This window comes from Zootoca vivipara, chromosome 3, assembly GCF_963506605.1.
Source record: "Zootoca vivipara chromosome 3, rZooViv1.1, whole genome shotgun sequence".
Classification (NCBI taxonomy): Eukaryota; Metazoa; Chordata; class Lepidosauria; order Squamata; family Lacertidae; genus Zootoca; species Zootoca vivipara.
Genome location: NC_083278.1, coordinates 82,499,559 through 82,784,639, shown reverse-complemented (window position 1 = coordinate 82,784,639; position 285,081 = coordinate 82,499,559). Strand labels below are relative to the sequence as shown.

The 285,081-nt window shown below is 45.1% G+C and overlaps 8 protein-coding genes across 27 annotated transcripts; 3 read left to right on the top strand and 5 right to left on the bottom strand.

The window, feature by feature from the left end:
* Positions 1 to 20,131: 20,131 nt before the first annotated feature.
* On the top strand, positions 20,132 to 43,491 carry TCTE1 (t-complex-associated-testis-expressed 1). Of its 5 annotated transcripts, none has more exons than XM_060272940.1 (5): positions 20,132 to 20,235; positions 26,769 to 27,044; positions 27,855 to 28,423; positions 30,284 to 30,733; positions 40,133 to 43,491. In XM_060272940.1, the coding sequence occupies exons 2-5, from the start codon at positions 26,867 to 26,869 to the stop codon at positions 40,343 to 40,345; spliced, it is 1,410 nt and encodes a 469-aa protein (XP_060128923.1). In that variant the 5' UTR covers positions 20,132 to 20,235; positions 26,769 to 26,866; the 3' UTR covers positions 40,346 to 43,491. The 5 variants fall into 5 exon arrangements, with proteins under 5 accessions (XP_060128923.1, XP_060128922.1, XP_060128921.1 ...); XM_060272939.1 differs by having other exon boundaries at positions 20,132 to 20,252; XM_060272938.1 differs by having other exon boundaries at positions 20,132 to 20,272.
* A 2,012-nt stretch (positions 43,492 to 45,503) lies between these two features.
* Positions 45,504 to 69,322, bottom strand: TMEM151B (transmembrane protein 151B). 2 transcript variants are annotated; one of them, XR_009557382.1, is made up of 3 exons: positions 68,840 to 69,322; positions 53,571 to 55,693; positions 45,504 to 48,885 (listed from the first exon to the last, which is right to left on the bottom strand). XR_009557382.1 is itself a non-coding variant. In XM_060272936.1 (2 exons), the coding sequence occupies exons 1-2, from the start codon at positions 68,933 to 68,935 to the stop codon at positions 54,257 to 54,259; spliced, it is 1,533 nt and encodes a 510-aa protein (XP_060128919.1). In that variant the 5' UTR covers positions 68,936 to 69,322; the 3' UTR covers positions 51,734 to 54,256. The 2 variants fall into 2 exon arrangements, 1 of the variants encoding a protein (XP_060128919.1); XM_060272936.1 differs by lacking the exon at positions 45,504 to 48,885 and having other exon boundaries at positions 51,734 to 55,693.
* A 9,431-nt stretch (positions 69,323 to 78,753) lies between these two features.
* Positions 78,754 to 106,100, top strand: NFKBIE (NFKB inhibitor epsilon). Its single transcript, XM_035108161.2, has 6 exons — positions 78,754 to 79,402; positions 99,924 to 100,026; positions 101,540 to 101,771; positions 101,880 to 101,968; positions 102,910 to 103,158; positions 104,259 to 106,100. The coding sequence occupies exons 1-6, from the start codon at positions 78,987 to 78,989 to the stop codon at positions 104,322 to 104,324; spliced, it is 1,155 nt and encodes a 384-aa protein (XP_034964052.2). The 5' UTR covers positions 78,754 to 78,986; the 3' UTR covers positions 104,325 to 106,100.
* A 5,558-nt stretch (positions 106,101 to 111,658) lies between these two features.
* Positions 111,659 to 131,995, top strand: SLC35B2 (solute carrier family 35 member B2). Of its 2 annotated transcripts, none has more exons than XM_035108164.2 (4): positions 111,659 to 111,801; positions 121,677 to 121,870; positions 123,909 to 124,069; positions 125,593 to 131,995. In XM_035108164.2, exons 1-4 carry the CDS (start codon positions 111,791 to 111,793, stop codon positions 126,526 to 126,528), a joined length of 1,302 nt encoding a protein of 433 aa, XP_034964055.1. In that variant the 5' UTR covers positions 111,659 to 111,790; the 3' UTR covers positions 126,529 to 131,995. The 2 variants fall into 2 exon arrangements, with proteins under 2 accessions (XP_034964055.1, XP_034964053.1); XM_035108162.2 differs by lacking the exon at positions 111,659 to 111,801 and adding an exon at positions 112,448 to 113,670.
* A 162-nt stretch (positions 131,996 to 132,157) lies between these two features.
* Positions 132,158 to 147,629, bottom strand: HSP90AB1 (heat shock protein 90 alpha family class B member 1). The gene is made up of 12 exons (XM_035108165.2): positions 147,493 to 147,629; positions 145,266 to 145,418; positions 141,949 to 142,155; positions 141,025 to 141,184; positions 139,355 to 139,488; positions 138,154 to 138,468; positions 137,050 to 137,215; positions 135,729 to 135,919; positions 135,117 to 135,264; positions 134,080 to 134,348; positions 133,463 to 133,796; positions 132,158 to 132,388 (listed from the first exon to the last, which is right to left on the bottom strand). The coding sequence occupies exons 2-12, from the start codon at positions 145,416 to 145,418 to the stop codon at positions 132,279 to 132,281; spliced, it is 2,187 nt and encodes a 728-aa protein (XP_034964056.1). The 5' UTR covers positions 147,493 to 147,629; the 3' UTR covers positions 132,158 to 132,278.
* A 6,028-nt stretch (positions 147,630 to 153,657) lies between these two features.
* SLC29A1 (solute carrier family 29 member 1 (Augustine blood group)) lies at positions 153,658 to 232,414 on the bottom strand. 9 transcript variants are annotated; one of them, XM_060272935.1, is made up of 14 exons: positions 209,239 to 210,486; positions 208,378 to 208,474; positions 173,018 to 173,109; positions 170,642 to 170,723; positions 169,405 to 169,598; positions 168,905 to 169,044; positions 168,146 to 168,280; positions 167,041 to 167,138; positions 166,690 to 166,786; positions 165,083 to 165,174; positions 164,854 to 164,962; positions 163,467 to 163,552; positions 157,897 to 158,096; positions 153,658 to 154,878 (listed from the first exon to the last, which is right to left on the bottom strand). In XM_060272935.1, exons 3-14 carry the CDS (start codon positions 173,041 to 173,043, stop codon positions 154,767 to 154,769), a joined length of 1,371 nt encoding a protein of 456 aa, XP_060128918.1. In that variant the 5' UTR covers positions 173,044 to 173,109; positions 208,378 to 208,474; positions 209,239 to 210,486; the 3' UTR covers positions 153,658 to 154,766. The 9 variants fall into 9 exon arrangements, with proteins under 9 accessions (XP_060128918.1, XP_034964059.2, XP_034964061.2 ...); XM_035108168.2 differs by lacking the exons at positions 208,378 to 208,474; positions 209,239 to 210,486 and adding exons at positions 183,067 to 183,201; positions 183,280 to 184,586; XM_035108170.2 differs by lacking the exons at positions 208,378 to 208,474; positions 209,239 to 210,486 and adding an exon at positions 232,392 to 232,414.
* A 4,289-nt stretch (positions 232,415 to 236,703) lies between these two features.
* Positions 236,704 to 280,307, bottom strand: LOC118081770 (uncharacterized). Of its 6 annotated transcripts, none has more exons than XM_035108177.2 (31): positions 279,146 to 280,307; positions 274,670 to 274,774; positions 270,931 to 271,092; positions 269,330 to 269,461; positions 268,290 to 268,478; positions 267,130 to 267,213; positions 266,385 to 266,503; positions 266,105 to 266,219; positions 265,919 to 266,005; positions 264,808 to 264,923; positions 263,735 to 263,822; positions 262,915 to 262,994; positions 261,605 to 261,698; positions 259,892 to 260,008; positions 259,026 to 259,288; positions 258,461 to 258,578; positions 256,891 to 257,118; positions 255,801 to 255,956; positions 255,195 to 255,412; positions 254,009 to 254,186; positions 253,567 to 253,713; positions 251,050 to 251,457; positions 246,357 to 248,120; positions 245,737 to 245,817; positions 244,395 to 244,481; positions 243,081 to 243,175; positions 242,244 to 242,329; positions 241,484 to 241,550; positions 240,676 to 240,833; positions 239,325 to 239,480; positions 236,704 to 238,165 (listed from the first exon to the last, which is right to left on the bottom strand). In XM_035108177.2, exons 1-31 carry the CDS (start codon positions 279,554 to 279,556, stop codon positions 237,927 to 237,929), a joined length of 6,348 nt encoding a protein of 2,115 aa, XP_034964068.2. In that variant the 5' UTR covers positions 279,557 to 280,307; the 3' UTR covers positions 236,704 to 237,926. The 6 variants fall into 6 exon arrangements, with proteins under 6 accessions (XP_034964068.2, XP_034964065.2, XP_034964067.2 ...); XM_035108174.2 differs by having other exon boundaries at positions 258,455 to 258,578; positions 279,146 to 280,306; XM_035108176.2 differs by having other exon boundaries at positions 239,325 to 239,477; positions 258,455 to 258,578; positions 279,146 to 280,306.
* Positions 280,308 to 280,361: 54 nt separating this feature from the next.
* On the bottom strand, positions 280,362 to 281,742 carry MYMX (myomixer, myoblast fusion factor). The gene is made up of 2 exons (XM_035108180.2): positions 281,031 to 281,742; positions 280,362 to 280,586 (listed from the first exon to the last, which is right to left on the bottom strand). The coding sequence occupies exon 2, from the start codon at positions 280,557 to 280,559 to the stop codon at positions 280,368 to 280,370; it is 192 nt and encodes a 63-aa protein (XP_034964071.1). The 5' UTR covers positions 280,560 to 280,586; positions 281,031 to 281,742; the 3' UTR covers positions 280,362 to 280,367.
* Positions 281,743 to 285,081: the final 3,339 nt, after the last annotated feature.

Below are 285,081 nucleotides of genomic sequence, written 5' to 3'. Positions count from 1 at the left end.
GGCTGCTCTGAGGTTCCGGCATTAATACTGCGTCCACATATACTGTACCAAGTTGTTTGGGAATGAAGGGCTGATCCCAAGGATCCATGTAAACTGGTTCCTGTCCTCCTATTACATGACAACCTTGGATTCTGCCAAAGATTGCTTCCAGAAGGTTCTTCCATGCAGCTGTTATAATGCTTAAAAGCTGCTAATGGGCAGTGTTATCTGACCAGTATGGGAAGCTTTCTTTCCAGCTCTGGGGTTGTACTTCCTCAAGACCAGCCTTGCAGTGGTTGGGGCTGGAACCAGAGGCAAAAGTGGAAGGAGCACTCCAGCCACGCAAAAGCCAGTAGTTTCTACATACATGAACCTGGACACAAGCTAGGGGCATTGTCACAGTTTAATGGCACATTCTAGTCAGGCAGAAGCTCTCAAGAGCGCAGAGCAGGGATCTTGAGAGGTGGTCCTGAGGACAGAGGGTGTGGTTTCAGGAGATTCCTGAGGCCAACATTCAGTTCCTGGGCCTGAGATTCCCCACCCCACCTTAAAATAACCCCTCTACCGAAAATCATGCAGGTGTACATGGTTACCATGTGTTACCATGGCACATGTTTTTAAATGGGCATCTTTAAGATTTTCTATGCTGTTCCCCATTGTGGAGACTATTCAAGTACCGGTATATCTAACAAGCTTGCACAAAGTTTCATCTTGAAAATCAATTTAGAAACTCCTACTCGCACCGCCCCCCTTAAAACTGTGAGAGCAGAGGAGGAGGAAGACAGGAAAGGGGAAGAAAAAGCACGCCTAATACCGTACATACTTTGCCCACAGAATGCAATATTTTTCCATGCATTTTGCAAGGACAGAGCATTTCCTAGCCAAGTGGGTCTGAAAAGGGGAAAGGGTGAAACAATAAAATTTACACCAGCTATAGGTCAAATCATTAGCAAGAAAAGCTTCCCTACCGTATTTATCATAATCAATACTTAGGTGTAATCAGTTCTGAAACTTACCAGTAGGTGACAGCCTTGAATCTTCAGTCATTGGTTTTCTCTTACAGTACCAATCAGTTAGCAGAATACATAATGTACCATTGACAGCTCACTACTTTTATTAAATTTATCGATCTGAGCATGCTTTTCTCTGACTCGGTAACATAACTTTCCCAAATACTCAACCGGAATACCAGTGTCTCATAGATTATAATGATGACTTAAAAGATTTCTATCCAGTTTTCATCTTCTATCTTGAGATAACCAAAGTGGCTTACAGAGACCATTTTTAAAATCTATCTCCTATTAATTATTATTATTATTATCATCATCATCATCTTTATATCCTCCCAGGGGAGCCCAAATCAATACAGGTAATGTTAAAAACACACACACACACACACAAAAAACCCTACAAAAAATCTAACAAGGAAATATAGATGCAAGTATAGCATCTAGATCTAGGGAAGTAATAGTACCTCTGTATTCTGCTCTGGTCAGACCTCACCTGGAGTACTGTGTCCAGTTCTGGGCACCACAGTTCAAGAAGGATACTGACAAGCTGGAACGTGTCCAGAATGTGGGATGCAAAGGGTTAAGTGCAGTCAAGTCACAACAATCCCTAGATAGTCCACTTGGAGGACTGAGGAGGAGGATATGACTAAGCGTAGTTTCCTCTTCCTTCACATGCAAATGAGTTGAGGAAGTGGCAGATAAATCCTGAAGGAAACAGCCATTTTCCCTCTCTTGGACCAGACCTCTTGGACTACACACATCTTAGTGAGTCTCTCCCTCAAGGCCTCCAGCCTAGAGAGAGAGATGAGATGGAGTCTCACTTCTTATAAGTGAACTTCACAATGTATATATTACCTTTTAACTAAGCAAGTCTACCTCTTGAGTCTGCTGTACCTCGAGATGCTTGTAAGTAAACATCTTTTATACTTTTAAGAGCATTGTGTTGTGTCTTTTCTTTTAAGAGGGAAAAAGGGGAAATACCAGGAAAATACACTTTATTTTAGTGGCTTAAATCAAGCCTGCGCAAACGTTCTTCTGCTGTGTATTTTGCAAAAGGGGAATGTTTTACTCTGCTAAAGTTTTGTGCTTGCTAGCGCAAGCGGGGATAGGATATATTAAACAATATCTCCTCATCCACATTCCTGAACATTCCCACATAGGGTTATTGCGGCCCAGAGTTGCGTATTTTGTGTATTTTTGAAGGATTGATTTGGATTGTGATTTTGAACTCTGTAGGATTTTTCCAGTTAGGATTTCCTGGTTGAGCACATGGTCTCTTTGTTCTGCAGTGTGCTTGGGGGATTAACTACCCCTCCCCTCCCTCAGAGTTTACAGCACTGAGAAAGCTCAGAGGTAGTGAAGATATTTTTGAGATTTTGAATTTGATTTTTGAAAGATTTTTGAATTTTGGAAATTTTTGAAGTTTTAAGATGGCAAGCTCCAGTTTTGATAGTGAGGCAAGACCAAGTTTTATGCTGCTGGATGACAATAATTTTGTGCAGTGGAAGCAGCGCGTTTTAGTTTATCTTGCTGCTAGGCGTGTTCTGCAGGCCATTAAGGAAGAAAAGCCTACAGGAACCGATGCAGAAGCTTTAGCTAAGATAGAAGCTTGGAGTATTAAAAATGATGAAGCCAAGCACATAATTTTGAGCAGTTTGAGGAATGAGCATCTATCAATGATAAATTTTGAAGATGATGCATCTAAGATCCTAGAGGACATTGAACGCATTTATGCACAATCTACAGAGAGTTCCTATAGATACTTGTTGGATAAGTTACTCAAGTTGAAGATGAATTCTAGAGAAGAGTTTACAGAGCATTTTAAGAATTTTTCTGAGATTGTTCAAAGAATTGCCCTTACTCCCAGAGCCTTTGATGATGTGACTAAAGTAACGTTTATGCTTGCATCATTGGGACCTACGTTTGCTCCATTTAAAAGTATAATGGATCACACAAAGGATTTAACTTTTAATGAGCTTATCAACCATTTAAGAGAGGAATGCAGAGATAGCCTTGATTCTCAAGAAAGGAATCCAAGGAGGAAGGATAGCAGCTATGCATCCAAGCATTTTGGAAAGTCCAGACAGACATCTAGAGAAATAATTTGTTTTAAATGCAATGGGAAAAACCACATAGCAAGGAACTGCAAGAGTCAAAATGGGGATAAAGTTGAATCCCACCCCTCAAAACCACAAGGTGTTAAGAAGGGGAGTCATGAGCAAACCATGTTGATGCAGGAGAGGAGTTTAGCTGTCCAGGATTGTGAAAATAAGCGCAATAAGTGGATTCTTGACAGTGGAGCGAGTTCTCATTTCTGTTATGAAAAGGAGTATTTTAATGAGATTAATGGGGATGAAACCTCTGAAATTGAGATTGCTGATGGCAACATTGTAAAGGCAATTGGTTCAGGAACTGTGAATTTGAAATTCAACGTAGATCATGAAACAATTAATACTAAGATAACTGAAGTTAAGTTTGCACCAAAGCTTAATTGCAACTTACTCAGCGTGTCCAGTTTGGACAGGAAAGGTTTTAAAATTACATTTGAAAAAGGACAATGTATTGTGACTAAGCATGATGAAGTTTATGTTCAAGGCACACTAAAGGATGGTGTATATGAGCTTAATGTTTCAGAGAACCAGCAGAACCAGTCTGCAAAGGTGGCGCAACCAAGTCAAAAGGACGAAGGAAGTCTGGAACTCTGGCACAAGAGACTTGGACACAGAGACACCAACGTTATTCTGGAACTACAGAAAGGTGATCTTGTGAGAGGTCTGCAGGTAAAGCAAAGCAACACAAATACACCAACATCAAAATGTATAACTTGTGTTAGTGAGAAAGCAACTAAACCTTCTTTCCCACGTTGTGCAGAGAAGAGAAGCACTAAAGTATTGGACATTGTCCATACAGATCTATGTGGACCAATGAATGTGTCTTCTCTAGGAGGTAATAAATATATTTTGATATTTTTGGACGATTTCTCGAGATTCTGCGTAGCCTACTTTATCAAGGAGAAGAGTGAGACAGTGGAATTGTTCAGGGACTATCTTAACATGGTCAAGAACAAGTTCCAGCGAGCCCCTTCCATTTTAATGTCCGATAATGGTGGGGAATTTTGTTCACATGAGATGCAGGCCGTCATGGCTAGAGAAGGCATATCACACGTGACCACAGTTGCCTACACACCCCAACAAAACTCAATTGCAGAGAGGAAATTTAGATCCATTTTGGAAATGACAAGGTGCATGCTAAAGGAAGCTAACTTGTCACACAGGCTGTGGGGTGAAGCGGCTCGTTGCTCAGTCTATCTTCAGAACAGACTGCCCACAAAAGGCGCAGAGCGCACACCATTTGAACTTTGGCATGGAAAAGCCCCAAATTTGTCACATATACGTGTATTTGGAAGTTTGTGCTACTATCATGTGCCCAAGGAGCACAGACACAAACTTGATTCCAGAGCGAAGGCAGGGATCCTAGTTGGGTACGCTTCTGGAGGAAAAGGATATAGAGTCTTGGATCCGCAAACTGGCAAGACAAGTTCGCAGCATGTAATTTACTTCGATGAGCAAGGCAAAGTTGATACAAAGGACACTGCCATTGATTGTTCCAAGGAGCCACAGGATGAGGAATTTGTGATTTTTCCTTTTGAACCAATACAAAGTACTAATCCAACTTCTAGTGTCGTAGCACCCCCTATAGGTGACACCCGAGAAGACGTGGAGGTCCAGGCCCCTGGCAGCACCAGAGACGAAGATGATGACGAGCAGCTGTATGGGGATATGCCACTGCTGGAGGAGGATGAGGAAGCTGATGCGGTCGAAAGACCAGAGGTCAGACGCTCATCCAGAACCAACAGAGGTGTTCCACCATTACGGCTGTCCTACCTTACAAGGTCGGCGTCTCCACAGGAACCTTCCAAATGGGAAGAGATAGAGAGGATGCCACCAGATGAAGCCAGTCTCTGGAGGAAAGCTGCTCAGGAGGAGATAGATGCACTTCATCGGAACAGGACCTGGACACTCACAGAACTACCTCCTGGTAAGGAAGCAATTGGAAGTAAATGGGTGTTCAAGGTTAAAAAGGGTTCAGAAGGGGAGGTGCAACGCTACAAAGCTAGGCTTGTGGCACAAGGTTTTTCCCAGAAGTATGGAGAGGATTACGATCAAGTGTTTGCACCGACAGTTCGATACAGCAGTGTCAGACTACTTTTAAGTATTGCAGCATCTAAGCAAATGTCAGTTTACCATATTGACATTGCGACAGCCTTTCTTCACGGCGAAATTTCTGAGCAGATTTATATGAAGCAGCCCAAAGGTTTCATTAAACCAAATGAGGCACATCTAGTGTGCAAGCTGCAAAAAAGGACTTTATGGTTTGAAGCAAGCAGCGAGGGCTTGGAACCAGAAACTCCATGAGATGCTGGTGCAGCTTGGGTACAAGCAAGGGACTGCTGATAAGTGCTTGTACACCAAACAAAGGAATGGACAGTTTTCGTACATTTTAGCCTTTGTTGACGACCTTTTAATTTCTACGTCAAATGAGAAAGACTATAAAGACATAGTCAAACACCTCAACAGGGAAGTAGAGGTCAAGGAACTTGGAAAAGTGAAATACTACTTGGGAATTCAAGTTGAGAGAGAAGAGGATGGATCGTTCTTACTCAGCCAAAGGCAAAAGATAACTGAACTGATTGAAAGCATGCAGATGCAGGACGCACACCCAGTTGCGACACCGATGGCCACAGACTTCTTGAAGAATCAACAAGGTTCGAAGTTGCTGCCAAACAACACGCAATACAGGTCAGCGGTCGGCAAACTTTTGTATTTGGTTACCACATGCAGACCTGACCTGGCAAGTGCAGTGGGGATCCTAAGTAGGAAAGTAAGTTGTCCCACTGAGCATGATTGGGCTGGAGTTAAGAGGGTTGTTCGTTATCTAAAGGGAACCATGGACTGTAAATTAAAACTGCCAGCTGTCAGAGACCCTAAACTGCTTGGGTACACTGATGCGGATTGGGCTGGGGACAATAAGGATTATAAATCCACAAGTGGCTATGTTTTTATGTATGGGGACGGAGCTATTGCATGGGGCAGCTATAAACAGAAATGTGTAGCTTTATCGTCCACAGAATCTGAGTACATTGCGGCTTCGGAAGCTTGCAGAGAGATCCCCTGGCTGGATCAGCTCCTGAAGGACTTTGGCGTGCCAAGAACGGGACCTGTCAGCTTGATGGAGGACAATCAGAGCAGTATGAAGCTGACACAAAGTGAAAAGTTCCTTGCACGCACCAAACACATTGGGGTCAGGTACCACTACATACGCCAGGTGATCGAGGATGGACTTGTTGAAATGTGTTACTGCAACACTGACCAGATGACTGCAGATGTCCTAACAAAGCCCCTGCCAAGAGAGAAGTTCCAGGATCTTCGTGGCAAGCTGGGACTCTTGGGTGGTTGATTAAAGTTATTTATGTATGTTTTTGTGTATGTTGTGAATTGCCTGAGAAGGGGTTTGTGGGATGCAAAGGGTTAAGTGCAGTCAAGTCACAACAATCCCTAGATAGTCCACTTGGAGGACTGAGGAGGAGGATATGACTAAGCGTAGTTTCCTCTTCCTTCACATGCAAATGAGTTGAGGAAGTGGCAGATAAATCCTGAAGGAAACAGCCATTTTCCCTCTCTTGGACCAGACCTCTTGGACTACACACATCTTAGTGAGTCTCTCCCTCAAGGCCTCCAGCCTAGAGAGAGAGATGAGATGGAGTCTCACTTCTTATAAGTGAACTTCACAATGTATATATTACCTTTTAACTAAGCAAGTCTACCTCTTGAGTCTGCTGTACCTCGAGATGCTTGTAAGTAAACATCTTTTATACTTTTAAGAGCATTGTGTTGTGTCTTTTCTTTTAAGAGGGAAAAAGGGGAAATACCAGGAAAATACACTTTATTTTAGTGGCTTAAATCAAGCCTGCGCAAACGTTCTTCTGCTGTGTATTTTGCAAAAGGGGAATGTTTTACTCTGCTAAAGTTTTGTGCTTGCTAGCGCAAGCGGGGATAGGATATATTAAACAATATCTCCTCATCCACATTCCTGAACATTCCCACACAGAAGAGGGCAACCAAAATGGTCAAAGGCCTGGAAACGATGCCTTATGAGGAACGGCTTAGGGAGCTGTGTATGTTTAGCCTGGAGAAGAGAAGGTTAAGGGGTGATATGATAGCCATGTTCAAATATATGAAAGGATGTCATATGGAGGAGGGTGAAAGGTTGTTTTCTACTGCTCCAGAGAAGCGGACACGGAGCAATGGATTCAAACTTCAAGAAAGAAGATTCCACCTCAACATTAGGAAGAACTTCCTGACAGTAAGAGCTGTTCAGCAGTGGAATTTGCTACCAAGGAGTGTGGTGAAGTCTCCTTCTTTGGAGGTCTTTAAGCAGAGGCTTGACAGGCATATGTCAAGAATGCTTTGATGGTGTTTCCTGCTTGGCAGGGGGTTGGACTGGATGGCCCTTGTGGTCTCTTCCAACTCTATGATTCTATGAAAGCAAGAGCGCAGTTATACAAATCCAAGACCAACAGAAAATGGAGGATTATGCCACATTTAAATACCAGGCTGCCAGATCATGGATCACCTGTTAAAACTGAAATAGTCTGGTCAGCCTGTAAGCACTGCCAATGAGGTAGGTTGTTCCACATACTGGGCACTAGCACAGAGAAGACAGTTTCCTGTGTCACCATCAGATGAACCTCTGGGGAAAGTGGGAAAGGGCTCCCCCCATGATCTAAGTCAGGCATAGGCAAACTAGGCCCTCCAGATGTTTTGGGACTACAATTCCTATCATCCCTAGCTAACAGGACCAGTGGTCAGGGATGCTGGTAGTTGTAGTCCCAAAACATCTGGAGGGCTGAGTTTGCCTATGCCTGATCTAAGTGAACAAGAATGTGGGAGGACTTTAAGGGTCCAACTCCTAATTAGTATTGGGTTTTAATGGATGTTTTTTCACTCCCCTTCCCCAATCTCCTGAACATACCATTCCACACCAATTCAAACAACACCTGAATGTTAATCATTCTTTTAAAACTTTGGATTTAGCAAGACTAGGATGCAATGAAGGCAGTATCAAACCCACACACCAGGGTTCAATAAGCCGAGTAAGCAAATGAAATGCACCCCCCCCCAGATGCTTTCTGACCTAGAGGACTCTTCCTAAGTAATATGTCCCTGAGTAATAGGGACATTGCCCCACTGCTCTCCCCCACCCTTTAAAATATCACTTTTTTATTTGGAGAACAAATAAAACCCGTTTTTATCCTTGTTAAGAACAACAAGATATTCAATAATAACTAGTAGAGGTGTTTAAAGCAAGCCATCCAAAGAAATTACTTACCCTCTGGGAGATCATTTTCTGGGCTTTTACTATAGGAGATGGCAGCTCAGGAGTGCCAATCATACTGTGTTGCACCATAACTTGAAGCCAACCCATTAGTTAAATGGTTAAATGGAGAAAGTGTAAGGCTCCCTTTGATGAGACTGGGGAAGCCTCTCTTTCCTCTTATACTAAAACAGATTTGAATGAAGTCCTAATCCTGAGGATATTTAGTTTTAAGCCAAGCAGGGAGACAGAAGCTGAAGCTGCAAGCAAGGGGGGTTACTCTGATGTGTGTCTATCTGTTGTCCTTGAGCCCTGAGAGCATCCTTGAGAACGCTCATAAAATTTATAAAGACCAGCAGTATTTCAAAGCTTAGAAGAGACTCAGAGCACATTTACAACCACAGGCAAAATAAGAGGGGGACTTAAAGCAAGCAATGAATATTTATACAAGGACACGGAAATTAGAATTAAACATAGAAAACTGAAGAATGCAAATCAGCACTGATGATTGGCATTCAGCCAAGGCAGATAACATGTAAGAGTTCTAGTTCAATAGGTAAAACAGGATCCAGCAGTTCCACACAGAAGCCAAGACAGGCTTCTTTCTGCCTTTGTTCCCCAAACCAACCCTGATGCATTTGATCAGTGAGCTTTCTGCCAAGCCCTGTTACAGACAAAACCTGTTCAAAAGAGTCCTGGTTTTAAATACAACAAAGTGAAAGGAAGGGACTGGCATAAGTTCTAACCCATCCTGGATCTTCTTCTGGGAGTTTCCAGAGTAAAATATTCACACTCAAAATTCCTAGGACGTCAATTAATTTCCTGTAGAATCCCACACAGGTGGGATCTAACAAACTGACTGCAGAAGGAAATACTTATTTCCTTTGGCTGTAGAAAGTACAGTTGCAGTTTGACCGAGAGACATGGAAAAACTCCACATGCAAAACAAGTGCCGTTCCCTGCTCTCCACAAAAGTAGATACAAACACAGCTTAGAATGGTATTACAACAGTTACAAATCAGATGCTCTGCTACTGAACTATGGCCTTCTCTTCTCCCTCCATTTTTATTGAGTGGTGCCTGCATGTAAGCTCACCAGCTCCTGAATGCTCAAGTCCACGCAAAGTTTTTATCTGGCAGGAAGTTTGAGTAACTGCAGTGGCAATTTACACCAGCAATAGCCATCTTCACATCTCCAAAGCTGCCTATCCCATTTACCTACCTATGCTCTCTGATGGACTAGAACAGGCACGTCCAACAGGTAGATCGTGATCTACCGGTAGATCACTGGACATCTGTGGTAGATCACTGGTATATCACTGGCTCCCCCCAAAGAAGCTCAACAACTTTGGCTCCCCTAAAGAAAAGCTCAACACTTTTGCCCTGGCACCCTCCAAAATGTGGCTTTCCTCCTCCCTAAAAAGCTCAACAACCTTGACCTGAACCCCAAAAGGGGGGGGGGGTAGATCACTGCCAGTTTTTAACTCTGTGAGTAGATCGTAGTCTCTTGGGAGTTGGCCACCCCTGGACTAGAAGATAGCGACTGCCACTCAATCCAACTGTGGGGGGGGGGCTCTTAGAAATGGGTTGTGGTGTGCAGAATTTTGTCCCTCACATTCCATCATCCATCATCAAGCAACAGAGCACCTGCACTGTGTTACTCATGCAATCAGCAACATTCAAACATCGTGGCTTTTCCATCCCATTGCCCCATTTAAAGAATATGGCTCTCCCCCAAATAATCCAGGGTTCTGTGGTTTCTTAAAGGTGCTTGGAACTGTAGCTCCAAAAGGGGTAAACTATAATCCCCAGGATTCTTCGGGGCTGCTTTAAATGTATGGATGAGGATGCAATCATAAATGACCAAGTGAAGTTCTTTGGACTCCGCCAGCCTGCCTGTTGTGTTTAAGCATCCCACTTTGCTCAATTTCCAGTGCTGGGAGGATGGGACCAAGCTAAAGGCACATCTATCTTATTTTCACATGCAGGGGGATTATTTCCACTTGGCTTGGAATTTGCTGCTCCACTAATTTTGTTGTCTCCTCAACTGTCCATTGTCCCACATTTCCAAAGGCATTCCCCACCCCCACTTCACTTCTCTCTGCCCAATCCCCCGGGATTCTGGCAGGTACACAAGGAAGCCTATCCATCAACTCAAATATCACTGAGTTTTACAGAGATGAGGGGAGGGGAGAGGCAGAACTGCCTGACCTTTAGAACAACTATGCGCTCGGGTTCCCTTCCTTGGCTGGGAGATGCTCTGCCTCCCTCCCTGCACTGTAACCTTCTCCTCTCTGCCCCTGCATTTATTTATAAGCACTATCAATAATTGAGAGGCTGACTGCATGTGCACCTCTCCTCTTGGCCTCTGGCATTTCCCCATTTCAAACTACAGTACCTTCTGGTTAGTTATGGGCTTAATTTCCTCCCTCTGCCTTGTTAGGAATGTCAGAATCACCAACCCGGAACAAACCAAGGAGTCACATTTCACCTTATTGGAAAGCAAAAGCAGCCTCCTCAGCTCACCTTCTCCTGAGTTAGGGATGAATAGGTAAAAAGTTCAACCTGTCTCAAGATCCCTACAGTAACAGAATATATTGAGGATTCCCTTTGGCTTAGTTCAGCAGGGCCAGGCAAGGTGAGGTAACGGTCTTAGGCGGGGGTTCAGCAAACTGGTCTATACCCTGGCCCACCACTCAATTGCCTTATCACCTCCTCTCCTCCTGTTGATGCTGCCCACCCAGCCAGTTAAAAATGCAATTAGAAATAGTGCTGGGTTAAACCCTGTGAAGGCCCCAGACAGTCAAAACATCTCCTCCCTCTCTCTTGTGTGCACACTCTAGTGGGATAACAATGAACTAAGAAAGCTTGGCTGCAATTTTCTTTCAAGATCAAATAAATATTATGACCCGTTGTTGTGGGGGCCCACCCTAATAGACATGGGGTCCATAGGCCAAGTGCTTACTCTGCCTATTTGGTAATCTGGCACTGGTTAGAAACCATACAGCATCTAGCAGAGTGCAGTGGGATTGCTACAATAGGCAGAAAAATAAGTAAGTGGCCCACCAAGACCCTCAGCTATTTTCAAGTGCTCCATGGAGGGGCAGAGTTTGGGAACCACTGGCATAAGCCATCATATTTCTGTCCTGAATCAGGAACTATACTTTAAGAAGTCCACCTAGCTACGCTCAGAGGCTGGATTGTTAATCCTGAAAATTACAGTACCTGGTTGGCATTGTCTCCTTGCGGTTCCGAAAGTGGCAAAGTAAGCCTGAGATGCAGATGCAACTGAGTTTTCTACCCAGCTGCTGTCAAGAAGCAGACACTCTGCAGCACTCCTATTTCTGTCTTTGGGCTTTCTCTCCCATTCTTCCCATCCTCAAGAAGGAAGATGGGTTCCTACCAGATCTTAGTGCCTTGCAGCCATGCTGAGCACTGCCTGTTAGCTCTGTGGGGGACCCAGAGAGAATAATAAGAGAGCTGGTTAAAGCAACGGCAGGAGACGGATCTGTCACAGGGAATCACTTCGTCAGGACAGTGATGTGTAGCTTGCGGGCTTCAAGGGCCCGCCATCATTCATGGCTACCATTGGAAGGGGCTGAGGATACAAGGGAGAGGGCATCAGAGGACAGTGTCAACTCAGCAGCCCTGGTAGCACAAGCTCCCAGGCTGTCGTATCCCATCAGCCCTCATCACCCCAGCCTAACTGGCACTGTCCTTGCCAGGCTGGATGTGGTGAGACACTGACCACTCAGGGTTGGAAGAGCTCCCTGCTGAATGAGGGTTCCTCACCTGAAGCAAATAGAAGCAGCTGTGGAGCCTCTGGTGATTCCGCTCCCCTTATTAATAGCAGCAAGGAGGAAGCAGGCGGAGCTTAACTTGATACCTAGTTCTCAAGTAGAATCACTGATGGGGAAGCCCCTCATTCTAGCTATTGGAGCAAGTCAGAGGTATAAGAACAATACTACAGGAAAGTCACCCACTTACCTGTTGCATCAGCAGAAGGCAGCTATTTCCTTCCCCAACTCAGGCTTTAACTTCTTGCCCTGGGTGCTCTGAGGCGTAGGGAGTGGTGCTTCAGGAAGTTGAGTTGAGGCAGGCAAGGGCTCACAGCCAAGCTCCCTAGCTGGCCAGGTGGGTCTCGCTAGCTCTGGGAGGAGGGCTGTGAATGATTCCTCAGCTGGAGTAGAGTTGGAGCAGGTGAGAGTCACATGTGTCATCAAGCCCAGATATTTTGCATGCAACCAGCATGCAAAATATAAAAGGGCAGCAGAGCTGAGGTGCCTCGTCTGCTCAACAGCCCATGTTGAGGGACCCTGAAACTCCAGGATTTTTGTGGGACTCTATGCCCACAAATTTTGTTGGAACAAAAATAATTTTGTTGGAACAAACACCTGCCATGATGGGCCCTTGTGCCTCTGTTGAGAGCTAAGACAGGAAGAGAAAGTTTTACACCAGTTGGTTCATCCTGGGCCTTACATTTCTCTCTGTCCTTCGTGTACTTAGGGAAAAGGCCTGAAGCAGGATGGAGTGGGGATAAAAATGGAAGGCAGCCATTTAGTGCACCGATTAATTAAATTGCAATCCATTTCCATGTTGTCTCTTCTTCCTGACAACACTATTGATATTAGCTCTCCTAGTTACCTCTAATGATCCTATTATGTTTCTTTTAAGTGTTCCCTAACCCCACCCGCTTCCACATTCTAGACTTGAAATTTGCTCCAGACGTTAATCACCAAGCCAGCTTGAAGCCATTTCCCCACCATCTCTTTGGGATTTTCAGTGCAATTGGATAAATGTGTGTCTAAATGTTCCTTTCATTTTTTAATTGCTGTTTCGATAAAACAGAACATGCTCTTTCCTTCAGGCAAGCTGCTAATAAGGGTCTGACCTCTAAAGCAATAGGAAATTATTACTAACTGGATTCTTAAACCAATGGACAGATATGCTCTTATCACCTGACACTTGCAATTCTATATTTGCTTATTTGAGAGGAAGTCCCATTGAACTCAAGTGGGACTTACCTCTGAGTCACCACGTGCAGGATCAGTCTGCAAAAAAAACTGCAGTACGGATTCCCCCCCCCCAGTAATACACCCTTTTAACCATAGTTGTTCATATGCAATTTCCATAGATTTAAGTGAGATTTAGATCAAAATGTGGGCTCAGCATTGCAGAGTCTACACTTTTGGTCGTATGAGCATCTCCAGCATCGAACTGCCACCACCACCATCCCACAATTTTCAATATTCACGCTGTGGTGCCTCTCGCACATGTAGCCAAAACTACACACAAGAGGGAGATACTGTATTGGGAACCTGAGATTTGCAGAAGTACAAAAACATCTTCAGAGTGAGGGAACTGCCCGACGAGGAATGAGCATGTTCAGCAGCCATGGAATGCTGACTGACTGTTGGCAGGAAGAGGCAGAAAATGGGGTTGGAAATAGAATGGAGCATCTTAAGCAAGGGCTTTCCAACTGCACTGCAACATTTTGTTGCAGGCTCCACTTGCCCAGTAGCGATTGAGAAGGCTCCTGGGGCAACTGTTTAAGATTTTGAGAGGTGCCTGAATTGACCTTGAAGCCTCTGCTTCCAAAACATATTCTTGTTTGCTGGCGTGCATTGCATCTCCTGTTGCTGCTGTACTTTTTAAAAGGCCACTTTGCCTGCTGGTAAACCCCACCTCCCCTGGTGAGATGAGAAGCCACAGGCAAGTGCCAGCAAGAGAGCCCCCATGAGATAAACCTCTTCCTGGGCTGCTAAGCACCATTCTGTGCAGAACAATTAAGAGGAGCAGATGGGATAATTCCTGTGCTAGCATCTCTCCCTTTGCTCAAAAGCAGGGAGGAGGAACCAAATCCAATCTAATTAAAGGGTAATTACCATTCATCCCAGAGATGGCTGTAGGAGACAGAACCCTACTTTCCCTCCCATCTATTAATAGTCATCAGCAGGCACACAGAACCTGCTGGGATCCAGGCAAAGTGGAAAGCACTAACTATGCCTGCATCTGATGAAACTTGCAGCTGGTGCCGACACAAGCCCAGCACTTGTGCAGATGACTTTGCTTTCTTCTTCCAAGATGCAAAGAAAAAAAAAGAAAGGATTTTACGGCCTTTTAAGAGATGCTCACTCCCAGATTGTTCGATGCAAACAGGTATTGCCTCATAGGATCATGTGGGGTAGTAGCAGAAGAATACAAATTCCTATAAGGATTTAACAGTTTCAGGGAATCCAAGCATTGCAGCCTTTTGGGGAAGAATATGCTGAGAGGTGCATTGTGTGTTATTTGCTCCTGGGTGGAGTCACCATCGCTTCCCCTTTCAAAAGAGGGGATCATAAGGCTCAATTTTTTGCTGGATTTCACATCCTCTCAATTTACAGGATGAGAAATCTAGCAAAGTCATTCCAAAGTTGGCAGCGGTCACAGTGCTGTGAAATGTGAGGGTTTCAGAAATAAGATTCAAGTTGGCTGGCAGCAGGTCAGTCCAGCCTTGTGCCCAAGCAAATATGGCCTCAGGTTGTCTGAGTAGCATAGGCACAGAGAGAGAGAGAGAGAGACAAGATGGTATCATTTCCCATCAGTGTTATGTTCAAGAAGTTATTTTGCAACCCAAAGGGACAATGTTTTTAAAAAAGCAGAGCTCAACGGCTGCTCAGTAAATCAGCAAATTCAATGAGAAAGGCCATTCTGTGACAATTTATGTGGCTGCATGATCTCATTATACATGCTGCTTTGCCTACAGTCTTTCCCAGGACTGTGTCCTGTCTAGTTTCCAGTATGCCAAGTGATGGGGCTCTCCCCATTCTCTAGAGACAAACTGTTTTGCATTCATCAGAGTTGTGTGTAAAGAACATTTTCTGGATGTTAAGCTGATTTATTTATTTTTAATTTACTAATTTCATGCCACTTTAAAAATGGGAATAAGACCAAACAAACACATCTTTATATATTTTAAACATATTTTTATGCCAACCCAAGTCAGGCTTGGTACTGTTCATAATTAGTTCATAATTAACTATAAAGTTAAGTACATGAAATTCAGGCTGCAATCCCATATTTGGAGAGCTATCGCACAGAAATGCCAGCTTTTTCAGCTCTGTAGGCATGATTTGGATTTTTCAGGGAGTGCTGTCGCTTCTGGTCACTTCTATCCCTCCTGGATCAGTCCCCTCAACACAGGAAGATGGAAAGAGAAGAAGCCTACGTGTACATACTTTGCTTTTCCAAGGGATTTCGGATCCAGTAGAACTCACAAGTCTGGAAAAGCACACGTAGCTGAAAGAGGAAGTAGGAAAGAATGACGGGGGAGACCCGGCCAGATGGGCGGGGTATAAATAATAAATTATAATAATAATATTATTATTACTCTTCTCACTTCCTCTTTCAGCTCTATGTGCTTTTCAAGGGTGCAAAACATAACCATCTCATAACCAAGAAAGCTGTGAATTGGAAATCTCAGAGGGTTCTTGGGCACCCGGAGGAAACCTCAAGGATTTAATAGCACCCATGAGCACCATAATGGCAACATAATGGCAACCCATGTGGGCTCAAAATGCAAGAAACAGGATTTACACTAAACATTAGGAAGCACTTGATGACAGTACAAGCTGTTTGATGGTGGAACAGACTGCCTTAGAAGGTGGTGGACTCTCCATCACGTTAGGTTTTTAGACAAGAGAGTGGATAGTCACCTATCACGGATGCTGTAGTAGTGAGTTTACTGCATTAGCAGGCTGCTGAACTGGATGAGCTTTAAAGTCCCTTCTCACTCTCTGAGTCTAGGTTTACATGGAAGAAAGTAAAGGACTGCATCCTCCCTTATGTGGGCCTGTCCTCTTGTTAAGATTTTCCAAGAGGCTATCCTTCTCCTACCAACCAGTGGGCAGAGGTAAGACCGACTGGGATGCAGAAAAGGATCTTCTCAGTGGCCCCACTGATGTTATCTCAGATTATTTGACCAGGTCTCCTGGAGATTTCCACTGGTTGCTTTTCTGTTTCAGCAGGCATTTGGCCTGCCAGGTTGAGAAGAGTTATTGAGGAGCCCCTCGTCCAGGGGTCAGCAACCTAAGGCCCATGGGCTGGAAGTGGTCCGCGGAGGTCATTTGGCCGCCCCCGAACTGAGTAACCTGCTCGCATGCTGTGCTAAACCAGCGTGGCGCGGGGACTCGCTTCCACGGCACCAGAAATCACCTCTGCGCTGACGCAGAAAATCACGGATGCGCACACACAGACACTGAAAATCGTGGGCTGGCATGCTCAGCACTCCGGCCCACAGAGGGATCTCCGTGGAACCAATCTGGCCCAGGCAAGATAAACCTTGCCAACCCCTGCCCTTGTCTGTCTGGTTTTACAGCACAATCCTGTACATGTCAATTTAAAAGCAAGTCCGATTGAGATTGACAGGGCTTACTTCCAGGTAAATGGTTGCAGCCTTCAAGTTGCATTAATATGATGTACTTGGTGGGGGTTTTTTCCCTTCTAATATGCAATGAGCCATCCTGAGCCTTGTTGTAGGATAGGAGGGTAGGATATAAATATCCTCATTAAGCTAGCAAGCAAGTTCATTGGAGTTACAGAGGCAATGTTACTTCCAAGTAAACATGGCTACAACAGGAGTGTTAATGGCAAAATATTTCACACCTGCTCTGCTATTTTAAAAAAAGGTATTTCAGAAGTAAACACAAATGGCGTGATCCAGGAAGCATGAATAGCTACATCTTTCCCATCCTTCTCCTACAAGTGCTGCTCCATGTGTGAGAGTTTCCTAGCACCAAATCTCACCTTCCTTCAGTCCTGCTCCTGTCAATAGAGAACTGTGCTTGTGGAAAAGGATCATTCCAAAAATATGTGTCTATAAGATCACTGATACTTATTTTTCTGACTAACAGGAACCCAACAACAAGGGTTTAGATTTTATTCAGACTCACTCATTATAATAATTTTGTTCTGTTGTTCTATCTGCAGCAGAATGTTGCCTTTCTTATTTACGCAGAAATAAATCTATTGCATTCAATGAGGCTTGCTTCCTTGGAAGTGTTTTAACACTGCACCCATAGTTTTCCTTCCCTGTGATTTTATTTATTTATTTATTTATTTATTTGCTCCAAAGGAAGTCTCGGAAAGGATGTAAAGCCAGGGGTGGTTTGGCCCAGTGTTCCTCTCCACCCACCAACGGCTGCATCGGCTGGCCGGGCTCCCCCCCATACTCTGGCATCACAAGGCATGCGCTCACCAACTCCAGGCACCTTCAACCACCACTATGCCACTGAGTAAGGCAAAAGCATTCCAATCTTTATGGAACACAATGAGTGGTCCTGAAGGTGATACAAAGTGCATCTCTAGAAACCCTGTGAAGAAAAGCGACCTCGAATTTTGCTTTTTAGCACAATGCTGGAGCACACATAGCAGCTTTAAGTTACGTGGGAAGCTGCCTTGTACTGTGTCAGAACAGACTCTATACCAGGCATCCCCAAACTTCAGCCCTCCAGATGTTTTGGACTACAATTCCCATCTTCCCCAACCACTGGTCCTGTTAGCTAGGGATCATGGGAGTTGTAGGCCAAAACATCTGGAGGGCCGCAGTTTGGGGATGCCTGCTCTATACAGTATGTTGTCCTGCACTGTCTACATTGTGATGCAGCTTCCATAGCCCTAGGCCATTGCACCACCCCTATGAGATATTAACTACTTCATGGCCCTTTCTTGTTGTCTTTAGCACAGAAGCAGCAGCAATAGATCAATAGATAAAATCTTAGGGTTTAGGGAGAACCCTGCTGGATCAGGCCAAAGGCCCATCTAGTCCAGCATCCTGTTTGCATAGTTGCCCAACTACATGCCTGTAGGGAAGGCCATATGGAGGACACGAATGCAAGCAAAATGATGCAGATGTTTCCCCAAGATGACATTACATCAGGTTGTTCTGTCTCCTTATTCAAGCTGCATTTCTGACTGTTACTTATGCTGCCTTTTTGCTTAAAGGAGAGCTTGTCAAAGGGATTAGGCCAGAAATATGACCCTCCGTACCTTCCAATTGTTCTCTTTTGCTCAGGAATGTCTTGTGGCATTTGCGTCTCTCTTGCTTAGAAGTTCTTTTTCACTATACAACCAAAGTAATTAAAAGTGCCTAGCTGCTCATTTTGGCAAAATCGCCTTTAGGTAGCATGATTTTTGTAGATGGTCAGGCTCGGTCACTACAGTCCATTGCTCTGTTGCTGAGTATCTTGCTGTTTTCAGCATCCTGGTCATTTGACTGGTATAAATTAAGATTATTTGAGAGAGAAATTATTATTATTATTAATTTGTTAATTTATTGATATATCTATTTATTTGAGTCCATTCATCCGACTGGGTTGCCCCAACCACTCTGGCAGCTTCCAACAGAACAAAACATCAGACATTGAAAGCTTCCGAATAAGTCATATAATTGATTCTCTTTGACATCTGACAGGAGGGTGTTCCACAAGGTGGGTATCACTACCAAAAAGGCTTTCTTCTTGTTTCCCTGTAATTTCACTTGCCATGTGCCCTTTTTGGATATGCTAAATGGCTTTCTGTTCAAGAATGTGTACAGTTTGCTTAACAGGCAAATGTTTACTTAACGAGCATGATAATAGCTAGGCTACTGGGTTATATATGCCACGGGGGGAGGGGGGACTTTGGCAATTTTGGATGTAGCCAGTGTCAGAAGAGAAACAAGTGTGTGAACCTCTCGTTTGCAACGTGCTTCCTACCAACGATCACCACAGCAAAGTCTGTTGTAGATGAGCCTCTCGGTTCATCACCAGGACGGTTTCCTACCATATAGGGCTGTATTCTCCAGACTGGGTGCACGGCAAAGCTCCCTGTGTGGTACTGTTGTACCCCAGTTCGGAAGGTGGCACCCATCCCATGCTTACTGTGGCAAAGGAATGCCAGAGAGCGCCTTTTAGGGCTGTGCGCCCTCCTCCAGGCCAGCCCTATGCGAGCTTACTGCAAAGCCTGCCCCGCTGGGGACTTGCCACCCAGTGCGTTAGCATTTGCTCCCACGAAAACCCTGGAGTGCTCCTATAGCGGTCCGCAATGAATGGACACCTGTCAGGCACATGGTTGGGTATGTTTTAATCTAAAACCGACAATCACCTGGCATGAGCGTAGCCAGGATTTATTTTTTAGAGGGGCAGTCTTCATGTTGGGGGAGGGCAGAACCGAGATACAGTATCTGTGATGCAATTAGTCAATTAGTTAAGTATTTTTATTTATTTACTTGATGGGGGGCAGCTGCTCCTGCACCCCCTGGCTACGGCCATGCCACCTGGGCGAATAATGGGGTGGTTCTCAAAGGGTGGCCAGGTAGACGCGAGACCAAGGGCTTCCACCCTGCACCTTGCAAGTGGCACAGCTATTAAAGGTGCAGCCTGCAGGAGCGCCGTCTTCTTCTTCATCACACGAAAACCCCACGCGCTGTTCTTATCACAACACCTCTCACTCGCCTTAGCGCAGCCTCCAATTCTGAAGGCGGGAGGTATACCCATTATTTGGTCGGGGCGGGACGGCCACGCTTTATGGTACGTCGCCCTGACGATTTTTGTTTCAAACGCAAAGGGGACAACGCGGTCCTATTAAGCCCCGCCCCTGGGCGTTTCTTCGCGCCCACCCCTCTGAAGCGGGAATGGGAGGCTCCCGCATGCTGATTGGAGGCTGTGCTAAAAGCCTCGGGCGGGGCGGGGCCGTGCTTCCATCTCTAGCGCCGGCCCTTGGCAACGCTTCGTTTCCCTAGCAACCGCCCCCATCCCCGAGGACTAAGCAGGCAAGTGGCATAGCGCGGCCCGAGAGACGGGCGTGTGCTGGGACCAGTCGAGAAGGAGAAGAGGGAACCTCGAGACTTCCGGGTTAGCAAAATGTGAAGGTAGCACTCGGGGTGCAGAGGTACCATCCGTGAAAGGGGAACAACAAGTCGAAGGTTTTATTTCTTTGCTTATCTGTGCACCACCTTTTCCCTCCAAGGAGCTCAAGGTGGTGTGCATGTTTCTCCCTGCATGGCTGGCTAAATGACCCTTGCCCCCCCCCCCTTCCAGCTCTACAATTCTATGCTTCAATGATTCCACTTCCTCATTGAATCCCCACAACAGCTCTGTGAGGTAGGTTAGGCTGAGAGGCAGTGACTGGCCCAAGGTCACTCAGTGAGCTTCTTGCCTAAGTGGGGATTTGAACCCTGGTTTCCTAGGTCCTAGTCTGGCTTCGCCGCACTAGCTCAGCAGGTAGGGGACCCCAAAAAGCAATTGGAAGAATGATGATGAAGGCAGCCCCTAAGCCCTTCCCCCAGCACGGCTTCTGCCACCGCCTCTCTTTTAATATACCTTCCAACTCTATGATTCTGTGTGTGTGTATTTTCACAGGCTATAATATTGAGGAAAGAACAGGGTTCCTTTAAAGTAAGAGGCAGGTGGTTCTGCTGTCATAAATGTGAGATCTTGGCCTTCTAATTACTCTGGGTTAGGTGCCAAATGCTGGTGGTTCCCTTTTTGTACAGTTACGGTGAATTTGGAACACTCAATTTATCCATTCCACAGGCACACACTAAAAAAGCAGGAGAAAGCTCACGCTTTTGCCATCCTTGAAGTTTGGGGTGGTTTAGGGGTAACTAAAAGTATTTCCAGGTGATCAGTTGTTTCTAAGGACTGCAAACTAGAATTCATATTGGGAATGCAAAAGGGGTGAGGGGAGCCTTTTCAGTAAACATTTAAAATATGGCTAAAGTGGCTGTGTGAGTGTGAAGAAATACGGAGAGCTTTAGGAGAATAGCATATGGTGCAAAGCTGTTGATTAGTGAGTTTTAATCCCTTTCTCTTTCACAATATTCAATCAATCAGATTTTATTCAACCGCCAGTCAGAAATAACCATTTATCCATATAAAAATTAAAACATCTAAAGGAACTTAAAACTTAAACCGACAATAAGAAGTAGGCTATACATTCAGACCCATGTCAATGCTGTCAATTATGACTTTACGACGCTTAAGGGCCAGAAAGAGAAATTTGGCAACCAAGGAGGCTGTTGTTGCAGTAAACTTGTTCAGCAGAAACAAAACCTGTCTTTCTCTAGCTACAGGGCTAAGTTGGCCTAGGATTGGGGCTATGAGTTTTTGTCTAAGATCTGCATAGAATGGGCAGAGCAAAAGAATATGTTCAGTTGACTCAACCACTCTCAGGGCACAATGACAAAATCTCTGGGCATATGGGACTCCCCTGTACCCTCCCAACAAAACCTTCGATTCCAGGACATTTAACCTAACAGCAGTGAGGAGTCTACGGTATTCTACATAGTGGATTTCCGCAAGATAAGGGGCTGGTGTAATCTGAAATATCTGATCCCCCAAGAACATCCCAGGTTTCACAAGGGCAATGTCCTCTTGTCTTTCACAATATTTGTATTTAGTGCTTGAATGGTGGGGAAAGAGAGGTAGGGGAGCTCTTAATGACAAGACACCTCCCATAGACTCCCATAGACTCCCCCCCCCCAATTTAGACAAGACAAGCCCCTCCCATGTTTCTAAAAACATGAAAAATAGAGCAGCTTCTCCTGTACTTGGAGCATGGCTTGCATCTCATAGAACTGTAGAATTGTAGAGTTGGAAGCTTGGTGGAAAGTTATCTTATCATCAGAGGGCCTTCTCGGTAGTGGCGCCCACCCTGTGGAACGCCCTCCCATCAAATGTCAAAGAGAAAAACAACTACCAGACTTTTAGAAGACATCTGAAGGCAGCCCTGTTTAGGGAGGCTTCTAATGTTTAATCCATTATTGTATTTTATTTTTCTGTTGGAAGCCGCCCAGAGTGGCTGGGGTATAAATAATAAATTATTATTATTATTATTATTATTATTATTATTATTATTATCCATGAATATGAATGTGAGCCCAAAGCAGTACAGGGGAATATATGTATGTACTGGCAAAATAAGAAAATGAAGTATAGAACAGCCATGGTGATATGTGATTGCTGCATCGGGAGATCCTGTAAATTGATTCAGTGTGATAAATGACTCACTGCAAGACCTAGCACCTTACAACTCCCCAGGCATTTGATCACAGAGTTAATTCAGACACCTTGTGGAATCTTCATCACGCCATAGCAACCTTGCTCTGCTAATATTTTCAATGACACTGAATGTGGAGCGAGTGAAACACACATGCTTTGTAAAAGCAAAAAGTAAGTTTGAACACCGTGTTGAGGTTTCTGCCTCGTTTTCCTAGAACATTGCAATCCCTTCATAATACAGTGTAAACAGCTCATGAGTACAATAGAAAACAGCTTCTAGTGGAGAAATTATTGGCAATAGGTAAAGTCAGAAAAGTTTTATTTATTTATTAGAACTATAAGCAGTCTATTTTATTTATGTTTCTATAAAACCAGATATACTACTTAATAAAGTAAACATCTCTAAGTGGTTTACATAAAAACAATGAAATTGCAAACAGCATTCAATAAAAATTACCAGAAAAAACTAGATAAAAACAAGCCCCCAAGGTATACAACATTATTAATCCTGACTACCAAATGATCAGTATGTAGGATGGGAAGAGCCCTGCTTTCTGCCAAAGCTATGGACACTTGCCTTTTTCAGTTTGCAGTGTATTCAATCCACATGTGATTAATTGTAATTTGGTGGTTTCTCATTTCAGTCTCCCAGCCCTTTCAAAGGCAGGCTGCAATTGAAACTGCAGAATCACAACTCACTGTAGTCCACAAAAGCTCATGCCGTAATAAATCTGTGGGTCTTTAAGGTGCCACAAGACAGGTTAACATGGCTCCCCTACTGGAAATTGTTGCAACCAAATCAGTTTTCTAGCACAGGTTGATGCTAAACAGTTGGATGCTAAATTGATGCCATTTGATTTGTATGCAGAGGAAATTGAACGGCTCCGTTTTCCCATAAGGAAAATAAAAAAATTCCTTCAGTAGCACCTTAAAGACCAACTAAGTTTTTATTTTGGTATGAGCTTTCGTGTGCATGCACACTTCTTCAGATAATGAAGAAGTGTGCATGCACACGAAAGCTCATACCAAAATAAAAACTTAGTTGGTCTTTAAGGTGCTACTGAAGGAATTTTTTTATTTTACTTCGATCCAGACCAACACGGCTACCTACCTGTTCCCATAAGGAGATATGGTGCCACTGTCAGTAGCAGGCTTTAGGTGGATTAGTTTAGGACAAGTGTATGTGCTGTGCCTATCATGTGGATTGTAAGAACATGGTGTGGTGTGACACTTCTAATTGAGATTTGAATTGTAAGTAATCTCAAACCCGGTGATTTTTGGATAGCCCTAGAATAGTGGGATTGTGTGTACAAAAGGGAAGAAATCTGGGCGCCATCACATCTGGCGATGACAGTTGGATCCTAAAGCTTGCCATTTGGTCACCAGCAATAAGACTCCGTGGGAATTTTGCAACAAAGCATCACACTTTGCAGCAGATATCACAAAATTGCAGCATTTGGAAGAGTTTCAGGACATGTAAACTGAAGGGATGTGTGGAGAGCAGAACTTCTTTTGGATGGAGCCTCTCTTTTTAAAAGCAGCCATCCATGCTGGCTTTAAGCTGCTCCTAAAACTCGGGGGAATTTCAGAAGTACTCCTCAGAACAGTCGGAAATAGAAATGATACTTCCCTGACCATGTGTGGAAATGCTTTTCCTGCATAAAGTGGCTCTTTGGATTCAAGCCATAGGCTTTATGATCTACAACTGGCATTAGAGGTTTTAATGAACTGTTCTGCACTTGCAGGCTCCTTTTTTAAAAGTCAATAGAGATTTGGTTGAAATTCACCTACAGCTGCTGTCTTGCTTTATTTATGGAATATTTAATCATGAGCTGTTTTATTTTTTAAATACAATTTTGAATAAGCACATTTTGACAATTAAATTCACAGTTGTTCCCAATAAAAAAGTTAGAATCCTGCTCATTATTAATCGTTTATGCAGTTATCCTGTTCATGGTGCTTTACAGAAATAAACTCATGTCCTTGCCTGCCTCTTGGAAGAAGCTACAGTTGTACAGTGGTTCTTTTACTATTGTCCCGCAATATTTGGACTATTTGGAAAGTCCAGAAAGCTTTTGAGTTTTCGTGCTTCATGACTCCAGGGGGTTGTTCTTGCATTTCCCAACTGTTTTCTCCCTTCCATATTCTGGGATTGATGAAGATTGGAGTGACAAGACAGTTCTGGTCACAGCAGTCAGATCTGCAGGAGCCCTTCGGATCTCTGACTGAGGAGGAGTGCTGGGCTGGCTTCACGCAGGAAGGGAGAATCACAGAGAGCAGAAACCACAGTTATGAGGGCTGTTGCATTCTCCTGGTTTTCTGTGTGGCTTTTGGGGTTCAGAATCATAGTTGCCTACAAGTATATAGTGATTGCTCCGCAATAGCTGATTTTCCACCCTCACTAGGATTACGGTAGCTGGTCTGCAGTGGATATTATTCCATGTCATTTGGCCCTCGGGCAACATTGTCTCACAATTTCTGTAGAAACCTAAGTATCCATTTGACCTGGGTTCTCCCTGCCCTTCATTTTAGTGTGCTTTGCTTCTCTCTGGCACCTGCTGCTACCATCTGAGAAGCCTTTGCAGACACATTATCAGTAACACAACATGAATAGCTTGGCTTTGCCCCTTGCATTCTTCAAAGGGTTTGTAGAGGTTTGCTCTTGCGATTTAGCAGGTTGATTTTTTTTAATCAGCACTACCCCAGACAGTTTGGGGGCTGAAAAATTGCCCATTGCAAAGGTTTCAAAGGCACCAGGGCTTTAGCACACCAAAGGCTGCTTCTTATGTGTGCTTGAAAGCAAAACGGAGCAGCTTCATGAACAGGAAGGAAATAATGAGCTTGATCTCTGCCATAGTACTGGCTTCTCTCTTTGTAATGGGAAGGTAGTGTATAAGATCAAAGCACTTCTCAGCAGAATTGTGCCGGATTGGGGCACTAGTTTCCGCACAACTGCAGGTGTCTTTGTAGAAGGTTACGAGGACGTCTTGTACGCATGTCAGATAATAGGACATTTTCCACTCTCAATTCACACACCATATCCAACTGCTGTGCCGTATAAAGTAAGCCTCATTGAGCTTGATGGGATTTACTCCTGGGTAGGAATGCACTGTTACTGCTTATTGTATGGGTGGTTTTTTTTTTAGTTCCAGCCTTATTTTAACATGTTTTCTTTAAAAGCCTAGATGAGTACTTTGGTAAAATGAGAGAACGCTCAACTTTTAAACCTTGAAGAGTTTAAGAGGCCGAGCATTCCCCCATTATGCCACAGTATTCATCTAGCATTTTAATGAAAAATCTCAGTAAGGACCTGCAGGATTGCCCACTTCTATAATGGGGAAAACTCTTGGACTTCCAGATGCTTCTGGACTAAAATTCCCATCTGCCTCAGCTAGCACAGCTAATGATTGGGGGCGAGTTGTAATCCAGCAACATCTTAATGGTTGCGGGTTACCCACCACTGATCTAGTTCTTTGGAGGCCCTGAGCTCTGTTCTGTGATGGCATGCATTTCTAGCCTTATTTTTAAAGAGAGACTTAGGGGAGCAAGTTACAGTAATCCCCTTGCTTCAGAGCTATCCCCTCCAGTCAAAATGTGCAGACTATACTTTGCTATTGTGTTGTGCCTCTGTTTTGGCACTTCAACTCCTAGGATGTTGAATGGATGAACTGCAACTTGGATAATATGTTGTCTGCATGGTCCTTAAGAATTATGGGTACTGCAAGTGAGATTGGCATGTGAAATTAGACTAGTTCAGAGAAAGGAGAATGAGACTGCCAGATTCTGTTCTGTGATTGGTTGTTGTTGTTGGCTTTTATAATAATAATAATAATAATAATAATAATAATAATAATAATAATTTATTTATACCCCGCCCATCTGGCTGGGTATAAATATATTTTTACATCATGTGAGCCCCCTGCACTGACACCCTGCTGCATTTTGATATGAAACCACCACTTCAGTTTGCTTATAAATCCAAACAAAATAAAAAAAATCCTTCCAGCAGCACCTTAGAGACCAACAAAGTTTGTCATTGGTATGAGCTTTTGTGTGCATGCACACTTCTTCAGATAAATCCAATTTGTGTATGAGTCACTTCCTCTAATTGCTTCATTTTAGGAGACATTTAATAGCTCAGGAAAAGGTGAAACAAACTTCTGATGTAAACAATTTCCAGTTATTATATGTTCTTATATTCACAGAAGTTGGTCCAGTGAAACAGTCTGTCTACCTTCCTTGTTTTGTATGTGCATTGGTAGAGCTAATAATTGATTGGACTACATAAAAGATTTAAATAATGTAGTTGTAAGGGACTTCCTCCTCCCTACACTTGTAGTATTTATTAGTATCAGTGAGTGGTACTGACTTCTGGATTTTTCTAGGAAGAATGGCTGCTGAACTTTAGTGTTCCAGTTTGCGCAGAACTTTCAAGCCATTCTAAGAGAGGGGGGGGTCACCCCCAGCACTTCAAGATTTCAAGATGCAGGAGCCAGTTGCTGCAGACCCAAAGGCAGTCCCTCCCCCAAGCCGTACCAAAAACCCAGCAGCTAACCCCCGGCGAATGCGGCGGATTATAGCTGAGGATCCTGAGTGGAGTCTAGCTATAGTGCCACAGCTCACAGAGCTCTGCATACAGCACATAATCAACAACTTTGAAAGTAAGTAATTTCTCCTCCTCTGGTTTCTCTTGTTGAGAATGTACCTTTAGATCACAGGTTGCAATTATACATGCAATTGAGGATTGAGTATCTAAAAATGAAACTGAGTGGAATGGCTCTTTTAAAATGCCAGGGAATTATTCCATAGACCAAGGGTAGCTAATGTGGTGCCCTCCATTACAACCCCCTTTCTTCCTGACCATGTAGTTGATGGGAACTGTAGTCCTAACAACTTTCAGAGGGTACCACTTTGCCTGCTGCTGCTTGATAACCAGTCAACACCTTTATTTTTGCCTTGTTTTGAAGCATTGTAGTCTACAGTATAACACAAAACTTTCATTTGTTCCTAGGGAATCCTGGAAACGATTGTTCTGTGAGTAGGGCTTGGTCTTCCTAATGGAATTCTTAGCATCCTCAGCAAATTACTCCTCTCAAGATTATTTAGTGGAAGCACTGCTAAACTTGTACAAACTCAAATGTGTGTTGTTTTCAACATATGATGCTGTGTCTGAATAATTGTTTAATCTGCTGGTGCTAGTCTAATGCCAAAATTTTATCTGCTTGTTTTATTTACTGCTGTTATTTGAGGTTTTTTTTTAGTGTTGCTGTTTTTTCTTATTCTCTTGTAATAATTGAGATGCGTATTCTGTTGTTTTATTGGCTACTGTAAGCTGCTTTGGGAAGGATAATTTAAAAATCAAAATAAATAAATAATCTATCTATACCTAGCAAATAGATCTTCATGGTGCTATAAAAAGCAGCAAACAGACACCACATTCCAAAAAGTTCACTTCTCTTCTTTCCAACCAGGTAATCCTATTTTGAATAGCCTCCTTCCTGAACACCAAAGGAAGGTGCTGGACAAGGTCTCCACAAGTCTGCCCCTCACTGTGACTGCCAACCTGATTAGTGATGAAATTTATTGGAAACGATGTTGCATTGCGAGATGGGCAGTTTGTGACGTGTCCCGCTATGGAAACAGCTGGAAACGGATGTTTTTTGAACGTCACTTGGAGAACATCTTGAAGTTCTACATTCCAGACACCACGAACCCCAACCAGGTCCTGGATGTCATCCCACTCTGCAAGGAATATGTGAAGAAGCTAGATATCGACCAGTTCCTTCCACCTGTGAAAATAGATCAGAAGAAGGAAGACGAAGAAGCCTCTGATACAGAAAGTGATTCTGGAATGGATGAACCGTCCATGGACCATTTTGATATGAGCATTCTCACTCCAGCGCTCTGTCACCTAGAGGAGCTGCACTTATCTTACGGCGTTAAAGATTGTGGCATGAATTTTGAGTGGAATCTTTTTGAGTTCACCTACCGGGACTGCTGCTCCCTGGCCAATGCTGTCAAGAAGTGTCCAACTTTAAAAGTAACTTGCCATATACAGTTCTATAATATTTAGAAACCCTGAACCTAGAATGTTGGTTCCCAAGGGTCAGAGGATAATTTTAAACCTTTAGTGGATAATTTTGTCCAAATCCTTCCCTGACATCAGTACAGTAGGCCCACAACTTAGGTTACGTTCCAGGGATCGTGCCTAAAGCCAAAATTGCATTTAGTCAAAGCATATTAGGTGCAATGGCGGGTGGGATTGCCAAAGTCTTTTTTCCCAGATGCCTGCCCCCTTTCCACTCATTTTTTAAACCTTTTTTTTTTGCTAAGTATGGAAAGCTGAATGCACACAAATGTGCAGAAGTTGCAGGCTTACTGTATGTACTTCCATGCCCACAGAGGGCCCCTTTTGCACCATACTTGTATACTAATCTCAAACACTCTTATATTGAAGTTAGATGCCATTGCAGCCGAGCAATGCGAGCCACGCTTCCTTAGCTTCAGATCAGCTGGTGTAGATGGGGTCAACCACACGGATTCTTCCCACCTGATCCCAGCTGTGCAAGGTTGATGTGCAAAGGACCTTGGAAACAACGGGACATCCCTTTTTTTGAATGAGATCGCAGTGGCCATTTGCGCTGAAAAAAGTGCTTTTTTGGGGGTGTGTGAAATTGTGGTGTGGGTCATGTGACTTGCCCAGAAGTGTGGCCCAGAAGATGTGTGACCTGTTTTTTTAAATTAAAAAGTTGGACAGTATGACATGGTACTAGAGCTTTAAACATTAAAGCAGTGAGATGAAGCCTTGGTAAATAAGCTCTTAAATCTCTACTTCAAGTCTCATGGATTTAAATCAAACACACACACACCCAAAAAAGGCCAAATAAGGCAAGGTTTGGGAGATCCACTATTAAATCTCTTGACATTTCTATGTTTCTTAAAAGCAGCCACAGAGCCTCCAGACTGGAGCGGTAGTGCTAGGAGAGGGGGCATTTAACCCCATATTTCAGCATCTTGCTCTGATCAAAATCCCTCCCTCAAGTGGCAGTCTAGATCAGGAAAATCACTTGGAGGAAAGAGTTAGGTCTTCCTCCTGCGGTACAGGCCTAATCCAACATGGGTGGGCCTTTTCAGCAACTCTTTAAAAGAAAAAAACAAAAGAAGAGAGATTGAATCGTGGGTCTCCCACATCTTGTTGAGTTTGGCCCTAATGTGGCTTGCATTAAAACAACAGCCTTAAGGTTCCTTTTCATACTGCTCCTCCCCAATATATTTATAATGTAGACATCTGCATAAGAGGTTTAAATGAGGAAGCAAGGCAAGCAATAACCTCTACTGGTTGCTAGAGACTTACAGTTCCTCTAAAATATAATAATAAGAGGATGGGTGGAATGACCTTTCAACTCCGCAGTCCACACCCTCAAACCACCCTCAGTAGTGTACAAAAGCTATCCATTGGCTTATATCACTTGAAAGACTTGTGTTGTATCTCACTCTTGATGACTGAACCACCCCTCTACCTGCCAGCTTAGATCACATAAAGGCTTGAGCCTGCTTAGGGGCAATGGAGAATTCTTTGATTCTAAATTCGAATATCTCTGAGAAGATTAGGCAAAATTAACCACCGACTTACTGTCTGAACTACGGAGCCTTTCAGACGACTCCTTGTGGTTCCAGATTGTTAGAGCAGTTTAATAGCCTTTTACCGGAAATACAGGATACGCTTATTGCTTCTGATACGTGAACTTTTTCAAAAAGCAGCTAAGGCAATGAACTGTCCGAATCCTTTGCCTTTCAGTGAGAACTGAGTGGTTCTGTGGGAGTTCGAGGCAAAAAATAAAATAAAAAATTGCCTGAAATATTTTTCGTTATCAAAATGTGTAACCTTATTCTTCTGCAGGTCTTCAAACTGTCTCGAAGCAAAGTGGATGACGAAAAATCTCGTGTGCTGATCCATGAACTGTTAGACCATCCCTCGCTAACAGAACTGAACTTATCTCACAATCTGATTGCAGACCGGGGAGCACGAGCTGTTGGCAAACTGATCAACCGCAGCAAGATAGTAACCCTTAACCTTTGTGATAACAGGATCCGTGCTCCAGGAGCCCAGGCGATTGCTCACGCCTTGTCCAAGAATTCCATTCTGACGTCCCTCAACATGCGTCTCAACTGCATTGAGGATGAGGGAGGCCAAGCCATTTGCCACGCCCTCTTGGCTAATGGCACTCTGACAAATCTTCACTTGGGTGGCAATGAGTTGTCGGAGCCAACGGCAACCCTTTTCTCTCAGGTCCTTGCTCAGAACACGGCTCTGACTCACATCAACCTCTCCTGCAACCACATCGGGCTAGTACGCAATCTCTTTTCCTACAAGGGGGATGGGCACATAGCACTTGTATAGAATGTTCAAAGCACTTTAAATGCATTATCTAAAGTAATCCTTACAACCTTGTAAAGTAGGTCAGATGATGTTTCTTTTGAAGCTGAGAGATAGTGGCTTGTCATCTCACAGTGAATTTTTGGCTGGGATAGACTTGGACTGGCCTACATGTGTAGGAGAATGAGGTGGGGGTGGAAGTATCAAACTCCCTCCTAGCAGAAGACTGTCACATCACAGGGAGCTTCTAGCTTAATTCACTCCTTGTTGTGCTAGTTTTTAATTTGCAGAGTTTTGTTTTGTATTTAACTCAAAACCGAAGTAGCATAATCCATGTGCTTTTGTACTATAACAAATTGAAAGTGTGTGTGTTTGTGTGTAGGAACATTTGTAGTATTAAACATTATGGGATTTTAGCAGGAAAGCTATAGGATGCACGCTCACTGCAGCCAAAGCAGTATACTGGTATCTGCCCTTAAAGTTTTGCAGGTGCAAATGGTATTGAAATTATGATTGCATATATAACCCTGATAGTATGATGAGCACAAATTGTGATGAATGTACAGTAATGTTTTGTGGGCCCCTAAAACACTTTCTGTGGTTTGCTAGCAATAGACCCAGAATATATACGGTCTACTTAGCAGCAGAGAGAGCTGCTGGAGAATGGGCTGTTTCAAAGTGTGTTCAGGAACTCTACATTGCAGCTTATGTGTGACTACATTTTACACATCTTTTCTTAATTTGATAATGTGGCAACAGGTGATTGATGCAACCTGTTAGGAATGTATTTCTATATAATGTTGCTGCAGAAAATAGCATACCAGCTGCTTTGCCATCTTTTCCTAGTTTGTGCTTGCAACAAAGGCAGAGAGTGGGTAACTTGCCCCAGGATTGTCTGAAATCCTGTATTTTACCAAAGGGCAGAGGTTTGAATCCTACCCTCAGTGGCTGTCTTTTGAGAAGCTGGCAACTCTCTATATGGTAGAGCTACATATATTAGTCTTTGTTGCTTGCTTTATGTCTATCCAAGCATGCTTTAGATTTTCTTGTTCCATCTTTCATGAAGCAAAATATTCTACTAGATCAGTTCATGTGGATAAAAGTGTGCAAACTCTTAATATTCAGAGTTGTGATCCAATGGAAGCCAAAGCTCTGAAAACTCCAGCAGCTTTTGCATGTTCATTGGCAGATTTTGCTTGATCTGCTGTATCTTTTCCATTCTTCTGCAATAACATGGCCACCAGATTCCAGGTAGCTAATGGGTTTAAATGAAATGGCAATATTCCGATTTCTGAAGAAGGTGTGATTGATTTCCCCAGAAATTATTCTAAATTCCGGGTGTCTGCAAGTGTAGGGTCCTTTATCTAACTGAGTGATGACTTTTTCTTAAAATCCAGACTGGGACGGGGCAGGGCAGAAGGGGTTGAGAAGCAAGAAGATACAGAACAGAATACCGCTCCAGAGACATGTCAGCCCATGTCACAGCTCAGGAATCTCTACTTTTCATCACATTCTTTTAAGATCTGTCTGGTGCATGTATCACGATGCTATCACCTGTTTTTAGTTCTTGCCATGCCAATACTGTTCCCTCTGGGTCTGTCACATGCTTTTTTAGATGCCTCAGAGGTTGAGGGAGTTAATGACTTCTTGTCTCTTTCCCCCAGGATGCCAAAATCTTACCGAATTGTCTAAGCAAACACTTTATCATCTCTTGACATGGTAATGAGGAGGTAGGAAGATGTCACTGTCATAATGACACTTTCATAACGGGGAGCATGACACACCATCCATTCTGTGAGCATTTGGCAATAAGCAGCAGTAGCTTGATGAATAGGTGACATGAGAGGTTGACAAATCTGCTTGCCTTGGTGAGCATCCCTCTCTACTCCAAGAGGCACAGTTTCGGGCTAAAGGGACAAGTGCCTAGAACTGGGAAGGAGGGTGCAGCGCATTCTACCGTGTTTCTCCTAAAATAAGGCACGTCTTATATTCATTTTTCCTATAGAAAACCACATCGCGGCTTATTTTCGGGGGATGTCTTTTTTTTTAATTAAGCATGGTACAGCATTGTTACCTTAACTATGGTACGGGGCTTTCTTGCGCCGCCCGCTGAGCCCACTGCTGGGTCCCTGGGCTTGACGCGGTGCGGCGTGGCGTGGCTGGGGCTGCTGCCGGCTCCTGCCGGCTGCTGCGGCTTTGTGCGCCGCCCGCTGAGCCCACTGCTGGGTCCCTGGGCTTGACGCGGTGCGGCACGGCGCGGCTGGGGCTGCTGCCGGCTGTTGCCGGCTGCTGCGGCTTCGCGCGCCGCCCGCTGAGCCCACTGCTGGGTCCCGGGGCTTGACGCGGTGCGGCGCGGCGTTGCTGGGGCTGCTGCCGGCTCCTGCCGGCTGCTGCGTCTTCGCGCGCCGCCCGCTGAGCCCACTGCTGGGTCCCGGGGCTTGAAGCGGTGCGGCGCGGCGTTGCTGGGGCTGCTGCCGGCTCCTGCTGAGTCGGGGGTCACCTCTCACCGGGTCCTGCTGTGTCGGGGGTCGGCGAGCGCTGCGCCTCTAGCCGCGTCCCGCTGTGTCGGGGCTTCCTGCGGCTCGCGCTACACCGCTCGCCGGGTCCCGCTGGTTCGGGGATTGGCACAGCGCGCTGTTGCCGGCTCTCCTGGGTCGGCCCTCGTGGGGTCCTGCTTGGTCTGGGCTCAGCGCACTGTCCTGCTGGTCGGCTCTCGGGAGGTCCTGCTGCAGCTCTTGCCGGCTCCTGGTCAGTCTGGACTCCACGTGGGACACGCTGCTGGGTGATTTGGTGGGGCAGGAACATCCGTTTCCGGGCGCCGACAGGAAACTTCCTTTTCCTTTTCCTCTTCCTCTTCCTCTTCCTTAGCGCCATCCCGACCTGCCCCCCCCCCGCCTTATTTTCGGGGGATGTCTTATATTTATTCTTCTAATAAAAAGCCTGACATGGCTTATTTTTGAGGGCCGTCTTATTTTGGGAGAAACACGGTAAGTACCTTGGAATCTCGGAATCTCAGCACAGCAGGGTTTCAGAGGCAACCTCCACACAAGGCACTCATCCCTGTTCTCATGCTTGGACTCTTCTAACACACACACACACACACACACACACACACACACACACACACACTGTGATCTGTTCCCATGCATAAGCTCCTGCTATCCCCAGCATCATTGTCCCTGTTTGTCCTCCTGCCAGCCATCCCTTTTTCTTGCCTATGCATGATGAACTCAGACTGGTAGTTATTGAAGGAGCATGTTGGAAACACCAATCTCTCTCTCTCTCTCTCTCTCTCTCTCTCTCTCTCTCTCTCTCTCTCTCTCTCTCTCTCTCTCTGTCTCCCTCTCTCTGTGTGTGTGTGTGTGTGTCAAACTGCAAGTTCTAGTTTAACTGCACAACCGCTCTGAGTGCTTAGAATTACACAACCGTTTTGAAGTGCTCATGGAAGACGAGGAACAGACTCCACCTGAGGATCTCTCCCTCATCACAGTTGATGAGGAATATGAAGACGAGCAGCAAAGTCAGTCCTCCGGGAATATGCAGGTAACCTTGGAAGGGACAGCACATGGAAGAATCCCAACGAAGCCTATGAAGAGGCGTGTAGTGGTGATAGGGGATTCCCTACTGAGGGGTACAGAAGCAGTGATCTGTGGGCCTGACAAGATGTCTCGAGAGGTGTGCTGTCTACCTGGGGCCAAGATCAAAGATGTAACAGAACAGCTGCAAGGAATCATAAAACCCACCGACAAATACCCCTTCCTTTTGGTGCATGTGGGAACCAATGACACTGCAAGCCATAGCTTACAGAAGATCAAAAATGATTATGAGGCTCTGGGCAGGAAGTTGAAGCAATTAGATGCACAAATTGTCATCTCTTCTGTCCTCCCAGTTGAACGACATGGCCCAGGGAGAGAGGGAAAAATAGGGGAAGTGAACAACTGGCTTCGCAAATGGTGCAAACAGGAACGGTTTGGATTCCTAGATCACGGTCTGCAGTTTCTTGAAGATGGACTTCTGGCAAGTGATGGACTGCACCTCACAAAAGTTGGGAGGAATGTTTTTGCCACAAAACTCAAAAACCTCACCAGGAGGGCTTTAAACTGACTTATGTGGGGGAGGGAGACAGTGGTCCTGAAGGTAGGAGTCTATCAAATGCTGAAGATGATCATCCAAATGTCAAGGACCAAATGGAGCAAGCAGCATGCAGACCTAGTGGTGGGACGAAAATATCCTTAAATAAGAGACATGGGGGAATGATCAACGGTCTTCAATGTCTGTATACTAATGCACAGAGCATGGGAAATAAACAAGATGAACTTGAGCTCTTGGTACAGCAAACTAAATATGACATAATAGGCATCACTGAAACCTGGTGGGATGAGTCTCATGACTGGAATGTAGTAATAGAGGGATACAATCTATTTAAGAGAAATAGACCAAACAGGAAAGGAGGAGGAGTAGCTTTATATGTTAGGGATATGTATACCTGTGAAGAGATCCAGGATTTAAAACTTCAAAGCCAAATTGAGAGTATCTGGGTCAAAATTAAGGGAGAGAAAAACAACAGTGATCTCATTGTGGGAGTTTACTATAGATCCCCAAGCCAAACTGAGGACACAGATGATGCCTTCCTGGAACAGATGGCCAAGCATTCCAAAGGAAGTGAGATAGTAGTAATGGGGGATTTCAACTATCCTGATATTTGTTGGATGTCAAACTCAGCCAAGAGCATAAGGTCGAACAGATTCCTCACTGGCCTTGCAGACAACTTCATTGTCCAGAAAGTGGGAGAAGCAACAAGAGGATCAGCCATTTTAGATCTGGTCCTAACCAATAGTGATGACTTGGTTAGTGGGGTAGAAGTGGCAGGATCATTAGGTGGGAGTGACCATGCTCTTCTGGAGTTTATTATCCAGCGGAAAGGAGCAACCAAGCATACTAAGGTCCAAATTCTAGACTTTAAGAAAGCCAACTTCAGAAAACTTAGGGAAACGCTGGGTGAAATCCCATGTACAGTAATACTAAAAGGGAAGGGAGTTCATGTTGGTTGGGAGTTTGTTAAAAGGGAGATATTAAAAGCACAACTTCAGGCAATACCAATGAGACGGAAACATGGAAGGTGCCTAAAGAAGCCAGGCTGGCTATCTAAAGAACTTTTGACTGAGTTAAGATTTAAAAGGGATATGTACAAAAAATGGAAAAGGGGGGAAATCTCCAGAGAGGAATTCAAACATATAGCCAGCACGTGTAGAGACAAAGTCAGAAAAGCTAAAGCACAGAATGAACTCAGGCTCGCTAGAGAGGTTAAAAGCAACAAAAAGGGCTTTTATGGGTATGTCCGTAGCAAAAGGAAAAACAAGGAAACAGTGGGGTCACTCAGAGGAGAAGATGGTGAAATGCAAACAGGGGACAGAGAAAGGGCAGAACTCCTCAATGCCTTCTTTGCCTCAGTCTTCTCCAAGAAAGAAAACAACGCCCGACCTGAAGAATATGGAGCAGATGATTCAGCAGGGGAAACACAGCCCAGAATAAGTAAGGAGGTAGTACAAGAATACTTGGCTAGTTTAGATGTATTCAAGTCTCCAGGGCCAGATGAACTACATCCAAGAGTATTAAAAGAACTGGCAGAGGTGATTTCAGAACCACTGGCAATAATCTTTGAAAATTCCTGGAGAACAGACGAAGTTCCAGCAGACTGGAGGAGGGCAAATGTTGTCCCTATTTTCAAAAAGGGGAAAAGAGAGGACCCAAACAATTACCGCCCAGTCAGCCTGACATCAATACCAGGAAAGATTCTAGAGCAGATCATTAAGCAAACAGTCTGTGAGCACCTAGAAACTCTGTGATCACTAAAAGTCAGCATGGGTTCCTGAAAAATAAGTCATGTCAGACTAATCTGATCTCATTTTTTGACAGAATTACAAGCCTGGTAGATGAAGGGAACGCTGTGGATGTAGCCTATCTTGATTTCAGCAAGGCCTTTGACAAGGTGCCCCATGATATTCTTGTAAAGAAGCTGGTAAAATGTGGGCTAGACAATGCTACCATTCAGTGGATTTGTAACTGGCTTACTGACCGAACCCAAAGGGTGCTCATCAATGGCTCCTCCTCATCCTGGAGAGTAGTGACTAGTGGGGTGCCACAGGGTTCTGTCTTGGGCCCAGTCTTGTTCAACATCTTTATCAATGACTTGGATGATGGGCTTGAGGGCATCCTGAGCAAGTTTGCAGATGACACCAAATTGGGAGGGGTGGCTAACACCCCAGAGGACAGGATCACACTTCAGAATGACCTTAACAGATTAGACAACTGGGCCAAAGCAAACAAGATGAATTTTAACAAGGAGAAATGTAAAGTACTACACTTGGGCAAAAAAAAATGAAAGGCACAAATACAGGATGGGAGACACCTGGCTTGAGAGCAGTACATGTGAAAAGGATCTAGGAGTCTTGGTAGACCACAAACTTGACATGAGTCAGCAGTGTGATGCAGCAGCTAAAAAAGCCAATGCAATTCTGGGCTGCATCAATAGGAGTATAGCATCTAGATCAAGGGAAGTAATAGTACCACTGTATTCTGCTCTGGTCAGACCTCACCTGGAGTACTGTGTCCAGTTCTGGGCACCACAGTTCAAGAAGGATACTGATAAGCTGGAACGTGTCCAGAAGAGGGCAACCAAAATGGTCAAAGGCCTGGAAACGATGCCTTATGAGGAACGGCTTAGGGAGCTGGGTATGTTTAGCCTGGAGAAGAGAAGGTTAAGGGGTGATATGATAACCATGTTCAAATATATAAAAGGATGTCATATAGAGGAGGGAGAAAGGTTGTTTTCTGCTGCTCCAGAGAAGCGGACACGGAGCAACGGATTCAAACTACAAGAAAGAAAATTCCACCTAAACATTAGGAAGAACTTCCTGACAGTAAGAGCTGTTCGGCAGTGGAATTTGCTGCCAAGGAGTGTGGTGGAGTCTCCTTCTTTGGAGGTCTTTAAGCAGAGGCTTGACAGCCATCTGTCAGGAATGCTTTGATGGTGTTTCCTGCTTGGCAGGGGGTTGGACTGGATGGCCCTTGTGGTCTCTTCCAACTCTATGATTCTATGATTCTATGATTCACTATCTGAAGAAGTGCTCATGCACACGAAAGCTCATACCAAGAACAAACTTAGTTGGTCTCTAAGGTGCAGCGCGGGTGGCACTGTGGGTTAAACCACTGAGCCTAGGGCTTGCTGATCAGAAGGTCGGCAGTTCGAATCCCTGTGACGGGGTGAGCTCCCGTTGCTCGGTCCCAGCTCCTGCCAACCTAGCAGTTCGAAAGCACGTCAAAATGCAAGTAGATAAATAGGAACCACTACAGCGGGAAGGTAAACGGCGTTTCCGTGCGCTGCTCTGGTTCGCCAGAAGTGGCTTTGTCATGCTGGCCACATGACCTGGAAGCCGTATGCCAGCTCCCTCGGCCAATAGAGCAAGATGAGCGCCGCAACCCCAGAGTCGGTCATGACTGGACCTAATGGTCAGGGGTCCCTTTAGCTTTAAGGTGCAACTGGACAATTTTTTTCATTTTCATTTTTTTATTTCTACAAGAACTCTCTATTTTAGAGTAGAGGCTGCTCCAATAACTCAGTGCTCAAAAGGTGGACTCTTTCCTGCCCCCTCCATGGAAGTTTTATTTTAAAATTTAAACAATAAAACAACCACCCCAAGGAAGCAAATCCATCAAAAACAAGAACTCTGGTATAAAAATGTACACCCAGTTTATAGGTCATACAGCTGTTTCCATGATCACAATAGTTATCAAGGTACATATCTTCTCCATGGGCATTGTTGAGAGGGGGAAGAAAAATATTTCCCCTGCTTATTAACATAAGCAAAAAAAGGGAAGTCATATGTCACCAAAATCGGTTGTCCCTTTCACAGGTCTACATCTTGTGAGATCTGAGTTAACCACTTCCCACACATTATTAATCCAGTTATAGAATGGAATTGCAAGCTTTGTTTTCCAGTGCTGTGCTATTATGGGTCTGGCAGCGGTTAATAAAAGGCTGGCCAATTCTCTGTGCTGGAGAGAGCGTTAGAGGACTGTTGATAGGTGCACAGCATATGAAATGTTTTCACACTTTGGATGAAGGGTGGTATATACATTTAATAAATGTTATGTACAGGGTTCTTTATTATTATTTTGAAAGTTCTTCAGTTTTAAAGGACCTCCTAGTGGCATGCTGTTTATTGAGCGTTCTTCATGATTTGTACATATGATGTTATGGGAGCAGTTAGACCTAATCATGCTTTCAATACCACTTGCACTTGCAAAGGTTTTGGGCTGGTCAAACTTATTCATTTACAAAAGATGCATGTAGTAATAATAATAATTAATAATAATACCTTTATTATTGTACAACCTGTGTACAATGAAATTAAACGAGCCTCCCCCCCCAAACAATCAATCTCTTATCGAACAACACACCACCTCGCAAGTCAATTCCGCGATGTTATTTTCCGTTCAACAGCCTAACAGCCCACTTCCCATAGCTTCCTGCTAAAATCTGATAAATTTTCATACCACTAATGTTCTGGTGGGTTTTTTTGCCACTCTAGATGGTGATAAGGTGATAATATTGGGGAAGCATCACAGAAGATCTACTGATGTCTGGATGCCCAGTATAAATCCACCACTACTGCACTATAATCACAGTAGTGACACCCTCTGAATATACCTTGATATACCTGCCAACTAAGAGTTCACTTAACACGTTTGATGAAGTAGGCTTCGGCCCATGAAAACTTATGCTATAATAACTTTGTTGGTCTAAGGGCACCATGAGAGTTCATTGTCTTTTCTTTTTTTGTAAATAAAAAATAGCATATAGGGAAGCATGTTTGCCCCTTCCTCAAGGCATTTTGAGGGACCCAGGTGGCGCTGTGGTTAAACCACTGAGCCTAGGGCTTGCTGATCAGAAGGTCGGCAGTTCGAATCCCTGTGACGGGGTGAGCTCCTGTTGCTTGGTCCCAGCTCCTGCCAACCTAGCAGTTCGAAAGCACGTCAAAATGCAAGTAGATAAATAGGAACCGCTACAGCGGGAAGGTAAACAGCGTTTCCATGTGTGCTGCTCTGGTTTGCTAGAAGCGGCTTTGTCATGCTGGCCACATGACCTGGAAGCTATACGCCGGCTCCCTCGGCCAATAATGCGAGATGAGCGCGCAACCCCAGAGTAGGTCACGACTGGACCTAATGGTCAGGGGTCCCTTTACCTTTACCTTTTACAAGGCATTTTAGGTCTTAGTTGCAAACCAACCAAGGTGCTGTGGTTTAAATCCGGGTGTTGCTTGTGTGCATGTGTGTTTTTGACCTTCAGCCTAGTCTTTTTATTGATTCCAGGATGGAGGGAAGCAGCTGCTGGAAGGCATGACTGATAACAAGACAGTGATAGAATTTGACCTGAGGCTGGCAGAGGTGGGCCAAGAGAGCGAATACCTCATTAACCAGGCCATAAAGACCAACCAGGAACTAGCCCGACTCAAAAGCCTGCAGCACCCGACCTCTGCACCTGTTCCACATACGGTTGAAGAAAAACACCCCGAACAAGGCTAACATTTCCTGTGTCTTTCTCCTCACCATGTTAGATTAAATGCCTATTTTATTTTTGCTAAGCATTGTGCTGAGAAGTTCCTTCTTCTCAGCTGTGTTTGATCTTGGCTGGCCATGGCTTCCTTTCCTCCTGCCTTTCTCTTCACCTTCCCATGAAGCCTGTGGGACAAGTCCCTTGGTCCCATGTCACATTGCACCTGAGCCTGGGCCTAACCCTAGCAGGGGCGACGGAAAGCATGTGGCTACCCTGTTTACCCCTTCCTCCCCTTGCTCTGTTGTTCCTCTTTGTCAGATTTTAGATCGGAAGCTGCTAAAGGCAGGGACTTCTTCTACTCTGTAAAGTACACCCTGATGGAGCTAGATTATGGTGATTATTAATCATTGATTAAATCTTTTGAAATCATTTTTGACAGGCCATTCTGGGAACTGAACATGACAATACTGCAGAAGCAGGTTAAGCAAGGCAGAGTATGTTGAAAGTGAGCTAGCAAAATCCTTCAGGTACAAGATTCTTGTTTAATTCACTGATTTTTTTTGTATATCTTTGAATGAAGCTTTCCCTCTCTCTTTGCCCACCCCATCAACCCTCTTTCCCCTTTGTGATCCCAAAGCAAAAGTCCTCTCAATAGCAGAAACAGCAAGCAGACCAAAAATGACTAAGGTTCAGCCTTCTGCTGCCTTCGCGATCTATCTAGTGGTGCTCTCAGCCTGGCCAAGCCCTGGTATTAACATGGGAAAGCAGGGAGCTGTCCATTTGACCCTGCAAATGATGGTGCTGAATCCTGACAGAAGCTCCAAAACTTATTGCAGGATCACATCCTGCAAACCTCTGGTTTATACCCCAGGGCACACACCAGCCTACGTTCAGTGTTCCCCTCCCCCTTTGTTCAGGGAGTATATTAGGAACGCAAACCTATAAATTGTACCTCTAAACTTCAAAAGGGTGTGTGCGCATTGTGGATACATCACAAAACAGCTCAAGGTATACCGTAATTGTTCCTCTGGGGTTTTTTTCCAGTTCAATCCTGGGGAGGGGCAGAGTATTTTTTCCATCTGTTCAATTCCGTAGTATAAATACTGTATATTTGGGCATATAAGACGACCCCCAACTTTTCCAGTTAAAATATATGGGGATATACTCGCCATTTAAGAAATACGACCCGGCGTATAAGACCCCCGATTTTTGAGAAGATTTTCCTGGGATAAAAAGTAGTCTTATATGCAGGAAGATACAGTATTTGTGACCTGTTAACACATCATCCTAAGCCAATGGGCAACTCCTCTAAATCTTGTGACTGTAAAGCTGCCTTACTGTTGCTAGCTGTTGCTAAAGTGTGGGTTGATGTGAGGCCAGTGACAGAATCTGCTGTGACTTAAATGGCTTCCTGGGTGCAATTTGATTTTGGATTTAGCCATCCAAACTTTCTAAGACCCAGTTATGTCTCTTGCAGTTGTTATCTTATTTTCCTTCTCCTGGGGAGATTCTCAGTAATAGGGTCAAGTGATGATTGCTAGGGGGAGGGCAGGCAACACCCTCCAAAGTGACAGTCATGTGCAATGGGAAGACTCTCATTTTTAGCATCAAAGGGTACATCCCTGATCCGACCTCCAAAGTCTCCTGCTTTTTCAAGCTTCTCTCTGAAGACAGGATCAGAAAGGCTTTCTCTAGCTATTGCCCCAGGTTAGCACACAGCAGCAAAGTCACTTAAAATTCCACTAGGTGCTTTATTGCTTATATAATCTGAGGTTCTTGCTATGTCTCAGTATTTTCCTAGTAACAATTGCCATCAGAATGGTTTTCCTTCCTACACATCTTGTCTTTCCTCACTTCTTTAGGGTTGCATTACATAACACAGTTGCTGTTCATAAACTCAGAAATGCTATTTGGATAGAGAAAATTCAAGATGTTAGGCACAATCCTGTGTATGTTCCATTGACCTGTGTGACATTCTAAACACACTTACTAGGTAATGCTAAGCTTGCAAAAGTTGCCTTTGAAATCTCTTTGCCCTGTTAACTAACCCAGAAGCCCAGTCATAATGACAATGGTGTCACATTATTAATTGTTCTATACTGTATATGAAGAACTGAACTATCAATTATTCACATGTAACACTAATCCAAAACATGGCTTAACATGAAGTTTTAAGGTCATTATTTACATATAAAACCCTAAACTCTGGATCAGGTTACCTGAAAGACCAACTTCCCCACCATTGCTGGTGAGCACATTAAGATCAACCAACAAATGCAGCCTAATTAATCTTGTCATGACCTAATTATTAGTGGGTTTTTGCTGGCACATAGGTGGGCCTTTTCACTGATGTCACTAGAATGTGCTCAATGCCTTCCTTTTCTAAAATCCTCCCAAGTATTCAATCTTGCCTTTTTTAAAAAAACAAAACAAAAACCCGCTTACATTTAAAATTACCGTAAATTGTTCTGGGGAGGGAGAGGGTGGTTGTGATGTCGCCAGTATTAGCTAATCCATGCTGTGCAATGCAGTCCACAATCGACTCCCCCAAGATCAGGCACCCCCAAACTGCGGCCCTCCAGATGTTTTGGCCTACAACTCCCATGATCCCTAGCTAAGAGGACCAGTGGTCAGGGGTGATGGGAATTGTAGTCCAAAACATCTGGAGGGCCGAAGTTTGGGGATGCCTGCCCAAGATCAACCCTGCAGAGGATTAAGTGTATGTAACCAGAATATGGTGGGTGGGCTTTCAGAAGACACTGGCTTCTTTTTTGATGGGTCTCTACAAACTCTATGAAGAAAGTCAGCCAGGCACACATCAGACATCGTGAATCATCTGGAACTTTTATTACACCGATTTGGTTTACAATCTTTGTACTTTTGATATTTCCAACAAAAAGGCAACATTGTGATATACCGTTTTACATAGAGACAAACAGAACTAGATCGTACGGACATATTGAAAAGTAAAAACTGTTCTCAGTGCTCACAGAAAAGTTGTGTCAGAATTGGATTTATCTCCGCTGCTGCTCATTGTGGGCAATGGATACAAACGTCCACCATCCATGGCTCTGCTGCCTGCAGTGCCCCTCGGCCAAAGGGGCTTTAGCTGCTTGATGTTTTGGCCGTAATAGATCAGAAAGGATACTTGTGTGAGGTTATCTTGGGTGGCAGCAGCAGCAGCAGCTGTGTTAGAGGTGTCAACAGCACCACTTCATAGTCTTTACAAGCTTGTGTTCCCCCCCCCCTTCCTAATCCATGAGTGGATTGTTCCAGTGGTTTAAACCACAGGGAGTTGCAGCAGCTCGAGAAATATGCCCATGGCAGCAACTATAAAATATCCCCCTGAGACATACCTAGAACACCAGATATTCGCCACTGACCACCTAGTTCTTGACCTGAGGCAGGCTAGCTTGTTGAAGTTACAAAATAATTTATTACTTAAATTGCACACTTGAATTAAGAGATTTTTTAGTCACTCAGGAAAAGGCCCAAGATCCCAAATCAGTCAATCATGGTAAGCACAGCTTCTTGCAATCTATTGGAGACCAGTTTCCTTGGGGATGGGTTTAATCTGAGAATGAATGCATATGATGTCTGCAAAGCAGCCTGCCTCCACAGAGTGCAGAGAAGATAGAGTAAATTTGACTCTTAATTGTGACTCTAAAACGGGCACCCCCAAACTCAGCCCTCCAGGTGTTTTGGGACTACAACTGCCATCATCCCTAGCTAGCAGGACCAGTGGTCAGAGATGATGGGAATTGTAGTCCCAAAACATCTGGAGAGCCGAGTTTGGGGATGCCTGCTCTAAAATGTGCAACAAATGTCAAGTAAAAGCAGTGTTTGTTGAATTGCCCTGGTGAAGATCTGAGCTAGAAAAGGTCACATGGCTGAATGGGTTAGTGCTCCATATGGGTGCTTAAACATAACTAACCAAAATAATTTCCTAAATTCTTGAGCCATCTCAGGCTATTCAGCTACAGAGTCATTATCTGCCTGAGCTTCTCTATCTGAAAAATGGGAATAATAAAAAACTACTTTACAGTACTGCTGTGAATACTTTAGATTTATAGCCTTGAAGGCTCAGGTTGAGTACCAATTTAAAAGCATACGGAATTTTAAAAGAGAATTTTAAAAACCCACAATATAATTCAATATGACATTCAGTAAATACTGGTAAAGGCTCTCATCTTTGTGCTAGCTCCTGAAAGCCAACTGAAACAGATAAACCTTAAAACACCTCCAAACCTTCTTAAACTTTGTGCTCTGGTGAATCTCTAGCTCAACACTGATGGGGTGTCACAGGCCAGTATTGTAACATCTGTAATCTGCTGCCCTACGAGTTGTTCCCAGCTTATTCAGCATTATCTATAAATGGCTGCTCTATAACAAACAGAGGGGGGGGAAGGCTGACACATGCATATTCCCCCCCCCTAGCCTTGGGGAAGCTTTTCTGATCCCAAGAGATGTTGTGAGTCTCAAGAAATGCTGAAAACGTAGGCCAACTAGCCAGGTGATTGTTACAAATCAGAGTTAATTGTCAGCTGCTAACTAGAATGGGTATTCTTCCTCTTCTTCCCAATACTTAGCTTTTCTCCATGTATGGTTCATAGCAGACTTTGCCAACCAGGTGCTCTCCTGATTTTTTGGACTACAACTCCCATTAGCCACAGCTAGCACGCAGTGCTGGCTGGAGTTGTAGTTCAAAACATCTGGAGGGCACCAGTTGGCCAAGACTGATTTTATGGTGTACATCAGGGATGGATCATCTTGTTGTTATTGTTGGAGACGGCATCTCCTTGGAGGTAATCTGTTGGAGTAACATGATAGTACTGGGTGGAGCCAGAGACAAAAGAGTTCTGGATTAACCAATCCAGAATAAAGACTCTTCTGCTTCAATTTTCATCACAGCTACATTGGATTAAATTCCCTGTGTTCTTTGGGGCTGACACGGTTATTCTCAAATAAATATGTGGAGGATTTATATATTTTTAACCCAGAACACCCAACAGCTACAGTTCTGGAGGGCAATAGTCCTTTCTGACTTTACTGTACTGACATGGCAGAAATCGATTTCTTAGGCAGCCAAGGTGGATTCTTTTCCTCAAGCCATACAACCATGAAAAAGTGAAACAAAACCTGCCCAACTTCAATTTTTATCAGATATGACTCCTTCCAATTGTTCTGCAACTACACAAAAAGAGGGAGAAAGATACTCCAAATCACAATAGGGCAGCTTCAAGAAGTACTGGAAGCAACAGAAAGTAAGGTTTAGGGGCTGCAGCCCACCTGTGCTGTATAGCAAAGCAACAAAGGTGGGGTGAACTATCAACCTGCCATCCTTCCTCTCCAAGGTGGGCTTAGCAAAGTTGTTTGTTAGCCTTACAGACTTTTGAACTCTGAAGATAGGGCAGAAAATGCAAGTCTTCATATGACTCAGGTGGTCTGAAAAGTAGTTTCCATATAAAATTGCAAACTCGGCTTCCGCTTTTCTGAACTGAATGCATATGACAGAAGGGCCATTTCCCATGCAATGGCTCTATCTCTTAGCTTTTCCTCTAAGTGCAATGACATTGATTTGGGAGCTGCAAAGTTAGTGATGCTAAATGGGTTTCTGCATGCATTACATTTTTATGGCCATTTCACAATTGTATACTAGTTGTATGTTAGGCTCATTTTCTTGGCGCCATATTATTTAACAGCTGGTACATTCCAAGTAACAACAGGTAGTTAAAGATACAGTGACCAAGGGATAAAATATAGTATGAGCACCAGTCCAGATGCAGTAAAGGTAAAGGTGCCTCTGACCATTAGGTCCAGTTGTGACCAACTCTGGGGTTGCGGCGCTGATCTTGCATTATTGGCCAAGGGAGCTGGCATACAGCTTCTGGGTCATGCGACCAGCATGTACCTTCCCACTGTAATGGTACCTATTTATCTACTTGCACTTTGACGTGCTTTCGAACTGCTAGGTTGACAGGAGCTGGGACCGAGCAACGGGAGCTCACCCCGTCGCAGGGATTTGAACTGCCGACCTTCTGATCGGCAAGCCCTAGGCTCAGTGGTTTAACCCACAGCACCACCTGCGTCCCAGGTACATTGAGCTAGTTTTAATCCAACCCTACCTGTTTGTTTGCATGAGAGGTTTCATTAGGAAGCTCTGCACATAATTATTATTCCCCTCAGCTGCTCTACCCTGTTTATTATAATGGGAGGCCTCCAATTCTGTCCTGGCGCTTCTTGCAACCACTCTTTCTCTCTGTTTGTGTGCTTGTGTGTGACACATTTTTACTGCTGTAATATGTGTTCATTGACCCACCTTTCTGTATGCCTTGCCTGCTAGGGAGGGAGGTGACACAGGATAGCAGTCATAGGGAGGCGAGGAAGACAAGTGTCCTGTTATGTTTGTCTGTTCACCTACAGGCAGCAAAGACCTGCCAGTCATTTCCATGGCAACAAGTTTAAGTGAAGAGAACCTGCTTCGGCATTTAAATGAATTAGAAAATGAATGAAATGCCATTAAGGTGAAGTGGAAGAAAAGGAGTTATTTCTTTCAGAGAGAAAGATTTTTGCATTCAGCTGTGGGAACCCCCTCTCCCAATCGACACTACCTCACAGGGGTGTTGTGAGGACAAAATTGGGTATGCTGATTTTTGCTACCTTGGGCTCTTTGAAGAAAGACCAGGATATAAATGTGATACACACACACACACAATTAATGGAGATATAAAACACGAAATCAATAGAGATGGCAACTTAAATCAGAAAGAGTAGTTATGATCAGAACAGTGCGCAGCCTGCATCAAATGCACAAACAAACCCAAGTTCTATTATCAGAACAAATAAACCAGATTAGCAGCTAGTTCTTTAGTTTGGACCCCTACTACCAGGTTGGTGATTTGTGTTGCTGTTCTAGAATTATGCCCCAGAAACTGAATTTCTTTAAGTGAGCATGTTATTTTATTGGGCAAGGAAGCTTTGGTATTGGATTCTGGTGAAGGTGAAACACTATTCTACCATTTTAGACTCCAGAGCATTACAAATCTCTAACATATAAAATATATTTTATCTTCACGTTTATGGCACTGTCCCAGTTTGTGGCGAATGTAAAACAGCAGAACGTCCTCTGTTTGTGCAAACCGTAATGATCTCACAGCACCTTTAGCAAAAAACAACAGGCAGCATTTCCGTTCACAGGAACAAATAGATGCAGTAAAAGAAATAGGTGGCTCAGAACTCGCACCAAGGCAGATGTTTTGTTTTTGTTTTTTAATCCAGTGTGTCTGAGGACATTTTATCCTCTGCAAATTCCTAAAATAAATGTCAGCCATGCATGTCTACTTTGCATTGCAACATCCATATGAAATGCCTCCAAGACAACAAATTTAAATTGCTATGCTTTGTTGACACCTTGCAAATTCAGTGGAGCTGGACAAAAAATTCAAAATGCCGTTTCCCATTGAACTTAAAATATTTTATGAGGGTTTTGTTGCAGATTTTTCAATCTGCCTAATTCTTTTGGTTGTGGAACCATGAAAGGCTGATGTAGAAAAGCTTTTATATAATTCACATACACCTCATTGTGCATTTCCCCCCCACAGCACCAGGGAAATATTGTTGCTTAGCAAGAGAGAAAAGCAAAACACTAAATCATCTCATATTATTTTGAAAGGGGACAGAATGCTCCTTGTATCACCTGGTCCTATGAATATGCTTCTCTTGCCTCTGGAGACTCATTTGTGTGTCTAGGCCAGCTTTTTAAAATAAATAAATAAGCATTTTTTACCTTGATTGATTAATGGGATGCTGTCCAACATCAGGCCTCATTAGCCATCAGCTGACAGTGCCGCTAGGGATTATTTGAATGGTGTAACTGATATGGATAGTAAATCATCTGGACATATTCTACCTATATTCTCCACACCCCCCCAAGTGAGCAGCTATGGTTGTGGTAGAAACATCTTGCACTGGTTAAAAATGACTTTCCAAGTGTACGTGTAGGTTCCCTCCCTCCCCTTCATATTACAAAGCAGTGTACAAAAAATAAAATCTCAGTGGGTGATCCACAAAATTACCAGAGTCCCAAGAATGTGTGCTGATTCAGAAAGAGCATTTCTACTCGTATGCTTAGGGTGGACATTAAAAAAAACAACCTTTTCTCACAAAGCAAAAATGTAAAAGGTGTGCTTACAACAGAAATGTGCTTGATAAAAGTGGCACCCACTGAAAAGCAACATGGAATCACAGATCCTCAGCAGTTCCTGGAAGGTGGCTAAATGTTGTTTAGTCAGAAGAAACTGTTACTGATTGCAGATTCCCCCCCACCTCCTGCGGGACTCCTTAATGATGCAATTCCACAGGCAATGTGAGCAGAGGAAGAGAAGAGAAAGCTATGAGAAGCAGTGACTTGTTTCAGATCTTGGATTGTGGCAAAGCCACATCGTGGCTAGGAAGACCTATCTTTCAGAGATGCCTCAAACCTTCAGAACTGTATTCTTTCTGATGGCACTGGGAAGATTAAATTCATGGGCACAGCACACCTCTTTTCTTCATATAGTTTGGTCACAGACTCCATTGTGGGAGAAGGAAAAACAGAACAGAATGGTGAATTAGATTATTGCATGTGCAATGCATACTATTGCTTTTTTGCAATTATTCTTTTCTGTAAACCACTTGGGATGTCCCCCCACCAACAATCAAGCAGTATATAAATTTTACGAAATAAACAAATAAATAATGGTGGAACCCTAAGTCCACTTACTTGTGAGTAAGCATACATAGGATCAGGCTACAGGAGAGGATACAGACCATCAGGAAACACATGGTAACCAATTAAAAGCTTGCTGCATGGCACTTCTAATTGCAAGGAGGGACTATTCTGCACTTTTTATACTACAGTACAGTGGTACCTCTACTTACGAATAACTCTGCTTACAAATATTTCTACTTACGAAAGGAGCTCCGTCCGCCATCTTGGATGCGGTTTAGATAGGATTTTTTCTACTTACGAATTTCTAGATAGGGTTGCTTCTACTTTCGAATTTTTTCTCCCAATGCATTCCTATGGGATTCGACTTACAATTTTTTTCAACTTACAAATGTATGTTCGGAACGCATTAAATTCATAAGTAGAGGTACCACTGTATGTGCCTTTGTAATAAATTATTACAAAACTGGCCTTGTTTCACAGGGTTTTTTGTGTCACAAAACCATGTTAGTAGCACATTTCTTTCTTGCAATGAAAGATCACTTTCAACACATGTGAAAAATGAGCAAATATGCATTCTGCACCAGCATTTAGGACTAGGCATGGTGACATGAACTCAGGACAGTCCTGCAAGCTTTTCATAGATCTATAACATGAAGCAACACAGTAGCAGGTGCTGCGAAGATATCAGGTGAATAACACTGAAAAAGTTGCATCAATGTGGAAAAGCCACATTTTTGTGGCAATAGTGGAGGTTATTATCTGACAAGTTGTACAATTTCAATAGATAATTCAGTGCTCTACATCAAATTCTTCAACGTGCACGCATGCACACCTCTTTAAACAACAAAACTAAGACTACATTCAAACTTCTGAATGTCCATTTTTTTCCCAGATTGGTGGGTGGTGCTCATGACAACTACACTGAGGGGCAGTCAACAAAATGTCCACTAGATGTTGCTGGGCTACAACTTCCATCATCCCTCATTGCTGGTCATGCGGAATTGGGCTGATGGGAGTTGCAGTCCAATCACATCTGGAGAGCACCACATCGGCTACCCGACAGTAAGGGAAGATCTGTATGATGGGTTCTCCCAGTACAGTACTTTGTTGTCTAGTTGCACCGTGGGTTACTTTGAGCCATGTAGTTGCAACTGTATGCAAGAAAAGCCCCTCATAGCAGATCGTCCTGTGCTCCCGGTTTAGCATCAAGGTGCCAAATAAATAAATAAATAAATAAATAAATAAATAAATAAATAACAGGAAGTAATGCCTGTATAATGTTAAGCAAGATCTTATGCATCCTTTCCTGGGCAGATTACTTAATAATTCCTCCGTATGGGCTATTAGGCAAACATAAGCTGGGAATGGGTACCATGTGGCTTAACAAGCATTGTATCGGTGCACCAGAGTTCAAAAAAAAGAGTGACACCCCTCAGGCCAATCCTCACACCTCTGAGCCTGTAACTCAGGCATGTCAAACCTGCGGCCCTCCAGATGTTTTGGACTACAATTCCCATCTTCCCCAACCACTGGTCCTGCTAGCTAGGGATCATGGGAGTTGTAGGCCAAAACATCTGGAGGGCCACAGGTTTGACATGCCTGCTGTAACTCATGGGTGGGCAAACTAAGGCCCGGGGGCCGGATCCGGCCCAATTGCCTTCTAAATCCGGCCTGCGGACGGTCCAGGAATCAGCCTGTTTTTACATGAGTAGAATGTGTGCTTCTATTTAAAATGCATCTCTGGGTTATTTGTGGGGCATAGGCATTCGTTCATTTCCCCCCCTTCAAAATATAGTCCATCCCAGCAAAAGGTGTGAGGGACAGTGGACCGGCCTCCTGATGAAAAAGTTTGCTGACCCCTGCTGTAATTAAATAGCTTCCCAATGCTGGTAACCCTCTAGATCAGGATGGTCCAACACAGTACTGTATGGTGGTGGTGGTGGTGGGGAAGTCTGGAAAGACAAGGAAAAGTTGTGCACTGCCAGACCCAGAAGCCGAACAGAGTATCAGGGTCAATTGTGCTATTTGGTCAATGAGTGAGAAATAATGAGATTAAGATGCAGCTGAGAGAACTCAGGTTACATATGAGGGAACAGGCTGTCACTATAAGAGCAGATCAGGCCATCAAACCTGTTGCCAAATAAATTGTCATCTCAAGCGTAAATAACCTGGAGATCAGACAATACTCGAAAGTGGAATGTGAGGCCGGCAATTCCAGATGCTACACTCTTTAAAAAATAATGTTTACAGTTACACAAGAGACATAACAACTGCTGCTTTATGCAAACAGTAGACTTCGATACAGGTTATCTTCACGCTGAGCCTCAATTCCCACATTCATGTATTTTACCATCCTGATCCTAAACACCATCACAGTGTCAAGGACTGGCTGGACAATGAAGAGTGGTAGGAGGTAGCTGCCAAAGAACCCCCAAGGGAAGTTCCAGAGGAGGATGGCTCAGAGCCTGGGGATTGGTGGTGGAGAGGTCAGAGGGGGACGATTGGAAGGAGGGGCTGGATGTCGAAGGGGCAACAGGGTTTAGTGAGCTGGAAGAGCCAATGGCAGAGCAGTTCAGACTCTGAGGCTGAAGCAGAGGAGAGGGGGCAAGAGGCTGCTGAAGAATCCCAGGAATCTCCCTCTCCTGCTGTGATAAGCTCCCCTCCCTTCTGGTCTCCAAGAACAGAGGCCAGAGGTAGGTACCCTGTTTCTCATATTTTAAGACATACCCATAAAATAAGCCATAGCAGGATTTTTAAGCATTCAAGGAATATAAGCCATACCCCGAAAATAAGACATAGTGATAGGTGCAGCAGCAATGCCGGCCGCGGCAGGACGAGGAGGAAAAAAATAAGACATCCCTTGAAAATAAGCCATAGTGTGTTTTTTTGAGGAAAAAATAAATATAAGACGTGTCTTATAATATGAGAAACACGGTAGGCACAGTTTGAGAGTTCTTGGGAAACATACAGGAGAGGAGGAGTCTTAGAAAGGGTAGAATGCAGGGACCTTCAGTGCTGGCATCTCTCTATGGGGGCAAGACCTACAGGGAAGTGTTGCTGAATTGTATGCCATTTCCTTGAATAAATAGTTAACTTCACTGACAACTGACTCTGTTTCTTCGTACTGACCTGCATCTTGATACACAAGTATATTTCCCTGCAAGCAACTGTGTTCAAAAACAGCCAGTTTTCTCTCACACTTCCCCTTTCCTATTTTACTGAATATCCAGCTCGAATAATGGTTCCGGAAAACTCAAGTTTTGTGCAAATTAACCCTATATTATAAGGGCACTACAGTCTCTGCTGCGCCTCCTTGTCCAAAAGGAAACACAGACCCTGGTAAGCACATCTGGTACCCCCTGGAATCTTGCACCGCTTGTGGAAATTGGGGTGACGTGTTTCAATATTATACCAAAATTACTCAAAAGTGCGGAGGCATTATTTGCTAGATGAAGTAATGTAACACAAAATGCAAATAAGCCAGAATGTGAGCAAAACTCTATTTTTAAAAGCAAGTTCAGCTTGACAGTTCTGAGAACAGTGCCTATCTTTCTTATGCTAAATAATGTCAGAGTAGAAAATGAAAGGAACAGTTATTCTCCTCCAGTGAAGAAGGAATTGATCTGCTTGCTAATGCCCTACTACAGACAGCACTTAATCTCACTGGAATGCAAAAGGATCCATTTGCATGTTTCTGTTCTTTGATTAACAGTGCAATCCTGTATGTGTCTACCCAGAAGGAGGTCCCATTGAATGTAATGAGGCTTAGTTCCAGGTACTGTGCATAGGATTGTGTTGTTTGTATTGTCAAGGGCGTGGATGGTTCCAGGAACCTCAGAAAACTATTTAGTGGTTACTTTTACTGTCCATTAATTGGGGGGGGGGGGCACTCAGTAACGAAAGTGTCTTCCCATTACAAAGGAGCTCAAAACTCCTTGGAGCCACCTGTCTTAAGGGATATGATCTATAACAAGTTACTTCTCTTGCTATTGCCTCATTCTTCCACCAGAAAGAAAGCAGGTTTCAGGAATCTCTCTCACCCTCACTCTCACATACGGTATACATGCTTTCTCTAACACAATTTCTTTTTTATGCTCTGTATAACTGCCTCCGTTCACATTCCAGAGAACACCATCAAGCAGACAAGCTTGACTTTAAGTAAAATTCAGCCTTGCAAAAGCACACCACCCCTCAGCCTTGCACACCAACCTTTTCCTGTATGAATAATAAACTGCAGCTGAACCTCTCAGAACCTCCCTTGATACCAGACTTCCTCCCTGCCTGCATTCATTACAACACGCTTTCATTCACTTCAGAGCTCCCAGCTTCCCAGTTCATCCTCACCTCCCCATGACATCTCTCTCCCAACACCAGCAGATGCCTAGCAAATTCAACTGCTTTCCTTTGTGTACTGGCCCTTCTTCTGGGTTCAGAAAGAAGACTGCATTCTATTAAAAGTGTGGGGTTTCCTTTGCAAATTCCCTGTTAGTTCCTGCTTTCTGCTACCACAATGAAGTAAGTACTTTGAATGCTTTGAGCTTTACCTATGGGATGCTGATTCTCAGATGTGAAACATCAAGGCTTTCCAAGGAGACATCCTAAGATCTCGCATCCCCAGCAGCTGAGAACAGCGTAACAGTCGGAGCATGGTTTAGAAAAAGGAAGGCGGCCTGGCTTGTAGTTGCTTCTCAGTTATTTCTCAGCTCCTTGTGCCTGGGAAACCAGTGCAGTTAATTGCCTTGCTTCTAAAGGAAACATGCTACACTGCCATGAATTCAACTGCCAAAGTGTGTGACTCTACAAAGATTGGATGACGTCCCCTCCCCACAATAATAATCATAATTATGGGGCAGGGACTGCTCCTGCTAGACAGATATTGTCAAGGTGGCCTGGTTAGCTGGAGGCTAGGAAGAAAGACACACACACCCAATACTTGGGCTGTTACTGCCCTTCCCTTCAGATTTTTTTTTTTTTTGCATGTGGCTGCCAGTGTTTAGTTCTGTGCAGTAGTTTTGATGGTGGCGTTAGCTGCCCACCTCACATCAAAGCCATTGCAGGGTCTCCAGAGCCGGAACAGAGCTCAGGAGCTGTTGAGTCCTTTGTGGGATGATAAGAGGGAGCCATTCTCTCTGATTCACATGGGACCTCTCTTTTTATCTGCTCCCCCCCAAAAAAAAACCCTCCCCACATCTGGGTACATGGAACTTATCCTGTAGGTACTTTCACACCCTCACAGCGAGGTCTCCACGCAGGACCCATTCCGATGGAGATGGCGGTGGTCATGGTTGAGGCAGCCCTCATTTCGGTGCACGATGAGGATGGGGAAGTAGAGTGCATCCTGGTATGGAGGAGGGTCTTCTTCCTCCACAGTGACTTGGCTGGACAGGCGGGTCTGTTCAGTTGGGCAGCTCTGCTCATTCAGGCTCCCACTCCGGCTCTGCCAAAGGCAGCTGCGCCGTGAGCCATAGAGGCGGCTCAGTGAGAAGCGGCTGCTGCTGAAGGGGATTCTGGGGCTGCCGTTGCAGATGCTGAGGGCGCTGCGGGAGAAGATGGAAGAACTGCTTATAGTCCTGTGGCACTGCTCACAGTTCTGTCTGTAGCTCCCATAGCGGCAGGAGGAGTAGGTAGTGCAGCTAGACAGTCCCACCAAGTCCATGAGGACAGCCTCAGAGTAGCTGGGCACCAGCTGCTGGTTGGACCGGATATGCCACTCCAGCTCAGTGCTGTCCACCGTGTTGACCCGGGGCATCCTCCGGCAGAAAGGGCGCTCTTCAGCCGGTGTTACTGCCACATAATCAAACCCAAAGAGTTTCTCTACATGGTAGTGGACGTAGGAAGTGCGGAACTCATTCAAGACCCGCAAGGGCCAAGACAAAGTCAAGAGAGCAGCAACCCAGAAGACATAGTGGGAGACGTACCAAGGTAGGTTGTCTGGGTCTGAGAAGGCCACCATGTACTCTTTGAAGTCCACATTCTTAAGGTGCATGCCTTCCCTTGCCTCCATATAGTCATCCAGTCCCTCGTTCTCTGTGAAGAAGCGGGCCCTCTGGGTCAGATAGGAGTTCTCAGATTCCACGTTGGCAAAGCTGAAGCACTTGGTGAAGCGGAGCCGGGTGGCCGGGAAGTTCTCCAGATCAATCAGGTCCTTCGAGATGTCCTTCACCCCACAGTTGGAGTAGTCAAACTCTGCTTCTGCCACGTGGGTATTGACCCTTTCGTGGTACACTTGGGTGGTGGTATACGCGTCCCCGTTGCGGTAGCGGGTGACTTGGCGAGTCCTCCTGACGTAGTGGTAGCTGATGGCTTTCCACCAGATGCAGGGTGTGGCCTGCTGCATCCTCTGGACGCGCTCGTGAACGCTCTCCACGTCAACCTTGTACTGGAGCTCATTGCGGGTGTAGCAGTGCCAGCATTCCACCAGGTAGACCACGTAGAGCATCACCAGGAAGGCTAAGGGGATGTAGATGTAGCCATTGGAGCAGGGGCTGTCATGGTACATCATGGACTTTCCCTTGTAGGCGCTGTCAAAGGTCAGCCGGGTCACCTTTGTCACATGGCACCAGGTCATGGCTCCCATGCAGCCGTACATGAGGAGAGAGAGCACCAGGCACTTCCAGTGTGACTCCCTACAGAGCGACTTGCTGAGTGACTGCTTCACAGGCCGTTGCTTCTCCAGGGCGGGGAAAAGAGAGAAGAGAAAGAGAAATTACTATACAGTGAAGGGAAAGAGGAATTGTCACATAGCTGCACCGGCGCCTTGATTAGCATTGGCATCTAACCAGCTAGAGAAGAAGTCACAGATGGGTATCCCCAGAGGCATGAAATCTCTCTTAGGCTACTCAGGATAAACTCCTCTCATCTGGCAGGCGAGAGAAGGAGGCCTGCCTCATGTGTCATCATCTCCTAGGACTCATATACTAAGTCCTCCAGTTGCTGTAATAAGAAACCTATACCCACTTCTTGCCATCCTTGGGCTGTCACTGCACATTCCTCTCAAAAGTGCTCGTGAAATGTGGCCTTGGGGCAATGGCATGTCGACCTGGTCTGCAAGCTACGATTCTCTGAATCTGAATGGAGCAGCTGGATAACTGTTCCATTATTTAACTCATGTTACAACACAGGATGGGAAAGATAGCCCCATTCTTCTCCCTCTCTCCCTTCATACATTTTCCATCATTTGAAGTCTTTTTTGAAATATGGGAATGCTGCTTGCAATCTACTGCCACTCCTTGCTGCAACTGCAGGCCAGCCAGCTACCTCCTTGTCCAGTGAAATCTACTCAAGAGTCAGTAACAATTATTAATGATGATGGCGGGATCCATTATGTTCACCTGACAGACCTAGTTATGGCTCCTTGCCCTTCTATGAGAGGAAGGCAGTCAGGTGAGTATTAAGCACACATATTTCTGTATCACCTACAACAGAGGAAAAATCTACATAGCCAACCTGGAAATAACCAAGCTCTTTGGGCTCACACATACCTTCAGTCTAGGATTCATTTTGAAAGCATTTCTTTATGATTCCATCCATTTGATCATACACACAATAAAGGCACTGGAATTTCACACTAAGAGAAGATAATAGGTTGCAATGTTCCATCATTCTCCAGTGCCTGATGTTCCTGTTCCCAGCTGCCTGTACAGAGACAGGAAGGGAAGCTTCCCTTTGCCCTACTCAGGGTACTAGGAACCCCTGCTAAGTATAGAGGTATGTTCTCTATGCACAAATGCAGCAGGTACATGCCCTATGCACACAAGCACTAGGAGATGAGAGACCTGTAATCAAATGCTTCAGGGACTCTGTTTACACTGTTCCTGGAAAGCAAAAGAATCATAGAATCACAGAGTTGGAAGAGACCACAAGGGCCATCCAGTCCAACCCCCTGCCAAGCAGGAAACACCATCAAAGCATTCTTGACATATGGCTGTCAAGCCTCTGCTTAAAGACCTCCAAAGAAGGAGACTCCACCACACTCCTCGGCAGCAAATTCCACTGTCGAACAGCTCTTACTGTCAGGAAGTTCTTCCTAATGTTTAGGTGGAATCTTCTTTCTTGCAGTTTGAATCCATTGCTCTGTGTCCGCTTCTCTGGAGCAGCAGAAAACAACCTTTCACCCTCCTCTATATGACATCCTTTTATATATTTGAACATGGCTATCATATCACCCCTTAACCTTCTCTTCTCCAGGCTAAACATACCCAGCTCCCTAAGCCGTTCCTCATAAGGCATCGTTTCCAGACCTTTGAAGGCTGAGAATGTTTATATCCATGCCCTTTTTTTTCTGCCCAGTACAACCCTGTGTTATTTTCTAGTATTGGGGATATCTGAAGAGATGAACTGAAGACTCTCTCCAGAGGTAGCTAATGCGGTACCCTCCAGAAAATTTGGACTACAGCTTCCATGAGCCCCAGCCAACACGGCCAATGGTCAGGGAAGATGGGAGTTGTAATCCAAAACATTTAGATAAGATCTCCAGTACTTTTTTTGAAGAAAAATGAGATGCTGGTACTCATATCTTGATAAAAGTGCTTTGGGCAACAGCACAAAATGGCCGCCATGGTCATCAAAAAGAGGTGATGGTGCTTTTTACTGGTGAGTACTGTCCCCTCAAAAGAGCTCCCAACCTTTGTACCTTAGATGGGAGCAAATCATTTCCTTTAAACTCACAATGTTCCAGTGGTATAAATAATTCCTGATGCTACAGGTCAAATTCCTGCACTTGCATTTCTACCACATCTTCAATCCTGGATGGGTGAAACAGTAAATATGTGGTTACAAATAAAATAAAACTGATTTGTTTTCAGCACCATCCATGCGCTGCTTATAGAATTGCAGGTGACTGAAATGGAAATGCATTTACAAACCACAGTTTCTCTCCTGCTTCAAAGCTGCTTGTTCTATTTTTGTATATCTCACATTTTCTGAGAATGATTCTAGACTAGTCAGCCCTGGTGTATAAATCTTCCACGTTAACAGGATGCAAGAAGCAGCCTTCTCATTGGCAAAGTTGTCGTCTTCAGGGTTATTAGCCAGATTTCTCTAGAAGGAGCTGTTTGTATTTAAATTAAAGGATGAAACATTCCAAAACAAAATATATAAATCTGCTTTTATACCCTTGATTTCCTGTGGGAAGGGAGAGACAGACATCAAAAAGCATGACTCCATATATTTTTCACTGTAGTATTTTAAACTGAGTCATTCAAATGAACACCCCCCCCCCAGGATGTCTGCATTCCTCTGGGGGTAATCTATGTGGGAGGGGCAGTAGGTAAGTGGCACAGAAGTGGGTGGGACCACCCTGTTTCTCTCATACACTTTCTCACACGCTATCTCTCCCTCCCCACCTAGCTGCTGCTGAGAGAAGGACAAATAGCTCTTCTCAGAGGTCTGGGTGGCTTGCTTGCAGGGGGCTTTTGAAATTAGGTCCACACCCTGGTACTGTATTTGATATTTTTATTCATTATTTTAAAGCATTTTTAGACTGACCTTCATGAAATGATCTCAGGGCAGAGTACATCCCTAAAAGCATAATGTCATGAAAAGACACAAATAATCCTGATAAAATAGTTAAGACGCCAATTTCTACACCCACAGAACGAGGGTGGGAAATTCATGCACAAGGCTGGCTAGAGTTCCCTAAATGGAAACCAACGAAATCCACAACAAACAAATAAATGAGTTTTAAGCTGGCACTGAAAAGAAGGGAGTGTTGGCGTCAACTGTACCTCTAAAGAGTGAAAATCCAAGAGATGGGGCTTCACCACAAAGAAAAGTGTGGGAAGTCTGACAGGTGAGATTAAAGGATGGCGACATCTTGTGAGAAACTGCAGCTGCTGGACCTCTCTGAAATCTGCCCAGAAGTATAACAAAAACCTGAGAACATCACAATACACAACATGATGGTACGTTTCATCTCTTGGACTCAGAAATGCCCAGCATTTTCTTATAATTTTTCCATATGTACAGTACTGTGAATCCAAAAATGATTGTGAAACCAGAGGGCGGGGAGGTATCTCTTTTACTGCAATGTATTTTGTACTTCGGTTATATATTTTTTATCACTATTTTTTTTTACAGCAAGGTGGCTGGAGAAATGCGATCAATGCTGAGAACATCTGTTCTACTGTTGTAAGGCTGGGGGCTAGTCCTAAGAGGGTTAGTGGGGCAAGATTTGAGTGTAAATGTTTCATATTAGTTCCTTTTATTAGGCAGTTTGCTCTTGACAGCTGGACCTTCTTTAAGTCTTTTTGAATGGAGCAAAAGCAGGTCTTCTTCCCCAATACCTTAGGTAATATAGATAACAATGGAAGGACACATAGCAGCTTTCAAGTGAGACACAGAGAAATGAGTTTCCAGGCTCTGCAAGTTCAAGGAAAGAGCCTCTCTCTGGAGATCTGATGTTTGGCTATCTGTTGGGAATATTCTTTTATTTTTTTTGAACATACTTTTTATTAATTTTACAAAATACAAAAAAGCAAAAAAAAAAAAGGTACATACTTAAACCCCTTTTCCACCTCCTTCCTACCCACCCACATGGGTCCTCCCCTGCCACAGAAGTATCCCATGTATGTGAACAGTCAGAGATGGTCCATTTTATGCTTGGGTTTCTGTCCTCCCCCCCCTCCCCTGGCCCCAAAGCCCCCCCCCTGCCACCAGGGAGCTCCAGCAAACCAGGGCAGTACGCAGGAGGACATCCATCCAACCATCTATTGTCATACCAAAAAAAAAAAAAAAAGAGAAAAATAGAAATAGGAAAAAAGGGGAAAAAAAAAGAAAGGGCGAAAAAAGAAAAAAGAAAAAACAATACAAAACAAAAATTTTTTTTCTTGCATTCATAGTTGTAAAACCATATTTTGTGGGCTTCCCCTCCCCCCCCCTTCCCCGGTTTTCATCCCTTTTTTATCATCTGCAACAGTTTCTTACTTTATAAAAATACACCTTTGCATCTTATACAACTTATAAAACAATTGTTAACATTTTCATCTAATATTCAAATCACTGAGAAATCAAACTCCCATTTTCTCTTCCCGTGCCTAATTTTTTGTTTTTTCTCCCTCTATAAGCCTCCATATTTTCACATTTTCCAAAATCCATTCACTTTTAAAACTATAACTATTCTCAATTTAACCTTACATCCCCGATTGCCGGCTTCCCCCCCCAATCCAGTAAATTCCAAAATCAGCAGACCAGTTATAAACCTGTTAATCCATCCTTAATCACAACATCACTTTCCCTTCACCCCACCCCCTGTTTACAGTCTTTTGTCATCCAGGCCACCATACAGGACCCCTGAATTTCTTCTCTTCTCTGCATATTTTTTCCTTCTTCCCTGTGGGCGTTCTGGAGTTCCAATGATACCAATCGTGCCCCCCTCAAAAGCAGGGCACTCCATCCAACTTTTTGTAGAGTAAAGTCATCATTTTTTTCGTGGTGTGCTTCATTTTGTGTTGAATCATCACAATCCTCATCTTCTTCTTTTCCTTCCCCATCATTGTCATTCTCACATTCATCTTTTTCAGCGTCAAAAGCTTCATCTCCTAAAAAATCATATTCCGCCATCACCTCCTGGAATTTTTCCTGTAACTCTTGCCGTCGTGTCTCCTCTTGACATAACTCTATTCTTGTTTCCCACATTAAGGTCAAAACAGACCGCTGGAACTCAGGGGAACACTTTTTTGTTGACATATTTCAGTCCTGCCAAGGTCAAAACTTGTCACGTGGGGTGGAATATGATCACAGTTTATTTTTCGACTCCATTTTAACAAGCTGGCTGCATTCTTCAAGTCTTATTGACAATAAAGTTCGAACTCACATTTCACAAACACTTAAGCCAAAAAAGAAATTCCACAAAGTCCAGAAATACAAAGTGAAGTAAAATTTGACTTATAAAACCTAACAACTCACTGGGTTGTCTGGGCTGCCGGCTCCCGAGTGGAAAGGTTTTTTTCTTAGGCTGTGCCTCTTATTGCAGAGCAGTCATAAACCGCAGTCTCTCTCCCCTTTTCACCCTGCATCAAAGGGGAGATTCTCTTTGATGCCTTTGAGGGATCCTTTGAATTGTAAATCTTCTGTTTATGGCTTCGGGTTTCTATTTACTGTCTCTTTTGTTGCCGTGGGGGGGGGGGTGGCTTCCTCTTTTCTCCCCTCTCTCCCAGATCCAAATTGTTTTATAATAATCCAAATCATGAGGTTACTTACAGTCTTTTCCAATCGTTTTATTTTCGGAAGAATCCAGCGCTCTCCGCCTTCGGCTTGAAGCTTCTCCCTGCTAGAATAACGTTGCCGCTCAAAATGGCCCCCGCGACTTCTACCCTCCTCGCTCCGGAGCTCTTATTAGAGCTAGCCGAAGAGTTGGGGAGTCCGGATTGGGTCTGTGCCGAGCAAATTGCCCTCGGGACGCCCTTCCCGAGGTTCTAAGGGGCGCAGCGTCGCTCTCGCTGCCCTCCCCACTCCTAGCAGAGACGGGCCGTCTCGGAGACGAGACAAAGCCCCGCCGATCGACGCTGGCGCTGAACCCGGAAGCCCGGGAATATTCTTTTAAGCCGCGCTTCTATCCAACAGAAAGACAGGAGACCTAAGAATAACAATAATACATAAACACTCTGTTTCTCTGGGTCTCCAAATTTCTAGTTTTATTCAGTTGTGTTTTTTTTAATTTTTTGTTTGTTAAGAATGGAAAGTATCTAGTGCTTCTTAGCAAGCCGGATTGCCAGGTGTCAGGACCATCATTAACCCTCCATATCAACACAAAATAAGATCAGCCTCTTGGGTTGAGTTAATTATGTCTCCAGGCAACATCCCGCTCCCAGAAAGCAAGTGGTTGGCTCTGTGTCGGATGGGGACTTTCTTCACACCAGAAAGAGCACTGAGAGAACGAAGCAGATGGAAAAGGCAAAAAAGCACTTCGTTCGAGTGGCTGAGCAGGTCTGTGCTGAGCATTCCTGGCTGGCTAAGGCCACCTACAGTACCAAATCTAGCCTACCAATTTAGAACAGTAAACACAGCTAGGTTTGGCTACTCCTCTCAATCATAACTAGATGCCAAGCAAAAGTGCTACTGTCTTCCTTGGGCTTTCCTGATTCTACTGCCCTGCTCCTGTGTTTCTGAGGGCAGCAACCGCTCTCCAGTTTGGGGGTTCCCATCTGTATTCCAGGAGAAGCACAACTGGGAGAGTGCAGATGCTGGTGTAGCTTCTGGCTGGAAGCTTCACATTTTTTTAGACCCTTGTTGCAAGCTGTTGTTGCAAGAGTCAGTGTGGCGTAGTGGTTAGAATGTTGGACTAGAACCTGAGAGAGAGAGAGAGCAGGGTTTGAATCCCCACTCAGCCATGAAGCTCACTGGGTGACCTTGGGCCAGTCACCATCTCTTAGCTTAACCTGCCTCACAGGGTTGTTGTGAGGATAAACTGGGAAGGAGAAACATGCACCCCCACCTTGAGATCCTTGAAAGATAAAGGTGGTATATATATAAATGTAATAAATAAGTAATAATAAAAAAAAAGAACGGTCTGAGCCACAATAAAAAAATCCCTGGTGCCCTTGTCTGCCTGGTTCAGAATTGCACCTGATTTCTTAGCACAGAAACAGATCAGTGCAACAACCCACCCCCTAACATAATAAGCACAGGCATGGTGAAGCTAAAACCTCCAGCAGAGAGATTAACAAATCATGAAGTAGGTAAGTAGGAGGGACCATAGCTCAGTGGTACAGCATATATTTGCATGCAGAAGACCCCAGTTTCAATCCCTAGTATTGCTAGGCAGGGCTGGGAAAGACTCTGAAGCACTGGAGAGCTGTGGGTAGTATAATATCGCTACATACCACCTCAATCTGCATGAGCAGTGCAAGTTTCCTGGGGTATCAGGAGTGCTTACCAGGGTCTGTGTTCCCTTTTGAGGTACATCAGTGACTATGGTGTCTTTATGATATATGGCTTATTTACATATACAGTATATACAACCTGCACCAAGATGGAGGCATTGCAGAGCATTCACATCTTAAGAGGGGCTTGTCCTTCCTAGCAGAGCACTGGATTCAGAGGCATCTAATGGTGCTTTCTAGGGTTCAGAATTACACAGAGGGCTGCATTATACCAAGTCAGATCACTGGTCCCTCTGAGATGAGAACTGTGGTTCCCAATTAGCAGACCCCCTGGGGTCCACGGACCACCAATTGGGAGCCACTGGTTCACACTAATTGGTTTTAGCCAAGAATCTTTCTGAGCCCAGAGTTGTTAGGAATTGAACCTTGGGACCTTCCACTAAACTACAGTCCTTCTATTTTCAAATTCATTTGGTGAAGGGGAAGACATAATCTGGCATGTTCTTCCCCTTCAGTAATGAAATGTCACACTAGGCACACAACAGCTTCACCTTTTCCTTAAATCACCTCTAGAAAATTTCTGCACTTTTAGCAGGCTTGTAAACACTGGAACTGTTGTGAGAGCTGGGCTCTGTCTAAGAAAATCGCATTACATCAATGGTCCCCAAGGGTAACGCCTACTTCATTGCAAAGTGGTGCTTCTAAGTGCAGGAGGAAAATAAAGCATGACCTGCTGTGCTTCTGCTGGGGATGAGGTATGTCTCTAACTCAGGTACTGTTTGTTCCATCCATGGCCCACCTTGCACAGAAGAAAATAAAAGTACAACCAAGGGGCAGCATGCAAAGCTGGTGTGTTGGACATGGAAATTGGAACTGGATTTAAATTAGACATAAATTTCCTTGTGGCCTTTGGCATCGACCTCAGTTCCCCATCTGTAAAACTGGAATAATGGTGGTCTACTTCACATGGTTATTGTGAGGACAAGCAAAGCACTTTTTGCATGAACAGTGCAAAAATTATTTTATGTTGATTTGATTTTTAAGGGAAAGGCTGTTGCTCAGAGCACAAACTTTGCAGGCAAAAAGCTCCAGGTTCTGTCCACACATAAGGCTGGGGAAGGCTCCTGTCTGAGACTCCAGAGAGTTGCTACCAATCATTAGACTCACTCATACAGGGATAGATGGACCAATGCTCTAACTCTGTAAAAGGCAGTTCCTATGTTTCTGTTTTGAAAACCCACAGCTCATTCCCAGTATTGGATCCTGGTTGTTATCAGGAACAGCAGAATGAGTTTTGTGGTGTGGGGGAGAGAAGTAATCAAAGCGTCTCCCCAATAGCCTAAGTAAAGGAGCACTGAAGTGCAGAATCAGCACATACGTATCTGTGTCATGTTGTTAGCCAGTGAAAAGGAAAAGTGAACTATGCATTGGAATCACATCTTGCCTGGCAATGCAATGGCTTAGATATCCCATTAATCTCACTGAGGACTGTTTAAAAAGTTCATGAAAACCAGTGTCTTGCTAGGTGATGTTGAAAATGCAAGGTGCCTCCTAGGACATCACAGCAGCTCCCTCTCAGCTTCATCTTCCTATTTTCCAAGTTCCTAATGTTATTTTTCAATGCCTCCCTGTAGGCTTTGACCATGAGGGACTCCAGCCCTAGTTACTAAAGCACTGAATAAAGCAGCTTTCCCTGCAAAGCCCAAAGGAAATGAGAGTGCTGAGGAACATTCGATCTCAGAACTGTCGTGTACAGAGGCAACACTGTTAGGGCTTCTCAACTTGGGGGAGATTTCTTCACTATTCATAACATTTAGGTAGCAATCCTGCACCCAGTTGCTCATGCATCTTGTGTTGAAGTTAAGGGGATTTATACCCTGCAAAGCAGATTTGAATAACTGCATGCTTATTTAATGCCAGCAAAGGACTGTTCTGTACCTCCATGTTTCTCAAATGGAAAGGTAGTAAAGCCCCAATCTCCTCCTAACCACTCCAGGCCAGTATTTTAAACACCTTCCTCAAGTTCATGTCTCAAAGACCATGGAACTCCAGCCAGCACCTAAGCCATCTTTCTTTGTTTTGCATTACATTTGAGCAGGCTCATGCTCTTTCTTTTTTCCTTAAGAAAACTAACAATGATGCCTTTGAGAAGCCCTCCTCTCTCTCCTTTGCATGACCTAAATTCAACTCCATCCCAGCACAGCAAAATAAAATAAAATGCTGGACTATGTTGAAAAAGTCCATCAAAGACTGCAATCCTATTAAACATACCTGGGAATAAGTCTCACTGAACTCAATGGGACTTACTTCTGAGTAGTTGTGTGTGTGACTGCACTGTAAAACACACTAACAGAGAACAGCAAAGTTGGCGCATAGTGTCCCTATTCCATAACCACAGGCTGGCTTTCAATCCAAAGCCTTTTCATCAGCCACTGCATTTATCTGAAAATAGAACTGAATAGTAAATACAATTCAGCCAGAAATCTTTTTTCTTTCTTTCTTTCTCCTAAGGCACACTGAGTGACTTTGTCTTTTGCAGACCTGCAGTGTCATATACTGCTCAGGTCAAAGGAGGTCAAGTTCTTGCCTCAGTCCCAGAGTAAGCATTAGCCTACATTACAAAATGATGTCATAATTTAGCTGGGGGGGAACCAGTTCCTTTTCAGGAGAGGCGAAAGACTTACAACTCAAACTACGCAAAACTAAATAGATTTCAATGGGCTAAGGAATGCCTAACTCTGACCACACTATTAAGAGTAGAACAGCTCAAGGCCGAGTAGTAGTGTTTAACTACCAAGTGATCATCTCTGACCTTAACCACCCTCATTTTCCATTATATTTTTTACCAGCCACCTTCACTCCTACCCTACTCAAACCTTGCATCCTCTTATCTTTGTCCAAAATGTCAAAATCATTAATCTCTCCCACTGTTCAATCTGTGTGACATTCCTTCTAATTCAAGAGTCAGCAAACTTTTTCAGCAGGGGGCTGGTCCACTGTCCCTCAGACCTTGTGGAGGGCCAAACTATATTTTGAAAAAGAAAAAGGGAAAGAACGAATTCCTATGCCACACAAATAACCCAGAGATGCATTTTAAATAAAAGGACACATTCTACTCATGTAAAAACACGCTGATTCCCGGACCGTCCACAGGCCAGATTTGGAAGGCAATTGGTCCAGATCCGGCCCCCAGGTCTTAGTTTGCCTACCCATGTTCTAATCCTTACTCTGTTTCCTGCCCCCTTGGGCATCCAGCACATTTGCCTTGCCTTACATAGAAAGCTCACAATGACTCTGTCCCACCTGATCTTTCTGCCCTTATCTGCCATTACATCTTTGCCAGTCACCTTCACTTCTCCAATTCTACCACTATGCAAAAGTCTGTGCAAAAGTCTCCTGCTCTCTTTAACAAACCGCCAACTCTCCCATATGTCTTGCTTTGCCAGAGCTGGGGGGGAATTGGGTCTTCCAGATGTTGTTGGGACTCCCATCACCCCTGACCCTGGTCAGAATTGGGAGATGTGTTGAAATCCTTACTAGAAAATATCTAGTGGAACAGCACTGGAGGGAAGATGCTGGTCAATTCTGGATCCAAATGGCAGAGCTAGATGAGAAGGGGTCTGACAGTGCTATGCATGAAATAGCAAACAGGTGCATGTGTACACTGAAAGAGAGCTGCTTGTGTGAAGTCCAACACCAATTGATAATACACATTTAAAGAGTGATGGGAAATGATGAAGGACAGGGCTACATTAACACAGGAAGTGTTAATGGAGCTACTAGATAGAAAAAGTAACTCAAAACCAGACATTTCCTCAAATACACCAAACCTTCACTATAAATATTAGGTAGAGTCAATTCACTTGGAACATCAGCTACTAGCTCTCTCCATAGAACTGCTATGGCCTTACACATACTTCCTACTACAGTAGGAAAGCAATATTCACTGCACTGCTTCAGACACACACACACCTTTCTTGGGGACTTCATTCCCAGGCAAAAATCCTGGCATTCTTATATCAAACCTTTTCATCATCATTATTATAGATTAATCATCCTGGGGTGTTCCAATGATCCTTAAAGCAGTAAGGATACCTTTCCTATTTAAAAAAAAATTGGAGGAAAGAATCCATTTAACTGTCTTGAAGGGCAAAACAATTAGAGCAATATAACTTAGACTGCTAAGTGATAATGCGAATGATTCATAAATCCTGAAAGTCGGTGAGCTGTTGATACTTAGTTTTTTTTTCCCTCCCCCTCCACCAAAGATACATAAAATGTGGGGATAGAAACCATAGCACTAATTATCTACATCTACACATACAAGTGCTGCCCCCAACTATCTATGATCTATGCAAAGATGCAAGAAAAGGGGGTCAAAGGAAACATGTTCCAGTGAAACCAAGAATGCTGGCAAGATACACCACTGACAGCTGTTCCCACGCATAGACTCCATAGTACAAGGGATGATAGAAAACACCCACTGCCTCTGACACTTTGGTGTACCTGCTACCTATCTTAACACGAAGTTCATAGGAACAGTTTGGGAGAGAAACATCTGTTCAGTGGTAGAACCTATGCTTTGTATGCAGAATGTCCCAGGTTCATTCCCTGCCATCTCCAACTAAATAATAATAATCTAGTAACAGATGATGTGATGAGAAAGTCAGTGTAATATTTGCCTGAAACACATATGTGGAAAGCCACACCCCTTACTTTCTAGCTCTCCATTTTTACAGCATCTGCTTGGCTTCACCTTCACCTGAACTGGCTCTGTTCCCAGTTTCTGTTATGCATTTCCATTAACCTGTTGCATATTTATACAGAGTATATATATTTTAAAAGTACACCAGCATGCTTACCAGATATGTGAGGATTGGATCACTGCAATAGGCATTCACCGGGGGTGGGAGATCACTAACATTTCTATGTGAACAGTGCAAGGAAGTGACCAAATACCACATGCAACATCCCACACTAGGGCAACCACTCAAAGCAACCACCTCATAGGTGCAGCCCATGCCTCCGTCTATACCAGGCATAGGCAAACTCCGGCCCTCCAGATGTTCGGGACTACAATTCCCCTCTGGTCCTGTTAGCTACGGATGATGGGAATTGTAGTCCCAAACATCTGGAGGGCCAGAGTTTCCTTATGCCTGTTCTATACCCCTTTGCTGCCAGAGTCCTAGATAACTCAGTCCTGCAATTCTCACCAAGAAGAAGCACAACCACCATCTCACAGTGAGTAAGAGTTGCCTACTCCAGATAGGTTTAGTCCCTTCTTCACACACTTCAGCTATGCTTCTGCAGATAAATTTGGAGTGTGCAGACTCACAAATCATCCCAGGTTAATTTAACAGTATCTAGAACCATCAGTTAGCATCCTCTGATTGGTTCAAGACTCAACTAGGGGATGAAAAACCCCAAATCACTCACTGGCATGAAAAGGTGGCACAATTGCACCCTTTCAGCGGCCAAAGTGTGTCAAGAGGCAATATATAAATCTGCTCCCAGAGATTCCTAAAGGTTGGAGGGAACATACAAAGTGTATATTCTGAACTGTTAGCAACTGCCATCGCAGGACCGAAGGGGCACAGTGTTCCAAATGAGTTCATCCTAAACAGTCAAATGAGCCAAGGCGGGAAGAACGACCCAGACACCCGCCCGCCCCACATCCCCCCACCCCACCCGCTCCCAGGCGTTACGGTTTTGCAAGGAAGGCGACGGGGGCCATCCTGCTCTGCTCCCAGGGACCCCCGAGCGCGGCGGCGGACAGGGAGGGCGACGGTGCGAGCGAAAGATTGCGTACCTGTGTATGCAAAGCGCCCTGGCCCGCTTAGAGCCGGGGTGCAAGCCAAGCCCCGTGCCGGAGCGGAGGGAGCCTCATCGCGATGCAATGAGCGTGCCATGCAAAGCCGGTCACATGCAGACGGTTACAACGTGTTTTGCAAAGGGCCGCCCAGGGAGGGCAGGTAGCTCGGCTCTGTCCTCACCTCCTCTCGGGCCCCCTCCGCCTCCTCCAGAGGCACCGAGGCGCTGCTGCCTCTCTCGCTGCTACTGGCTGCGGCCGCCGAGGCTGGGGGGGACATGGCGGCGACTCGGGGCCTCTCGGGTGGGCGACCAGCAGGCGCGGCGGCGAAGACGGCACATTATCCCGCCACCGAGAGCCGACGAGCGCCCCCCGCGCAGTCGCGCCGGGGCTGGCGGTGGCCGGGCGGCGGTGGGGACCCGGGAACCGTCGGCGTCCCCGGCATGGTGTCCCCCAAAAAGCCCGGAGGCTGAGGAAAGGGGGTGGCGGGCGGGCGGGCGGGACAAGGAAAGAGCCGAGCAGCGCCGCGAGGGGACCTTCTACGGCGGGCTGCCGCTGCCGCCCAAGTGCCGGCGACGGCGGGCTGAGGAGCTGGTGGTGGCTTCGCGCCTGAAGGGCTCCCGGCAAACCTCACGCAGCCCGCCGGGCGCGCACGCAGCGAGCGGGAACGGGCAGGGTGGGGAAAGGGGCGGGAAGCCGAGAAGGCAGGCTGGTAAGGCGAGGGGCGCGGGGGGTGGGGAGAAGGAGAAGAGGGCAGCACTGGGAATGGGGGGCTCGGCGGCGGCGGCGGAGGAGGGCAGCTTCGTCCCCGCGCGCGCCTCTTTTCCCTCTGCTGTGCCAGGGAGGGGAGCGAGGAGTGACCTTGAGGGAGGCTGCGGAGCTCCCTCGCTCTCCCTCTCGCGCCCCCCTTTGTCTGCCCGGCTCTGTGCGCTGTCGGCGAGGAGGAGGAGAAGCGGCGGCAGCCAGTCCCTCGCGCTCCCTTCCTCTCTGCGCCCTCCTCCTCCTCCTGCCGCCGCCGCCTCCCCCTCTCCGCATTTCAGATCCACCGGGAAAGTGGAGCCCCCTTCCAGGCGCACGAAGAAGAAAGAGACGTGCTCTTCACTCCCGCAGCAGCAGCGCGGGAAGGATCCAGCTTTTCCTCCGAAACCACAAAGCCTCCTGGGAAGGGAGAAGGCGAGGAAAAAGAGGCTTTGTTTCTGCGACAATAAAGGCAGAGCTCCAAACGTGGCGGTCTTTTATTTCTGCGTGCAACTCGGGCGGACCCCCCCCCCCTGCTGCACCTGTCAAATATTCAGGTTAGACTTTCCGAAGAAGAAGAAGAAGTCCTAAGCGCGAGGCAGCCGAGCTACGCAAGCCAGAAGCAAGTCTCGTCCCGCAGAATTAGCTCGCATGCTAAATCAATGTCTCCGGCTCGCGGAAGACAATTAACGTGCTTGTCAACGGGATGAGAGGATGAGTCTCGAAGGCTCCATTAGTGGCCAAGATGAATAGCCATCATCGTACCCAGATGTAAATACGTACAAGATGAAACTAGTGCGGAATGATCGCGGGGGGAATAAATAACTGCCCACACAGGAGGAGGTCGAAGAAGTTCTGAAGAGAGTATATCTTAGAAGGAAAACTTGGAACGAATTGTTCCATGTTACTAGGGCTTCTGCACTTGGAAATGTTTTTCACAGGTATCAGAAGCTGGTGGCTGGGCATCCTTCTCTAGCGCATTTCAAAGTCTCCCTCTCAGATATGTGGCTATGAATGAAAGTGGTCCGGGGCCGGGCTGGCATCCTGCTGTGAAGACTTTCCTTTGGTCTAGAATGGTCAATTTGTATGCTGGAAGCGATCAATTTAACTTGTCCTGTACATTGCCCATGTAAAACATGAAAGAGTAACGTGTGGGTCATGTATAACCACTACAGTTGTAGCTTATTAGAAAACATCATCTTCTATTCAAAATAAAGAGAAAGTTTATAGTTGTCACATTTGCAGAGATATGTTCAAAAACGTGATGGTAGAAAGTACTGAAAGAAAAGAAAAGGAAGTGTGCTAAGACTTCAGGAATGGGGAACCTGCGGCTCTCCAGATAGCATGACCAGTGGTCAGGAATTATGGGAGTTGTAGTCCAATAACATGGAGGACCACAGGTTCCTGTTCCTTTTCTGAGTCTGGACTTTTTCCAGTTTCTACAGCCATGAAGCTCACTGGTGACCTTCTGCAAACTGCTATCTCTCAGACTAACCTAAATCACAGGGTTGTTTTAGGAGGGGGAAAGAAAAAACATATGGCATTTTCGATTAACTTGTTTGGAACAGTTTGAATATTTTGGCTTGTTAGGAGGTAGGAAGGAGAAAGTAAATCCAATTAAAATCAGCACTAGGAGTTCCAGTTGGTAGACATCGAAAGGTTCTCCCCTGGAATGTAAGGAATCCCATCTCCCTCCATGAGCTTCTAAAATGCTTCTGTGCATTTTCTCCAAAAACACAAGCAGCAGTTTTCTCTCAAAGGCAGAGTACAAGCAGTTGCTTAGTTTCCTCTATGGGCTGAGTAAGCCCTGGGATCCTATTTATTTAGATATTACTCATTAATGTGTGGTAGAGCTGTGGCAACTACTCTGCAGCGGGGGCTAGTCCACCCACCACCACCTGCCTTCAGCCAGCTCCCACCTTCCTGCCTTCTTACTTACCATCTGTCCAGGGTGGCGCCAGCTGTCAGCTTCCTCCTCCTTAGCTTCAGCATTGCACTTGTAGCCCTCAGCAGGGAAGAGGATGGGAAGAAAACTAGAATTAGTTGGCTCTGCCTGTCCTTGGCTCCACCTATTGTTGGGCTCCCTGTCTTCTGCCCTGCCAGCCCCAATGGCCACCACTCAACCAGTGCTACTTTGCCATAAGCACATCAGCGTGAAATTTGATTACGGTGGCTTAGAATGTAAGTTCGGCATTTATTAAGCAGATAAGCAGATTCCCTGCACTTTCTGTCCAGCTTGCACATCTCCCAAGTTGGCAGGATGCAAAGGCTGTGTTTCTGGTGATAAGTAGTCACAAAGCAATAGGAAGAGTGGGTTCCTTGCATATTGTGTTCCCATGTATCAAGCAGTTAGGCAATTTTAGGCTTGGAATGGTCTTAAGGGTCTCCCCATTTTAAAGGTGAATGAGTGTCTCACCCTCTTTTGCAATTCCCCATGTATGCATCTGGTTGGTTGTTGCAGAACGGCAAAGTCCAGTTCCAGCGTTTACCATACCCACTGAGTCAACCACCCATCTCCTACTCCCCTTCTGAGAAAAACCCCACCCTACCCTCCCACTGGGACGCAGATGGCGCTGTGGTTTAAACCACTGAGCCTCTTGGGCTTGCTGATCAGAAGGTCAGCGGTTCGAATCCCTGTGATGGGGTGAGCTCCCGTTCCTTGGTCCCTGCTCCTGCCCACCTAGTAGTTTGAAAGCATGTCAAAGTGCAAGTAGATAAATAGGTACTGCTCTGGCGGGAAGGTAAACGGCGTTTCCGTGCGCTGCTCTGGTTTCCAGAAGCGGCTTAGTCATGCTGGCCACGTGACCCGGAAAAACTGTCTGTGGACAAACGGCGGCTTCCTCGGCCAGTAAAGCGAGATGAGCGCCACAACCCCAGAATTGTCTGCAACTGGATTTAACGGTCAGGGGTCCTTGACCTTTTTTACCCTCCCACTATATATAAGGGTCTGGTGACTTCTGTTTCAGTGGATCTGAAGAAGTGTACATGCACATGAAAGCTTATACCCAGAACAAACTTAGTTGGTCTCTAAGGTGCCACTGGACAATTTTTAATTTTTTAAAATATATTTCGACTGCATCAGATCAACACGGCTACCTACCTGAATCTAGGGCTCTTCTTGGTTTTATTTTTCATGCCTGCTTGGTTAAAAGGGAAGCTGTTTGCAAGGGGACTAGGGAGGAGACCAGGGCACACCTGGACGTAAATACTGTTCCTCTGCACAGCATTCTTTTTTAAAGGGGTGTGAATCCCAATGTGTGGGAGTGTCAATCCAATCACCCATCAACAGGGAGGAGTTTTTTTACTTCTCTCCTTCCTCCACAGCAACCAGAGATCTTCTCCACTGATTGCAAGCTAACAAAATGCTGCAAAGAGCTTCCAGAAGTATCATTTCAGGATTGTTGCAGATGGCAGGCAGGGTTTCTACCATGCCCTACACCAGCAATATCTTTTTCTCTCCCTCCCTCTTGTGTTACTTTATTATTATTTTTTAACAGGAAGCCTGAGGAATAGAGTCCTGTGAAACTCAGAAGCAAGCTCACTGGGATTTTGATTTTTTTTTTTAAAAAAAGATTCTTACTAAAAGTGTAATCACAGTGTCCCTGTAAGGATTTCTTCTTCAAATCAACCAAGATAACCTCCTGCATTTTTGTTCCCTTTACAGGCAATCTCACCATTATAAGGAAGGAGGGGCTTGACTTCATCTCTGCCTTCCCAGCGTTTCCATGGGAACAGTAGCAAGCTGGAGGAACATATTCTGAATTTCACAGCCTGCCACATAGCTGTTCTGCCTCACCTAGGCAGACGCAGCCTGGATCCTCTGCAAGAAAGAGGGACAGGCTTTGTCCTTAAGCACCCTGAGATGAAATCACTTGCGCACAAACTGAGACTGAGAAATGAGGACAGCTGGGCAGGGTTCATTTTTGCTACGTTGTCTGCGTGAGATGCTTCCCTAGAATCTCCATATTTTAAATAATTCACATTTGTTTGTGTGCATTTTTAGAAAAATGGATTTGTTATTGAAATATTGTTCTGTTTCACTTTTGGTGGCTTGGGGAAATGTGCTTTGTGTCTGAAAACACAGCAAAAGTGGAAATGCCATTGCAATTACCCATCACACTAATATTGGTTAGCACAATCCTAAATATGAGCCCATGCTGAAGGAACAGGACTTTATGATGAATTCCACACACACACACACACACACACACACAATTCAAACAGACCCCTTACTGAGATCTCTTATAGAAAGAAAAAGCAGTTAACTGCCCTGAATATCTGTGTCTTATGTGCTGTAATATGAAACAGGTTTTATACTGTTTCGTATGTTCCACCGTTTCCCTAGTAACACTCTCACACATGTTCTTGCCGAATTGCATGACGTTATGCTCCGGCACTTGCTTTAATAGATGCATCTCACCCCTTGACAAGCTATACTTGCGAGCTTTGAGGCCATTTGTTATGCAAACAAATGCAAAACCTAATTGGACCTTGAGCTTTGTAGATGGGACTCTTTGTTGGTAGCGATAATCTTATAATAGCTTATCAGATCCTTGTGTTACAGATTAGGGCACACCTACTGTATAGGAATTTCTACCAGTTACTAAGCAGCGTATATAATCATCTCTATACAATCAAAACTGTGGGGAAATAACACCATTAGCAGATGCTACTGGTTGAAACTAGCTTTTGAGCCTAGCAGGAAAACAACAGAAGGATAGGTGGTTGTGGTGGTAACAAAGAATTGCCCACAAACATAAACACCTAGGTCAGAGGGACTGCTACTTTCCAGATGTGCCTCTCCCCACCCTGCTACATCACCACAGCCATGAACATAAGAGCATAGAGTGAATCATGCAATGACCCATCTAGGCCAGCTAAGTTTAGGCTCTGTATCTTAAGAGTCCTCACTGTCACCCTGAAGATCTGATGTGAGAGCAGGGGGCCTTGGCTGTTGTTGGGTAGCTACTTTCACACTGGAACTTCTGCCTGCTCAGAGAAGTGTGGCGAGCATCATGAAATCAAATTCGATGCCTGGTCTAATCCTTCCTAGGGAGAGATTTCCAAAGCTGAGGTGCCACAACCAAAAAAGGCCCCATATCAGTCCACCACTTGCTTCACCTCTGACAGCAACTGGGACCTGGGAAAGGATCCTTCGTGATTCTTAAATTTATGGGGCAAGCTCATATGGGAGTGGGAAGTCCTTAAGGGATCCGGGTCCCAGCTTGTTAACACCACCTCGATGGATCTTAAATGAGTGATCAACGAACATACTAGCTAGGCCACCTAGAATACAGTATAATGTTCATGAATCCCCATTGCTGAGCTGCAAAGCATTTTAAATAAATATCCTGTGTTCCCAAAAGGCAGATCTGACCTATGGGATCTCCCTCGGCCTATAGAGCGAGATGAGCGCCGCAACCCCAGAGTCGGACACGACTGGACCTGATGGTCAGGGGCCCCTTTACCTTTACCTTTATGGGACCACTGCAGTAAATGTGGTCAGCAGAAAATATACAAGTTGGAGAAAAAACACCAATGCTGAAAGGCCTCTAAATGGCATTAGCACCAGAAACAGCTAGTTACCTGGGTAACCCAGCACAGCGCATCACTTATTCATGGAGACGTGGTGCGATTTGGCCTAGCCAAGTCCTTTACCTCCAGGGATAGCTGCTTGCTATATCCACAGCTTCTCATTCCTTTTCATCTGGTTTATTCTTTCAAGAAACAGATGTGTCTACCTATCTTTACTAAAGCAGCCTCTGCATTCCAGAGCTCGGTACCCTTGCTTCCCTTATATTTCTTGACCCTTTACGAAGGCATAAAGCCAATATTAAGAACTTTCCATGGGTTTTAGAGAAGAACCAACCATATGAGATATCTGGGCTTGGTAGGTAAAGAGGGGACAGAGCTACTAAATATAAACCCACCCATGGGTAGACATGGGGCATGCCTACTTCTTCACTACAGTGGCTGGTTCTTCCATGGGATTTTTGCTTTGCATAACATTTTGCTGTTAAGAGGCTGAGCATGTCACATGGGCCATAAGACGCACTCCAGGATCCCTTGCAACAGTAGAGATCCAAGGCCCTTGCTGGCTAGTGCTGAGGAAACAGTGTAGAATCCAATGTCAGTATCTCCTGACATCCTTCTGACATCACAGGCAAGGTGTACTTGCAGCCCAGGTAGTACTACTTGTGCGCCAGTGGTCTGTGATGTCCAAAGGATGCCTGCTTTTCATATTGTGAGGCATGCAAGCTGAGAGTTGCACCCCAACAGCTCCCATAGCAGAACCGAAGGTTTGGGGACACAACAGTTGGGTGACACATTGTTCTCACTTCTGTCAGCTATATCATCCTGAAGAGTGATGATCACACAACAGTGTGGGATGGAGTGGTTCAAAGACATCGGGCGTAAGTGAAAGGTAAAATGCTGGTTCCAGGTTGCTTAAGGCACATCCTGGAGATAACTTCCTTCCCACTTGAATAACTCACATCAGTTCCCAGAAGGAACAGTAAAGGGGGAAAACCTAGACATGGATTAGTGGAACATTAATCTACCTCAGAGAAATTCCTTCCAGTAGCACCTTCGAGACCAACTAAGTTTGTCATTGGTATGAGCTTTCGTGTGCATGCACACTTCTTCAGATACATAGGTGTGCATGCACACGAAAGCTCATACCAATGACAAACTTAGTTGGTCTCGAAGGTGCTACTGGAAGGAATTTTTATATTTTGTTTCGACTACGGCAGACCAACACAGCTACCTACCTATAACTACCTCAGAGAGTTTGTTTCCCCCCTCTCTCCCAGAAAGATTACCTACTCTCAGTAGGATTACTACTCTCAGCATACAACAGGTGCAGCTAAACAGAAGCTGATACCCTGGCAGTATAATGTTGGTGGTATTTTGTGGTTTATATTATTTGCATTCCATCCATACAGAACTAATGTGAACCTCCATCAGCACAAGGATTTTTTCTTGCACAATTGAATGTTATTCTTCTCTCCTCCCTCCCTGAAGCCTCCCTAAATTTATTATAGGGTTCCCCCAACCCTTTAGGGCAGATGTGAGCATAGCACAAAATGTGCATGGAAGGAGGAGAGTGGGGAGATGAAGTCCTGTTGCACAAGTAGAAGTCATTCTCCTTGCACAATTATTTAGTTAAATACCGCCCATTATATCTTTCCTTACAATGGTATATGATGAGCGCATTTGGTGATTTGGTCATACTGCCCTGCATTGCAATATCTTAACAGCTGTGTTGTTTGAATATAAAAACACTCACAAGAAGCGTTTACTATGGTACTAATACCCTGTGTTCTAGTTACTGCCAAAAAGCCACTTACACAGACCAGGCAGTTTTCGTCATGTGTGGATATTGGTGAATTTGTCTCTTGCTCTAGGATGAGGTGCCATCTACTGGTCCACAGCGGTCTAAAGCTCATTGCAACATTTTCATTCTTAAAAATAAAAAGGGAAACGTGTGGTAGGCAGGCCCTTATTATTTGCATTTTTACAGATCAGGAAGGGGAACTGAGTTTGCTAGGCCAGCTCTGTCCTCCAGGATCCTCAAAGAATCATAGAGTTGGAAGGGATCTCAAGAGTCTGCAATGCAGGAATCTGAAACCAGTCAGGACTTTTTTTTTGTGAATGCTTGTCTGTCCACAACATAAAGGAAAATATAATACAAAGTGGATCATTCTTTCCACAAAAAGGGGAGTCCTGGAGGGTCTTGACCAAAACGGTAAATAACTTATTTTATAATTTTCTCCTTGGGGTAGGTCTTCAGGAGCTTCCAACTAAATATTAGGAAGAGCTCTCTGACGGTAAGAACTGTTCAACAGTGGAATGGACTCCCTCAGAAGGTGGTGGACTCTCCTTCATTAGAGGTTTTTGAAGAGGTTGGATGGCCGTCTGCCAGGGATTCTTTAGCTGTGATTCCTGCATTGCAGGAGTTTGGACTAGAAGACCCTTGCATTCTCTTCCAACTCTACAGTGGAACTCTTACGATTATTTGCTTTCTCTTCCTAGCAACCTCATTAAGAAAATCCTTCTGCCTTTATGTCAACCTTTAACCGATCGAAACAGTAGCACAAAGGGTGGTATTCAACTAAATTTTACTCAGAGCTGACCCATGGAAATTAATGGGACTACCTTAGCCATGTTCATCCATTTCAATGTGTCTATTCTCAGCAAAATTTAGCTGAATACCACTCTCTTCCTCTGATTTCCAAGAACTGGGTTTTTGTTTCCCGAGAACCTTGCCGGCACTTTTGGTTTCTATTCTTGGCCACCCTCACTACCTGCCCCTCAAAAAAAAGGGGGGCACCCCCAGGCTCCTCACCTAAACACAAAAAGGCAACACAACTCCTTTGTTTATATTATTATTGCATTTCCAGAGTTTCCTAATCTTGCAACTTGTTCAAAAGCAGCAGCATTTGATCAGAACCAACAGAGTCCAGCTGAGCTGCCTGCTGGCCCAGGAAGGCTCTCCTTGAGAAAAAGGGAAAGTTGGGGTCTGGCAGCCCCTCTCAGTTTGGGACTAGCTGGCTGTGAGTGTGCCTGTGTGCTTCAAAATAAATAGGAGTTATTTAGGATTCCAAGGAAGGGGCAAGCAACTCCCACCCCACAAATGGCTGTCTCACTCCATTGAAGATGGGAACCCCAAATAATCCTCTCCTTTCTAAGGTGATCAGGTACAAAAGTGGAAGGGGCTCCTGCAGCTTTGATAGTTGTGCAGAAAAGGAGATTTTAGCATGGCACGCTGCACACCTGCAGACGCAACGGAAGGCCTAAGCTCAGCGCTAGACTAGAGCATCTCCTTTGCATGCAGAACGTCTTGAGCTCAATCCCCAGCATCACCAAGTAGGGCTGGGGATGCCCCTTGCCTGAGACCTTAGATAGCCGCCGCCAGTCAAAATATAGAAACAATAATCAGCTAGATAGACCGTTGGTTTGACTCAATCCAAGCTACTAAAGGTGCAAGAAGTTAGTCCTCTTTCGCATCTAGATACCCTGACTCTTCCCGCATAATATGGTCCTACGTTTTCATTTGCATAGCCCCCTCCTTCAAACTGATACAGAAAACCCGGCACCATGAGCGACCCAAGCTTGCGGGATCTCTTATTCCTTCCACCTTTCCAGTGTCCGTGGGTTCAAAATCCCGAATAGGGGCTTCGGCGTTGCTTTCGTATACGGACGGTGCAAAGTCTACCCAGGGCTCCTTTCGCACGTACATGCGCGGACACGTGTGCGTCGCGCCGGGCATACAGCTTGGCTGCATGTGCGCCGGAGCGTATTCATGTTCATTGTCTTGCCGCTAGGCGGCACCTGTTCCCTCGGAGGCGGGCTTGGCTCCGGCGGAGGTGGGCGGAGTCAGGCTGGTTAAGCGTCGGGGCTGCTGCCCCCGCGGCTCTTTCACGCGCGCCGCATCGCCCTCTCCTCCTCGGCTATGCGCCCTCCGCGCTTCCTCCCGCCGGGGTTTCCTGGGACGCGGCTCTGCTCCAGCCTTTAGGCGCCGCCAGGGCCCCGAGCAGCTCCGCTCTGCCTCCCGCCTCGACGCCCCTCCCGCTGCTTGCGCCGCCGCCACCATGTCGGAAACCCGGAGCTGCTGCGACGGCAAGAAGGACGTGCAGGTGGAAGGCGGCGTCTACCTGGAAGAAGGGCAGTGCGACTCCGGCCTCGGCTCCATCCGCTCCCTGCAGGGCCAGCTGGCCGAAGGCGTGCCCCGGTCGTCGGCAGCCCGAGGGGTCCGCTCGGACAAGGCTGCCGATCTCCCGGACGCGGACGCAGGCAAGGAGGGCTCGGCGTCGGACGCCTCCTTGGAGCCGGACGAGCGGCTCGATTCCAGCTACGGCTCTTCCTCGCTCGTCGAGTCTTTGGCGGGACTGGGGGAGACCCCTCGGCACCCTGGCGAAGAGGAGGAGGAGGAGGAGGAAGAGGCCGAAAGGGTCCGCCAGCAGCTGCTGCTGGAGACGTTCGCTTTCGTCTCGGAGGACGGAGACACGTGAGTGGCCCCAGCTCGTTCTCATGTGGTTGTTTCAGTCCGTGGGAGGCAGGAGACTTGAAAGTCGGCGAGCGGGTGGGGCAGGTTGGGCGAGTGGGGGCGTCTGCTTCACATCAAACAGCGAAGAGCGCGTGCACACGGGGGCAGACACCTGCGCGCGTGCTTTCTGCACTCTGGGGAATACGGGGAAACTACTAGAGAGTCGCGTGTGGGTGGAGGGGTGACGTTACTAGCTCAGTCAACATTTCCAAACTCAAGGAACACCTTAAGGGTGCTTCCCGACACAAGGGTGTTGTGGTATCGCTGATCCTCATGCATACAAGTTTGGTTTTGGGTTTTTTTTTTTTTTGCAGCTTAAATGTAGCGTTGCTGCAATCAAAATAATTTACCGTATTTCTCTCCTCATCCTCCTCACCTGCCAATACATTACGTTTCTGGACAAAATCGTGGTGTAAATGCCCAGTTTGCAGTATTCAGCCTTTGTCTAGACACAGCCTAAAAAGTGCCATGTTCTCTAAAATAAAAGCAGCTCATTGTTTATATGGGACCTTCTTGTCTGCAGATATGGGGTAGCCCTTCAGATCCAGCTGTATCACTTCAAAAAGTGTCAAAAGCGTGTTTTGTCAATAAGTATATGATGCAGGCAGTTGGGAAAGGTTTCTCTGAAATTCCTTAAATGTAATGTAGGACTAGGTTGGGGTTGAATGGATATTGGGAGGAGGGGGTTATTTTGGCACCTCTTTCTGTTCCTTCCCTCACAACCTTCTGCAAACCTGTTTGGCAGCAGTTTTAGTATCAGTTTTATTTTTCCATGGGAGTTGCTCAGTTCCTTATTCATTGGAAAATAGATTGAACATATAAACTCTGCTGTGATCATTGGTGCAATGATCCCCGATCTTTTACGGCTTCATCTGCACAACAAACCAGTGGAGTAAGGCATGTGGAAAGAGCAAGAGGCTCAGAATGAGTTGCCAAGGCACTCTAAAAGGTTGGGGGTGTTGACTCCAAATCCAGCCCCCTCATATCACCTTGGCTCTCTGGCTGAAAGATCCATGGAGTTTTGGGAAGCAATAGTTCACATTTCCAATTGCACAACCAACGTAGCATGGGGATGCTTACTGGGAGTCTGCTTCTGAGCAAGATGTTCTTGCCTTAAAAGAAAAAGAAGTGGTGAAATTGGGGCATCCATTAAGTTTTCCATGACCTCTAAGTCATTTATGCTTTTTATAGTCTTCTTTGTAGAGTAGAGGCAAGTTTGATGACTTAGTACTGTAGTGTGAAAGGCAAACATCTCAAGCCCACATGACTTCTGTGATGTAGTAGTGCTAGTTTCTCTTGGGGCTCTGATCTGAGACATGCTTTTCTGGAGCTTTTAGGTTCGTTCTTGGGGGCTTTGTGTGTGTAAAATGGAATCCTGTACATTTGGAGAGGGGGGGTTTCATATCAAGCAGGAAGTAATAAGCTTCACCATCCGTGGCCTCCTAACTTCCTCCTGATCCTGCATCCCTGATGAGCCGTTTCTGCTTTTTCCAGCCTGTTGGATGTTTCCAGTTTCCACTCTGGCGTGGCTGGGCTAACTATAGACACTATGGCAGTGTGACCTGTGTGCTGAACAGATTTAAATGGCAGCATGGGGACAGCTTGGTGTGGAATGAGTGGCTGCTGCTGGTGCAGTAGCTGCTGAACCCTCATCCATGCATCCTTTTTTTCTTGAGTCACCTTTCTATCCCATGTTGCTTTTGCTTTTGCCTTTGGACTTGACATGAAAAGTAGGCCCTGCCAGGGGGAAAGTCTGGGCATGGGGGAAGAGTTCAAAACTTCCTTTCTGCTCTCTCCTTCACACCATTAAATCACTTCCGCCTCCAGCTCTGAGTTTGTCAGGAACCTGCAGTTTTCAAACACAGGCCTGCTGGTTCTCCTACCTCCTATAGCTATGGAGGGCGGGGAATGCTAAGTTTGAAATTAGATGGTGGGGGAAGTCTCTAACTTAATCTATTGTTTGTAGCGGGGATGGGGAAACAAGAAGATGCATCTTATTTTGCAAGTGCTTTCCACGCCTCTCCTAGTTTGGAGGCTTGGGTAGAAGCAGTGAGAGGTGTCCCCTCCAGGAGTCAAGACAGTGACAACACCTGATGCCTTATGTTGTTGTTGTTTAGTCATTTAGTCGTGTCCGACTCTTCGTGACCCCATGGACCAGAGCACGCCAGGCACTCCTGTCTTCCACTGCCTCCCGCAGTTTGGTCAAACTCATGTTTGTAGCTTCGAGAACACTGTCCAACTATCTCGTCCTCTGTTGTCCCCTTCTCCTTGTGCCCTCAGTCTTTCCCAACATCAGGGTCTTTTCCAGGGAGTTTTCTCTTCTCATGAGGTGGCCAAAGTTTTGGAGCCACATGATGCCACATGGAATGATCTATTTGAACTTGTTGCCTTGTTTTACTCAAAAGAAGAACAGCAGTAATCATTTATTATTTATTCCCCTCTCGTCTGACTGGGTTGCCCAGCCACTCTGGGCAATAGCTGGCCAGCAGTGTTCCCTTTGGCTGAGAGCATCCTAAGTGGCAGAGTGGGAATTACTTTATTCATGGTTTCTCAGCAATCTCCACTGAACAATATCACTTCCTTGTAACAGTTCTAGTGATGAAAGAACAGAAGTTTGTGGCTTCAGATTTCTGCTTCCTGTTTTTTGTTTTTTTAACAGCTGCCATAGTGAGAATGGAGATGGTTCTGAATTGGATTGGTGTTTTTAAATCATTTCAAATTGCATGTGTGCTTGTTGGAGCTATGTTGGTCTGTTGTACCAAAAACAACATGCTCAATGTTGGTTTACACATGTACATCAAGTGATGTCTTCCATGTGTGAATTGTCCATCATGAATAGAATGTTCCTATTCCTCCTGTGCAGCACTTTTCAGTGGAGTATGTGCATTTGTTCAGATTCAGATTCAACACGTAGCTACTCTCTTGCATTTTTTGTTTGTTTTATGGGGTACATATCCCACCCTTCAAAAGGGTGGCTATAAACTCAAGAAATGTGTGTTAATCATAGCTGCCAAGTTCTCCCCTTTTTAAAGGGAAATTCCCTTATGCTGAATAGGCTTCCTCGCAAGAAAAGGGAAAACATGGCAGCTATGGTGTTAATTCCTCCCTCCTTCCCTCCTATGATACTTTATTTTACCCAGGTCTTCACGCTGTTCTCCAAGTTTTTCTACACATGTTTGCTCTCCAGTCACACACCTATTCTTTCTTCTTCTCTCCTTGATCCCTCTTTGTCCAGGTGTTCTGAATTCTGCAACTGTAGTACATTCCACAGTAGACCTGCAAAGGGGACTTAAATGGATCTTTGTATAGGGTTGCCATATTTCAACAAGTGAAAATCCGGACACAAAAGTTGTTGACACTGCTGACATGGGTTGCCATACATCCGGATTTTCCAAGGCATTTTGACTATTTCCACCCGAACACTGCTCTTGACTGCAGTATTCCAGGTATGTCCGGGAAATTCTGGGCATATGGCAACCCTATTCTTTTTCCTGAATCCAGAATTCTTGGAGGGTTTTCTGGGCCCACTTCATCCACATTTCCTAGAAATGAAACTATTGAAAAGGTTTGCATGTACAGTCATACCTCGGGTTACGTGCCGAACCCGGAAGTACCCGAACGGGTTACTTCCAGGTTTCGGCGGTCACGCAGAAGCGCTAAATCATGCTATGCGCAGACGCGGTGCTGGGGGTTGCGAACACTGCGGGTTGCGAATGTTCCTCCCGCATGGATCATGTTCACAACCCGAGCGTCCACTGTAATCCTGCTGTAGTCCAGGCCACCCCGGTGGATAGTGGTGATTTACTAAAGCTAGTTAAAACTCCTTTTAAGTGGCTAAAACTTGAGACCTTCAAAATCCGACTCCAGCATTCTTGAAGCAGGATAATGCTTCCGTTGTTTTTTTTGTTCAGCACAGAACCCTCTTTGTGTTGGATAGGACTCTTAATACATGGAGAGTTCTGTTTGCAAGTGCAAGGCAGTGAAGACCCTCACGACTCAAGGTGTGATGTCAACAAGACCGGGTTGGGAAACCTGCGGCCCTCCCACAAGTTGTTGGGTTACAACTCCTGTCAGCCAAAGCCAACATCACCCACAGTCAAAGATGATGAGAATCGAACTCTTAACAGTGTCTGGAGTGCATAAGGTTCCCCACTACCTACTGCTAGAGGATGGCTAGTTACACAGTGTGAGGAGAAAAACTGCTGTGAAAAAGATAATGTTGACCTCTAGTCCCCACTGATAGGGAATGAAATTCCACTGTGAGGAATTCTTCTAATCTGGCAGTGCAATACTGACCAATTTCAAGTTCCTAAGGTGTGGGTCCCAGATATCAGTTGTGTGTGGCTGCCATTTTGTTTTGCCTCGTAGCTGCTTGGTCTAGTGAGGCACAGGATTCCCCAACCTGAGTGGCAATGAGAAGACAACTACCTTTTTTTTTACTGTATGGAAACAGTTGTATCTATTTTGGTAGGACCGAATATGCATGTGGTCTCTAGTGGGAGTAGGCGACGGCAGGGAAGCCTAACTGTGGGATGTGGTTAAGTACCATATGCTCTACTGACTGATGGGAAATCACGTGTCGGTGACTTCTAGGCTGAGGTTTGTAGAGCAGAGACTTGGAAGGTCAGTGAGTATATTTAAAGCTTGTCTTGATAGGGGTTGGGTTGGGGGGTGTGGGCTCTTTATGTGGTGGTGCCTGTAGGCAAGCGATAGTTTAAAAAACTGCTTAGGTTTTCCTGCCTTGCCTGGAACATGTGGCTCTTGTGGGATGCTCAAATTTAAGCCTCGAACAAAGGAGGACAATAGCTTTGTGCAGTAGAGCTGTAGCCTTTTACTGATCTAGATTGGCTTAATCAAAGCTGCTGTGTTAATCAACCAAGGAGGCATCTCAGAATAATTTGTGCAATGCACTTTATTTTTTTAAAATTACGTTGTTTTTAGTATGAGTACTTACAAAAAACATGCAGATAGCATGCATGCCCTCCACTTTAACACAGGAGAAAATGCCTCTTCTAAGAGGTTCCTGCTGCAACAGAATCATAGAGTTGGGAGGGACCACGAGGGTCATCTAGTCCAACCCTCTGCAATGCAGCAATCTTTTGTCCAATGTGGGGCTCAAACCCACAACCCTGAGATAAAGTCTCATGCTGTACCAGCTGAGCTATCCCATATATGTGCATCTTCAAAAAGAAGGATCTTAAGTGGTCTTAACTGTTTTGGCACCTGCAAAAAAACATTCTGGTTTAGACAAGTGTGGAAAGATGTGGTATTTTAGTTTGTTTTAGTATTTTAACTTTTGTATGTTTTAAAGTAAGGTTGGGATTTATTTTGGTATTTTATTTTACTGTTTTATCTTTTGTAAACTGCTGAGGTTTTCCTACACTCAAGCGGCATATAAACTTTATGTAGAACAATAAAATAAAATAAATAAAATAAAATAAGATCCAAGGCAGGCCTAATCAACTGATAAGAAGCTAGGACTGCTGAAGCATCAGTTAAGAGACTTGCTGTCCTGTGACGTGTCTAGATTTGAGAGAATCGTTATTATCTTCAGAGAATTCACGGTGCTTCTCCAGCATAATCCTAAATTAGTCTTACGTGGTACAACTAGAAATGATTACCATGCAGATGTTGGGTTGTTTTAGAATCTTTCAGTGGGAAAAAAGATGCTGAGTTTTGTAATAGTTGCAGTTAGAAGGCACTTGGTATAGACCAGGTGGCAGCCGGAGGCTTAGCATATATGAGAGACATAAAGGAAGTTTGCATTATTCCTCTTCCAAATGGAAAGCATGCATGAAGGAGTTGTGCTGGCTAGCCCAGCTCTTCTGTCACCTGCCATGCCCCCTGTGCTGCCTTTGTGTGAAGAGACTCTTGGGCCAATCTAGATATGCTCTCGTGTGGAGGAGCCTTGTGCAGATCTTGGGAGAGGCCATGTGCAAGTACAAGCGAAACTGCCAAGCATGTGTATTGATTAGGATGGGCAGCACAACCCCCTTGCACATGCTTTTAATGCATGAGGAGATGGAGAGATCATAATAATTCCCCCACCCCCAGAAGTTCTTGCACAGTGGAATTAGCTCATTGCCTATGCAGGAGGCTGAGCAAGTATTTGTAATGGAAGTGTGTAGCTCTTCTGTGATTGGAGGAGGGAGTGGAATGGGGAAACTTATGGTGAATATCTAATTTATGCAAGGAGATGTTAAAGCAGAGGGACTCTCTTAAGATGAAAACTTCCAGAAATCTTCTTGGATGCTTTAGAAGAAGAGGACCCAAACTCCCATTGCGTAGGAAATCTCTGTAATACAGACTGAATAGTCTGATAAGACTTTGCAAGGGCTAATGTTTCATTCCAATATCTTGATTCTCATCTTCTAGTCCATGGTGGGTGTGCATGTCCTGTGGATGGGAGATTCTGAATTTCTGCTTTCATTCCAAAGATGCTTCTAGCCACATGGCTGATATCACTTACACAAATGTCTCAAGAACCGCAAGGTAAAGAATTTCATGATGACTGTTCTTCTTTAGATTTCTAAATGTGTTGACTCAATTTTTGGCTTCAGGATGTGTACACCTTGGAACTGACTGTGCTAAATTCAGTGGCAATTACATTGGGCATTCATGCTTCATTTCTGTCACCCATGGATTTTAGAAGTTGAGCTGGAAGGAGCATGCACTGAGTTCTCAATACACAGAAGCTGACATCTGTAGCTATCAGATGTTACTGCCCATCCAAGTCTTATTTTTTAGCACCATTGGCAACTCATACTCAGTTTGCTTTACAAAACATAGCTTACTAATTCCAGCAGTGCCAAAAAATATTAAAGCACACATTTTAGAAGGGAAGGGAAGATACTGACTGGAAACTAGGGTTGCCAGATTCAATAGTGGACAGGACTTCTGTGCCTTTAATTGCCCTGCTCTCTTTTGAGTCTGGAAACCTTAAAGAGAAACCAGCAGACCCTTTGTTTAATTTCCAAGCAAAGGGTCTGCTGGTTTCTCTTTAAGGTTTCCATACTCAAAAGAGAGCAGGGCAATTAAAGGCACAGAAGTCCTGTCCACTATTGAGTCTGGCAACCCTACTGGAAACTTACCATGACATCTCTAAAATGCACTTAAATGAAGCCTGATCTATACAGGCAGTAGAAACCTGGAATGGCACGGTCACTACAGGTGCGGGACACTTTGCAATTTAACCATCTTGCACAGGGAGGAAGGTACTTTCCCTGATTTGTTAATTTTCTGTTTTGCATGGGATTTTCCCATACAGAAGGGTTCAAATTTATGGTTCCCATTTGCAGCCAGAAGTGAAACATTCCATTCTACTATCTTAAAGGTAAAGGTACCCCCCACCATTGGGTCTAGTCGCAGACGACTCTGGGGTTGTGGCGCTCATCTCGCTTTACTAGCCGAGGGAGCCGGCGTACAGCTTCCGGGTCATGTGGCCAGCATGACTAAGCTGCTTCTGGCAAACCAGAGCAGCGCACGGAAACGCCGTTTACCTTCCCGCCAGAGCGGTACCTATTTATCTACCGTACTTGCACTTTGACATGCTTTTGAACTGCTAGGTGGGCAGGAGGTGGGACCGAGCAACGGGAGTTCACCCCGTCACGGGGATTCGAATCGCCGGCCTTCTGATCGGCAAGCCCTAGGCTCTTCCGTTAATGTGTAGACCAGGTCTAAGAACTATTTTCTAGCAGTTTGTAGTGGTGAGAAGGGAGGAATGGAGAGTAATGGAGGGTTGGGAAGAGCAAGCTTCCATGGTAGAATCTGCTACAGCAAATGAATGATCACTCGCTTAACTCCAGGTAGATCAGAATTCCAGATTACATGAAGTATTTTGAGTGCTCGCATTATGGCAGTCTCGAGCAGGTCGCGCGCCCTGGCGCTGAGGGGCGGAGATCGCTCCGGCGCCCTCGCAGGGCGCAGCATGGCTTCCACGCGGCTTTGCCGTGCAGCGCCCTGCCTACCGGCCCGATGCCCTAGCACCCCGCGCCACCAGGACTCTACCTAGAGCCGGCCCTGGCTGGCATCTCATAGGTGGAGTTCTGGGTTTGGGTCTCAAATATATCCAGGGCTTAAACTGTTCAGGATTTTAAAAATAAGCCAAGACCAAGGGCAATCAGTGCTGTTATCTAGAAATGTTTTAATTGCAAAGACAGCACTTGCTAGAACATGCGATCTCCCCCCTCCCCCAGTCACTTTTATGACAAAGTTTTATTAGTGCCCCCTGGCCTCCTTCAAGTGAAATAAACTATCATGGCTTTTCATTATTTCCACTAGACCAGCAGGTTGTGGTGGAGCAATTTTGCATTCTGCTGTTGCAAGTACCTCCTTGGCTTGCTATAGAAGAAAGCAAACATTAACAACTGTTACCATTCAGCAACTTGGCATTCCCAAGCATCTGGGAAATGAATCCATGCCAGTGAGGCACTAGTTCATGGGAACATTGCCCAGCCAAAATGGGCCAGTCTAATTGGCATGTTTGCAAGGTAAGATGCTGGGGCAAGTAATAACATGTAGGTATGCATAATGTTAAGGATTCTGTGAATTCTCCAGTTATCTAGCTACACAGAGTCACTGTGCGGCAGTCTTGAGTTACCTGGATAGACCTCAGGAGGCCTAGATTTATGTACCACCTCTGGCACTGATCCAGTTTGTCAGTCTTGGGGAAAGCCGCCATCTTTCACTCTTGTTTCCTGTGTAGAGAAAGGTATCTGAGTGAATGAGGAATCTTGGAAGGACTTGTATCCAAATACTTTAGCTCTTCCTCATATGCAGATGTGCATGTTTGTCATTCCCTTTCCAGTGATTGGACTTGCCATTGATTGGAAGAAACCCAATTTGCCATAGTCATCTGCAAAGGAAAGATGATTAAATCATGGTTATTTTTTTAAATGAGTTGCATTTTTATCTTGTCATTTTAAACATAAAAGCTTCTTATATCCTGCACTTTGTTCAAGAACTTAAAAGCTTTCTATTTCCTAAAGAGAGAGCAGGAACTTGTTTGCAAAGGAAAGACTAGGAGTGCACTCTTAGGCTCTGTTGTGCAGGGCAACAGATAAAGGCGCCAAATTTGACAAGCACTGAGCTCTACCTGAGGGTGGAAAAGAAAAATGATTTCTGTTCAGTTTCACCCTTCAGGTTTATCTGCCACATGCATCATAAGACCACAGGTGATAGACAAATGAGTGTGGCTTAGGAAAAACTACACCTTCTGCCTGTGTGCTGAAGACTACCTACTGCTTATATGGTGCCAATCCCATTTTTCCTTAAAATTGTGCTGTCCAATACTATGTTTACCTTGGATTAGTAGCTAGTGCACCCGGAAGCTTTTAGGATCTATTCCACTGAGTGAGACCTATCACAAAATTCCTCAATATTATGAATTTGCTGCCTTTGTAGATTGGGTGCTGCAGTTTTAGTTCAATTAACCTCTGTGCCGCTTAAATGACATAGCGATGTGAGCTTATTACACAAGAAGGCTTTCACAGATGATCCCAGATGGGCCTTTTTTTTAAAAAAGAGCAGCAGACCAAATGTGGCTTCAGTATTAATACTGAAAAGCCTCTGAAGTCTCTGACATTATATTTTCACTGGTGTTGCCTTTGGCTTCCTCTTTGAAAGGAAGGGCTTCTGTTCCCAGATTTCCCCATCAGTGTGAAAGGCCCAGGGCACTCTTCACAAATGTCCCTTTATGTACTTATCCTTCATAGTCCTTCCTGCAGGAGTCTCTCGTGTGATCTTTGTTTCCTGAAACTGATGGGAAAATTCCACAATATGAAAAGGTTTGGCGGGAGCAGTTATGGAAATCCAAAGAGGTTTGAAATAGAGAGGGTTGAAATAACTCAGTTTGGTGACTGTTCGTTTTTAGGAAAAGAGCGTGTTTCCAAAACAGGTCTTTGTCCCTGTGGGCAAGAGCAACTCCCATTCCTCACCTTTAGGATACCCATGCTCTAAAATCTACAGCTGCCACCTTGGTAATGTTAGGCCACCAGGCACAGTTAATTAGTCAGGTATATAATACTGCAAGGAAGCTGAGAAACTGGAATAGCAGGGAGGAAAGTGTTGATTAGGAGAGAGAGAGAGGTGTGTATTGATACCACAGTATTGTAAAAAGGTTACTGTCGGGCAGTTTAATTCCTTGGTAAAAGAGGTCAGTTAAGGCAGTTAAAAAGTATGCACTGGACAAGTGTGGAATTCCCCTCTTTTATTTTTCTGGAGAGTCTATTGGCTTCTTGGTATCAACAGTGTGTATTGTTTGGTTCAGTTTCTTAGCCCCCTTTTTTCCTTCCCTTTAATCACTATTATTTTTTAATTTCATTTTTTCCATCGCTATTATTGGATAAATGGTTCATTTGCTTTCATTTCCTATCTTACTTCCTAAGGTGTGTGTGGGGGAGCACCAGAGTGGATGAATAGTGTCATTCCTTGTATTCAGTTTCTGTTGCTTATTATAAGAGTTTGTAACTTATGCTGTTAAGTCAACAAAGCAGAACTTATTTGAGGAGGGACTGTTGCTCAGCAGTGGAACATGTGCGTTGGATGCAGAAGGTCCCTGGCATTTCCACATAGAAAGTTCAGAAGATGAGAAAAGGCCACTCCTCTGCCCGAGACCCTGGGGGTGTTTTGGGGGTGAGTAGAAGGCAGGTCTCTGGGTGATTTGCAGTAGATCAGCGAGGATTTCTGATTCTCAACTGCAGAGACAAAATGACTCTGCACCCTAAAATTATAGTACTGTACTGGAATAAAAAAACACTTGGGGTAAGCAGGAATGAATTTTTGTGTGAGCAGACTGAGCTCTGTTCACTTCTACTCTCCAAAGCAAATTCCTGGGCTCAGAATTCCCTAAGTGCATGCCTTTTGTACAAAGCTGGTGGCTTTTGGAGGTTTTTATTTTAACACTAAAGAGAACAAAAGAAGTAGATCCCACAAGCCTGAAGCTTACTCCAGGGGAAGATATGCAATATTGTGCTAATCTGATTTGGTAAGTGGTAGCTTCTTGGGTTATAAACAGAGTGAGGACATAGGCCCTGAATCAGTTCTTTTAATACCCAGACCCTTTATTGATCTCCCATCAGCTCCTGACTGGCTTGGAGAAGGAATGACCAGTTTTGCCCCCAGAGTCCTCTGCTGTACCATACATGGTTCAATGTGAAGCACTGGGAAGCTGTTTTAAAGGCATCTTCTTTGTCGCTCTGAACTGTGAATAGTGACATAGAATCATAGAATTGTAAAGTTGGAAGGGACCCTGAAGATTCTAGTCCAACCCCCTGCAATGCAGGGATATGCAGCTGTTCCATACGGGAATCGAACTTGCAACCTTGGCATTGTCAGCAGCCCACTCTAGCCAACTGAGCTATCCAAGCTGAGTGTTGTGTGTTAGAGGTTTGCTAAAAGGACCCAGGTGGCGCTGTGGTTAAACCACTGAGCCTAGGGCTTGCTGATCAGAAGGTCGGCGGTTCGAATCCCTGTGATGGGGTGAGCTCCCGTTGCTTGGTCCCAGCTCCTGCCAACCTAGCAGTTCGAAAGCACGTCAAAATGCAAGTAGATAAATAGGAACCGCTACAGCGGGAAGGTAAACGGCATTTCCATGTGCTGCTCTGGTTTGCCAGAAGCGGCTTTGTCATGCTGGCCCCATGACCTGGAAGCTATACGCCGGCTCCCTCGGCCAATAATGCGAGATTAGCGCGCAACCGCAGAGTCGGTCACGACTGGACCTAATGGTCACGGGTCCCTTTACCTTTACCTAAAAGGCACAGTAGAGACACAAAGGAATGCATGGACCTTGTTATGCAGGAAGGCCTAGTCCCAGTCTCATAATACAGTGGTGCCTCGACTTACAAATTCAATCCGTTCCGAAGGCACCTTTGTAGGTCGAAAAATCCGTAAGTCGAAAAGCGCCATTGGAAACGCAATTTCCCATAGGAATGCATTAGAAATGGAAAAATTCGTAAGGCGAAGCAACCCCATCTAGAACTGCCACGGTTTCCGTTCGGATGTTGAGAAATTCGTAAGCATGCGGCCATTTGCCCCATTCGTAAGTCAGAAAATTCGGTAGTCGAGTTGTTCGTAAGTCGATGTACCACTGTATATATTCAGCTGATGGTACTCTGGGCCACAGTTTCCCATCCTTGATATTACAGTGGTAGTATTGCACCTGGTTTACAGAAAGAATGCAGGAGAGGAGAGCTACTGAGGTGATAAGGCCAAAGTGCTTTGTGTGTTTTGTTTAGATGGGTTTGTATTTGCTTTTGTACAGTGTCAGAGCTGGGTTGTGTACTGCTAGGCTGAGCTGAGGGGATGGGAAGAAGGGAGGAAACGGCGCAAGTAGCTCTTGCACAATAAATAAACAGGCTCCAATATTAGAACTGGGCTCCTCCTCTGTGTGCTTTTCTCTAGTAACTGCAGCACATTTGGGAGAGGGTAATTAAAGCTTTAAAGCCTGGGCCTGAAAATAGGGCTATTCCCTAGCATAGTTCTGTGAGGTGGGGAGGGAACTGTATAAAATCCAGGCCAAGTAAACAGCAGCTGAAGCTTCCCTTCCCCCACCCCTTCTTGCCTCATGATCAGGGACTTCCCACATTGACACTGAAATATCCCCACTCCTCCTCTATTGTAAGTGCACATTAGTCTCACTGTGACTAGGTAGACACCGTCCCTCCATGAATCATGCTCAGGGCTGTGTATGTTCTCATTCTCAAGCCACATTCCTAACCATGGGGGATCCTGCTCACTCTCTTTTTCCTCCTCCCCACTCCCAAACAAGCTTTGATATTCTGCCAGCTGTTGCAGATAGTAAGGACTAGAATCATCATTCCTCCCGGTCACAAAGTTCAGAGATGAGTATGGATCCTTCTGCAGCCTAAATAGTACCATCCGACCTCATAAGGGAGATAGTAGGAGGCTTGTGGGAACCCCCACTAGGTTTGCAGAAGGACAAAAAAAATGAGGGAGGGAAGCCCCCCTCTACGGCTGGGTTGGCAATACAGTGTCCTTGAGGACCCACAAAGCCTCTGAGCCCCCCCCCCCGCTTATGACTCCCTTTGTTATAAGGTGGAGTGAGGGGTTATGTCTCCCCCCCCCCACATATTGAAAAGTACAGAGAGCTGAAGGAGGAAATTGTAAAAATTGATGCTTCCCATGGTGTATCTCTATTCCATTTTCTGTGTTGACTTGTTTGTGTTTGCAAGTTGATATTGGTGGACCATTCACTTCTAAGGCAATACAGTGGTACCTCGGTGTAAGAACAGCCCTGTTTACGAATGATTCGGGTTACGAACTTCCTCAAAACCAGAAGTTTACCTCGGTTTACGAACTTTACCTCGGTCTAAGAACGGAAACAGAATGGTGGAAGGGCACTGGTGGCGGGAGGCCTGATTAGGGAAAGTGCGCCTCGGTTTAAAAATTGTTTCGGTTTAAGAACGGACATCTGGAACGGATTAAGTTAGTAAACCGAGGTACCACTGTATTTGAAGTAAAGGGACCCCTGACTGTTAGGTCCAGTCGCGGACAACTCTGGGGTTGCGGCGCTCATCTCGCTTTATTGGCTTCTGGGTCATGTGGCCAGCATGACTAAGCCGCTTCTGGCGAACCAGAAACACCATTTACCTTCCCGCCAGAGCGGTACCTATTTATCTACTTGCACTTTGAGCTGCTTTTGAACTGCTAGGTTGGCAGGAGCAGGGACTGAACAACGGGAGCTCACCCTGTGGCAGGGATTCAAACCACCGACCTCCCGATTGGCAAGCCCTAGGGCTCTGTGGTTTAGACCACAGCGCCACCCACGTCCCTACAGCATTACCCACGTCCCTGTATTTGAAGTAGCTTGTAGCTGACAGGTTGTTATTTAGTGTGTGTGTGTGTGTGTGTGTGTGTGTGAGAGAGAGAGAGAGAGAGAGAGAGAGAGAGAGAGAGAGAGAGAGAGAGAGAGAGAGAGAGAGAGAGCTTTAAGGTTTGTTCTACCCATATAGAAAAATGAGGTGGTAGACTGGGCTGTGCTATTTCAAGCCAAAGGGTACTGGGTACCCTATTTCAGTGATTATGTACTGCAAAATAAACCTGCTTGCAAATAAAGTTTAGCACACTGGGGTGGGAGATTCTTGCTTAGCCCCCTCCCTGTTGTATTGATTTTTCTATGTGCAAGGTTTTTAACAGAACAATATTATTGTTAGTCTGTAGTCTGAAGTGATATATGCCATTCTACCCCTTCATTCTATAGTACAGACTCCATGTCCTCTGTTGCAGTTAAGCAGCAGCCACCAATGGGCATCTTGCAGAATTACAGAGGCAAAGCCGGGCAGGTTTCTGTCCTAAAGGAATTGATAATATACCCATGTGCTTGGGTCCCACTCCCACCTCTGCTATAAAGTACGAAGAAATGGGGACCTATTGATACAGGTGCAATGGCAAGGGTTTTTGTTTTCATACATTCCTTGAATAATTTGGGGCCAGATGGTGTGGAAGTGCCCCCCCACTGTTCTGGACAGATTACATTTGGATCCAGACAGTAAAGCAAACTTTTGGATAAATCTTTCAGTTTAGTGTTATTGAAGCAGATAATGATGCTTGGTATCTTGTGATGGTGGCCCAGCCTCTCCCTAGAATGGGAATTTGGCTGTCCATGCTGGCTGTTGTGAGGAATTTTTGGGGAAAGTGGCTTGGTTAAAATAGCCCCAGGGAATTGTGTGCAGTCTCTCAGAGAAAAGCAGCAATGGTTAAAGTTCAGGCCGGATTGCCTTGTTGGAAAGTCCCTGCTCCTGAGAGTTCTTATCTGCTACATACTTGTTAGGAAGCAAGAAAGATAAACTTCAAGCCACACAAAGTCAAAATGTAAAAGATCTGCAAGGATAAACTGACCGTGTGTATGTGTGTGTGTGCCTGTAACAATAGATCCTTGGAAACAAGAGCGAGTGAAACATTTGTAATCTGGCACCAAACAGGACACAGTTTGTGGAAGCAAGTTTGAATGGAGTCTTTTGCTGATTTCCAGTTTGAGATCACTCAGGCACAGGAACCATCTAGCAGAGTGTTTTGACTGATGTTTGATTGAGAAGATTCTATTGCAGTTGACTTTAGGTCCTGTCTGATTCCAAACCATCACTGTAAATTCTCTTGCTAATTTTTGCTGTCTCTTTATTGATAACACTCTCAAAACCTCTGAGCAGCATTTTCTGTACAAGTAATACTGAAATGAAATGCTGCATTTGTAGATTATTTAACCTTTCTTTAGTTCTCTCTGCTTCAAATTAGGTTCTTTTCTCTTCCAGTTCTCTCTGTACCACGTGATGGTGAGCGGAGGTTACTATCATTAGGTGTGGGTTTTTTTTTTAGGGGGGGTGGTAGGCTGTGTGCCTGGGTCCCCTTCTACAGACCAACTCAGCTAGCCCTTTGGAATTTGTTCTAAAAAGAATTGTAGAACCAAAACCAGAAGCTAGCTGAGTTGGTCTGTCCCAGCAAAAACAGTCTTGTGGAAACTTAAAGAATAGTTAGTATGGCATAAACTTTCACAGAGTACAGACCACTTCATCAGATGCATCTGAAGTGCACTGTTGTCCATGAAAGGTTATGCTATATTTCTTTGATTAGCCTTTTAAAGTGCTACAATACTTTTAGGGTTTTTTAGACTCAAAAATTGACTTTTAAAATGATACTCTCTTGCTCAGTGCACACATCTCACTTTTGTCTTTGGTAAGCCAGGTTTTGAAAGGTTTTTGTACTGTTCCAAAACCCTGCCAAACCTGTTTGGCCCAGAGGTAGGGGTGGGGCATCATGTACTGTATGGCATGGAAAGAGGCCTCTCTTCAATTCAGATTCCCCTATCAAAAACTATTGCCTGGCTTCAGCCTCTCAATCCCCCCCCCCCACAACACTTCCTCTCCTTTTTACATTGATTTTAGCCATAAGAAAAATAAAATACAGGAACACTCAGATATTTAACACTATATTCCTAATTGTAATTAAGGTGCTTCATATCATCCTGCTTTAAGAATAAACAGTTTGGGGACTTCAGTTATTGCAGTGTTAAATCTAGGTGCCTACTTTGTTTCCACAAAAAGCAGCTGGTTAAGGTTGTAATTTGGAGTTTACTAAATCTGAGGGACTAGATAATTCAGATCCAACTGTCTTGCAAAGTCTGAATATGGAGGCCAGTTGCAAATTGTGCGGGGAAAGCTGAACTGTGGGTTGTTGTTTTTTGTGGGGTTTTTTTTTAATGCTTTGCTTTTGGGCAATTTGTTTTAGCCAGGCGAGTCAGGGAAGTTTATGTAAAACTTAAGAAACTCATTCTCCCCCACCTTTGTTTCATACTATCAAGTGACACTATGGGCATGTGTGGGCAGGTGGCCCATTTAAAAGGCTTTTGTGGTCTTATAATTACAAAGCTGATTTAAGTAAGGTCTTGGGCAATTATTGCCTTGCTTAGGAAGCCACAAGGAAGGTGCAACCTGTCAGAGGATCAGCCCAGAGAGTGAGATGTTTGAGGTCTATGCATACTCTGGTCAGCCACTTTTGCTAACATTAATGAAAAACAGTGTTACAAGACGTGGAAGAGCCTACAATAGAGGAGGTACATCTATGGAAATTTGGAGTGATATCCAGCTAAGTCATACTTGAAATGAACCCATGGAAATAAATGGAAATTGCATGCCCACAGATCTTACTGCATCTATTCTGGGTGTGACTAATATTAGGTATCTCCCTTTGTCCCATAGCATGCTACCCCTTTTCTACACAACTTCCCTGTTCTGTTGCTGTATTTCCAGAGAACCTCCCAGTACAATTTACCGGTGTACAGTGGTGCCTCGCTTAACGACTGCCCTGCTTAACGAAATTTCCGCTTAACGAAAGGTTTTTTCTAGTGGAGGTTGCCTCGGTAGACGAATTCGTTTTATGAAAAATTCGTCTAGCGAATCACGGTTTCCCATAGGAATGCATTGAAATTCAATTAATGCGTTCCTATGAGCAAAAAAAAATTTCAAAAAAAAATTCAATGCATTCCTATGGGATTCGCTAGACGAATTTTTCGTTATAAGAAAAGACCCATGGAACAAATAGAAATAAACTGGTACCAATGTAAACTTAACTTTGCATATGAATTAAAGAATTGTGAGGTGGCTTGTAGAACAGTTCTAACATCTTTTACTTAGAAACTATTTAGCTGCAACCTTTTTTACTTCCCCTGATTGTGTCTGAATTGCAGCCTTATAAAGCCAAAGTAACTGAATGCAAAGAGAAATCCACAGAAGGACCCAGCCTCTCTCTTCCCACAGTGTCTGCAGCCCTCTATGGACGACAGCAGCTGTGCACAGCCTCCTTCAACTCTCCCCTCCCCTTGTTGCTGAGGCAACTGTGGGTGGCCACATCTCCGGCAGGGCAGGGAAATTCCCCATGCCCATGTGATCTTGGGCTTCCCCTGGGGCCTTGCCTGTGCCTTAGCCACATACGGCAGACCGTCCGTTCTGTCTGCTTAAGCGTCCATTTGCCAGATGGAAGCCTCTTAAAATGGTGATTCCCCATGCCCATGTGATCTTGGGCTTCCCCTGGGGCCTTGCCTGTGCCTTAGCCACATACGGCAGACCGTCCGTTCTGTCTGCTTAAGCGTCCATTTGCCAGATGGAAGCCTCTTAAAATGGTGCTTGGGCAGTTTCCTCTAGGCAGCCCCAGCCACGGCTGCTGTGATGGCTTTTGGGTACCTTGGACGGGTGCCTGATTCCTTTCCTCCCCCCCCCTCCTCATTTCCTGATTTCTCTATGACCTTGTCACTACCACCTCCCATATCCCTTCTCTCTGCCTCTATGGAAATCCCCTTTGTTAAACGCTCTGGAAACGAGAAGGGCTGCACAACAATACAGTAAAAGCGATTCTCTAATTGCAGATTTGTTTTAAAGCGCATGGTAACTTTGAATAGGTTGGCTAGCTTACTGGAAATAAATACATTGTTAAGCTGAGCAGTTCCATGCTTATGCAAAAGCAGTGTCTTGTGACCCCTTTTAAAGATTAACAAACTTTATTACGGCATAAGCTAGACCGGGGAACCTGTGGCCCTCCAAATGTTGGACTGCAGCTTCCATCATCCCTGACCATTGGCAATGCTTGTTTCATAGAATCATAGAATTGTAGAGTTGGAAGGGACCCTGAGGATCATCTAGTCCAACCCCCTGCAATGCAGAAATGTGCATTTGTCCCATACAGGGATCAAATTTACATCTTTGGCATTATCAGCACCAGGCTCTAACTGACTGAGCTATCTACCTCCATCACCTGAACACCTGGACTTCAGCCCCAGCATCTGGAGGGGTTGCAGTTTCTCACCCCAGCATAAGCTTTTCTGGACTACAGTCCATCAGATGTTGTCTTGAGTTTCCACACACAAGGTTGAGGAGGAGGCATTCTGAAGAAGTAAAGTCCATGAAAGCTTGTGCAATAATAACGTTGTTAGTGTTTAGTGCCATTTGATGCTTTGCTGTGTTTGCTGCTGGAGACTATCCCTCTGGAGCACATTTATATATCTTTTTAAAAAACTGGTAGACTCTGATGCATTGTATTTGTTCTGGAATTATTTCTGAATGTGGGCAGGGCAATGCATGAGTACCCACTTTTTAAAAAGAGAAATCACTTGATATTTTTTTTTAAAAAAACTTTCATTTGGTGCCCGGAAGTGAGTGTTCCAGTTTTTGAACAATTTTCAGAAGCTGAATGTCCGGCGTGGCTTCCACAGCTTCCGATTGGCTGCATGCAGGACGCTCCTGCAGCCAATCAGAAGCCACACCCTGGTTTTTGAATGGTTCCGGGAGTCAAACACATTCTGTTCGAGAACACCTTTGCATGTGAAGCTTTAGTAGCTTCCAAGGATCTCTTGTTACATGCATGTGCTCTCTCTCTCTCTCTCGGTCAGTTTATCCTTGCAGATCTTTTACATTTTGACTTTGTGTGGCTTGAAGTTTATCTTTCTTGCTTCCTACAAGTATGTAGCAGATAAGAACTCTCAGGAGCAGGGACTTTCCAACAAGGCGATCCGGCCTGAACTTTAACCATTGCTGCTTTTCTCCGAGAGGCTGTACACAATTCTTTGGGGCTATTTTAACCAAGCCACTTTCCCCAAGAATTCCTCACAACAGCCTGCCCAGTCTGCCAGGTGATTCATGAACTTAGGTTCTGGTAGGAACATTCAACAGGCGGAGTTGCCTAAGAGCTGCTGCCGCGGAGAAATTATTTTGAGAATTTCCGTCAGACTCTTCTTTGGACTTGAGAGGAGTTGATGAGGCCTAGTGTGAAACTTCTGCCATGAATGCAGCCTGTCTGTGGTATAGCCATCTGAGCCGTGATCTCTGCACTGTAGGTAGAACTAGCTATATGGAAGCTTCTGAAAAAATGTGCTTTTAATGGAGTGGGTCTCTGCATGAGTCTGTTCTCACAGTCCTTGGATTGCTGACTTCAGTCATGGCCTGCCTCTCATTGGGCCATTTGTGTTAATGGTATGCTATTGTTGTCACAGATTAGCTTTTTCCACAAAATCACAGTTGCCACTTTTTGAGAAGTTAATCAGCATTCTAAAAACCACAGCTGTCATGTGCTTAGAGGGTTGTTAGAATTGACCCTTACTTCAAGAACATGGGTGCAGCTTGACTCTTGATTGATGCTCATCTGTTTCATATAACTACGGTAGTAGAAGAATTCAGTTGAGCCATCTCCATTTCCAGTCCTTGTTGCGCTGGGATTAGATGCCATGCAAAGGCTGTTGTGAGAGTTTGGCACATATCCCTAGTCAGGGCAGTCTCGAGCAGGTCGGGCGCCCTGGCGCTGAGGGGCGGAGATCGCTCCGGCGCCCCCGCCCTTGCAGGGTGCAGCATGGCTTCCGCGCGGCACCCCACCTACCAGCCCTGGCGTCCCGCGCCACCGGGACTCTACCTAGAGCCGGCCCTGTCCCTAGTACGGTACCTCTCATTGTATGTGACCTTGTTGCTGCTCTCTTTCCCTGGTTCAAGGGCAAAGTTGATTGTCTTCCTGGGTCCAGCTTTGTCTTGGATTCTAGAGTTGGTTCCTGGTAGGCTTGTATTTATCTTGTCAACGACTGACAATTTGAATTAAACTGGTGGGACCTTTGATGGGAATCCACAATGAGTTCTGCAGCCACCATGCTTCGATAGGCACATGTTTTGTCTTGAAATGACGGTGTTCACCAGGAAAATACGTGGTTGACAAATTGCAAGAAGTTGCTGTGGAAAAACTGTACATCGCCCTGTGAAAAGTTGTAAGCATGTAAAGTGGTTCAGGAAGAGTCATCACTTCTGTATATACATGGGAGGTCTAACTGACTCAGTTGTCCAGTAAACTCATGTGTGTGTTTTCTGTTCTAAGTGTGAAGAGCAAGCAAGTAACTTCCCAAATGTTTTACATGCTTAAAGGAGAGTGTGTTGTTCGTGATTCTAGGTTGGTATGACTTGGGCCCTGCACCACAAACTCATATCTCTTTTCTCTCTTTCAGGTTGCTACACCTGGCAGTCATTCACTGTGTACCTGCAATAGCACTCTGCTTCATTGCCCAATTGCCAGTGGAGGTTTTAGAGATCCAGAATGACTTATTCCAGGTTTGTGATATACTGTGGGGAATGGTCAGTATTTTTACCATTCTAGCTAGAGGAAAGAAAACAATTGGGAATCTGGGTCATTCTGTCTTGCTTGTGGCAATTTGTCTCTGGCTATAATATTTCCCCCCCTGTACTTACTCCTTGCCTCATTTTTCTAGATCTGGTGGACAGGCATATGCAGATTTGTTATAATAATAATAATAATAATAATAATAATAATAATAATAATAATAATATCCCGCCCTTCCCAGACCAGAAACTGGGCTCAGGGTGGCTAAGAACAAATATAAAACATTGATTAAAAATGACTTAAAAACAGCTTGAAAACAACATAAAGTACAACATAAATGTAGCTTTGCCAGGGCTAACTGGCCAAGTTAGTCCTGCTATGGCCAGCAAGGAGACCAGGGAAGTATTTAGATGTGGGGACCCAGAAAGGTTTCTTCATAGAAAAGGGAAAAAGGAATGGAGGATCAGGCTAAATTGAAGGCCAGGCGGAATAACTCTTACAGGTCCTGCAGAAGGAGAGCAAGTCCTGCAGGGCCCTAGTCTCATGGGACAGAGCATTCCATCAGGTCGGTGCCATCACTGAAAAGGCCCTGGCCCTGGTTATGATTCTTTTTCATAGACTCAGACTTATAGAGTTGGAAGGGACCCTGATGATCATCTAGTCCAACCCCCTGCAATGCAGGAATGTGCAGCTGTCCCATGTGGGGATTGAACCTGCAACCTTGGCATTATCGGCACCATGCTCTAACCAGCTAAGCTATTGTGACTGTCTTGGAAGTTTTCCTTGAGAATTTGTGACAGTTGCTTCTCAATGATAGATTTTTGTTATAACCTACCTTGGAAGGGTATGCACATTAAAAGTTGTTACAGAAATCCATTAAATGAGTAATACTAATTCTAGTTACTCTTCTTGTAAGTGGCCTCAGTCCAACTTGAGTTGCATGCAGCAACTTGTGTCCTGAGTAGGAATACATCCCTTCATCTGGATGAGTCATTTGACCCCATTAGTTATTGGGGGTAAATGATCTTTGGGGTGTGGACTTAGATGTAAATCTGCATTGCCAGAGTGCACAGAAGTCTGCTTCCCCAGTTGAATAAGAGCACTTTTTCTGAGGAAAAGAACATGTGAGTTTTAAAGTTAATTTAGCATCTACCTCTCATTTTTACCAAAGGCTGTGTGTTCTATCTGAGATTTTTATATAGAAATCTAAAGAACCAGAGAAATCCAAATTCTGTCCCATGAATGTTAACAATTCTATGAAGCTTACCCTTGAAGGATCACTAGGTGTTGCATATGGGTCCCCCCCCCAAATGAAGGCTGAGATTTCAGCTGAGATATTAAATTACCCATACATTCCTAAATCCTGTGTGTGTGTGTGTTTTGTGATGCAGTTGCAACATACAGCCAGTCTCGGTTTTGCCCTGCCTCTTGCACCTTTCTACTCTAGCCCCATTAAGCCTGTGTCACTCTCTTGCAATAACCTTCTCCGTTTCCCATGTACAGACCCCGCTTCACCTCTCCGTGTACCTGGAGCAGTCCAGAGTGGTGCAAGCACTAGTCCTGAGAGGAGTGAACACAGCGCTGCAAGACCGCAATGGGAACACACCACTGCATTTGGCCTGTGAGCAGCAGAGTCTGGAGTGTGTGCGGCTGCTGCTGCTGCAGGGGATAATCTCCAACAAGACCTTGGAGGCTAGAAAAAGCCGCCAAGATTTGCACCTCCAGAACTGGCAAGGTGAGGTAGTAAAGATTGATCAGGGTGGTGTGTGTGTCTGGTGACACACTGGGGCCGGTGTTTGGCTGCTTGCCTCATAGCAACTTCCTGGGGTGTCTTCTTCTCCAGGCTTGACTTGCCTACACATCAGCACCTTGAAAGGGAACCTGCATTTGATGGCATTGTTGGTGAAGAGTGGAGCTGACATCAATGTTCAGGTATGGCCACACATGCTCTGTAATTTTGTGATCAGGCCGAGCAAGAAGATCTGGCAATTAGATACAGAAAGCGAAAAAGTTTGTCCATTGTGGCAGGGGAGATTAATACTGAAAATGTGTAGGAAGTGCCTAGCGAAGTATCAAAAGGTGGGCAACAGGAGCTAACAAGCTGCAGCTTTGCAAAAACACAGGCTTGCAGAACTGCTTGATCTACATCACTTGTTACAAGTTGCAAAGTACATCTGTTATAGGGACATAATTTGGATTTATTCAGAGCAGATTTTTAACAGTCCTCCCAGTGAATAACCATTGGACAGTGTTGCAGCTGCAGAAACAGGACATAGATTAGGGGAAGTGCTAAGTTCCATACCTTTGTGATTCCCCACACAAGATCATCTGAATTTGTGCAGGTTCCTGGAATCCCACAAATGTTTAAAATCCCAGAAAGATTTTAAACTCCATGTTATGTTTTGAGCCTGTTCCTGTGTTCATTTGTGAGGTTTAGGAACAGTGTGTCTTCATGCTGCGGGGCCCAGTTTCCAATCCTGGCTACAGGATAGCTAATTTGGTTAGAGAGTAGTGCTGATAATGCCAAGGTTGCAGGTTTGATCCACGTATGGGACAGCTGCATATTCCTCCATTGCAGGGAGTTAGACTAGATGATCCTCAGCATCCCTTTCAACTCTACACTTCTATGAGTCTATGAAATGTTCTAGTGTAGGACAGGGTTGGCTGACCTGTGACCTTACAGATGTCCCTCTAGTTCCCATCATCCCAGACTATTGACCATGCTGGCTGAGGCTGATAGGAGTTGAGTCCAACAATATCTGGAGGACCACAAGTTTGCTGTCCCTGGTTTAGAGGGTGTTCCATCGCTTTAAGATTCTGTTTCAGAGGCTCACTGAAGTGACTGATCTGACACCCTGCTTTCATGGTCCCAGGATGGCACAAGCGGAAAGACACCCCTGCACATGGCAGTGGAGAACCATGACGAGATGGCTGTGAAGCACCTCCTTGAAATGGGGGCCCAGGTGGATGCCCAGATGTACAACGGTTGTACCCCTCTGCACCTAGCAGTAGGCAGGAAGGACGCTGCGATTGCTGCCATCCTCTGCCAATCGGGGGCAGACACCTTGCTGCGGAATATGGAGGATGAGACGGCCCAGGACCTGGCTGATGAAAACGATGATGTGAGAACCTTTCTGAGTCTGGCTGTTCTAGATCAGGGGCTTGTAGGAATAAGCTGAACAAGTCCCATCAAGCTCTTGAAGCAAGGCCACCAGTGCAGGCTGTATGGCATAGTTCTCAAGCTTTGACCCACCAGTAGAAGGTGCTTTATGAACAGGGTTTGGAGTTTCGCAACTGGCCATTGTCAGGTGCACCTCTCCTTCCATACCTGTGATTTGACTATTTCCAATTCAGATTAGTCTGGCATAATCTTCTTCTTAAGGCCATATAGCAAGGAGGAGCTGCTAAACTGGCAACCCTACCTCCCATGTCTCCAGTCCCATTGCACTGCTGAAGCTTCTTCAAAGGAAGGAGCTGCAGCAGCTGCATTGCAGTGGAGCCATTTTGGCAACTCCTTTCCTCAGGTAGGGAGGGATGTAAGCCAACACAGAACTACATGTAGGTCAGGATGAGGCAACAACTCTTTTCCTCATCTATTGGTGGTGCATTATTATTACTAACATTTGTATACCACCCTATACAGTACATGTAGATCTCAGGCTGGTTCATAGCATAAAATCACAATATAAAGAAAGAAAATACATAATAAAAACAAAAGCTTAAAAGAGAGGGATTCAATTATTTATTACTATTTATTAAATTTCTATACCACCTTCATCCAAGGATCACAGGGCAGTTTACAATATAAAACACAAAAATGCATAGCGTAGTAATAAAAATAATACCCCTCTCCCCAGTTTCAAAGGGCATAGATTGTTTAATTGACCGAAGGCCTGGAAGAAGAGGAATGTTTTTCCCTGGCGCCAAAGATACATGACAAAGGTTGGTTCATGTGGGGAGAGGCGGTCCTTGAAGTATTGCGGTTACCACTCAACCATGAATCTCATTGGGTGGCGTAAGACATTCCTTATCTTAGCCTAACATGTGTCACAGGATGACACTGAGGATAAAATGGGATAACCCTTATGCTCCACCCCAAGCTCCTTCAAGGAAGGACATGATACAAATGCATTACGCTGGGACTCCTCATAGCTAGGAATAAGATTCCTATTTTTCTTGTATAATGCTAATGTTACTGTTTCCTCTCCTTTTGCCTTGGCAGATTCTTACATTCTTGCCTTTTGATGACCTGAAGATCTCTGGCAAACCTGTTGTGTGCTCCAGTTGAGCATTGCAAAATGTGAATGAATACTTCATCATTGGGAGACGTATCCCGCTGTTGCAGGTTGATAGGAGCAGAGCTGGTCACCTGTAAATCATTCCCTTTCTTGCATAATTGGAGCCTTTTGTGCTTCTTCAGACACTTACAATAGTGCCCAGGACTTTGGGAGCTGGTGCAAGAGGGAAAAAAATCGTTCTTTGTGTATTTAATTTGATGGCGTCATGGAGCTGCCACCTACCTGAATGACAACAGTCCAATAGACAGATTCTATGTTTGCTTTGCCTGCTGTGTTGAAAATTGGACACCAGAAGTTCTAGGAGGATACTTATTTTTTCCAAGACTGCACAGTCAACAGAGTTGGTGTGTCAGCCCTCATTTTTCCTTCTTCCTCCTGCCTCCGCCATTCACCTCAAGTCTGTGATGGAACTATAATAGAGGTTTTTCTCTTTTCAGTCCGCCAGAGTCACTTCTGTTTTTAAAATGCTTCCTTCCTGCACACCAGCTAATTTCTGATCTAGCTACTACTGCTTAGGCCTTCTGCTTTTCCTTCAGTGGCCAGTTGAGGATTTACTCAGGCTTCTAATTCTGCAACATCCAGGACTGCAAATTGTTCCATTCTCTCCCTTTAGCCCACCTGTTGCCTCCCATGGAGGATAACCCTTGCAAGCAGAGTGGATAGACAACTCTTTAGTTCCTCCCTACTGCTTCTGTGATGTGCCAGAAGGAACTTGAAGGCTGATCTTATGGGGTCAAAATGAGTTTTTCTCTCATGCCTCAAGATAACTGGTGTTCTTGAGGCCAGACTCGAAGCAAAGGAGCCTTATTCTGTTTCAGTTCTCTTTCAGATTTACTAGCTAATACTGCTGTATAGGCAAGTGTCATATCTCTAAACTGCCATCCTAAAAATACCACACTTCCCTCACTGTCAACTTGAAATTCTGCCTGTGGAGCAAGGGAGAACAAGGAAATTCCAAGGTCTACCCCACTTCATAAAGTGTTTTGGAATCCCATATTGTATATTGCTTTTGTTCATCTTGAACATAAGCTTTATAACAGTTGCCAGGAACTGTTTTTTGTTGTCCCTGCTGGAAGAAGCTGCACATGGCTACATTTCCTGCATGCTGATTCTTAGCATTTGAACAGTACTCCTGCTTAGGAACAGATCTGTCCGTTTTAGCCAGTGGGTGGGCAGATTGTCTTTCTTCTCTCTGCATTCCAAGTGGTGAGTTTGGTGATCCTAAGCAGCCTGTCATGAGGAAATTGGTTTGGAAATCATGACCTGCGGAGTGAGAGGACTCAGGATTGTGGGGTATGTGTAACATGCGGTGGTATTTGCTCTGTTGATGATTGTTGCGTTCCACCCAGAGGTTATGCACTCTGTTTCTCACCAGCTGCGGCAAGTGTAGAGAAGCATTTGGGTCATCAAATGGCAGGTATAGGAGTTGCTTACATGCAAACTTTACTCTGAACTGGGGAAATTCCCAGTCCCCTCCCTCCCACTATTTGCTGCCTGGGAGCGGCTGTTTGTAACGTGGCAAGTCCTGGATGGCGCAATCAGCTGGGATGTTTTAAGGAGAGGTTTTCTTCTTCCCTGTTTTTTTAGAAGACCAACCTAGAAGCAGCAGCAACTTTTATGCGATATTTTCCAGGAAAGTCCTCCTTGATTTTTATATCTGGCTTGTTTGCTTGAGACTTTAGCTCTTCTTCCTCCTGGACTCCCCCATTGTGTTTTTATTAACTTTTTTTTTGTCTAAACAACACAATAAAGTTTTTAAAACTGGATTAATCTGCTGCTGTTGCAAGTTGCATGGTGTTCCTCTGCCTTCATACAAATAATGCGTTGCTTCATAGTAATACATTTCTCCAGTTAAAATCACTGTTCATTACATCTGGAATGGGAGAGTTTTTCAGCTGGATTAGCAAAGAGGGGTGCAGCAGCAGTTCATCCAGAGTGCATGGAGAGTCACAACATGAGAACTGCAGCAGGGTGCTAGACTGTCAAAGGGGAAGTGTGCAAGAAGAGCGAATGCTTAAAAAAAATCATGTTTCAAATGTGAAGACACTCAAAATGTGCTGTTACCTTGCGGCTTCTCTTAGCAGCTCCTCCTTGTGGCGCTTTTAAAGCCATGCTGCAAGTTGATACGTACCATGTTCTTAGTCCTGTGAGCAAACAGTGGAGAAGCAAAATTATGTCTCTGCTAATTTTCTGCACTATCCTCATGGCCACCTTGGTTTTTCTTTTTTTGGGAAACCAGGCTGGTGTATCCACTCTTGCAACATCAGATCAATGTTCCTTCTGACAAAGCCAGTTTTATTTGGATTCTTTAGAGGAAGTCTGAATTTGCAGACTGTACTAACAGCTGTGTAGGACAAGGGTAGTCTGTCTTTTTGCAACAGGATATTTCCATAGGGGATGGCCAGCACTAGTTTTTGAATAGCCAGCTCCAAGGAACAGGAACTCCAAATCCCTTGCTGATATACTAGGAATTAGGCAACTCCCCTTTATTGATCAAAAGCCAAGAGCACCACTATATTTTTGTGTATGGAAACATGTCCATTATACTCCTTGGTGTTTTAGAAAAATAGGCAGCATTTGTCAGAATCTGGAACAAATGGTAATCCACAGTTTACAATGGCATGACAGAGCAGCCCAATCAAAGCATAGCATTGACAGCCTTAACCCCAAAATTCTCTGTCAAGTTCTATTGCTTGTTGTTATTGGGGTAGAGGGGGAAAGTAAAATTCCCAAAATAAGTGGAGGTTATGCAGTTCACCTCCAAAGTTGGTGAATGGCATTTTAAAAATGCCAGTATTACCTCTGGTAGATCTTCAGTTTTACACCAGCTACTTCGAAATATAACAAAGGAAAATGCATCTGTAAACCTATGTGGGAGAAACACCACATTTCACACAAGAGAGCACATTGTGAATTTTAAAATGGTCAAGGTATTGTGGCAGAAATGTCCACAACTGTGGGAGCAAATTTTCCCTTGATGCATGATGCAGCAGGGGAAAAAAAGAAAAGCTATTCAAGACTGCATCAACAGAAGTATAGTGTCCAGATACCACTCTAGTCTGCCTTGGTCAGACCATATCAGGAACACTGTGTCCAATTCTGGGTGTCACGGTTTAAGGAGGACATTGACAAGGTGGAACGTGTGCAGAGGATGACGACCAATATTATCAAGGGTCTGGAAATTAAGCCTTAAGAGGAACGGTCGAAGGAGCTGGGTATGTTTAGCCTAGAAAAGAGGAGAGTGCCATCTACAACAGCCACCGTCAAATATCTGAAGGGCTGTCATGTGGAAAATGGAAAAAGCTTGTTTTCTCCTGCTCCAGAGAGTAGGAGTAGGACTCGAACCAATGGATTCAAGTTACAAGAAAGGAGATTCCGATTAAACCATCAGGAAGAACTTTCTGGCAGTAAGAGCTGTTCAACTCCCTTGGGAGGTTGTGGACTCTCCTTCTTTGGAGGTTTTAAAGCAGAGGTTGGATGGTCATCTGTCTTGGATGCTTTAGTTGAGATTCCTGCATTGTAGGGGGTTGGACTCGATTACACTTGGGGTCCCTTCCAACTCTACTATTCTATGATTCTATGAACTGTCGTGCTAGTAAAAATCATCCCAGATTTGCTTGTGACTCCCAAGAGTGCACCCATTTCTTTCAGATATAACGTCCCACACATTTTCACAGGTCTACACATCTGAATTATGGTGCTGGAGGAGACTCTTGAGAGTCCCATGGACTGCTAGAAGATCAAACCTATCCATTCTTAAGGAAATCAGCCCTGAGTGCTCCCTGGAAGGACAGATCGTGAAGCTGAGGCTCCAATACTTTGGCCACCTCATGAGAAGAGAAGAATCCTTGGAAAAGACCCTGATGTTGGGAAAGATGGAGGGCACTAGGAGAAGGGGACGACAGAGGACAAGATGGTTGGACAGTGTTCTCGAAGCTACGAACATGAGTTTGACCAAACTGCGGGAGGCAGTGCAAGACAGGAGTGCCTGGCGTGCTATGGTCCATGGGGTCACGAAGAGTCGGACACGACTAAACGACTAAACAACAACAACAACACACATCTGCTGCAGGAAGATACACATGTCACGCTTAGGCAGTGAGAGCAGCCAATCTGCCTGTTTTTCTGCCCCAGCTAGATAACCAAAAAGCAGCGGATGAAGATATCCTTTCACCCACAGCAGCAAATTGCTTGGGAAAGCACCAGTCAGCTGCTGAAGCAGAGAAAGGCTAAGATCACATGGGCTGTCTTCTGGCTTTAGGCCCAATGCAATAGTTTCTGCATCTGGTTATTACAGAATCAAAGCGAGAGGAAGCTTATATTGATAGTTGTGTATTCAAGAATTTGATTTGGTGTTTGTTTTTTTAAGTAAAGTTTTCCTGCCTTTCCTGAGATGCTTTAGTGGAACTTTAAGCCATTTGCGCCCTGCTGGCGATTGGCAGCTGTTAGCATGCAAGAGGAATATGTTGAAAGCGGATCACAAAGAGGAAGACACAGCTTCCAACATTAAATAGGAAAATTAGAGCTGTCTTTCTATATTGTATTTCCAATAGCAGTTAGCTTGATGCATCCTTGGAAGTCTACAAGCAGGCCTGCTTCTGCTTTCAGAAGTTGCTGTCTGACCCCAAAGGCTTAATGTAGCTATATTATGGCTATCCTTTCCTTCATGTACCTAAATCAGGGGTCCCCAGACTATGGCCCGCGGGCCAGATGCGGCCCAATTGGCCTCCCAATCCGGCCCGCGACGACCCCCGCCGCCCGCTCTTGCGGCGCACTGCGCGGCGGCGCCATTCCAGATCTGAAAAAAATCACCAAAAATCGTTTCTGAGCATGCGTATGGGCCTCTCCCGACCCAGAAGAGGTCATTTCCGGTGCACTTCCGGGTCGGGGAGGCCCATACGCATGCGCACAAACAATTTTTGGTGATTTTTTTCAGCCTGGAAGCGCGCCACCGCGCCAGTAAATGGGTGTGCGCATGCGCACTGGCGCACACTTCCCCACCCTCCGGCCCACTGCGCGCGCACTCCCCCGCCCTCCGGCCCGCCGCACGATCGGCGCGGCGGGCACCGGCCCAAAGGCGGGTAAGTCTGGGGACCCCTGACCTAAATGAATCATAGAGTTGGAAGGAACCCCATGGATCACCTAGTCCATAACCTTGCAATGCAGGAATATGCACCCATACAGGGATCAGCCCATGACCTTGGTGTTATCAGCATCACGCTCTAACCAGCTGAGCTAATAGGTATCCTAGTTTGATGTAACCCAGGTGAAATAAAAAAGTTAAGGTCTTATATAGTAAATGTTCATAAATGTATCAAGCAAACACGTACAGGAAGACAGTCCTGAAACCATTTTGACTCTCCCAAACTGACCAAATGTTTCTCTGAAAGGAGGGAGAAAAAAATAATAAAAACCTCCTCATTGTCTCTGTGCTCACAGATCCTGCCTTAAGGGCACATTTAAGGTGTGGATGGGGTGGACCTGTGACTTGTATTCCGGAATTGAGTACTTATACAGTAATAACTGCTCACTGGAAGGACAGATCCTGAAGCTGAGGCTCCAATACTTTGGCCACCTCATGAGAAGAGAAGACTCCCTGGAAAAGACCTTGATGTTGGGAAAGATGGAGGGCACTAGGAGAAGGGGACGACAGAGGACGAGATGGTTGGACAGTGTTCTCGAAGCTACGAACATGAGTTTGACCAAACTGTGGGAGGCAGGGGAAGACAGGAGTGCCTGGCGTGCTATGGTCCATGGGGTCACGAAGAGTCGGACATGACTAAACAACAACAACAACAGTAATAACAAAAGAGTGGCCAGGCCCCAGATAATGCAAGCAGGTAACCTGCCAGACAGGAGATAAACTCAGGATTCTGTTTTAGGCCGCCCCCTGTGATGTAGGTATCCTGTGATATATGTATGATGTATGGAGTCTTGAGCTCCAGGGCAGGGAGTTTAAATGTCTATAGGTATAAGAGCAGGCACACCTCCTTCTTTCTCCTGCCTGTGAGGGGGCATCCTGTTGCAACAGTTCAAAAAGATCAGGCTTACTAGCTGCTTTGCTTCTCAATATTTTCTGGTTGGCCTCTGTTATTCTCCCCTACCAATGGAAAACCTACAAAGGACTCTACAAGGGCTCTTGTGTACCCCATAAGGGAATAAGGGCAGATTTTGTTTATTGCACAGGGTATGTATGCAATGTGCTACTGCAAAAAGCTTCCCTCAATAGCCCAGCACGCATGCTATTGTAATTAGATACCACAAATCATACATCACCCCCCTCAAGATATTTTAAATACTTTTGGTATTTGGAAACTCTTGCTCTAAGCTTACCCTAAGGCAGACAGTTTTGTTACCTAGAATGGGTATATGGGGCAAATATGTATTGTATCTGTTTTTCCACATAGCTGGCAGGGAAGGTGACAGGTGAACTCTGAGAAGCAAATTGTTTCCTTCACTTCTGGGTTTGTGCCAGTGGGTAACTTGTTCTCTAGATGTAGTTCAACTCTCCAGGCAGCCCCAGGCAGCATAGCAAAATGTGCAGTCTCAGAAGGTCACAAGTTACCCACAACTGTCACCCCAAGTCTTCTTGTTGGACCTTGATACTGGTAAATGTAGCAGCTGAGAGTATGAAGGCATCTGAGTTTTCTCTGGTTGAAAAACGAGGAAAAAAGTAACTATTTGAAAAACATAGAAGTGTTATTTTTAAAAAATGGGGAAATAAGAGTGGAGGAATGCCATGCTTCATTGACTGTTAATCTAGAGATGAAGCACGCAGACTGCCTGAAGAACAGTGCTTCCGGCCATATACAGAGAGCAAATCCTCTCAAACCTGTGGCTTGGAGCATAGCTGCCAAGTTTTCCTTTTTCTCACGAGGAAGCCTATTCAGCATAAGGGAATTTCCCTTAAAAAATGGGATAACTTGGCAACTATGGCTTGGAGACGTGACTGAAAAGGATGGCTTCCACGTTCACTTGCCTTTTGCACAGGGCATTGTCCTGTCCGAAAGGGTATTTGCTAATGAAAAGAGAATAATTTCTGAAATTGAAGTTCTTCCTTTCACCTTACGTGGCTCCTCAGGGTGGAGGGGAAGCCCTTTGCACCTTTTTGCGAACTTCACGATCACTCTTCCAAGAAACGTTGCCCTCCAGATTCTAGGCCGGAGGCCTAGCTCTCAAACGGATTTACGTAACAGTCCTTTTCGCCTGTCGCCGGCTTCCTTCCCTTAGCTTAGTCAAACATGGGCGGGAACTTGTATGCTTCTTCGGAAAGGAATCCATTGCCGCGCGGAGACGGGGCCTCCAGACCGGCAGGCGGCGCTGTGGGAGCCCCGGAGTCCCTGCTCGGCTGGGGCGAGCGGCCGGTTCCTGGCCCTGTGGCGCCGGGAGGGAGGCGCGGCCGGGCTCCGAGCAGCGAAGTGGCGGGGGAGCGGAGCGCACCGGCCCGGCCGGCATCATGGGTCGCAGGTGGGCGAACTCCGGGGCGCGGGGCGGGCGGAAGGGCTTCCGGGACGGCGGGCGGTTCTCTGCGCCGGGGATGAGGCGGCCGTCCCCTCCCGCGCTGGCGGGCCCGCGACGAGCGGGGGGAAGGCGGGAGGCGCCTACCGGCATCTTCGGGGGCTCCGGGCTGGGGCGGGGAGGATGCTGTGGGTCAGGCGGGAGAGAGATATCGAGGAGCGGGAAGACGAACCCCTCGCTAGGCTTGGGTGCCTCTAGAGGAAACGGGAATCAAAGATGGGGCTGGCTCTCGGGAAGAGCTCGGTTTCCCTTTCCAAGCTCTCGGGAAGGCGGATTTGTCTCGCTTGCCTCGTCCGGGTTCAGCCGGAGACTGAGGAGTCGGATAGAAATGAAATCTGGGGGGAGGGGGGCATCCAAGGAGACTCGATATACGATCTATTCCTGGGTTCGAAGCAGCTGTGGGAGGTTATAAATGCCTGGTATGTTTCCAGGTGGAAGTCTTTATCCCTTTACTAGGGGAGTTAGTCCCATTTATATCAGTGGGTTTTTTTAAACTTCTCAGTAGCAAAGTACCTTTTTTCCTGGACGGGCCTCAGGACAACCCTGCGAGGTAGGCCAGTGCTAGTGGCATCCCCCCCCCCCCCCGCTGATCAACTTGACTCTGAAATTATGATTTATCCAAGCCACCTAGTTGGTTTCATGTTGACATTGAATTGGTATCAAGGTTGCCTTAGTAGCCTAGTAGATTACATAGAGGCATTGGGCTTCAATTCTATACCTACTTAATTGGGTGTCTTTTAAAACTAAGGTTCCAGTCCAACCCTGCTTACTAGGAAATTCGATGCTTCATATCAGGCAAGGTTAGGATGCAGTAAGTGAAAATCATTGTGCAGACGATTTCATAGGTAAAATCTGAATGGATTAATCTGAAGTAACTCACTAGCTCTATATTTTAATGGCGTGTATGCAATTTTAATGTGAGTCAATAATTTCTTAATGCTTTTTTTTTAACCCTGCTATAATCACAGTAAATGGTAATGATCCTTTCCTCCTCCCTTTGCTTTCTTCATTCACACTTAACAGGTAGAATGGGAATTCTAACCTGCAGTGGCAGTTTTGTGTAAGGAATTTATGGTGGGAGTTGTTTGAGGATTATGACGCTAGAGGAGGCATCCCCAAACTGCGGCCCTCCAGATGTTTTGACCTACAACTCCCATGATTCCTAGCTAACAGGACCAGTGGTCAGGGATGATGGGAATTGTAGTCCAAAACATCTGGAGGGCCGAAGTTTGGGGATGCCTGTGCTAGAGTAATAGGATGTGATCATTTATGTGGGAATAGTAGTCAGTATAGTTAAGAATCCAGTTTTAAAGTGTAAGGGAAGTATTTTGCTCCGTTTGTATCAGTTTGAGTGTGCAAATGTTAAGTGCATCTGAAATAACTATAAAATTCAAAGCTTGAAGGTGACAATGTAAATTCTATATTTCATTAGTACTTATGACACATCTATGAAGTTATCCACTGCAGGGATGGGGAACCCATGGCCTTCAAGGTGGTGCTGGGCTATAACTCCCATCATCCATGACCATTGCCTGGAAGCTGGAGTCCAGTGATATCTAGGGGGCCACAGTTTCTCCAGTCAGTTCGTAAAGGGATTTGACAGACAAAATCTGTTGTCTCATCAATTGAAAAAGGAACCTACTTCAGCCACTGCCATGCTTGTTCACAAATCAAACTCTTTGTACCTTTGTTTAAGAGAGCAAGTTCAATGACTACGGAGCTGAGCCAGTGTAAACGAGGATGGAGCACAAAGAACAGTCTCGTATTGTGGATTTATGAGGATTTATATACTGAGACCCTTCACAGGCACCATAATAGGTATTGGCGGGCACACTGGCACCTGTGGGCACAGCGTTGCTGATTGATATTAAAGCTCAATATCAGCATCTTGAATTGGAAACTGAGATTAATAGTTTCCTTAATTTGCTGGCTGTGGGGTTCTTGCTGCAGTTTGTAAACACATGGAGCTTCCAGGTGGTTGGCTGTACAAATATGCAATAAAAAATTAAAAATATTCAGAATTGAAGTTGGAAAAAAATCTGCCAAAGCTTAGCTAAACAAAAATATAATTACCTTTTTTCCTTTAAAAAAATGTGGAGCTGTGCAGGCGTCTTTTAGGATAAATTACTTCAAGTGAATTTTCTTCCTAAGAACAATCTTGCTCCTAACCCCAAATAATTTCACTTCACAATTTTATGGAATATGGAGCAGAGCTACACCTAAAAATCTTGAGTAAAAAAGGCTTGTGGAAGACACAAGCTACATAGGACTTATTCAGTTATCACATGCAGTTTGAATTGTGCCCAGAACCTGATAATCAGTTTTGCAGGATGCAGCTGGTGTATGCTCTCAATCTTTTACTCCAATTAGATCACAGACTTTTGCATTTTGTACAAGCTGACATTTCCAAACAGTCTTAAAAGGCAGCCTCATTTGTAGTTTATTTGTAGTAGTCAAACTTCAGAGTTAAAAAAAATACACGAATGATGGTTGCTAGGGCCTTATTTTCCAGGAAGGGATACAGTTCACATACAGTATTGGTTATGATTAATGAAAAAAAGTCTCTGGCCAAAGCTTAGAGCAGCCATGTGCAAAAGAGAGAACAGCTGTTGTACTTTTAATAGTAGTGGAGTAGGGAATCTCAGCAGGAATAGCGTGACACCTGAAATTTCCTCTTCTTCACACTAGTAATGTTGCAGGAGTCCTGTCCTCTTTTTGAGCTGGACCACAAATGTGCACCTATCAGCAAAGCCAGGTCCAGGAATACTCCCAAGCTGAATATCTGTTCTTTGAGGGACGTTGAGACACCATCCAAAAACACCCCCCCCCATTTGCTATAATCACCATGTCTGGAATCACCTTGTAATGGGTGAATCTATGCCAAAATAGCCTCGTCTAAGCACAGGTGTAAACACTAAGACCATTGCTATGAGATTAGATAGAAATGAAAGATAGCCCTGAGTGTTGTCAATTTAGAGATGACACTACACTCCAAATCTGCAGGTAATCCCAATGTTTCATTCGATATTAAATAGATTCCCACAAAAAAACTTAAAGTTGCAAATGAAAATCTCCCCATCGCCATTCTCTAATATTGTCAGATTGAAAGAGAAAGCCACCAAAGAGCAATAACAATTTGTATTTCTTCCACTCTGCTTAACTGGTCCAACAATACTTCATGGCCAGTAGTTTAAAACGCCCTGAAACTAGAGTGCCTTTTGTTGTTGTTTTTGTAAATTTCATTTTAGTGGGTAAATCAATAACAGTTTGATATGTTAAAGAAGTTTAGTTAGTTTTAGGCAAGCCTAGAAATCCAGTCTTCACTGTAATTCTGACATCCCTTCAGTTCCCAGAATTCTAAGCTGACAACTGCCCAAACAACCTCTCCCCTTTTGATCTTTTTGCACTAGGATCCTTACTCTGACTGATCTACGTAGCAAGTAGCCCTGTGAGTTTCTCTGAGGCTTGCAAATAGTGCCTTCTGAGCTCTGGATTTCTTGGGATCCAGTAGGAATATTTAGAATATGTTTAAACAATGAAAAGTGTCTATTATCTAAATCAGTCACTATTTGAGGGCATTTTACATTATAATATATGAAATAAGAATAATAAACTATTTTGAGGCATTTATATGTGGTTAAATTCCAGTTCATGGTTCATAAGCGAGCTTCAGTGTCTTGTGGTGACACTGCCCAGAAGTGTGCTTTTCTGCAAATTTAATGCTTGCTTGACAGGAAAGTGTGCCTTGTTTGATCTCCTAGTTAACACCGAAGACTAGCTGATCAGCAGCCTCTGCTATTTTTGGTTCTGTGTTCTGGGAAGCCCTTAGGCTAGAGATGCCAGTCATAGGAAGAGCTTCGTTTTTCATAACATTTTCTTGTAGCTATGGCTGAGATTTGCCTTTAGCTTTCCTTTGGTTTTCAAATTGTTTTTATTATTTGCTGGTTAAGAGAGCTAACAAATATCAGCTTGCAATTTTCTAACTGTTAGATCAGCAGTAGCAAGTAGTGATTGCCTCCTGGTAACTAGGATTGACTGATAAGTGTCAGAAATGTGATTCAGCATCATGTACTAGGCTCCTGGATGCTTTACTGCTGGCCCTTGAACGCAGAAGTGAGAGCAAGAATGGGATGCTGCACTGTATTTTTGTGTTGTCTGTATGCACGTCACTGTACCACCTGCAGAGACCAAATACTTAGAACTGGGAGCCCTCAAGCGAGACATAAGCTGTGGGTGGGAGCTGGTCCCTAAAGTTTCCTCTGCAGGGGAAAAAAACCATGCACAGTAAATGTCCCTCACCCTGGAATCTTCAGCTCCTGGGTCCAAGGCAAGCATTGCCAGTTATTATAAGGGAAGTGAATGCCTGCCTCCTCAAGCTTGATTTGAAAGCTGATTAATAGTGTAATGCAATATGTGCAATATTCCCCTGGTTCCACGCTTGCACTCACTAAAGCAAATTTCAACCCATGCACTTTATTTACTGTATTGGTCTGAATATAAGCTGCATCCGCAAATAAGCCACACCTTTAAAATTCAAGGCTTATTTGCGGATGCAGCCCGCCTCCCGGCACTACCGCTCTGAATGGGGGGGGGCGGGGGCTCGGTTCCAAGCACGCTGCGCGCCTGCCTCCCGGCATAGCTGTCAACTTTCGGATTTGAATATAAGGGATCAGCAGCAGCCTCACCTGTCCTGGGGACAGTCTACGGTATATCTAACAATCCAAGATACCCAACAATCCAGGATAGCAGCAGGAAACGGCACTGAAATAAGGTAATTTCCAGCAAAACAAGGGGAAGGCTGACAGCTGTGGCTTGGGAATAAGGGAGTTTCCCGCAAAAAAAGAGGGTTGACAGCTATGCCTCCCGGCACTACCATTTCCCAGCACGTCCTCCTCAAGCCACCACTGCCCGGTCCCCCATTCAGGGCAGTAGTGCTGGGAGGTGGGCGCACAGCACTCGGTTCCGAATACAGGACGCACTTTAACTTTTCAGTGTCAGAATTTGGAAGAAAAAAAAGTTTGGCTTATATCCGAGCCAATACGGTAAACATGTGGAACAAAAGAACATTTGGAGCTGCCCTATACCAAGTCGGATCATTCTCCTATCTAGCTCAGTATTGACTGCACTGACTGGCAGTGGCTCTCCAGAGTTTCAGATTGCGTACTTCTCCTGTCCTACCTGGAGATGCAGAGCAGCAGGTGCTCTGAGCTATGGCCTTTCCTCTAAATAGGGCATAAGTGTGCCCTTTTGCCACTCCCTAACCACCCTAATTGTGAGACAGTATGTCATAGAAGCCTAATATATGCAAATACTTGCCAAGTAATTCTGACTATGGATCCAAAGAAGGGAGGAATCTCTTAAGGCCCACAGAACTGTAGCTACAGGAGAAATGCAATTGAAGGGTGAAAGGCATTTGCTACCGTGATCTTTTTGTGCTCCACTTTCTTGTGACTTTCTTGTCACTAGCATCGAGAACGGAGGTCTATGGGGATTTGTACTCCTGCTTCAGAACCATCTTGCCTGAGGAACTGAAATGGAATGGTCTGCCAAAGAGGGCTTTGTATCAGACCGCTCTTGCCCTAGTAGAGAGCCGCCTATTCGTGGGGGTGGGGTGTGTGTCAAAAGCATGTCTGTCCAATGTGAAAGGGAACAGTAGAGGTATATATGAGCTCCGACTTCCTGGTTTCTTTGTGGGTTTGAAGCTATGAAAGCTTCTTTCATTCCTAGCACTGGTGCTGGTTTTGCTTGTCTGGCAGAAGTGAGAGCTTACCTGTAACACTAGTTGCCTTGTCTGAAGCTGGGAGGGAGAAACACAGGCTGAAAGTGCCTCACAGGCAGTGCCGGATTTATGTATAAGCTAAACAAGCTATAGCTTAGGGCCCCACTCTCTTGGCCCCCCAAAAAATTAAAGGGAAAAAACCTGGATGTACATTTCCAAAATATAAGATAAAGAACAAATAAAATAAAACCTACATACAATTAGAGCTTAATAATTATTTCACTATTAATATACAGTGGTACCTCTGGTTGCGGACACGATCTGTTCCGGAGTGCCATTTGCACCCCGAAAAGTCTGCAACCAGAGCAGCGCTTCTGCGCATGCGTGAAATGCAAGAGAGCGCTTCTGCGCATGCGCAGACTGCGCAGAATGTTTCTGCCCATGCGCGCGCGCCGAAACGTGGAAGTAAACACTTCCGGGGGTGCCGCGTTCGCAAGCTGAAAATACGCAACCTGAAGCGGATGCAATCTGAGGTATGACTGTACTTCTTCATAATCGTATTTCAGTTCAACAATTACTTATAAATACATAGATGCAATTACAATAAAATACATATTTTGTTATGTGCAAATGGCTTTAGATACCTATTAGGCCCATAAATTACCATATAGCATATATTCAACACAAAAAGCAGCAACAATTTGTTGTTGACAAAGGACAGCTGGACATATAAAGGGCCCCATTACCTTCAGTAGCTTAGGGCCTCATCAAACCTAAATCTGGCCCTGCTCACGGGCCAGGGAGCTGTGAACCCAAAGCAGGAGAGAGAACTGTTGCTTGGCTGGTTTATTCCCTTTTTTCTGGGAGCCGGTAATACCAGCACCCCTGCTCTGTCCAAAGCAGTTGAATTAAGCCAGGCTGAACTCGATTTAAACCAATTTCGCTCTAGTGGCTAATCACACATGGGGGTGCCCATGCAGTTGGGGATATCAGGAGCAATGATATATTTAGGGATTATGACTTACTTTGGAGTGAAATAGGCAAATCAAACATAAGCAGTCCTCTTGCCTCCTTGCTGAAAAGTCTACGGCCTGAGAGTCCTGACCACACAAGGGAATAGTATTTTTAAAAGCTAGTACTGTGTCATAAATTCTCCATAAAATTATTTAAAATGCCTGCTGATATTCTTCTTCTTCAGTGATCAGGTGTGTGAAGTTCAATAAAGAAGGGTATTGTCTGAGTTCAGCTGGGCGGGAGGGGAATCCACAGAATGCATGGCTCCTGGTGATGTGTCTGAGACATGAGGGATCACTAACAAAGACTCCCCTGAAGACCTCTGGGATGGGCGTCAAATGGTCCTTAAGTTAACTGGGACAAAAGTCCAGAATGTGCCCTAGTAGCATGTGGGCAGCTAGTGCAACCATTAAGCACTGGGGTGATGTGCTGGTAATATGACCCCACCGACCATCTAACTGCAACATTTTGTGCCAGCTGGAGCCTTCAGACAGGGGATATTGCAATAATTGAATCTTGTGGTTACCAATGAATGAATCATCATAGCCAGGCTGTCCTTGTCCAAAAATGGCTGTTGGTTTTTTCATTTATCTGGAAACCACCAGAGTATAATATATTGATGGCTTGGGGGGGAAAAGATATTTGAAATTCCTAGGTGCCTGGACTACAGTTTTATGCAACGAGGTGTGGAAATTTTTCTAACAATTATTTCTGTAATTTGGGTAGTGCTTGCCACAGCATGAACAAACCATGCAAGAGGACAATGCTTTGAAAGTGACCTCAGAGGGCTGTTTGAGAGCCTCTTTGAACTTACTCAAAACCGGTTTTCTGTGGTTTCATATCTTGCAAAAGATCTTGTGCTGGCACATGCCTGTCCAAGGCAGTTGGTGGGTAGAAAGAGAGAGGATGGGGAAACAGTTAACAGAATTATTCAAACTGGGCTCCTCAGCTGTTGTTGGACTATGACTCCCATCATCCCTAGCTAGCAGGACCAGTGGTCAGAGATGATGGGGGTTATAGTCCAACAACAGCTGAGGACCTCACTTTGAGAAACACTGAGTTAACGGTTGTCAGCAAGAGGGTATTAATTCTGCCTTGGAAGCTTTATTAGATTTGAGTAACGGCTCAACTTTTCATTAGGCTGGAATCCTATGGAAAGAAGCTCTGCACAACATATTATGAATAAGCATATTCTGAATAAGCATGCATAGGATCTATGATAGTTGCGATTCCATGGTGTCCAGAAAAACATGGCACAAGTGAAGAATTTACTATTCTGCCTTCAGCTGGAGATGGAAGGACTAGCCTTCAGGCAGTATGCTCCTCATACGGTGAAGGGAATAGGGATGTGTGTGCTAGCTGCATCACATCACAGTGCTGGTCCCTGTCACCCTTCACAAGTTGGAGCGCAAACATCTGTAGCAGGGAACCTGCTGCCTTTATGCAAGTTTCACGGCTCCTCGCTGCAGACATTTGCCCTCCGAGAAATGTTGAGCTGTGGGGGTGGTGACTCAGCAGAGCTATTGTGTTTGACCCCACTCTCCCTCACAGGATTCTAACCATGTGAGGTAAATTAACATGCAGGGCTTTTGCCTTTCGCAGTTGCAGGGGGACAACTTAGAAATGTGTCAGCAGTGGCTTTTAGGCTTAGGAATCATGGTGGCAGTGTGTGGGGGACTGCATAAGAACAGAAGAAGAGCCTGCTGGATCAGGCCAATGGCCCATCTAGTCCAGTTTCCTGTTCTCACAGTGGCCAGCCAGATGCCTGTGGGAAACCAGCAAGCAGGATTCGAGCAGAAGAGCACTCTCCCCTCCCGAGGATTCCAGCAACTAGTTCTGAGGAGCATTACTGCCTGCCTGCATGGAGGCAGAGCAGAGCCATCATGGCTTGCAACCACCAATAACCTTCATGCATTCTGATGGTTAAAGGGTGCTCTGCATAGCATAGCTTCTTGTTTCCAACAGATATTCTCCCTTGATCTCGCCACCTATCCTTCTGAGTTTCTCTGCCCACCTCTAGCTCGCCATCTTGTTTCTGAAAATAACGCTTGCTCCAAATGTGCATAACTTGAGTTTCACAGATTCAGGGTCGCTGGCTAAAATGCCAGTTGAGACCCTGTGGGTTTCTTTGCTGCTAATGGGATGAAAAGGCGCTTGACAGCACGGTCATTAATCTGCCTACTCTTTTGGAGTGTTACCTCTTTGTGGCGCAACTGCACAGTGGCTATTCCAGGGAGACATTAGCTCCTTCTCTCACATGTCTATGGTGAATTTCTGCACAACTACACAGCTGCTCATCGGCTCTCGCCCTGAAGTCTGAAAATATGTGTGATTCCTCTGTAATAGATTTTAGTGGGCAGCCCAGTTGTCTGCTTCCCATGCTGCGTAAGAATATAGTTTTTAATGGGCTTTTTTCCGTGACATATCTGGGAGTTATGTGTTGCCATATTCCAAGGAAACTCCTACCCCATAGAATGTCTGGATGGTAAGTACCAATGGAGCCCTCAGCCGCTACTCTTGTTTGCTTTGTAGGAAGGTCACTCTGACGATGCTGCTCAGGGGACACCAGAATCCACCTGTTCCAAGATCTGTGTTTGTGCATGTTAATGTGCACAGCTTGTCTGAGATACCAAAAGGAGGGTGTTTCTCTGTTTGCCTGTGTCTATTGCATCCCATCCCTACTGCTTTATTTCATTTCTTTTATCTCTCTCCCTGACTCCAAGGAAGGGTGTTTGAAAAGGCCAAAGGTCTGACAAATGGGAGATCTCACAGGCCTCTGTCCTTGGTGTTGTGCCAGATTAAGTGAAAGGCAATAGTTCCTCAGACAGGCATAGGGATTGCATGTGCAAGAATTTCTTCACTCAGCCTTGAAGCTGCAAGCATGTCTGCAGCATTTGCTGTGAGAATCCTGCACAAGACAGATGTAGCTGCTTTGTTTCTGGGGTTCTTGGTTTCGCCTGTTGCTAGAGGAAGGAGGTGGAGGGGGGAAATCTTAAATGCTTCCCATGTGTGAGGAGAGAGTTGCCTCTGTAAACATTTCACCGGATCCAGGGGTTCCCTTTGGCTTACGGCCTGCTCTTTTTCTTGGCAGGTTCTGCCTGGCTCTTGCGCTGGCTGCTTTCCCCATAGTGACTGCAAATGAAGAGGTACCTGCTGTTCACCAGGACTCCTGGGGAGACTTCTGGCTGTTTCGCTTTTTGGTCAATGCTGCAGGCTATGCAAGTATTGTGGTGCCAGGCTTCTTGCTTATACAATACTTCAAGAAGAAAAATTACCTTGAAACAGGTAAGTAGTAGGAATGTGCACACAGAGTGGTTTCCTGATGTTGCTGCTGAGATAGCTCATTCTGAGCCCATTGTATCTTCTTCAGCCCCTCAGCTGTGCTATCCTGGATTTGAAACTCCCCCAGAGTGCATTCATTGTCGACTTTTAAGTGTGCAATCAGTATGTTCATCCAGTATTAGAAACTTGGATATATAAGCTAGGTGTCAAATGGCTCCTTAAAGTAGGGTTGCAGTCGCCAAAACGGAATGCCTAGTTGCCATTTTGGGGCCAGATGGCTCAAAAGTTGTATTTACAGGTGAAACTCGGAAAATTAGAATATCGTCGAAAAGTGCATTTATTTCAGTAATGCAACTTAAAAGGTGAAACCAATATATGAGATAGATGCATGACATGCAAAGCAAGATATGTCAAGCCTTTATTTGTTGTAATTGTAATTATTTGTTGTTAGGCGGGTCAATTATAAATGGAATGTAATTAATGAAATGTAACAGCAATGTTTATTTTTATATTATTGTAACTATTTGTTTGATTACTGTGGAATTTCGAAAAGAAAGCATTTGTAAAAATTAAAATTAAAATAAAAAACAAGAAGTTGCATTACTGAAATAAATGCACTTTTCGACGATATTCTAATTTTCCGAGTTTCACCTGTATTTATAAATTTATTTAGTTTTTCAAATTTAGAAATTTACAAACAATTGTCAAACAACCCAAATAAAAAGAGAATTCCATAGATTCCCCTGGACTTCCCTCTTCCCCTTTGTGGGTCCTTTCTCCTGCATCTTCTCTATTAATCCAAATCTATTAAATCTCCATTGGAGCTATAATTCAACGTTAAACTACACGTATTATTCCAATCCTACTAATAATTTTGTTTACAATGATTTTTAAGGTAAATTATATCTTTTCCCCTTATTAAAGTTTTGGTCTTCCTGGTCCTTCTGGTTATTTTTGCCATTTCAGCATAGTCCTTCAACTTAAACTAACATTCTTCTCTGGACTAGTAACACCCGAGCAGCAGTGGTCGCGTACATTAATAGTCTTTTCTGATCCGTTGGTATTTCGGTGCCTAGAATTCCTAGAAGAAAAGCTTTGTGTGTTTTTTTAAATAAAAAGTTATTTTAAAGATTTTTTTCAGTTCATTATATATAATCTCCCAGAATTCTTTTACTACTTTACAAGTCCACCACATACGATAAAAGGTGCCTTCTTTTTATTTACATTTCAATGCAACTTTCTGGTTCCTGAAATTCATTCCGATTGTGCAGATAAAATATAATGGCTAGAATTCTACGGGGTATGTTGCTAGTGTGTGAAAACAGTCACGATACAAGGATCCCCAGGCAGGCACCTCCAGATGGTGGAAACGTCAGGTGCCATCCTGGTGCCCGGGCATCTTCACTTGGTCGCAAGTGGCCGATAGCCGGGTGCAAAATGTGCCTGATGCCTGGTGAATTTCAAACGCTGCGTCTACTCCATCAGTGTTACCATGCTAGCAACCGCAGAATCTGTAGCCATTACCTGTTGAGGAAATTGGGAGATTTGCAAGGAATAGCCATGGCAATGTGGGTATAAGATCTGCATCACTATCCCTCTGATTTTCTGCAGCTCAGTAAGTCTGTCTTCTCTTAGCTGGGACAAGCACTGTGAGCAGAGTAGAGTAGGAGTGGCCTAGAGAAGAGGCAAGTAAATCTGTTTGGAAGTGATCAAGAAACCACATATGGTGGCACTGTTGGAGGCCGTATGTCTCCGAGAACCAGTTTCTGGGAATCGCAAGTGAAAAGAATGCTGTTGCTCTCAAGTCCTGCTCGCAGCCTTTCCACAGGCACCTGGTTGGCCACTGTGAGAACAAGATGCGGGACTATGGCGGGCCTTTGGCCTAATCAAGCAGAGTTCTTCTTAGCTCTTCTGTGGTGGTGATTGTGGGGACAACATTGGCAGTTAGTTGTAATGCGTGTGGCTTCCCTCCCTCCCCCATGCCCCCAACTGGTGTGATTCAGTGTTGTGGCTAATTTGTTTTTGCTCCTTTCCCTCTTAGGTCGCGGTATTTGCTTTCCAGTTATCAAATCATGTGTCTTTGGCAACGAGGCCAAATCTGTACACCAGGACGATACCTTGCTAGCAGCTCGGAATGAGACTGTCGAGTCCTCCACGGCCCGGCAGTTCTTTAAGCTGCTGTTTTGTGCGACTGGCCTACAGGTAAAGAACTGAGAGCTAGTACTCCACTCTGATTTGGCTTGTCTGGGGTGGTGATTGGGAGCTTCTCGTTTAGAGGTAGCATTACACCGAGAGCATGATTGGCTCAAAGGTTAGTTCATAGCTGAGCAAAGTTTTCAACTAGGGTTCAAATACCCCACCCATTGCACTGGCTTTATTTGTACTGGGACATATGCAACCTTCCTGACCTATAACTTCCATTAAGCAATGCTACAATCTCAGTTCTCGTGAGACCTGCCGGTGGTCATTAAATTGGAACCTGGGCTCATTTGGGAGGAAGGGTGTGATATAAATTTAATAAAATAATAAATATAACCTAGATGATGCTTTCAGAATTGCATGGTTTGTACCCTTCATGCAATAATCAGGTCAGAATATCACCCAGCTATTTTTGAACTGGAGTCAGACCACTGGGTTCAGTTAGGGGATTTCTGTTATTTTAGAAAGATAAAAACTTTTGCTCTGCTCTAATCACATGAATTAGAATTTTGTTTGTCTTATCTCTCTCATTCTGCGGAAGATAGATAAGAGGCATTTTGTAGTTAATTTGGCTTTTCAAGCAACTTTAAGTCCAAAATAACGATGAGCTGCAGGCCCTAGAGTGACATAGTTTAGCAAGTGCAGAACTTTATTTGGCATCCTTGGGTTATGCCCGTAGGTACCTATAAAGGAAATACATAGGAAACGCTGCATGTCCTTGAATGACATTGAAAGAGAGATAGAAGGAAATTTTCTAAATGCACTGAACTAATGTAGATTTAGTTATGTACCAAGCCTGCTGAATGACCATAGGCAAGTCATGTAATCTCTTTGATTCAGATCATTCCAGATTTACAGAACATAAGTAATGATACTTTTTGTATTACTGAGGTGAGGGTGTTGGGATTACTGTTTCTGCATTTACAAGGAACTGAGAAAACAAAGAAGGAAAATGGTTGATTCTGTAGGCCTGATGGTACATTATTCTGCCTATTTTGATTCTGCAGGCCTGGTGGTACACTAAAAGCTGCTGTCTGCAGAAGCAGGTGCTCTGTGGCAGCTGCTGTCCAGCTATGTACTTTTTTCAGTGCCTGAAATATGTAATCCTGTATGGCATCATGGTCATTTCATAAAACATAAACCACATGGTGTTCAGATTGTTGGGGCTGATAGGAAATGCCAAGGCAAACATTGCATCTTGTGGCTCAGCTAGCATTTTATTGCTGTAATTTTTGTAGGTGGTGTCTTAACGTAGCCCGGCATAGAAAATAGTCTCTGTGGGAAGAAGTGCAATACCGATCTGGTTAGATCCTGCTTGGGAGTGGAAAAAGAATCTCAATCAGACCCGGTGCTTAGCTTCCTGTTGTGTAGGTTGACAGTATAGGAAAAGTGGACGTCTTTATGAGCTGCTTGGGTCAGTGGCATTCAAAGAGTGTCATGCTTCCTGCTTGCCCGATTCTCCAAGATGCTATCTTACTGTTTGTTGTGGCAGTTGCCTTCTTCATCTCCGCCCCCTTCCTTTGCAGATCTCCTATCTGACATGGGGTGTCCTTCAGGAGAGGGTGATGACCCGAACGTATGGTGCAACCGAGTCCGACCCTGGTGAGAAGTTCAAGGATTCTCAGTTCCTGGTCTTCATGAACCGGATCCTAGCGTGCACCGTGGCTGGCCTCTACTGCGCCCTGATCAAGCAGCCCCGTCATGGCGCTCCCATGTACAAGTATTCCTTCGCCTCCCTCTCCAACATCCTCAGCAGCTGGTGCCAGTACGAGGCCCTCAAGTACATCAGCTTCCCCACGCAGGTGCTGGCCAAAGCCTCCAAGGTGATTCCGGTCATGCTGATGGGCAAGCTGGTGTCCCGCAAGAGCTACGAGTACTGGGAGTACCTGACAGCAGCCCTTATCTCGGTCGGAGTCAGTATGTTCCTGCTCTCGAGCTCCCACGACAAGCACCTCTCCACGGTCACCACCTTCTCCGGCGTGGTCCTCCTGGCAGGCTACATTGTCTTTGACAGCTTCACGTCCAACTGGCAGGATGCACTCTTCACCTACAAGATGTCCTCTGTGCAGATGATGTTTGGCGTCAACGTCTTCTCGTGCCTCTTCACAGTGGGCTCGCTGCTGGAGCAGGGCGCCTTGCTGGAGTCGGTGCGCTTCATGGCCCGCCACTCGGAGTTTGCCGCCCACGCTGTGCTATTGTCAGTCTGCTCGGCCTTCGGGCAGCTCTTCATCTTCTACACCATCAACCAGTTTGGAGCCGCTGTCTTCACCATCATCATGACTTTGCGGCAAGCCTTTGCCATCCTCCTGTCGTGTCTCATCTATGGCCACGCCGTCACGGTGGTGGGCGGGCTGGGAGTGGCGGTGGTCTTCACGGCGCTCTTTCTCCGCGTCTACGCCCGCAGCCGCATGAAGAAGCGGGCAAAGAAAGTGCCCGTTGAGGGCACTGTGCAGAAGGTTTAGGGGCCACCAGGCAAGTGACATGCCCTGAGCTCCTCCCCGCCCCCAAGCACTTGCTGAATCTCTCTTGTCTCATGAACCCAGCAAAGAGCTGGTCGATTTGGGAAACATCGATTCCCATCCTCTACACCTCCCACCGCAGCTGATTCTTAAACACTGCTGGGATTGGCCTGGAGGAAGCGAGGGGCAGCTTCCTCCTGCTGTCTTAACGTCTGAGCATTTCAAGTCTGCCGAGGCTTTCTGCTGAAGGAGACAAGGGGCTCTTGAGACCTTTTTCCAAGGAAAGGGTACAGGTGTCCCTAATGCCTGCCCTTACAGCTTGTGGGGGAGAGAAGGCTAATTTATGATCAAGTCAAATTGGAGCTTGTTTTTGTTTTTGTTTTGCTATGGTTCGCCTTCTGCTCACCACCCTGGAGCTGCGTATGAGGGAATAGCAAGGCCAAGACTTTTACAATTTCCATTAAAAGAAAAAGAAACGAGACCCACACCCTCAAAACTTCATGGTTGGAATGGAAAGCTGGCAGCTCCAGCAGCTTCTACAGAAAACCAGTCCTGACTGTGGAAGGTTTTGAACTTACCCTGCTGGGCAACGGCCTCTTAAATCACAGCCCCTTTGCTTTCTGGCTCAGTATACCCACCTGTACTTTTGCCCCACTGTCGGACCTTTCAGACAGTGCCCCTTTTGCCAGTGTCATTTGGGTTTTTGCTTTTTGCTTAGTTTTTCTTTGACCATCCCCTCCTCACACTCCCATGAACTACAGTCCCAGAACCCCTCGAGGCCACTCTTGGGGTGCTTTCTTTGGGTTTACTGTTGCTGCAAACTTAGAAAAGCACAAATATTGCCTTTTTGAAACACCACCCTTCGGAACAAAGTTTCTTTGCTGCTCTAGGCAAGGTGGTGAGGGAGAGGGTATCCTCATAGTAAAAGAATGTGCACCCCAGTCCTTTTCTCTCTCCCCCCCATACTCCCCAGTGATTTTTGCAAAGGTTGGTGGGAAATACGTGGTTGAAGCTGAGAGCCAGCCATACGGAAGCAGCCTGAGTCTGGGCTCGTGTGCTGCTTCCAGCAGGGCTGAGCTCTGGGCTCTGACCCTCTTGGGCCTTGCAGAGTCTTTTGTGCCATGTTCCCATTTTATTACATGGCACGTAGGCCATTCTGGAAGCTGCAAGGTGTGGTGGGGCACTGAACTGCACTGTATTTTCTAGCTCGCTGTGCCATTTTCATTTTTGAGCCAGGAGATAGCAATTCTGAGATGTACGGTGCAGGATAGTTTGGTGCCCAGAGGCTGGATCTTTTTACCCTTTTCTCCACATGCAGCTGCTCTCAAAACTGGATGTGGGACTGGAGTTGTTGGCTCTGCCCCAAAAGTCTCGAGTTTTACCCATTAACCCTTTTGTTGCCAAGCTGACATTGGGCAGGGGAAACATTTTTTGGTACTCAACACACAACTGTTTTATTTTATTAAATTTAAACTATGCTGCAAATAAGTGGCCAGGACATGTTTTATAGCCTTTAAAGTGTGTCCAGGAGGGATAATCTAAAGGAGGAGTTGCTCCCTTGTGGGCCACCCCCCCTCCAGGTGCTGTTGGGATGAAAAAAAAACTAGTCTCTCAAATCTCATCCAGTTGATTTATCCAGTATGGTTTAATCACATTAGCAAGTGGGTCGCTTTACATCTGATGTGCCAAATATGGATCTAAGTGGCAAAAATGGGAGTTCTATTACATTAAGCAGAAAGAAGTTGCTGCATCTCTTGACTTTGAACCAGGTGAACTTGATACTTTACCTTGTAGATGGGGAGCAATTTTGGAGGCTTGAGATCAATTATTTGTGCAAAGCTAGTTATCTTTCCTTCTACATCTCTGCTGCCACAAAGGTCGTATCTCACAGGTAGAAATACTGTCAAAGGTTGATTCCCGTGTCAGCTTAGTTTTAGTACTCTTTGCATGAGGATAGAGGTTTCCAGCAGGAAAAAACCACGTTATTTTAAAGAGAGCCAAAACGAGGTAGCTGAAGTGCCATTCAATCTCTGCAATGATGACTGGTGTTCGTTGAGGCTCAAGGCTAAGAGATCAACAGTAGGTGCAGCCAGAACCAATGACGGGCAGAGCCAGAGTCTGACTGGTTATAAGTTGCATTTGCCTTAATGGACCAGCCAGATTGAGTCTCTGGTAACAGGTAGGCAAGTATGTGAAAAGATTGATATAAATACAGGTAAGGGGGAGAGATGTCTTGTGACTGAAAAACCCCCATTTGTTAATTTCCTCAAATGAGCACGTACAACAAGTAAATTGAAGGGCAAAGGTGCCAATGAGACACCAAAATCCTCATCTTTGGCTACAAAGTATGATATGTAAATTCACAATTCAAAATGTTCTAGGTTTTCAGATTTAATTTTAGGAGTGGCATGGTATGAGGAAGTGATGTTGGGCAAGAAGGGATGTGGATAGAAGTAGTAAGTAGGTATTCACACAGAAGTTCAGCTTTAGTAGCTCTTGTGCACCATGAGGCCTAGATTCTTGATTTCAAAGCAAAATTTAACTCCCCAAAAGACTTAAACATTTCTGCCACTATGGCAGTGGACTGCATAGGATTAAAAAAGGATTAAAAGGCTGCGTAGGACACAAAATGTTCCAGGTCAAAGGTTACACTTGACAGCCACGCTCCACATTAAGAGAAAATTCCAGTGGGTAGGAAATTCAGTGTATGGTGTCTTAGCCTTGTTCTGCCAATGTTGTTGCAGTCTAAAAATATCCCCACCCTTGGCTGATCAACCTGTGAAATCACTGTTATAAACTTGCACAAATGAGGACTGAAAAGAGTATTGTTAATTGTACCGGTAGAAAGGGAAGGTATAAGCAATTCAACCCATTTAAGTCCTATCTGAACTGCCTAAACTCTTGTTGGTTTCTGGTCACAGGGTTCAGTGTAACTTTCCACATTGTAGTTTGTCCTGGACATCACAGGTAGGTGCCTGTAATAAAGCATAAAATCTTGACAGCAAGAAGCACAAGGTACTTCCTTAATTAGCTGTCAGGAAGGCAAATTTGAGTAATTCTGTGCCTGTTTACTTACCCTGTTTCTCCTATTTTAAGACGTAGTCATAAAATAAGCCATAGCAGGATTTTTAAGCATTCAAGGAATATAAGGCATACCCTGAAAATAAGACATAGTGGTAGGCGCAGCAGCAATGCCGGCCGCAGCAGGAGGAGGAGGAGGAAAAAAAATAAGACATCCCCTGAAAATAAGCCATAGTGGGTTTTTTTGAGGAAAAATAAATATAAGACAGTGTCTTATTTTCGGAGAAACACTGTACCGGTACAAGTCCCTTTGTTCAATGAAGCTTATTAGCAGGGGTGGGGAACACACTATCCCATGGGCCAAATTGGGCAGTTAGGTGGGGGTTGTATGATGTTACAATGAAGGCAGGTGATGGCAAAACCTTGACAATAAGCTGGTTTTGAAGGGCTCTTTGAAGCAACTCTGCCCATGGATCGGTTGATCATTGTACAGGGTTTGGTCGGGGGAGGAAGATAGGTTCAGCAATCTTCTCTAGCCCACAAGGAATTGTACGTTAGAATAACAGCTTTATATACGGTAGATGGCTGCTACATCCCTGCTCTTGCAGCAGATGATGCCTTGTGTAATCTACCCTTTATAGCAGGACTGAGACAGAGAGCCATGGGCAACTTTCCAGAGACTATCTGCCAGTTAGTGGGCAGGGCTGGAGGCAAAAGTGGGCAAAGCAATTTAACTTTTGTACCCTTTGCTATATTCCAGCTATGCCAAAGTACATTTCTTAGAATCATAGAGTTGGAAGGGACCCTGAGGATCATCTAGTCCAACCCCTTGCAATGCATGCAGGAATCTGCAACTGTGATAGGTTTCTACAACCCCCACTTACATCCAGGCAAGCAAGATTCACAGTTCAGGAACACATTCTGGCTAGCATTCAAAGGGCCTGGAGCAAAGCCAGTGAAGGGAATGTTCTCTGGACTCTCCCTCCATGAGACTGAACCATCAGCACCCCCTGCTGGAAGCAGGCTTGGCAGCAGGATTGTATTGTATGCATATGTAACTATGCATGCCTGCAGGGTGTGCCTTGCCCACAATCCCAAAGCAGTTGACAAATCCTGCTGCAGAGCAGATGCAAGTAAAGAGACGCATGTAAGAAACTTGACTACTTAAGAGAGTCTCTGAACATGTCAAAATAGTCTTACCACCTTCAGGAGACGAAACTAAGCAGGTGGATTTTTCTACAAAAGAATTGACTTGAAAATAAGTCATCTTGTTCCACAATGACAATGGGGAGCAGGGATGGGTAAGTGTGTTTCCAAAAGCAACTATGACACCATTTCACTCAATGCACCCAAAGATGCTTCCCATAACAACCTACAGTTGGGATTCCCAAACATGGTGCCAATAAAACACATGCACTCACCAAGGCCAAGAGAGACCTAGAACCCATGAGAACCTGAACCCATTTAAACATTGAATGGCTGGAGGTTTGTTCTTGCTCAGAGCCGTTCCTCCACACTCTGTTATCTCAATATGCCCTCTAACCAGCATGAATGTGGCAATGGAAGAAGCAATGTGGGTTCCAGGGTGGGGGCTTGGGGGGCACCATGAGGAACATTATTACTCTGGCACCTATGTTTTTTAAAGGTATGCCCACAAGGAATCGCCTAAAAACAACCGATCACATTTGAGGTCTACAGTGATATTCCATGACATGTTTCTGCCATAGCTGCCAAGTTATCCCTTTTTTACAGGGATTTTCCCTTATGCTGAATAGGCTTCCTCACGAGAAAAGGGAAAACTTGGCAGCTATGGTTTCTGCCCAGTGTAAAAACCAATGCCATGCAGCTTTAATTCATTTATAATTTGCAGAAGAATCTTTGTAAAGATCATAAGGATTTGTTTTGAGAATCCAATGTTTGCACTGACAACTACTGGATCTAGGACTTTTAGATGTCAAGATTGTAGTTTGATATTGGCTTAGGGGAATACTCCATGTAAATATGCAAATGCAAGAGGAGCCACTTTGAGTCTGCCTGTGGCAGCCATTTTGAGGCTGGAGTGCCCCCAACACTTTATCAGAATTCCACATGTACACACAAGCTCAAGAAGGTTGGGGTGTTCTGGCACATGACACCTGAAGTAGGAACCAGTTTCCACTCTTGACTTGGAGGGGGGGTATGGCTCTCCGCACCAGTTTGTGACAAGGTCCACGTGCTTCACAAGAAAAGAAATCCATCACAATACCACTTCATTGTAAACCACATTCTTTGTTATTTTAATTCCAGTAAAACAAAACCAAATACAAACAGCCAACAAGAGTACAAGTCCCTGCTCTCTGAGGACAAAGGGCAGCAGTGAGGAAGGGAGGCAAGGAGTCAACTCACTGCTCTATTAGTGGGGAGGACATTCACTGTGTTCACCTCAGCTATGGTAGGATGGATGCTTGGTGGCCCAGCAGAAAAAGGATAAAACCCGCATGGGGGGAGGGAAAACCTAAAACCAGTGGGCCGGTCCCTTTCCCCTAAAGCAGCATTTTTTCTAAACAAGCAGAAAGACAGATCAAATAGGTGTGGAGACCCCTTGTCACACTGGCTACCAATTATACAGGAAGGTAGTGAGAGACTGCTTACGAAGGCATGCCAGAGCACTGCCGGAGCCAGTCTTCCTGAGCAAGGCGATGGTGCAGGGAATGGATGGGGGCAAGACAGAGGGGGAGGTCAGCGCCCTCTTTTTAATCCACCTCCTCCATGCGTGAGGCATCCTCATCTCCTTCCAGAGGGGGAATATCTTCAGAGACAGCGGCACTAGGCTCTTCAGCAGCAACCTCATCTTCATCAATCCCTGAAATAGTTAAGTGTGCAATAGAAAATCATTTTTAGGCCGTTCTAGGCTAGAAAGGGTCTCTTTAAGAGCCAGACTTGCATTCCTTTCTCATTTGTAGGATGAGACTTGCATTCCTTTCTCATTTGTAGGCAATCATCCTGCCCCCTGTGGCACATTGGTTGTACTCAGTTTGGAGCCCTCCAAAAGCATGAGGCCTGAAGTGAGGAGCCTCCATAAAGAGAGAAGGGTCCTCACTTTAGGCCTTTGTCCTCAAGCATGTGGAGGGTTTAGAGTCATGACCTGCTGCTTCTCCCTGCAGGTTTGCTTACATACAAGTAGTTTCAGTGCCCAAACGGGGCTTTAATAAAGCCACATATGTAGCAGTAACAAAGCAAAGACTTGTCAGCCTTTCAATGGAAGCTCCTTAGGTATATATATCTACAATTTTTAGAAAAAGTGGGCAGACTTAAAGAACATTGCCAATATCCACTGTAATCTCAGTAATGCTTACAACAGCCTGGAAAGGTGCGACAAAGTTATGTAGATGCTGGGGGGCAGGTACTGAGAGAACAGACACTTCCATCAGTAGCAAAGTCATGGAAAAGGTCCAATCTTAGCTTGGGCTCTCAAACCTTCACATCCACCACCCTGTTACAGGCTGGAATCCTTTCTTGGTACTCCCAAAATTAATTGACATTTAGGTTCCAAGTCTGCTTTCCACACCAGCTGCAGGCAATTTCACATCCTTCAGCTCACCAGGCCCCACTTATAAAAACACTCCCCACTGCTATACCTCTCCTGCCCTTTGCACAACAATGTCACAATTCTATGTGACTAACCCACATTCACGTTCCCACCACCACTGCCACGACGTTTCCCCTGAGGCTAGAGAAGAATGAGTGTGCATTTGTGGGTAGAGTAACCAAGTAAATTGGACCTTCCTGAGGCCTAAAAACCCAAGTTTTTTTGACAAGCCCAGGATTGAATGCATCAGGGTCACAAAAAGGCTATAAACTTCTTAATTGGCCACATCCCATCCCCTCAATGGCAGAAGAAATAGGCTTTGCTGCTCCCCATCTCCCAGCAACTCACCGAGCCCTAGCTTGATCATCCTATAGATACGGTTGGAGTGAGTCTGTGGATCCTCCAAGGAGAAGCCAGAGGAAAGCAGTGCTGTCTCAAAGAGCAGCACCACGAGGTCCTTGACGGCTTTGTCGTTCTTGTCTGCCTCCGCCTTCTGACGCAGTGTCTCTACAATGGGGTGGTCAGGATTGATCTCCAGGTGCTTCTTGGCCATCATGTAGCCCATGGTGGAGTTGTCTCGCAAGGCCTGGGCCTTCATGATACGTTCCATGTTGGCTGTCCAGCCATAGGTGCTGGTGACAATACAGCAGGGAGAGGAGACCAGCCTGTTTGAGACCGTCACCTAGATAAAACACCAGATGCCAAATCATAAGCCTTCATCAAAAAACGTTTATTAACCCACCCATCTGGCTGAGTTTCCCCAGCCACTCTGGGTGGCTTACAGCACATCTAAAAATATAATAAAAACGTTAAAAACCTCCTGATACAGGGCTCCCTTCAGATGTCTTCTAAAAGTTGTGTAATTCTCCTTGACATCTGAAGGGAGGGCACCACTACCAAGAAGGCCCTCTGCCTTCTTGGCACATGTGTGTGGTCAGGCAGATAAAGGGACATAGCACACTCACCTTTTCAACTTTCTTCTCCAGGATTTCCTTCATGAGTTTGCAAAGGTTCTCAAACTTGGCTTTGCTCTCCTCCATCTTCTTCTTCTCGTCCTCATCCTCTGGCAGCTCCAGCCCTTCTTTTGTGACGGACACCAAGGTCTTGCCATCAAATTCCTTCAACTGCTGGACACTATACTCATCAATGGGCTCTGTCATGTACACCACTTCAAAACCACGTTTCCTCACTCGCTCCACAAAGGCAGAGTTAGCCACCTGTTCCTTGCTTTCACCTGCAGCACAAGAGATTAAAGGCACTAACATCAGGCTGCACATCATGGGCTCCAACAAAGATCCATTTTTTAAAAAGAGTAATGCTGCTCTCATAACAAGCATGTTTCAGCTAGTCTTGCATTTTGCTAAGCCTTATGGATGGGGCCCCCAAACCTGGCAAGACTAGGAAGGTATCAAAACAGGAGATTTTTGCACCCAACCGTCAAACAGAGGGCACCAAGTTTATCTTCTAATAGAGACCAATATTCCAGCACAGAGCAAATCAAGCTAGATTTGGGTCTACACTTGCAGAATCTAAGCTTCAATTCCTATTATAAATGTGCCTCCCTTTTACGAAATTTAATCAGCACACATGGGGATTGTGCAATTTAGAACCTTGAAAGGTATGTTTTCCCATTTTTTATCATGCACTGAGAAATTAGACTGGAACTCTTAAAATTTTGAAATGGGGGGGCAAATATGTGTAAAATAATTCACATTTAATTAAAAGTTGGAGGTTTTTGGCTCGTGTCTCTGGAGTCATGAAGATTAGACTTGGGTTTTCAATCACTCTTCAATTAAAGAGCCACCACCCCAAGAAGATCCAAGGAAGGTAATCTATTAAGGAGAATTGACTAGAGGCACAAATAGCTCATAAATTGATGCCAGAGCAGCCAAGGCAACTTCAGTGGAAATAAAATTCCCAGGTTCCTGCTAAAAGGAATCATCATTCCACTGTGAGGAGACAAGGTTTGATCAGCTTTGTCCTGACAGCAGGTATTCTTTACCTGTGATGTAATAGATGCTTTTCTGGTTGTCCTTCATACGGGACACATATTCGGAGAGGGAATTCATCTCGTCGCCAGAGTGGGAAGTGTGGTACCGCAACAGTTCTGACAGGCGTTTCCTGTTGGTAGAGTCCTCATGGATCCCCAGCTATGGGCAAAAGATGTTTTAGATGCATTTATGGATTCCAAATTGTGTGGGCAAAAAATGTCACTTGATCTGATTGACAGATGGGCAGCCCAACCCAGGTTGGTGGGGGAGAGAAGAACTGGACTCATTTATTAAATAAATAGGTACCCAACTGGCCAGGCTAATAAACGGACATGCAGGGCAACAGGTGTTCAGGTTAGAGTTAAGCTTTCTGATAATCTAAAATTACTGCTTCGCTTCACTCTCCTCTTTTCTGAGCAGATGCTTATGGCCTAAAGATTTCCCAGCCTTTTCACAATCATGAGGACTAGAACTGGTTTTTTTAAGTACACTTCCCATAATTAAAAACTAAACTAAACAGGGTAGAAGAAGTCAGGAGCAAGAAATTCTACTGCAACAGATTGTTTTGCTGCCAAGTTACTGTGCTCAATCCAGCCTGAGACAGTGGGTTGGTCAGCTCTCACCTTGAGATTTTTGGAGAAGGCCTCGTAGAACTTCTTGTAGTTTTCTTTGTCCTCCGCCAGCTCTGCAAAAAGCTCCAGGCATTTCTTGACAATGTTCTTGCGAATCACTTTGAGAATCTTGCTTTGTTGCAGCATCTCACGGGAGATGTTCAGGGGCAGGTCCTCGGAGTCCACTACACCCCGGATGAAGTCTGAAAAGGAAGAAATAAAATCAGAGACTAAACGAGCCATGACAAATGATAGGTAATCTGAGTAAGGGAGTACCACTTCTTCGTTCTATGTGAGTGATCCAGGAAGAAGGGACAGGAAAGTGTGTACACATACCATGCATGGCAATTCATTCTTCCCCCAAAGTGCCCTTTGCAGAACTCAGCAGAAGGGCTTTGCTCATCTTCAGAGTCTCTATCCTGCAGATTTTCATATGGTTTGGTTTTCCATAGAATTGCTGTATGGTTTGATTCTCTTTCTTGGACCACTGTTGTGCAGTATTATTATTTTTAAAGGAGGGGATGAACGGGTGGGTGGCAGGAGGTTAGGCCAGGTAGTATTTCATCCCAACCTATGAAAGCATTTTATAAGCGAAACAGTGCCCAATCGGAAATGCCTCAGGTGTTTGGGAAGAACAGCGCAAAGAGAACTTGCACAAAGGGAGCTAACCTATGTTTTGATCCCCTTGCACTACCCCCCCCCCCAGCCACAGTTAGAATCATAAAATCATAGAGTTGGAAGAGACCACAAGGGCCATCCAGTCCAACCCCCTGCCAAGCAGGAAACACCATCAAAGCATTCTTGACATATGGCTGTCAAGCCTCTGCTTAAAGACCTCCAAAGAAGGAGAGGGATGAACGGGTGGGTGTTAATCAAATAGCAGAGGAAGATAAATGAGTACACTAAGCCAGGCTGGCTTGGGGGGGGGGAGATACAGCTTCGTTAGAGATCACTCCAATTCCCATCAGCTCCACCCAACATGACCAATGGTTGAGGATGATGGGAATTGTAGTCCACCAGCATCTAGAGCACAACTTCTCCACCCCTCCTAGCATAGCATAGCTAGCAAGAGGGCAAAAGGTCTTTGCTGGAGATCCTGGGGAACTGCCAATACCACAGTTAGATATGTGGCTAGATGACTCCCAGGCCTAACCCTGCACCATGTAGCTCACAACCTTACATGATCAGCGATGCTACCTTGTTTTGGGAGTTTGAAAAACCAAAATGAAATGATACTTCAATACTGGCATTGCAGAGATGGGTCAAACAAGGGCGATAAAAACAGCCCAATATTCTAAGTAAGGTAAGGCAGGAGCAGAGAGAGGGAGCTTACTCAGGTACTCTGGGATGAGTTCATCACAGCTGTCCATAATGAAGACGCGCCTCACATAGAGCTTGATGTTGTTCTTTTTCTTCTTGTTCTCAAAGAGGTCAAATGGGGCCCGGCGTGGGATGAAGAGAAGCGCCCGGAATTCCAACTGCCCCTCCACAGAGAAGTGCTGTGAAGTTTGGGAACATCAAATGAGCTAGTGAGCAGCCCTTTGGGGAAAGCACACACTGGCAGCAAAAGTACCATAGGAAGACTTCTGTGTGGACTGGACTTGTTAGATATTCCTGGCAAAACTTGCTAGGCAAGAGGAAGCTCCACCGTGCTAGAATTTATTGCTCCCCAATAGAGTTCAACAGGTGCCACTTATTCCATTAGTGCTATATGGACAAGAGAAGCTGCACCTGTTCATTTGCAACCCAGAACACAGCTGGAAATGGACAAAAACTTGCCCCAGCATGGAATCTGGCAGCCATACAGCAAGTTCCATTTATTTCATTCAAGAGACCCCTCTCCCCTCTAGCCTGAGGGTGTCTGTTTGTTTGTTTTTCAAACTTTTCAATGATACTTCAGTTAATATTTTAAAACATACTGCTATACTTCTACCCACTGGGCAGCTATGAATGGGTGCAGACAACTCCAATGAAACCTAGTGACACACGCTGTTAGAAAATATATCGCAGTGGAGAACTGCAAGCTGCTTCCTCCATGAAGCGGTCTCTTCTATCCCCTTCACATAATAATGCATTCATTCTTCAGTTAAGGTTGCCATACTTCAAAAATATGGACATAAAAGGTTACTTGGCAGTGGCAAAGTTGATGAGCTTTTCTTTAAATGGAAAAACAACACTGCCAGCATGGGCTGCTATACATCTGGATTTTTCCAGACATTTTGCCAATTTCTGCCTGGGCACTGCTGCCAACCACAGTATTCCGGATATGTCCAGGAAATTCCAGATGTATGGAAACCCTACTTAAGTGCTCAGCTTCTTAGTTAGCAGACGCTGCTGCCCTGTATTGCCATCTCGTCTGCTACTTTCTCTGGGCCTTTGCTCAATACAGAGAACCAAGTACTGTAGATATCAGGAGAGAGATATCTACCACTCTCACCTTAACAGCCAGGTGGTCTTCCCAATCATTAGTCAAGCTCTTGTAGAACTCGCCATACTCCTCCTGAGTGATGTCATCAGGGTTTCGGGTCCAGATGGGCTTGGTCTTGTTCAGTTCCTCCTGGTCAATGTACTTTTCCTTGATCTTCTTGGTCTTCTTCTTGCTCTTGCCACCTTCCTCCTCTTCATCTGAGCCCACATCTTCAATCTTGGGCTTCTCCTCCTCATCCTTGGGGGCTGCCTCTTCATCCTCCTTCTCCACTTTTTCCTCCTCCGCCTCATCGTCGCTGATTTCCTTCTCACGCTCCTTCTCCAGCTGCAAGAAGATAAGCTTGTTACTGTACTGCAGGTATCAAGAGGGTTAAAGTTAAAAAGGTCAAACCTGGGCATGGGCCATATTCAGAGAAGGGGGATTATTGTACCATGTATGAAGTTTGTGTGCATGCACACAGAGAGGCACCCTTTGTCTTGCCAACTTCACACCTATACTTCCACAAGGTAGAGTATGGCCGTTCTGCTTCTCACGCAAGTCAAGGGAGCAGAGTTTCAAAACACCACTACCATCTAGAATGTGGCCACTGCTTTCTCAGGCCTGTGACCAGGCCACAACCCAAGATGTGGCAGAACTTTTTAAAAAGCCCACTACAGGATGGAGGTGCTCTACGCTGTAACACATGACAATGCTTCCCAAGTGAAGCCACATTTGAAATTGCAATAGGCACTTACTTTAGCACCCTCAACACTTTAAAGCATGCAAGACTTCACCCATCAGCTGGTGTGTCGGGACCCAATATTGGGTCATGGCCTGTTTTAAGGTGGCTCATTAACAGCAGCACTACCGCAATACAAATATATAACAAAAATTAAGAAACGGATTCCCAAATCCATTTTTGTGTTTAAGGTGGGTCCTGGTCTGAAACGAAATTCAATAAATAACATCAGCAGCAGTCTAAGCCACAGGCCAGTACAATGCTCCTATAAAATCCGTTTCAAAAGCTGCAGGACTGCTCTACAAGTACAGGCAGTATATGAATAGTCCAGCTCTCCCTCCTTCACATACCATGCCTGGGCTCTCCTTCATGGAGAGACTTTAGCACTCCAACAGCAGCACAATGTGGAACAGTTTCCACCATAGACCTAAAGGGGGCTGTGGAAATGAAACTCCTTTGACCCCCCTGGAGCAGCTCCTCTCGTATACCTACATAGAGGGTGATAGGGTAGCCGATGAACTGAGAGTGCTTCTTCACCACTTCCTTGATGCGACGTTCCTCCAGGTATTCAGTCTGATCATCCTTCAGGTGCAAGATCACTTTGGTACCACGGCCAATGGGTTCACCTAAAACAAAGAACAAGAGGAACTAAGCCTGGGTTGCAGAGCTGCAGTCTTAAAACATCTGGGGAGCACTAGGTTGGTGAAGGCTGGTGGGAGACTCTAGGCGGCCATGTCAGCTCTGTGGTTCCTTAGAAAGTGTTTCTGGTCAGAGCCAATATTTCCAGGTGGAAGACTGGCCATTATCAGGGGAGGTGGTCCTTGTTTTGGAGAGGTTGATATTTTTATCTTCTAAGAGCAAGTCGTAGGTCTTATAATTGGCAAGAACTTTTTTTTAAGTGTACATATGCAGCCTAAGATTGTTCAGAGGAAACCTATGAGGCTACTAGAAAGAAGATAAGAGCCTGCTGGATCAAGCCAATGGCCTATCTAGTCCAGCATCCGGTTCACAGAGTGGCTAACTAGATGCCTGTGTCAAATTCACGAACAGGAGTGCTCTCCCTCAGCCACTGAGAGCCTTAGACTCCACAAACTTGCCCAATCCTCTTTTAAAGCCATCCACGTTGGTGGCTATCACTGCTTTGGTGGGAGCAAATTCCAAAGTTTATCTTTGTGCTATGTGAATGGATGCCTTTTTTCCTGTCCCCAGACCTCCAACATTCAGTTTCATTAGATGCCCAGGAGTTCTAGTGTTATGAGGGAGAAAAACATTTCTCTATCCACTTTCTCCATACCATGCTTAATTTTTCAAACTTCTATCATATCACCTCTTACTTGCCTTTTCTCTAAACTAAAAAGTCCCAAATGCCGCAACTTTCCCTCAGTGTTTCAGAGGCATTCCAGATGTTTATAACGACACTTGTGATATTGGCAGTTTCATTTTCAATTCATTTCCCAATGATCCTAGTATGGAATTTGTGTTTTTTACAGCTGTCGCACACTGGGTCAACATCTTGATTGACAACTAGCGTTGCCATTTCCTCCCTGTAAACTCGAGCTATGCATCTAATGACAATATGCAAGGACACCTATTTATAGCTGCCTCAGAAATATGAAAAGCATGAGGTGACACAGATAATGCATTTATTTTGTATCTCTTGCATCAACAGATAATTATGGTTTCTTTTTTTATTTCCTTATGGGAATGCTTTTGAGAATTCTGTGGTGGAGAAGAGATGCTATTAATACATTCTGAATAATAAAATATTATTTAAAAGTGAAAAATGTCACTTCACGCTCAATCTGCCCCACGGAACCAGAAAAACAGAGATCCCAAATGCACTGTAAATGATGTGGGAAGCCCCATCAACACAGCAGAGGGATTCTGGGACCAGCACACAATGTGCTGATGCACCATGATGTCCCAATCTCCGTGCTCTTTTGGAAGTGACCGAAAGGTCTCCTGGGTAACAAGTATTTTTTTGCAGTTACTTCTCAATCTCACCAGCAGAGGACAGAAAAGAAGAGAAGAGAAAGGATTACTATGGTTCCTACTTTTGGGTAATGTATGAGACTGCCACATTCCCCCTTCTACTTCTAATTCAAGACAGCATTTGAGAACCCCTTGATCACTTGCTATTGGGGGCATCTGCCATCACATACCATGGTCAGTTTTGACAGTGAAGGAGCCGCCTGCAGATGACTCCCAGGCGTACTGTTCATCATCGTTGTGCTTGGTGATAACCACAACCTTCTCAGCCACAAGGTAAGCAGAGTAAAAGCCCACACCAAACTGTCCAATCATGGAGATGTCTGCACCAGCCTGTAGATGGAAGAAGATAGACTAGATGCCTGGAAAGGAAAGCTAACTTATACATATGTGTACACAGTTTCTAAATGACCAGAAAGTCATGTTCTAGACATGAAGAACTGGCAGGAAATAAGGCAACATCCAGGTTAGATACACCTTTATAATGAATTAATTTTATTTTTTTAAAAAATAGGAATGGTGCAAAACAATGAAGCAGCTTATGAGCGAGGTGCTGGATTTGTGAAAAAATGAAAATTCATAGGCAAAGGATTAAACATCCTGAAAGCTTCAGTTTTGATTATATTAAAAGCAGGCTTCTACCTCTTAAATCAGGGAGAGGGACCTGTGACCCTAATTTACTGGAAACCAATTCTCATCAGCCCCAGAGAACATGGCCAATGGCCAGGGATTGTAGGAATTTAAATCAGGTGGCATCAGGAGGAGCACAGGTTCCCTACCATAAGACCAGAAGAGAGCACGAGATAATAATTTCCACATATCAAGAAGATTAGATACCCTGTACAGTTCTCTGTTCCTCTCCAGCAGAATGTTGTTTAAAAAGCACCAAATTGCTTACTTTGCATATAATTATTTTAATTTCAAATATAGATGTTAAGTAAGAGATTCAGGTTTTCCTGCTAAAGAATCCCAGTTTCTTTGAATGTGAAATTCAAGCATGCCTCTATATGCCAGATCCCTTGTCTCTCTGCTTATTTAAGTCAACTAAAGTTATTGTTCTCCATCCTCTCCAAAAATCTTATCCACCAGCCACCCACCTGCAGGGCTTCCATGAAGGCTTTGGTGCCAGACTTCGCAATGGTGCCCAGATTGTTGATAAGGTCTGCCTTTGTCATGCCAATACCAGTGTCCACCAAGGTGAGGGTGCGATCATGGGGATTGGGAATGATATCTATCTTCAGCTCTTTGCCACTTTCCAGCTTTGAGGGATCTGTCAGACTCTCATAGCGGATCTTGTCCAGTGCCTATGAGACAAGAAAAAATAAGTTAAGGATGGGATGATCTAATAGACAATCTCAATTTCAGAATCTGCTTCACTTCCACAGAACTGCATGTAAGCAAACAAAATGTTTCATGATGCTATCAGTTTTCAGATTTTACAGATCTACAAACCGTTGTGACCCTAAGTAGCTGTTTGAAATTTGTTATATAAAAATGCAAATCCCAGTCACTTTATATTCCACATATCCAATGATGATGGCAATCAGTTGTCCTGTGATGTTTAAGTCCCACCCCCCAACTTTCACTTTGTCTGCTGTTAAATTACATGTAATTTACAAAGCTTGGGGATCAGATTTGTCATTACTGAAATGAATAAGGAAGAGAAACTTCTGAAGACCAAAGCTAATAGAAATCCATTTAATTCTTAACAACTTCTCAAAATAGGGCAGAGAAAATGTTAGCATTTTACTTGTACCACCAATTCCATTTTTATGTTGTTATAAGACTTTAAAAACAATGGAGTATTTTTTTTCTGTAAAAAATAAATAGTACATTCCTTGCTGTTTTTTTAAAAAAACAATTCCTAGAACTACAGGGTAACCACTGGACCTCAGGAATAAATCTTATACGAAGAACTTCATTCTGCTCAAATATGACTTTATCATGACACAGAAGTTAACACTCTCATAGAGCAAACTTGCAACAGTGATTTCTTATTTCTACTTCTTTAAACCTACCGGTATTAGGCTACTGGAACATATTGGACCCCCTCCCCCCCCCTTTTTTTTACCACGGGTATTTCACTTAGGCATCTTTTTGTTTGTTTTGGATTCTCATCTGTTTGCATTAAAGAGTCCAATATATCAGACTATTTTGAAATGTGATGCCAACACTTGCCCACCCCCTTGAACTGGAGCCATGCTGAAATCTATTCCAATCATTGTTTCCAGGTAGGACTTTAAATAAAGGGGTCCACTAGAGCCAGCGATCACGTCAAAACAAAACTCTGCCAGAGGCTTAAGAAGGAACAAAGCCTGTTCAGAAAGGGATGAGTAAAATCTCAGAGCAGTATGAAGGACAGGTGAACCAGTTCCCCCAGCACTTGTTAGCACATGCCTACTGTAACGCTGCTTCTGTGGGTGAGAAGAAGAAATTGAGTCAATGTGATCCATCCATGTCAGAACGCTGCTTCTGCATAAGGTTCTGCTTAAACAAAATCCCAGAAGCAAACCTGGCACAGGGTTGTTGCTCTCGTGGAAGGAAGAGTATGAAGACCTCCCCCCCCCCCTCTTATTCATAAACTACCAGTAAGGAAGGCAGGAGCGGCTCAACTGGTGAGGCACACCAACAGCAAGAGCCTCCCAGTGGTTGCCGTTGATGGGAAAGGAGAGGGGCTAGGCAGTGGTGAGGTTGGGGCTACACAGCAGAACCAATCCAGCACTCCTGCCATTGCACCCAGCCTTGCCCTTCCCAGGAAGTGGCAATCAACATTGCTGCTGGGCAAGCTACTCCTGAAGGGAGAATAGGAGGGAGATTTATAAAATTATTCATGATGCTAAAATATAGGTAACAGGAAATTGTGTGTGAGCTCTCTCTCTCTCTCTCATATATAACACTAGACCCAACAAAATTTGGGCAGCAGATTTAGGACCAAGTAAGTATTTCAGCACACAATGCAGAATTATAGAATTTGTCGTCATAAGGTGTGGCAATCGCCACTGGCTTAGGGGATTTAAAAGGGGAATATAACCAGCCATTATAACCACAAACAGCTGCTCTGTAGCAACCGGCAAACAATGGCGACATGTCTTCATGCCCTTCTTTTGGGCATCTTGAGAGCATCTGGCAATCCACTGACAAAAACAAATGCCAGACAAAATGCATCTTTGGTTTGTTCCAGCAGGGTTTTAAAGGTAGGAACCTGTCCACCTTCCTACCACTCTCAATAAATTGCATGCTATAATGCAGGCTTCTCCAACTTGTGGTCCTCCAATGTTATTAGACCACAGCTCCCATCCTCTCTGACCACTAGCCACACTGCTTGGGGCTGATGGGTGCTGGAGTCCAACAACATCTAAAGGGCAACAGGTTGGGAAGGCTGTCCCAATCTGAACTTCTAAGGTAACCAGTCCATGCTTTACCTAGTAAAATATGGGAAGTGGGTGCTCACTTCTAGTCAATACCAGCAGTTGGCTTGATCAAATCTGTTTGTCCCTAGTGCTAAGCCTTTTTTCAGTATTGCCAAGATGAGGGGAAATCATTTACCAGTAATCTGATTTGAAGAAGAAGAAAAAATCCCAACTTTATCTTTCTAAAAAGACAGGACAATTAAATCTGAATAAAATTATGTGAAAACTCAAATACACTGAGGGAAAGGCTCTATTTCTTCATAAAGAACCACTGTAAAAATAAATTTTTCAAGATCAATCATTACCAAATGGCACAAAATGTTATGTAGTTGTTACTATCGGTTTGGGACTGTGCAATAGATTCCATAATATACTGATGTTAGATTTGATACTGGGGGCTAGGCTCTAGCAAGTGATGAAATGCACAAGGATCTAGACTCTGGCGCCAGGAAATGCCATTCTGTGGATCACTGGGAGACCTATACCATTGTGCCCAGGGCTTGCCTTTGATGCAAAGTTTTAAAGACACCCATGGCAAGCCCCACTGGCAGAGAAACAACCAGGAACACATTACAAGGCACTCAATTATTCCTCTGAGTCTTTCTATGCCCCACACCTTATGCAGTGTTACGGCAGGTGGGCCTTGCAAAGCAAAGTAGGACCCCAGCAGGCTTCATTTTGTCCACAGATAATTATGAATATGAAAAAAAGAAAGTAAATGTTCTAATAGCTTGCTGTTTTGGGGACCAGGACAGAACAGGCAAGTTCTGCAACTAGAAGAAATGGCTGACAAAGTAGTGTAGCCTCCTAGACAGTATAAATGCTCTATTTAATTAATGTTTATGGATTGTTCAACTAATGAGTGTGTACCCCTGTTTGGGAAATATATGAAGTTCCAATGGGAAGCTCCATTTAAATTAATTATTTAAATTCTAGATTTAAGTATTATTCCTTCTTCCGCACAGCTCTTCTCTTTTCTCCCAACTCTAGGTCAACATACTCACATCAGAGGCGTTGGAAATGATCTCCCGCATAAAGATTTCCTTGTTGGAGTAAAAGGTGTTGATTATCAGGGACATAAGCTGGGCAATCTCTGCCTGGAAGGCAAAGGTTTCCACCTCCTCTTCGCCATGCTGGGTTTGGATTTCTTCAGGCATCTGGAATACAAACCAAGATGTCAGTATCATTGTCATACCTCAGACAGGGTTCATCATACAGGGATACTAACATTTACCACAGCTTCACCAGTTGCTAATTTGTTTTCAGGTATAATTTATGGAGCTCACGCTGCTGTTAAAAGCCCCAAACGCGACCCCAACTAACTGAAAGACCACCTCCTTGCCCTACAGATCCTCTTAGGTCCTCAGATAAGCAGAGGCTCTGGCACCCTCAGAAGTTCAAGTGGGGCAGCCCTTAAATTGTGGCATTCCCTCTCTACAGTGGTGCATCTGACACTATAGCTTTTGTCTTATGCTGAAAACACATCTCTTTATCCTAGCCCTTACGGTAAATATATTCTAGGACCCACTCTAGTTGTGATTGTAATTTGTTTTTTAAACTCTTTTTAGTGTTGTATTTTACACTGATGTGATCCACCCTGGAACCTTTGTGTTCAGTGAGGTTAGTATAAATTAACTCAGTAATTCTTGCAACCACCTTGAAAGGCATATCCCCATATTGTTGTCCTCCTACAAACACTGGGCAGTGATACCGTGTTTCTCATATTATAAGACACGTCTTATATTTATTTTTTCCTCAAAAAACACACACTATGGCTTATTTTCAAGGGATGTCTTATTTTTTTTCCTCCTCCTCCTGCCGCGGCCGGCATTGCTGCTGCGCCTATCACTATGTCTTATTTTCAGGGTATGGCTTATATTCCTTGAATGCTTAAAAATCCTGCTATGGCTTATTTTATGACTACGTCTTAAAATATGAGAAACAGGGTAGTGACCTCCTGAAAGCTAGCTAGTCAAGTTTGCAAGGGGAAAGATGTGAAGCAGAGACACTGTGTGTAGCTCAACTACACATGATAGTCTACAGCAAGAATGAGAAGCTGTGGTCCTCCAGTTTCTGTTGGACTGCAACTTCTATCATCCTTGATCAGTGGCTATGCTGGCAGGAGTAGGAGTCCTAATAGCATCTGGAGGCTGATAGGTTCCCCATCCCTGTTAGCCTGACACTGCATGATTTGAGTCCTGAACTTCAGCTCGCTAGAGTCAAAGAAAGATTCACTGAACATTCCCAGGGACCCCGCTATCTTTCTTCCTCGGCTCCTGCGAAGAAAAAGGACTTATCTCCTGCCAAGATTAGTGCAAGGCTGAACTAGATCAAGGCCACCAGCCGGCATCTTCTTGCATCACATGTTTTGCAGCAGAGCAGAGGGCCAGTAGACTTAGGTTCCCCGACGTTTTCATTCACTGGCCCGCCATTTGTAAAAACCCAATTAATAAGATTTAAACCTCTAAGTTGAAACAATGGGAATTCCTAGACCTAAGTCCCCTCCCGTCCAATTTCTGCTGTTTTCTTAGCTGCATCTGGGATAAAAGCCGGCTGCCCCGGGAAGCCGAGGCTAAACAGATTCCCTTCCGGCACAAGGCGATGTCCGAGAGCAGGCGAGCCATTGTTGAACCGGCCACTTAAGCCGTTAGAAGATGAGCGCCATTAGGGCGGCGGTGGCGGTAGCGGTAGCAGCAGCAACCACCATCATCCACCATGATCGGTGAGCGGGTGGTTTTGCTTCTCTTTCACACCTTCTCCCCCGCGAGGAACTACGCTCAGCCACGGCCGGTAAGAAGAAAAGCCGAGCGCGGGGAAGAGAAACCGCAAGGCCTCGAGGGAGGGAGGGAGGGAGGCAGGGGCTGCGGGAGGCGCCAGGGCTCCGGGCCCTGAGAATGACGCACTCGGGCATCGGGCCTGGCTAGGCCCACGAGCGCGCGCGCTTCTCCCCGGCCGGGTGGAGCTGGGTCCCCTCCCCCATCCGCACGCGTGTCTACGCGGCGGGTCCTGTCAGCGGCGCCTCTGAGGAAACCCTTCGGGGGGTCTAGGGCCCGGCCTAGCCGAGGAAGAGGCGGCGGCGGGCACATGGCCCCCCGGAGGAAGCAGGTGCGGCGCCGCTCCTCTGCCCTTCTACCCGCAGCATCCCTCGGGACACCGCCGTCGCCTCACGCGGCGCCCTTCTTTTGGGAATGGGGTGGGTGGGGGAAAATCAGCCCCCACTCCCCCGCTTACTTTGATCGACGGCGGGAGATAAGCCTGGAGCACGGCCTGGTCTTGACGACAGAGATCGCGGCACAGCCAGAAGAGGAGCGCGGACCGCCTCTTGCAGGCCTATATAGCGGCTGAGTTCGGAGCCTCGCGTCCCTTTGCTCCCTCCGCCTTAAAAGGGCCCGGTGCTCGGATCGCTCCAACAGCCTCGTCCTCCCTCCCCTTCGCACTTCGACAGCTCTTCCTTCTCGCTTGGCCCTTCTGAAGCTCGGGGAATCCCAGGTCCCCTCCAGTGCCGCTTCCTCTTCTTCCTATGCCGTTTCGGAAGGAATGGCTAGCAATAACGAACGACGTGCAGATTATAACTGCTGTGTGTTACCGTAAAGACGTCGATTAAGCTGTGTGAACGCTCGCCGGTTAACCCATCAAATGTGCATTCATCTGTATGGGAAATGTAGAGTTCAGAATCAAGTATTGTATACTGTAAAGTTACAGATATTTCGTTTTGTGATGATGGATGTGTGTACCCTCAGTCAACATTTTCAGAAGAGGAATTGCTTATGTGAGGAGGAAGAAGAACCTTTCTTTTAAGATAGCCCAGTTACCGTTTGTTTTTTTAAAATACTTTTATTTTCATTGGAATCCTGGAATATTAGAGTTGGAAGTTACCTTGGAGGTAGATCTATGCAGGTAGATCTCTATGCAGGATCTTCGATGCTGGATGCAAATACTGTATTTGGATGCCTTTAAAAATGGCAACCCAGTCTCCAGCAAAGGAGAGCCCAATGCCTCTCAAGGCAGCCTTTTTGCAGGTCAAATAGCTCTCACCCCAATATTTAACTGGAAATTGCTTCCCTGCAATTCCCACCCATAGGTCCTACTCCTGCCTTCTGTGGCAACCCTTTAGATATTGGGCTGCTATTATTCCTCCCCTTAATCTCTTCTCTAGGCCAAATATTGTACACCCAGCAATCTTATTGCCTCAAAAGCTTTTACAGCAAATGATTCCATCTTGGCTTTTTGGCTAAAATAAAAGGTAATGTGTGTAACTGGTTAATCTAACAGCACATGGGTAGGCAAACTAAGGCCTGGGGGCCGAAAGCGGCCCAATCGCCTTCTCAATCTGGCCCGTGGATGGTCTGGGAATCAGTGTGTTTTTACATGAGTAGAATGTGTCCTTTTATTTAAAATGCATCTCTGTTAGTCCAGCCACCCACAAGGTCTTAGGGACAGTGGACTGCTGAAAAGGTTTGCCGACCCCTGATCTAACAGATCAATCCATTGAAAGTTGCAGTTCTTCCAGATTTAGAACCTTGTTAACCTTAATTCAAAAAGCTAACTCTTGCAGCACAAACAGTAGTTGCTCTGGGACCGTTTATTGTGGGATCAGCTTCTACAGACTACCGAAAAGGTGGAGAATCTGTAACCTTTCAAACTGTTGTTGGACTCCAACTCCCAGTAGCACCAGTCACCATGACTAATGGCCAGTGGTGATGGGAGTTGTAGTTCAACATCTGGTTCCACATCCTTGGAAAATGGGTTTCAGTTGGGCAATGTGACAAAGTGAATTCCATTCAGTCTATGAAATCTTTGTGGTTTTAAGGTGCCACAAGAGTCTGGCGGGCCTAGTGGTTTTGAGTCCCCAACCAGAATGCATAGGTTTTTAGAAACTGTATTTACTTTATTGTAACCTGCCCCAAAGGCTGGGTAAACAACACAAAATTAGTATTTCATTAAATTGGTATTGGCTTTCCAGCATGTTGTGACCAACAGGCTTCAGGATAAAAGACCCTACATTCAGAGAGTTGCAGAAGAGCTTTTATTTCAGTGCCAGTTCAAAATCAGATGCATGTAAATATGTTACAATTACAGTGCAGACACAAAACCCAATTTAAGCATCAACTTAATAGGGCCAAAACTAGGCTTTTTCACCCGGTTAAAGACCTAATTGGCACACCCAGGGTGCACAATTGCATCCAGACATACAGAGGCTGGGAGCCTCAATGGCGCCTATCTGGAGGCTTAAAGGTAAAGGTAAAGGGACCCCTGACCATTAGGTCCAGTCGTGACCGACTCTGGTGTTGCACACTCATCTCGCATTATTGGCCGAGGGAGCCGGCGTATAGCTTCCAGGTCATGTGGCCAGCATGACAAAGCCGCTTCTGGCAAACCAGAGCAGCACATGGAAACGCCTATTTATCTACTTGCATTTTGACGTGCTTTCGAACTGCTAGGTTGGCAGGAGCTGGGACCAAGCAACGGGAGCTCACCCCGTCACAGGGATTCGAACCGCCGACCTTCTGATCAGCAAGCCCTAGGCTCAGTGGTTTAACCACAGCGCCACCTGGGTTAACCCAGGGCAAAAAATCTGGCTAGCCCCCTCCCCCCAGCTAAGGCCCTGCGTAGAAATGTTTCACCTATTACTTTCCATTTGGATCAGGGAAAAGAAATCCCGCCTCAAGATCCACTAGGTTCAACTGGCCTTTCAAATACTTTTCAGGGCTTGATGACCTGAATGCTGGAGGACACAAACTAAAACATTACCAGGATTACTGCTTTAAATGACCCAAGTATCATTGGTTTAGCTGGAAGACTAGAAATCTGCTGGAAAACTTTTAAAAACTAGTCATGTGAAATGACCCTATTAAATAGAAATGCACTTAGGTATACAAAACTATTCATGTGTCTACAATTTCTCTCTGCATGTTGTGGGGATTTGGCCTTGAAAAGCAGCTAATAAATAAATGGAATGCAGGAATGAAAAGAGATATATGTGCTCGATTGTGAGTTGCGCTCCTCTCCCCACACATGGGAGGAGGAACGTCCTTGCCTTACTACAGCTTCGTCTCTCAGGCTGGAGCTGAGATTGTGGGACCCACAAGATCTTTCCCTCTTAAGTGAAAGAGAAAGCTGTGGGAGGAAACGCAGAGGCTCTGGGGCCGATTCAGTTCTCCCGCTTCCCCCAGATCTTTTAATAGCCAGATTACTACAAATTTCCTGTAACCAAAGGAGACCCCTTGCGCTCGAAAGCCGAAGGTAGGGCAATGGGGCCCCGCACTCTTTTCGCTCCAAAGGCCTGACTCCGCTTCCCGCCCCCGCCTTGTGTCTGTGGACAAAGCACTCTGTACATGCCCAGAGGCGCTCTCTTGTCTATTGCTGTGTGCGTTCCTGTCCTTAACCCAGGCACCTGAGTGCTTCCTACGGGTCGGTTTGCTTATAAACCCCCGCGGAGAGCAAGGGCCAAATGGGCTCTATAGACAATCGCTGCTCCCGAACGGAATCACTGCTCCCGGGTGCAGATTTGCTTTCCGAGAACCCGCCCGGTGTACGCATGCGCAGTCGCGCTCCCTCGAGGTGCGAGGCGGAGCCGCGGCCGCCGGCTTTGATTGGATTGCGACGGCGAGGCTGTGCGGGGACTATTTTTCTTGAGGTATTCTGCATGGGTAGCGTAGGGAGACGGTTGGCTGTGCTGCGACCACCTTCCAGTAGTTTCTTCGCGAAGCTCCTCGCTCCCTCCCTCCCTGTTCGGCTTGTGGCTTTCTTTTACCTCGCGCCCGCTTTCCCGCCTTGCGGGAATGCTTCTGACGCAGCGGCGGGCTCATTGCGTGGCCACCAGGGGGAGCCTGAACTCAGGCCTCTGCCGCACAAGCAGTGCATTTAAACCACCCAGACCCCCAAGAATGCTGGGAACTGTGACTTAGCTCTACACAGAACTACAATTCCCAGCACCCTTAAACTACATTTCCCGGGATTCTTTTTTTGCTGTGATGTGCTTTAAATGCCTAGTGTGCTGACCCGTAAGATCTAGCAACCAGAGCACCATGCAAATGCCAATAAATATTTCTGAAATCTAGGATTATTATTTTTTTGTGAGGACCAGAATTGAACCCAGCCAGCATTCCCCCCCCCACAAAATTTTCTTGATTTCAACAAGTGTGGTGTGTGGGGGAGGGGCGCTTTTTGGCCATCTACTGAAAATCATCCAGAATATTTCCAATAAATCCTGGTCTGCTTTCTGCCTACCTCTGTATAGGACAGATAGTAATCGTTTTTATTTTGTTTGTGTAACTGGTGCTACAAAAGCAGGAGGGACTGCCTGCCAGGTGCCCAGCAAGCCATGACAGGGTTCAAAATCCTGGTGGCCCCAAAGTTCACTGTGGGTGACCTCTCAGCCTAGCCTGCTTCACAGGCCTGTTTGTGAGGAGGATAAAATGGGGTAACTTCATCCATGTTGCTCATAGCTGCCAAGTTTTCCCTTTTCTCGCGAGGAAGCCTATTCAGCATAAGGGAAAATCCCTTTAAAAAAGGGGTAACTTGGCAGCTATGATGTTGCTATCATGTGCCCACCACACTGGAATCCATGGAGGAAGAGGCCAGGGATATAAATATGAGAGGCAAAATAGCTACAAGGGAAAACTGTTACACTGTTGCTGCCCCCTAAGCTTTATATGGCTTAGTAGGAATTTGAACTGGCATCTCCTGCCCACTAACAATGGCCCCATCTGCACTTTACATTTAAAGTAGCATTGTACCACTTTAAATTCATGGCTCCCCCCCCCCAACGAATCCTGGGAAATGTAGCGCATTAAGGATGCTGAGAGTTCTTAGAAGGCGCCTAGTCCCATCAGAAAGCTACCATTCCCAGAGTTCCCTGGGAGGAGGGATTGAGTGTTAAACTGGTCTGCTCCAAAAGGATCTCTCTCTTCACACTGAGTGAATGGCTATTCACGTGAAAAATGCAATTCAGTGTAAGAAAGCGTAAAGTTGGGGCAAAAAATCCTAACTTTACCTAGATGCTTATTATGGGATTGGAAGAGACAGCGACTGCCCAGGATAAAGATCTTTGGGGCATAGTTGAGAGCTCCATGAAAATGCTGAACTGGTGAATTTCATGCTAGGATCTCTAAGAAAGGGAACGACAATAAAACTGTGAATATCATAACGCCAAAATACAAACATCTATAGTTCAGTCAAACTTTGAATACTGTGTCACTACATTTCAACAAGGGTATCGTAGAGCTGTCTTAAAATGGGACTCAAATGTTTGCTCGGATATAAAATTTCAGGGAAATATATTTTGAGAATGAGTACAGTACTGTATTTGTTGTTTAGTCGTTTAGTCGTGTCCGACTCTTCGTGACCCCATGGACCATAGCACGCCAGGCACTCCTGTCTTGCACTGCCTCCCGCAGTTTGGTCAAACTCATGTCCGTAGCTTCGAGAATCAACTTCTGCCTTGCAGTATAGAAGTATGGTCAACAGGTGGTGTTCTAGTTCTACCATTGCCTTCAGAAGCCAAAGCCAATGACAAGCAATGTTTGGAAAACTTTACCTCTTGTAGTTGACATTTGTCTACTTATACAGTACTTAACACTTCTCCCCCTCTTCCCTTGAATGTTGTACCACCTACACACACGCAGACACACACAGACACACACAAACCAGTGAAGTTTCCAGATACAAAAATTGCAGTAACTAATGGAAAATTTGTGAAAGCATTGTTTTCTGGAGTGGAGCTGAGCAGGAAAGACATTCTGCCTTGCACTTCTCTTCACCTGTCGCGCTTTGTAGTGGGAAATGGGTGGAGGGAGTTTCAAGATGCAAACTGCCTGCAGAACATCATAGCTGCCAAGTTTTCCCTTTACTCGCGAGGAAGCCTATTCAGCATAAGGGAATTTCCCTTAAAAAAAGGGAGAACTTGGCAGCTATGCAGAACATTTAACATAACTCAGTCCTTCTAGTTTGTTCAGTGCTAACACGCCATCAACCTTTTAACATGTCTGGTCATTTCTTCTAGTGGTGTTTGGCTGTGCTCTCATCCAAGTGCTTGTTGCAATCTCATCCAAGTGCGCTACCCCCAATTTCCCTCTTTATAATTAACAATTACTTTTAAGGCTGCAGTCTTATACACACTTACAACGGGACTTCTCTGCAGGCATATATGGAATGTACTGTTCATTGCGAACCTTTACCTCCCATACACTCCACTCCACACCTTTCACAAGACAAGGTTCCAGGCATTTTTATTATTATAAAAAAGCAGTCCTATTTTAATGCACCTCCTAATTTAATAATACAAATCTTTTCCACACACTAGAGGACTACGAGCTTCTCCCCTCCCCCCCAAAAAAATAAAAAATATATACCACAAGCATTGCCTTTTAAAAAACAGAGTACAAACAAAACAACTACAATCCTGAGCTTTATAAATCCAAGGAGGGCAGGAGACAAGCTGAGAATAGATTGCAAGTGCCTTGGGCCTTTGCTCTAAACAACCAGGGCAGGGGAGGGTATGGGATGAGGTCTGCCGTCCACTATAGCATTTCCTGAATTCCATGCATTAAAATGCACTCCTTTGGTGCTGCCACCTGGTGACCATGTGAGTAGAAAGTTGTCAAAGACATGGAGGCAGTTTTAAAACCGGGGCATGTTCTGTTTGTATACAAAATGGCAAATGCACACGTATATTTACAAAGGCAAAGTAATAGGGAGTAATTCGAGGTTCCAGGACTATGGCTCTCCAAAGCAATACACTCCACCATTGGCTTGCTCAGTCATATATGTATAATATATATATTCACACACTTCTGCCAGTTATGGGTCAGGAGTAGCCAAGGTCCTCCTCCTTCGACTTGGCACTTTTACCATGCTCTAGACAGAAACCATCTATGCCTTGGGGAAATGTGGCTTGGGAGTGCCAGAAGTCCACCTCAAGAGAGGCAGGACATGACACCTGATTGACAGAACTCTGGGTATAACCTGTAATTATTGCCAAAATCATTTGGATTTCCCCCATCAGATAGCAAAGCAGATGCCAGAGAAGCTTGGACACTTAGGAGCAGAGCAAGTCCTTCCAACCAAAGCAGGGATGGGAGACTGAAGTGGCAGTGAGGTGCAGGGGAAGAATCCCTTTTACAGAGCAGCGGAGACTTCAATGGTGTTCAAAAAAATAGAAGTAGGGCAGACAGTCTTAAGCCAGTCCCCGCATAAGGAAACACGGTAAATGGTCCTGGGTTTGGGAGGCAGGACAGACAAATATCCCGATGTCAACCGGACCGCGGAGGGTTGGCATAATCCTTGGAAGTGGAGGTCATTCACAGCTGGCAGTAGAAGAGATGGGAAGGCTGGGCGTATTGCACAGAAGAGGAGCCAGGCCGCTAGTGCAGCCCCACTGCAGGCCAAGAAGTGCTTGAGTCAGCTAAGGCAGTGAATTCCCGGGCAGCAGGCAAAACATCTTCCCTGGCACTGTGGCCTCTCTGAGCTGATCCTCTGCCCGCAAAGCACTCAGAGTGTGTCTGTTAGATGGCTAGTCGGATTGGGAAGGAAAGGACAGCCCCCAAGGCCAGGCCCAACGAGAGGAAGAATGCCATGATGGTCCCAGCGGTCTCTGCTTCATGGGACAGCACTTTCCTAGTGGGAGAAGTAAGGAGAAAACCTGGTCAGTTCAGGGCCGACACCCTGTTACCCCAGCCACCAACTGCTTGCACACAGTTCATAGGTGAGCCCACAGCCTTTCAGTGAGCCCAACAAAGGGATTCAGGCAGCCCTATGTGCCCAGCTTTGCCCGGAGATGCCAGGGGCATGTAGCTGGGCTTGCTTATATTCTTTCCTTGACCTCTCCCATTTAAGAATGTAAGCACCTCGGGGCAGAGGCCTGCCTTTAAGGTTTCGGTTGTTTCCATCACTCTGTAGGCACCAGTGTTCCAAGTGCATGGGCAGCACTGTGCAGAAAACCCGGGCAATAGCTTGCTAATCCCAAACCAGAAATGCAGAGGTGGCCCAACATTATGCTGCTAAGGGAGCTCAAGGGAGGCAAGCACAAACTGCATGCAGCTCCCACCTTGGCATATCTGGTTGGGGAACTGAAGCTGGGGACTCGAGCACTAGAAAGGAGCTGGCAATTATTATAGATGGTTGAGATTAACTAGAATCATAGAATTGTAAAGTTGGAAGGGACCCCGAGGGCCATCTAGTCCAACCCCCCGCAATGCCGGAATCTCAACACAGGGTTCCCCATCCAATTTTAAACTGGACCGGACCCTGCTTAGCTCTGCAAATGTGCTAGCAGTTTTATTGCTGCACCACTACCTTAGGGGTGAAGAATCTTTGGTCCAGGGGTCAAATGTGGCCTTTCAGTCCTCTCTATCTGGCCCTAGGGCCTCTCACCAGGCCACACCCATCCCCAGCCATGCCACATTACTGTTCCTCTCCCACATCCTCATCAACTTGGTTTTTTTTTTTTTCCATGACTGTAATGTGTCCTTGAACTCTGATAAAGCCTCTTGCTTGCCTGGATGGGGTTGTGTTTGACTGGCTAAATGACATGTGGCAGTGCCATGTGTAAAACAGCTCCATCTAGTGGAAGACGGGAGGTATTGATATTCATCATTTGTGGTGGAGACTGAAAGCTTATTTCAGGGTGTGCTTTTTGTACATATTTTGGCTATTATTGAGATCATTAAATTATAATAAAATATTGTATTATTGTTATTTTTATGTAGGCTATGACTGAAGCACCCAAACAATGCCTCGTAAAGCCCAACAATCAGCTGGTGGCGCTTTGCAAGCTGTGCCTTTGCCTGCACGTTTTGATTTCCAACCCTGCAGGCAAAAATACAGGTGACATCAGGTGTCTGACAGGTGGGTGGATCAGCACTTTGCGCAGGGCTCTTCAGTGCCTACAACCGCACCCCCCTTCAGCTCAGTAGGGTGGGTGGGTGTAGCCAGGGGCGTCACAATTGGGGGGGGGCGATACGCCCTAGGTTCCACTCTGGGGGCGTGCCACTTGGCGCCCCCAACCCCGCAACTCCCAAGTCGAGCCTCCAGCTTCCTGGCGCGGACATTTTACTGGGAGGCTGGAGGCTCGGCTTGGGAGTTGCGGGGGTGGGGGTGGGGGTGTCGCACTGCGCAGATTGGAGTCGCCGGGGGGACGGCGATACCCTGCTATGTAACACGCATGTGTGGGGTATCGCCGTCCCCCCGCGCCTCCAAAGCTGCGCGCCTCCAGCTACAAACTCCGGGTAGAAAGCCCACCGGGTAGAAAGCGTGGAGTTTTGTAGCCGGAGGCGTTGGGGGGGGGGGCAGCGGCGATACCCTGCCACGTAATATGCATGCATTGTTACGTAGCGACACATGCGTCGTTACGTAGCAACGCCCACGCCCCCGAGTGCATGGCAATTTGTCGCCCCGGGTGTTGCGGCGCCTCGCTACGCCCCTGGGTGTGGCTTGGCTGCAATGGCCTCACAGACCAAACGAGAAGGCATGGAAGACCTAATTAGCCCCACATGACAGAAATTCCCCGCCACTGATCTAGTGTTTTGCAGAGAGTGGAAAATGGGGGTGTACACAGGTTGACCGAAACATGGAGCAACCAAGGCAGATACAAATAGAATCCTTGTCTATCTACAATGCCCTAGATTTTGAAGTGGTTTCAGATGGAGGTAATGCTGTGCTCCGCCATGTGGTTGGAAGCAGTCTCCTGCTGCGAAAAATGTGGTAGACAAGTGGTTTTCAACCAGTGAGCCGTGGCACCCTGCGGTGCCTTGAATGAAGGCAACACAGGCCTCTGTCCCTCTTTTGCTCTCACATCTTGCCTCCCATAGGCTTGCACAGCTCTTTGTTGCAGCAGCCCTGGCTACAAGCTCCAGAGGCGGAAGGAGGAAGCAAGCAAGCAAGCAAGCAAGCAAGCAAGCAAGCAAACTAACTAACTAACTAACAAACAAACAAACAAACAGGTAAGGAAGCCCAGCCAGCCAGTCCACCAGCCCTTGCTGTTGGGAATGTACAGACTGGTAGGAGGCCAAGCAGGCAGTGTACTGGCTTTTCTTGGGCTTGCTGTGTGCAAGACCTGCCTGGGAGCTGAGTGCCTAATGCTGAAGGGGGGGAGCCTTTCTGCCATGCAGGCCCAGAAGTGCCTGCTGCTGTCTGCCAAGGTGAGAAAGGTGCTGGCCTCACATTCACCTTTGGCCAGTCTCCGTCAGGTTGCTAAGTCTGGGGGCATCCTCTTCCCAGGCCCTTGAGGGGCGGTGTGAGGAGGCACCTCCCTTTGGGGCAGGGGGTGCAGCTCAGAGACCAGAAGACTCCCAAGGAGGGAGGAGAGAAGGCTGAGGGAACCCTCCACAAGGGAGGGTGTTCAAAAAGGGGTGAGGGGTTGCCAGCTCTGCAGGCAAGGGGTGACACAACTGGGCTCCTGAGCCCCACAGGGGTGCCACAGAAAGAATGTAGTTGGTCAAGGGTGCCGTGGACTCGAAAAGGTTGAAAACCTCTGTGGTAGCCGACTACTTGTCATCAAGTGCAATTTGGGCTGCAATGATAGCCCCTCGGGCAAACCCCATGCCAGTTCCCATAGAGCAGGAGAAGCAGAGTCTGGCAAGAGTTCGAGTCTGGCCTTTTTGCTCAGGCCTGCCTTCCTCTCAGGTGATTACTCACTTGGGTCCAAAGCACATGCAGAGGCTGGCCAGGTAGCCATTGGAGATGGAGAAGAAGAACATGAAGACGATGTACCAGGCATCATGGGCAAAGAGGACAGGCAGGTGACTGCGTGGGTACACATTACACAGCATGAAGAGGGGGATGAAGACCACACGGGAAACCACCATGATGGGCAGCAGGCGGCTGTCCTTCCCAGGCTGTATAAAATGGGGGAGAAGAAAATTAGTTCATTCAATCATCACGGCGAGAGACAAAGGAATGCAGTCTGTATCCCGTTAATGGCATTGCTTCAACTATCTCCACCCCTCTCCCTTCCTAGCAACAGCACTTCCCCTTACGGTGGCTGGCAGGGGCTAATTGTCTCCGAGTCCTTTGCTCTTGCACTCTCAATGAATGCCAAGTTCTGGGAGAAGCGGGGTCAGAAATACTCTCCAGTGATAACGTGTCTCCTGGCTGCTCTGTCTCGGTCTCTTCCTTCTCGTCTCCCAACACCTCCCAACTCTTCTGTTCGCCTGTCTCTGAGCTGTGACCTTCCTCAAACCAGTGCTGTAATTCAATACTGCCTTCCTCTTCTCTGGAAGCGTAAGGAAGAGAAAGGGGGGTGGGAATTTCCACCATTCCTCATCAAGCTCATCCCCTTCAGTCCAGTCCCTGACAGTAGTAAGCTGCTGGTATTTCCTCCCAATGCAAGTAGCTTCAGAGGAGCAATTTTGGTCAGGATTGCAACTGGGTTGTAAGGGCTAAACTCCCCTTCCTTTATATTGAAATCCTGGTATTTATCAGACGCATCTGCAGATAGATAGGTATATTTCAGAGTATGCATGTTACATTTAACATCAAGCACATTTTATGTCACATCTTGTTTGGCCCCATGCTATAGAACCTCCCTGCTTAATCTCCCTGCTCGTTGGAAGACATATTGTTCTCTGGGTTGACCGAGAATATACAACAGCTCGGCCTTCAGTACAAACTGTAGCTCTGTGCTCTTAATTCTGCAATTGTTAAGTGGGGAGGTGGGCTCCCAATATTATTCTGTATTTAAAACAGCACTTGTTTTATTCATATAGCCATGATTTAGTTGACCAAAGCAATTGACAAAACTATTTCTTATTTTGAACATCTTTATCCTAGTTTGTACCTGTACTGGATTTGAATCTGTTTTTACATATAAAAGTGTCCTTGTTATAATTGTTGTTTTTTTTAATACATGAAATTGTGCAATTGTTTTTATTGCAAACATCAATAAGGAGATATTTTGTGGAAGATTATTACGTATAATAAATGGAGTTAAGAAAAACAAGAAGATCCTAAGGGAAAGAGAACAAAGTCGTGCCTGAGCCAAAAGCAACCACCAGAAAAACAACAACCCATACATACAAAATGAGTCCCTGCCCCATGGAGCCTTCAGTCTATTTGTTTCCACGAGGGTACAGATTTGCTCAGCTTCTTCTCATGTATGTTCAGTCTAGTCTACCAACATACCCTTGTGGGTTCTGTTTCGTGAACTGCTGTTATCTTCCCACTGAAATTACACACAGCACAGAGAACAGTCTGTTCCTCGCACGCATCCTTAGTCACAGTCTGTTGGCCAAATCACGGGGAGAAGCAACTCCACAGAGGTCACAAAGGACATCTGGAAGTTGAGGGTTTTCCCACTTTCCCCTCTCATTGGGCACTTCCTCCCACCAAAGTGGGAGAACTTGTGCAGAGCTCCACAGGCACACTCCTCTGTGCCCAAGCAAAGGGAGAGCAAAGGCAAATGATCGAAAGAGCCACTGGGCGCTTCTGCCCTAGATCACTTGGGTCGCTGGCAATGGCAAAGTGCTGCACTATAATTCCACAGATGCAATACGCATCTTGGCAAAGAAAGCAGTTGGAAAAGCCACTGACACAAACATTAACGCACTGACACAAACATTAACGCACTATGGTATCTGAAGAAGTGTGCATGCACACGAAAGCTCATACCAAAATAAAAACTTAGTTGGTCTTTAAGGTGCTACTGAAGGAATTTTTTTATTGCACTATGGAACAGCTCACCCTTCCCTCAGCTTTGGCAAGGGGACCTGGCAAAATCTTGATAAGTGCCTGCGTGCTGCTCACATTAGTCTCCAATACTTTCTAGATCCTTGTCCCATGCACAAAAGTTGGCTAGTTCAAAAGCCTCCCAAGAGAACGTCCTTAGTATTGGCTGACAACAGCAAATCCACAATCTAAACTTGAGATGTTTTGCAGCCTAGCTCTCTTAACTGAGCCTTTGGGGAAAGGCGATAGCTCAGCTGCAAAGCAAGACAACTGTGTGCTTAAACTTCTAGTACCAGGGCTGTGTAAAACCCCTGCCCAAAGCCTGTCAGAGTAGCTCACACTCAGCTAGATGGTCTGATTCAATATAAGGCGGCTTCCAATGACAACATGAGGCCTGTAATTTGCTGTCAACCCTCCCATTTTTTGCGGGAAACCCCCTTATTTCAATCCGTTTCCCGCTGGCAGCCCAGATTGTAAAATATCCCGTAAATCTCCCGGATTTTAAAGGAAGCAGCTCCTCTTTCTCCCTACCGGCCAGGGAGGCTCCACTCAGCGCTCCCCCCCCCCCGCGAGCGAGCAGCCAGCCACCACCTGGTAAAATGCCTCGCTCGGTGGCTGGCTGCTCGCTCACTTGCCAAGTGCTGCCGGAAATCGCCTCTGCGCATGTCCGGGCATGCGCAGAAGTGATTTTCGGTGCCCAGACATGCAGACACGGGCAGCCTGGCATGTCTGGACATGCACAGAGGCGATTTCCGGTGCCCCGGACATGGGCAGTGCTGGCATGCGCAGAGGCGATTTCTGGCAGCACTCTGCAAGTGATCCCTTATTTTTAAATCCTAAAGTTGACAGCTATGCATAGCTATAAGCATTGACTCCTGATTTAAATAGGTCAGGTGATCCTTTAATTCCCTTCTTCTTGTTATACAGATAAGAGTTCAGGACAGTACTTTCATCCAGGTTCTCCATAGCTCAGGACTGCTAGAGGATCTTCAAACTGCCGCCTTTTGCCATCATTTCTCTCTCCCTTCCCCTGCATAATCCCCAAGAAAGCTTCACACACAGAGAGCTACTGGCAGTCACCCAAAACATTGTTGAACTGTTACACACATTGCTATATATATATATATATATATATAGAGAGAGAGAGAGAGAGAGAGAGAGAGAGAGAGAGAGAGAGAGAGTCCTTATGAACTATTTCCATTATTTTTCCATGTACAATACTAATAAGAGCCAGAAAATGCTGCCTATGTTGACAAAATGGCTTAGCGTGCACAACTGCTAAGGGGTCTTTTGGTATACGCTGTCCCCATCTAAAGGGTTTACCATAGTGGCTTGATTCAGTACAGCTTTCCTTATGACCTCAACAGAATGTACCAACTTTTCCAAAAAAGAAAAAGAAAAAGAATCACTCACAAGGGCAAACTTATATACCATAGCAGAGGTCAAATTCTTAGTCCTGATTTTCTGGAGAACTTTTCACCAAATGGGTCACGGCATTATAAAGACCAGAACTAGACTTCCTGGGGGTTTAACTAGTCTCCGTTTGCCAAATTAGCACTGGTCCCTTATTAAAACACGAGAAGCTGGATGGGCCTATATCCAGGCACTTCAATAACAGTGGGGCAAGCAGCCCACCATCTACCTCGGTGTTGACCATGCTGTGGCGAACGAACACAACTATTATTTCTGCCCAAAGAGGAGGCAGCAGGAAAATGGATCTGCCAGAGGAAACGAGGGGCCTGGATGGATCATGAGGCTCAAACCACCTGTGGCATCAGACTTTCCACGCTGCTGTTTTGCAAGCATTTTTTGTACATCTTTCTCTTTGCATGGGCTACTGTTCAGAGACCTGGCGAGCGAGAGAGCCGCCAACAGAAAGAGAGAAGCAAAAGGTGAAGCTGGGCTTGGACTTCCCACAGAGGTGTATTGACTCAGACCAGGATGGGGTCTCTTACTTGTGCGCACCGATATATTTATCTGAACTGCAGGGGCCTAGGCCAAAGTGGTGAGCTGTAGTGCAGGTGCTCATCTTGCAGAGGGGCCCAAGAGGAAACCTGTTTCTCACAACCCTCGAGAAGAAGGTGGTTGATCTTTGGGTTCTCTGTACCCTCCACCCACAGATCTTGGGCTGGGCTGCCAGAGCCCTTTCTCTGTTGACTGGCCCCCATCACGCCGCCTCTGTGCTGTACCAGCCTGCTCATTGAGAAACTGCAAGCGTGGGCTTGTTTACTAGAGTCTGCAATTGGTGAGATTTTTTTTCTCCAAGCCGCATACATGGGGGCGGGGGACACAGAGGTGTGCCTCTTTCATGTGCCAAGCCAAACCATGAGCTGTCTTTGACTCTTCCCTTCCCACCTCTGCATTTCTTATTCTTTCCATGGTTGCTCATGTCTCTGGTTAGCTCATGTCTCTGGTCAACTTTGCCTCCCACTTTTCTTCCTGTTTTTAAAGTCTCCACCTTTACACCCCTTTCCCCTTCCTTCACTATTCCCAGACACTTTATTCCTCTCCACAGCGACTGTGGCCTTCTGTGGTACATTAAAAATTACACTGTCCTCTGTCACTGCCTGGCATCTCCTGCTCTACGACAGTCAGGCAGCTCTGCTCAACTTGCCTCTCCTTAACCGTAAAACATAAGAACTACAGGGCCAGAGTGAGACATAGCTGAACAATAAAGCTGGTTGTAATGATGGAGAGCGGCAAAACTGTGAATCCATCTGCCCTCATTCGGAGGCAAAAAACTGGAAGAAATAATACCTGCATATCTCAGATGGAAAGACAGGACATTTCTAAAAAGCCAATGGAGCCTGACCCAAAAAAATGAAATATAAAGGTAGGGGGGAATGGCCGTTTTTGTGTCTCTGTATCCAGCTTGGGTCCAGTATATGGACATCTTTTTCGAGCCCCCTGCTTCAGGGGTCTGTAGAATTCAGGCTCTCTCAGATCTAATTTGCTTTTTCACTAGAACCCCACAAACTGGAGCCAAGTGCAAAAGACGCAGTTAAAATTAGAGAACGGGGTGCCTCAAAGCACACTTTAGGAATTTAGTTTTTCAGTTCTGGAGCTGAACTGAGCACACAGTCCTTTCACCTAAAAGCCCATTCCTGGTTCGCTCATTTCGGCAGCTTAAATATACTTGCAAAAGTGAGGCTTGTTGTTTGCCATTGTTCAACAATTGCAAGCCGGAAATCTTTGGCCATCCAATCGCCCCCAAAATCAACAAGTATAGATCCCAATCGAGTTTCTACCCATCTCAGCTCGACTTCACATGAACATGCCTTTTCTTGATAAAAACATAAGAAGAGCCAGCTGGATCAGGCCAATGGCCCACCTAGTCCAGCAACCTGTTCTCTCAGTGGCCAACCAGATCCTTGTGGGGAACTCGCAAGCAGGATTCAAGCACAAGAGCTCCCTCCCCTCCTGTGGTTTCTAGCAACTGGTATTCATTACTGGCTGTTGTGCCAACTTGTTTAATGAGCTTTAGGAAGGGTAGGCTGTGTCTGGTTAAGCCAATACCAATGGCCTTTCTTGTGGATACTCACCCACATGCAGACAGCTGTAAGGCTCCGACCTGCCCAGTCGAAGGCATTAAACATCAGGAAACAACAGACTGCTGTAAAGTAATCAGCTGAGGAGAGAGAGAAGTGGAGAGGAGGAATCAGTTCCAGGACCTCAGTCCCCTGCTATAGTCAAACAGAGCAATAGCTAGGCCCAGGGGCTAGGCCCAGGGAAATGGTGCAGAATGCTTGAGGTGCATGTATGCCACACACTTCCGCCTGCTTTGAACATGGAACATGCTGCTGCTGAAAGGAGCCCTGGAGCCATGGGTCAGTCTGTTCCTGTACCCAGTCACTGAGGGAGCACTAGTGAGTGGTGTCAAACTGGTGAAGAAAACTCAGCCCTTTGAGATACATGGGGGGGAAACCCTCCCAAAATAGTATGTTAAGGACTGGGGGAAGAGCATCCTGCCTGCAGGACTTGGTGGTTGGAGAAATTTCCTTCATTCTTTCCCTTTCGATACTGTTCTGTCTTATCAAAGCAGCAAAAGGTTTGCTCTATCTTCGAAGAGAGTTGAATTCAGGCAGCCGAGGAAGTGGGTACAGCTTCCTCCTACCCCAATAGACACCCCCTGAAATCTTCTCCGTTCTCCGCTGTGAAATCATACTCCCTTCTTTAGTATGCTTTTCATGGACGCTGCTCATGAGAACTTATCTACAGAATACGCATGGATTGTCACAGCCCTTTGCTATTCCTTTCCCAACAAATAATGTCGCTGATAATTGTACAGAGTCTGTTGTAGCATGAATGCATGGTGTAAATGCAGAGAGGTATGATAAGAAGAAATAAGAAAACGTGGATGTTTTGTCCAAGCAGGATGTATAAACTTAGACCAGAAAGGATGCATTTAATTTTCAGACCCGTTTCCACCCTAGCCATTGTTGGAGATCAAATATTCTTCTTCTAACAATAATCCTCCCTTCAAAGTCTTCCAGCTCTCCAGGCTAAACCTGCCCAGTCCACATTTAATGCCCTCCTGCTCTTACCCACAGTTGATGGCGGCCTTCTCAAACTTAATGCGCTTCACAAGTTTTGGACTACAACTCCCATCAGCCCTAGCCATGCTGGGTGATGGGAGTTGTAGTCCAAAACATCTGGTGAGAACAAGGTTGGCGAAGGCTGCTTTATGGGGTTACAGCTGATGATGGCATGATGATGGTGTAACTTTATTCAAGCTAAGCAGGCACCAGCCAAGTCAGTTCCTGGATAAAAGGCTGCCTAGGAGTCCCCATGTAAGGAGCTCTGAGCTCCCCAAATGAAGGGTGAGCTATTCATGTATTTATTTATCTTTTAGTCCGCCCAAATCTCCCAGGGTTTGGCCATCAATAGTCCTGACCCCAGCCACTTACAATGGAGTGCACTTTCACTTACCCCAAAGTGTCTTTCCTGCAATGGTTGGTTTTGTATCAGAAGTGACAGCTGGGAAGACCCCAATAGTGACAGTAAAGACAAAGCAGACACAAGCGGCCATGACCCAGATCTGGTGAAGAAAATGGAATAGGTACACATGGAGACAGATTCAGGGCAAAAGCCCCCAGAAACATGGGGGCCCAACCTCGGAAGAGCCAACTATTCCAAGGCCCATTTTAAGTTCCAATACCTTTTTGAAAATGCTCATTACTGAAGGGTTGTGGTCTAGCGCACGGGAGGCCCCATTTGCAGCATGTGGGGGTTCCATACCATTGAGGTCATCTGCAGAAAAAGACCATGTTTAGAATGATTTCCTCACACTTTTAAAAATAATAATAATTATTATGATCCTTTCTGATAAAGTACACTATGCCCAAGTATTTGCTGGACGCACCTGCGGACTTCCTTTAAACTTGTTTTTATTATGGGTTTTCATAGGAGGTTGTTAATAACTGGCCCACGAAAGTTAAAAATAATAATAATAAAAAAGAAAATCCTAACAGAGCACTAACAGATCTGGGGTGGGCACCCTGTGGCTCTCTAGATGACATTGTACTAAAACGCTCATCACCCCAACCATTGACCATGCTTCCCAGGAATCATGGGAGCTGGAGTCCAGCAACATCTGGAGGGCCACAAATTTCCCCACCCCACCCCATGCTAGGGATATTCAAATGTTTACATTATCAGCCAATGTTCAAGCGAGAAATGCTGGGTTGTTTGGTAGAAGAGGGGAGATTATAACAGTGCAAATCAATGAAGACCATGGTTCCAAAACAGGGAATAGGATGCAAGTTGAGCATAAGGGTTTCATGGCTTATGTAATTTATTTATTTATACAGATAAATCATACGGAGAATAACCATGCAGAGAATAAAAAAGTAAAAATGTGTCGTAAATTCAAAACACTCCCCTACAATTCCCTCTGTAATAAGAAAGTCTTTGCCATGTGCCTGAAGTTTAGCAAGGATAGTGCCTGTCTAAACTCTCTCTCTCTCTCTCCCTCTCCCTCTCCCTCTCTCTCTCTCTCTCTCTCTCTGTGTGTGTGTGTGGAATTCCATAGATAGAAGCTATGCATTCAGTGTTGTGGGTCCTAATAGTTACGAGCCGAGCATTTGAGCTGTGGGGAACCACCAACAGGGGCTCCACTCAAGATTTCAGTGTTTGAGCCAGGATATAAGAGATCAGATGGCCCCTTATGATATCCTGGAGCCGAGTTGTTACGGGCCTGGTTAATTAATACAAGAACCTTGAACCTGGTCCTGCAACATACGGCCAGCCACTGCAACTGGAGTTATGGGCTGGCAGTAGCCTCTCCCTCTTGGCGATGCAGTCCCAGCTTTTTGCGCCAGCTGGAAATTTCCAGGCGATGTGCGAGGATAGCCCCACACTGAGCGCACTGCAATAATTGCATCTTGTGGTTACAGTGCATGAATCGTTGTAGCTAGGCTATTCCTGCACCATGGTGGCCATATATTCGGCAGACCTGCCATAGATGGCAAAAGGTACTCCTAATCTTACCTGGGGGAATTGCGGGCCACTGGTGTGTTAGGAGTTATTGTTTGCTGCATATATTCTGTAACAGGGATGAGGAATATGTGGCTTTCCAGATGTTGGATAAAATCTGCCATTATCCCTGACCATTCTGTTGCAGCCCAACAACAATTTGAGGGCCACAGATTCCTCAGTCCCGTACTAAAGCATGTTTTGACTGTTACTAAGTGCTGGTGGGGACCCCCACCCCCATAACTGAATTGGCAGCACACTTCCCAGCCCATCATCTCTTTCTTCTTTTACCTTTCTTGATGAGGTCCATCTTGGTTTCCACCTCAGAGTAGGCCTCATGGGCCCGATATTCTGTCTTATCCTTCATGGAGTAGTAGCGGAAGAAGTCCTGTTGAGAAAACCAGGGCGTAGCATAGAACATGTGTTGGTGTGGAAGGTAAAAACAACTATAACCTAGTGGTGGCAAAGGGAAAGATCTTGGGAACTCTTCTGAAGCAAAAAAACTGAGACTCCTTGTGGCTCCGCAGACACAGAGCCTGCTCCCACCTCCCTGCAAAATGGTGCCCATTGGCCAGGAATACAAGGAACTCCCCAACTTGCCCACTATTTCAGGGCCACCTTAAGAGAAAAGAGAATCCTTACCAGACGAGGCAACACAATATAGGCGCCAATGGCCATCAGGATCACGACACAGGCGGTGATGAAGTAACCAAAGGCACTGTCTTCCAGTTTAGAGCCACCTGAAAGATTTGGAAGGAAATGGTGACTGGGGAAACTTTCCCTCCCATATTTAACCTGAGGGTAAAGCAGAGGCAGCCACCTGCAAATTATGTTTCTATGAACCTTGGGATTCCTGCTTCAAACCAGGGAGTCATCTAAAGCAACCCTTTGCAGGGAGGTCCAGTCACAAACCAACACACTGTTAGGACGCCGGCAAGTTGGCACGCTGAAGAGCAGCAGTCAGGGCCAGATGAAGCTGAGGTACACAGTCCAGGTCAAGCCAGTAGCAAGGGCCAGATAAAGCCGAAGTCCGTTCAGTCAGGAAGCCAAGGTCGGGGTTATCCAGGAGTCAGAATACAGGAATAAACACACGGTGAGCGTTTCAGCTATGCCTTCAGCACGGCAGTTGCAGACGCTGAATAATGGTTATCTGCCCTCTCCTTAAGTATCTAATTCACTCCCACGCTTTCTACGAGCTGCAGCTGTTTCTAATTGCAGTCGTCATTTCTCCGCTCTGCGTTGTCGAGCTGTGAATTGGGGGGGGGCAGGGGGCCGGCTGATCCCCTCCCTGACTGGGGCCTGCTTCTGACCCAACTTCTTCCAGCTCTGATCTTTCTCTGTCAGGTTCCTCTTCTGAGGAGTGCCTCCACCAGTCTTCCCCCGGCATGAATTCCTCACATTCCTCTGTGGGTGCCTCCTTGTCAGGGGGGCTGTGCCACCACTCCTCCTCATCTGTCTCGACCCTGACACACACACAATGCAGGTCACCAGTGATAGTGACCGCAGAGCCAAGGCTTCTGAAGATACCCAAACCTCAAGGCTTGTCCTTCACAGGCATTTGCAAAGGACAAGCCTTGCGGTTTGTGACTGAGAAGGGACATGGAGATTAGGGATCCCAGAAGCCAGTGAAGAGGCGGCCTTTTCAAGAACATACACGAAGGGCTATTTCTGATCTGATATTTCATCCTCCCAAGTAGTCCAGGCTGTTAGGCTGAAAGGAGATGGGCGGTTGTGTATCAATACTCACTGGCGATAGCGCAGATCATGGCCAGAGCCGCAAATGTCCCTGCGAGGCCCTGCCCGCTCATAATAGGTGCTGTGTAACTGGCAGGCAGGAGTCCTGCCAGTCCAAAGAGGCTGCCCTGGAGAATGGCACCAAAGGCTGTAGGGAGAAAAGACAGAGAGGTGAGTGGCAGAGAGGTCTGGTGCAGAGGAGATATTGTGACACCACCCAGTGCTGAGGAGCAGGAGGCAGCCTGAATATGCACTCTCAAGGGTAAACATGCCACACTCAGCCTTGCTGGAGAAGGACTACTCCTTCTACAACCTCCACTGCCAATTGCCAGGAGTGATGGAAGCCACAAGTCCAACAACACCTAGATGGCCTTAAGTTTCCATATGCAGGTTTTACAGAGATGAAGAAGCTACTTTCTCACTTCAACACCAAGTACCTCCATCTGTCTGTCTATTTGTCTGTCTATCTATCTATCTATTGGTCTATTTTATAAAAGTTTGTAAATAAATAAATAAATAATCATTTACCCAAGTCCCTACAATATCTTTTGCTATGAGAGTCACAGCTGTGAATTCTGACATTTCCATTCCTCCAAAGGCAGCAGGATGGAAAATTTCCTAGAATAGAACACTCAGGATTTGCCTTCCTGCATTCAGACAATCCTACAAGCGCTCTCTCTCTCTCTCTCCGTTGGTGAAGGGTTGCATGTGAGAAATGCCTATATTCCCTTCTGTCAATGTCAAGGCCAGTCTACAAGTGACCCACACTTACAATTGATGAAGACTATCTTGACCATGGTGATAATGAAGAAGGGCAAAGGGTCCATGGAGACCTTGACTACGATGGCTGTTACCAGGAAGACCAACAGGATAGCCACCAGGCTGCATAGGATCCGAACTTGCTGGGGGATCCTAACAAGTTGACATTGACAGAGGGAGCGAGAGAAAATTGACTGATTGATTGATATGCATTCAAATGAATCCCAAAAGTGCTTACAAACAATAAATAACAATGACATTAACAGAGCATCACAGTTACAGCATAAGGCATATTAAATGATTAACAAATCTTTGTCAAAAACTAAAAAGCCCAACAAAGATGCAAAAAGAACATAATCCACCAAGATTGTAACTCTATCGAAAAGAGGCGCCTTTCCACTGGAAATGTCAAGACTGTCTTGCCCTCGATGCAACTGCTGGGCCAAAAGGAGAAGAGGGACGAAGCAGGAAGTGTGGGACTTCCTTTGAGGGAGAAAACGACAAAGATCTCACCTCTGGTGGATGAAGGAGTTGAGGCAGGTAAAGATGAGTAGAGGCAACATGGCACAGAGTGTCATCACGTTGTTGAATATGGACTGCAAGTGTGTGGGAGGAGGTTTCTCAATCTCTGTGTCATTCATGTTCATATGGAGATCAATGAAGGACACATTGTTGTAAGTATCCTCCTTCAGGCGGCTAGTAAAGTACTGCAGAGAGTGGACAGAGGAGAGCATGAAGAAAATAAGCTTCCCTGCTAAGCAATTGCTAAGTTCTTCACTGAGCAGGGCTTTCTGTTGCCTGTTAAAATGTCAACTCTAAATCATGCTAAGCCATGTTTATGACGGCAAACTAAAGAGCTGTTTTGTGTGTTTTTGCAGGGGATGGATCCTCACAAATGCCTTGAAGAGATTCATCTTGGAAAGATAAAACATCTTTCCAATGGGAAGGTCCAGGCTGGCTTGCCTTGGATGCTACCCCTGGGATAGAAGGGGTTTGTGCAGAACAGTTGCCCTGTTATCGCTGCTCATATTCATCCAGCAATCCTCATCAAAAGGCAGCTCCTATGTATGGGTGCAAGCCAACAGGAAGTGACTGTAATGAAGTCCCACTGAAGTAAACATGACTACAGTGTCTTAGACACAGACTAACACAGAGCCACCATGCCTCTTAATCTGGTCTTGTGGAGCAATGTGCTGTGGTGGATGCATCCAAGAAACAATCTGATTACTCAAGGTGCCTTTCATTCCCTCTAGCAGCACACTAACCTGTGATGCGGGTGGCGCTGTGGGTTAAACCACTGAGCCTAGGGCTTGCCGATCAGAAGGTCGGCAGTTCGAATCCCCACGAGGGGGTGAGCTTCCATTGCTCAGTCCCAGCTCCTGCCAACCTAGCAGTTCGAAAGCACGTCAAAGTGCAAGTAGATAAATAGGTACTGCTCCGGCGGGAAGGTAAACAGAGTTTCCGTGCACTGCTCTGGTTCGCCAGAAGCGGCTTAGTCATGCTGGCCACATGACCTGTCTGAGCTGAGGACAAACGCCGGCTCCTTCGGCCAGTAAAGCGAGATGAGCACCGCAACCCCAGAGTCGTCTGCGACTGGACAACGGTCAGGGGTCCCTTGACCTTTACCTTTAGCAGCACACTAGGGTACCCTGACACATAGCTTGGGAAATCCCTGATCTAGGTCAGCCCTGGTGAAGGTGTCTAGTACCAAACACATCCACTATATAGCCTCTACCTCCCTTGAACTTACCATCGTAGCAGTCATGAAAAAATTCCATGGCAAAAGTGTCCCAAGGCCGAGAATGAAAAAGATCAGCCAGACAGCCTTATACCTGCAAGAAACAAGAACAACCAATGGGGATTAGAAGCGGACAAGGAGCAATGGATTCAAGCTACAAGAAAGAAGATTCCACCTAAACATTAGGAAGAACTTCCTGACAGTAAGAGCTGTTCGGCAGTGGAATTTGCTGCCAAGGAGTGTGGTGGAGTCTCCTTCTTTGGAAGTCTTTAAGCGGAGGCTTGACGGCCATCTGTCAGGAATGGTGTTTCCTGCTTGGCAGGGGGTTGGACTGGATGGCCCTTGTGGTCTCTCCCAACTATGATTCTATGACTAAGTGGGAGCTCCTGGACAAGGGACAGCCTAGCCATTTAAGACATTTCTATACTGCCATTCAAAATGTTGCAAACTGCTTGAGGATTAAATTGAGCAACCGTTTTCATAAACATGTCCTTCAGGCTATATATAGCCCCAGAGCCTGTAAGGAGCAACTTGTAGGTTTTTATTAGAATCCCTTGAGTACAATATAAATCAGCCTTTCCCAGCCTCCAGATGCTTAGGACTACAATTCCCATCAGCCCTGGCCACCATGGCCAATGGTCAGGGATCATGAGAGTCGAGTCCGAAACATCCAGAGGGCACAAGGCCAGGGAAGGTTCTATATAAATCCTTTCAAGATCCTTTGCTCTGCTAGTTCTCGCCCGACTCTGTGAGGTAACTTCAGTACTATTCTCATTCCATTTCCTCCACATCCTTCAAACTTAATATGTGAGCCTGTTGGGGACATGGATCCATCTCGTATACAAACAATTCTCATCTCAAGACTCGGGACGGACCATCTGTAGCTCTAAACAAACAAATGAGCGTACGATGCAGCTACAGTTAAGAGTCCTGTTGATTTTGGCGAGATAAATTTAAGCATGTGTTTGCCTGGGCTAATGAATGAGTAAGTGTGCTAGACCAATTTTTATTTTTTTAAATTGAGTAAATATGTGATCTTCCAAAGCACTCAGGCACCAAGCAGGGAAACACAGAGGAGGAAAAATAAATCCTCTTTGCTATCTTTTACGACACTCACAGAAGAGTTGAGTGGGAGAATACTTGCCCAGTCAGTCTCTTACGATCATTCATACAACAATGCTCACATGTTCAACATAGGACAAAGTACCAGATTTGTGGCAAAGGAGGTTTTGGGTGGTGGCGAAAATGAGGCAAGGTACGTATAGCAAGGGCAATGGTATAAAAATGTGATTTGCTTTTTGCATGGTCTCCTGGCAAGCAGCATTAGCATGGCTTCCATTTAGGAAGAAAGAGCACAGAGGCTTTGTTTTAAGCCCTGGAATTTCTTTCTGTGGCTCATTCTAAGCTTGTGCCAGGGGCGGTCAGTGCTAAGCATATTGCCTGCTTCTTATGTCAGAAAGTGAGAGGTTCGTGGTGAACAGAGCTAGGAAGAAGGAGATTCAGAAACAGGCAGAGAGACAGAGCTCATTTTTTTTAAGGGACTGTCACAGCTTTTTTTTACTGCCAATTGATTCTGTTTGTTGTTGCTCCTGCCTCGGAACAAGGAAGTCTCTTAAGAGACATCAGTGCAGTCATCAGAACATAAATCCAGTCATCCAAAACACTCACACTACGTTTCCCATACAATAAGTAAGACAAAAGGTCCTGGGTTCAATTCAGTTCCAAGTAGGGCTGAGAAAGGCTCTTGCCTGAAACTCTGGAGAACTGCTGCGATTCAGTGTTGACAATACGGAGATAGATGTCTCCTTGGCTTCAATCTATATAAAGGCAGCTTCCTATTTCCATATGGGGGGGAATGTGTCATGTGATATCAAAATCAAGGCATAGAAAAAGAAGGGGCTGTTTCGTACAGTGCTAGCAAAGCTGGCTCTGGGCTTTGGGGGGGGGGGGTCTTTGTCTACCATGGTCACTAGGTGCTAGGTAAGTAGAAGACTTACCTAGTGACCATAATAGGCAGCAGCCATGCTCTGATGAGCAGGCAGCTCAGTCTATAAGTTTGCACCTTTAAAATTACCTACAATGCCCCTGAGATAGCATCAATCCAGGGCATTGTTGGGCATTAAAACCACAGGGGCTCCCAAACCAAGTTGCATGGGCACAAACTGGAACACCAAAAAGGTTATTTTTAAAGGTGGTCTAAAGTAGCTGTCAGCAGTAATCCCTGATAAGGTAGTAGGACTCCAGCAGCTGTGCGTTGTGTGTTAATGGTGGGCCTGGTGCTAAATAAACGTGTGTGTGTGTGTGTGTGTGTGTGTGTGTGTGTGTGTGTTTGCATTTGCCCATGTACACAGGCAGTTTCCTTTCTGTTTCATTGCGCCCCAACGGTACCTGTCCTGAGGGCTGTTGCCTGTCATTTTGGCACTTTGCAGGTGTTTGTTGCGTGTAGCAAATTCTCACTGCTTCACTTCACAGCTGGCTCCCTGGAGAGTCGAAAGAAAAGAAAAAGGTTAGTTACTGATTAATTTTGTTGCATTAGATTACTATGAACATATTATACATCTTGCACCATATATTGACAAGACCGCAGAGCTTCATTGAATATATTTGGTTGTTCGTTATGCTCAAATAAAAGCAACTGGGTTTTTTTAAGGAAAGAAAAAACAGTTAATGAGAAGCCAGAACAATGGAATCCAATGAAATTGTTCATAGACTCCAAATAAACTGAAAGGATCTAGAAACACTGGTGGTTCTAGACATCAGCACTGAAGCAGCTGAACAGAACAAGGATGCATGTGGATTTCTAGAATAGAATGTGCTGGCTTACAGAGAAGCTTGTCTCTGATTTTTATTTTTTTTAAAGTTTCTAGTCCTCAGGATCACAAATAGAAAATTTAATACACAATGCCCTTGTAGACTGCTCTAGAAAATACATGCAAACACACATTTAGCAGTGGCATTTTAAAAAGGAAATGTTGCTTGTGAATACTGAGGAAATGCTCTCAAGCAGGGATTTGTTTTGGATCCATCCCTTTAACTCACACACAGGTCCATCTCATTACAAGACCTGGATGTAATCCTTGTGCCCTTTCAGAAGTTGCACACAACAGGTTACTACTGGGCTGTTACTGATTTACCAAAATTATATATTCCCCACTTCGCTCCTAGCTCTCCCACCTTCCACACACAATGTTCTATTTACCAAAGGCTGAGAACTGAATCAGTAATGGAAAAATGGGGGTGAATACTGTCCAGAAATCTACACACAAATACAGCGATGGAAATCTGGGTAAGCAGAAACAACAGTGGAAAAGGACAGAGGTAGAGCAGCCAACATAAAAGATCTTACGTGCTCAAGTGATCAAAAGACAGAACAGACAACAAGTAGAAGTTGGGGGACAAAGTGGAGAGAAACCAACATCTGACATGATAAAGGACTAGGAGAGCAAACAAGACCATGTTGCTACACAGGCACAATCATAGCAATGTGCAATATTTCTTGGATAGAGAGCAGATACAGTGGTTCCAATCTGATCGACAAGTCTGAACTTGCCATTATTGTCCATAACTCCACAGCATCCACAGCCTGGGCACATCACAGCCTCCATCCAAAGCCTTCCATACACAAGCATAATAGGATGCAAAGGAAGAACATCACTCTGGTATAATTTAAAGTTTTTGCTCCATGCTCCTAACAAGATATGGCAATTTCCCATCGAACTTGATTTCCCCCTGGTTAAGTGCATTGGGGGCAGGAGGGGCTTATCATCTGCCTTATACCATAACATGGAGAAAGTGATCTTCAGATTAGATGCTACAAAATGAAACAACTTTTAATGGGAAGGTGCTACCCAAACATCATCTCTTGGAATTGAGATTCTGCTCCTGTGTGCATGTGTCATTTATTTATTTTAAAGCACTTCCGCATCACTTAATACTTCAAGAAACTTAAACTGTGTACAGTCTGAAAAAATGAACAACATATCATGAAATCGTTAAAACAACAAGTCTTCCGCATGGTTTGCCAACTTGTTCTTTTTTACGCAGATTGAAGAGACAGATTCCTGCCTTTACAACATTTCTCGCTTTCCCACCAAAGCTTAGCATCTTTCATACATGAAATGAAGAGGTCAAAACCACAGCTCCTATGGTGACTTAAGAACCGGCAAATATGCAAATTCCAGTTGCATAAGAATGGAGCTTAGCTGGTTATATCTAAAAGCTGTTTGACATCTATTTATGTCAGGTCCTGAGATTTCCCCCCAAAACTCTCTTACTTGTCTGCACTGCACGTACACTGAATCTCTGTGATTCTGCTAAAGCATGCACAATAAATACTTTTTACAGCATAATTAGTGTACAAATTGATTTACAGTCTTTATCCATCTCATTCTTATCACATTTATATGGCCCCATTTGACAAAGGGCACATAATAATCACTTCTCCCTTCTGCTGCAATACTTTCCCAGCCTTTCTTGGAATCAGAGGAGACCAGAGATTCCCCTTGGTCTTTTCTCCCCAAGGCTTGCAATAATGGCCTGTTATACCACTATGTATTTCAAGACTATTGTTTTATTGCACCGTGAACATAGAGCTGTTACTCACATTGTTCACGTAATCCAGATTTCCTCCCCACTGTAGCACTTAAGTTGATGGGGAAATGCAATTTATCTGCAAAAAGCAGCTGCAGTTTGGAATACAGTAAGTTCAGTTGCGCACGTGCCACAGGTACCTATTGGCTAGTGCCCACGACACCACTGGTTACAAAGATATACTTCTCTTTCTCTCCACAAAGCCCACAATATTTTTTTATATCTATCTGTAATGTTTTAACTACAGTTTTACACACAAAAAGAGCAAGTAACAATCAATAAGGAACCATAAGGATATAGGAGGGTACAAATCACAAATTGCATTCTGTTCCAAAACAGAACCATTCTCACAGGTGACACACACACCACTGGAGTGCAGAGATATAGTAGGATATCACCCCACTGGTGCCGAATTTGGGGCTGAAGCTGGACTTTCATTTTCAAGCGGAAGGAATCCCCTGGTCTCAGAATTGCAAAATGCTTTGAAAGTCCATAATCCTTAAGGGCATCATGCAAAAACACCAGGTTCCCCCGAAGCTGCAGGATTTTTTCTTCTTCATGCTTTTAACCAGGTGCAACAAAACGTGACCGGCTGACGAATAATAATGCCGATATCACATACTCTATAGACGACAAATATAGAAAGCATGTAAATATTTGTCATCTACAGAGTATGTGATATCGGCATTATTATTCATCAGCCGGTCACGTTTTGTTGTATGGTTTACGCATAGTTATACGCGACTTACTAGGTTTGTTGTTGGTTGTGTATTTAACCAGGTGCAAGCAACATACTGTACGTACCATGAATCACACCCAAGCCCTCAGGCACTTCTGTAACAGGCAGAGATTGCCGCTATGATCCAGAGCGTCACAACTTGCATTTCAAAATACATTTCTAACCATGGTGGTTTCAAAGAGAAGTTTGAAACAGCATTGCATTTCAGGGAAAAGTAAAAGGGTACACAGAGATGTTTCTCTTCTCTTTTCTGCTAAAAGCTCGCAATTATTTTTAATTTTATTTTTTTAAGACTCAAGTATTTTACACCTGGGTGTTAGCATTACAGGACAAGACAAGGCTCAGTACAAGTGTTTCTGTGTATGAACTGGCATGGAAAACCACGTTGTGAGAACCAAGTCCTCCAGACATCCAGCATCCCTGTGACATGTGCTGCCATGTTCATTACTGCCAGGAAATTTCAGCTGGATCTGTGATGGGTCAGGCTATACTTTTGCATGCAGAAGCAGCCCCAGACACCTTTGCTACTTGTAGGCCACTCTGCATCTTATGAACTATCTCTCATCTATATTCTTTCCTGAACATGGATGGCTTCAGCCTATACTTTTTTACCACTTTTTTAAAAAAGTTTCTAAACAATATAACAAACATACAATGTAAATAATGAAGTCAAAATAAAGTTTGTACGTAGTTTAGAACTGATTACACTAGTTAGGTGTCTTCTACTCTCTTCTCTTAACAGGTTGTTCTAAAGTGAGCCATGGGTGAAAAGGCAACACTGTCCTTTCTAATGTATTGGAAGCAGGCATGCACCATACAGTTTCAAAATCACCTTTGTGCTCCTCAGTGCTCTTAAGATTATTTACTACTCGATACTTCAACGGGGGATCAATCTGCCCTCATGGCAACCTGGCCAACTTGTGAACACAACACTCCATGACCCTCACCAGGGTACCATTTCTAACAAAGCTTCCCTTCTCTTCCGTCCTCTCTCTCTCTCCCTCTCCCTCTCCCTCTCCCTCTCTCTCTCTCTCCAACACGGCCCCTGCTTCCACTGCAGAAAGAGACTCCAAATACAAGCCCAAGACCGAGGAGAAGCACAGTTCTCCTGCATTGGAAACAAGAGAGAATTTAAGCCAGATGGAACGGAAACTGGCACTTACCGTGTCTCAAGTTTGCTGAGCCTAGTCCTGTGCTGGGAGCTGTGTATTTGAAAGGAGTGGATATGTGTTTTGCTTTTCACTTTTTTGAAACTGACATGAGGCAAAGACCATGTCAGAATCATGGGCTGGATCTGACTTGCGGTCAGATCAGTGTCTGGCACTACATCTGGTCCGTCGCTTGAGTCACGGCTTAAGTAAACACATAATGGGTAGCAGCAGCTGCGGCTGCCAACTCTGGGATTATGGTGGGGATGGAGGATGCTTGTCTCTGTCAGGAGGTCTGCAGTATCTTCTGGGTCGAACTAGTCACCCAACTCCCCTCTGCTCTCTTCATATCAGGAATGGCAGGAGTCGCATTTCATAGAATCATAGAATTGTAGAGTCGGAAGGGACACCAAGGGCCACCTAGTGCAACCCCCTGCAATGCAGAGTGGTGCTTTAGTTGAAAGCATTCATGACAGATGGCCATCCAATCTCCAATGAAGCAGAGTCCACCACCTCCCGAGGGAGTCCATTCCACTCACTGTTAAACAGCTTTGTCAGAAAGTTCTTCCTCATGTTTAGCCAAAATCTCCTTCCTTGTAATTTGAAGCCATTGGATTGGGTCTATCCTCCAGAGCAGGAGAAAACAAGATTTCTCCATCTTCCATGTGACAGCCCTTTAGATATTTGAAGATGGCTATCATATCTCTTCTCAGGCTCCTTTTTTCCAGGCTAAACACAACCAATTCCCTCAACCATTCCTCATAAGGCTTGGTTTCCAGCCCCTTGATCATCTTGGTCGCCCTCTTCTGCATACTCTCCAGCTTGGCAACATCCTTCTTAAATTGTGTTGCCTAGAACTGGACACAGTATTCCAGGTGGGGTCTGACCAAAACAGACTAGAGTGGTACTATTACTTCCCTTGATCTGGACACTTGATTTCTGTTGATGCAGCCTAGAACAGCATTAGTTTTTTTTTTGCTGCTACATCACACTGTTGACTCACGTTCAACTTGTGATCTACTAAGACCCTATATCATTTTCAAGGAAACTATGGGCAATCCAGGTGTCCCCCAACTTATATTTGTGCAGCTGGTTATTCCTGACTATGTGCAGAACATAGTCTAACTCTCATTTTGTTAGTTTTGGCCCAGTTCTCCAATCTGTTAAGGTCAAATTGATTCCTGATTCTGTCTCCTGCAGCACTCACTACTCATCTGGCTTACATTTTGCCAGCTTCTCTGTAATATTATGTGGGACTTTGTTAAAAAGCCTTACTTGAATCTCAATTCCCTACCACAGCATGTGTGTTGTTCAGACACAGCAAAGTCCAGCACCCTTTCAGGAAGGCTTCATTGCACACATCTACTCAGATTACCTCTTTTACTTTCGCAGGTGCCCACAAAGCTATGAATGGGAATTTAACTGATGGACTGGAAAACACAAACTGAAATAGTCATCCATGCTAGGGACACAGTTCTGTGGGCATAAATCCAGAACCCTTTGGAAAGGATGTGCATGGAAAAAAAGCCACAACGGACATGGCTCATCGTGGTCTTCCTGGTTGCTTTCGCCACATGCCTCCAAAAATCCTTTCCAAAGAAAGCTGTGTTTTGTTTCTGAGAAATGAGGCAGTGCTAAACAACAAGGGATGGAGTGGGTGGGAAGGTGCCCTGATGGTACAAACTTCCCTACCACAAGAGTAATTCAGCCATCACAGACTAATGCAATCTTCCCCAACCTGGTGCCCTCGATGTCTTACACTACAAACTCCAATCAGCTGTGGCCAGTGTGGTGTGGGGAACATGACCAGGGCAAAGTAAGTTAGGGCAACCCAAAATGTTTGGGCACTCCTACATGATAACCAAGTAATTTGATAAGGTTTATGCCAACAACGAGGAAGCCTCTTGGGAATGGTCAGTCAGCAAACATAGTTCAGGCCAGCTTTCTTGCACAATTCTGCAGCTGTTAAACTAGAGCCAGTTGCTGGTACATTCGGAGGTCATTACAAATGTTCACAGCGCTGTCACAGCATCATCCATGTGTAACATGTAGCAAAACTTCAGTAAGACAGTGGAGGTGGGGGAACCAGTAATTAGAAAAAAGATTAGCAGAGATGAAGAAATGGTTTAGCAGACATGGCTGGCAAAATTAGATTCAGTCAACAGGGAAAGGTTTGCAATAGAATGTGTTAAAAGGAGGGACTTAAAGGAAGAGGGGGGGGATGACTGCTCCAAGCAAGGGAAGGGGCCAAAGGAGTTAGAGGGAAATAAACAGAGGGTACTGAGAGCAGGTGAGCTTTTTCCTATACTAATCTGTGCTCAATGACTTATTTGTTCACTGCAGCATTGCTGGTAAGAGAAGAGTGCCTAAGTAATATTTTCCTTGTTTCAACATTGCTTTCTTTTGATTTTTGCCCCTGTTTTGACATCGCCTCCAAATCAACACAACACTGCTTTCTTTGGAATGAATTTAGGGATGTGGTAAAAGGAATCAGAATGGCAATATGAACTATATTCGTTTGCTGTGACCAGTTTCCATGGACGTGCTTTCTAAAGAAAACCAGCAAAACCCTGTAATTGTGCACAGCAGATAAGTTCTAAATTTTATTCTGCATTTTGAGAGTTAGAAATTGCTTTGTGGCAGTCTTTGTTACACCCCAAAAGAAACTTATTGTCTTCCCCTTTCCCCGAAGTCAACAAACCTGTGGCAGTTCCTGTGAATGTAGTGACTGAAAAACACTAAACAGGAATTACTGCCAGAAAACTGCAGGAACTCAGTAAATCTAAGAAGAATTTGATTCATATAGTATAGTATAGTATAGTATAGTATAGTATAGTATAGTATAGTATAGTATAGTATAGTATAGTATAGTTTTATCTTATTTACTTATTGAAGTGGTCATATACCACTATTACCATATCAAGGCAGTGCACATTGATAAAACATAAAACACCATTAAAATCAGTACAGCGTTTGGCTAAATGATGTGTTTTATGTAACTACATAGGCCTGTTGGCATAAAAAGCCTTCAAGAGATGCCTGGAAGTCCAAATCGATGCTGGAAGAGTGTTCCAGTGATGCTATATGCCCAACAAAGGACAACTAGCAGTGCTCCTTCTGAAGATCAAACTGTGATACAAGGGCTCAGGTGGTTCTTTAGGTATCATGGGCCAAAGTTGTTCAGGGCTCAGTATATCCACACAACAGCCTTATACCTGGTCTCGTAGCTTTAGGCTGCAATTCTATGCACACTTACATGGTAGTAAGCGCACATGAGACCAATGAGACTTACATCTGAGCAGACATGCCTAGGATTGTGCTGTTAAGGCCAATTCTGCAGTTAACCTACTAACAGGGAGGCCACATTTTGTAGGGGACCCAGTACTATGCACCCACCCACAACTGCTCTGTTATTTCACTGTCAGCTCAGAGCAGATCAAGCAGATATTTAACTTGGGTCAATTATTGTTGCTATTCAGCCTTCCTTTAAGTGACTACACAGTACTCAGAATGTTTCAGACATAAAGAGGGGCAAACACTTTGTTTGGAGTTCAAAAGGATGCCTACATCTCCTGGAAACTGTCTCTATCTTTCCCCCTTCCTTCCTTCCCCCTGTTTTTAAGCTGATAAGCTTTTCTCTGCTCCAGAGGTCAGGAACATCTTCCTCCTTTGATGTCCCTGTGTAAGCAGGGGACCATGAGATTGGAGTTTAACATCCTTAGAATAAACACAGTAGGAGTGAAAGGGGGATGGACTGGAAGAACTTTACTCCAGGTGCACTGTAGTTCGTAAACAAACATATATTTTTATTTATTTCACACTGAAGGCTGCCCACTCTCCCACATTTCATGAAAATCAGACTTGGTCTATGTGCACCACAAATTTCCCTAGTTTCCACGTGGTTGATCACTTCTCCCACAAATTTCCCTAATTTCCACGTGGTTGATCACTTCTACCTACCTAGGCAGTTACCTTTCCACAAGGGCCAACATTGATGCCAAAATCCAGCATCGCCTGAGCTCTGCGAGTGTGGCTTTCTCCCGATTGAAGTGCAGATTGCTCGAGGGCCCAGACATTCGCAGGGAAACCAAAATGCTTGTTTACAAAGCTATTGTACTACCAACCTTACTATATGCTTGTGAAACATGGACCACTTATAAACGCCATCTCCAACTGCTCAAAAGATCAACGGTGTCTCCGAAAAATTTTACACATCACTTGGGAAGACAGGCGAACTAATATCAGTGTACTGGAAGAAGCAAAGATCATCATTGTTGAAGCAATGATTCTTCAACTTCAACTTCGTTGGACTGGTCATGTTGTGAGGCTGCCTGATGATCGTCTTCCAAAGCAACTACTCTATTCCGAATTTAAAAATGGAAAGTGTAATGCTGGTGGTCAACAAAAGAGGTTTAAAGACTGTCTCAAGGCAAATCTTTAAAAATGTAGTATAAACACCGACAACTGGGAAACACTGGCCTGCAAGCGCTCCAGTTGGAGAACAGCCTTTACCAAAGGTGTCATGGGCTTTGAAGACACTCAAACTCAGAACGCAAGGGAGAAACGTGCTAAGAGGAAGGCACGCTTGGCAAATCCACACCGTGATCAACTCCCACCTGGAAACCTATGTCCCCACTGTGGAAGGACATGCGGATCCAGAATTGACCTCCACAGTCACTTACAGACTCATTGTTAAAACAGTGTTTATGGAAAACAATCTTACTCAGCTATGAGTGATCGCCAAAGAAGAAGAAGAAGCTGCTTTGCTCAAGATTCAAAGAGACATAAGCATTCATCACTCTACCAAATGGCTGTATCATTTGTTTCTCATAATCCCCTGATGAAGACTGCTCCAGTTCAAAAGGCACCTGGATTCACCTAACCACTATCTTATCTCACAGTTGCCACCTGGCCTTGTTGAAAAGCTATGGTGCAAGGTTCCCAAAGGTTCGGATGTACCTTGAGCTTTTCCTATCACCCCAAAAGAGTATTGAGGAAGTTTCCTTCTGTTTGTCATTGTTCACCAGAAAAGGTGGTGAAATGGGATCAAACTGTAAATGTCTTTAATAAACACTGTTGTGCTCATCTTCCACCCTTACCCTCCTGCGCCTGTAGATGTTGAGATTGCAATACAATGAGCTAAAGGCAAGAACAGAAGTGCTGTGAAGCCCCAGTTTTCATCCAATAGCACTGCATTTGCCGAATCCAGTCTGGCTTCGACATAAGAGAATGAACAAAAGGGCAATAAGGATCAGTTCTTGGAAATAAAATCCAGGATGGAGTATTACAACTAGATGGTCCCTACAACACTATCCAGGGTTAAATATGTTCATGTCAAAACCTGCACTGTACAAGAAAATGTGGAATAGTTAAGACCTATCTTAATTTAAACCCCAAAAATAATTTTTATTGCAAACTCAATAGGGAAAATATTTGCCTCTTTGGGTTATGCACACACATTGATGGCACTACATAAAAAATAATCATCACACCTGCTTTTTTATCTTTTGATGGCAGAACTGAGCTAGTTTGCATGACTAATTACCTCCAGGCCTATTTATAAGCACTACTTGAGGGTGCTGCCCTTGCTAGGTTGAACGTTTAGGAATCTAAATTTATTTCTCTATAATAATGTTATAAACCTAAGGCTCACTGGAGATTACACTCCTCTAAAAGACAGCAAATCCGAACTCTCAGTTATACACCCCCCCCCCGGCAGTATTTGAAGAAAAGCCCAGCTAGGATTCTGCCCTGTAGATCCTCCAAAGGGCCCCATTGCAGCAAAATGCCAAGCTACCTTGGAACCGCACCAGCCAATGTGTTGCCAATATCCACAAGACTAATGGGCTGTTTGTGCCTTTCTCCCGAGCCTCTAGCATATATATACACGGACATCCATCTCAGGGAATATCTGCACAGACCAGCTCAGTGGCCGTAATTAATTACATCAGTAATGATACCTTCTCAGCATCCAAGCAAACCCTGGGGCCTCCACCCAGCAGAAGCAGCAGCCAAGTCCCCTGTCCTGCTTCTTTTCAGCATTATGGAAACGGACCAGTTGGCCGAATTGACACTTCAAGTTTCAGATCCTTCAGCTGGAAAGAATAGGCAGCTTTAGGCATACGTGCCCTTGCCCCCTACAAAACTTAAGGTAACATTGAAAAGAGACTTACTTAGAGCACAGGCTAGTTCATCTGTTCTATAAATCCTTTAACGCACATGTGCTAAGAGTTCCAGTAGACTATCAGTGGCCCAGGAGTGAGTCAAACACACGCACATGTGCCGTATCTAAGCCAAACCACCTGCTGATTAGCAGTTTGCCATCAGCAGAGGCCCCTTTCTAAGAATACCACCTAGTGAAAACAGTGATAAGGCTGGGAGTTGTTGCTTAGTCGTTTAGTCATGTCCGACTCTTCATGACCCCATGGACCAGAGCACGTCAAGCACTCCTGTCTTCCACTGCCTCCCACTCAAACTCATGTTGGTAGAAGAAGAAGAAGAGTTTGGATTTGATATCCCGCTTTATCACTACCCGAAGGAGACTCAAAGCTCCTTTCCCCTCCTCCCCCACAACAGACACCCTGTGAGGTGAGTGAGGCTGAGAGACTTCAGAGAAGTGTGACTAGCCCAAGGTCACCCAGCAGCTGCACGTGGAGGAGCAGAGACGCGAACCCAGTTCCCCAAATTACAAGTCTACCGCTCTTAACCACTACACCACACTGGTAGCTTTGAGAACACTGTCCAAGCATCTCGTCCTCTGTCGTCCCCTTCTCCTTGTGCCCTCAATCTTTCCCAACATCAGGGTCTTTTCCAGGGAGTCTTCTCTTCTCATGAGAGTTACATATTTTCTACTGAGTTGTCAAGAGGAATCACCATGAGACTGAACGTAAGGATATTCACTCAAGCTTACTTAATGCAGATCAAGCTTGCTTATCGCAGATTAGGCACTCTTTGTAAAATGGATGGAATTGGTGTGTATGGGATTCCAAGCATTGCTGGTGAATGTAAGTATGCTAACAGGTAAAGGCGGAAGTAGCTATTCTGGGTTGACTAAGCTGCCATACACTAAATCTGGCTACTAGAGTTAGTTGGTGTCTTCCCAACCTGGTTTTCCAGGTCAGGTGGCAGCTGTACTAACAGACATTCTTCTTTAAAACCGAGGAAGCCAGGGGAAGCTTTGTGCATGCAAATCTCATGTGTTCTACCAATGAGCTATGCCCCTATAGTGACTGCCCCCCCCAAATTTCAGAACTTTAGTGAGGTTGCATTAGAACTATAGCTGGCCAAAGGAGGTCCAACAGCCCTGAAACTACAAAGTAAGCTTTCTAATGAAATTTATCAATGCCCCTCTCTTTTATCTTTTTGCCCAGTGGCGGAGCAAGCCACTCGGGCACCCGGAGCGGCACCCAGGGGCGGGGCATCGCTACGTAGCGCGCATGTGCGGTGTCACTACGTACCATGCATGCGTGGTATGTAGCGACGGCACACATGCGCACTACATAGCAGCAGTGCTGACGCCGCTCCAGCGCCGTACAGGGATGGTGTTGCCAGGATCCTCTGCTCATGGCTGCAGCCACAAGCAGAGGATCCTGGCACCATCAGTACGGCACTGGAGCTGCACCACTCAGCTTGGGAGTTGGGGGGCGCACAGAGTGTCACCCCCTAGGGTGGCCCGCCCCCATCACACCCCCTTGCTACACCAGTGACTCCCCCCCATCTTGCTGACATTTAGGAGCTGGCAAAAGAAATAACTGTTCCCTTTTTCTCTTCTTTTATCAAGTGTTTCCCTTTCCATTGGCATGCTGGTTTTGTTTTGTTTCTAAAAAGATCTCAAAGTATCTGAGTAATGCTACTACAAAGGGGAAGGGGTGTTTAGGGCAGGGGTTAGGAACTTGCAGTCTAAGGGTGATATGAGGCCCCTGGCTAAATGTCATGTGGGTGGGGGAACCAAGAGGGAAGATAAGGGGAAAGCTGGAAACTGAAATGCAAAGCCGCTTGCTGGGAGGGTGGAGAGAACACAAAGAGAGAAAAGGGGCAGTGTTGCCCATTTTTGGCTCTGGCCCCACCTGCTACCAGTTCCACCAGCATGCAGCCCCCAAAGGAATGCAGGCTTTGACAGAAAAAAAGCTTTGCCCTCCCTCCCACATTAGGGAAAGGTTTCAGTTCAATGATACATACAGGCATCTCTGTTCCATCTGAGAGCCAGTGTGGTTCCATTCCTTCCATAAAACCATGGCAGAGCTTTAGTAAACTCTCTTTTTTAAAAAATGAAGGCTGCGCACACACTATACACTTAAAGCACATTGCTACCCCCGAGTAAATATTGGGAACAGTAGCCCACCCCCCACAGAGCTACCGGTAGCACCCTTAGCAAACTACAGTTCCCAAAATTCTTTGAGGAAGGGAGCCACATGTCTTAAATGTGTTAAGCAGGCACAGCACTTTGCAAATTAAAGCTGCAATCCTAAACACACACAATCTAGAAGCGAACTACACTGAAATCAATGTGTCTTAAATTCTCAAGCAAAAATGTGCTTAGGACCTGGCTACAAACATTTTATTAAAATGATAATGCAGAAGAAGCCATGACTCCTCCCAATTCCATTTCACCAACTACCCTGACCTAAGTTCCCCCTTCCTTGGCCTGAATTGCCCCAATTCCTGCCAAAATACTATTCCAAAATACTGCAAAAATATTTTGCTCAAGGAAAAAGAAGTTCAAAGTTCATTCTGAACACAGATACTGCTTTCCTTGGGGAGAATTTGATTCTTATTTAGGTACGTCATAGATACAGTCCAAGCCTACTGCTGAAATCCGAACATACAAAACACCCTCTTTCAACTCCGGGGAAAATAGGGAGTCTTATGTCTTGCTGTGTTGAAAAGCTAAGACAGACTTGCTGTGTGTTGTCAAACCAGTGCTTGGCTCCAAGGCAATGAAAAGTGCATTAAAAGTATGTTTTGCAGAGTTGTCTGCAAAATGGTAAAAGAGCATGTTAAACCACTGGGGTAAGCCAATGTGGTGCCTTCCAGGTGTTAGTCTACAACTCCCATCATCCCTGACAGAGGCAGGTAGGCATTGGACTCCAACAACACCTGGAGGGCACCACATTGGCTGCCCTTGTTATAACCAATATCATCAGGCTGGAAAGACGATGCCAACAGGGATGATTTTACCGTAACTAACTATCCTCCTACTAGTCCAAATTGCTGAAGACGGTCAACGATATTTTGAGAAGAGATTTCATTTTCATTCCTTCTTTAATCCACCCTGATGAGCTGGGTTAGTAAATTTTGAAAGGAGAAATCATGTTTACCGTGATAAAGAGTATGTATTCATAAACAAGGTGTTTGTTTCAGGAATTATTTCAGGAATAACTGGCACAGTTCATCATGATCTTACCAGCATGTGCAGAATTCAAGAAACACAATGTGAATAATGTGAATAAATGTGAATAAATAGGTGGTGGTGGGAATGTAATCATATTGTTTGCAGATGGAAGGCAGCACCAAATACCGATCTTAATCAAAGGGAAAGGACATAAAACAAGAGGCTTTGAAAGGAGGCAGGAGGAATAAGGAACTTGTTGAGGTGAAGAGGAAGGGAAACTAGGAAGAAAGAGAATGCTTGAGAGAGAGAAGAGAGGAGGGGCAAAGGCTGGCTAGTAACTGTATTAAGTTTCATTTTTTTCAATATGGCTCTTAGAACTCTGCTACTATTTGGATGGTGAAAAACATTGCTATTTAAATAAAATAATATGGACTGTAGATTTAGGATTTGCACTAGCTCCAGATTGCCTTCTGGACACAGTTTTGTCAATTTTGACCTACAAAGCTCTATAACAGGGGTGGGAACCATAGCTGCCAAGTTTTCCCTTTTCTCGCGAGGAAGCCTATTCAGCATAAGGGAATTTCCCTTTAAAAAGGGGATAACTTGGCAGCTATGCAGTGGGAACTCACCCCAAAAGTTGTCCAAGAAGGAAAGCTACCCGCCTGCATTTCAAGGAATGGTGTGCCAATAACATTCCCATCTCCCCCAGAGCAGTGAATTAAGTTTGCAAATGGAAGTTGTAAGGCTCCCTTGGCTCAGCTTAAGGACATTTTCCCAGGGTCAGTCTCAGGCTCTGATGGCTGTGTGCTAATCAAAGAATAAAAGCAAACAAGACCCCTTTTGTCCCAAGGGTGGAGGAGAGGAAGGAACTTGATGGGGTCCCAGGTTGGGGACTTGCCCCTAATTCACAGAGCTTCCCATTGCAGCAAAGGATGCTCCTTGAGGCAAAGTAAGGCCATGCGGTTGATCACACGGGAAAGTTATTCTGCACTCACAATGCAGTAGTGTAGGTAGCCAGGGCAGAGGCGTAGGGAGGTCAAGTGGTACCCAGTGCAAAAAAATTCTTGTCAACCCCCCACATTGATTTTTTAATTTTATTTTGCCTGCAAAAATGGTTTTACATTATTTCATATTTTCTTACAAAAGAATGTGGATTCTGGGCCTCTGATAACAAGTAGGCGACTATGGACAGATACTTAAATCTACAGGATGGATTGTGTTTTGGCTTGTGTTATTTTATTTATATTTATTGTTTATTTATTTAATAAAATTTATTTTAAAAAACCTGCAAAGTGGTTTACCAAAACAAAAACAAAAAACAAAAACACCACAGCAGTAAAATCAAGAAAAATTACCGATCCCACTTTAAAACATATAAAAGCTAAAATATTAAGATTAAAATTACTTCAACTTCCTAAGCATCTAGGTATGCTTGCCTAAAGAAGAATGCTTTTAGCAGGTGCCCGAAAAGAGTCTAGCAAAGGCACGTGCTTTGTTGCAATAGGTGGGGAGTCCCAAAGTGCAGGTGCTGTCACAGTAAACGATGCAGTACAGATATTATGTGGAACCTGTAGTTGTGCTTGAAACTACCGAAGGGGAGGTTTTATTTATTGTGATTTCACCATACTCTGTATTATCTGAAAAGGAAGACAGTGCACCAACCTCTAACCCGCAGCTGCATCTTAACCCTTGCATGTCAACAGCTGTTTAAAAAACTAGAAAGAAAACATAAGGAACTGCCTGACCACTGAGAAGCAAATTTAGACTGAGTGACTGTGGTTGCTCCTTGGCTGCTCCTCTGAAGGGATGATGGAATAATGGCCAAACAGCGATGAATCACACATAAATAACCATGAGTCACACATTAACAGTAACTAAGTTTGTAAACATTTTAAGAGAGTTGCAGAAGGTGAGCTAAGAGAGGCATTACTCCCCATAGTGCTCACACAGGGTTTTTTTTGTGGTTGGGTCCGATTATTGCTTCTGGACAAAGGGATTTTTGCAGGCTTTTGAAACAATACCCCAAAAATGCAGGACCTATTTGCCAGAAACCAAAGTTGGATGATAGTAAACAACACAGTGGTCCTTCTAGGAAACAGATTTCAGCTCTCAAAAATCCTATTGTCTGTCTCCAGCCCAACAGCATAATCCTACCCTTGTTTACTCGATGGGGCTTACTTCAAGGAATGTGGGCATGCAAGTGAAGCCTAAGCCTCCAACAATTTGTTATCCTTTTTCCTTTTATTTATAAGGCATATCTGCAAGTTCCATGGATCCCAAGCAAGCATTCAGCCCCTGTGAAATATAGTGTCATTGCAGATGGTCACATGTAAGGAATAATTGGCCATTTCAGTTTGTCATATGGAATGATCACCCCTGCCATGTTCGAGGGGGTGGGATCTCCCACCCCCCAGAGTCAATTCCATAGGCGGGGGGGGGGAGGGGGAAGCCCCATTGTTCAAGTGGAAGTCTATGTGTGGGCTTCTGTTGATGGTACTTATTAGTTGAATTCCACCCACAGGTAATCATTTCAGGTGCAACAAAGCAGCTTGGGCAATTCTCATTCTCTGAATCTGGATTTACTACAGCCACCATGTTGGCAGAGAAGAGTTCTTTGTACCATCCTGCGGCTCTCCTTCAAAGTCACCTATTATCTTACTCATTATCATTGCAATCAGAATGTGTAGCAATCATAGTGATGCAGGTACACTCTTGCAAAATTCTACAGTTTGCAGAGTATGAGATACTTGGTCTTGCTTGAGTGGAGTGATACATGCATTCTGCTCTTTTACTTCCAACACAACTGTGAAACTGGTTCACTCTCAGCCCACAAAAGCACAATTGGAGGACTTGTGTGTGCATGCAATATAGCACAAAATTATTCTGAATGTCTGATGCACAGAAACTTTGGTGGCAAGCGACCTGCCTCATATACACACAGCGTTCACCCATTTTTACAAAGGCACAGCTTCCCACTGAGCTATTTTCAGTTGCCATCTGCTCCCTTTCATCTATATTTCGGAGACATCTGTCCTTCTCTTATTTAGCCTGGGGGCCAATGCAAGACTTACAGCATTGCAGCTGGTCCCAATTTAGAGGGAGTGTGGTTGAAGCCAAAACACAGGACAAAACGTTCTATGTGCTAAAATACCATCACTTCCACCAATTAAAAGTAAAATACCAAGGCAGAACTGTTTATGGCTATGATTGACACTGAATTTGACCAATAATTATTCCTGGAGGAATGCCAGCCAACATAACGGCTGGGATTCATGGCTTTTCTCCCCACCCACCGTAGTTCACGACACACATGGGACTAAAATACCGGGTCTATTTCAGGCTGAGCAACCCACCATCCATTCACACGGCACTAAACTAGCAGCCAAAACCTTAAGAGGGGATGGAACAGATGCAAAACAGATGCAAAACTATTATTTATTATGGTAATAGAAACATTGTTAATAGCGTTAAGAAAAGATAAAGAGATAAAAGGTATTAACGTGGGGCCAATATGTTATAAGACGAAAGCTTTTGCAGATGATCTAATAATAGTTACAGAAGCGCCCCAAGAAAGTATTATGAAAGCGTTACTTAAGATGAAAGAATTCAGCAGGGTCTCGGGGTTCAAATTAAACAAAGAAAAATCTAAAATGTTAACAAAAAATATGAAGGAGAAAGACAACGAAGATTTAGTAAAGAAAACAGGAATCAAAATAGAGAAAAAAGTTAATTACTTGGGAATTTGGATCTCGAATAAAAACACCAACTTACTTAAAGACAATTATCTTAAAAAATGGAAAGAAATCAAAGATAGTATGGCCAAATGGAACAAATTAAGATTGTCAATCTGGGGACGAGTCTCAATGATAAAAATGGTGGTTCTACCAAAAATAATGTTCCTCTTTCAAAATATCCCAATAATTTTGGGACTTAGACATTTTAAAGACTGGCAGAAGGACCTAGCTGACTTCATCTGGCAGGGCAAGAAAGCCAGAATAAAAATGGAAAATCTAATAAAACCAAAGGATAAAGGAGGATTGGCGCTCCCAGACCTGAAGAGGTACTATGAAGCAGCCTGCTGGAGCTGGCTTAAAGAATGGATGCTTCTTAATAACACAGAAATTTTGAATATTGAGGGATGGGACAAGGTTTTCGGGTGGCATGGCTACCTATGGTATGGGAAGGCACAGGCACATAAAGGATTTAAAAACCACATCTTGAGGAAAGCTTTGCTCGAGGTGTGGGATAGAACTAAAGAAAAGATTACGAATAAATTACCCGGATGGGTATCCCCAGTAGAGGCTAATGCCATGCTGAGGTGTAACAAGAAAAAACTGTGGCCGACCTACAGAGAATTGATAGAAAAAAAAGAAGGGACCATTAACCTAAAAAAATACGAGGATCTAAAATTATTAGGGATAAGCTGGTTAGAATTTTTCCAATTGAAGGCTACATACGATAAAGATGTTAAATCACGGGGAATTAATACTCAAATAACTAAATTTGAAAAGGAAATATTACTTAATAACGATAAGATCATAGCAAAAGTTTACAAGCTGCTAGGTGAGAATGAGCAGGAAGAAGAAAAAAAAGGGACATGGCTAAGAAAATGGGAACAAGACCTAGGTTATGAAATACCACACGAAAACTGGAAAAAATTTTGGTCAAAAGATATAAATTTTACTGCTTGCTATACGTTGAGAGAGAATTATATAAAGATGCACTATAGGTGGTATATGGTCCCGGAAAAATTGGCTAAGATAAACAAATCTCTAAGTAACAAATGCTGGAGATGCAATGCAGCCTCCGGCAGTTTGTTTCACATATGGTGGACATGCCCGATGATTAAAAAATTTTGGGAAGCAATTCATGAGGAAATCAAAAAACTACTAAAAACCTCATTTGCAAAAAAAGCAGAAATGTATTTATTAGGCATTTTGAATAATAACATACCGAGTGAAAAAAAAAGTATTTTTTTGTACGCCTCAACGGCTGCAAGATTGCTAATAGCCAGCAATTGGAAGAGTACTAACATCCCATCTAAAGGACAATGGGTTGACAAAGTGTGCGAGTACTTAGAGCTAGCAAAACTAACGGATATAATCCATCAAAAACCCAAAAACAAAGTTAGAAAACAATGGGAATGTTTAAATGAATACTTGGGGAAATATGGCAAGGGGACAAAAATTCGGTTGTGCCTCGAATGATCTTGTCGGACGCGAGAACTGGAATTAGAAGACATGTAAACTGACTACTGATATAACTACGATATTTACAAAAAGACAGACTACGCACTACGATTGTAACTGTACGAAGAAGCGGTGGAAGTAGTGACTTACCTGTTTGGACTTACCTTTTTTCTTCTTGTATTTCTTGGGACTCCTCTCTTTTTCTTTTTGAGTCTCAACGTTCTTGTTAACCCTTTTCTATTTCTTTTTATTCTACCTTATCTATATATCCATTTTCCTTTCTCCTTTTTTCTTTTCCTTTCCCTTTTCTCTTCCCTTTTTTATTTTTCCTGTTTTTTTTTTTTTTAATTTTTGTTTTTTTCTCCCCTTTTCTTTTTTCTTTTCCCTTTTTTTTTGCAAACTCTATGAATTCTTGTGATGATTTGTGGTTAAGCTTATATAAATGCAATGATGATTGTTAAAAAAAATAAATAAATAAAAAAAATAAACAGTGCTCTGAATCCAAAAAAAAAAAAAAAAAAAAAAACTAAAAGATTAGTGCTCTTAGCCAAGTCCATGGGATGAAGATATCAGTTATCAAAGTGAGGGGGAAAGGCATAGGATCAAGCATGGACACCCCTGAGAGTGGGATGCAAAACCACTGCCATAAATCTGGCAGAAACTCACATTGGCTCCCAGCACCATCATCAATCAGTACAAGTGGAACGGAAAAGGATGCAGCATGCCACAAGTCTGCAAAAAAGCCTTTCAAATTCAGGTTAGAAAACTGAAACAAGCCATTTGTTGCAAGGGTAGCAAACCTATAACCCTCCATTATCTCCATCTCCCATTACAGTCAGTATGGTTAATGGTCAAGAGGTTTCCCATTCTTGCCCTCTCCAGGTCTGAAAAAGACTTAAAGGCTTTTTAATCCAACTCCCACCCCACTAGTACCCCAGATATCAACCTATGCAACTGGGTGAAGCAAATAGTGGAAGTGACTCAAGCAAGTGAGCCAGGCTACATATTGCACAGAAACATTCTTTTCTTCTGCCTATTGTCTTGGGCACCAGAAAATTATTCCAAACTTTCCTCAAAGCAGGCCACCCACCCTCCAGTTCAAGAAGATGTTTGAATGTTTATGCATTAGGTGGGGGGGGGCGGGGCTGAAGAAGAGCCTGCTGTGTCCTGTCTAATTTATAGCTCCCTGGAACAGACAAAGCATTCTGCTTTGTTTAGGCAACAGATAAATTTAGTGGACTGGATACTATCTTGGCAAAAGCTTATTTCAGCAACAGAGGAGAGACCTCCAGGAAAGGCTGATTTACAGTTAGGTTTATGGACTAGCGCCACTGCTGCAAGTCAGACAAAAATATCATTACTGTCATCCTGAGACCTGAAAACTATCATCTTTCTTACTCCTCCCAAACTAAGTTCTGTTATTTGCACATAACACAAAATACAAACTGAGGGTCCAGATCCTGCCACAAGCCAAGATATCAACCCCACTCAACCAGTACTGCTATAGAGCCTAATAATGTCAGCCACAACATCAAAATTAATCGAACCTGATCATCTTCCTTATCATCTGCCAGTAATACCTATCTATATTCTATGTATAAGACAAACAATTCAGTCACACAACACAAAAGAGTAAGTGGGTACCAATATGACATGAAAAGCAGGTGTATTTCAGAATCACTATGAGACCATCAACTGAACTGCTGACCTTTCAGTGGAAAGAAGGAAGTTCATAGAGAAATTAGCATGAAACTGCTAAATGAACACTTATAAAGTTACATTCTATCTATCACATGTGCCCTGAATCAAAACAATGGGTTTCCCTATATGGGAGTCAAGTAGCTGAACAATGCCAGAAAGTTTGTTATCATTAATACTGCTTTGTAAGTTGTCACCGGAATTATTTAACAGACATTTAAGTTTTAACACAATTATCAGAGTCTATATTTCTTGCATTTCCTTTTCCTGGCCTCGGTCTAGTATGCCTGAAGTAGCGTCTCCACCTCCATCGTTCAGCCCGGACACTGAGGTCCAGCGCCAAGGGCCTTCTGGCAGTTCCCTCGCTGTGAGAAGTGAGGTTACAGGGAACCAGGCAGAGGGCCTTCTCAGTAGTGGCGCCCGCCCTGTGGAATGCCCTCCCACCAGATGTCAAGGAAATAAACAACTATCTGACTTTTAGAAGACATCTAAAGGCAGCCCTGTTTATAGCAGTTTTTAATGTTCGAAGTTTTATTGTTTTGAGTGTTCTGCTGGGAGCTGCCTAGAGTAGCTGGGAAAACCCAGTCAGATGTGTGGGGTATAAATAATAAAATTGTTGTTGTTGTTGTTGTTGTTGTTGTCGTTGTCAAACAGGACATCTGACCAGAACAGGGAGGGAGGCGAGGAGCTAGGAAGAGATAGCCTAAGGTCAGGAAGTAATGTGTTAGGCTTCTGGCTTATCATTCCTTTGTTATGCAGATTATGGGCTAAATGGTCACCTGATGGTTAGGAGATGGTTGGGAATTTCACTATTATTTGAAAGATAATTGCACCAGCAAGAATATCCCAGATAACAGGAACTCTTATTCAGTGTGGAGGCTCAACTTCTAAGTGGCATGGAATATCACTATCACGTTATACTCATAGGCATCCGTCTGTCTTGGGAGACAATGGAGGAGTGAGCCTTTGGGGGTTTGGAAGGTTGCAGTACCTGCTGTGGCTGTAGAGACCAATACAGGAGAGACATGTTTTGTTGCAGCTGGGGCAGATGAAGGCATCCGGTTGTACTGCTGCAGATGCACCAGGGTGTTTCTTCTCTCTGCACTGCTACTGAAAAATCGCACCAACTGCCAGTTAGCTACTGAGCTACGTTCAAGGTATTGGTGTGCAAAGCCCTACACAGCTTGGGGCCAGGATACCTAGAAGGCTGCCTCATAACCTACATCCCCAACTGATCACTGCATTCTGCAGGAGAGGGCATCCTGCAGGTACCACGAAGTCCTTTCTTTACAGTGTCAGAATCAGGCCTTTAGTGTGGCAGCACCAAAGCTTAGGAACTCCTTCCCACTGCATGTCAGGCAGGCGCCATCTGTTGAATTTTCAGCACTTGCTAAAGACATTTGTCTTTCAATGAGCCTTCTAAAATCTTTATCCCAGTTGGAATGTGTCTTGGATTTGAATTGATTCCATGTATGTGCTTTTGTTGTTTTAGACTGTTTTTATGTTTTTGTTTTATATGTGTTATTATATTGCAAATCGCTTTGGGAAAGGATTCCTAAACAAAACAATTAAATAAATAATTCAGTCCTCGGTGCATGCATGTCTTGTTTCACACTGCCGGAATGAGTGACTTAGAAGGATATCATCATACGAAACGTACAATTCCACAGAATAATTAAAATGGGGGGAAAGGTAGGAAGATTATAGTGTCTCTTGGCCCCCACGCTCCTCAGTGGACCTTCTTGCAGCATCAACAGCTTCCTTGTGTGACAACACAGAGAAAGGCTGGTTGACCACAGTAGATCATAGCTAAGTGTAATACATACCATGGAGTCACACGGGGTCAGAGAATAAATTGTGCAAGCATGTTTTCCCCATGAACAAAGGATGGGGAACCATCGTTCTAGTGATGCTGCTCATGCACCCGTGAGAAACAAGCCACTGCACAAAATGGAAAAGTGGTGCAATTATTGCCCAGAGGCACATTGTATACAAGAGGCAGGCAAGACAGGGTTGTGGGAGAGGCTATCGAATGGGAACTCAAACAGGGTGGAGTAGCCCTGTTGTGATGGTGATGATTGGGGTGGAATAGCAGGTACAGTGAGGTTGGGGGTGGTGTGGTCAGGAAAGCCATTTCTCAAGTGGGTCACAGAGGCTCTTAAAAGAGAGAAGGGAAGCTCTTCCAAGCATGGAAGTAGGAGTGAGAGAGAAGGAAGCATAGGCTTCGTGAGCAGCTATTATGGGAACCGGCCTCAGTTGGGGACCTATCTGTACTGTAAGAGACTCTGAGTATCACCCAGAGAGAAGGGCCGTGGCTACTAAAATAAAACAAACCCTCATGTTTTTAAAGCAGCAGTTAGAAAATCAGTACAGTATGTCCAGGCTTTCTCTTTGGGGAAAAGTTGCCTTTTATGGCAGCCCCCTTCTGAAGCCACAAGGAAATATCTTGTTTTTCCTGTATCCTCCTCCCTCTCTTGAGGAAGCTTCTTCTCATTCACTCTTACACAATTACGGAGATACAAGCTTGGAGGCCCTACTACAGATACAACCACCGTCGGAAATTAACTACTAGAAATGCTGCCTTTGCTGTTATACCTCTGTATGTAGAATTTGAACCCAAGATGAAGGCAAGTCATGACATGTGTTTGGCCCATGCTGGTGGTTTATTCCAAACACAGACACACGTCCGCCACTGGTGGGCTGTATTATGATAGATGACCTTTTGCAAACAACCTTAAACTGCTGCGCAGAAGATTTTCTTCTGCATCACTGGATGCTTTGAAGACCATCTGGTCCAAAAGTGTCACATAAAATGGGATGAATAGCACAGCTTGTTGGTGGAACATATGCCCTGCCTGAAAAGGCCTACGGTTGTATTCCTAGCATCTTCAAAGTGTCTCATGAAGCAGGGCTGGGAAAGGCGCTTGCTTTGGACCTTAGAGAGCCACCATCATACCGTAGGCAAAAACACTGGGCTGTTTAGACAATTCTTATCCCACCTCTCCAGATGGTCAAAGTGATTTGCAGTCCAACTGCTGGCAGACCAATGACTTGACATGGGCTAGCTACATTCACATTTAAAGCACAAAAATATCACTTTAAATAGTCATTAAAAAGGTAAAGGGACCCCTGACCGTTAGGTCCAGTCACGGACGACTCTGGGGTTGCGGCGCTCATCTTGCTTTACTGGCCGAGGGAGCCAGTCATGTGGCCAGCATGACTAAGCCACTTCTGGTGAACCACATGGAAACGCTGTTTACCTTCCCACTGTAGCGGTACCTATTTATCTACTTGCACTGTGTGCTTTCGAACTGCTAGGTGGGCAGGACCTGGGAGCAAGCAACGGGAGCTCACCCCGTCACGGGGATTCGAACCGCCGACCTTCTGATCGGCAAGCCCTAGGCTCTGTGGTTTAACCAACAGCGCCACCCGCATCCCCTTTAAATAGTCATAGCTTCCACCAAAGAACTCTGGACACTGTAGTTTGTTAAGGGTGCTGAGAGTCGCTAGGAGACTCCTATTCCCCTCACATAACTATGATTCCCACAATCAAATCCCTTTCCCCAGGGAACTGAATTGACAGCAAAAACCCCTCTGGACATCCACTTGCTTCATTCAAGGTGTACAATCCCTTTGCCCTTCCCAAACTGGCTATTTAGCACTGATTGCTGCATATGTGTACCACTTCCAGCTTTATCAGCCATTTATAAATATTGGCTGCTTTCCAACACATTTGGCACGCCCTCCATTCAGGTCAACAAGGCTGGCTCACTACATGTTCCTAAAAGGTTGTAATCACCAGAAGACTTAGCAAGTTGGGCAGCTGCAAACAGACTGAGTTTTAACTTCAATAGCATTTGGAGCTATGCATGACATCAGCAGAAAATTGATTATTCTTTTAACCTGAACATATCTGGCTGAAATGTGTTTTGTGACACCCCACACCCTTTTGATTAGAGCATGGTACTGATAAAGCCAAGGTTGCATGTTCGATCCCCTTATGGGACATCTGCATATTCCTGCTTTGCAGGGGGTTGGACTAGATGATCCTCAGGTATACTTCCTGTTGGTATAGAGTGAGTAGAATGTGAGGTTAGGACTCGTGGAGATTAAAACCCTGCTCAACACTGAAATCCTCCCCCTCCCCCCATTATTTTCTTTGGAAAGGTAAAGAAGGAAATACAAAATCACACACACTCCCAATCTCTATTTTTAGGCTGTAAAAGGTATAGACCTAAACATTTACTCATCAAAAATGAATCGCTGGTTACCACACATCCTCTTGCTGTTTGTTAATTTACTCCCTTCCTGCCAGAGAGAACTGGAAAGTAGGACTTCTGGTTTTGGGGAAGGAGGCAACGTAATGTCTTGGCGAAAGGTGACTAAGGGAGTTATGTAAAATTGCACATTGTGTTGATTGAGGTTTTCCTCTTCCCTCATTAATACTAGATCTCAGGCTCATCAAATCAAGATCTGGGACAGAGAAAAGGAAGTACTTCATAGAATCTTGGGGCTCATCCACCCTTTTACTTGACCCATATTTTGATCGTTTTGTGTCCTGGTTAAGTCCCCCTGCTCCAAGAGCTCTTATCGTTGTTCCACAACTCTTGCCTTGTGAAAATCCAATCTTACCTGCTGAAGTGAAGCTCAGCTAAGTAAAATCTCTCTTCAGATTTTCTGCACATCTGATAAGATCGAATTCAGCCAGTAAGAACGGATTTTCGCAAAGCACAGCCGCATAACCACGAGAAAGGCTCTTGGACCCAGGGAAATAAATTGGTACACAATGAAAATCCAGGTCAGTTGAAAATGCTGATGAGCCCATAGACTTTGAAGGGGGCTTTATAGAGGCAGTCTAGCTTAATTAACCGTAGGAAATAGAGTAGAGCAGTGCCCAACTTGGTAATAACACAACAAATGATGCAAGGAGGAAGCTCAAGAAAAGAGGTGGTAAAGGAGCACCTAGCTACTTTAAATGAGTTCAAATCTCCAGGGCCTGATGAGCTGTACCCAAGGGTACTAAAGAATTTGCAGGTGTAATTTCAGAGCCTCTGTCTATAATCTTTCAGAATTCTTGGAGAATGGGTGAAGTCCCTGCAGACTGGAGGTGAGCAAATGTTGTCCCCTTCTTCAAAATGAAGGGGAAAGAAGACCAAGGTAACTACTGACTGGTCAGCTTGATGTCAATACCAGGAAAGGTCCTAAAACAAATACGGTTATTAAACAGTTGGTTTGTGAGCACATAAAAGAGGATGCTGTGATTACTAAGACCAAGCATGGCTTTCTCCAAAACTAGTGATGCCAGATAAATCTCATTTCTTTCTTTGATGGAGTTACAAGCTTGGTGGATCAGGGAAATGCTGTGGGCATAGTATATCTTGACTACAGTAAAGCTTTTGACAAAGTATCCCATGATATTCTTGCAGAGAAGCTGGCAAAATGTATGCCAGAGGAGGAGTAGCAAATTCTGCAGAAGACAGAATCAGGATTCAAGATGACCATAACAGATTGGAGAACTGGGCCCACACTAACAGAATGAATTTCAATAGGGCCAAATGTAGGGTTCTACCCACAGTCAGGAATGACTCAGAGTTGCACTGAACTTTGAGAATTTCATTTAACACAACAGGCCCATCCATTGCATTAAGACACCAATATTGATTTTTAATTGTATATTTATTGCTTCTTTTTCTCATTGTATTAACATTTGAATTTTTTAAAAAATTACATATTAGTTCCTAGCACAGAATATTGCAGTTGCTAAAAAAACAGACAGAAAAATCATTAAGTAGTGCACCAGGAACCTCAGCAATTTTCAAATGCTCTTGGGGGTGGGGTTGAGAGCATAGCTGTCAAGTTTTCCCTTTTCTCGCGAGGAAGCCTATTCAGCATAAGGGAAAATCCCTTAAAAAAAGGGATAACTTGGCAGCTATGGTTGAGAGTACTGTACAGCATCCGTTACAGGTAGCTTCTCAGCCTCTGTCTGAATATACCGTACCTCCCCATGTCAAACGAGAGCCCCGCCACTCCAACAAAGTAATTAGTTCTTTGGGTTGGATGTTCTTACCACTAAGCAGTTTCTCCTAATGTTCAACTGAAATCTGTGCTCCTGTATTTTAACCCCATTAGATGTAGTTCTGCCCTCTGAAGAAGCAGAGAACAATTTGTTGCTCTCTTCTATATGACAACCCTTTTGAGTATTTGAAGAGTGCTCTCATGGCCCCCAGCTGTCTTCTGTTCTCCTATTTGTTTATTTTACAATATTTATAAACCACTTGACTAAAAAAAAATCCTCTTAAGTGGTTTACAAATTTTTTTAAAAGTTTTAAAAAGGCATTTGAAAGCACTCAAAAGATGACTAAAATCACAGCTAAAAAGACATAAAAGATGGACCATTGGATCTGATCCAACAGGGCTTATCTTACATTCTTTGGATATTTTGCTTCCATGATGGTTTTAGTCTCATGACATCTAATTTCAGTTCATTGCCTTAATTTTTAAAAAGAACCAGAAATATTTCACGTGCACAGCTTGTTTATGATGCAACCCCTATTTTACCTTTATTTACACCGATCATCTGTGGTTGGGAAAGCAAGCATTGAGGCCAAAATGCCAGCAATCCTCTCAGCATGTGACCCAGCAGGCAAATCCTACTCATACCAATTTCTGTGCCAAGTTCCTGAAGGTGTGGTCAGTTTGAACGTGACAAGAGGCAGGGAGAGCCAAGTGTTGAATTAGGGTGTATTCTATAATCATATGGTTGGATAAACAGAAATGTTAATTCTTTTGACACTTAGCAGTGAAATCTGGGGGACCCAGCCCAAGATGTTGGCTATGCAGCATCAGGGTCGTGCTGGTGAAATCAACTTTGCTGGAACTCAGACAAGGTGGTGGTGGGGAATTGTTATTCTCACCTCATTATGAAAGCTGCTTTCAATTCTCTTAGTGAATATAAAATCCCTTTAGTTATTCCATAGGTTTAGGGTAGACCGCAGGAAGGGCATCTCTCAAAGTTAAGCTACCGTACATATCCACTTCCCAGGGAACTGCAGGAATAGAGGTAATTTGTAGTGCCACGGATCAGTTGGAAGGATCCAGGAGAGCTAAACTGGTTTATATTTCATGGTTCAGGTATGGCCTAAAGGCACCGTGATGAACTCCTGCCCGGAAACCAAAGTCCCCACTGTGGAACCATGTGGGTCCAAAATTGGCCTCCACAGTCACTTACGGACTAGTTGTTAAAACCGTGTTTATGGAAGACAATCTTACTCGGCTACGAGTGATCGCCAAAGAAGAAGAAGAAAGGCGCTCCTGCACCACAAACAATTCCCTTTAATAGCAAACTCAAGTGGTCGAGTGCTGACAGGGTTGGAGCCAAAACGAAACAACAGGAAGGTATCAACACGCTCAGCTGAATTCCAAGGTTTCCAGTGGTACAAGGAAAAACCAAATGGGGCACCCTCCCCACAACCTCCCCTCACAAATGCATATGCTCAGCCAGGGAATGTTGACTTTCAGCTTGGGGAAAAACCTGAAAAAGAGAGAATTAAATGAAGTATAGTGGAGAAGGGCTAACAGGCACTATGAAGAATAAAACTGCCCCTCAGAGCTTAGGCTATGCTGCAACACTTTGCTGCAAGTCACAATTGTTCCATCTAAAGCTCCAAAGGAAGCAAAATCCTTCCTTCCCAACTATGATGTTCAGGGTAGGAGGGACAGAGCAAGAGAACATGACACGTCTTGCAATTAAACTAGTTTACATTTGTGCTGCATATGTACTTTAAGGGCGCAGTAGCATATGTCAGCAAAACGACAATATGTCAGCACATAACAACCACAACTAATAAAACCTTGCTGAGGGGTATTGTAGTCTATAATAACCAAAATACTTTCCTCTCTCTTGTGACCAAGTCTACCTTTTACCAGTTTCATGTGGTATGCCAGGTACAGCTGTATCTGGATCAGGATAATCTGTCCAGAGTAGTCCATACATGGGTAACCTTGAGACTAGATTACTACAATGTACTCCTTGTGGGGCTGCCCTCGGGCCTGGTCCGGAAACTCGAGTTAGTGCAGAAAGCAGTGTGGGGCAGACGAATGACAGGATGTAAACCTTAGGTGAAACACCTGTATTGGCTGCCCACATACTACCGGGGCAGGTTCAAGGGTGTTGTGTTGATATACAAAGCCCTGAGCAACTTGGGCCCAGGATACCTTAAGGACCACCTGAACCTAACTCAATCACTGAAATTATCTGGAGCACTGTAGTACAACAAGCAGCCCTGGCGGCCTCTGCTAAGTTCCAAGGGGTGTTACTAACAGCCACCCCTGTGATACATTTATATACAGAGGTATATAAATGATTTTATAAACAAACTATAAACTAGATTCTGCGGAAAACATTACTGGTTAAGGGACTTTCCATCAAGTACCACCATGGGAAAGGAATGGAGCAAGCCAACCATCTGGTATCCTGTTCCAGAAATATTTGCACAATAGTTGAAAGCCCATTGGGGCTATAAACTAAGGTTCCAGAAAGACTGGAAGGCTTTACGTAAACACATACTTTGCACTACAGAACTGGCACTATCTCTTGATTTGCTGACACCTCTTGAAAATGTTCCTGGCTGCCCTTTAAACAGTGTGCAAGCAATGGACCAAACAGCAGACTAAAAAGCATAATTCAGTTTCCACTGCCAACAGCAAAAGGGACTTTTCAGATAAGCAAAGCAGAATTTTCAGATTAGCTAGAATACCCTGGCATTCTCCACGAGCGTTAAGTAGCCATGCTTCTTGCCCCAGCAATCTTTATCTGAGAAGCATTTCCATTATCACTGCAGCATGGTCTTCCCAAAGTAATATGTTGCAAAACATTCCTTACCATCTTAGTCAGGCACCCTCAACCTTCGGCCCTCCAGATGTTTTGAACTACAATTCCCATCATCCCTGACCACTGGTCCTGTTAGCTAGGGATCATGGGAGCTGTAGGCCAAAACATCTGGAGGGCTGCAGGTTGGGGATGCCTCATCTTAGTAGTTCAATCCTATGTCTACTCAGAAGCACACCCAACTGAGGTCAATGGGACTTACTCTCAGGTCAGTGAGGGCAGAACTGCAACCTTAACAAGTTTCTCAACCCAACTCCAGAAACAACCAGACATTCTTGTACTGTACATCCACTGCTTCTTTTCCCCATGTGTCTGCTCAGATGACAAACCTCAGGAAAACAATTACAGATGCTTAACAGGAAATGAAGAGTCAGCAGCAGTAACTTTCCAAAGAAAATTTCCATATAATTTACAAGGAAAAGTGGCTACTTTGGTTGGTTGCAAGAACAAGCGTGCCAAGCCTAGACTTAATATATGTTGCAAGAGAGAGAAACACAACGAGTTTCTGTCACTTCTTATGTCAGCCCGTTCCAGAGTGCTAATCTCTTGCAGCAAAACAACAACGGATAGTCTTGCAGCACCTTAAAGATCAACAAATGTATTATGGCATAAGTTTTTATGGACTGTAGCATAGTACATGAGAGCTAGATCAGGTGGTTTGGAAGGCAACCAAGTCAGCACAGTCTTCGAATGATGTTTTCCAGAAACTAATCTCAGATATCTGTTAAAAGGAGTAGACCCACACAATTGTCAACATTTCCTGTGTGATAGATGGGCTTCCCCTCTTTATTGAGTCATCCAAGATTAAAGAACAGCTCTCCATTCAAAGAATACAAAAGGATAGAAAGTCTTGCTGAATCAGGAGTTTACTGCTCCATCTTTAAAAACCAGCCCCTCCCTGAAACATCTGTGCAACCTGTGTTCTAGGTGTGATCTTAATGCTGGTTTAGGTGTGATTAACTTGAGTGTCTGCAATAACAGAAGTCTCTTGTTACTGGGCTTGTATTTACAGTACCAGTGCTTGATGGTTTGCCCAATAATGAGGGGTGCGTGGAGGGGAAGGACAAAGGAGAGGGGAAGGACCACCAGCCCCACTGATGCAAAGGAGGAAGTATACAGTATTTGGTTTCCACCCAACCTTCCATCAGAAGGTGGGAACCTCTGCCTTGGTTAAGGTACAGGGTGCAACCTTTGAATTTAAGAGGTAAACAGGGGGAGGCAACAGTACGTGCCCCAGCTGACACATTCACATAGCTTTTTTATCCCTAAAACCAAAGCTTTCTGCTGACACACCAAGTCCCAAAGAGCACAGGAGAGGATCTGTACATTAAAAACCAAAGAAAACCCTTCCTTTCCTGACAGCCCATCCTTTTCTGTCTCTCTGGCCCCAGGGCCAAGCTCTATCTCCAGTCCCCACCCTGTTATAAGAAGGCATTGTGGGGCAGCCACACCCAAGAGAACCAACTTTCTGTAGCACCTGGAAAAGAAGAAGCTTTTGCCCCTTTTCTCCTGGACCCTGTAAAGAGGTCAGTGAGTACTTAGTAGGGGTCCATTCAGGTTAAGGAAGAGGACCCAGCACTTTGCTTCTGGGCACATCTGGAAAAATGGAGATCTCCATTGCTACTAAAAATGAAGTTAAGAGGATGCAGCTGTTAAGGCTTAAATAGAACTTTTGAAGGTATAAAGTATCAGGTCCCCAACTGAAATAGTATCTAGATCAGCAACCAACAACCTTTTTGGCAAGCATACAACCAAGTGGAAGACTGAGTTCCTCTGGTGTACACCACAGTGTCAATTAATAATAATAATAATAATAATAATAATAATAATAATAATAATAATAATAATAAATACTGTGCCATAATGTGGTTGTTCCACAAATTATGGAATGGAGAGCTGTGCAACACCAGGCTTTATCCAAGTGCAGGAGTGCAACAAACTCCTACCGTCTGTGCCACTTGCAGCACATGTAGCATGAATGAGCAGATAATCTCAGCAACAAAGAAAGGGTCAGGGTGGAAACAAATAAACAGAGTGCATTGTCAGCTAGACTATGACAGAGCATGCCTAGAGTGCCTTGGTTTCTATTATGACTGTATTAACACAACTTGCTCACACCGACCTGAAATTAGAGATCAATGCATCAAGGTTAGTGGGGTGGGACTTTGAGGCAGAGCTGAACTTTGGCACCTTTCATTTAAGAAATAAGCATGGGCAAGGGATCAATGTACGAATTCTGCACTGGCTTAAAGAAGCAAGGCATACTGGAGATAATGCATGGCAAAAGCGAAAAAACAACAACCATTTTTTGGGGTCTTTTTTATTATAAAAAAGCTTTTAAAAAAGTAATTGACTGCTCCTGTAGGTCCCCTACTGTGATGGCAAAATGGTGTGTGTGTGTGTGTGTGTGCGTGTGTGTCCCTCCATAGCTCTCTGTAAAATGTTATTTTTAAAATACTTTTTAGTTACATAATTTAATAATGAATGATTTAAAATTGATTAAAAATAGTAGTACCGGTAGCTGACGGGTCTTATGTAGTCTTATGTAAGGCGGCTTTGAGAATTACAGTTCTTAATGCAGCTACTTTTCCAATTTTGCCACACCCATTCTGACATGCACCCCTGCACCCTTTGATAACTAACCACGAGCCAATGCTCTGCCGAAAGGTTAGCCACCCCTGTTGTAGAGCGTAAGATTCCCATTATCGCATGTAAGGGGTTGGTTTCCTTTTAATTTGCACCAAGTATGCACTTAGCAAAGGCTAAGTGAGAGAGCTTGAGCTGTATACAGAAAACTATGAGGTTAAATGTCCTGTCTTCCTATATCAGATACAGTATGAAGGCTGGCCAGTACAGTACAGATCCGAACAAAGGCTGAGAATGCACCATATATTTAAAGCACATGGTTTCCCCCCAAGAATCCAGGTTTTTGTGTGGAAGCCATGTGCTTACAGTTCCCAGGATTCTTTGGGGGAAGCCATGTGCTTTAAATGTATTGGGGTTTGGGGGGGTGCATGCTTACAGATCTGGGAACATTTTTTTCCATTTGCACATTACTAATCCATAGTAAGTCATGTTTTATGATCCAGCTTGTCATCCAAATATGGCCTACACCTAACCTAATGTGTGCATGCATGAGAACAGTGGTGCAAATCCAGGGCTATTTCAGTGTGGGGCTGGAACTAAGAAATGAAAAAGAATGGATGAAAGATTTCAAACGTGCTGGTGTTGACACAGCCCAGGCATAGGCAACCTTGGCCCTCCAGATGTTTTGGAACTACAACTCCCATGATCTCTAGCTAACAGGACCAGTGGTCAGGGATGATGGGAATTGTAGTCCCAAAACATCTGGAGGACCGAGGTTGCCTATGCCTGACAAAGCCTAAGCCTTGTGCGCAGCAAATATGTTGCTTTCTTTGGTAAAGGTTAAAAAAAACCCACCCCTATTTATCTACTTGCACTGGCGTGCTTTCGAACTGCTAGGTTGGCAGGAGTTGCTTTCTTTGCACCTTCTGTTGCTTAGCATCATTTTTTTTAGAGCGACTAGAGGAGTGGAAACCCCACCTATGGCCTTTGGTCCTTTTATGTGTAAAATGAACACAAGGATCCTCTTTCCCTGTTGTTTAAGAGTCAACTTGCAGGTTGTAAGTCTATCAGAGAGCTCAGCATTGAAACGCTTGTTCCAGGAGTGTTATGACTCATGGAGGCATTAATCTCAATCTTTTTATAACATCTTGTTCTTTCTCAACTCTCAGGCCCCACAGTTTCAGTGCTTGTTGTTCCCAAGTGTGGCTAAGGGTTTGCTTGGCATGCTGGTGGCACAAGTCTTGCAGGGCAAACAGCCAGGAGGTGATCAGAATGATGCAGAACTGGGAGGTGTGTGTATGTGGGGGGGGGGGGGAATTCCTACTAGTGCCTGGCATGAAGGCTTCCCTCAACAGACATAAATGAACAATTTTTACCCCTGCCTGTGATCATATACACCTGCCTGAGCTCAAGTGTTCGAAACTCCCATTGAGCAGTTTCTGAGCTCTGTAGGTGCAGTACTGCGCCTAAAGTTTCAGATTAAAACTGCAGTGGAAGGAAAGGAGCACCTTTTTTCTGCCTCTCCACTTCCAGCTACTGTACTCTCTGAAGACTGGAGAAGAGACCCTCTTCAGAATATCAGGGGGGTGAGCAGGGGAAGGACTAGACCATGTGAAAAATGAACTTAATATTTTAGCTGCAGTTCATTCCTTTTCAGCTTTGTATTCTTGTTATATAAAAGTGTGCCTAAACATTCAATTGTTGTACCCATAACCTAGGTTTAAGGTGCCATTTAGCTCCTAGCTTTAATATCCAATTTCTAATACTGCCTGAGCTGTAGTCAGTATGAGGAGGGCCCCTGCTAGTAAGAGCAGTTAGATTGGTGGGTACCTGAGACAAGGGCTTTTCATTGGTGGACTGGCACCTTTGGAAATCCCTTCCTAAGAAGGAGCCCCCATGGCCCCATCATTGTCAATTTTCAAAAAGATCTTAAAGACATTCTAACCAGCCCAGGTTTGGTTCATTTTATTGTGTGTTTTTTTATTTTTATTGCTGCTGGCCTGTAAATTAGCAAGTTTGATGGGGTGCTTTGCTGATATGACGTTCTGTGTTTTAAGTCTCTCTACAACTTTTGTGAGCAGGGGTGCCCCTTGAAAAGAGGGCTAGGAATCATTTTAACTGTAAAAGTGGATAACAGGTGCTTGGGTTTTGTTTTGTTTTTTTAAAGATCCACCCATCAGACCCTGGGTGCAAACCCAAAAGCTGAGAGGGTGGGTGTGTCAGAAGGAAAATGAATTGATATTGATTGATATATATTTGTATACTTTGTATTAATGTAATATTTTTATATGTATCTGTGCATATTTGTAATATTTTGTTTAAGTTGTTGCTTCAATTTTTATACAGTTTAGATATCTTTTAAATGTATTAAATGGTATAGAAATTAAATAATCAATCAATCAGATCTCCCTACCCCCCCCTCATTTATGAGAGTTTGGAAATCTGCTATCCATGAAAGTACACACTACTGCTGCACATGTGCATTTTGCTCTGGCTCCGCAAAAGGCAGCCTCATCTATACTTTGATGGATGGTTACAAGGAGGTACGGTACTTCTGTTGCTGAAGGATGTGGCTCTTTATCTGGAGTGAATCAATTTTTGCAGCCGCTGGAAAATTTAGCAATAATTCTGCACACCACAGAAAAACAATGGATGGAATTTAGCTTCATTTTGTCTGTAAATGCCTATAACATTCAGTATATTTTTATTACTTTATTACATTCTGCCCTGTGCAACCACCCCTAATTGTGCAACATTTTGCCTGCTGAATAATTCTGGAGAATTCAAAAGTTTGCCACATCTTTGTAATCTTTCAGTCTGTCCAAATAAAGGTATTACCCAACTGTGGAAATTGGAGTTGTTTTCATACAGAGTAACAAGGCTACTCTTGTTTTCTTAAAGTGCTCAGTATTATAATAGCTGAACTCCACAGTATGATCATCATGCCTGATAAATACTGAGTGCAATACATTGTCATTATATTCAATAAAACTGTACTTTTATTGGCAGCCTAACTTACACAAATTGTTTCTAATTAAGACCCCACATTTATCATATAATCCAATACCACTCACAACAGCATAAAGTCTATGCCAATCCCAAATATCCGTTAAAAATCTATGAAATATTCATTTATTTATTTCCTTCTTCTTCCAAAACTGTCTTATCTCCAGTTACAGGTAGGTAGCTGTGTTGGTCCGTTGTAGTCAAAACAAAATAAAAAAATCATTCCAGTAGCACCTTAGAGACCAATTAAGTTTGTTACTGGTATGAGCTTCGTGTGTATGCACACTTCTTCAGATACACTGAAACAGAAGTCACCAGACCCTAATATTTTGTGAGAGGGTGGGGAGGGATATTATTCAGAAGGGTGGTGGGAATGGGTGATTTTGAAGTCTCCATAGGAGACTTTGGTTATACCACTCACACAATCCTGTGCACAGGCAACCATCCGCAGGTGTGCCAAAAATAAATAAAATGGTGTGCCCAAGACCAGCTCACAGGACTCTCTCGCACCATCTCTAATCACCGCCATGCAGTATGGAATAGCTCAATAAATGTAAGGGGATACACAGCTTACACGATCGGCATCTGGAAAGATAAGCAATTCCTTTTAAGACGAACGGCGGCGCTGCGATACGTCAGAAACAATAGAGGGATTCCAGTGGGGGCGGTGCCTGTTACCACGAGGTAGGAAGAAATCGTTAAGACTCTTTTATTCAAAGAAAGGGGAATGGCTCACAAGCTCTTAAATGTCGAAAAAGAGCAGAGTAGGACTCGTAAGAGGTGGACGAAGATGGGGAAGAGCCCCCCCCAGCCCCGACCGCGGGCATCCCAACACCCTTCCCGCCAACTTCTCTTCCCGCCAACTTCAAAAAATGCCACCGCCGCCGCTGCTTGGGCGCCTCTTCTCAGATAAATAAGCGTTAAATAACCTACGTTTCAGGGCAGCGGGTGGGGAAAGGGATGAATGGACGGACAGAGAGATATAGATACAGAGTACAGACACTAAGTTGCTCGCGCCGCCTCCGTGAAACTGGAGCGACTCCTCGAGCAGCCTGCTGGAAAGGAAGCAGAGGTGAGCCCCCTAGAGCCGAGTGCCAGGCTGGCATCGCTCGCCTCGTGGTCGCGTAGCGAGCAAGGCAGGAAGCCCATCTCCGCCCTCCCCTCCGCCAGGCAGCACCTCCGAGCAGCAACAGGCACCTGCCACTGCGCTCCCCGCGTTCGTCGCTCCGGGGAGAGTTGGCTGCCGATGGCAGGCACACGCGCCACCACCCCGGCCCATCCATCATCGGCTTGGCTGGCATCGGCTTGCGGAGCCACGTCGCTCCTCCCGGCTCGTGTGTGTGTGTGGGGGGTCCTCTCCGTTCCCGCCTAGCGCCTGGGGGCCCCCGGGCAGGCCGAGGGAAGCGGTTCCTTATGCACGTCCGGCGAAACTCACCTGCGCAGCCTCAGCCGCTCCGGCCCCGCGCTCTCGGGTCTCGGCGTGCAGCGTCCTGGCGGCGGCAATTCAATGCGAAGGGGGCCGGCTCACTCCGAGGCAGCCCCGCCTCGTCCCAAAGACAGGCTCTCCCGCGGCCCGCCTCCTCTCTTCGCGCGCCGCTTCGCCACTGCAGGGACCCGGTCGGCTTGCAGCAGCCGCCTCCTTTCCCGCCTTTGCTGGGCACCGTGCCTGGTGACTGTGCCCTGGGCCTGGACCAGTTGGCAGGGCGCTTTCCAAACGAGGGAGGCGGCCGGAAGCCTTTCGTTCGAGATTCGCCATGAGGTATGAGTGCAAAGCCGGGCGTGAGGAAAGGGCCTGCCCATCTTCCGAGTTTCACGCATTCAGAACAGCTGTGCCGGATCAAGCCAGTGTGGCCCATCTAGGCCAGCATCCTCCTGTTCTCGCAATGGCCAACCAGCTGCCTGCGAAATACCAGCAAGCAGCAGGAACACTCTGCCTCCCCTCCTGTCGTTTCCAGCAACGTTTTTCAGAAGCCTGGCTGCCTCCCAACTGTGGAGGCAGAGCATAGCCATCAGTAGCACTCTCCTCCATAAATCTGTCTAATTTTCTTTTAAACGCAGCTAGGTCGGTGGCCATCACCGTCTCCTGTGGAGGCAAGTTCCATAGTTTTAACTGTATGTACCGCATGAAGAAGTGTCTGAGGCCTGGGGGAAAGTGGGGACATAGTTCTCCTATGTGCGTTAATTTTGAGGGTAGGAGAGAGCCCCAGTGATAAAGAGCATTGGACTAGGAGCAGGGAGGTGTGGGTTTGAAATCCCCACTGGGCCATAGATCTCACTTGGTGACTTTGGGACAGTCACTCTTCTTAGCTGTTCCCCCTTTACAAGATTGTTGTGAGGGATAAAAGATCAGAACTCATAGACAGCGGGTTATAAATGCAAGACAGGCACTTGGGGTAAATTACTGCCTTCAAGTAAACATGTCTAGTACCATGCCTGGACTATGGCCCAGATCCTAAGCATGTTTTCTTGGAATTTAACTCCCATTCATTTCAGTGCACTGTAAGTTTCTGAATAGGGCAGCCTTAGTTGAAATTGATTGCCTCTCTGCACACCCCTCCCTAACACCCTTCTCTTGCCATGGCACTGCCTCCAGCCAGCTCTTCTCCAACCATCATTTGGCTGGCACTGGGTCTTTGTGACCTCCCCTTCCTTTCCGCTAATTGGCACACATTTCACTCTGGCTGGCAGCTGTGCCACCCCTCACCCACTGCCCTTGCCCCTAATGTTCTGCTTCCTCCCACCCACCCTCAATGCGCTCCATGTCTTTTGCTCTCTTCAAGCCTCTCCATTCAGGAGCCCAGACGACAAAGTGGGTCATTGCTATTTCCAAACACCTAGGACAGGGTCTGAATGTGAATCAGTTTCCAGAGCCTTATGCCACACACGGAAAGCCTCTTCCCTGCTTAAGGAACCACTTTCTGCCTTGCATCCTTGGTAGGAGGAGATGCCAGGGTTTACATGCTTTTCCAGATATTTTCAGGGCATCAGTATTGTTTTGAGTTTGGGGGAGGGGGGGTGCCAGGCACATATAATTCCTGGATCTAGTAAGTGTTAGAATTTAATCAAGGCTTGGAGTGTTAAACTGGGTGCCAGACACTGAACCCCTGCATTCAGCAAGTGTTAAAATATAACCCAGGCTAGTTTCCTGTTGAGGTAATCACCTGGGGTGATGAGCCATTAAGAAAACAAAGGAAGAGCGATACCCCATTATGAAAGTTGAGAGGGGCTCTGTACCAGATGGCAAATGAGTGGGGCCCCTCCTCCAGCTCTTAGATAGTGGAAAGGACAAAAGCCAGGATTGGGAATTGGTTGTGATGAAACCTAGCTGGGGAGGGGGGTGGGAGTTGCAGACTGGAAAAGGAAGGGAGAGAGCACAGTGTTTGCTGTGTATGTGAATCCAAGGCTGTGGCTATGAAAGAAACAAGAGCTTTTTGGGGTGTTAATGGTGTGAACCCCTCCAACATAGGATCAGGTCGCATATAAGTGTAAATAAACCATATACCACAAAGACACCACAGTTTCTGCTGTGCCTCATTTGCAAAAGGACCCTGGGTGACCACCTGGAACCCCTGAAATCTTGCACTGCTCAGAGACTGAGGTGGTGCTCAACAGTATATTTCAGGTGACAGCCTGGAGACACTTATTTCTATAATGAGCAATCCAGATGCAGAACAGACTGTTTTCTCCCCTTTCAGGGTTCACCTTTGCTGTCAGGGTTTACTCTGAGCTAGGCTCAGAAAGGCAGCCCCAAAGACACTGGCCCCAGCAATCCTGTTCACAGGGTGAAGGGTTGCATCTGTGCAAAATGCGCATCCCATATATGAATCTGGGTTTCCACAGAAAATAAAATAAAATAGGGGAGCAGTCTGGGGTTTGAGTCAACCTCTTCTTTGAATGGGAAAACAAGGCCCATCAGGAAGCTGGTAAAATAGATAACTACTGCAACCAGGACTTCCCTTAATGCCAAGAACCAGTTTAATTTACTGTTGTTTTAATAATATCTGGCAATCCCATGGTAGCAAGGCAATATGGTCTGTTAGCAGACTGGAATTCACAAAGAGGCTTGATGTCGCTTAGCATTCTCTGATGAGGCCTCATGAGAAGAGGAATACGTACAGGAAAGGGCTAAGCAATACAGAACTTCCTCAAAATGTCATCACACAGGTTGCGTTGTCAAAACAGAGGTCATGACACCAAATGGAGTCACAGAGTCATTAATGATCAATAGTGAGTGATTTCCAGAGGAATACTTGTAGTTGTGTTGGTAGACTCTTTGCTGTTTTTACACTGAATGTAGTTAGCATACAAATCAAGGTCCTATGAGTCCTCCTTTCAACCTTGGTTGTGGATGGAAATGAGACCTATTTAAATTTTATTATTTTTATTTTTTAAGTGATACCCCACCTTTTTGCTTGACAGGGACTCAGGGCAGCTCACAGGCTTGCAAATGCCATCTTCATCTCGGTCATCCATGGATTCCAATCTACCAGTATACTCACTGGCAGCAGCTCTCCAGGGTTTCAGACAGGAATATGCCAGTCCTAACTGGCATAATGGGAATTTAACATGGGACATTCTGCATGCAAAGCAGATGTTTTACCACTGAACTGGGATGCCTTTAGTACTAGGGACCACAAAACTTGTTTTTACTTTAAAAGTTGTTGTTGTTGCAGCATTTATATCTAACCTTTCCTCCAAGAAGTTCAAGGTGACTACATAGTTATTTATTATTTCATAAAATTTACATACTGCGGGGGAACCCTCAAAGCGGAAATCGTTTTCCCACCCCTGTTTTATCCTCACATCAATCCTGTGGGTAGATTGGGCTCATAGGCAGTGAGTGGCCTGAGATCACTCTGGGAGCTTCCTGGCTTAGGGATTTGAACCCTGGTCTCTGCAGGATTTGAACTCTGACGACTATACCACATTGGCTTTTATTTAGCCTTTATATCAGGAATGCAAAGGGAAGGAAACACAGTATTTGCTCAAAAAGGTTATGAAGATTATGATAGTTTTAGGCACACGTAAAAGATCTTTTAATCCTCATAAGCATGATAAATCGTCATTTCACTTGCAAGAGAAAAGAAGTTCCAAGAAAAGAAACTACTGTACTCTGGAGAGTTTTGCCTCCATTAGTGCCAGCTCACAGTGAAAGCTGAGGATTGGGGGTTAAATGCAGTTCTGCATATATCAAATAACGAACACAAAGTGAATTCTCACTCACTCATTCTAACTCGGAATCATCATTTTGTTTAAAATAAGAAGAATGTAATACTGTAATTCATTTTCTCTAGAGATACATCAGAGTTCTTGTAGCAACACTCTGTAAAATGAAGACCCAAAGCAGCAATATTGTCCACAGCTGCAGTTCTAAATCACTCATTTTCTAAGTTAATCCTGTTGAAAGTCAACAGGACTTATTTCAAGGACAGTGGATTTAGGAAAGAAGTGCAAAATGCTCTATAAACATCTTCCTGAAAACGACGACTTTAAAGCAGTATCCAAATATAGAAATAAAATGAAAATTAACATAAATGGATTATAAGCTTAACTGCTGAAAATTATTTCAGGACTTCACTCAGCCTTTGTTGTCTGCAAACATCTACCGTAATTAAAGAGAGGGAGCAGTGGTCATAGTGTTTAGCGGCCTGTCTCACACACCATTTCCCAGACCTATATGCCATCTGCCAAAGCATTTATTAGTAGTGCTAGGAGGGTGGAAATATACACATATACTAAGCAAAATTCAAGCTCACACAAACAAACTGCTCCTATTGCAGAGATCAATTAGCAGTGTTAAACCCAAATTCATCCAGGGCTATTTGCCCCCATTTCTTTGCTGCGCCCGTAACATCCTCAATCCTAGATTGCTGCCAAGGGTTCATTCTGCCATGGCTGCTAAACAACTATGAGAACAGGTTGTTGTTGTTTAGTCGTTTAGTCGTGTCCGACTCTTCGTGACCCCATGGACCATAGCACGCCAGGTACTCCTGTCTTCCACAGCCTCCCGCAGTTTGGTCAAACTCATGTTCGTAGCTTCAAGAACACTGTCCAACCATCTCGTCCTCTGCCGTCCCCTTCTCCTAGTGACCTCCATCTTTCCCAACATCAAGGTCTTTTCCAAGGATTCTTCTCTTCTCATGAGGTGGCCAAAGTATTGGAGCCTCAGCTTCACGATCTGTCCTTCCAGTGAGCACTCAGGGGTGATTTCCTTAAGAATGGATAGGTTTGATCTTCTTGCAGTCCATGGGACTCTCAAGAGTCTCCTCCAGCACCATAATTCAAAAGCATCAATTCTTCGGCGATCAGCCTTCTTTATGGTCCAGCTATGAGAACAGGTAAAGAGGTACAAACCCTCTGGTCATTAGGGTCCTATTATCCAGGAAGCAAGGTCATAAAAACCAGCCAAGCTAAACTTTTTGGCACAAATGGCTGCCGGGTGCATTATCAGGACACTAGTCGATTGCTGTCATGGCTCGTCTGAATCCATGGCCCAAATGATTGGAGGCCCAATCATGTATCCTTAAATTTCAACAAAGAGCCTGGGGAGGGTTAGGTACATGGTGCAGCGAAGGGGCAGGGGCAAGATGATTAACTCTTTCCCCACACATACTTATAAATTTATCTATATATTGTTGCATGCCACCCCAATCTCTGAGGTGGTAGGGAGTGAAAAGGAGGGAGCAGGAAAAGAGGAACTTGCAGAAAGAAGAGAGTGCATGCTCTGGGGTGGAAAGGGAAAAGGGTTAAATGGAAAGAAAAATTATTCCGTAGATAATGTAGCTGCAACAACATTTGACAATATTGTCAGCATTGTGCCTGCAACTTTGAGGACTTGGAACCTAGGGCTTGAGCAGCATGTTTTTTAAAAAATTAAATTTGAAATTGTAGCAAATCCTTATATTCCTTCTCTTTTCCGAGGGAAATGAAGGGGGAGGGGAGAACAAGGGATGCACCATGATTTGGGGTTTATTCAAGTGTGCAGGAAAAAAGCACTGCTATAGAAACTAACTATCTGCTGCTCTTTAAGGGCAAATACTCTACCCTCCCCCACCCCCAAAACTCCAGCAAATTCTCTTGCTTTGACTTATATGAGGGCCAATTTGGTGCATGGTTTGCAAAAGTATTCACTTAACAATTGGCCAGTGCTGGGGAGAGAAGACACAGAGGTTAGGCATGTTATTTTATTGTTGTTTTTGCAAAAGTGAAGCAGAAGGAGAATGTTTTAATATTCATCCAACACTGCTTTTAAGAAGCTCCTTATGAGCCAATATATCCACAAAGGGGCAGGGGAGCATCAAGAAAAGCCTGAAGAAACATTAGGCCATGACCTCCTGTTGATGACTCATTTGTCTGCAAAAATAAAGAAAAGCAGCAGTGTCAGCATAAAACATACCAACAGTGAACTGGGCTATACCGAGAAGGCCTATAGGAGACAGGCCAGTAGATCTGCTGCAATGGCTGCACACTACCCCAATCTCCATGAGTGGTTACAGATTCTAGGGCAGGGGTCCCCAGACTTACCGGGCTTCGGGCCGGAGAGTAGGGGAGTGCGCGCGCAGCGGGCCGGAGGGCGGGGGAGTGCGCGCCCGTGCGCATGCGCACACGCACACGGTTGGAAAAAAATCGCCGAAAATCGCTTGTGCGCATGCGTATGGGCCTCCCCCGACCCGGAAGTGCATCAGAAATGACCTCTTCCGGGTCGGGAGAGGCCCAAACGCATGCGCACAAAGGATTTTCGGCGATTTTTTGCCGATTTTGAAGATCGCCGCCGCGCCGCGTGCCGTAAGAGCGGGCGGCGGCAGCGGGCGGCGGGGGTCGTCGCGGGCCGGATTGGGCGGCTAATTGGGCCGCATCCGGCCCGGGGGCCGTAGTCTGGGGACCCCTGTTCTAGGGATTCTAGATGCTACCCAGGATTGGAGAGATTGAGGCACAGTGGAGGCTAGTATCTTTAAGATACAGTGGTACCTCGGGTTAAGAACTTAATTTGTTCTGGAGGTCCGTTCTTAACCTGAAACTGTTCTTAACCTGAGGTACCATTTTAGCTAATGGGGCCTCCCACTGCCGCCGTACGATTTCTGTTCTCATCCTGAAGCAAAGTTCTTAACCCGAGGTACTATTCCTGGGTTAGCGGAGTTTGTAACCTGAAGCGTCTGTAACCCGAGGTACCACTGTATATGGTTTATTACCATATTTTTACACCTGCAGCGGAGGAGGTACAGAACATTGTACCTCAATAATGTATCCCGTTGCCCCTCTCTTATCTTCAGCAAGCTTGGCTGCAAAAGCCTGGGAGGTTATGTACAGTGGTACCTTGCAAGACAAATGCCCTGCAAGAAGAATTTTTCGCAAGATGAATGCGTTTTGCGATCTGATGATGACTCGCAAAACGAATTAGTTTTGCGAAAAATTCGTCTTGCGAATCGCGGGTTCCCATAGGAATGCATTGAAATTTAATGCGTTCCTATGGGAAAAAAAGAAATTTCAATGCGATTCGCAAGACGGAATTTTTTGCAAAACGAGTTGACTCGCAGAACGAATTAAATTTGTCTTGCAAGGCACCACTGTATTTATCAAAATAACACAATAATAGGTGCCAGGTTATTAAAGCCAAAGTACCACCATTGTGGGAAGCGGGTGGTGCTGTGGGTTAAACCACAGAGCCTAGGGCTTGCCGATCAGAAGGTCAGCGGTTCGAATCCCCGTGACGGGGTGAGCTCCCGTTGCTTGATCCCAGCTCCTGCCAACCTAGCAGTTCGAAAGCACGTCAAAGTAGATAAATAGGTACCGCTCCAAGCGGGAAGGTAAACGGCGTTTCCGTGTGCTGCTGTGGTTCGCCAGAAGCGGCTTTGTCATGCTGGCCACATGACCTGGAAGCTGTACGCCGGCTCCCTCGGCCAATAACGCGAGATGAGCGCCACAACCCCAGAGTCGGTCACGACTGGACCTAATGGTCAGGGGTCCCTTTCCCTTTCCCTTTACCACCATTGTACAAAGATGCAATTGGCTGCAGTCCTCTACCCACAGCTGGGAGTAAGCTCAACTGAGAACCATGAGACTTACATAAACTTGTATAGGATTGTACTACTATACACACACACACTTCAACTCTAATCCACAATCATTGCAGGCAAGCTAAGCTCTGTGATACACATGTGATACCAAAAAACATAAGTGAGATATTGTACAAGGATAAGGGAGTACTGATATAATTTGCAATTACAGAAGATGTGTTATACAACATATCTCACATGCATGATGGGTGGGTCATTTTGCTCATTGTGGCCTGTAAGTGATTGTAAGATGGAAATGGCATTAGGTGGTCTGTCACCATATTATGTATTTATACTTTGAATCAAGTTGCTACCCATCCCTAATTTTATATATCGGAGCCTGGCTCTTAATAAATGGTACAGTTCTTATGGACACAATTTATCCATTTATTTTATTTTATTCCTATGGACTATTTCTTATAGGAAATAAAATCGCAGTGACTAATCCTAATTTTGGCTCCTTGAGAGACTGAATTTGTTCTTTGCCAATGCAGTGCAATCTGCACTGAAATAACACAAAAGATGATAGTAATGAATGCTACTAAATAATGCTACTAAATACTATTTTTCAATAGTTAATAATGAAGCTAATTATAGTTAACGATGCCCATTATTATATTGCAGTTGCAATAATTTCGTATTCATTTTGTGTTTCTAAAATGTTGAATGGGTCATTAGTTTTCCATGTTACTGGGTGGCAAATTAATTTTGAGTGGTCCCTGTGCTTTATGTATATGCATAAGTAAAATTAAGAAAGCTACAGGCTGAAATTGTATAGTGGATAGTGAGACTATACAGTATCACAAAGTTCCACTTAATCCTGGGTGTTACGGTATCAGAATGCCAAACCAATACAGTACATAGATGAAATGACTGCCCTCTGTTGGAGAAAACAGGTTCCCTACTCAACAGATAAGGCAGTCCAGGAGACATTATATCAATTGTATCCTGTGGCACCATCACGAAATGAGTCTTTCTGGCTGAGTAAATGCATGCCCGTCATTTGGGGTGACAATAGCAGCTCACACTCAACCCTCCCTAAGCTACTGGTATTTTCATCCTTTGACCTGATAGAATCTTGAGATTGTTGTCTGTGGAGGCCCTATGGGGTCTTGCAGGCTTCCAGTGGGAGCTGTCATTTCTCTGTATTGGAACAAGCAGGAATTTGAGCATTCCCTTTCTGGCTCAATAAGCAGAAACAAACCTACATTGTCTGTAGCTCAGGCTTCAACTCTGCCGGGGGCACCACCATCACGCATGCAGACTCTCAGCTGTGCACATTCCACACAATTACATTGCAAGATTCTGACTCGCCAGAATCTCATAAACCATGGATATGGGGTGTGGTGTATATTCAGACATGAGGTAAACATTAAGCCAAAATGGATCTCATGGCAGCTCCTTCTCACGGCTGACGTTATTTCCCAGAGCCTGGGAGCTCAAAATACCAAGATGATTGACACTTAAAACAGTTTCAGTTCACCTACTAGGATTAATAAATAGCTTGTATGGATTCAAAAGTTTTTTTCCACACTTTCCCAATACAGTGAGGTTGTGTCTCTACTGATATTTGGCTGCCAGCTGACCTTCCACAGAATCTTACTCATATTCACTGTCTGCTTGTAGGAAGTGTGATACTGGAGTCTCAATCTGACACGAGATCGTGGTTCTAGTTCTATCCGATTGAAAACTCACAAGTTATCACAACTAAAATATTATCCTCGTCTTTAGTAGGGATGCCGGTCCTACCAGTAGGCAGAACAAGGTGGCAAAGGATGCTGGGGTGGGGTGTTGGAGGAGAGAGCTCTGGGTACTATGTCACCTGCCCCATAAGCTCACCTGCTGCCTTTAGCTACAATAGGGGACAATGTCCCATCATTAGTGCTGAAATAAGATTCAGCTGCCAGACCAGCTGGCTTTTGCATATGGGGTGGGGAACACTTTTGAGGAAGGGCCATAGCTTTGTAGTAGAGCATCTGCTATGCAAGAAGGAAGTCCCAGGTACAATCCTCAGCATCTTCCAAGTAGGGCTGGGAAAGACTCATTGCCTGAAATTCTGAAGAGCCACAGTCAGTCAGGATGGGCAATTCTGAGCTTGACGGACCAATGGTCTGACTCAGTAAGCTTGAGTGAATATCCTTACGTTCAGTCTCATGGTGATTCTTCTTGGCAACTCAGTAGAAAATATGTAACTCTCATGAGAAGAGAACACTCCCTGGAAAAGACCCTGATGTTGGGAAAGATTGAGGGCACTAGGAGAAGGGGACGACAGAGGACGAGATGGTTGGACAGTGTTCCCGAAGCTACCAACGTAAGTTTGCCCAAACTGCAGGAGGCAGTGGAAGACGGGAGTGCCTGGTGTGCTCTAGTCCATGGGGTCACGAAGAGTCGGACACGGCTAAACGACTAAACCACAAATCGAAAGGGATCCCAAGGATTGTCTTGTTCAACCCCCTGAAATGCAGGAAACTCAACTATGGAATGTAGGATGACCTCTGGGGTGAAGAATGGGAAGCCTTGCATGTAGAGGGTTCCCGGTTCAATCCCCAGCAACTTCAAGTAGGGCTGGGAAAGACCCTCTGCCGGATGTCCTGGAGAGCTGTTGCCAGTCAGTGTGATCAGTACTGAGCTAGACGGACTCTGCAAAAGGCAGCTTTCTATATCTTTGTGGTCCTAAGAAAAGAGGGAGTAACAGAGATAGCAGGGGATAACATGGGATACGGCTGCAGACTCTGGCAGTGCAAGAAGACACACAGACACCCATGGCCTGCAAAGAGAGAGGAGAGAGGGCCTGCTAAGGAGTGGGAAAAGAGTGACATCTAACAGAGAGAGAAGTCAAGGATGGTACAGAGGGAGCATTGCTGCGAGTCATAGAGAGTTTCACATAGTAAACGGAGTTAAAGCAAAGTAATGCAAACATCACTAAGAGAGCAAACAGAGAATTGAAGATTGCAAATTCTATTATATATTAACAAAAGCTATATTACTATTCCTCTTATTTATAGTGTGTGTGTGTGTGTGTGTAACCTTTGTCTTATGAATGTAGATTGGGAGATTTATGGAAGAGTAGATATCTGTAAGTTGGAACATAAATGATAAAATAATGTATTTTTTTCTTCTCTGTTTTTTTCTTGTATTATGATTTTAAAACATTTTTCAATAATAATAATAATAATAATAATAAAAATAATAATAAAAATAATACAGGCTTGAAATTGTAAAGAGAGCGATAGCAATGTGATTCTCTCGAGGTAGCAAAAATAGAAGTGTGGCCTTCTGAACAATTTGAGTTTGACACCCCAACCTAGATCACCTTGAGCCCATCAAAGACTTGGCCGGTTACATTACTGCCCCCTGCCCTGGGGTGTTGGCAAAGCAGGGAGCTGACAGACCGGCTCAACAAGGAAAACGGTATGTCCTGGCTCCAAGGTCACCAGGTCTATTAAGCTGTTGTACAGAAGCAGCAGCTCCTTGGGCTGGCAACTGGAGCCAGACTCCAGCGAAGGAGCACCCACGGTTGGACTTTAACCAAGCTCTTAGGCCATAAATAAAGTGGAGGCCAAAGACCAGCAGGGAGCAAAAGAGCCAGTGTGGAGTCCTGAGCTTAGGGTAAAGGTCTTGTGCCACAGAGCCACCCTCACCAGTAGAGGATGAATGGGCATTCCCCCACAACCTCAGCCAGACTCCAGCTGCCTGTGTTCTAGACCAAGGGGCAGCACTGGCTCTCAGCTTCCTCCCTCCTGTGTCACAGTTTTGTCTGTATAGAGCTCAGAATGGAGGGGTGGGGGTGAAGACTAGTATTCACTGGCTCTGCCTGCCAATGGCTCTGGCTCCCCCTAGTGTTGACCTCCCTGCCTTCACTCACCCTCACCTCTAGTTGTGCATTAAGCCAGATCTCTCACTTCAAAGACTGACCTCTCCTGAGGCCAGCCATCAATATATTAAAGTCAAACATAAAGCAGCCTGCTCACTTTCAATTAAGGTGCAATTAAAAACAACTGAAAATAGATTAGTAGCTTTCCAGAAACGGGGGAGGGGGGGACAGGACTCCCACCACATGCTCCTATTACAGGGTAGTCCAATTTTCTTGTGGGAGATTTCAGGAGCAGGTATGCAGTCTGCACTATATATCCTTAGACCAGATGATCCACGGAAGGATACGATGATGGAGATTCGGGGATTTGTCCTCCTGCTCTATAAACTCCTCAGCTGCCAGGATTTTGCAGGACCAGCTGGCAGGTGTCAGTGGCAGCTGTGTGAGATGGTATGAAAGGACAAGCTGTGCCCACAGCAGGCCTCTGCAGAGCACTTCTTAGCACAAAAGAAAAGTATTACTATAGCACAACCTAGTACTTGGCTCACTGCAAGGCTTGTCTTAATTCAGCCTCAGCTCCAGATTGCTGAGGCCCACCAAGGTCATGACCTCCTCCCCATTGCCATGACCACACTCCTCTTTTCCAGGCAGAGAGCCAGTGAGCAAGCAGGCAGCTCCTTCTTCCCACCTCCTCTGTTGTCTGGGTCAGCTCGAGAGGCAGTAAACCAGAGCTAGCCAGCCCATGAGACAAGGTGAAGCAGTTGCCTTAGGTGGCAGATCTGGTCTCCAAGGAGCTCGGCTCCTCCTCTCCCATGTCCACCCACCTGTCATGGACTGGCTGGTTGCAGAGAAGTGGTGGGAGACACCAGCCGGGGAACCCCCTAGTGAACCCCCAGGGGAAGAAGACTCAGAGCCAGGGGATTGGTGGTGGATGCTTTATCTGATATTCCAGCATCTTAGGGGGGTGGACTACATGACCCTTGGGTCTTTTCCAACTCTTAAGATTCTATGACAGTGAGTGGTCAGAGGGAGAAAAGATAGGGAAGTGTTGCCAGCTGGCGTGGCAACAGGGTTTCATGAGCAGGAAGAGTCTCTGGCAGAGTGCAGTCCAGACTCTGAGGCAGAAGCAGAGGCTGGAGATGGTGGGGGTCAAGAGGATGCTGAAGAATCCAGGGAGTCTCCCCCTCCTGCTGCAACCAGCTCCCCTCCCCCCTGGTGTCTGAGAATGGGCAGAGAAATGAAATGAGCAGAACACAGATTAGTTGTCTGCAGACGCAGTTTGAGACTTGGGGGGAATCCAGGAAAGGAGGAGCCTTAAGGAGGGGTGGGAAGGCTCCTTCAGTCCTCACAACTGTGTCCTCGGGGCAAGACCTCCAAGTAGAGTTGCCGAGACCCCTAGGCCTGAGTTGTGGATTTGTTTCCTTGATTAAAGATTTAACTTCACAGGCCTCGGGTGATTTATCAATTTTTTGTTGCTGACCTACACCTGACACCACCTCCTCTGTACCTGCCTGCTACCCATTCCTCTTCACCTTCCTTTTGCTTCTCAGTCACCTTCAGCATAGGGGAGAGGTGCCTGCGGGCAGCATTTTTCATATTGCCTGCAGCGGCAAAACGTCCTGGGCCAGCCCTGGAGGGAACAAACTGGAAGAGGTCCGGGGGGAGGGGCTCTTGCCAGTGGGTCCCCTGCTGGGCTGTGGACCAATGGCAGAAGCCCAGTGGTGCTAAAACTAGTTAACCCTCCCACACATTGCTGTGGGTTATCCCTATGGCTGCCCCCCCCCACCCTATGACGCGTTGCTGTGCCTGACTCAGCATCATAGCTGTCAAGTTCTCCCTTTTTTAAGGGAAATTCCCTTATGCTGAATAGGCTTCCTCGTGAGAAAAGGGAAAACTTGACAGCTATGCTCAGGGTCAATGTTTCCTAGGAAAGGGGGAGGATGTGTCCGTTTCCCCCTGGACTATGTGTTTTTTCCTCCCCCCCCCCCCGGTGGTTGTGTCTTATCCCTGTGTTTACTCCCATCCTGTAGTGACACATGAAGTATCCCCTCCCCCCACCCTACGTCAGCCCATGACCTATTTGGGCCCCTCCTCCCCTCACCCCCCCCATCCAGGGCTCCATTTGGGATAGTATTTAAAGGGCTGTAGAGCTGAGATCTAGTCTGTGAAGTAGAGCCGAGGCCTAGTCTATAAAGTAGAGCCGAGGCCTAGTCTGTAAAGTAGAGCTGAGGCCTAGTCTGTGGGCTTTAAAGTAGAGGCGAGGCCTAGTCTGTCGGCCTTAGCTTGGGCTAGTATTTAAATGCGAGCCGAGGCCTTCGCCCTGTATCTCCATTCCTTGGCCCTGGCCTGACTCTGTGGGTTGTCTGGCAATGACCGCCTTGGTCATCATTATTTGTCAGCGCTTTTGCTGGTGACAGTGTGCGATCTGCCTTTCTATTGGATGCTGCTGGAGTCTTCAGAGCTTCTGCTGGTGATGTGTAATTTGCGCGCCACCTTTTTTGTGTTGAATCATTATTTTAGGTGTGAAAGGTGTGCATTTTTGGGGGAAAAAATTATGCCAGATCCCTCCCTGATGGGCAAGGTACGCTTTGCCCTAATTTGATGCAATTCGGTTCAGCGGTTACGGAGGAAGGGCGTTACTTTCGTGCACGCAGTGGGAACATTTTTATATATACTGTATAGATGTAGCTAGCCACGTAACTAATAAATAAATAAAGACACTGGCTCTGCTTTTCTTCATAGGATGTGCAAGGAGCCAAGCAGCAAAGTCCAGGCCTCTAAGAAATGGCACTGTTTCATTTTTCTTCATCTTATCCAAGTTAGAAACCAATTAGCTTCTCTTATGTCAAGTGGTCCTTAAGAATATGTACTTTGCATTTCATCAGATTGCCTAACACAAAATGTTCCGTTTCTTCAGGAAGGGGAAGAAATGTGGTGCAATAAGCGAATCTTTGGCTGTTAAGCCTCAGGTTTGGGCAGGCCTGGTAATTTTCCAGGCTTCCTCAACCTCGGCCCTCCAGATGTTTTTTGCCTACAACTCCCATGATCCCTAGCTAGCAGGACCAGGGGTCAAGGATGATGGTGAACTGTAGTCTCAAAACATCTGGAGGGCTGAGGTTGAGGAATCCTGGCATAGTCCTTCACATAAGCTGCAATTCCTTCTTTAGCAGTCAGTGGTATGAACAGGCCCAAGATGCATCTTCCTAGTAGAGTAGCATAATATAATTACGATATCCTTTTCCACATTGTTGTTTGCAGCACAGTAGATCAATGCATAGTAATCTATCAAAAATGTAATTTACTGGTGCATTTTCACCCCCATTGTTGGTATCATTTGGATCTTCTGCCACAAGCACCAAAACATCTTGAGTCTCTCTGCCTTCCCTGATTGGTCTGGTTTAATCTCTTGCAGTGTCACTGTTCCCAGCCCACCAACCAAAACTTCAGCATTCATTAATTGTAAAATGGCTTGCGGCAAACTTATCATCTAGATGGAGATCTTGCAGGTTTTTCAGAACTCTGACCTACACATCCTCCCCTCTGCTCATTTCCCACCCTCTGATTTGATCATATTACATGAGAGCTAGCAATGGGTGCATGAGTGAAGTCTACACAGTATTCGATCAAGTGCAAGTTAAAAACCAGTACTCACAGAAAATCGGAACTTAAGGTTCTCTGTAAGCTCTTAGTAAAATAGAAAGCATTTGATGAAATGATTTTTTGCACAAATTCAATAGCTTATTTTTAGTATGCTGGCACTTGACTCCAATTAGGATTAAATGTAAGGCATCTGCTAGTCGATGCTGGACAGATTATAGCAAAAATTGTATTTTGCATCACATGTGGAGTAATGGGGAAAACAAAATCCAACCATTTTTTTATTAAGGGTAATCTTTTACCAGAAAATAGAAGTGCCTGGCGTGCTCTGATCCATGGGGTCACGAAGAGTCGGACACGACTAAATGACTAAACAAGAACAACAACAATCCTTTACCATCTTCTTTTAAAATGGATATGAAAAGGAGAGTCATGGGATTACTGCTGGAAAAACTGATGCAGTAATTGAGACATTCAGAGTGCCAAAACAAGGTGGAAGACCAGTAATGGGGAACCTTTGGCTCTCATGCAATCTGACTCCCAGCTCCCGTCAAACCCAGCCAGCATGGATAATGGTCAGAGGTGGTGGGAACTGTAGCCCCCCAACATACAGAGGGCTACAGGTGCACCATCCTCAGTGTAATAGTAAAGTGGTTTCCCTTCTTAAAAATATATATAATCTGGAGAGGAGATGATTTTAAAAACATCATATAAGTCTGCCATTCTGAAGATTTTCATTCATTTCTCTGAGTAGTGCCCTTTGATTTCCAACTATTGATTGCTGCATTTTATTTAGTAGTTGAAATTAAGTGCTGTGAAATTAATTAGATACTTCTTTGGATTGGGTTATGTCTCTATTTTTTAGCGGTGCAGAATTTATGCTCTGAATTAAAACAAAAACAAGAAGGCAGAAACATGTCTTTCGTTGGAGAGCCTGTGTGGTGCAATGGTCAGAATGCAACTAGACCAGGACCAGCATGGCCCAGGTTCAAATCCCCACTCAGCCACTGGGTGACCTTGGGCCAGTCCCTGTCTCTCAAGTGAAGCTGCCTCCCAGAGTAATTGAACCTATGCCAAGGAATCAAAGACATGCATGCACATATAAAGAAACCAGGTCCATCTTAATTCTTTACTGCTGGGAGGAGAGAACTGGTCATTCATTTCACTGTCTCAGGAGCTACTCATGCTTTCCACAGGAGAAGCGTTTTGCTCTAGCGCTCTCTGCCTGCTTTGCATGCATCCTAAATGTGCTGTGCCACAGCGCTTAAGTAAACTGATCAGATACGTGAAACTTTAAACTGCGGTGCATTGTTGCTTCCCATTTCCAAAAAAAAAAAAAAACAGGCAGTGGGTATAATAGCTTTATGGAGGGCAGTGCAATGTTTATACACCTGATCCATAGGGAAAGCAGAGAGGCGGTTTTAAAGAGACAAAGTACTTTTTGACCTTAGCTGCAGCAGCCTGGGAAGAACAGGACTCTCTGTTGCTAAGGGGTGTCGCAGGCAGATGGAGGAGAAGGAAAGGAACTGCGCTATTTCCCCAGCAAGGATCAAGGCGGCACATGAGGCACATGAGGAGCTGGATTAAATGGCTTATAGAATTAAGCGCTTCCGATAGCCTGACGAAAGAATGGAGAAACTTTTAAAACACCGAGGTAAACCTTCCAAGATCTGCTCGTGACAACGGCATCCACGTTACAGCACAGTCCTGTTGTCCCTGTTCTCTTTGGCTCCCATTTAGGGTGGCTCATCTGGACACGCCGCACGTAAAGAGAAGCATTCCCTATGCCAAATGTCCAAGCTGCTTCTGCTCGCCACACACTTGTCACGTACGTGTGCTGCTGCTGCCCGCAGGATCCAACTTCTGGCATGCACCGACATGCCAGTGCCCCCCCCCGAGTCTGCCACGATGTGCCCAAAGCCAAATCCTGGCATGGCCCCGGGAGCAGCACGTGACAGCATTGTGTTTCCCTTTTGCATGACTTAGCAGATTTGCCCTCCCACACAAGGAGAAACTGTGAGCAAAGCCTGTCAGGGGAAATATGCAGGGAAGTGCCCGTATGCCTGTACTTTCCACGTTGGCGTCAACTGTGTCATCATTCTAGTTACAGGTAGGCAGCTGTGTTGGTCTGTCGTAGTCACAACAAATTAAAAAAATTTCTTCCAGTAGCACCTTAGAGACCAACTAAGTTTGTCATTGGTATGAGCTTTTGTGTGCATGCACGATATCTGAAGAAGTGTGCATGCACACGAAAGCTCATACCAATGACAAACTTAGTTGGTCTCTTAAGGTGCTACTGGAAGGAATTTTTTTATTGTGTCATTGTTATTTATTACATTTATCTGTTTACTACAAAAAAAAAGTTTGTCTCAGAGTAACTTAATTTTGGGTGGGGTGTGTGGAAACCATACACTACCAAATTAAAAACATATCAAAATGGAAGAAATTTGTTAACTAAAAGTGTCCATTCTGGAATAGCAGAAAAAGGATACATCCTACCCCAACTCCAGTGGCTTTATCAAAACCAGGACCTTGAATTAAGCCTAATTGGCAGCCAATGCAGTTGGGCCAGTATTTGGAAACTAGCTGTAGTTTCCAAACCGTCGTCAAAGGTAGCCCCACATATAATGCATCAAAGTTATTCAGCCTAGAGGTTACCAGAATGTAGATAAAACCAAAGCTAAGCTGTCTCTGTCCATATGGGGTCACAGCTCTAGGATTTTAAAGCGCAGGTCCAGGGAGAGCGAATGAGGGCATGCGATTTTGCTACTGGTTGGTAATTTTAGTTCCTGGCAAGCATTTTAAGAAAGAAATTATGAATCAAGTTTATCTCCCAAGTGGTCCCATTGACTGAAGCATACCTTCTGCAGCAGACATAGCTTGAGGACTAGACCCTTAAAAGAGTAAAGAAAAAGCAACCACTTTTAGAGAAATGTGACTGGGACAAACATTTTTATAACTGCTTTTATGCCAGCTTTGGGCACTGCACTTTCAATTTCTGCTGCTGTTCTATGTATCATTGCCAAAATGTTTCCTTGGATGGATTTCTTTTTCTTTAGACACTGTTTTCAAAAATATAAAAGCTAAATAATCAGCCATACAGCAATAAAAGAAACAGATATTGCAGAAGTTGATTTAAATGTTATTCACACCAGTGTAGACAATATGATAAATAAGGCACTGTGCCTGTTCCCTGGGAACTTTGTGTTTTTGAATTGTTTTTACATCTCTCTTTCTTTTCTATTTACCTTGCATTGACATTTGTTGCTGAATTTCAGTTGAATAGAAATAAACCCCTTTTAAAAATAGCGCAAGTTAACAACTGAACTTTAAAAGGCAGAAAGAATGTATTTTAAAATGTCTTGCCCTTGGCACTGAAAAGAAAACAATATAAGCCCCTGAAAAATCTTTGGTGGGAGGGATTTCTAGAGATGGCATTTTCTTTCCAAAGAGCATGGGGTGAGAGCTATAGACCCTTTTGACATAACTGCAGGCCCATGGCAATAATTCTTTGTGGCCTTGTGAATAAATTCTTTGAATTCTGATCCCAGTCCAGGCATGTGTTCACTAGATGATTCCTCAGCCAGAGTTCTGCAAAATGGGAACAGCAGAAATCTCTCTCACAACTCGCAAAACAGCAAAACTTTTTCCAGTGTTAGGTTATAATTATTTGTCATGCTCCTTGGGAGAGTTTTAAATTCAGAAGAGATTTTAATTGCCGTGTTGTGTTCTCCCCAGGCAGGAATTGTTCATCCTCAGCTGTAGGGATCTCCCCTCAAGGAAGGATCACTTGACCAGTTCAAATAGCAGCTGATTGAGCAGCCAAAAATCACGCTGAGTCACATGCCTGAAGGCAGTTCTCAGAGTTATGGAAGCACTGATGTGGTCTGAACGTTAGAGCAGAAAGCTACTAGGATAGTGAAATTACACTGAAAGATGCATGGGGAGAATTAAACAGAAGAACTTCAGGGACAGATTAGCAAAGCAAAAAGGGGATAAGGCTGATAAGAAACATCCCTGCTATTGGACGTGTTAAGAAAGGCAAGAGCTGAAAGAAAAGGTAAAAGGTAGGCAGTGTGTAGTAGTAAATTTGGAAGTGCAGGCGCTTCCCCTAGTCGGGTTCCCATACCTCTTTTAAGACTATACATACAACAAAAACAAACTTTTGTCTAATGCAGGCATTATGGCTTCAATGCCAAGTCAGCTTCTCTCTCTCTCTCTCTCTCTCAATCACACATACACACTTGGCTTAACATTCAGCCTGATGAAGCATTCTGGTGGACTCGAAAGCTTGCTCACGATTCTGTGCCATTTTGGTTGGTCAAAAGTTTTCAAAACAGAAGCCACAGCTTAATCCTTAGCCCTGCATGCCAATGTAACCTGTGCCTTTCTCTTACTTAGCTCATGTAATGGATCCTCTCTCAGGAATAACTTACAGGTTTGATTGGCAAATAGTGCTCCAGCATATGACATCAACACCTCTGCTTTGATATAAGTGGTGGTACTTCATCCCTTTTCCAGTATGCCACTGGTACCAGCAGAGAAGCCATGATGGGGAGGCCTCAAAGCCCTGCCTAAATTTCCACCAGCATGTCTTTATCTTTGGATATAATTGAGATTCCCCTAAGAGGTTTGTTTGGCCTTAGAATTTACCACCTATTTTGGGAAGGAAGGTGACAGCTAGCCTGCAGTATCCAATCACATCCACCTCTCTGGCCAAACCTAATTAGGATCTGGTGACTTAAGAATTTGAGCCATCAGCAAGAAGTCCTCCATTCACCTCTTAACTGTGCACTCACTGGGCAGCCTTTGGCAATCCACCCTCTCAGCCAGAGTCAGCTGGGAATCTGCAATATGGAAACAATAATACTGGCCTACCGAAGAAGAAGGAGGGACGCGGGTGGCGCTGTGGGTTAAACCACAGAGCCTAGGACTTGCTGATCAGGAGGTTGGCGGTTCGAATCCCCGCGACGGGGTGAGCTCCCATTGCTCGGTCCCAGCTCCTGCCCACCTAGCAGTTGGAAAGCACGTCAAAGTGCAAGTAGATAAATAAGGTACCGCTACAGCGGGAAGGTAAACTGCGTTTCTGTGTGCTGCTCTGGTTCGCCAGAAGCGGCTTTGTCATGCTGGCCACATGACCTGGAAGCTGTACACTGGCTCCCTCGGCCAATAACGCGAGATGAGCGCCGCAACCCCAGATTCGGTCACAACTGGACCTAATGTTCAGGGGTCCCTTTACCTTTACTGAAGAAGAGGAGGAGGAGGAGGAGTTTGGACTTTATATCCTGCCTTTCACTCCCCTTAAGGAGTCTCAAAGCGGCTAACAATATCCTTTCCCTTCCTCCCCCACAACAAACACTCTGAGGTGAGTGAGGTTGAGAGACTTCAGAGAAGTGTGACTAGCCCAAGGTCACCCAGCAGCTGCATGTGGAGGAGCGGGGAAGCAAACCTGGTGCACCAGATTATAGTCCACTGCTCTTAATCTCTACACCAGGCTCTTGCAAAGTGGTTTGATTAGTCAAAAGCATGTATTGTTGCTGCGCCCCTTTGGAGAAAATATCAGTGGGATGGATATTGGAAAAGCTGTGCAAGAAATTACCTGTAGCTAAAGGAGTGAGGATTAAGACAGCTTGATCTTTCCACAACTACCAAAGCGACAGCATTTGAAGTATTGGGTATTTGGCTTTAGACAATAAACAAACATAACTTCTCCACAGGTGTCTGGTGCTGTCCAGCACAATCATCAGCAAATCAGGGCTGGAAGCACAAGGAACTGCTTTGCTGCAGTATTCATGCAAAAAGCTATTTTATCCAGGCTAGAATAAGCTCATAGAGGAAGGACTTGCAGAGGGAGGGGGGCAAATTACAACTGTATGTTACCATGACGATTGCATGAGCACAGCAACTGTGCTTGAGCCCCAGTGCATGAGAGGCTCTGAAGGGCTGCCTACCCTTGTACAAATTCACCTGTTCAGTGATGCTTTGCTCCAAAAGCCACCCATAAAATGGAATTTCCTGCTTGTGCATTGACCGCAGGATTCAAGACTAGTCCCTTGGAATCTGCTTGAAATAAAGGAGCCTTCATATTTTAGCAGGAATCTGGCTTTCCACACTTGAGCAAATCATCACAACCTACCAAAATGCAGCAAAACCACCTAGCATGCAACAGAAATGGCCATGTGTTTCACAGATTTGTATTCAAAGCTGTGACCTTGAAAACCTGGAGTTCTGTACACGTAGCCAGCCCTGGAGACCAAGTACCAAGGACACAGCAAAACGATGACCGATGCCTGCTCTGCACCTGCTTGATGGAATATTCCAACACTCTTTACCTTGTTTAGACTAAGATAAAGCAAACATTAGGCATGCCTCCAGGCTTGAAAAAGAAAAAGCAGCCTAGACATTAGTGGCAAAGTCCCTCTACTTAGTCAGCGTTAAAGCCTGCAGGGAGGAAGCAGAGTCAACAACTTACATGCAACTTCCAGGCAAGCTCTCTGGTTCCCTGCCACAGACATGCTACGCCTAACACCACAATTGTATCCGGAGCTCCGTTTTATTCCACTCCCCCCAACCCATGGGATAAAATCAAGCACTGTTGCTGCTGCATCAAACGGGCAAGCAAACTGCATCGGGTCAACTGGTAGCTTCCTGAGCATCAGCTAGTTTATCTTTGGGAAGCTTCAAAGGGCAATTTCTAAGCTTCAGCCAAATCCAGTTAAGAATTTAGCAGGCGCTTTTTATGCCCTCTGGGCGATTTCGCACCATTACACTTTGGAGGACACCCGCACCTTGCACCGGTTAACATAAGAGATTTATATCTCCCAGGATGAGCACATCCAACAATGAACGGGGATCGTTGAGTTCCCGAAGCAGTGACAAGGGTAGGAAATCCACCACGATCGAGAACACAGCAGGGCGTGCGTAAAGGGCGAGCTAATCTCTGAAGCTGAGGCTCCAATACTTTGGCCACCTAATGAGAAGAGAAGACTCCCTGGAAAAGACCCTGATGTTGGGAAAGATGGAGGGCACTAGGAGAAGGGGACGACAGAGGACGAGATGGTTGGACAGTGTTCTCGAAGCTACGAACATGAGTTTGACCAAACTGCGGGAGGCAGTGCAAGACAGGAGTGCCTGGCGTGCTCTGGTCCATGGGGTCGCGAAGAGTCGGACACGACTAAACGACTAAACAACAACAACAAAATCTCTCCATGCTGTTGAGGAACTGTGCCTCCGGGGCACACCCGCCAAAGCACACTCAGCCCGACTTGCTTTTCAGAAGAACGACATGTGCCGGGACAGACGCGGCCAAGCAGGCGTGCGCCCAAGGCTCCCGAGCGGGCTCCACTTTGGAAGCAGCAGCTGTGCGCCAACGAGACCCGTCCTTGCGCGCCGGAGCCGGAAAAAGGGCGCCCCCCACCCCAGACGCAGTTCAGAAACAAGTCCCTCGAGGAGAAGCGGATGGCCCTGCGGACGACTCCTTCTTACCCCCGCCCCGGACTAAGGGCGCCCGCCTCTGCTTCTTTCTCTCCGCCCACCCCCAGGTGTTTACAACCTGTAGGTTCCCTCTGCGGGGAACTCGGCTCAGCCAAACCCAAGCAGGAAGCAAGCTGGAGCCCCGAGGCACCACCGCGCACGCTTACATGTTGCCCAGGGCTAGGCCATCTCGCCGCCGGCTCCAGCGCTTTCTCCGCCTCTCCCGCGGAAAACTCGCCTCTTCCACCAGACTGCTCGCTCGCTTGCTCGTCGCGGCGAGACTTTTCTACTCGGGCGCCTGCTGAGCATCCCCAGGTCCTAGCGCGCCCGGCGCTTGCTTTTATCCTCTGGCGCCCTTGGCGAACCCTTCTTAAATGAGGCTTTCATTAGAAAGCAGGACTCTGCTCTGGCACATGTGAATCAGTAATCAAAGCAGGTGCAGAGTGCCTCCCCCACCCTAGGGCAGGGCATCCTACGCGTTGACGACAGCTCTGCATTGCAGGCAGAAATGTAATAGGTGAAGCGTCCCTCTCCTGCACCTCCTTATAGATAAATGTTGCCACATACTTTTCAAAATGGTTTCCCTTCCACGCAGAATAAACACAGCAGTTGTAGTTCAGCAACATCAGGATGATTAGAGGATATCCATACCTGGAGTGGATGATATCAGGCTAGAGGTGGACCAAGGGCCTGTTTTAGTTGAAGCCAGCTCTGTACATTGGAACCGCAGTAGCTTCAACAGAGACTCCGATGTTGAATGGGGAGCAGCATAGGCTGAACCAGCCTGAGTCAATGGAGCAGGATAAACCCTAGCAGCAAAGTGTTAACAAAGTGCAGTCTCCTCTTGCCATCTCATGACCTTCATTTCCTGTTTGGGTGCAGATAGCTTGTAGCCTCTTGCCCTCTCTTACACTCTGGAAATCCTGACGCAGGAGGCCCTGCTTCTGAAGGGAAGAGGTGTGTGCACAATTGAAGTTCAAAAGAGAGGTGCCAGAATCTCACCTGGAAGCTCCTATATCCTTAATGCAAAAATTAGGAGGGCTGCCAGCAGAGAAGGAAAGGTATAGGGCCTGTTTGTTCATCCTTGGACCAATGGCAGCTCTCTAGGGTATAAAGCTCCAGTTCCTTCACCTCACCTGCTCCCTAATTTTTTATTGGAGATGTGAGACAGGAGGAGGGCTTGGTACCTTCTGCATGTGAAACGTGCTTGAGCACTGAGCCAGGCTCCCTTTGTTTCCAAGGTTAATCAATACTATGGACAGCCAGGCAGACTTGGTTCAGAGGCTTTACATTAGGTGTTGTCAGTATGGTACCTGCCTTTTCTTGGTGTCCATCAGTTCCCTTCCACCTTCTGAAATTAGGCTTGAAAGAAGCATTCTGTTGTAGCCAAGGAAACAGGGTGTGATGGGTGTGTGGAGCCTGCAAATTTGCCATCAGGCTCCTAAGGTTTGGTGACTCCTAGCCTATATGCACCATCACTTGCTAAGCAGGCCCTGGGCCTAAATTAAACTGTAAGAACATAAGAAGTGGCTTGTGGTGTTACTATGACATCTTCGTACCTCTAGCGGCACTGCCAGAATGCGCACACCTTTTGGACCAGTGCATAGCTGCCAAGTTTTCCCTTTTCTCGCGAGGAAGCCTATTCAGCATAAGGGAAAATCCCTTTAAAAAAGGGATAACTTGGCAGCTATGCCAGTGTCTTTGCGGAAATTGAATTAATGTAAAACACAAAACATGACCACGTCAACTTCATTAGTGCTGTTAGGGATAATAGAAGCCAACCAGCTTTTATGTTATAAAGGATTGCTGATAGCTCTGATAGTGGTGGTGCATTTAGAATTTGCCAGGTGTTTGCGTTCTGCAGATGGACAATCTGTTGACTCTTGGTATACTTATGTTTGGACAGTGGCGCTAACAGAGGAAAATGACATGTCAAATACATGCTAAGGGGTAATCAGACCCATTATCCCTCTGTGCAGCTTGTCCCTCTGTGCACCATTCACCTCACATAGAAGCATTGGGATGGCCAGATATGGAGACCACCTCAATCAAATAGAGGACTTTGGCAAGACTTACAAGCCATAGTCTGCGCTTTTGCACAAACTTCCATACCCCTTTGATGCACTTTGTTCTCTCTTAGTGGGACAACCACCAAGTTACGTGTCACTGTATTCGCTTGTTAAGGTTTGGAAAATTAACCCCCAAAAAACCTATTTTTAAAAGAAAGAAAGAAGTGCCTGCTGGATTGGGTCAATGGCCAATCCAGGCCAGCATTCTGTTCTCACACCGGCTAACCACATGCTGAAGGGAAAACCTGCAAGCAGGACCAGAGTGCACCAGACCAGAGAGCATAGCTAGCATGCTTAGTAGTCACCAAAAAGCCTTATACTCCATGAATTTGTATAATCCTTTAAAAAGCCGCCCCAAATCCCCCAAAGCAGCATGGATAGCAATCCAATGGTAACAAGAGAGCTGGGAAGTTAGTATTCTATAACACAAGCCACTGACTGGCCACACAATGACTCTGCAAAACTATAATATGGAACTAGGGTCTTGCCCATGATGATGCAGCCACCACCCTAGAGTTTTCACCCATGACTAGAAGCAGCACTCTGGAGTCTCAAGAAGAGATCTGTCTTTGCTCTGGTAAACAGAAAGGCTTTTTAACTAGTGATACTAGCAGCGAATCCCAGACTTTATATATGTGATGCATCATGTATGTTCTCTACTTCTAGACTGATGCATTCCTGGAGTGCACAACTTGGGGGGGGGGGCAAACATGTGCCGCGTAAATGTGTAGTCCTGAGACTGCTTTTGCTACAACAGTCTCACACACCTAATCCCTCTGGAATTTTTCATGCAGCCAATTGATATTGTTTGCAACAAGCTGGCCCTAAGAGTGAGGTGGGTGTCTCAGGCAAGTGGTGCTGGAGGACAGAGCCTGCCCTGCACCCTCTAAGCTGGCCTACTGCCACCAAGGGCAGTCAAGGACACAGACTCACTGCCAACGCTGAAATCAGTATTAAATTGCCAGGCTGGTTGGCTTATATGGACAGATCTTGTCCTTCACCTCTTGCAACAAACTGCCTTTTGCTAACCGTGGCAAACTGGGTTTTCAAACATAGATTTGAACCTCCCATCTCTCTCTCTCTCTCTCTCTCTCTCTCTCTCTCTCTCTCTCTCTCTCTCTCTCTCTCTCTCACACACACACACACACACACACACACACAGCCATGGTGTGATTTGGAGAAAAATAATGAACAGGCAAAAAATTAACTGCATCATTTCCAACTACTTCCCTGTTCTTAACTGCTCTCCTGAACAAAGCAGCTTTTCAACCTTTAAGAGGGTGTTCAATACAATTACATGCATCTTTCTGTAACATCTAGCGAGGCATAGGTGCTCCAAATCAGAACTGCACCAGACCAGAATAAAGCCAATAAATCTGCAGTGCAGACGTGCTCCATGTTTTCATGCTGCACTCCTAGGTTCACAATTCTGCATATTCAGATTTGTATATTGTCTCTCTCACTACTTCATCTTTTCAGGCAGAAGAAAACATTTCCGTCTTCAGATCTTAAGAGGCTGAACTGCCTTCATTAGATGGTTTCAGATAATTAAAAGCCCCTTCCTTTTAGAGCGGAGCTGCTTCCAGCTCTCCAGGAAACCAGTGCCAATTTCAGCTTAAACAGCAGCTCTGATTGCCATTCAACACTTTGCTTTTATGAGTGGGCTGAACAAGTTGTCACTGACAGCATGAGACGATTAAACAGGTGTGGCCCACTTCTGGTTGCTTAAAGGCTTCTCACATTGGATATTATTGTTATTATTATTATTATTATTATTATTATTATTAGTAGTAGTAGTAGTAGTAGTAGTAGTAGTATTTCTACCCTGCCCATCTGGCTGGGTTTCCCCAGCCACTCTGGGTGGCTCACAGCATATATCAGAACATACTAAAATGTCAAGCATTAAAAACTTCCCGATGAAGGGCTGCCTTCAGATTTCTTCTAAAAGTCAGATAGTTGTTTACAGGTGAAACTCGGAAAATTAGAATATCGTCAAAAAGTGCATTTATTTCAGTAACGCAACTTAAAAGGTGAAACCAATATATGAGATAGATGGATGACATGCAAAGCAAGATATGTCAAGCCTTTATTTGTTGTAATTGTAATTATTTGTCGTTAGGCTGGTCAATTATAAATGGAATGTAATTAATGAAATGTAATAGCAATGCTTATTTTTGTATTATTATAAAAAAAATTCCTTCAGTAGCACCTTAAAGACCAACTAAGTTTTTATTTTGGTATGAGCTTTCGTGTGCATGCACACTTCTTCAGATACCAATTTGTATTATTGTAACTATTGGTTTTATTACTGTGGAATTTCCAAAAGAAAGCATTTGTAAAAAATAAAAATAAAAAAATAAGTCGCATTACTGAAATAAATGCACTTTTCGACGATATTCTAATTTTCCAAGTTTCACCTGTATTTCCTTGACATCTGATGGGAGGGCACTCCACAGTGTGGGCACCACTACGGAATAGGCCCTCTGCCTGGTTCCCTGTAACCTCACTTCTCGCAGTGAGGGAACCAACAGAAGACCCTCGGAGCTGGACCTCAGTATGATGTTTGATGTTTTATCGTGTTTTTAATATTCTGTTGGGAGCTTCCCAGAGTGGCTGGGGAAACCCAGCCAGAAGGGTGCGGTATAAATAATAAATTCCCTCACTTCCTCCCATTTGAGAACCCGCCACCATTAAAGGGACAAGCCACCTGTTGTTTTCCAGATATCATTGGACTACCACTCCTATCGGCCCCAGCCAGCATTGCTCAATGGACAAGGAGTGCCAAGTGTGCTAAGGAGCCTTAGAGCAGGGCTATTCAGCAACAGGTTCACTGACAGACAGTTAAATAATAACTCGGTAAACTCTATTACGCTTTGAAGGAAGGCACACAGACAGCCAATTGGTGTTTTAATGTGGTGTTAATGTCTCTTGAGGAGATGCAACTGACTATTTAACAAGTCTTAATTGCCGCTGCATTAGGCATCATAGTGCAGGAGAAAAGAAAGCAGAACATTAAGGTTTCTTGTGCACGCATGCACACACACAATGGAGAACTCACCCTGTATTTCTGAACCATAAAAAGGGTAGGTACAGAAATTGTTCTTTTTGAGGTGCAAAAACAAAACAAAACAAAAAAACTAGTTCCATGGGCATGGATTAAAGTTTCCTCCACAAACCTTAATCCATGCCCATTCTAAATTAGTAATGTACCAATTTGCCCAAGAAATAATTCCTTTGCTCTGGCCTCTGTTGCAGACTTTAGGACTGACTCACAAGATAATCCTTGGCCTGGTCTCTCTCTCTCTCTCTCTCTCTCTCTCTCTCTCTCTCTCTCTCTCTCTCTCTCTCTCTCTCTCTGTGTGTGTGTGTGTGTGTGCGTGTTGACATGTGCATTTTACAAAGCCTGACCTGCAGAAATCAGGAAATTACACATTATCCCCTGCTAATATCTGCAAAGGCACCAGGTCAAGTTAAAAAAACAAAAGGCAACCCTATATGGCTGTGTAAATAACATACGGTAGTCAGGATAATTGTTACTGAGAAAGCGCTTCCTTTTTTGATCCCATCATGAGCCATGCAAACATTTGTTAGGAAGGAAGAGAAGCAACATGAGTCTTCCACAAACCCCTGCCTTGAATACAAATACAGCATTAATGTGTATGTGCCTGGGAATGTATTACAGTACCTGATTTCCTATATTAGCTTGTGTGTCAAACAAAGGCTGTGCTCTGTGCTTGTAGAGAAAAAGCCCATGGTAGTTGGAATATACTACCCTGCAACAATATGAATTAGGTGGGGTGGTTTTTAATTTTAATTTCCTTTCTCCCTGAAGACCTTTGACCCTTTCAGCTGCTATTCCCTGGGGTTGCTACCCCTATCAGGGTTGAGTTGAATGGCATAGAGGGCTGAGGGATAAGGGATTGTTTCACAGAGCCTACCAGTCCCACCTCTCTCACCTGACCTCCTTGGGAAGAGAGAGAGAGAGAGAGCAAATGTCAAGCAATGGTCCATCACAACAGTGTCCCCTGGTAGCCATTGGGCCCAGTCCTAGGAAGGTTCAAGCTCTTGCATGCAGCCACAAATCCCACTCCTTGGCTGAGGAGAATGAGCTGGTATCTCAGTCCTTCTTCCCAAAGAACTTTCTGAAGACAGATTTGTTCTTCTGGCGAGGTGAGGCGCCTTGGCTCCTCTCACCCAAGGTTTCTCGGGCACCACCAGGAGAGGCGATGAAGGAATGGCAGCGAGGCCTGGGAGGAGTCGGTGTCTGCTCTCCAATGTACAGAGTGACTGAGTAGCTGCTGCCAAGGCCCAAGGGTTCCTTGGACACCGACAAAGGTGTGATCTTCTGGTACGTAGCTGAAAAAAAGAATGGAGCGGAAAGGTTGCACAGCATCATCATGAACTGAAAACAAGCAGCAGAACTATCAGAGGCTGGTTAATAGTCTGTGGTTCACACGGTTGTTTTATTCCAGAGTATCACGTCCATCCCATCTCTTAAGTAAAGAGGGGAGAAGAGAATTCAGGGCAGTGTTTGAATTGAGGTTTTTCTGGAACAAGGCTCAGCCATGGAACATGTGATAGTAGTAGTAGTAGTAGTAGTAGTAGTAGGCCACCTTGTCTCTGAGTACTGTATGTTCAAAATATGCTTTCCCCTCACCAAGGAAAGCCTTCCTCCACCCACAGCCTATTTAGATACAATACACATTTCTGGTCATTATCTTTCAAGCCCTAAACGGCTTGGGATGAAGATTCTATTGCCCATACAAAACTGACCCATTTTCTACATGCTGTAGAAGGGTTACATGCTTTTTTTTGTGGTGTCCCTGCCCCCCCCCCACGAAGTACACTAGGTGGGGACAAGAGAAAAGGGCCATTTCTGTTGTAACTCCCAGGACGTACAATTCAAAGGCCTGTAAGATTAAACACACATCTTTGTTTACTTTCTGGCCATTGCTTGCATACTTTATTGTTTCTGAAGGTCTGCATTTTATGAGATTCTGCTCCTCCAGAAATTGTTTTTGGAAAACTGTAATACTGCTATTTCTTCTTCTTTTAAAATGTGACTACTTTCACTTTGCGGGGGTGGGTGGGGACAGGGGGGGGAGAAGGGATATGCTATATATATATATGTAGTGTCTGCACAGCCTACAAAGGTAACAAGCTTCAACTTCGGACATGTGCCATTGAGTCAAAAGTGTGTTGCTGACACCTAATGGTGACATTAAGCAATGAACTTGTTCCTTTGAGAATAACACCGTTTTGAATGAATGCAGCCAAGCACTGAAAATAGCATAATGATATCATGCTGGGTGCACAACAGACTGGATTTAGTCAGAGAGATTTCAGCTGCATTTGAACAGAAGTCAGTTGGCAAAGGGCCAAACTGAGCAAATGCAGAACATGAGCAAATGAACAGACTCGGATTTCTCTGTACAAACAGGCAGAGGGGTAGAGGTACCGGTAGCCTCAACCCCAACTAGTAACCCATTCTTCTTCAAGGTCATACAGTATATACCTGAGGTAAAGGAATATGATCGCCTCTTGTTCGCCACTAGCCCATAGTCCTCTTCCTCAAAAATGTAAGGTTCCTGCGACCTTGTAGATGCTGTAGGAGAGCACTGCCTCAGACTGTGATCTGTGGTATAAATGGCAGCAGATTTCTGGCTATCTGCTAGGAGGAGAGAAAGGAAGAAATCAAGGATGTGACACAGAGGCAGACCTCCAGGGATTCCTTACTATTATTATTATTATTATTATTATTATTATGTATTTAACTGAACTTGCCACATTATACCAAAGTCTCAAGATGATTTAAAACAATGGACAAAAAAAATAATCAACAACAATAATTCACACATTTAAAAACGCAGCACAGGCATCAAAATCACAAGGGGTCACAATAAAATCAAGGAGCCCTCTCCCCTGACTGTCTTAAGCAGAACCAACATCAACAGCTAGAAATATTCCAGCAGCAACAGCAATGTATTTTAGGACGCACTCTATGCTCTTGATGGTCAGCTGTTTTAACTGTTTGTAATATTGTATTTTTTAAAACGTTATGACCTGCCTGGGACTTCATAGTGAAGGGCTGGTAAGAAATCTAAATAAAGAAAGAGCAACAAGAAGACTATCAAGGACCTGACAGAAGATAAACGTTTGTGTCTGACACTGTAAATATCTTAACATAGTCACCAGGCAAGCTTCTTTTGGGAGAGCATTACACAAGGGGGGACATCACTGAGAAGGCCCTCTCTCTTGTTGCCACCACCCAAGTTCTGCCAACAGAGGCACTCTGAGGAGGGTCTCCAAAGTGTATCTTAAGCTCTGACTGAGCAGGCTCATATGGAGAAAAGGGTACCATGAGGTATTGGGGTCCAAGCTACATAAGGATTTATAAGTTAAAACCAACGCTTTGAATTAGGCCCAGAAATATATCAGAAGCCAGGGCATGGAGCCAGACCTGCTGTAATGCGTTCAGATTGTCTGATCCTGTTGGCAGTATGGCAGCTGAATTCTGCACCAGTTGCAGTTTTTGGACCATCTAGAAAGGTAGCCTCATATATAATGCATGAAAGGAATGCACTTGGGAGGTTATGAGGCCACAGACCACCAAAGCTAGATTATTAATGTCAGGACATGGATAGCTGAAGCTAATAGAAAGTATTCTGCACCACAGAGGCTACATTTCCCCCCACTGACAGCAATGGAGTTGCTATAATCCACAAACCACATCCTTCAGGTAAGTGCAACCCCCTCCCGAATTGGTTGCAGAATCGTAAGAGACTGCTCAGTCTGGAAGGCCACAGGTCGCCCGTCTCTGCTTTAAAGAGAACCCTCAAGAAACTGTGAACAGCCCACAAACACACCTGTCCGTGATTCTGCTGAATCCAATACGTCATCCTGATTTTCATAAGGCAGCTGCAGCCTGACACTTGATCTGGGTAAGAGTATGGCCTCTTGGCTCTTGGCTGTGAGAGACTGATGAGGGCCAAGGAAGTGGGGAACTCCATGGCTAGGAATCACACTGGGGAAAAATGGAAGCAGCAGAAAATAGAGAATTGGTCTCACATGCCCAGTTGCACAGGGCTATGCCAAGCTAGAGTAAAATTTAGTCCTAGCAAAGGTAATAGAAGCCACCATAATCACAGCCTGGGTTTAGAGTATCTGAATGGGAAATTTGATGTACCAGTGATTTCTACGCAGCTGAGAAAATTCAGCAGAATGAACAATAATGGGATGTAACATGTTGGGGGTGGGGAGCACAAGGAAGTTGCTATCACTAATAAAGGTGGAAATTAGAGCAGAGCAGCAAGGGGCAAATGGGATCACTCCTAAACAGGTTAACTAATGGCCTCAGTTCAAATCGTCCTAGATGCACTTCTAAATCTTAAGCTGCCCTTAAAAAGATAGAGAGAGAGAGAAGAAAAAGGGGAACACATACCAATTTGCATTCCAAAATCTGAATTTTGGTTAGAATGCATACAAATCCCAAAACCGATTTTTCTGTTTAATATGCTAAGTTTGACAAAATAGCACCGTATGATTCATGAGAAGATCTACTTGCCTCTGGACAGGAGTTCTCATTGGGACAAATGTTATGAGAAGAACTTTTGAAAAAGCTAACCCCTGCCCCCAGCAAATACATCTGGACCAAGCTTTGCTTATAGTAGTTACCTAACAGCAGAGGTCGTCTCCTGGGCAGTCTGGGAAGCTGACTGGAAAAAGTCCACTTCAGGTAAGCCTTTGAGGACAGAAAAGCAAGCACTGAGAGATGGCTTTTGAAAATCAAGAGTGTTGTTCACCCAAACAAACCTGAGGCATAGGTCTGTTCCACATACTTGCTGCCTTGCAATAGGGAGTGGTAGCCTCTCTGATAAGCAGACTTTTAAAAGCTACATATCATTCACCTGTTTTGCCACATGCCCACTTGTTTCTGGGGTGTACACCTAAAAAATGCAATGTGTACAGTAGCCCATGGAACCTATGGGACAGACTATTATTTTCTTCTTTACACAAAAGGAATGGAGCCCAGGAGCCAACTGTTTTGCAGAAAACCTTGTAGCTAAACTGGAATCTGAGCTCCAGCCTCCCACATGCAAGTCCCAGCACCCTATGGGCCTTCTGTATGTCAAAGATGAATCCCCCTTATGAATTCAGGTCTGACTCAATTACAGTGGGAAATGTGGGAGATATAAAGTCTGGAACAAATAAAACCAGTTACCAAAAACATGACATGGCATTGCTGCTTCTCTCAACAGTGAACTTCTTGAGGGAAAACAGAGAGTGCCCATGTGGGCCTTTCGCTCATGTAGACCACCAGAGTGGTCTGCAGGAGGCCTCAAATTACCTCTTGTTCCTGAGTAGTAACCATATCTCCTTCCCTTAGACCTCCAATGCCCCCATAGTCTCTTCCTTATAATTACTTCAGTCTTACCTGAGTTCTGCTGCAATTTTGTAATCCACTCCTGCATGAGTGGCTCAGTAGGAGCTCTAAGGAGGTACTTGGAGTCATCCTTCAACCTGGGGTATGCAAGGAAAGGTGAATGAATTTGATGGGATACAGATACAACAACCAGCACCAACCACAAATACCTAGCAATCTAGGAGCTAGAAGCGGGCACCCTCCACAAAGATTTCTATTATCACCATTTATGCTGTTCAGGGGCTGGCATCAGTGTCCTCACAATGCAACCCCAGCATGTTCAAGTCTTTCTTTCCCAGATCTATCTATCTATCTATCTATCTATCTATCTATCTATCTATCTTACTGTCCTTCATCTGAGGATCATAGGGTCACTTACAATATAAAAACACAAACATACATAATAACAAACGAAACAATACTCCCTCCAGTTTAAATGGCCACAGATTGATTATTTAGTCAAAGACCTGGGAGGAGAATGTTTTCACATGGCACCTAAAGATTTGTAATGAAGGCTCCAGGCGAACCTCCCTGGGGAGAGCATCCCACAAACATGGAGCCACCACAGAAAAGGCTCATTCTCGTGCTGCCACCCTCCAGAACTCTCATGGAGACGGCACACAAAGAAGTGCCTCAAATGATGATTGCAGGGTCCAAATCAATTCATATGGGAAGAGGCTGTCCCTGAGGTATTACGGTCCTGAGTGACTTTTGTCCCCAGTTACTTTTATTTTCTTTTAAAAACCTGTAATAGTATTTATTATTATTTATCATTTATTACCCCTTTATAGAGTTTAATGTATACTGCATGTATTACCTTGTGAAGGAAAAGAAATGGAGGTTACTCACTGTAGTGTGAAACAGTTGTTCTTTTTGATATACTCTGTTTCTAGGGTGCAAACGGCTCCACGGAGGTTCAGCGGCAAGGCCACTGCAGAACTCTGCTGTGCAAAGGAAGGCAAATGATAAAAGTCCCTGGAATCAGAAAGCCACTGTTTTTAAGTTGCATGTCAGTACAGATATGTATTTGTAGGACCCTTCTTGTTTCTGTTGTTTTAAACTGTTTTTAACATTGTGTTTTTAATTGTTGTAACCTACCCAGGGACCTTAAGATGAAGGGCGCATAACTAATAATAATAATAATAATATTCTCACATGAAGAAGAGTTCAACTGGAGAACCAAGGAGCAATGTCCGGCAAAGCTGTTCTTTCTGAAGTTATAAATTAAGGACAGGTTTTAATGGGGGGAAAGGCAGGCCTCCCAAGGCATGGCTGCTGAGTCTGAAGAAAGGGACTGCTTGAGTTTACTGCTCTGCCTTTCTTCAGCTGCATACACACCATGCCTTTAAAGCGTCCTTACCCACCAAAAGAATCCTAGGGAATAGTTTGTTCAGGGTGTATGGAACAGTGGCTCTGTGAGGGGTAAACTACAATTCCCAGAATTCATGGGGTGAGGATGGGCTTTAAAAGGTATGGTGTGTATGCAGCCTTTGTTCCTTCAGTTACAAACTGCAGGGCTCTCTTGGTGGTGGTGCTCTCACACTCTGAAGTGGGCTCCTACTAGCTACTTCACTCTTCTCTTGGGTGGGCAATTGTTATTTGGGACAGCCTGTGCTGGTACACTGAGCTTTTATATTTGTTGAGTTTTTCTTCTGCCAAAGCTCCCTGATGGTTTTGAGATTTGCCACTTATGATTAGACTTGGTTTTACTGTGATTTGTGGACTGTCTTTATTTTAGTTTTAGATGTAAGTTAGTCTTTACAAGAATTTCAAGTTCTATTTTAGCAGAGAATGTACTGAAGGTTTAGACAAAAATAAATACAATCGGCAAAGTGTAGATGCTTGACAATCTATGCATGCCAAACATTCACAAGAGATGTCAGTGGGCAAAGGAGTATACAGGATATGAAAATGCTGGAGGCAGTGCTTTTCCCCCTGGGTGGACGCAGGGGTATGCATACCCCTAAACATTTTTTGAATCCAAGTTTGGCCTGATTGAGGGGCAGTATTTCAATATGAGTAGGAAAATGAGAGTACCCCTAAACATTTTTTTATTTTAGAAAAAAAGCACTGGCTAGAGGTATATGAAAACGTGACACAGGCCTTACTCATACCCATTTCTTATCTCCATTTGTCTTTGGGCATCTCACTGCCTACCATTACCTTGAGGGTGTCTTTCTTGTCCTGGTAGAAACACAAAGTTTGTCTCATCAGTACTGTATGGAATGTGTTCCAGGAACGACAATTTGCCTAGGAGAAGAGAAATGAAAAGATCAGATCTAAAGAAGGTGAAGAGTTAAGGTTGGTTCATAAGGTGACCTGTTCACACAGTTCCATGTGCATGAAGCCCCTATCTGCCTGTGCTTGCCTCTAGAGTAAGGCCCCTCCCTTCCCCTGGAGGCAAAGACAGGCAGACATTGCCTGAGAGCCCCGTCTAGCTCTTCAAAGCATGGGAACACGAACATCAGTGCAAAGTAAAAGTGAACATCACCTTCAGATATATGGTCAGCTTACTCTGAACCTTATGTTTCCACCTTCTGTCTGCAGCAGCTACAGTTGGCAGTGCGGTAAGAATAAAATCCACATTTTTTTCGTCATTTGGAAAGGCCCTTTGCCTTCTGCACCACCCACACTGTGCTGGTTTAAGCTAGGCCAGTGATCCAGATCCTTATATCCACACCCCATCACAGGCCACATTTGCCCAGTAGGTGGGTCTATCCACCTGTCAATCACCTAATGTCACAATAGCATCAAGTCGCCTGTATTTCTCTGTGTGGTTTGAAATCAAATTGTGCAGACAAAAACTGCAAAGTGGCAACTAGCTGCCTTTCATCCAAGCTTTGCCTTTACCTGCTCCACACCTGACTTCAGGTGTAGAGCAGGTGGGCATGGCTTCATGAAACAGCCTCGTAGGCCCATAGACTGGAGGTTTTCCCACCCCTGGGTTTAGACATAACCATGGCTTGGCATTATGTGAATAAGCAGCAAGCAGCCTCAGTTTCATGAATTCAGCCACCAAGTCTTGTGCAGATCCTAGCTTGGACCAAACCATAGCTAGTTTGTCACACGGCAAACTGTTATTTATACTTCCCCTGGAAATCAGGATCAAATCTTGGTTTGCTGTTATGCCTGAACCACCTCACTCGGAAGTGTTTCTGTTGATATAAGTCAGAGCTTTCCAAATTATGTGTTGTGACACATTAGTGTGTCAGCTGCAGTGTGTAGATGTGTTATGTGAATGCTCCCTGCGCTGCTCCTGAGGCTGGAAAGGGGTTAGTTCAACCTCTGGCTTGCTAGTAAAACTGAATTATTGTGTCATGAAATGATACATGTCTAAAAAGTGTGTCAACAACATGAAAAGTTTGGAAAACTCTGCTATACAGGGCTAGGCTCTGTTGAAGTGTTACGGGAACACCAATGAAGTTGTTTCTTGGTGGCAAGTCACTGGCATCCATATTCACACACACACACCCCTTCACATAATGCCACGCTGCTCTGAGAGTACCTTCTTGCCTCCTGCCTGCAACAGATGCTTCCTCTCCAAAGTTCCTTCCATCATCTGAAGCTCAAGTTTACTGGGAAGAGTCTAGAAAGAGGCAGGCAACAATTAATGAAGCAACCACAATGAAAGCAAGAGTGTTTCAAACACGAAGGCATTTTAACACCACATTCACCAAAACAGAGCAAAAAAAAAAAGTCTGTGCTTTGAGCAGTCATAGAAAATACATGCATTGTATGGCTCATGCTCATGCTAAGTGTTTGGGTCTCTCTCTCTCTCTCTCTCTCTCTCTCTCTCTCTCTCTCTCTCTCTCTCTCTCTCTCTCTCTCTCTCTCTCTCCACAGCCAAATCAGGAACAGCACTGATGTAAACATCTCAAGTGTAAGCATCTCATTAGCTAGGAGATCTGTATCTCCTTTAAAAGAAAATACTCCACATAATACGGAGTTGCTGGTTCCTGATAGGGAAAAAAAAATACACATTTCATTATGCAATGAGAAACTGCTTAAGTACACACTGCAGATCAATGCCAGCAGTATCCAGGGACTTGAGGAAAAGAACAGTAAACACCTGGTTTCCAGGCATACAATCCCCACCTCTGCCCCATAGAAGCCAATGGTTCTGACCTTTCCAATACTTCTGCCCTCCGCCTGAAGCTTCTGCTGGGTCCCTGGGCAGGTACTCTGCAGTGACCTCACAGCTGCAGCAACTGCCCCTTCTGATGGCTCCTGGCCAGAAGGCATGGGTGCCCGGCACCGACTTGGACTGCCACAACTAGTCCCTCTTTCTCCTTCAGACCTCTGAAGCAGCTGGGCAGGGGCGGGGAGCTTGAACTTAGCCACCAACAAATTGTCTGCCGCTGCCAGGAGGAGTCTTTCACCAGAGCTGTCTGGACTTTGCAGCTTATTCACCTTTCCAGCAGGGCTGCTGTGGATCCCCGAGCTTTTCTTGTGCTTCTCCACATTGCTCCATATGGCCTGCAGCTCCTCTTCCTCCTCTTCAAACAACTCGTGGGCAGGGTGACAAGCCTCCAGCAACTTTGGCTCTTTAGTCGTGCTTCCTCCAGGAGCCAGGACAAGAGGGCCCACCCCTGAGGGTGTTGGGGTGCCTAGTTCACAATCAAATACAGACAGCTTGGCAGGAGATTTGACCCGCAGGTGGAGGAAGGAGGGCGAGGTTCTCGCACAGCTTCCCTTCTCTGCTGCCCCATTCACAGCAGAGTTCTTAGTTCTGGCTATGCTGGAAACTGCATCGGAGCTGCCCGTGTGCTTAGCAGGCGAGGGCTTCAGCTTCACCCAAGATGCTTCTCTGGCTTTGTGGTCAGCAGGAGCCTTTACCTGCGCCTCCTTGGAGCTGCCAGTTATACCCAGTGAGGTAGCTAGTCTGTCCCACTCTATACCTATCTGCTCATGCAGGACACTAATGCGGGATAGCCGGTTCTGCTCGAAATCTAGGAAGTCGTCACTGGGACTGCTCTGGCTATTCGGACTCTGCCTGTCTTCTCCACAAAGAGCACCAAAGCAGGCCTTCTGCCTGCTGTAGCTTGGGTTGATGCTCACCTCTTCAAACCATGTGCCTCCTTTACCCTGGGGAAGCTTGTCACGAGCATCTTTGGGCTTGAGGGGCCTTTGGTGCATGACTGGCTGCCCTCCGAGCACTCTCTTTTTCAGGCTACTACCAATCTCCTGCACTTTTGTCCCAGCTGGGCTGCTCCGAGCTCCCTGGCAGGCCTGGCTTATTCCCTTCCTTCCTGCTGCTCCCTCTTTTGCTACTCTGATGGTATCATGGATATTCCTTAGGACTGTGGGATCCTTGGGGAGCTCCAGGCTCAGGACAGAACCAAGAGGAAGATGCTGGCATGTGTTGCTCATCTGCTCTACCAGTGATGGGGGGCTGTTGAGACCTCTGCTCTCTCTTGGGAACACATGACATCCAGATACTTCCCTAACCAAGTCACATTCAGCATCAATAGCCCGTGCCAATGGGTTCTTCACATAGTCTGTCAACTCTCTGCAGAGTGCCGGGCACACTGCCTGCAAAGCCTGTGCCCTCCTGTTACCCTTTGGGGGCCAGGTGCTACTAGTGCTGCGCCTCTCCCCTTGCCCTGCCTGCAGGTCGCTTGGTTCAGTTCCCATGATCCCTTGCAAGGTGAGTAGCTGGGCATCTTCTGCCTCCACTCTGCCTTTTCTCTTCAGGCTCCGTAAGAAGCAGCTGGAGCTGATCTTGGGTAAAGTGTGGAAGGCTGAGGTGCCCCACCCAGGACTGGGAAATGGGGAAGAGTGAGCTCCGGGGGGCGTTTGCTTAGCAGGCCGCAGCACAGTGGAGCTTCCACAAACCATGCCTGCATCTCTGTCTCCCTCTTTCTCCTTCACGTGCAAATAGGTGCTCACCTGCGGAAAGAGGGAAGACCCAATGAGGAGCTCTCTTCAAATTGCACAAGGTCATTGGAGCATAAACCTACCTATTTTGGATGCCACAGCAGCAAACTGACATGCACCAGCACATGCTCCTTTCAATTGAGTGAGTATACATGCATGCATGTTCATTAATCGTAGCAGACACTAAGGTAGACTGTCCATAACAAGTTCCAGGATGTTAGGATCACTTTAGTTCAATCCTAGGAAGTGGGAACAAAATTTCTGGCTTACCATGGTTCCAGGCTTACTACTGGAGATGACCCAACTCTGCTGGGCTTTACAGAAAGGGCACACTGCTATCTTGCAAGGCTGCTAGATGCACCCCACTCTACTTCATGATAGATGATGCATCCTGAAAAGAGGCTACAGAACTCCGTGTGAAATATTGCAGTAGAAACTGAAGAGCCTAGCATGATGGGAGGTACCATGATAGCAGCTAAGGGCCAGCTCAGGGCCAAATGAAATGTGCATGAAGAATCTTACACTGTATGGTTACAGATTGCATGTGGTGCAGATTGCATGTATGAATGCTCCTTGTAAAAACAAAGAAAGAAAGAAAGAAAGAAAGAAAGAAAGAAAGAAAGAAAGAAAGAAAGAAAGAAAGAAAGAAAGAAACCCTTCATCTACACAGAAAGTTATCACAACAAGAAGAGAACTGGGCTTAAATAAACTCTTAGTGAGGGACTCAGCCAATACATAGAACACATGCTTGCAGAATGCATGTAGAAGATTCTGGGTTCCTTTTGCAGCCTCTTCAGAAAAATCTGAGAAAACTTCAGTCTGAAATCTGGAATAGCCACTGCCTGTCAGAGCAGACAATCCTGAGATAGAAAGATTAATGATCTGACTGTATAAGGCTTCTGTAAGATCTGGCTCTATAAAGTATAAGGCTTTAAGTTTGTATGAGCTCCTTGATGTACCAGGATCAGCTCTGAATCAGCTCTAAGTATAACAGGAATCCCCCTTCCTGCAGCAGCTGCAGGAGATGTCTAAAAGTTTACCGGTAATTCAGGAATTATTACTGTACATTGTAGAGGCTGATGTTCCTTTCCCTTCATGACTGACAACGATTACACTTTACAGTCCTGAAGTCCTCCTCTCCAGTAACAAGTTGTTGGAGCTAATGTACCTTCTATGCTCAGGCACCTCGACAGAAACTAGTTTTGGACAGCATGCCTCAGCCTTTCAATTGTAGCAGCTACCCATCTGCTTCAATCCCTAATTATCTTCTCGCCATGCCCTTTTAATCACAATTGCTAATGTGTGAGTGATTACGAAGACTTACTTGCTAGCAAATAGGTGTATTCCTCTCCTCGTGCAACCCTCAATTCATCTCGTCCCCAAATCATCAAGACTGAATTCTTGTTCAAGGGACAACCCAAAGTGAGTGTGTCTTGTCATGCGGGTTGTTTCCTCACAGCAAACTAGTTTGGCCTGCCTTCAGCCCGTATCAAGAGGCAGTGCACTTCAGGCTCATTTCCTGTTTCCTCTAGCAAATCCAGTAGCTCTTCTGCTGTGGGATATGAATTACTGTGCTGAGGAGGAAAGCTCCACATTCCACTGTGCTGGCTGCACATTTAAGCTCTGGTTTGTCTGTTAGGATGGTCCTGTGCCTCTAAGAATAATCCAGAAGGGGGGATTCCTGCAGATGCTGCTTTCCCCAGGATGGCAATAATATGACATGACAAGTTGTGCCAGCTGAAATTCTTTTAAAAGGCACAGAATCCACATTTTGTGCTGCACATGGCAACCCTGTGGTTTAACCAGGAGAAGTCACAAAATATTTGAAGGTGTTTCCCCTAAGGGGGCATCTCCTCAGGAGTACAGGTGCAAGCACAGAATGCACACGAAAGCTTATGCCAAGAACAAACTTAGTTGGTCTCGAAGGTGCTACTGGACAATTTTTACATTTTTTATATATTTCGACTGTGTCAGACCAACACAGCTACCTACCTGAATCTAGTAATTTATTCACCATAGCCTTGGAAAGGAGAAACACAGCATCTGTGTGACGTCTTAACATTTTTGAGATGCCATTTAAGTGATATAGGAGAAGGGAACATGCAGCCTTCTAAAAGCTGTTGAGACTCCAACTTGCTAAGTCCCAAGCCGGCTAGCCAGACCAATGGTCAAGGAAACAAAAAATAAATTCCTTCCAGTAGCACCTTAGAGACCAACTATCATGGTCAAGGATGATAGCCGAGTCACATCTGGAGCGTTTCCCTCTCCTAATTTAGGAGCTGCCTTTTGAGTGAGGCTATTGGATGGGTTAGTCAAGGTTTCCTTGCACCATGCAACCACTCTCAGTCTGACATGCTTCATCGTCTATTCTTTCTCCCCCACTGCTCCATGTTACCTCTTCTGCATGCTGGCGGGGTGGCCTTTTCTTTCTCTTTAAACTACCCAAAGTATTTCCTAAAAGCCCCTGGCAACGTTTCCAGAAAGCTTTACAGGCTGAGGATTTAGTTTCAGAGAGCTGGATTTTTAGGGAAGAGAGAGACAAAAGAATAAAAGTGAAGGAATAGCAAGGATGACCTGCAAAAGCCAGGACGAAAAGGGCAAAATCAGTGCCTGACCCATGAAGAGGAAGCTCTAGAACTGCACACTTGGCAGTGGCTTAAATGAGAAGCAAAAAAGCAACAGAGCTGCTAGTATCCCTGATTCAGAGTGTTCATTAACATCTTAATGCTCATCGGGAAGTTAGAAGTTCTCCACTTGCAAGCCTTAGCCATTAAGCTTGGCACTCCCTCATTTGACATCCCACTTCTGTCCTGCCTGAACACTTGGCAATCCTTTGCATTATGAAAACACTGTCTCCCTTTGCCACAGGGGCACTTATTTGATGTCCTGGAGATAGCAAACAGCTCTATCGATGTCATGCCTAAAGTAAAGGGCACCTTACCTTGTGCAAGGTTTCCTGTCCCATTGATGGTGCTGCTCCAACCTGGCTTCCTGTGGCTTCTCTCCCTGCTTTCTTCCCAATGCTCAATATCAGGTTCACTGTGCCACCCAGACTGCCAGGGCCTGGCTGGGGCACCAGTAGCACAGGAGTCTCCAAGGGTTCTAGGATCAGAGTCTCCTTCGGGACGTCCATCTCAAAGGGCAAGTGGTTTTCCAATTCTTCCAAACTCTGCCTGTGCCCTGAAAGAACATCCAGGGTAGATAGCACTGCAGTGGAGACCGATTCGCTCTCTTGCTGTGCTGCTGAACCATTTGGGAGGGAGCCGAGGGTGAGTGGAGGCCTCTCAGAAACACTGGAGTTAAGGATACCATTTGCTTCACCCACACCTGATTCAGGAACTACTTTAATCTGTGGAGTAAGGTAATACAATGAAGAATGAAATTGCAGCGATAGCTTCTTTGTTCTTTGTTAATTCTAGGATTTCCTGTTAAAATGGGATCTCCCCTACCTAAAGACCAATACATGCAGGTTAAAATTTGCTCTGCTCAAGTGTGTGTGTGTGTGTGAACAGCAGCCAGGGATTCTGTCAAAATGTATTGCTTGGTATATTATGTGACTGTTAACTTTCCCACCTCTTTTGTACTGGCCCTGATTCTGCACCTATACCAGCAACGTGACACACAGAAATCAAACTGTGAAAAACTTCAGCTCTTTGATTTCTCTGTTAGATTGCTGCTATGGGCATAGGAGCAGGGCCAATATAAAAAGGTGGCAATATTAGCAGCCACTCAGTGACACACAGCTGACGCTGGTTCACAACCAATGCAAAACTATGGTTTAGCTTACATGCATGAGTCCCAGCCTTGTGTGGTCTCCCTGCCCACCTTTTCTCTCCTCCTCTGAAGCAGCCATGAAGAGACCAGTTTTTGCTTCTGTTTTCAGTTAGCGACAGTTTAGTGTCATGTCTGAAGCCTAAACTGTGGTTAATCTTAACTACAGCCTATTGAAAAAAGCTAACTTTGTACACCACGCTTTTAAGTTGTTTTGCTTCAATAAATCACAGTAGGATTGCTGGGTCATTTTATCAATTTATGATGTTGTTGAATTATCACATAGTTTTTTAATTTTATCCATTGCACTGTGTATGTCACCTAGAGAATATTTTTTATTAGGAGACTCATAAAGTAAATACCATTAGCAGCATCTAATTATTTCTGTTTTGGTTTAAGCCAGAAGTGAAATAACAATTCGGTTTCCAGACATCTAGCAGTTTGGAGCCAAGTGGGCAGTTGCCCCTTTCTATAGCCCCAAATGTTTTTTTTGGGGGGGGGGGAATATCCCTTCAATACTCCTTTCCCTGCTTGCTGGGCACAACTGCCTCCCTGCTGCAATTTAAGGAGGGGAAAGAGAAACATAATAACAATGCTGTTTGAAAGGGATTAAAGTGTTGATTCCTAGAGAGTTCATAGGAAAAGGGTAGAGTAATCTATACAGGTCATTATGACATTTTCTTAAGTTCGTTATATATCATCTCCCATAATTCTTTTATTATTTATTAAGAAGATGTTTAAAAGAATGTTTCCCAAAAACTCAGAAGCTTTCCTTCTGGGAATAATAACAACAGAAATCCCCCCTACCCAAAAAAACTAATTACCCTAAGGATGTACATAACTAAAGCTGCTCGAATTTTGATAGCACAAAAGTGGAGAACAGATGCAGCACCATCAATAAAAGAACAGCATCTTAAAATATTAGAATACGTACATAGAACTTGCCAGCATGACAAATGGATTAAGAAATAAAGACGATAAGAATTTAAAAGAAGATTGCACATTATATATAGGGTATATGGGAAAATATTACAATAAGAAAATAATAATCATAACAGGCTGACAAAAAATACTCAGTAGTAGATGTCACAACGTGGGATAATGTAAAGTAATGAAAACAACTTAGTAGGGTAAGAAAATGCAGTTGAAAAGATAGTAGATAGGAAACCAGGGAAAGAGTGTAAGGGGAGTAAAAGTTAAGGTTTTTAAAAGTCAAATAAACTGGAGGAATAAGTTATGTTACCATTATTACTCACATGCATATGTCTTATATTTATGTTATGTTATTTTCTTTTCTTGTTATTCTGTGTCTGACTGTAACATAGTATGTGTTGATGATATGATAAAATAGAAAAGCAAATAAAAATTTATGCAAAAAACAACAACACAGGTCTTTATGAGGCAGAATAGCAACAAGATAGATAATATACACATGGGGAAAGTGTGTAGGTATTCCACCAAGTTTAAAATAAGACAGATTTCTAAGCTTGGGGGTGGTGGTGGTGGAGGAAGGAAGGAAGCTAAAGAGAGAAAACATAAAAGGGGGTGTTTTGTTTATAACTTTGTGCAGATGCCCCATAAAAAGTGAGTGAACAAAGCATAGCTATTCTACAATAAACACACAGTGCAGGCCAAGCTATTTTTAAAGTTTAGCTCTAGTATTGGCACTCAGGGGCTGCATACTAACTTGGCAGTGCTCAGTCATGTTCAGCGTGCCATTCTGAGTCTCCCTGCCATCACTCTTACTGCCAGGGTCCTTCTGGGAACTCTGTGCTCTCCAGCGCACCATCACCCATCCCAGCATGCTTTGCAGCTCCTCCATTCGCTCCTTTATCTAAAAAGACAGAACAAAACTGAGAAAGAAATGAAAGGAGGAAAAAAGGCCACATGATTAATTCCTCTCTTTTCTCTTCTAGGTACGGCTCTCAGACAGGGCCATTCCTCAGGATAACAAACAATTGGGACAACTGTCTAGCTCCCACCCACCTGATGAGATGCTTTGCCTCCTCCCTTCCAAAAGCAGTGATGGCAAAAGAAGGAAAAGGGAAGTGAGGTGGGATGGGAGGTTGTTCCCCAAAGGATGCTGCAGGCATGTAGGAAGCTTGCATATCATGGCCTGCCACACTTACTGTCTCACTCAAGCTGTGCTCCTCAGCTACCAGTTTCCATCCAACTGCTGCCAGCTCCTCAAACTCCTTGAACTTAGTCTCCATGTTACTTTCCAGGTCTTCCCACTGAGCTTCTGAGAGACCATGGGTACTCATAGTCTCAGAGAATATCTGTGCCCGAGTATCTTCTGTCCAGGAGCTGGAGAGTCAAGGAAGGAGGAGCAGCTATGAATATGCCAGAGGAAAACTGCACCTCAGTTTATCCTCTACCCTTCCAACAAAGCTACAGATCAGGGTACTTACCAACTGATAGAGAAACCTGGAAGAATCCCAATGAAAACCTATTCTGCATCAAGTTGTTTCAGCCTCTAGACAGCTCTGTCTTTCAAGTAGTGGCATACAGTTAAGATATATACCATTTCCCCAGAGCTTTTAAAGCAGTATTAAAAAGGTGTGTCCCAGTAAAAATAGTTTTTCTCTCTCTTTGTTAACCACTAAGGCAGGCACCCCCAAACTCAGGACCAGTGGTCAGGGATGATGGGGATTGTAGTCCAAAAACATCTGGAGGGCCGGGTTTGAGGATGCCTGCACTAAGGGCTGCTTCCATTGTGGCAAAACAATCTACACACTAAGCCCTTCCATGGAAAAGTTGGTGTTACATCTCACAAGCAAATCACCAGTCTTGGCAAATGTGTGAGCAAAGAGGAGTAAATACTCAGGAAATCTGCAGCTAAATCACAACATCCAGGGCATGTGTAACTGCACCAAAATAAATGCAAGATAAGTTGTGATGTGCTACACTGAAGTTGCATCCAATTTCAGTAAGAGCATATTTGGTGGGGTGGAGCTGCCCTTTCAATGCAGGCCTTGCTGCCACTTGCCTGGATGGTGCTGGGCTGGGACAGCAGTAAGCTCAGCCTTTCACAGCTGCACCAGCGGGAGCAACCACGTGGTTGCGCAGGTACCCCTGCAAGGTCCCAAACATCACTTCCACCCCATCCAGGTGTGTGAACGGGAGTTAGAATTGATGCTGAGACTCAAGCTTGCTGGACTGACTTCAAAGTAGATAAAATGGATAGTTCCCCAAGCGGAATTGAAAACAAGGGGTGCTTCCAGATGGGGGCTTAATATCACAAATGGGTAAGTCAGACATTGCAAACCAAACTTTCAAGGGACAGGAAGAGTCCACTAAGGTCTAATGACTTACATAATGGCTAAATAAGCTCTGAAGAATTGCCGCAAATGAGCAGCTTGCTGTCCATGAACTGCATTTCCCAACACCAGCTTTTGCAGATCTTTCCAAGCCTCCAATGTTTCACCGATTCTTCTGGACTCATTTGGCATTTCAGTCAGAGAGCAATCTTCCAGCTCAATGAAGGTCCTCTCTAATTTCTCCATGTCCCCTTCCAGGCTAGAAATTTCACTCTATGAAATACAAGACAGCAGGATTCAGGCTAGCAAAAGGGCTTTCAAATGGGGAACTCCTGGCTCCTTCCCAATAGTAAATGCTTGCCCAATTTAAAAACAAGCATGAGACTCCCAACTGGCTTTAGGAAGCCAAACAAACAACAGGGCAGTATCATCAAACATCAGATCTATGCTGACCCATTTAAAAAAATGAGAGCTCAGAACCGACGATCACACCTGAACCTGCATAACAATCTCAACCTGCAATTTATAATGGTGCTGGTGTATGTAATGCCTTCCAAGGTGTATGTAATGCCTAATTTAGCATTTCTCCAACATTGCCATGAGCAAACACTGGTTATATGGGGTGCTTGGTACAAGCCCTCAAATCACCTTTTGATCTCACCTCTATCTCTTTCTGCCTTTTTGTGAGCCCCTGCAGCTCCAGAAGATCTACCTCACTCTTCACTGTGGCAAAGCTTCTCTCTGCCTGCATTATGTCCTGAGCCAGTGTTTCTGCTTTGTTCCTCATTGTCTCGATCCGTGAGGTGACCCAGGCCAGCTGAAAAATTGAAAAAAGAAAGGCAACGCTGAGAAACAGTTCTCTGTGCTACAGGCTGCTTGGACAACCAAACCAAAGTTGGAACTGCAAAAGAGTAGTGCTGGTAGCATTTAATAGGCGGTCAGTCCACCTCTATGAAACAAGAAGATAGATGCAGCGGCGAGACTATTGATAGCTCAAAAATGGAAAGGGATAGAAATACCAACAATCCAGGAGTGGCAAATGAAGTTAGTAGAATTTATGAACTTGGCAAGAATGACGGCGGCAATTAGGAATATACCAAAACAGAGAACAAAAGCAGAATGGAAATATGTTGAAGTGTATTTTTAAAAAGAAGGTATAGAAACGGAGCTAGTGATTTGTTTTGATTAAGAAAACACATAGGAATATACATATATATAGAAAGATGAAATAATTAATTAATCAGTCTAGGATACTAAAGCAATAAGAGGTAAAGCAAGTTATGTGATTATAGTAAGGGAAACAACATATTAGCGATTGGAAGTCAATTTTAAACTATAACGAATAGATTTTATGTTTACATGTTTATATTTTATAAATTTGTTTGGGGATTTGTCATGTTTTGTTAATTTGATATTGTTTATTGTTTAAATGACTTAATTTGCCCAATAAGTTTCAATTATTTTTGGTTTAATTTCTTTATTAATTTATGTTGAGTGGCTTAAGTGTGTATTTATGTTGTTATATTTATTTTTGTGTGTGTGTGTGTGTTTTTGTAATCTCTTAAATCTTTTTTGAATAAAGATCGAATTTTAAAATTAAAAAAAGAAAAGAAACAAGAAGATAGATTTTGTAGCTTCTTGCCCAAATGCAATAACCAACACTGAAGGATGGAGTGGTTCAGGCTTTCCACCTCTAACCACTAGGGAAGAGTGATTTTTCTAGCACGCAGCCCCTCTTAACCCTCTCTTACCTTAATTTCCTCCACACTTGTGAAGGCCTGCTCAAAGCACTTCAGGTTCTCTGTCTTGGTCACTGCCTCCATGGCCCGCTCGCGCTCCTTCATGACACTGTTCAGCATGTCCACTGCTTCTTGCAATTCCTCCAGTGACCTGCTCATGTCCTCACTGCTCAGCTGTTGAGCACTCTGGGCTATGAGGAGCTGCAGAGGCTTTTGGGAGCCTAGCTGGTCCGGCACTGCCTAAAGCAAAACAAGTACATGAATAATATTGGGTACCAATCTAGACAGGCCACCCTGTTAATTCTCTCACAGAAGTCTTCTGAGCAAATTGCCATGATTCCTACTTTACAGGGAAGGAAAGTGAAACTTCAAGATAGAGTCTTGACTAAAACCACTCAATATTAATATTAATAATGATAATAGATTTGGTTAAATCTTTGTTCTACTACTAATTGTATCTACCACAACGTACATCAAAATCATAAATAAAACCATGCAATCTACTAATAATATAAAACTCAGAGCCAACACCCAATTTCTAAAAGCAGCAACAAAGAACATGTGATATAACCAACATTTCAAACTAAAGAAGACCTAATATCAGCATATGTAAAAGATGTTATGTATTAAAAACTGGCAGCGATGAAACTAGGTTTATAAATTAAAAGCAAACTGAAATAAAAGTGTCTTCAATTTCCAACACTGATCTTAAGTCCCGAGTATGTTTAGATGGGAAGCTAATTTCTGCCACCTCGCTGAAGGCCCAGATACTTGCCAGTGGATATCAGTAAGATCAGGCCTCAATAAGCAGCAATAGCCAATTCACCAACAGTGTCAAGAATTGCAATTTGTGGCATTATAGTTAGGGGTTTCATGACTAAATGTGGCCAGAGCTAGGATTGTGACAGAACTCAGCTGTATAGGGCCATTACTATCCGCAGTAATTTGGGTGGCATACCATACTGAAATCATGTGAACCAAAACAGGAAAGTCACACAAACTGTTCCTGTGTCACTAATCTGACCACTTAGATCAGGCATCCCCAATCTTCGGCCCTCCAGATGTTTTGGACTACAATTCCCATCATCCCTGACCACTGGTCCTGTTAGCTAGGGATAATGGGAGTTGTAGGCCAAAACATTTGGAGGGCCGCAGTTTGGGGATGCCTGACTTAGATACAATGCAGCACAAGGGACTTTTATGGACATCTGTGTCCCTTCAGCGCCATGCTCCCTCATTGTTCAAACTAAACATAAAGAGAGAACCCCCCTTGCTTGTTATTGTTGAACTCTGACCCTTCTGGGGAAGTGTTGTAGTTCCGTGGCAGTGCATCTCCTTTCCACATAAAAGGTCCCAGGTTCAATCCCTTGCACCTCCAGGCTGGGAGAGACTCCCTATCTGAAACCCCGGAGAGTTGCTGCCAGTCAGCATGGTCAGTAGTGAGCTGGGCAGGCCAATGGCCTGACTCACTATAAGGCAGCTTCCTATGTTCCTATGACCGGATGGAATTCAGACCACACCTCTGCACATCACCTCATTCTTCCCTTCCCTGGCCCACATCTTCTCTGCTTCTCACCTGTACTTGGTTCTTGTGACTCAGCATTTCTTCCATATGCACATTCTGCAAGAACTTGGTTAAAACCAGGGCATCTTTCAAGTCTGATGTTCGGCGCCGGAGAGCCTCCTGCACACAGGCAAACCTAGGAAGGAAACCATGACATCTTCCTAAAAGCATATTTCATGAGAGCAATACTACCTGCTGCCTAAACATACGCAACTTCCATTTGGACAGACAAAGCTGATGGGAATGATAGGTCTAGAATGGCATGGGCTGCAGCTCAGTGGTAGAACATCTGCTCTGCATGCAGAGGGACCTAGGTTCAATCCCCAGCATCTTTGTCTGAAATCCCAGAGAACTGCTGCTTATATAGCGTGAAGACAATACTGGGCAAGATGGACCAATGGTCTGACTCAGCAGAAAGCAGCTTCCTATGCTCGTACGACAAGGGAAACTTAAAGAACAACAACCCTGGCTCTCTCCTCCTCCTTGGTTGCCTGCATCTATTCCTTTGAAACCATTCTTCTGCCAAGTCTCCTTCCTACACCACCTCCATACAGAGAACACTCTTTTGTTCCCGAGAACTCACTTTTCCTTCACTCGTTCCATCTTTCTATGAATCATTGCGGCTGCTGTGTGTTCCGAGGGGGAGTCCATTTTCATTTCCTCCTGCAGGGCTCGAAGCTTAATATGCCACGCCTCCAATTGGTTCTCCAGGGTGCCAACCTTCTCTAGGTCCCCATGGAGGTCATCAAGGTTCGCTGCTGCTGCTGCTGCTGGCTCATAGAGCAAGCCTAGCACAGTTTCTAGCCAACACTCAGCCTCTTCTATCTCCCCAACCAACCGCAGAGCCTGCAAACAGAAAGGAGTGGCATGAGGAAGGCAGCCCCACAGCCTGAGTATGACAAGAAAGTGATTGCGCACTGTCCTCTGCAAGAGAAGGCCTTCACTCTGAAATCTGGCAAACGACTTTCTTAAATAAATAAGAGTGTGTATCCTAATCTCAAGGTTCAAATTAACTGTGGGAGAAAACTGAACACTAACCCACAAATAATCTGTTCCCTATGGCTAAACTTTTCAGTGCATGGGTGACAGGCAAGCAATCCAACTGAACAGGAAATGTAACCTCTGTCAGGGATAGAGCTACAAATATTAGAATTGTTAGGGTCTTATGAGTAAGGCTGAGACGACATGTTACCCACAACATAGAGCAGCTGCCAAGAACAGCAGCTGTCTCATCCCCTTCCACCCCAAACATTTTTTAATATCTAGCATAATTTGTCTCATCTGACGATGGCGTAGATTTCATTTGCCTCCACTCTGCATCATTTGGCTGTTGCCAGCAAGGGTGGAGAAACACGCAGTGCCATGAGATCGCAGGATGTGAAAAGCTGGCACACCATGTTTACAAAAGGGAAGGATGAGACACCCTTTCCAGTGGCAGCCACTACTCACTGTATCAATCTCCCTTAGGGCCACGCCATTCTCTTGGTGCCGCCTTCTCAGTTCCTCCCATAGATCCTCCAGTTCCTCAAGGGCATCTTCCACCTGAGGACTCCAACTGTGTAGCTCCTAAGATGTACAACACACACATGCCATTAAGACTTATGAATAAAAGGGCTCCCACTGTGGTGGTTCTGCATATGTGGAACTCTTTGCCCAGGGTGTTCACTTATCATCCTCTCTATATGTGTTCGGACAGCAAATGAAAGCAGTTCTCTTTAACAAGTTTTTGATTCTGTTTGTTACTTCATGTTTTGATTTATTGGTGATTAGTTTTGGCCCTTAGGTGCTGCTTTTAACCTGGTAATTATGTTTTAATGATGGGTTGCTATTTTTATGCCTTTTTTAAACATTGCAAGTTGCACTAACTTTTTGAAGGGGAAAAGCAGGATACATTTTTTTGGGTATAAATAAAATTCAAATATATGAATCTGACTGAAGCGATGTCAGACTGCTGGACCATCTACTCCAGTTTTATCTAGTGATAGGCAGCTGAATTACAGGGTCTGAGGTGTCTTTTCTAGCCCTTTTACCAGAGAGCCTTTTAACTGGAGATGCTAGGGACTGAATTTAGGATCTTCAGAATGAAAAGCATGCACTCCATCACTGAGCCATAGCCCCCACTTGTTCAGTTCCCTCCTCAGATATATTCTAAGAGTAGAAGCCATTGTCCCTGTTAGGGAGGTATTAACAGATCCAGTGTGGTGTAGTGGTTGGAGATCAGAGTAGGACCTGGGAGACCAGAGTTCAAATCCCCACTCAGGCAAGAAGCTCACAGGGTGATTGTGGGCAGTCACTGCCTCTCAGCCTAACCTACCTCAAAGTGTTGCTGTGGGGATTAAATGAGGAGAGGGAGAACTATAAATACCATCTTGAATTCATCGGAGAACAAGATGGGAGAGAAATGCAAAAAATAAACGAAATCTCTTTGTCAGGCTGGGCTAGGGGTTGCCACCTGTCCTGTATAATACAGGATAGTCCTGTATTTCAATGTAAGATGCTATGTCCTGTATTGATACAGTATTGTCCTGTATTTCAGGTCTTTCCCCCCCTCTCTCCCAAGTTAGGGATCCTCTCCAAATGCATGTGCTTGAAAGCGTGTGTGAAAGGTCATGTATTTAAGCTCTGGGTAGCCAAGCACAGACAGGTTTACAAATTCGTGTGTGTGTGTGTGTGCGCGCCAAATTCAAAGGGGCCCTCCTGTCAGGCTGCAATAGATTATAATGGATTGCTTTGAAGTCACTTCAGCATGAGGGGTGGCTGAAATCACCCCCCCCCCAAGGTAGCAACCCTAGGCTGGGGAGGAATTGGGAGCATCCCTGGTGAACAGGCCTCTCTCAGGCCTCGCTTCTTCTTACCACCCACAACAGTCCTAACTGAAACACACTTTAATTCTACAAACAGGCTTAAATACTGGGTTATTTGAACCTCAAGATTCCTCTTCATTAACTCAAGGTATAAAAATAAATTTGTCAACGTTTTGCTTTTGATTTCTGATAACCACCTCATTCAGCTGCACTTGTAGACTAGGCCTGTTCTTCAGCAAAGTGGTAGCCTACCAGCAGCCCAAGGGAAGCCAGAATTACTACCACGGTAAGGAAATCTATGTGGGCTGCAGAATGACAAAGACTTGGGGATTTGGTGAAGCTTGCAGAGAGACATTACCCCATCAGCAACCTGGCAGAAGTCCTGAAGTTGTGCCTCCTGCTGGGGCAGGTCCTTCAAGGGATTTGAATGCCAGAGAAGCTTCTTCCTCCTCCTGTAGAAGACAGACATATATATATTCCAATTCATTGCTTGATAACTGCCACATCAAGTACACATGAAACAGCTATTTAAACACCACAGAGAGATAGAAAGAGAGCAAGCATTCATTCATACATATTGAGATCACCCTAAAACACTACACATTTTAATGGCTTTTCAGAAGTGTAGCCATATTACTCTGTTGCGGGTATTATTTGCACTTTAAATACTGGGTGGGATTCACCTAAGCTTAAAAACCTCCAAGGAAGGAGGGCTCACCACCTCCTGAGTAGTCTGTTCCACTGTTGAACTGCTCTTACTGCCAGAAAGTTCTTTCTGATTTTTAGTTGGAATCTTCCTTGTTAGTTGAAGCCATTGGTTCAAATCCTACCCTCCAGAGCAGGAGATAACAAACTTGCCTAATCTTCCATGTGACAGCCCTTTAGGAGAGGGAGGGATTATCTCCTCCAGAAATGCTTGCGCAGATGGAATGTTCATAATAGTGCAACATTGAATTCCAACCTGACAAATCTGTTATGACAGCTTCTGCTATAATAAATGTGGGAGTCTTTAAGATAGCACATGATTCTTTGTTATTTGAAGTGAAGGCAGTTTGCATTCTATAACCAATAGTGAACTCGATTCTCTCAGTGCAGGTCCTAATGTAACTAAAGCATCCATGCTCAATGGGGAAGTACCAGCAGGCTCAGGAGAACCTCGAGGTTTACATAAGTGTACATACACACACACACACACACACACACACACACACACACACACCCAGCAAAATGAGGACTGAGCATGCTCAGTGGCCATGGAATGCTGACAACCGAAGAGAGTGATAGAAAACCAGGAAAAATTGAATGGAAGGGGGCATGACTGACTGGAACGCTGAATGGAGCATTTTGTTGCAGGTGCCACTTAGATTCAACTAGAAGCCACTGAGTGCTGGGCTCAACCTCACAGCTTCACTGTTTTTCTGTGGAGCTCTCAGCATCTACCCATAATGAGGCTGGGCTTAGTGCCAAGACCACAGGGACCGACCCCCCAACCTGTTCAACTGCTAGGAGTAAGAGATAAATTCTTTCCCATAGTGAATTGTTGCTAAGCAACAAAGCAGATCCCAGTAAGCAACTTCTACCTTCCCCAGTCCCAGTTTCTCCTCACCACTTCCCACACAGCTTTCCCCCAGCTTTCTTCTCCCAAGAAAGCACTGTGTGTGCCAATACCTCCTGCTGTCACTGGTGATGGCCTCCTTGCCTGGTGAGTCTGTGTTGCCCTCTTGGCTTCTTTGGATGTCCTTCCATATCTAGGATTAAAAGAAGAATAAGAATATATTTTGCTCAGAATCCTGAGAGGTAAGACTGGCTGTGACTCTGGGCAGGACCTTGACTGAACTCTAAAGTGGCTCCAAAATTTTGGAACCAGTTCCTAGAGACCTGTCTTAATCCAGCTCTTGGCCCAATGCCAAGCATTTTGCATTCTTCCCAGGTGCCACCTTGTGGGAGAAAGGGGGATGAATTTGCCACTCACCATCCTCTTCCTCTTCCCCACCTTTGCCAGCTGCAACATTCTTGTGTTAGAGCTTGGCTGAGGCAAAAAAACTTAAGTAGCATGAAGTGTGTTCTGGGATATTGATAAAGCAAACAGGCCACTGCTTAGCAGCAATCACCAGTGGTCTTCTTTACTAATTCTGGGCGAGAGAGTACCATAGCACTCATCTCTGCTTTTCCTCACCATAAAAATTAATTGCACTGGCTTGGGCCTTTAAGCACCACCTTGTTATGACGAGAAGGTTACAGGTGAGAAGGCTATAGAGACCCTCCTTGTCTGCTGAGACACTTGAGCCACCAGTTCTGGCCCAAGTGTGGCCACCTGAGATTGACAGAGTAGTCTTGCCTGTCGCCATGCATCCACGCATGGAACATTTTCTCCAGAGGTAATTTTTACCCATGAGACATGCCTTACAAATGAAGGATGCTTTGAGGCTGGTCATCTATGCACAGTACCAAGGAGATCTTGAGGTGTTATCTTGAATACTTTTCTTACCTCCCATACAGCTTTTCCTCCAGCCTCTCTCCCTGCACTGCTGGGCATCATCTTCACTTGCTCACGATTTGGGGAATCAATTGATCTCCTGGTTGAAGCCAGTAGTGGGGCAATAGGAGTGAGGGAAAGCAGAGAGTGAAAAAACAAAGAAAACTGTTAGAGTAGGGAACAGAAAAGGGCAAAAGTGAGAGCTGATAATCACCACAGAATAAATGCAGACATCCTTGAAGAACCTCATTTGGTTCTCAAGCCAAATGAGTACAGAGCAGCTCAACACTCAGTATTCCAGGGTAGAGTATCTTGGGCTTATGTACCTAACCCAACTGTTTTCAGCTTTCTCAGGTTGTCTTATTCTGACCCATTATGCTTTCAGCTTTCATTATGCTTTCAGCTTTTGTTGAGAGAGGAATGTCTTGGGTAGAGCATCCTGAAGTTACATTGATAGTCACAGAGCTGCTGGCTTAGCCTTGTTGCTGGAGCAGAGGCCATCAGACTCCAGAGTCCACATTAGCTTTGGGTGAAAGTTTCCTCAAGTTACTCACATCAAGGAAGACAGCAAGTAAGTGTTGATGGTAAGCAAAAGAGGGGACTTCCCTTTACTTCCTAAACTGTCTTTTGCCTTGACTGGTAGAGAGAAATAGATGCCACCCTCAGCACCCACACATATAGGCTTAGGCTTATTCATAACTTAAAAATCTAAACAAATGCATTGCCTGAAGGCCTACAACCTCAAAAAAATGTGATTAAACTACCATGCATACCGTAGTACATTGTTCCAAAAGAATGAAATAAGGGAAAAACATTGTCAGGGTTGCCACCTTTTCCTAGCAGCCTTGCTCCTGTGCATCTAATATCAGTAGCATGCAAAGCTTTTCAGGGTACACTACACTCTTGTCTGCTTAGCTTCTGTATGCCACACTCCTGTTAAAGGCACAGCAAAACACAAGATGGTAGTAGTATTGTCAACAATGGCTCTGGCATGCCCAAATTAGAGACATTTGCTAAATATAATCACTAACCAGCTCAGGATCCACCTCATGCAGAGAGACAAAAATTAGGCATTCAGGAAATACCTCAATAACTGCTGGAGCTGGGTCCAGCTCTCCTTCACATCTTGATGCTTGAGAGAGACTCGTGCTACTAGGCTGGGATGGAGGCTTGTCAACTGGGACACGGTCACATCCAGCATCTGGGTGGCAAAAAAGGCTGGCAATGAATGAATGAGCAGCAGTGACAACTGGTCACTTGACTTAAATTAACCTGACCCATCAAGATAAATGCACCTCACTAGCTATACATATCATGTAGCATATCAGCAATGTGACCAGTAGCCCCTGGTTCCCTAAAACCAAGTGGTTTGCTCAGTCCCTGGTGGGCTACCATGTATCCTAATGGCTGACAAGTTGTGCATATCTAATCTACAGACTGCCTCCAAAGAAGATGCTGAATTAGACTTTCAGCAGCAAACGCGTGGCAATGCAGGATTCGACTCCCTTTCTTGTGGATCATTCCTCGGCATTCAGGAGCTTCTGCTGAAAACCGAGCTTCTTTCAGAATACCAGCATGAGCACCTCACTTTGGATACAATCACTCCAGCAGTGGAGGGGGGGTAGGACATATACCAGATGTTGGTACTTCAGCTGGATATCAGTTTTTTAGTCCAGGCCATCTTGCTTAGTTCATTTTTTACAGGATGACAAGTTGCTCTCTAAACTAAGGGGGAAATGGACATGCCTACAAATCTTTAAAAAAAAACAACCTTTGCCCGCCCGCCCCAATCTTCTTTAAGCGTCCCACTAGACTGTCACTATTTTGCGGAAGGGATTCAAGCACATACCAGAAATTTGGTTTTGTGCAATTAAAGTCGATCAAAGCACTCTGTTGCCCTAGCACAAATCCATTTTTTAAAAGAATCAAGACTTTCTGTAGTTTGGAAAGTGACAGGAAAATGCACTGAAAAGTGTGGGATGAACAAATGGCTAACATGAATATGTATCAACACACCAGGATGAATGCAGGACAGCTGCTCATTGTTGTATAACCACCCCACAAACAAATCAGAATCATTGCTCAATGAAGACTGAATATACTCTGACCTCTATGTAAGCAACTCAAGATGAATGCTTAATAAATAGGGCATCTGGAGGGGCTCCAAGTCATGTTCCTGGGCATTGTCCAACTTACCATGACCTGACTAGCTATATCCCTGACATCCAGGTCTGGGCTGGTTTCAGGTTCCCTCTGTTTCCCCACTCCACAGAGATTCCTCCGCTACAACAGAAACAACAGGCGTTAAGCCCCGAGAAAAGCAGCAATGCAGTTCATAGAAAGCGCCCACCACCTCCTCTTAGAAGCTGCTCTAGAACCTACCTTTGCATGGATGGCCCCAAGGAGCACTTCTGCTTGCTGGACAAAGGCAGCTGCTTCCAGAGCCAGCTGCAGGGTCTCATGGTGTTCCTTCAGTGTCCCCTGGAGATGCAGCCACCTGGAAGGTAAGACGGGCAGAAGGATCTTAGGAATGGGGAAGTAGCTTAGCCAGCACATCCTTGACAGTTAAAGTAAAGCAAATGCAGTCAGATGATTCCATAGCCCATCCTAATGCTGGTTATGCCCCATCTCTCTTCCCCCACCAGCTCCTGCTCTAGCTCACATTTTATTGAGATGCTTCCGCCGTGCCATAATGCTCCTGCTCTCGCTCTTCCCCTGCTTCTCAAGTTTGTGAGCCAGGCTGTTCATTTCCTCATGCAGGGCCTGGAACTGCTGCTCCTCCTAAGTTGGATGAGAGAGAGAGAAAAGGGGAGGAGAGGCGGGGGAGAAGAGGGATAACATAAACTTACTTTCTATAAAAGTATGACCTCATAAGAAGCTAACCGCTACTGGCATTGCCAACTGAGCCCCAGCAGAATAAACCTTGTACTCAGAAGTTATTTTCGAAGGGAGCTTAGGAGCTCCTGATAATAATTAAGCATCAACAATTTTTTTTTACATTGCTTTCAGGTGTTCCAAGTACTTCTCATACATTATCTCAGCAATCCTTGCAACAACTGTGATGCAGGCCAAGAATTATTATTCCCAAATTGCAGGGAGGAGGGGATGGAGGGCTGAGAAAACAGTAGTACTATCCAGTACATACAGACAAGAGACAAAATCTTTGCAGTGGCACCTTTCTGTTCTTGCAGATGGCAGCTGCAAAATGTGATGAAGGACTGCACCAGGCTACCCTCTTGCTACCCCAATAGGACCTAGGTATGAACTATAATGCCATTTATATCTTCTGAGGTAGGATGCAAAGCCTAACTGCAACCACCCCAGGTAAAACAGCACTGTCAGAACCATTCCCCCCCCCACACTGTACAGAGAAGAGAATCCCACACGACTGTCAGTAAGACTGTCACCTGTTTCAAGTCAAGGATGCGTCGGGTAAGCTGAATCTTGTCTGCATTCTCTTGCAGCAGGGCAGTTAGCAAAGGTTTCTCTTCCTAGAGGGGCAGATAGAAATGGTTAGAATATATGAGATATTGAAGGCACAGGGACTACAGCAGGTATCCCCAAACTTCGGCCCTCCAGATGTTTTTGGATTACAATCCCCATCATACCTGACCACTGGTCCTGTTAGCTAGGGATCATGGGAGTTGTAGGCCAAAACATCTGGAGGGCCGCAGTTTGGGGATGCCTGGACTACAGTGTTACAATTTCATCCCATTTCTAAGAGATGCAAGTGGAGTGGTTTGGTTTTGCTTCAGAATACACAGTTAGAATCCAACTTGTAGACTAGGAGCGGGGAGCCATTTTCACTCCAAAGGCAATATTCCCTCCTAGGCAGGACTAGAGGCAAAGGTGGGCAGAGCCATAGGTGTCATTCTAACCTTTGTACAATAGGCTACATTCCAGCCATGCAAAGACAGAGGATTCTACATATGTCCCTCTAACTCTCTCCATCTAGGCAAGCAAGAGTCCCAAGGGCCAAATGGAGAGGAAATTATGAAAATCAATTAATCTTGCTTCTATTTTTGTATTCAGGGTTGTTTCCCTCTTTTAAAGATTTAGGATTTCTAGGAATTTAGAACGTCTTGTTATAGAATGGAATTTGGGGGCGAAGACAATAGCACATGAAAATTGCTATTAGATGGCCAGTGCAGTCAGCAGACAGGGGATAAAGCAAACTATAGATGCCATGGGGAAATGACTACCTTAGCTCCCAATCTGCCATAACCAACTACTGTCCAAATCTTTCTGACCTTTGCTCCAAAACCTTAGCAGATTTTTTGAATGCTTTCTTTTTAAAATGTACCGTAATCTATTGAGTTAATTCCATAGGTGGATTTCAGAAAAATCTGACCAGCTGGGGAGATCCTTCCAAATATGAGTCCGGCATCTGCAGGCAAAACATAAATTCCTCTTCCCTATGGCTATGCATATCTCTTCCCTAGCTCTCATTATTATTCACCCATTCATTGCATTTCTATCCCAAGGGAGATCAGGGCAGCCTACATATATATTGTACATGCTGCAGAAACATGGGGAACTGAGGGTTGGACCCTGCTTTGGGACATACCTTCTGCCTGATCCAAGCTTCTAGTCGCTCAGCTTTCTGGTTGAACTCTTGTAAGCTTCTAAGTCCGCTCACTGCTTTGCTCTGATTTGCTGCCATCTGCTTCAGCAGTTGCCACTGTTCGCGCAGGGTTTGTAGTCGCCTCGCTATCTCAGCACTGGAGTTTGACTGGACAATAAGCTGGTCACCCATCTATGGATGGGAAAGAACATAAGAGCACGCAAAGAGCCCTGCTGGATCAGGATGATGTCCAACATCCTGTTTGAACAGTCGCCTGTGAGAAGCCTGCAAGCATAACCTGAGTATATCAGTGCTTTCCTCACTTGTGATTCCCAGCACTGGCGGAGGAAGGGGGGTGCGGTGGGTGCGGGCCGCCCCAGGTGTCATCCCGGAGGGGAGGTGACACTGCCGTGAGGCCCCCTGGACTGCTCGCCATGTCCCCCTGGGATGCTCGCCCTGCCCCCGGGTGCACAGCATGTGCACCACTTCCGGTGCCGGAGCAGCTAGCTCCACCTCTGATTCCCAGCAAATGGTATTCAGAGGTATACTGGCACTGACCATGGAGCTAGAACCCAGGCATTGTGGCTAGTAGCCACTGATAGTCTTATCCTCCACAAATTTGTCTAATCTTATTTTAAAGCCATCCAAGTTGGTGGCCATCACTGCCTCCTGTGTTTTCCCCATAGCTCTGATAATAACCATCTTGAAGTGATGCAATCAAAACTGTGCACAGTGTTCCAAGTGCGCTCTCTCGGCATAGATTATGACACTGATGGTTTTATTTTCAGTCCCTCTCCTAATGATCCCTAACATGGAATCTGCATTCCATGGAGAGGCGGGACTTAAAAGTCACCCAGTCTTGCCAGAGCACTGATTTCGTGGAAACTAGAAATCAAAAGTGCAGAAACAGGACGAAACACAGAGAGGCTGGACTACAGGAGAGGGAGCAAGGGTGAGCAGGATTCAAGTCTCTCTTCAGGGCCGTGCTGCAACCTAAAGGACTCAACAGGGGGGAGATGGGGCTTCCAGAAACCTTGTTGTACCTGGTTCAGTTTGATCATGGTATTCTCAAAGTCTTTCATGTCTCTTTGTAATGTCTGAGCTGCCCGCTCCCATTCCTGAATACTGCAACCATCCTTCAGGTCTCGGAGTTTCGCTCGCACCCATTTCTCAGCCTGAAACATGAAGACAAATGCCAAGATGGGAACTGGACAAGCAGCTGGGGAAAGCACTCTTTCTATTTCCATTAGGAAGTTCAAAAGTCTGATTTTGTATGATAGAAAGGAGAGACTTTGGGCAAAATGGAGAAGATGCCTGTTCTGGCATGACATTAAAGAAAACCCAGTATAGGATTATTCCATGTAACTCCCCCTTGCTACAGCATGTGACCCTGTGGAATTGCAATGTTTTTAATCATTTGTTTGTTTGTTTTAACTAAAGCTTGGGTTTGTTGGTTAAGATCTCTCTTCAATATACAGGAGAGCTGCTGGCAGCAAGAAAAGACCATATTGGGCTAGATGGGCAAACAGTCTGACCGGGTAAAAGGTGACTTCCTTCCAATAATCCCCTAAAGCAACATCCAGATGTTGTGAACAGATGGCTGCTCTGGCTGGGACTCATGAGAGTTGTGATCCAGAACATCTGGAGGACACCAGGTTGGCAAAGGCTGCCCTGGAGTTAACCTCACCACAGATCTACCCCAGAAGTTTCAGACGTCAATCCAATATAATGGAAAAATGCTAAGTAGATGCTTCAAGCAGTGAGCGAGAGAGCGGCACAAGTGTGAATTAATTTCTCTTAATTATGTACTATCCATCTACACTGCTCTTCAGTTACGAAGCTCATAGTCATGTCTACAAGCACTGAGATGTTCCAGCTATGTGCTTGGGATTAGCAAGAGCTGGAAATCAGGGGAGCAAAGAAGCTGCTATGTGCAGTGCAAGAGCTCAGCCTGGGTTCAGTCTGAGCTGCTCAGATTGAAGAGCCAGGAATGAATTAGCAGCTTTACAAGTGCAGGTGGAATGCAATGGGTCCCTTGTGTCACCTGGCCAATGCTAAACTCCTGAGTGCCATATGGGTAACAGGCTTCCTGTTTCAACCACCGTGGCAACCAGCCATGGTGCTGCAGAAAGTAAAGTGGCTGAGTCCCATTGCTAAGAGTTCCTGGTTCAAGACACCTGGCACAGAGAGGAATGACAGCCACCTTTCTCACAGGGCTGCTGTGAAGTCACATGACAAAAGCTACATACCCAAACATTCTGATATAAAAATAATATGCTTTTATTATCACCTAGATGTCCCTACACCAGGCCGAGACTGCTATTCTGTGCCCCCTTCCCCTCAAAGAGATGGGAAAGAAATCAGATATCTGTGGACTGACCCCCCTCTCCTCTGGTCCTCCATCCTAAAGACAAGCTGCCAAGGATGACCTCATGCCATAACAACAGCCTCCCTCTAGCCAAGGGACCTTGTCTCCTTCCGTCTGCACGTTCCTCTCACTTTAACAGAGGAAAGACCTTTGGCAAGGAAAAGGCTGCCTTCCCTTCCTTTCTTCTGTAGTATGGGAAAGAAGAGCAGAACATGTTCCTGCTCCACCGAGACACTGAAGTGAATTTGTTCCTCTGCCAATCTCATTTTCTTTTACCTGCATCATGTCACAGTTGAACTGAGCTATGTGAGGGCTCCATTTGGAAAGGTCAGCCAGCCCTGGGCTGCTCTGGAGGCAAGGCTTCAGCCCTGCTACTTCGCCTGCCTCTATGTTCTTGACATTCTTCTTCCAGGGACCTGCAACAGCACAGCTTGACATCTAGGAGAGAGAAACAGAGGGAAAGAGAAAGTTTGTTCAGATTTGATCCAAGTCTGATAAAAGGGAAGCGGCAATGCCCTAATTGAGCTTCAGGGGGGTTTGGAGCTAACGGCCTTGTGAAGTAAGTTAATCAACAAGATAGAGCCTTAGGCTATGTATGCACTGTATCTTTAAAGCTTGGTTCCACTGAAATCCTACAGTGTTTTTGCATTATCCGTTCACTGCAAGAATCTTGTATGCAATGAGTAAATGGTTCATCATTCTCAGCACATATGAACAAGTCTGGGGGTATAGTTGAAGACAAAACTCTCTAGAAGTTCTTTCCTGGCACTGCTACTCAAGATCCACTAAGGTGCCAGGGATCAAGCCTAAGGCGTCATCTAAGCAAAACATAGAAGAGGAAAGGCCCTATCTTTATCTCATCTCGCCTCCCTCAGGTTCGGCAGAAGTAAACCTATTTCTGCAAAACTCCCAGCCCTCAGGTAAAAGAGCTTCTGAACAAACAGGGAGACTTTTTGTCTGCCTGCCTTACAAATGAGCTCAGACCCTGCTCCTCAAAAGCAGTCTAGAGAGATACTTATTTTAAGTAACTCAACAAATGGGAGAAAGTCTGGATTTCTTCCAGGCTTTGTTCTTGTGGTCAGAAATGATGCAATGTTCTGTCACCACTCCAAGACCGCTAAGGTCAGCCAACTGCAGAAATGGCTTTCCTCCAAGCTCAGCCCAAGGTCCAGCTGCAAACTACCATGGAGGGCTAAATTTGTAAACAGTATCTCAAATCCCACTGCAGGAAGAGAGGTCAGTACTGGCTGCTCTTAAATGGTAGAGCATGGAAAGAGAAGCTTAACATTACTGAATTCAGAACACTGACAGCACACATACCAGAGCACTTAAGAAAGATGCGATGTGAGACCTTCAAGCAGAGAAGGTGTATGGTGCATGAAGAGCATGACTCAGAAATATAACAATTTTAAGATTAAAGCTTGGGCGCATATTCCCAACGAAGTTCATGCTAAGGGTAGGTCTACACTGCAAGCATAAACTGGTTTCAATCCAGTTTAATGATTAGTTTCACCCCTCTCAATGATTCCTGGAGATAAAGCTTTCCTGTAAGTGTATGTAAACTAGGTGGTAAGGGGAGAGACCAAAGCTGCTGCATTATTCTGAGTCAGACCATTGGTCGTCTAGTTCATCACTATCTACACTGACTGGCAGCAGCTCTCCAGGGGTTCAGACAGGGGACAACCCAAGCCTTACCTGGAGGTGCCAGGGATTGAACCTGGGACCTCCTGCATGTAAAGCAGATGCTCTGCCACTGAGCTATGACTCTAGAGCAAAAGATGTCTAGCAAAGAATTCTCATCACCTTTTACAAACATAGAGAGCCCCCAACACTGTCGAACCAGTTGTTGTGTAGGGGCATCCAAAAAGGAGTCCTGAATGAAAGCCAAAAGGTTTGGCATGGGAATGTCTCAGAATACAAATATGGGATGAAAACAGAAGAGACTGAACAGAAACAGTTCCTAGAGGACAGCAAGTGGCATAGGGTTGTCAGTGAGGACACACATATCTGCAATGGAAAAGTGGCTCCCTATCAAGACTGGGGGCAGCACAACAGTCTCATAAATTGATCACAGCTAGACACATTATAGAAAACAGGAATAATTCTAATTCTTATTCAAGAGGGGGGGGGAGCCACTATTAAAGGGACAGGACTTTACAGCATATAGATGACTGAGTCCTTAATCTAAGTAGTATAGTTGTTTATAGACTAAGCTATCACCCTGCTAATGATGTCCTGTTCAGTTTTTGCATGATAAACTTGTGGAAACGCCCCAGGCATAACCTAATTTCCTCCCATGACATTTTCCCCCAGAACTTTTTTTCCTTTGCATTTCTGTCTGGTGGGATACAGCGAGGGAAGCTGGAAATGAACAAGGAAGACACTTTGCACAAGGACACAAAAAAGAGACTGTGGTAGGGCACAGCCTTTGAGAGATTGGAGGCGGGCACAATACCCTGACATTTCCCATTAGCTTGTGCCTTCAGACAAAATGGCATGCCATGTTCTCATGGCATGAGTGGTGGCCTTTCAAAGGATGCATTAGAAAGTGATGAACTGGTAATGCTTTGGTTCTTTATGCTGGCTGCCAATTAGCTGAAAGAATATGCAAACTGGTACCAGGGTCTCCCAGATTACATTTTTATTTACTGCACTGAAAGAACACACATCTGTACATGGAAGAGCTATGAAAGCTCCCTCTTCAGACAAGATCCCATAAACCTGGAAAGGTGGCGTGCGAATTACTAAAGCTACAATGCTAAGCAGGCACATTAGTGGTTAATTTCTACTGAACTTGGCAATATTTCTGAGCTAACGTTCTCAGGACTGCACCACAAGATATCTTCTGTTGCTACTTCTACATCACATATAATAATAATGATAAATTTTTATTTATACCCCACCCTTCCTGGTTCAGAAACCCGGCCTCAGGGGGGCTAACAACAAATTTAAAACACTTAATTGCAATACAATATAAAAGCAGCATAAATTACAGTATAAAAGCACGAATAACAATAAAATTCAAAGTTCAAAAATCAATCTGAGGGAAATCCATGCAATAAACATTAGAGAGTCACCAGGGCTAGCTGGCTAAATTAGTCCTACTTGGGCCAGCAAGGAGGCAAGGGGAGAATTAGCTGTGGGGTCCCAGAGTGGGTAATCTTCATAAAAGGGGGAAGGGGGAAGAGAAGGGAAATAAAAGATCAAGCTGAGTTCAAATTAAAAGCCAGGCAAATTAAAAGCTCTGTCTTACAGACCCGGCGGAAGGAGGTTAAGTCCTGTAGGGCCCTGGTCTCATGGGACAGAGCATTCCACCAGGTCGGAGAGATCACTGAAAAGGCCTTGGCCCTGGTGGAGGATAGTCTGACTTCCTTAGGGCCTGGGCCCTCTAAACTATGGTTATTCATGGACCTTAAGGTCCTCTGCAGGGCATACCAGGAGAGGCGGTCCCGTAATATGAATCACTTGTGCAGCTTCTCATTGAATGTGCTCTTCCTTGGTTCAGGTAGCTTTTTGTACATGCTTTAACAGAGCCAGAACGTACGGCCGCAACACAGGCAGCCCTTATAACAGGATGGGGAATCTGAGCTCTCCAGATACTGTTAGACTACAACTCCCATCATACCTGCCACTGACCCGGCTGGCTGGAACTGATGGGAGTGAGAGTCCAATGGCATCTGGAGGGCTGCAGGCTCCCCATCCAAACCTCAGAATGTGTGCATCTCCACTTACATAGGTAGATAATGTACAGAGGAACTGTGGAGGGACAATTAATTTGTAAAGTTTTTTTGCATCCTTCAGATTTCAATGATCTATCGAGGAACTCAAGGAATTCACATGGGCTCATTCCTTCCTCTTCATTTGACTGCACTGCTCTACAAGGACAAAAATGAAAGCATGCAGTCCATATTCTATAACTGAGTTTGCCTTTATTTACATTTGAAAAGACTCAAAACAGTCACCAAGGCCGACAAACAAAGGGCTTATATATTAGAGGGGGTATAAAGGCACATACCATGTGAAGAGGAGCAACTCTGCCCAATGAAGAATGACCACTAGCCTGGGGCCTCTTAGAGTCTTGCTTTTCTTCTTCTATTTCCACCTCTTTTCTGAGAAGGACCTAAAAAGGGGGAAAACAGAAAATGGATGAGGAGAGTGCAACCTCATCCAGCTCTGAAGAATATTAGAGAATACCTGAATGGGACAACTACGGGCTGTTCATGATGCAAAGGCAGAGCAAAGAAGAAAGGAAACTTCTCAGGGGCAGACTTCACCACATTTGCCCAACTGCAGCATAAAGCAAAGTCTCATCCAAATTACGCTCTTAGGTGAGCATCACACACCCACACTAGCTGGTCACCACAATTTCAACAAAGCCTATCTGCCAGCTGCTACTGTGTCACAAATCTGCAGGCAGCCACTCCACGAGAATACAGAGCAAAGGCTCATCACTTTGCAACCCTCTTCAATCCTTTATTATATTTGGAAATACTGCCTATCCAACACTAAGTTCCACTCTCACTCTTGGAAGAACAGTGTGCAATGGAAGCAATACCTATTCCTATTCTACATCTGAAGTACAGAAGCTAATACGTTACTTTCCAAAGCAACCCAGCAAGCACGTGGCTGAAGTTAATATCCAACGCCACCTCAAAAAGCATAACATTCTGGCCAATGGACTGCACCGCCTCTCTTTACATATCATTTGCTATCAAGCGGGAAAGGAAGGCAATACATTTCAGGTGTCATCTGAAGACCCAGAAACCCTGAAGTCTAACAAAACTATACTTTCTCAGGATCCAGATCTCCATAAACACTCAGCGCTACTTATGCCAGACATTTATCCACAAAGCCTGAAATATCAAAATAAATAATTTGAAGAAACGTTCTTCACCTGTACCCAAAGACTTAGCATATGGGGTGGGGTGAGTTGGTGGCATAGCTGCCAAGTTTTCCCTCTTCTCACGAGGAAGCCTATTCAGCATAAGGGAATTTCCCTTAAAAAAAGGGAGAACTTGGCAGCTATGGTTGGTGGTGGAAGCAGGAATGAACACATCTGGCACAGAACAGTGACAAATGGTCAAATGTAACCAGGAAGGATATGGCTGCAGCGACACAGAACATTTTGTTCTCTATATTTGTCTTCCATTAGCAGTAAAGGAAGGTACCTTCTTAATGTACACATTGGGATATAAGCAATTGACACAACTGAACAACCAATGTTATTAGAAGCAAAGGTGACATGGTGCTAGACAAAGTACCATAGGTTTCTGTGGGGGAACAGTAAATCAGCACCCAAACACTCAACCCAAAGTATGTAATCTACATTTTTTTTGAGGGGAGACTCGCTGGAGGTGGCCATAGCATGCTTGTGACTGAGCTCAGCAGACTTGAAGAACTTTCTTTTGGAAGGAACAAAGGAGGAACACAGCATGGGAGCATCATCATCATCATCATCATCATCATCATCATCATCATCATCATTATTTATTGGGTTCCAGAGAACACAACTGCTTGTCAGAGTTCATGATTCAGAACAAAGGAGAGCAGGTGGTTTGCTACTGTGGTGGTGGCTTCTGAACCCTAAACTGGGTATATTAGAATATTGACAAGCTATGGCCTGGGAATAAGAACAAAAAGCAGAGGTTAAGCTTGCACTTAAATGCACTCAAGCATGACTACATTTTAAGCACATATTAGAAGTTTATGTTGCCTTTTGGTGCTGTTTATTTCTATCTTATATGAGCATTCAATATCTTGCACTTTTCTAAATAAGCTTGTTGGTTGTTTAATTATTGTTGGGCTTACAACAGCACAAATCTAAGCACATTTACTTGGAAGCAAGACCCTCTGGACTTACTTTTAACTTTTGTGAATTGCACTACTGCCCAAGTGCCATTTACATGCAGAGGGGTCTGGTTAGGGCAAGTTAAGTAGCTTTGAATGCATCATTTCCAACGGAGCTCCAAAATCTCTGGAGATTTCTGGTGGATCATGCAAGTTTGGGGCTCAGTTTTGCAAGCAAAGAAATGATAGCCCAATACAAGCTTCTTGCTGCTCAGAAGATCTTCGGGGAGTGGGGGTGTTTTATAAATGTATGAATCACCATATCACAATTTCTTTGAAGTATGTACACTCCCTCTGTTCATTACTGGAGTGTACATCTGAGATCTGGCGTGGGTGGGTGTGTGGGTAAGAAAACCATTAGCTAGGCCACTGAAGCCAGGCTACTCGTCTCCAAAACACATACAAACAAGAATATTCCACCACAGATTTTGGGATACATTTTGTTACCCAGATAAGATTTAAAGGGGCTTGAACTATCAAAGCATCCAAGAGATAAGGAGCTCAAACAAACAAATTAGACTTCCCGGCTTGGACAACTATCCCATTGGTGCATTAGGTGATGCTTTGCTCCTATCCTGTTTATGGAATGGTTGTTACTGTGTTTGGCACAGTGCCCTGTGGTCTGAGATCTTCACGGTTAAACCTGCCCATATATTCCCCACCACAACCCACTTGGCCCTTCTCCAGCCAGAGCTCAGTAATGGGAGATAAGCTTTCAGGTGACATAAGTGCTTTATTTACATACGAAGCTCCCTCAATCCATCAGCTGCAGGAAAACAAGGCTGTCAGCACAAAGATGATCTCATCCTTCCTGCAGAGCTGCTCTGCTTGGATTGCAGAGGCAGGACTCCCTCCCTCCTCTGCCATATCATCCCATCCAACAAGCAGCAGCCGGGAGCACATGTGAAGACAAGAAACGAGTTAGTCTTTCTGTTGATTTGGAAAGTAGAGGTTGCAACTGAGAAGTGACTGGCTGCAACCTCCACTGCCTGGTGTGACTACACAAATGAGGGCAAATGTATGTCTATCCAAAGGAAGAACTAGCCTGGGTCCTATGAGGCTCAATGCCAGGGAAACACAGAAGGCTTTATAGACAGACTCTTGGCTGAGATGTCAAGGTCAATTTGGAGGACGCTTTCCCTGGGGCCTATGAGATAGCACAATGAGGTAATGCCTTTACCAGACACTACAGAGAACCTGACAAAATCTTGACTTCACTCAAAACTGAAATAAGCAGGGTGTCCTCACTTTAGCCCATTGGGGCATGTTTCATAATTTCACAAAGCTGATGTGTCACGAGGATAGTTAGTCTCAGTGTTACTTTCTTCCTCTCTGAGTGTTTAAAAGTTCTGCAGAGAAACGGCTAGAAAACTGTTGCAAGTAATGCACCTTTGTAATGGGGAAATGGATCTTATGTGATCCAGAGACATCCACTTTTAAAAGGTGCTTCTATAAAGTTTGCCTAACAATGCATCTTTTCAGCGATTTGCCAGCACTTCCCTGTATAGACTTTAAAAACAGAGGCAGAACAATCAGCCCTCCGATATGCTCAAAACAACCCTAGGACTAGCATAGCAGGAATAAAGGGCATTGCTAGGGTTGTTTGTATACAAAAAACAACAACACAAGCCTGAGCAAGAAATGAAAGCAACTCTGGGTATGGTTTTTAAGCACTGGCACAATACTATGTAGAGAGACTCTGGATTACAAAGGTCGAAGGCTGCACCAGAATGCAGACTGCCTTTTCTTTCAAGCCCAGGAACCACTGCTGCAAAGAAGTACAAAGTCTTTCAACTGCGTACCTCCAAGCCTTTACCAGCATCCCTGTGTTCACTACCCCTATAAAAACCTGCCCATCATTGACATGCCTGTGGGCGAAGCATGACGGAAAAATGAAGCTTAAAGGCTTACTAGAGATATGGGCAGCCTTTCCTGGGCTTGCCGTACCATGCTCAGCTAGTTGCTTTCTCACTACATCATCCACAGGCCATCCAAAAAGGCAGATGAATCCAACAGATAAGAGATGGAATAGAAATGATATAATAGAAGGCAAGGCAGAACTAGAAATCCCTGGGCTCTGTTCCCAGTTTTGGGAAGGGTTGTATGGAAAAGCCATTGTAATCAACATAGGGATTAAACTATCCAGGATCTACAGCTATCTCTGACAAGCAAGGCTGGTGCTGCTTCTATTGATCCATCTGCATAAAACTACCATCAGACACTGCAAAATATGATAATGAAGGAAACTTCAGTGGTGGTTCAAGGGAGGCAGGTGCTTTGTTTCATCTTATCACTACAGAAAAAGATGACATCATCACCTCCAACTGTCCCTTGTTCAGAATTATTTTCTACCATGATATGAGGAGTAATTCTGCTTCCTTAGTCTCAGGCGATCAAAGCTCTCAAGATAATCTTCCTCAACAGATAAAAAGGGGGAAACTTAAGCTTTGAAAAACCCTTGAGACGCATATTGACCCACACATAACCACCCCTTCATCTACTTGTAGTGTCTTCTCAGAGGACCCTAAAACCAAGGGAGAGGTGAGGCCTGATGTAACTGTGATATAGAGTGGAGCAATGCACTCTAGTGTAACAAAACAAAACAAAACAAAGCAAGGCAGGGGAAGAATATAAAAGACCTTACCTTAAACTGTGCTTTCCCTGTTCTGCAGTTGTTATTGTTGCAGTTCCTCTCACAATGGGTATGAGTTGATGTTTCCTCCCCTGGATTAGGCTCTCCGTGCCAGTTGGACAAGGTGATTTTCTTGATGGAGCGGGACAGAGAGTTGCGGTTGATGCGATCTTCATTGGTGGCCACCTCAATGGGGCTGGTGCTGTCAAACCTACCCTCAGAGGACACGGGAGAAGCCCGAGTCAGATATAGAGACACACGCTCATTGAGGTTTTGGTGCAGGGCGTGATTATCCAGAGCAGCTATGTCGGGGCAGCTGTCTCCTGGAAAGTCCAGGGAGCACTTGGGTAGGGAAAGCTTGGTGGTAATAGTGAACGGCTGGACCTTCCTTGCTCTGCTGCCAGACATTTCTCCCCCTCGCATTGGCCACACAGGAAACAGGGGAAAGGGAAGGGGAGAGTGGGCCACCAGTCCTGAAGTCTAACAAGAGACTATAAAACACATGGCAAAGTCACAAGAGATTCTTCTCCAGCCTCTTCTGAACCATGCAGATGCATAACTTGCCCCGTTGGGTTCAGTCCTCCTGGGAACTCTCTCAGAAGCTTGCTCGGAAATGTCTGACGGAAGGGGACTTCCAGACTTCTTCGGCTTCCAGGCCTGAGAAATCACGCTGCTACCACCACGCCAGGCCTCTGGTCAGCGATGGTGGTGGTGCTTTGCTTCCCCATCCATAATTCTCCACCAGAAATGAAAAGACCATGAGTGCGGGGTTGTGGGTGGGAGCTTGGTCCTGGCTTCAAAGCGAAGAGGAGAAAAGCATTCGGAGAGGCTTGAAGCTGGAAGAGTTTTGTCTGGGGGTGGATCTTGAGAAATGAGATCAGAAATTAAATCTTCTTCCTTGGGAGGGTTGGAGTTGCTGATTGCTCCCTGATTGCTCTCCCTCTCCTTTGGCAGGCGGAGAGCAGCTCCTTCTCCACACGCACTCACCCAGAAGCTAAAAGTGTCCCTTCATATGCTGGAGAGAGAGGGAAAAAATTGGCTGCAGCTTGGGGTGACGTCGGTTTCCTCCTCGCTCTTTGGGGTGCTGCTCTACTTCGAAAGTCTCTGCATGAGTGGCGGCGGCGGCGAGGACGACAGGTGGTGGCGATGGGGCTACCTACCTGCAAAGTTGGGGGCTTCTGCTGCTGCTGCTGCGGCCGCCCCTTCTCCTTGGCGTCTCCCTGCAGAACTCGCCTCAGGCGTCGTCCACCTTCTTGCGCAGGTTGAGGACGCAGAGGAGGCAGGTGAGGAGCGCCTCGCGGGACTGCTGGGAAGTCAGGCGGGCCCCCAGGCGCCGGAGCAGCGGCAGGAGGCGCTGGCGAGCCACCAGCAGCAGGCGAGTCAGCAGGGTGCGCAGAAGCAGGAGGGCGAGCAGCGGGGCGGGCATGCTGCGCTCCGGGCGCTCGGCGGAGACCTGCGAGGGGAGGCACAGAGACACACACCGCGGTCAGAGCAGCCGCGGCACGGAAAGGCGCGCATCCTGCTCGGCGGCCGAAAGCAAGAGGGGAAGGGAGGGAAGGAAGGAAGGAAAGGAAGAAGCCCTCCCCCCCCGGTTCAAGCGGGCCTGTTTCCTTTTCTCCCTTTCCCTCCTGGCCCCGTCTTCACTTCTCTCCCACTCCCGGTTCCAGTCCCGATATTTAGCCCAGCCCTTCAGGCAGGGAGTTCTTTAGCATGAGGTAATGCGGCTTGGGCAAAGGGGAAAAGACGGCTTCCAAAAAAACGCGCAGCCTCCCTCCCTCCTGGGGGTGGAGGTCGGCCGCTTCCCGGAGGAGGTTCGGGGTGCAGCTGGGGGAAAGGAGCACGGATTGAGGAGGGGAGAGGAGGGACGCCTCCGAGACAAGGCAACGAAAGGGCGCACCCATCCCGTCGCGCGCCATGCGGGAAAGGACTCAGGCAGCAGCTGGCATGACGCGCCTCTCCGGCGCCTTTGAACGGCCGCGCGACAGAAATTCAACAGGTGAAGAGCTTTTCCCAGCGCGAGGCAGCCGTACTGAGGAACGTGTCGCTTGCTGGATTTCTGCCCGTGGGGAGGTTGTTAAAGACAACAGGAGCCGCCTCAGCGCCTCACTCAGACGCGCACGCCGCTGCAGCTCGCGCTCTCTTCTTCGGGTTAGTTGCAAGCAGCCCGAGGGAGTTCTAGGCACCTGCGAGCCACGGGAGAAAAGGATAGGGCAAACTTTCCCCCCTCTTTTTTTCCTTTTCTTTTGCAATCTCATGCGTATGCTTGAATTGCATTTTCCCTTTTAAAGCGTGCGCGCACGTTCGCCTAAAGTGAAGCTATAAAATTGCGCGGGAAGTAATGTAATCCGGCCACCAGCCTCTTGCTAGCTAGAGGATGGGGTTATAGAACAGAACTGCGCGCGGGAAGGTTCTTCGCTTTCCCGCCTCTTGTCCTATCGGAGGAAACCCAAGAGCCCGCTTCCCCTGCTTATTGCTGCGCGTCCTCTCCTGCCGCCTAGCGCGCGGGCCGCTGGAATCTAGGGGAAGGGCGAGCGGGCGGGCGGAGGAGAGAGGAACGATCCCTGCAAGTGCCCAGAGTTGTCTTAGCAACTGAGCGCATCGGAGGCGATGATGCAATTGAATTCCACAAGGATAGGCTCAAAGCGCGGGGACTCGGAAAGGAAACTTCCCCGGGCGCTATGGCAACGGAGAACACGGACTCCAGCAGCCTCCGGGCAGGGGAGGCGGGACTACAGCGCTGGACGGCCAGAGGCTGGGACGGAGCCCGGATCGCTGATTGTCGCTCGCTCCCGGCCTGGCCGAGGATCCGCGCTCGCTCCTGCGGCGCCCCGGCCCTTTTCAGGGGCTGCTGTTCCGGAGCCGCCCGCAGCCCCAATGCGCGCTGAGCGCAGCGTGATGGGGAGGGGGGAGCGTTCATTGTGAGAGAGTTTCTCGGTACAGTGGAACCTCGGTTTATGAACACCTCGGTTTATGAATTTTCAGTTTATGAACGCCGCGGACCCATCTGGAACGGATTAATTCACTTTCCATTACTTTTAATGGGAAAGTTCGCTTCAGTTTATGAACGCTTCAGTTTATGAACAGACTTCCGGAACCAATTACACCCATGTTTCAGTTTATGAACGCTTCAGTTTAAGTACTTCACGGACCCGTCTGGAACGGATTCATTCACTTTCCATTACTTTCAATGGAAAAGTTCGCTTCAGTTTATGAACGCTTCAGTTTATGAACAGACTTCTGGAACCAATTGTGTTCATAAACCGAGGTACCACTGTATTTGCTCTTCACACAATTGGGCAGAAGACACTTATCTGGAGTAATTTCAACTGCGGCTTGTATTATACATTTACATATAAGCTAAACAAGCTATAGCTAAGGGCCCCACTCTCTTGGGGGGGGGCAAAAAAATTAAAGAAAAAAAACGATGTATATTTCCAAAATATAAGATAAAAAACAAAATAAAACCTACATACTGTATACAGCAACAGTGTTTTGTGTTGTGTAAGTAAATACCATATAGCATATATTCAACACACAAAAAAACAGCAACAATTTGTTGACAAAGGACACCTGGGCCTATAAAGAGCCACATTACCTTCAGTAGCTTAGGGGCTTATCAAACCTAAATCCAGCCCTGCTTGTATAGGCCTTTGGGCAGGGCTTCCATCTGAACAGACACACAGAGGGGCAGCATAAGCGTATCAGCAGCCCCTTTCCCCTCCACCTACTTGAATCTGCCTTCTTTGCACGTGCAATTAGAAACATGAATTTATAGGCATGCGAGTAGGGCCAAATTAAGACCTCCAGAGCCCCTAAGCACTAAAAAGATTATGGTGCACTGCCCCCACGCAATTCAAAATAAAACCAGTACTGAACTAGTTTTTTTAAAAGACAGATTTATTGCAACACATGACAGATATGCTATCCTGGCATGAGTGCTCTTTTAAGTGTTAAGACAGACACAAGTGTGCAGTGAACACAGATTTATAGCCATCAAGTTTGTGCTTGTGTAGATTTCACATTTAAAGCCCCACATGCTTGGGTTGGGCGAGTGTACATGATCTCCTCCCTTCCCCTCATGCATCCAAAGTAATGTGAACACTATGACAACTGGGTTTTTTTGTTTTGTGTATCACAATTGGCTGCACATATGAATGTTCCCATAGTGAAAAACCTACAAGTGTGATTAAAGCATCATACATGTCACATGGAGACAGTTGAGAGTGGGACTGTCTGCATCCACTGGCACCCTCTCCTTGTGCATGTTTGACAAAATCCATGGAAAGCCATGCTACTGAACAGTATACAGAAGAATACCGATTCACTATGATGATGCTTTGTAAATATATTTGCTATTTCAAAAGTTATGCCAAATTTATTTCAAAAGTTATGCCAAAGTCACTGCAAAAAAATATTATTTCACTGTAATCAGAGTACTGCTACAGCTGTTTCTGCACCAGACAGGGAAACATCTTGCTTTTATTAGGAAATTCTGTCTGACATCCTGACTATGTTTCAACAACAAAAGAATTCCGCCTTGAATGTGATTAATATATATATATTGTTATGAGCTTGTAAGTGCTAGACACTTCTAAACTCATGGAATCAGTAAGTGTTAGAATTTAATTAAAGGCCTCTTTAAATTGCCAGATCACTATAATCCCTGGATTCAGCAAAGTGTTAGAATCTAATGAAGCCTTGGGGTGTTAAAACAGTGACAGATTATCTTAATCCCTCAACAGGCCCAGGTGTAGGGGTAGTCTCGATGGCCCAGGGCGCCGGGCTGGCAGGCAGGTGCTGCGCACTGCGTCCACCCACCCACCAGGGCGGGGGCGCCAGAGTGATCTACGCGCGACGGCACCAGGGCGCCCAACCTGCTTGAGACGGCCCTGTCCCTCAATTTAGCAAGTGCTAAAAGCTAATTCAGCCAGGGGAGCCTCCTGGTTGATGGGCTGTTAAGACAACCAAGGATCAAAAGGGTCTTGGTGTGAGATGAGGAAGGAGTGAGGACTTTCCTTCAACAGATAAAGCCAGAACTTGGAGAAGTTAGAGTTAGGAGTTATGTGTCTGGGAGAAGCAAAGCAGCAGATAGAGCATAATGGTTTATTCAGGGCTGCAGCTATAGAAGAAGCAAAACTATCTTGGAATGTTTATGCTGTGAACCTTCCATCATAGGCTCAGGTTGTATATATGTGTAAATAAACCATATATCATGAAGACACCTCAGTCTCCACTGTGCCTCATTTCCAAAAGGAAACACAAACCCTGGATGAGTGGCTGGAGCCCCTGGAATCCCGCACTGCTCATAGCTTGGAATGGTGTGCAACAATGTAATAACATAACACAATAAAACTATTTGGAAACCAATGGGTTTCCAATAAGCCACATGGGTTGCTTTTGGGAAGACCCATCATGTTGCGGGAGGGCGGAAAGCAAGCATTTCCCCCCAAAATGAGCTCAACCCCACCTTGTCCCTCTATTGCTGGTCTCCTGTCTGTAACATATATGGTGGTTTTTCTTTCAGAGATCTTAATGTGTGGGACGTACTATCACAGAACTGTAGAGTTGGAAGGGAAGGGTCATCTAGTCCAGCTCCCTGCAATGCAAGAATCTCAACTAACACATCTATGAGAGATATAAATCACTTGCTTGTAAATATACCTTGCCCCTTCTATGTGCCTCATCCCCTTTTTTTCTGGTGCTGCCCACTGGGACCAGTTGTCTGTATGTTAGGTAAAGCTAGTAGTGATAATGTGTTTCTTTTTTCCATTTCTTTGTAGCATGTCTGGTGACATAATGGTAGCCAGATAAGGGCTTTTTGTACAGTATTGGAATTCCAAATTGGAATTTTGTGACAAAAGGAGATGTCAGTTTGTTTCCAATCTAGCTATGCAGTCTGCAATTGTTCACTTGCTTTTTTGCAGGGAATCCAGATGATTTTGCCAACC

What these genes read in the sequence shown, in the direction of transcription:
- TCTE1 (XM_060272940.1), top strand. Translation starts at nt 26,867, where the DNA reads ATGCAGGAGCCAGTTGCTGCAGACCCAAAGGCAGTCCCTCCCCCAAGC. An exon ending in CATAATCAACAACTTTGAAA is followed by an intron (nt 27,045 to 27,854) that starts GTAAGTAATTTC and finishes CTTTCCAACCAG; the next exon opens with GTAATCCTATTTTGAATAGC. An exon ending in AGAAGTGTCCAACTTTAAAA is followed by an intron (nt 28,424 to 30,283) that starts GTAACTTGCCAT and finishes ATTCTTCTGCAG; the next exon opens with GTCTTCAAACTGTCTCGAAG.
- TMEM151B (XM_060272936.1), bottom strand. Translation starts at nt 68,935, where the DNA reads ATGTCCCCCCCAGCCTCGGCGGCCGCAGCCAGTAGCAGCGAGAGAGGC. An exon ending in CGGAGGGGGCCCGAGAGGAG is followed by an intron (nt 55,694 to 68,839) that starts GTGAGGACAGAG and finishes GCCCTGGAGAAG; the next exon opens with CAACGGCCTGTGAAGCAGTC.
- NFKBIE (XM_035108161.2), top strand. Translation starts at nt 78,987, where the DNA reads ATGTCGGAAACCCGGAGCTGCTGCGACGGCAAGAAGGACGTGCAGGTG. An exon ending in TCCAGAATGACTTATTCCAG is followed by an intron (nt 100,027 to 101,539) that starts GTTTGTGATATA and finishes TCCCATGTACAG; the next exon opens with ACCCCGCTTCACCTCTCCGT. An exon ending in TGGCTGATGAAAACGATGAT is followed by an intron (nt 103,159 to 104,258) that starts GTGAGAACCTTT and finishes TTGCCTTGGCAG; the next exon opens with ATTCTTACATTCTTGCCTTT.
- SLC35B2 (XM_035108162.2), top strand. Translation starts at nt 113,561, where the DNA reads ATGACTACGGAGCTGAGCCAGTGTAAACGAGGATGGAGCACAAAGAAC. An exon ending in GAAAAATTACCTTGAAACAG is followed by an intron (nt 121,871 to 123,908) that starts GTAAGTAGTAGG and finishes TTTCCCTCTTAG; the next exon opens with GTCGCGGTATTTGCTTTCCA. An exon ending in TTTGTGCGACTGGCCTACAG is followed by an intron (nt 124,070 to 125,592) that starts GTAAAGAACTGA and finishes CTTCCTTTGCAG; the next exon opens with ATCTCCTATCTGACATGGGG.
- HSP90AB1 (XM_035108165.2), bottom strand. Translation starts at nt 145,418, where the DNA reads ATGCCTGAAGAAATCCAAACCCAGCATGGCGAAGAGGAGGTGGAAACC. An exon ending in AAGACCACCTGGCTGTTAAG is followed by an intron (nt 137,216 to 138,153) that starts GTGAGAGTGGTA and finishes CAAACTTCACAG; the next exon opens with CACTTCTCTGTGGAGGGGCA. An exon ending in CCTTCTCCAAAAATCTCAAG is followed by an intron (nt 135,265 to 135,728) that starts GTGAGAGCTGAC and finishes TTTTGCCCATAG; the next exon opens with CTGGGGATCCATGAGGACTC.
- SLC29A1 (XM_035108170.2), bottom strand. Translation starts at nt 173,043, where the DNA reads ATGACAGGCAACAGCCCTCAGGACAG. An exon ending in AACTCCTTCATCCACCAGAG is followed by an intron (nt 169,045 to 169,404) that starts GTGAGATCTTTG and finishes TCAACTTGTTAG; the next exon opens with GATCCCCCAGCAAGTTCGGA. An exon ending in GATGGACCTCATCAAGAAAG is followed by an intron (nt 165,175 to 166,689) that starts GTAAAAGAAGAA and finishes CTTTTTCTGCAG; the next exon opens with ATGACCTCAATGGTATGGAA.
- LOC118081770 (XM_035108174.2), bottom strand. Translation starts at nt 279,556, where the DNA reads ATGCGAGGGGGAGAAATGTCTGGCAGCAGAGCAAGGAAGGTCCAGCCG. An exon ending in TTGGGGCCATCCATGCAAAG is followed by an intron (nt 266,006 to 266,104) that starts GTAGGTTCTAGA and finishes TTTCTGTTGTAG; the next exon opens with CGGAGGAATCTCTGTGGAGT. An exon ending in ATGGAACGAGTGAAGGAAAA is followed by an intron (nt 258,579 to 259,025) that starts GTGAGTTCTCGG and finishes TTTCCTTCCTAG; the next exon opens with GTTTGCCTGTGTGCAGGAGG.
- MYMX (XM_035108180.2), bottom strand. Translation starts at nt 280,559, where the DNA reads ATGCCCGCCCCGCTGCTCGCCCTCCTGCTTCTGCGCACCCTGCTGACT.